This window comes from Delphinapterus leucas, chromosome 1 (assembly GCF_059928025.1).
Source record: "Delphinapterus leucas isolate spDelLeu-1000000601 "Yukka" chromosome 1, BTC_Dleu_Yukka2, whole genome shotgun sequence".
Classification (NCBI taxonomy): Eukaryota; Metazoa; Chordata; class Mammalia; order Artiodactyla; family Monodontidae; genus Delphinapterus; species Delphinapterus leucas.
The window spans coordinates 130,595,780-130,884,137 of record NC_143129.1 but is presented as its reverse complement, the minus strand read 5'-3'; positions in this window follow the sequence as shown (position 1 = coordinate 130,884,137).

Here is a 288,358-nt window from a genome sequence, read left to right as displayed (position 1 = left end):
CTACGAACGTGCAGCCTGCAAAAAGGAGACCCCAAACACAGTAAGATAAGCAAAATGAGAAGACAGAAAAACACACAGCAGATGAAGGAGCAAGATAAAAATGCACCAGACCTAACAAATGAAGAGGAAATAGGCAGTCTACCTGAAAAAGAATTCAGAATAATGATAGTAAGGATGATCCGAAATCTTGGAAGTAGAATGGACAAAATGCAAGAAACAGTTAACAAGGACCTAGAAGAAATAAAGATGAAACAAGCAACGATAAACAACACAATAAATGAAATTCAAAATACTCTAGAAGGGATCAATAGCAGAATAACTGAGGCAGAAGAACGGATAAGTGACCTGGAAGATAAAGTAGTGGAAATAACTACTGCAGAGCAGAATAAAGAAAAAAGAATGAAAAGAATTGAGGACAGTCTCAGAGACCTCTGGGACAACATTAAACGCACCAACATTCCAATTATAGGGGTTCCAGAAGAAGAAGAGAAAAAGACAGGGACTGAGAAAATATTTGAAGAGATTATAGTTGAAAACTTCCCTAATATGGGAAAGGAAATAGTTAATCAAGTCCAGGAAGCACAGAGAGTCCCATACAGGATAAATCCAAGGAGAACATGCCAAGACACATATTAATCAAACTGTCAAAAATTAAATACAAAGAAAGCATATTAAAAGCAGCAAGGGAAAAACAACAAAAAACACACAAGGGAATCCCCATAAGGTTAACAGCTGATCTCTCAGCAGAAACCCTACAAGCCAGAAGGGAGTGGCAGGACATACTGAAAGTGATGAAGGAGAAAAACCTGCAACCAAGACTACTCTACCCAGCAAGGATCTCATTCAGATTTGATGGAGAAATTAAAACCTTTACAGACAAGCAAAGGCTGAGAGAGTTCAGCACCACCAAACCAGTTTTACAACAAATGCTAAAGGAACTTCTCTAGACAAGAAACACAAGAGAATGAAAAGACCTATAATAACGAACCCAAAACAATTTAGAAAATGGGAATAGGAACATACATATCGATAATTACCTTAAATGTAAATGGACTAAATGCTCCCACCAAAAGACACAGATTGGCTGAATGGATACAAAAACAAGACGCTTATATATGCTGTGTACAAGAGACACACTTCAGACCTAGAGACACATACAGACTGAAAGTAAGGGGATGGAAAAAGATATTCCATGCAAATGGAAACCAAAAGAAAGCTGGAGTAGCAATTCTCATATCAGACAAAATAGACTTTAAAATAAGGACTATACAAAGAGACAAAGAAGGACACTACATAATGATCAAGGGATCGATCCAAGAAGAATATATAACAATTGTAAATATTTATGCACCCAACATAGGAGCACCTCAATACATAAGGCAAATACTAACAGCCATAAAAGGGGAAATCGACAGTAACACATTCATAGTAGGGGACTTTAACACCCCACTTTCACCAATGGACAGATCATCCAAAATGAAAATAAATAAGGAAACACAAGCTTTAAATGATACATTAAACAAGATGGACTTAATTGATATTTATAGGACACGCCATCCAAAAACAACAGAATACACATTTTTCTCAAGTGCTCATGGAACATTCTCCAGGATAGATCATATCTTGGGTCACAAATCAAGCCTTGGTAAATTTAAGAAAATTGAAATTGTATCAAGTATCTTTTCTGACCACAACGCCATGAGACTAGATATCAATTACAGGAAAAGATTTGTAAAAAATACAAACACATGGAGACTAAACAATACACTACTTAATAATGAAGTGATCACTGAAGAAATCAAAGAGGAAATAAAAAAATACATAGAAACAAACGACAGTGGAGACACAACGACCCAAAACCTATTGGATGCAGCAAAAGCAGTTCTAAGGGGGAAGTTTATAGCAATACAAGCCCACCGTAAGAAGCAGGAAACATCTCGAATAAACAACCTAACCTTGCACTTCAAGCAATTAGAGAAAGAAGAACAAAAAAACCCCAAAGCTAGCAGAAGGAAAGAAATCATAAAAATCAGATCAGAAATAAATGAAAAAGAAATGAAGGAAACGATAGCAAAGATCAATAAAACTAAAAGCTGGTTCTTTGAGAAGATAAACAAAATAGATAAACCACTAGCCAGACTCATCAAGAAAAAAAGGGAGAAGACTCAAATCAATAGAATTAGAAATGAAAAAGGAGAAGTAACAACTGACACTGCAGAAATAAAAAAAATCATGAGAGATTACTACAAGCAACTCTATGCCAATAAAATGGACAATCTGGAAGAAATGGACAAATTCTTAGAAATGCACAACCTGCCAAGACTGAATCAGGAAGAAATAGAAAATATGAACAGACCAATCACAAGCACTGAAATTGAAACTGTGATTAAAAATCTTCCAACAAACAAAAGCCCAGGACCAGATGGCTTCACAGGTGAATTCTGTCAAATGTTTAGAGAAGAGCTAACACCTGTCCTTCTCAAACTCTTCCAAAATATAGCAGAGGGAGGAACACTCCCAAATTCCTTCTACGAGGCCACCATCACCTTGATACCAAAACCAGACAAGGATGTCACAAAGAAAGAAAACTACAGGACAATATCACTGATGAACATAGATGCAAAAATCCTCAACAAAATACTAGCAAACAGAATCCAACAGCACATTAAACGGATCATACACCATGATCAAGTGGGGTTTATCCCAGGAATGCAAGGATTCTTCAATATACGCAAATCTATCAATGTGATAAACCATACTAAAAAATTGAAGGAGAAAAACCATATGATCATCTCAATAGATGCAGAGAAAGCTTTCGACAAAATTCAACACCCGTTTATGATAAAAACCCTGCAGAAAGTAGGCATAGAGGGAACTTTCCTCAACATAATAAAGGCCATATATGACAAGCCCACAGCAAACATCATCCTCAATGGTGAAAAACTGAAAGCATTTCCACTAAGATCAGGAACAACACAAGGTTGCCCACTCTCACCACTCTTATTCAACATAGTTTTGGAAGTTTTAGCCACAGCAATCACAGAAGAAAAGGAAATAAAAGGAATCCAAATCGGAAAAGAAGAAGTAAAGCTGTCACTGTTTGCAGATGACATGATACTATACATAGAGAATCCTAAAGATGCTACCAGAAAACTACTAGAGCTAATCAATGAATTTGGTAAAGTAGCAGGATACAAAATTAATGCACAGAAATCTCTGGCATTCCTATATACTAATGATGAAAACTCTGAAAGTGAAATCAAGAAAACACTCCCATTTACCATTGCAACAAAAAGAATAAAATATCTAGGAATAAACCTACCTAAGGAGACAAAAGACCTATATGCAGAAAATTATAAGACACTGATGAAAGAAATTAAAGATGATACAAATAGATGGAGAGATATACCATGTTCTTGGATGGGAAGAATCAACATTGTGAAAATGACTCTACTACACAAAGCAATCTACAGATTCAATGCAATCCCTATCAAACTACCACTGGCATTTTTCACAGAACTAGAACAAAAAATTTCGCAATTTGTATGGAAACACAAAAGACCCCGAATAGCCAAAGCAATCTTGAGAACGAAAAAAGGAGCTGGAGGAATCAGGCTCCCTGACTTCAGACTATACTACAAAGCTACTGTAATCAAGACAGTATGGTACTGGTACAAAAACAGAAAGATAGATCAATGGAACAGGATAGAAAGCCCAGAGATAAACCCACGCACATATGGACACCTTATCTTTGATAAAGGTGGCAGGAATGTACAGTGGAGAAAGGACAGCCTCTTCAATAAATGGTGCTGGGAAAACTGGACAGCTACATGTAAAAGTATGAGATTAGATCACTCCCTAACACCATACACAAAAATAAGCTCAAAATGGATTAAAGACCTAAATGTAAGGCCAGAAACTATCAAACTCTTAGAGGAAAACATAGGCAGAACACTCTATGACATAAATCAAGCAAGATCCTTTCTGACCCACCTCCTAGAGTAATGGAAATAAAAACAAAACTAAACAAATGGGACCTAATGAAACTTCAAAGCTTTTGCACAGCAAAGGAAACCATAAACAAGGCCAAAAGACAACCCTCAGAATGGGAGAAAATATTTGCAAATGAAGCAACTGACAAAGGAGTAATCTCCAAAATTTACAAGCAGCTCATGCAGCTCAATAACAAAAAAACAAACAACCCAATCCAAAAATGGGCAGAAGACCTAAATAGAGATTTCTCCAAAGAAGATATACAGACTGCCAACAAACACATGAAAGAATGCTCAACATCATTAATCATTAGAGAAATGCAAATCAAAACTACAATGAGATATCATCTCACACCAGTCAGAATGGCCATCATCAAAAAATCTAGAAACAATAAATGCTGGAGACGGTGTAGAGAAAAGGGAACACTCTTGCACTGCTGGTGGGAATGTGAATTGGTTCAGCCACTATGGAGAACAGTATGGAGGTTCCTTAAAAAACTACAAATAGAATTACCATATGACCCAGCAATCCCACTACTGGACATATACCCTGAGAAAACCAAAATTCAAAAAGAGTCATGTACCAAAATGTTCATTGCAGCTCTATTTACAATAGCCCAGAGATGGAAACAACCTAAGTGTCCATCATCGGATGAATGTATAAAGAAGATGTGGCACATATATACAATGGAATATTACTCAGCCTTAAAAAGAAACGAAATGGAGCTATTTGTAATGAGATGGATAGACCTAGAGTCTGTCATACAGAGTGAAGTAAGTCAGAAAGAGAGAGACAAATACCGTATGCTAACACATATATATGGAATTTAAGAAAAAAAAATGTCATGAAGAACCTAGGGGTAAGACAGGAATAAAGATGCAGACCTACTGGAGAACGGACTTGAGGATATGGGGAGGGAGAAGGGTGAGCTTTGACAGGGCGAGAGAGAGTCATGGACATATACACACTAACAAACGTAGTAAGGTAGATAGCTACTGGAAAGCAGCCGCATGGCACAGGGATATTAGCTCGGTGCTTTGTGACAGCCTGGAGGGGTGGGATAGGGAGTGTGGGAGGGAGGGAGACGCAAGAGGGAAGACATATGGGAACATATGTATATGTATAACTGATTCACTTTGTTATAAAGCAGAAACTAACACACCATTGTAAAGCAATTATACCCCAATAAAGATGTTTAAAAAAAAAAAAAGTACCTAGGAAAGTTTTACAAAAAACTGCTTGAATTTAGTTAATATTAGGAAATTAATTAATTAATTTAAAAATAATTTAAAAAATAAATTAATTAATCTTTGTAACTCTCAGAAAGGGGATAGGCTAAAAGAATGATTTGGGAGTGTTACCACAAAACACACCTATAGTAGCTTTAAAAAATTGACTGAAAAAATCTAGACAAGGTTGATGATGGCTGATAGGATACAAAAGCTTCATATTTGGGGAAAAGGCCAGTTTTTACTCACTGCTTTCATCTTTATCAAGGTGTTAGCTTTAGGAGCCCTCATTTTAGGGAGCAAGGAGCTCATCGATATGCTCAGTCCTCTCCTCCTGTTCCAAGTTGCCCTCACTTCCACCCTCATGATCGTGGACTTCAACATATAAAGGAAATTCCATTCACCATTCTGCCTGCATGCAGGGTCTTGTCTTTGGCCACCCTTCACTGCTGATTCTATGATGTCCCTGGATGGAGACCTTGGTTGTGTAAACCATTTTCTTGTTGTCTCTGCGTACATAGACCTCATCCTTGACGAAGACTCGTTCCTTAACCAAACTTTAGTCAGGTTCCTCTGGACACTTTTTTTTTTTTTTTTTAACATATTTATTGGAGTATAATTGCTTTACAATGGTGAGTTAGTTTCTGCTTTACAACAAAATGAATCAGTTATATATATATACATATGTTCCCATATCTCTTCCCGCTTGCGTCTCCCTCCCTCCCACCCTCCCTATCCCACCCCACTAGGTGGTCACAAAGCACTGAGTTGATCTCCCTGTGCTATGCGGCTGCTTCCCACTAGCTATCTACCTTACGTTTGGTAGTGCATATATATATATATCCATGCCTCTTTCTCGCTTTCTCACAGCTTACTCTTCCCCCTCCCCATATCCTCAAGTCCATTCTCTAGTAGGTCTGTGTCTTTATTCCTGTCTTACCCCTAGGTTCTTCATGACATTTTTTTTCCTTAAATTCCATATATATGTGTTAGCATACGGTATTTGTCTCTCTCTTTCTGACTTACTTCACTCTGTATGACAGACTCTAGGTCTATCCACCTCATTACAAATAGCTCAATTTCGTTTCTTTTTACGGCTGAGTAATATTCCATTGTATATATGTGCCACATCTTCTTTATCCATTCATCCGATGATGGACACTTAGGTTGTTTCCATCTCTGGCCTATTGTAAATAGAGCTGCAATGAACATTTTGGTACATGACTCTTTTTGAATTATGTTTTTCTCAGGGTATACGCCCAGTAGTGGGATTGCTGGGTCATATGGTAGTTCTATTTGTAGTTTTTTAAGGAACCTCCATACTGTTCTCCACAGTGGCTGTATCAATTTACATTCCCACCAACAGTGCAAGAGAGTTCCCTTTCCTCCACACTCTCTCCAGCATTTATTGTTTCTAGATGTTTTGATGATGGCCATTCTGACTGGTGTGAGATGATATCTCATTGTAGTTTTGATTTGCATTTCTCTAATGATTAGTGATGTTGAGCATTCTTTCATGTGTTTGTTGGCAGTCTGTATATCTTCTTTGGAGAAATCTCTATTTAGGTCTTCTGCCTATTTTTGGATTGGGTTGTTTTTTTTTGTTATTAAGCTGTATGTGCTGCTTATAAATTTTGGAGATTAATCCTCTGTCAGTTGCTTCATTTGCAAATATTTTCTCCCATTCTGAGGGTTGTCTTTTGGTCTTGTTTATGGTTTCCTTTGCTGTGCAAAAGCTTTGAAGTTTCATTAGGTCCCATTTGTTTATTTTTGTTTTTATTTCCATTACTCTAGGAGGTGGGTCAGAAAGGATCTTGCTGTGACTTATGTCATAGAGTCTTCTGCCTATGTTTTCCTCTAAGAGTTTGATAGTTTCTGGCCTTACATTTAGGTCTTTAATCCATTTTGAGCTTATTTTTGTGTATGGTGTTAGGGAGTGATCTAATCTCATACTTTTACATGTAGCTGTCCAGTTTTCCTAGCACCACTTATTGAAGAGGCTGTCCTTTCTCCACTGCACATTCCTGTCTCCTTTATCAAAGATAAGGTGACTATATGTGCGTGGGTTTATCTCTGGGCTTTCTATCCTGTTCCATTGATCTATCTTTCTGTTTTTGTACCAGTACCATACTGTCTTGGTTACTGTAGCTTTGTAGTATAGTCTGAAGTCAGGGAGCCTGATTCCTCCAGCTCCTTTTTCCGTTCTCAAGATTGCTTTGGCTGTTCGGGGTCTTTTGTGTTTCCATACAAATTGTGACATTTTGTGTTCTAGTTCTGTGAAAAATGCCAGTGGTAGTTTGATAGGGATTGCATTGAATCTGTAGATTGCTTTGTGTAGTAGAGTCATTTTCACAATGTTGATTCTTCCAATCCAAGAACATGGTATATCTCTCCATCTATTTGTATCATCTTTAATTTCCTTCATCAGTGTCTTATAATTTTCTGCATACAGGTCTTTTGTCTCCTTACGTAGGTGTATTCCTAGATATTTTATTCTTTTTGTTGCAGTGGTAAATGGGAGTGTTTTCTTGATTTCACTTTCAGAGTTTTCATCATTAGTGTATAGGAATGCCAGAGATTTCTGTGCATTAATTTTGTATCCTGCTACTTAACCAAATTCATTGATTAGCTCTAGTAGTTTTCTGGTAGCATCTTTAGGATTCTCTATGTATAGTATCATGTCATCTGCAAATAGTGACAGCTTAGTTCTTCTTTTCTGATTTGGATTCCTTTTATTTCCTTTCCTTCTGTGATTGCTGTGGCTAAAACTTCCAAAACTATGTTGAATACGAGAGGTGAGAGTGGGCAACCTTGTGTTGTTCCTGATCTTAGTGGAAATGCTTTCAGTTTTTCACCATTGAGGACGATCTTGGCTGTGGGTTTGTCATATATGGCCTTTATTATGTTGAGGAAAGTTCCCTCTATGCCTACTTTCTGCAGGGTTTTTATCATAACTGGGTGTTGAATTTTGTCGAAAGCTTTCTCTGTATCTATTGAGATGATCATATGGTTTTTATCCTTCAATTTGTTAATATGGTGTATCACGTTGATTGATTTATGTATATTGAAGAATCCTTGCATTCCTGGGATAAACCCCACTTGATCATGGTGTATGATCCGTTTAATGTGCTGTTGGATTCTGTTTGCTAGTATTTTGTTGAGGATTTTTGCATCTATGTTCATCAGTGATATTGTCCTGTAGTTTTCTTTCTTTGTGACATCCTTGTCTGGTTTTGGTATCAGGGTGATGGTGGCCTTGTAGAATGAGTTTGGGAATGTTCCTCCCTCTGCTATATTTTGGAAGAGCTTGAGAAGGACAAGTGTTATCTCTTCTCTAAATGTTTGATAGAATTCACCTGTGAAGCCATCTGGTCCTGGGCTTTTGTTTGTTGGAAGATTTTTAATCACAGTTTCAATTTCAGTGCTTGTGATTGGTCTGTTCATATTTTCTATTTCTTCCTGATTCAGTCTTGGCAGGTTGTTCATTTCTAAGAATTTGTCCATTTCTTCCAGGTTGTCCATTTTATTGGCATAGAGTTGCTTGTAGTAATCTCTCATGATTTTTTTTATTTCTGCAGTGTCAGTTGTTACTTCTCCTTTTTCATTTCTAATTCTATTGATTTGAGTCTTCTCCATTTTTTTCTTGATGAGTCTGGCTAATGGTTTATCAATTTTGTTTATCTTCTCAAAGAACCAGCTTTTAGTTTTATTGATCTTTGCTATTGTTTCCTTCATTTCTTTTTCGTTTATTTCTGATCTGATTTTTATGATTTCTTTCCTTCTGCTAACTTTGGGGTATATTTGTTCTTCTTTCTCTAATTGCTTTAGGTGCAAGGTTAGGTTGTTTATTCGAGATGTTTCCTGTTTCTTAAGGTAGGATTGTATTGCTATAAACTTCCCTCTTAGAACTGCTTTTGCTGCATCTCATAGATTTTCGGTCGTCGTGTATCCATTTTCATTTGTTTCTATGTATTTTTTTATTTCCTATTTGATTTAATCAGTGATCACTTCGTTATTAAGTAGTGTATTGTTTAGCCTCCACGTGTTTGCATTTTTTACAGATCTTTTCCTGTAATTGATATCTAGTCTCATAGCACTGTGGCCGGAAAAGATACTTGATACAATTTTAATTTTCTTAAATTTACCAAGGCTTGATTTGTGACCCATGATATGATCTATCCTGGAGAATGTTCCATGAGCACTTGAGAAAATTGTGTATTCTGTTGTTTTTGGATGGAATGTCCTATAAATATCAATTAAGTCCATCTTGTTTAATGTATCATTTAAAGCTTGTGTTTCCTTATTTATTTTCATTTTGGATGATCTGTCCATTGGTGAAAGTGGGGTGTTAAAGTCCCCTACTATGAATGTGTTACTGTCGATTTCCCCTTTTATGGCTGTTAGTATTTGCCTTATGTATTGAGGTGCTCCTATATTGGGTGCATAAATATTTACAATTGTTATATATTCTTCTTGGATCGATCCCTTGATCATTATGTCGTCTCCTTCTTTGTCTCTTCTAATAGTCTTTATTTTAAAGTCTATTTTGTCTGATATGAGAATTGCTACTCCAGCTTTCTTTTGGTTTCCATTTGCATGAAATATCTTTTTCCATCCCCTTACTTTCAGTCTGTAAGTGTCTCTAGGTCGGAAGTGGGTCTCTTGTAGACAACAAATATATGGGTCTTGTCTTTGTATCCATTCAGCCAATCTGTGTCTTTTGGTGGGAGCATTTAATCCATTTACATTTAAGGTAATTATCGATATGTATGTTCCTATTCCCATTTTCTAAATTGTTTTGGGTTCGTTATTGTAGGTCTTTTCCTCCTTCTGTGTTTCTTGCCGAGAGAAGTTCCTTTAGCAGTTGTTGTAGAGCTGGTTTGGTGGTGCTGAACTCTCTCAGCTTTTGCTTGTCTGTAAGTGTTTTAATTTCTCCATCAAATCTGAATGAGATCCTTGCTGGGTAGAGTAATCTTGGTTGCAGGTTTATCTCCTTCATCGCTTTAAATATGTCCTGCCAGTCCCTTCTGACTTGCAGAGTTTTTGCTGAAAGATCAGCTGTTAACCTTATGGGGATTCCCTTGTGTGTTATTTGTTGTTTTTCCCTTGCTGCTTTTAATATGTTTTCTTTGTGTTTAATTTTTGACAGTTTGATTAATATGTGTCTTGGTGTATTTTCCATGGATTTATCCTATATGGGGATTCTCTGTGCTTCCTGGACTTGATTAACTATTTCTTTGCCCATATTAGGGAAGTTTTCAACTATAATCTCTTCAAATATTGTCTAAGTCCCTTTCTTTTTCCCTTCTTCTTCTGGAACCCCTATAATTCGAATGTTGGTGTGTTTAATGTTGTCTCAGAGGTCTCTGAGACTGTCTTCAGTTCTTTTCATTCTTTTTTCTTTATTCTGCTCTGCAGTAGTTATTTCCACTATTTTATCTTCCAGGTCACTTATCCGTTCTTCTGCCTCAGTTATTCTGCTATTGACCCCATCTAGAGTATTTTTCATTTTATTTATTGTGTTGTTCATCATTGTTTGCTTCATCTTTAGTTCTTCTAGGTCCTTGTTAAATGTTTCCTGCATTTTGTCTCTTCTATTTCCAAGATTTTGGATCATCTTTACTATCATTATTCTGAATTCTTTTTCAGGTAGACTGCCTATTTCCTCTTCATTTGTTAGGTCTGTGGGTTTTTATCTTGCTCCATCATCTGCTGTGTGTTTTTCTGTCTTCTCATTTTGCTTATCTTACTGTGTTTGGGGTCTCCTTTTTGCAGGCTGCAGGTTCGTAGTTCCTGTTGTTTTTGGTGTCTGTCCCCAGTGGCTAAGGTTGGTTCAGTGGGTTTTGTAGGCTTCCAGGTGGAGGGGACTAGTGACTGTGTTCTGGTGGATGAGGCTGGATCTTGTTTTTCTGGTGGGCAGGCCCACGTCTGGTGGTGTGTTTAGGGGTGTCTGTCGACTTATTATGATTTTGGGAAGCCTCTCTGCTAATGGATGGGGTTGTGTTCCTGTCTTGCTAGTTGTTTGGCATAGGATGTCCAGCACTGTAGCTTGCTGGTCGTTGAGTGAAGCTGGGTGCTGGTGTTGAGATGGAGATCTCTGGGAGATTTTCGCCATTTGATATTATGTGGAGCTGGGAGGTCTCTTGTGGACGAGTGTCCAGAAGTTGGCTCTCCTACCTCAGAGGCAGAGCCCTGACTCCTGGCTGGAGCACCAAGAGCCTTTCATCCGCATGGCTCAGAAGAAAAGGGAGAAAAATTAGAAAGAAAGAATTAGTAGAAGTAGAAAGAAACAAAGAAAGAAAGAAAGAAAGGAGGGAGGGAGGGAGGGAGGAAGGAAGGAAGGAAGGAGGGAAGGAAGGAAAAAAGGGAAGGAAGAAGATAAAGTAAAATAAAATAAAGTAAGATAAAATACAATAAAGTTATTAAAATAAAAATTAAGAGGAAAAAATCCAAAAAACAAAAAAAACGATGAATAGAACCCTGGGACAAATGGTGGAAGCAAAGCTGTACAGACAAAATCTCACACAGAAGCATACACATACACACTTACAAAAAGAGGAAAAGGGGAAAAAATCATAAATCTTGCTCTCAAAGTCTACCTCCTCAATTTGGGATGATTCTTTGTCTAAAGGAGGGAAGGAAGGAAACAAGGAACAGAGATAAAGTAAAATAAAATAAAGTTATTAAAATAAAAAGTAATTATTAAGAAAAAAATTTCAAAAAAACCCCAAAAACAAACAAAAAAAAAAAACGGACGGGTAGAACCCTTGGACAAATTGTGGAAGCAAAGCTATACAGACAAAATCTCACACAGAAGCATACACATACACACTCACAAAAAGAGGAAAAGTTGAAAAAATCATAAATCTTGCTCTCAAAGTCCACCTTCTTAATTTGGGATGATTCGTTGTCTATTCATGTATTCCACAGATGCAGGGTACATCAAGTTGTTTGTGGAGCTTGAATCTGCTGCTTCTGAGGCTGCTGGGAGAGATTTCCCTTTCTCTTCTTTGTGCTCACAGCTCCCGAGGGCTCAGCTTTGGATTTGGCCCCGCCTCTGCATGTAGGTCGCTGGGGGCGTCTGTTCTTCCCTCAGACAGGACGGGGTTAAAGGAGCCGCTGATTCGGGGGCTCTGGCTCACTCAGGCCAGGGGTAGGGAGGGTCACGGAGTGCAGGGCAAGCCTGCAGCGGCAGAGTCCGGCGTGACGTTGCACCAGCCTGAGGTATACCGTGTGTTCTCCCGGAGGAGTTGTCCCTGGATCCTGGGACCCTGGCAGTGGCGGGCTGCACATGCTCCCCGGAAGGGGGGTGTGGATAGTGACCTGTGCTCGCACACAGGCTTCTTGGTGGCGGCAGCAGCAGCCTTAGCGTCTCATGTCTGTCTCTGTGGTCTGCGCTTTTAGCCGCGGCTCGCGCCCATCTCTGGAGCTCCTTTAAGCAGCGCTCTTAATCCCCTCTCCTCGCGCACCAGGAAACAAGGAGGGAAGAAAAAGTCTCTTGCCTCTTCGGCAGGTCCAGACTTTTCCCCAGACTCCCTCCCAGCTAGCCGTGGCGCACTAACCCCCTGCAGGCTGTGTTCACGCAGCCAACCCCAGTCCTTTCCCTGTGCTCCGACCGAAGCCCGAGCCTCAGCTCCCAGCCCCCGCCCGTCCCGGCGGGTGAGCAGACAAGCCTCTCGGGCTGGTGAGTGCCAGTTGGCACCTATCCTCTGTGCGGGAATCTCTCCACTTTGCCCTCCGCACCCCTGTTGCTGTGCTCTCCTCCGCGGCCTTGAAGCTCCCCCGCTCTGCCACCCGCAGTCTTCGCCAGCGAAGGGGCTTCTAGTGTGTGGAAACCTTTCCTCCTTCACAGCTCCCTCCCACTGGTGCAGGTCCTGTCTCTATTCTTTTGTCTCTGGTTTTTCTTTTTTCTTTTTCCCTACCCAGGTACGTGGGGGGTTTCTTGCCTTTTGGGAGGTCTGAGGTCTTCTGCCAGCATTCAGTAGGTGTTCTGTAGGAGTTGTTCCACGTGTAGATGTATTTCTGGTGTGTCTGTGGGGAGGAAGGTGATCTCCGCGTCTTACTCTTCCGCCATCTTCCCGGAAGTCTCTGGATACTTTTTTGATTTGGCCCTGTCCTTGGGCCTTGTCTGCAAGAACAAGAGTCTTGTCAAATCAGTTTAGTGAGAATCCTCCACCCTATAAATCGGATCATTCCCAATGTTTGATCAAATTGCTCATTCCCCATCATTCCCCAGGTGATATCTGATCACCCTGAACTGCCTTCAGCAAGAATCCTGTCCAGTTTGTTTAATTAACCGGAATCCCCCCTCCTTACTTCTGATATTTCCTTTAGTTATTTCCGGTCCACAGACCCCGACCCCCCCGACCCCCCCCCCACCCCGCTCCTTGCCTATACATTCCCATTTTTCCTTGTATACACAGTCTAGTCCAAGTCCTCCCCTCTACTGCAAAACCCCGTTGCAATAGTCCCTTGAATGCAGTCTTCCTTACCATCTTTAACAAATACCGGAATAATTTTTAAGTTAACACTCTGAATTTGATTCCCTGAATCAGCTCCTTATAATAGTAATTATGGTTCACAGTCTTGTTTATGCTGCCACACACCACCCTTGGAGAAATACCTCTCCCCCAACGGCTGACCCCAGGTTCAGCTCAGTTCTGAGATCATACAGGCTTATGCCAGCTCCCAGATTCAGCACCCAGTGCATTGCACCCTTACTAAAATTGTAATTCTGAATACATGTGCTTCTTTATTGCTGGTGCGAGACAGTTAAATGCCCAGCCTGGTAGTATGTACGGTACTCTCTGTGTATGTATTCTCAATTAGGAAAAGTCATGTACTCACATGAGAATCATGTGATAAAATCCACATACTGAGAAATCCTGCCATGACTCTTGCTTCTACCCAACAAGAATTTTAAAATAAAGTCTAGTTGAAGCCAAAGCAGTGCATCTGGCAGATGCTTTGCAAATCCAGTGTTTCAAACTGGAATTTAAAATGTCCATTGCCTTCATTTGGCATCAATTTCTAATATACTTCACCTAGGATATATGCAGATTTGCCACCCAAATCCTAGCTACAACTCAGTCCCTAGTCTCAGCCATCTAGGGATAGATTGCTGAAGTAAAACAGCCAAGTGAATCAGACACAGTCATTAGGACCGCTGCCTGGCAGGATCACAAATGAAACGATTTCACATTTGTAGCATTCTTGGCAATTGACTTGTACTATTTTTTTTTTTTTTGCGGTACGTGGGCCTCTCACTGCCGTGGCCCCTCCCGTTGCAGAGCACAGGCTCCGGACGCGCAGGCTCAGCGGCCATGGCTCACGGGCCCAGCTGCTCCGCGGCATGTGGTATCTTCCCGGACCGGGGCACGAACCCGTGTCCCCTGCATCGGCAGGTGGACTCTCAACCACTGTGCCACCAGGGAAGCCCACTGACTTGTACTTTTAAAAGTCATCCTAATACAGGGCTTCCCTGGTGGTGCAGTGGTTAAGAATCCGCCTGCCAATGCAGGGGACATGGATTCAAGCCCTGGTCCGGGAAGATCCCACATGCCATGGAGCACCTAAGCCTGTGCACCACAACTACTGAGCCTGCACTCTAGAGCCTGCGTGCCACAACTACTGAGCCTGAATGCTGCAACTCCTGAAGCCCGAGTGCCTAGAGCCAGTGCTCCACATCAAGAGAAGCCACGGCAATGAGAAGCCCGCGCACCGCAACGAAGAGTAGTCCCTGCTCACCGCAACTAGAGAAAGCCTGTGTGCAGCAACAAAGACACAATACAGCCAAACATGAATAAATTAATTTTTAAAAAGTTATCCGAATACAAATTCAGTTCTTGAGCTCTCATTCCTTGAGTTTTTCTAGCTTGTAGCAAAATGAGCCAAGAGAGGTTTCATAAAAAGTCCATTTTCAGACTCAAAGACGGTGAGCCATATCAAAGAGGTCTGTGTAGACACAGAGTAAGGCTTTACTACTGCCAACTAATCAAAGAAAGGAGAGTAAAAGTGTGAATTTTAGGCAACTTTAAAAGAAATTAAGATAAATATATTCTGAATAGTACAGTAATTCAAACCTTGTGACAATAGCTTATTGTTTAATGAAGATTCCTGCTCTCACAAACAAATGAGATTGAATTATAAGTAAGAGCACCAAACTGCACACAGTTCTCTGAGGAGATTGCTCTCCAAGCAGATTAAAAACTTTCGCTTTTAATCATATTAACCTAGTATAATTTAAGGGAAACTATATAGCTATAGATAAAACAAAAATGAATCTCAGTATTTCTATTCCCAAACTTTAAAAATGCATAAACTCAGGTTTCTTATATAACCTTACATAATATAATACAAAGAGAACTGAACTAGAGGTAGAAAAAACTGGGTCTTTTTCTCAGCTCTAAACATTGTTTCCAAGTCAATTGTTTCATTAATTTATTTATTCAATAACAATTATTTATCTAAAGTTAAGTCTGCTGTAGGCTGTTTCAGACATTAGAGCTAACAGTGGTAACAAAACGAGCTCACGGCATTATGGATCTTAATTGCAGGTGGATAAAATAGAACAGCAACAAAAAGTTGTCATATATATAAAACACAAAAAGAATCATATATGTATAATTTCACATGGTGGTTAGTTACTTATTTAAAAAATTGCAGTGTATAAACATAGAATATGAGATGGTAGGGGCACGGGAAACCCAGATACAATTTGATACGGGGTGATTAGGAAAACTCTGTAAGTAGGTGACATTTGAGCTGAGCCTTGAGTGTGGAGAAAATTCCATAAGCCTCAGTCTCCTTATCTGAAAAATGAGAATAATGATAGTATAGCATATTCCATAAGATTATTTAAAGTATTAATGTCTTGCATTGAAGATACTTAGCAACTGAATGATGGCGCAGTGTAAATACTCAATGAAAGAGAGTTATTAATGTTATTATGTTAGGCATCACAGTGATGACAAGTTTGGATATATTTAAATAATAATATAAATAGCAAATGTTCTCTAGAGAGGATGAAGTCAGGTGGCATTTTTAATTAAGACTCTAATTAGGTAGAATGATTACAACAAAGCAAGATAAAAACTATTAAAAAATTAAAAGTTATATTGTCACCTATCACCATTGGATTACCACTCATAATCATATTAGATTGAAAAGAATGCGGCTTATTTATATAACACCTTTTATCTGAGCACCTTAGCATGCTTGGATCACATCTAGGGGGAAAAAAGCTATCAATCTCTGTTGATGTTTTATCAAAACAAGTTCTGTCGTTCTCATGCTACAAGGTGGAATCAGAATTGCAGGTGAACTAGAGTCTTGTATCACATACAGAACATGATTTCCTTCCCCTTTTAGAACTCCAACAACAGCGAGATGTTGTAGAGATGTTGTGAGAAGTATGTTTGAGAATGGTAGATCTCTTAGAAACAATCATTCCTTGCCACTTACCAACTGTGTAACCTTTAAGATGACACTTAAGGTCTTGAAGGTGTAGTTTTCCTATCTGTAAAAGGAAGATGGTAATTCCTAATCACAGGCTGGTTTTGATGTTTAAGTGATATAATAGATACAGAATCAATTAGCACAATATCACCGATAAAGTGGTAAACAACAAATATTGTCCCTCTTTCACTGAATTAATCAAATGGGAAAAACAGACAAACAAATAAGGTCATGATTGAGCAAAACCATGGAAAATAAAATGATATAAAAATGACGAAATAATAATGAAAATATGAAGAATGCCAAGAACTATTTTTTGTAGCAGTGACTCTTTTGGAAATAAATTCAAAGAGGGCAGTAATCATCCTTCCTTAAGTTACTTGGTAGAGGGCCTGACACAACAGAAATGTCACACTTAAAATATTGATTTGATAAAGGTGATTGATTATTGTTTTAAGTATAAGTAGGCAAGGAAAATATAGCTATAGGAAAATAAAAAGATAACTAAGACAAAATGTCCACTCCATGCTTCAGTGAGTCTAAAATCTAGTGGGAAATAAAAAGGAAGAAATACGCTCGGCCAAAGAACAGTATTCCTTCTTGTGGAAAGATCACCCTTTTAAACAGCTCCTAGAAGAACAAACAAAAACAAAAAGGGATGCAAGCGAGAAAAAGAAAAGCTGCTTTATAGTAGATCAATTTGTCAATCAAAGAGGTTGCTATTTTGTCAGAACCACATTCTTCCCCAGGGCCACAAGAAGAAGGCAGAATGTTACAACTGATTTGAAAGAGTCACAGATAAGTCAGCATTGCCCTAAAAGTTGCTGACTCTCTGAACTTGGGGAGTCTACATTTCAGAAGTTCATATCCGTTGTAAACCTGTAAAGTATTCCAATTCACTTGACAAGTTTAGACAGGACTCAATGAATTTACATAATTGCCGTGTAAGTCTTAGGAGAGAATTTTTCTACTTAAAGAAAAATGGTCCTTGGCACCCAAGCCAAAAGTAAGACACCAGGTCCTTTTTGTATAAGAAAATTAGAAAGATTTTGCTTACATTGCTCAACTAATGCATAACAAAGAGTAAAAGAGATCATAGGGTCCTAAATGCTGTACACTTTTCTTACACATAGTAGGAGCTTAAAGATCATTATTGAATAATTGACCCTATTCAATGAGACTGTTTCAGGAGACCAGACAAAAGAGTATGTTCACACACTTTCTGGCAGCCTGTTTATTATCCTGCCACTGCAATTATGAAAACCAAAAAGAAGTGGCAGCTAGGAATGGGAATTTTTCTGGTTTTTTTTAAAACACGATAGATTTCACACATACATATAAATTGCGTTTTCTTCAAGCAAGTTTACTAGCATCTGCCACTCAAATAACTGTCCTTCTCTCTTCAGAAAACTCAAGCTACCTGTCTTTTTGGAAGTGGTAGTTTCCTTACAACATAATACAAAACACTTTGGGGAGGATAAACGCCAGAAGGAAAAAACAAACAAACAAACAATTAATGAATATGGCAAGTGCATCATTAACTTTCTATTCTTATGAAATAGAATATTCTTCCAATATTCTTATGATTGAAAGCTATGTAAAAAGACTTTTCCATCTTCTTTATTATTTTAATAAAATAGAGAGTCAGGAAGATATGTGAAACTGGAGTCCTGAGATTCTTTTGAATATTGATTTCACTCAAATATTATCCAGTGATGTGTCTTCTATTTTTTGAGGATGAATGAGATTAAGAGAAGTGGAGTGACTTAGTCAAGTTCACACATTAAGTCAAGGGTAGAGAAATCAGATATTCTGACTGTCAGAAACATGCCCTGCTCTCATGAACACACTGAATGCAATTACTGATTTTTTTCCCAGACCTATCTGTGTAAGAAAAAAGTCACTGAAGCTGGGAATAACAGTGACAACAACATTTTTTTTAAAGGAAAAGGAAAAGCTCTGTTTCAGAAAATGTCTTTGTGAATCTTAAAGGTACATAAGAACCTAAGGTACACAGATATCTTAAAGAACATAAGGCAGGTGGGATAGCATTAGCAGTTATCTGTCACTCCACTTCCAGTTGGTAGGGTGAAGGAGAGTGGCCTCCTGCTGTTAGCATTTTTGTGTTCCTTACACTTCCTTTGGCAGAGGAATGCTGTAAGCCCAAGATCATCTCTGGATACCATGAGTCCTGAAGTCAGGTACATTTTGACATTTGCGGATGCTTATCCCAGAACCTTGAAGATACCAAGTGAATCTGGTAGGAGTTCCTGAAATAAATATTTAGACTTCTAAATTATAGATTGCAAAGGTTTTAAAATTATAACAATAATATCAAAAGAATCAACCTCCCTCCAGATCACAGCATGATAAGATTTGAACACAGAATATTTCAAAGGAGCCATGTTCTCTGGTTTGGCATAATTTACATATAGTAAGTAAGCAACACATGTCTTTATCTACATCAAAAATGCATATAGTATCTTAATTACTATAATAAGCTAATAACTTTGAGGAAAGGAAAGACAACATCTAGTAGTTTTTCCACTTTCTAGTCCTTGTTTGAATGATTTTTCCTGTTAAAACACACAAATTAATGTTCCCCAAAACATGCATTTGGAAATATGGAGCATCTTGGTGTAGAGGCAGTGTAGTATAGTTGTCAGGATTTGCAAACAAGTCAGCCTGAGTTGTACTCTGAATTTCACTGATTACTAGCTCTGTGTTATGTCACAGTCACTTAACTCTTTGTGTTGGATATAGCTTATTTAATTGGCACTCCACATTTATTCCCACTTTCTACTAGGATGCCTCCCTTTACAGTAGATGCTGAAAGACTGAAAACTACATTTCCCAGATTCCCTTGCAGCCAGAATCTGGTGACAAATTAGGTTCACTCATTCGATTGCATTCAACAAAGTTTTGAAAGGTAGAGGAGAGACGACATAGACCACATTCCCATTGCACTTATTTTACTATGCTGCTTGAAAATATCATAGAAATGTGGGCATTTTCTGCATCAGTGCACTAGTGTCTAGCTTTGTAAGTATCTAGGATCATGATGGCTTCAAGGGCTTCCTGGTCCTTTCTCCCAGTTTCATGGCTTGCACCTCTAGCTGTGTGTTCTTATATTTAATAGCTTAGCAAAGACCTCCTGATCCCCCACGTTTCTCCAGGGAAATCAGTCCTGTCCTGTTATGTTTGTGGATGTTGTTCCCAGAGACCCTGAATAGAGACCACACCTCCCACTTTTCAGTGATCTTGATAAGTACCTAAATCTATGTGTTGAATCTGTTTCTGTTTAAACTGTCTTAAGCCTGTTCGAAAGAAATAACACCCCAAAATGGAGTCATTTGCCTTCCATGACAGCAAACCAAGACTTAATTTCAGTTCCAACCCCTCCCAGAAATGTGACCTTTAAAGTAATCAATCTGAAATTTTCTGATCAATGCTAGTGAGGTAATCTGCATGATAAGGACCACTGCAATTCCCTTTCCCCCAAAGAAGATGTCCTGGCCTGAAACAATACTTTATATTCTTTTGCTAATACCTTCTTACCCCACCTTCCTTCTCCTTATAAAAATGTTTCATTTATACAACCTTCAGAGTGCCCTTCTATTTACTAGATGGGATGCTTCCTAATTTATGAATCATTGAATAAAACTGATTAGATCTTCAAATTTACTCTGTTGATTTTTTTTTTTTTTAACAAATTGGTGGCAGCAGTGGGATCTGAAGCAAACTTCCTATGACATTTGGGGAAAATGAGAAACAGAGATGACACTCCACAAATCCTTTTGAGTTCACTGCATTTCTTGCTGTTCCCAGGGGCGATTGGTAAATTCCTCATTCCTCTCAGTTTGAGCTCCCCTCTCTTTATGTTCAAGCTCCCAGTCTCATTGACTTTTTTTTACAGGGCAGATCAGCTTGAGCTGGCAACAATTCTGCCTGGAGCCCAACAGAACTAGCAAATAGTTCTACCTGGGGCCAAGTCACTAGCCTTTTAGACCAAAATTCTTTGGATGAAAAACCTAAGCCCTTAATTCTGTCCCCAGACTCTGCATTGAGAACTGCTGTAGTTCCTCCATTTATTTGGAATTCTTCCCCAGATTCCACTCTGACAACTGCTGGTGGAAACTTCAGTTCTCCATTTGTTTGGAGTCAGTCAGCAGTTCTCATTCTTAGAAAGCTGCTGGTACAATCCTTTTTCCAGTCTCTAGTTTTCTGTTTACTGCTGGTTTCTGTTAATATGCACATGAGGTAAAGTCATTGCTTATGGAAATCCTGGAAGCCAAAAAGTCACAAAATTGATGGGCATGAGTCAGGCATTTAAAAGCTGTTAGAGCGCTTGTCACCTCAAGAAGATCCTGTGATAGGATAAGTTAGCCATGGAACAGGTTAGATTGACACTAGTCACTTGTCAACTTCAAGAAAATTTCTGTGAAACAAGGCACACTGTAAAACACCCCATAATTCCCAACCCCATGGCATATCCCTTCTAGGTATTAGTTTGGCTCCAAGAGAACCAAAGGCCTAGCTAAAAGAAGAATCCTTTATATCCAAAAGTTGAGCATACCACATTCCAGCACACCTGCTCATTTTACGTTTGACAACTATAGTCTTGAAAGTTTCAGATACCTAATAAGATGGTAATATTTTACTAAAAATAATCTATAATTACAATGGCCATTATGTGGAACATTCCAATTAGACCATATCATTCATTTAAGAAATGCACTTGAGAGAAAGGGATCCCAAACTGGACAGATAGAATGGAATGCCTACTTTAACTGGTATGCAGAAGCTCATAAAAGTCTTCAAGATTCCAAAATAGCTTCATTAAAAGAGTCATTACAAAAGGCTAATGAAAAATTAAAGACACTAGAGGTATCTATAACAAAGGGTGGCAGGACCAATGTGACTACTGATGTGACTCCTGCTGGTTCCTCCATCCTTTTTCACCTGCGTACTCATGATCTATTCCTAAAATCTTCCCTGTCCACCTGACTGGTCTATTTTTCAATCATGCAAACAAAAGAGAGATGAATCTGTGACAGACTTTAAAGCCCATTTGGAAGCTTTCTTTTTAAGGCACTTGGAGTTCCATACAGGAACTAAGGTCACCCAGCCTACTCTAGCTGCCCATTTGTAAATGGATTATTTCCTGAGATTAGTGGATAAAAAGGCAGAATATAGGATGGGAGGTTACCAACCTGATTGAACTTGTGACTATAGCTGAGCCTTTTGAAAGGACTCTGGAACAAGGTTTCAAACAGAAATCTTCCAAACAAATAGCTTTGCAGCTACAACAGCTCCAAGGCCAGAGACCCAAAATAACACCTGGGTCTCCTCCATTACACCCTCTTAGGGATTCATCATCTAAACACTGGCCCAGAAATTGATATCTCAATTATAATCAACTGAGGGACTGGAAAAGAGATTGTCCTCAAAGGCTCTATGCAAATTCATCAATATCAACTCAAATGTTCCCATATGGGCTCCTCCCAATGTTGATTGAACTCTGAGGGACTTTCTAGTAAATTGCTAAGTTTATTACCTTAAATGGTAAAGGGGAAACTAAAAATTAAAATTAATGGGGTTGTTCAGTACTGCCAGAAATATTTACTGTTTTCCAAGCTGAAAACTGACAAGATATTTGAAAGAATTTAATAATTTTATGATCAGAAATTTGGCTAAATTGGAAGCTAATATTCAGAGCCTAACAGGAAATTTTTTAGCTTCTCCCATAAGCTAAATGTGCCCAAAGAGAAAGAACATTCAAAATAACCCAGCTGTCTTTGTTTCACAAATCAAATCACAGGACAAAAGTGTGGCTCTATAAATTCAAAACTCACTTGCTTTTTTTCTTTGTCAATACACATTACCTTACCTATTCCTTGCAAACCACTTGAAGAGATCAGGACGTTGGAAACAGAATTGCCCTGCACTTAATCTGTACCTTTGTGATGTAGATTTCCTACCCGAATTTCCCTGTGACCTAAGAGCCATTATTTGAAATGCAAACTTTAGGAAAGCAATTCTTATGGGAAAGGGGAAAGGCCATTTGACACTTAGGTCATCTGAAACTTAAAAAAAATTATGTCTTCTCCAAAAATATTATAAAAAGACAACAACAAAAAAAACCTTAGTCATCGGAGCAGGTAACTTTAACTTATTCCATATGTCAGAAAAACAGTTTGCATGTAACTTTTTTTTTTTGTGGTACGCGTGCCTCTCACTGTTGTGGTCTCTCCCATTGCGGAGCACAGGCTCCGGATGCGCAGGCTCAGCGGTCATGGCTCACGGGTCCAGCCGCTCCGCGGCATGTGGGATCTTCCCGGACCGGGGCACGAACCCATGTCCCCTATATCGGCAGGCAGACTCTCAACCACTGCGCCACCAGGGAAGCCCCTAACGAGTGAGTTTTGCATTATCATACCCACTTTAAGGTTAAATTTTTAGAATGGAAGCACTGAAGTTTCTGTGTCTGTTTATATGTTCATGTTTGTGTGTATATATATGTGTGTGTGTCTGTGTTTGTGTGTGTGTATTGTAGATGTCTGATGTTTTTCTACCTCTGAATCATATTGTAAGATAAAATAGTGAAAAATTAATTATTAAACTAAGTTTATTTACTTTTGGCTTCCTATTGCAGAGAAACTAAAGATAAAATTGAATCTATTAGTAAACATGTTTTATGTCACACTGAGAAATTTTCTATGAAAAAACACATTTTCCAGAAATTATAACAAGTATAAGTCTGCCAATACACAGAATGCTAATGTAGAAGAGAATTCATATTTGCTTACTTTTTAGTTTTCACCAGAAATTAAAGGTTTCTAAGGGTTAAAAAATCTAATATATATAATTGAAACTACTAGAAATAATAAAGGAAACAACTCTGTATGAAAGGGAAGTAGGATATGTTTTTGATTAAGAAAAGGCATGAGGTATGAAGATACATTCCTGTTAAGGGAAATGACAATACTTTTATCTAATCTAAAACTTCTGGTTGTTTCGGAGAGAGAGAATCTTGCCTTGCATAGTCAAGTTGGCTAAAAAAAAAAAAAGATTTGTTATTATAGGGTTTTTGGAAATAGGCGTTTACGTTATGTAAAACTAACTTTAATTTTCTTTTATCTTCTGAAAGGACAAGTTTTCTGGGATTGTAGATCAGCTCTTAATAAGAAATTGTAAACAAAGTTCTTCTTTATCTTTTAAGCAATTGACTTAGAAAACAAACGTTTTGTGTTTTATCAAAATAATTTTCTTTGTTTCCTGTCTTTATCAGGTCTTTGATTACTTAAGAAAACTGAGTCTTCTTAATATTAAAAGAGCTAAGTTTTGCTAAAAGATATTAAGTATTATGTCATCATAATCTGTGATCCTATTTAGTAAAGTGTTTTAGAACGTTTTGACAAACTTTCCAAAATCATATTCTAAATGAAGTCTTCTGACCACAAACTAACTTTGAAATTTTTCAGAAGGTCTCTGGAACATTTCAAAAGATTTGTTCAACTAATTAAGCTTATTTGATATGTTAAATTACCTGGAAAGCAATGCCAAATAAAAAGTAATACTAAAAACTATGGAGGTTTCTTATAAAACTAAAAATAGAGCTACCATATGATCCATCTATCCTATTCTTGAGCATATATCCAGAGAAAAACTTGGTTAGAAATTATACATGCACTTCAATGTTCATTGCAGCACTGTTTACAATAGCCAAGACATGGAAGCAACCTAAATGTCCATTAACAGATGAATGGATAAAGATATGGCACATACATACAATGGAATATTACTCAGCCATAAAAAAGAACAAAATAATGCCATTTGCAGCAATATGGATGGACCTGGAGATCATACATACATACATCTGTCTGAAGTAAGACAGAAAAGGAAAAATATTGTGTGATATCACTTATATGCAGAATTGAAAAAAAAATGATACAAATGACCTTATCTACAAAACAGAAACAGACTCACAGATTTAGAGAATGAACTTATGGTTACTGGGGGGAAAGGTGGGGGAGGGAGGGATAGACTGGGAGTTTGGGATTGACATGCACACTGCTGTATTTAAAATAGATATATGGTGGGGACCTACTGTAGAGCACAGGGAACTCTGCTCAGTATTCTGTAATAACCTAAATGGGAAAATAATTTGAAAAAGAATAGAAAAAAAAGGTATTTAAAAATAAATGGCAACAACTTTAGGTAAGTGGGGTTATTGCATGGTAGGGGGTGGGCAAGACATTTGAAAGTTTATATATAATTGTTTTTATGGAACAGTTATCTGTACAATAAGATCAACAATTTACTTTATATTCCTTTCCTTACATTTTAAGTAAAAGAGCCTTTCATATTTGTTTGAGAATAAAAATGTTCTAAATTTTCAAAAAATAAAATAAAATAGAATAAAATAAATAAAATTAAAGGGAATCTCCCATGTTTGCTGTAACATGGGTAGTCCGTCCATATTGTTTTAACAATGGCTCACAGGCAGTAATAGTTTTATCTTCTAGATATCTTCAGATTGCTATTTGACATCAAAGGCTTACTTTTTCATAGATGTGAATTAATTCATGGATTTGAAGTTTCTTAGTCAGCTACATATTCAACAAATATGTATTGGATGCCTGTTATATACCAAACATTGTTCTAGGTTAGTTGTGATCTATCACACTTAAATATATTCTAGTGTTAAATATTTGTTTAGTATAATGTGTTACTGTTATATTATATATTTAATAAATATTTAATATAATATATATTTTTAAGTAATACTAGGCCTTCTTTATTTTGTATTGGCGCAGGTATGTAAGTTTTCTAGAAACTGTGTGAAATTCCTAGAAATGTGATATGCCTTGGTATAATGTTATCAGTTGTAATTCTAGCCATTGTCTTACAGCATATGATGTTCTCTGGGACTATGGTCAAAAATGGGCAACAAATAGGTCATCTTCTCACTGCTATTCTCTTACTTTCTGAAAAGTAATTTGATGACAAAAAATGAGGTTCACACTAAATGGACTGAATCTGAATATCAAGAAAATGCCCTAGCTGACTTTCATGCAAAGGCAGCAGCAACAGAAGCTATTAGGATTGTGGCAAATGTAGGCAAAATCTGTTCTGCTTTTGCAAAAATGGCCACTCAGTTGCCAGACTTTTGCCATCCTGATGTCCTTGTAACATGACAATAGTCTGCTCCTAAATCATAGAAATTAAGAGAAGTAAGCATAGCTATATATTAATGAACATTCGGGGCTGGGCTATGGGAACTACAAGACAGCTGCTTGGTTCTTTCTGGCTCCCTGGAAAACCCATTTTCTGGTTTTTGCATTCCTTTACCCACCATAGTGCATTTAAGAAAAACTATTTTTGTCCCTAGAGGCCTCAGACCTCCTCTCTCTGGACCCTTTGAACACCTGTAGCTGGACTTCATTCAACTCCCACTTAGCATGGTTTATCAATATGTTGTTGTTATTGTACGTATGGTTTCCAGATGGGTTAAAGCCTTCCCTTGCTACAAGGCCAATGTCCTCACAGTGGCAAAGAAAGTTAGAAAATGTTTTTTCTCATTCGTGGTATATCTTCCACAGTCTCCAGTTACCAAGGCAGCCACTTCACTGGGCAACTCATATGATCCTTAAAGATAACTTTGCAAACCTCCTTGAATTATCACTGTCCCTACCCTCAATCATCAGGCAAGGTCAAAAGAACTAATGGAAAAACTGGATAAAGCAGAACAAGAAGTAGTACTAACACAGAATTAAATGAACTGATGAGGATGATTATAATTTTTATGACTTTGTGTTTAAAATATTACAGGTTCTTAATTTTTTTCCAGATTTAAAGAAATCTTTTCTCTAAAGCTATCAACCCTTTGGTAAGATATACCTTTTTGTAAAGAGGTAAAGCATTTACTTTTTCTTCCTACCTAGTTCCTCCAGAATTCAGAAACTCTCAGTGAGTATTCTTATTTTCATATTCCTTGTCAAACAAATTAGTTTTACTGTGATTATCTCTGGTAAAAAATGAAGATAATTGTGGAGAGAAAAATTATGTTTGCACCTTTGTAGACATTAGATTCTAGTCCTGTTAATTGTCTTCGAGGTCTTGATATACCTTAAACTGGACTGAATCCTGAATTCTTCTAATATCCTCAAATATCTGACTACCACTCACCAAACTAATGTTTCTAATTTTCTCCCATCCTTCTGATTTGGACTGACTGAGAACTAAGACACTCCTGGAACTCCATTGGAAAGGACCTTACCAACTGTCCCTGACCACTGACACTTCTGTAAAACTAGAAGACTTTGAGTCTTGGATACACATCTCATAGCTTAAGAAGACTCTACCTGACACCTGGTCCTGTAGGAATGCTGGAGACCTCCGAATCAAATTGATGAGGAAGAGAAGCAGTTGACTGAGGTAGACTCCTTCCATCCAAGATGACAGATCAAGACTTCATACTTTTACTGAACATGAACCCCTTTCTTCTTGTCTTTCTTTTCTTTATTCTCACATTGGCCTGGAAAGACAATGCCCTCTCTTCACCTCCACATTCCCATGCTAATAGAGGTAAAATTTGTCCCCACTCACTAAGAGAGTTCACCAGCAGCACCCATCTTTGTAAAGCATTTAGGATGACTCTTTATTTCAAGCTAGGAAATTCTCTTCTCACGTGCACTGAAAACCTGACTGACCCTTGGATATTCCCTGATTAGGAATACATACAAATGAGAATATGATCAGAAATCACTCCTTGACTCTTGGAGACATTGCAGATTCCATTGCTAAGAAAATTGCTGCTCAACAAACATCCATAGACTCTCTGGTTAAAGTTGTCCCTGATAATAGGATAGCCCTTGATTATCTTTCAGGTGAGCAAGGAGATGTCTGTGTGATGGCCAACACCATGTGCTGTACCCAGATTGAAAATTCTGGGGAAGTTCAAACTCAATTACATAAGATCATTAAGTAAGCCATTTGGCTTAAAAGAGTGACTCCTTCAACAGGGTCTTTCTTTAATTGGTTCAGGCCTTGGGGACCATAGCTCTGAAGTGTACTCCAAACATTTGGAATTATCATGCGTATACTCTTCCTGGCACATTGTATTTTATCAAAAGGTTTAAATGCATTTTTGTAGGTGCTGACCACTAGATATGATCTCCCTAAGACTGGAATGTCAGAAAAAAAACAAAGAGAGTAACTGACTTAAAGATTGTAAACTTGAAGCCCTGATCTGTGAATGTCTCAGAGATTAAGCAAAAACATCATGACCTAGTGATACTACACAAAGGATCAGAAAAAGCTATAAGATATAGAGCAGTAGTGGAGAGGGGCTTTAATGCCTTCAATTTTGATCACATCTCTCAGTTAGGCAGAGAGTTTGATCAAAGGGGGGAATTGTTAAAAAGAAATAACAAGCCCCAAATGGAGTCATTTGCCCCCTATGACAGTAAAACAAGACTTAATTGCAGTTTCAACCCCTTCCAGAAATGTGACCTTTAAAACAGTCAATCTAAAATTTCCTGATTAACAGGAGGTAATCTGCATGGTAAAGACCCCTGCCTTTCCCTACCCCCAAAAGAAGATGGCCTGGCCAGAAACAATTCTTTCTTTTCATTTGCTCATACCTTCTTGCTCCACCCTTGGAGCAACCCCTTGGAGTTGAACAACCCCTTGGAGTGCCCTTCTGTTGACTAGATGGGATGCTGCCCAGTTTATGAATCATTGAATAAAGCCAATTAAATCTTCAAATTTACTCTGTTGAATTTTTTTTTTTTTAACAAGCCTTAGCTTTCTCATCTATAAATGGGGGCAAACTGGGTGTTTAATTAAAAAGGATGTTATGAGAATAAAGTCAGATGATTTACGTAAATATTTAACCCAAGGCCAGACACACAGTAAGCACTCAGTGTATATTAGATATTATTCTTTTAAATATCGATTTAATACTGCTGTACCCAGTGATATCTTCTCGCTAAACCTTGGAAACTCATTTAATAATGGTAATAGGAACAACTGAGAAAGATAAATTGAATAAGAACACTTGAGATAAAAGGAAACACTTCTAAGATCCGTATTAAAGACAAGGTTGTAAAACTGGCATTTTCCATAAAGAGAGATATGGGTGAGAGAATTGTCTGAAAAGAGAGGCACCAAGAAAGAAGAGATGTGTCCCTGGACAGCAAAGAAAGCATTAGAAGGATGATATAAGAACAAGGGAGCAAATGAATGTGAATGCGGTAGAGGGATCTCTGAGGCCAACTCTAACACATTAAAATAATTAACTGTTGAAATTTAGGAAGAATGCCCCACGGAGGGGGCGACGTGTTACAAACAAGAATGTAAAATTTTTGACACTAGGCAACAAAATGTCTTGGGATAAGGCATTTCTTCTTCTTCCTTCAGTACCTGAAATGTCCACTGCTTTGTTCATTGCCCGTTGATTTAGAATTATTTTAGTGGGATTTATACCCTGACCTAAGGAAAATGAACTTAGAGGGTATTACTTTTAAAATTATATGAGGAAGTTAATTTTTAAAACCAGCAGAAATAAGAATTATTAGAGTAATTATAGCACAGTCTTAATCATTTTCCACATCTTTTGGATGTGCTTTAAATTAGGCAATTGCTCCCCCACCTTTGTCAGGTTCAGTCAATCAAACTTACTGCATGTAAGTTTAAGTAGTATCTCTCTTATGCAAATTGGAGGTCACACCATAGGAGATAAAATTAGAAGAGGTTCTACAAAGAGACTTTAATGGAGGCTATTGATTGGCTCATTACTTGGCCTTCGGTTTTTAGACATCATTAGCAGGAAAGAACTTAACAGAAAGCCTCATTAGTATAGGGAATGTGCACTGGCATGAAAAATGTATGAAGGTAAAATCAGGTATTAGAATTCTTTAGACATGTATGAAGTATTCCCTGTGCTCCGGAAAAAGCAGAGGAAATGCCTCCTGAAAAGCAGCTCTCATTTCACATCCTGCAAAGATGTTACTGTAAACTCAGATCTAGACACAACTTTGAGAAGGAGTTCATCGTTTCCTGTTCACCCCTTCAAATCTTAGGGATTTCAAAATGAATGTATAAAATGTATAACCCAATCAGAAGTAGAATCCAGATTTCCTGATGCCCCACTCAAATAATTTTTCTACTATATTATACTTTGTTACTTCCAATTAATATAATGTATGCTCTAAAGTGATTTCTTTCTTTCTGAGTTACCTGGTAAGGCTGGGCACACATTCTAAATTAATTGTTTTATTCTTAACATTGCATTTCATTATATCCTGGGGAGGTCTAGTTTTAGAGAGGTTCACATATCTTCATATAAATGTCAATCTCAACATTTAACTTTATTGTACACATCATAGATCAACTTTTAGAGAAATTCATAAGTCTTCATATAGGTGTAAGAGTCATCATGGAAACTAGGATTTGAGAACTATAATTTACAAAGTTTAAACAAGAGATCTCAACTTCTCTCTGCCCATAAATATATTGGTGGGCTCTGAAAAGAAAAAAATTCTCATGAAACAAAGAAGAAAACCATGAGGAAGATGGGAAGATGGAGAGTAATATTTTTCTTATCTTATTCGGTCAAAAAATATCTTTGTTTTTAGGGAAAATAAATTAGAATTTCAATGTGATGGAGAAAATGAATAATTTGCATCTAAACAACCTGACTGAGCTCATTAGGAAAGATCCTCAAGAAAGTTTGGCTTTTCTCCTGATCTTATCAAAATTTCTGTAAGTGATATGTGGCCAAATCATTTCACTTCTCAGGTCTTTAATGTTCCTTACCAGTAAAATGATGGCTCTGGTTTTCAAACTGGGTTCTTCAGAGCCCCAGCCTCCTCTTGAAGGTCTGGGTTCTGCAGAGCCCCAGCCTCCTCTTGAAGGTCTGCAAGTATAAGGAGAAAGCCACATGAGGAGGACCTCAAGAAAAATAGAGAGCTGAGCTTTTGTCCCTCTTGAATTTCACTAATGGTTTTGTTTAAAGATAAAGGTTCACTACCAAAACAAAGTAAGCCCTGATTATTTGAGTGCATTTCTAGCTCTAAATGCTAAGATTCCAAATGGCTGACTTAATCATCAGATCTGGCTTTATGTAATTGGATCAAAATAATGCAAGGGAGGAAAATAATATTTTTTCCTACCTGTTTAAGTTCTTACTTGGATTCCTCATAACAAGAGACAGATTAACAAGAGACAAGCATACACATTTCTTTAATATAAGTTTTATGTGACACAGGAGCCTTCATAAGGAAACAAAGACCCAGAGAAATGGTTAAATTTGAGTGTTTTCATGCTAGGTTTGATGAATAATGGGAAGTTCTGAAAAGATGTGATAGGACAAAGGTGAGCTAAGTATAGTAAACTGGGGGAAACTTAACAAGGCCTGTTTGTTCGGATTTCCTTCTTTGTCCCTTCATTTTCAAAGATAAGAATGTTCCTTTCTTCTGAGTATTGGGAGAGCGCTTCTCACATGAGAGTTTTATGGCCTACTTCAAGGGAAGGTCAGAAAGTCCTCCCTGCATACACCATTTCTCAAATTCCTTCAGCTTGAAATATTTAACATGCTAAGTTGCCATATTTTGAAGTAGCTTATCCTGGAGTAACTTATCCTGAACCCCATCAGAGAAATTTGTGCCAGAAATAGAAATAAAAAAATGTGACCAATGAAAATGAAACTGAGGGCTATACCCTGGTTAGTCCCACCAAGCGTAATCTGCCTCACTTGCTTTTAGTCACTGGCTTTTAGTTGATTTTAAACTAAAGTCCCACCTCATTATGGTAATGGTTGCTTAAGTTGTTTTTCAGAAACATTAAGCTAGTTCTTGCCCAGTGCAGACCTGCTGAGACCACCAACCATTCAAGCAGGCCTATGTGAGTGTCCCATGGGTAACCTGTTGACATCAGAGGGCCCCAAACTCCACCCTCAGAACATGCAAATGCCACCATTTTCTGAACTTGCACCCTATAGAGCCTTGAAGTTTGACTACCCTTGCACAGACCACTGATTACCTCACTTTTCTTACCTCCAACCACCTTTCCCCACACCTCCAACCACCCTGCCTCTTTTTCCCATAAATAGCCCTAACCGTTATCTTAGGGGAAAAAAATCTGAGATTTCCTTTCCTGCCTCCTTGGTCGGCTGCCTTGTGAATTAGCCTTTTCTCTACTGTAAACCTCAGAGTTTTAGTGTTTGCCTTGCTGTGTGTCAGTTGAATGAACGTCATTTTTTGACAGAACTATAGGAGAAGGTACATGCTTTTTCGTATAAGAAAATGTCTTACGTCTCATTTTATGCCTACGTTGTCTTGAGTTCACCCCGGTGTTGGTATAAAATCCCAGTAGAATCTGCAAACAGCAGATGTTGGACAAGTCCTCAGCATGCAGTTATACTTATTCAGCCAACAAATATTTCCTGAGTTCTTACCAGGAAATCTTACAATTCCAGGCCCCAGGATAGAAAAGAGTTATATAATAGTCATGTTCATTGGCCTCTTAGAGCTTACAGTACCGTGGGGGAGGCAGACAGTAAACAAATCTATACCTAGTAAAGATTTTCACTCTCCTTAAAAAAATTATTGTAAAATAATTTTAGATTTACACAAAAGATGAAGAAAATTTGATGCCAAAAACTTGGCCTCTGTGCACCGGTGCTGAATCAAATCTTGGAGACAGAGTTTTGGGTGAAGTAGAAAAGAATAACTTTATTGCTTTGCCAGGCAAAGGGGGACACAGCAGGCTCAGGCCTCAAAAACTGTGTGCCCTGACCTGGGAGGATTTGGTGAAGAGTTTTATAGCAGTGGTTCAAGGGCAGAGTTGCTAATAAGGATCAAGGTGTGTGCAGGGCCTGCATTCCTTTAATCTGGCCTCAGGTGGTCTCCTGATGAGTTTCTCTAGGTTATCAAACTGACTTTCTCTCTGGAACATCTTCAGTTTTGTGGGGGTTTTAGTTCTGCCGAAGAACTCAAAGATATTGTTATGTGTATCCCTTGAGGCAGAACCAGCTCCCTGCCCCAAGACAGGCACTACTGTTTCTTGACTGCTCCTCTCTTGTCTCTGCATCCCCTCCCTTCCCTGATTAGCAACAGTTCAAATCTGCCCTTTGGAACTCAGGGAAGGTCATGGAGGCTGGGGTCTATGCCCTACAAACAAGAAATGGGGACATTGAAAGGCTTCTGTGTCCAGGAGCCCCACAGGGTCCTGCTCAGTTTCAGTAGTACAGAGTTTCCTAATGTCAACATCTTATATAACCATGGCATGTTTGTTAAAAGTAAGAAATTAACATTGGTAAATACTATTAACTGAACTAGGATTTTATTTGGAATTTGCCAGTTTTTTTCATTAATGTCCTTTATTTCAGTGTCTAATCTAGGATACTACATTGCATTTAATCATTATGTCTCCTTAGTCACCTTCAGTCTGTGACAGTTTCTCCTTACTTTTCATGATCTTGATCCTTTTGGAAAATACGGGTAAGGACTTTTGTAGAATGTCCCTCAATTTAAGTTTGTATGATGTTTTTCTCACGACTAGACTGGGGTTATGGGTTTGGGAGAAGAATACAAGGATAAAGTGTACTTTCATTACATTATACTAGGGGGTACATGCTCTCAGCATGACTTAATCATTGGTGATGTTAACATTGGCCAAGAAGTAGAGCCAGTTTTCTCCACTGCAAAGTTACTACTTTTACCTTCCTATACTCTTCATCAACAAGGAGTCACTGAGTCCAACCTACACTCAAGGGGAGGAGAATTAAGCTTCACCTTCTGGAGGGGAGGAGTCCATATTTATTATTTGGAATTCTTCTTTAAGCAAGCTGTCTCTTCATCCCATTTCCAATAAATAGTTTTGCAAATTATGATAAGGGCCCTATAGGAAAATAAAAGTGTGTTGTGAGAGAGATAACAGGAGAGATTTATTTAGAAGGCTCCTAAGCAAGACAGGAAACTTCAGGTCTCCTACACTGATGCCCCCAAAGACATGGAAGAGGCAAAGAGAAAATGGTAGGAGAAAAATGTACCATTACTCTTTTGGTTTCCTCTCCTATCCTACCACTCATGGCAGGAATTACAGATACTCGGGATAAGGGGTGCCAGGAGACAGCATCAAAAAATAAACAAACAAACAAAAGGACAAAATGAAAAACTTGCAAAGCTATCTGGGACATGAACAGAACTCTTGTACTGCAATGATGACTACTATTGAAACACAGAGTATCTTGAAGGAATTCTTGAATAAATAGCTAACTTGAGCAAAAGAAAAGAAAAAAGCCACAAGTTTATTTTGCTACCTGAGACATTAGTTGAGAGATTACATCCCTTCCTCTTTTTCATGCTTATTAAACCCAGTTGTTGTATAAAAGACAAGAATTATAATGTGCAGCATCACAGAATCTCAGACTGATGTACCTGAAGTAAGTAATCAAGGCAAGGTTATGGGGAACAATAGACTGGAGTTAGCATGAAAAGAGTTAAGTAACAGGAGTCAGGATGAGTTCACATTCTAGCTTAAATCCCTGTGACCTCAGTTCATGGGCCAAATTAGAAACTGGCGATATAAATGCCTGGCTTTAAAATCTTTCCTCTACAGGATGTGAAACTTCAAACCCCTTGTGAGTTTGCAAACACTATCCTGAGATGAAATACAAAATGTAAGAAAACCAATATTTTAAATAAAATAATAAAAAAAGACAACTGCATTATGAGCTCAAGGAGAAAGTAGATTGATTAGTTAATTGAAACACTACTTCCAGCAGAAAAGTAGATGAAATGGGCAGATAAAAGCACTTTCTAAGCTTCCATGCCCTTGTTTTGTATGTTTTAACTTTCTTTTCACAGCTCTCAATCCTATGCCCTATTTCAGAGCCTTTTTTCCACTCGTCTTGGGAACCTCAGGACACTGAGGAAATTTTGATGTTCAGACATTTTATTTTTAGGGTATCATATTATATAATATCTTAGGCTGGTGTCATTCATTTCAAAAACTGCTGTTTTGAACAAGAACTGAGAAAAATGTATCCAGTAGATATGAACCTTTTACATTTAAAGTGTCTTGAAAACACCTTATAAAAACTCAACAATCCCTCCTGAAAGCATTTTTCTTCTTTTATCCATTAACAAATACATATGTGACTCCAGGTTCATTTTCAAAGTCTAATCCTTGCACCTCTATTTCTGGCAATTTTTCCTCAGTTAATTATCTTTCCTAAGAGCACAGTTAGGCACAACATTGAGAAAGAGAACTTTTATTTATTTGGTTTCCCTGCTGTGTAAAGGATGTTATGACTCTAGTATACTTCGTCCTTTGAAAAAATCCTCTTGTTCTCCCATCAATGATACCCATGAAAGCAACAGATAGAGAAAGAAAAGGAGAAAAGGTGCAAAGATAAAGAATAATGAAGGATGTTGTATATCTACTGAGGCTCAAATATCAATAGGGCTCTGCCACATAAAGGGCCTGCAGTTGTGTCTGCTCACCACTCAAAGTACTCTTTTCATCTTAAAGGAAAAACATTTGTGGGATGTCACTGACAAGATCAATGTCAATTTTGAAATTCTGCATGGAAAACAATAGTGAGCTTCTGACCAGCAATTATCATAAAGTCAAAACATCTTACAGTTTTATGGTGAATTAGTAGAATTGTTTTTGTTATGGTATTTATTTGAAAAGCTTTTCATCAGCTCTACCAAGCATTTGATTGGTGGATCTTGGTAATTTAGCCAGTCTGATGATTAAACAGAATTCTGCAGAAGTAAAGTGGGACAGCAATCCTAGAATGCTGCTTAAATGACCATGGATAAGCCAGCCTAGTCATTAGTTTTATTGCTAACAAAGAAAATCGTGCGTATAATTATACGGATTGCAGAGCTGGCAAACGGAGTTGGCACCAGGGAATTACTTCCCTGCCACCATTTCTTCATCAGGATCAGAAGTTGTCTATATGCCTTCAAAGGAACATGGGGTTGGGAACGACATAAGCACGTGCTCTCTTTTTGCTGTAGATTATTTTTTACCCCTAAGCAAACCTCTCTCTAGCCAGTGCCGGTTAAACTATTTTCAGAAGTCAGTGAACCTAATGAGTCAGTGAGTTGACTTATGATAACTGTAATGTCAATACAATATAACTAGTAAAAACTAACTATATTAATGAGAATAAGAGATAATGAGAACTGAAGTTCAGAGAAGTTTGAATGATTCAGTTACAGAGCTAGTAGTGAGTGTGTGTATGTGTGTGTGTTTCTGTGTTGGTGCTAGTGTCTTCTACATATATCTTCATATCTTCAAAATTTTGAGGTTCAGTCACAGATGGCCTGCCTCTAAGTGCCACAAACAGACAAGAACACAGGACCAGATGAACCTACTACTTGGGCCTGCTTGGGGAATTCTTACATTCTTATTCTGTAAGGCTCCTTTAGACATCAGCTTCTTAGCCATCCTTGAACCTCTCTTATTTCTCTTGTTCAGTTAAATGGGATAATATGCATAATTCTCCAGCACAGTTCCTGACACAGCCAGACATTCTCCCTTATCCAGATGCATTCCCATCCCTCTCTCCATTTGTAGTAGAAGAACCCTCACTTTGGAATCCAAAGGACCTTGTATCCAACGATATTGAGCCATTCAGATTTCTCCCTATAACATGAAGATTATAACACCTGTCCTACCTTTCTGAAAAGGTTGATATAAAAATGAAACCAAGATAATGCATATGAAATTGTTTTGTTTATGATTCATTAGCTGATTTTACTTCAGAGTTCCACATCATTTTTATGAAGTATCATTGCTCTAATCCATTGAGATTTCTTTCCTCTGGGAAATCTGACTTTGTCATTATCCTTGATTTTCTCTGGCAAATAATGATATTTATAGATCATAAAAATGTGTTTCCATATGTCCAATGCCCATAAATTTATAAGCAAAAAAAAAAATGGTCCCTGTAAGCTTTGTCAATACGGAGATATTGGTGAGGTGAAACATCACCCTGCAGAATGAAGATAAATGACAGTTCCACATAGCCTTATGGTTGGAGGCCTCCCAGTGACCAGCTCCGCTCACAGATGCAGCTGCAGCAAATAATAGCCAGGGAGTGATGAGCATTGTGATTTCAGTCCATTATTACAGGAAGCCTGATATACATAAAATGTAGGTCAAAGCACTCTGTTTAATGCCATATTTATCTTCAGACTATGAAGCATGAGAATGTAGTTCCAGCATTAAAGAAACAGAGGTGATAAATTAGTAGTCTCCAAAGTGCTGTTTAAATGACTACATTCAATTTCTATCTCCTCATTGAGATATAAATTCCACAAGGGAGAGGACCATGTTTATTTTGTTTTCTGTCATCTCTCAGGGCTTGGTACAGTGCCTGCCTCGTGTAGGCCCTCAATCAGATGTATGTAAAATGTTTGATTCATTAGTTACTTGATTGAGACCTATATTGTTTCACTTATTTATTTACAACTTTTTCCTTGCTAAACTAGCCCTCCACATGGGACAGGATTATACTGTATTCACCTTCATTCACCCTCTATCTAGAAAGGTGCTTATTCAGTGAATAAGTAGATGTAAGAAGGATGCTATAAATATAAGAAGTTGCTGCCAGATGTTGCTTTCTGCTCTGGGTCTTAAGCACAGGTAAGAAGAGAATACAAGATTTATAATGGAAACAGTTGTTTTCCAGGATTAAACCAGCAAGAGGAACTGATCAATGAAACAAGGCAGAAACTGTTATGGATAGAAAAAGTTACAGGAAAGACAAAATTAATGGGATGTTCTCAGGTAGACTAATTGGCACAGAAAACCAAAGGTAACTCTGGAACAAGAAGAGAAGAGAAAGGAATGGAGGAAATTTCTGAAGTCAAAGAAGTTAGCAGAGAATGGTAAATACAGCATGTTGCTTTTTAAATGTCAGAACACAAAGAAAAATTTAGAGCTAAGTTATGGGTTTCAACTGTAAAAATGTAAAAGAAACAGCATAGAGACAATTGTTAGAGGGTTAGTGATATGTTTAGATGTAATTATGTGAAGAATATGGCAGTTTTGATTGTGAAAAGCTGTGGTTAGGAATATAGGGAACTATTTTTTTAAGCTATGTAAGTAAATTCAGATTGTTGGCGATAATCCAACAGCTGCTGTGCATGGAATTTAGTGTTTACATCTTGGAAACGAACACATTATATTTGGCCTTTAGTCAAAAATGAGTTAACAAATGATTTTTCAGAGAGATTATATAAAATTTACTATCATATTTTTCACAAAATCTATTCACAGTTTGAAATTCTGAGGGAAAAATCAGGAAGTAGTCTTTTATATGCACTTTTCTTTACACATCTCATTCTTTCATACAAAGATGGATTTTGATAGTTTATCTGCTACCAAAATATGCTTCCTACAATTTATGAAAATAAGAGTTTTAAAGGTGAAAAAAATAGTTGAACAATATTTTGTATTCCTCAAAAAGATTGATTCCTTGACTGAAATTTTCATTGATCCTGAATTTTAAAAAGAACCTGTTCAGGTATCTATATACACCCTCTATCATCTGACAGATATCAGCAGTATCAAGGTTGTCATGAGACGGCAATGGTTTAAACACTTTACATCTAACTGGACACTTTGGAAAGTTAAATAGCAGAATAACCCAGAAATATAAAAATGGAAAAATAAACTATGATTTTATTTTAATATTATATTTTAGGAAAAAATAATAAAAATATGAATACCAATTTATTCAATATGGAAAAAAAATTCACTTTAAGAATCCTAATACACACAAGGGCTATGGCTTTTTGAGGAGAGACTAACTAATGAACTTATATTGGTGCCTCTCAGGACTGCTATCTCTCTTTCAAGTCATCACTTCCTCTTGAAATAATATTATTAATATTTGTGCTGACTAATGAAGAGATAGATCTCCCTTTTATCTACCTACAAATAAAAAGTGAATTTAATGATTTAAAAATAAGTCTATGGATTATTTGTATCCCAAGGATTCAGTAAATGTTTCAAAAATCTCTATAAACATGCATTTATGCATAAGTAAATAATTTGCATTTAAATCTTAAAATTTCTTTTATGGTAAATACATGTGCTACATTGAGAGTTAAGAGAATGAAGACCTTTTCCCAGTTTTGTCACTAACTAGCTCTGCATTATGAGCAAGTCATTTAGCCGTTTGGCTCTCAGTATATAAAATGAGGAGAAAGTGGTAAATATCCTTTAAGCATATTAAATAAATGAACTTCTATGACAACATTAACTACTGAAAAAAATTCATATAAACTGAATTGATAAAGTGAAGAATATCATCAACCATTATGGATTGAGTGCTGGTGGTTAAAGCCAATAATCCTTTGGAAAATAATTAAGTATGCCCAGTGGGTTATAGTGATTGTTCTTACACTACGGTTAACATGTGAGCAAAAATGGCCCCACTTTAGTTAAGTGAAAGATGTATTATGAGTTTGTACAAAGATTAAACTCTGGAAGTTGATAAACTATCAAAAACATTTTAATAAGATTTGATGATAGGTATTAGTTCTATTTCTAATTAATGTCCTCACTAACTAGCTATTTAAGTCTGAAGTATCTAGGGACTTCCCTGGTGGTCCAGTGGTTAAGTCTCTGTGCTTCCACTGCAGGGAGCACAGTTTCAATCCCTGGTCAGGGAACTAAGATCCCGCATGCTGCACACCCAAAACAAACAAACAAAAAAAAAACAAAGATGGTATGAAATATCTATATTGTCACTTGAGGTAACAGTGCCAATCTTATTAGCAGTTCAAATGTGTATTAACATCTTTAGCTAGCTAGTTAACAAGAGATTCTCATATTTGGGGACATTTGTCACCTGGTTAATGTTAAAATTAGGAGGATAATATTGATTTTGATTTAGGTTTACCAATTATAGTCCGCATGGTGAAGTTCAGGCCATAGCATTTGATTGGTCCTGGTGCATAATTGTGGCCAAAAAGCAGAGCTAAAATCAGTTATTTTATAAGTAAAGTTAGTATTTTTACTAGATGATTTCAACGTTTTGACTGCTTTATAAGGAGCATAATACCATAGATCAAATGACTGAGTTTTTTTGACCCATTACATTTCTAATGATGGCAGGGACAACTGTGAGTTTTCACTGCTTAACTTTTATTTGAAGCAGGTAACTATTGTGTCAGTGAAAAAAGGAACATAATTTGGATCTAAATTGTCTATTTACTTATGTGCATAAATTAAATCAAAATATTTCGAAGAAAAGAGTTGATCCTACTGGTGAGTTTTCAGACAACTTTCAAAATGGATGTTTATCATTATCTCCTATGATCTGTTAAGGCACATGAGTCTTTATATAACTGGTAGCAAAAAAATACTTGTGTATCAAGACCTTGCCAGTTACTAAACAAATTTGAGCTGGCTATAACCCAGTATTTTTCCAGTGTTCATTTGAGAGATATAATGTACAGGAATAATTATATGCAGAGCAAACCGTCCATCCACCTTCTCTGATATTCTAAAATGTCACGCCAGATCAGTGGAGAGGTAAACGTACATACTATATTATAAAGGCTACAGCTCCTGCCAAATTATTTTGTAAATTTTCTTCTAATTTGATGACACCAAGAGCTTACACTGAAATTTAGTAACAGATAGTCTTATGAAATTCAGTTTAGTTCAACAAATTATTGAACACCTACTATGTGCTAACCATTGGGCTAAGGACCAGGGGTATGACAGTGAACCAAACAGAGATGTCTTCAGTCCTATGGAGCCTGGTGATGTATACAGGTGTATACTGATGCATACAACTCAGAGAGGAAAGTGCTGTGGTGGGAGCAGTGCAAGGTGCCCTAGGAGCCAAGTGGAGGAGCTTGGAACTCATTCTGGAGGCTTCAGAAAGGCTTACTAGAGAAAGCAATATCCCAACTGAAGATCTGAAGGATGAGTAAAAGTTAGTCAAGGAAAAGGACAGTTTTGTGCATCATTATAAAATATTTGTCTTAAGGATGTTACCAAAGATACTGTTCTTTATCTCAGAATGCTGTTTTTAAAAATCAGCCTTAGAGTAATTCATGTCTGGCTTTAATACCATGACTGTTTGGTTTCTTTTGAAAAATTCCTTTTTCCTCTTATGGATGAAGTTAAACTACTTATTGGCTTTTAAGAGTTCAGATCAAATGGTTAGGTCATTTCAGGATGCATGCTTTGCCAAATGTCTAGTACCTACTTATGTCCCTACCTTTCTTTTCCTTTCATTTTTCAACCAGTTTATTTCATGCAAATAATTTTTCTGTTTACTAATGCAGTGCATGTTCCCTGTAGAAAATTTGAAAAGGGCAATATCAACAAAAAATTCAGAGGTGAAAATAAATCACCCATAAATAACCTTGAGACAATCTCCAAATAAGAATCCATATCTAAATGTTTAGATAGAAAAAGACAAGGGTATGGTTTTGTAAATTGAACTACACTACATTTTAACCAGATATTCACTTAGCAATAAATATCTTGCTATATCTTTAAATATTATTGGCAAAAACATTTTAGTGGTTATGCAACGACTTCTCCTCTGGGCATATAATTTATCCATCTAATAGTATTTTATTTTCAGACATCTATGTTTCTTCCAAATTTTACCCTAATACACAATTCAAATTTTCACTTGAGGAATATTTTTATCAATACATACCTCCACTTTTGTTTTATTTTCTTTAGCTTTTGTTTGCTTTCAATCCTTTACATGATATATTTGCTCAAAATTATCAGCCTGTGTCAATCCACAATGTGAAAAATTGTATTACTATAAATTGAGATGAGATTAGATTACTAGGAGCTGGCAATTGGGCCAGGTACCTAGGAATTTCTCAAACTGCTTTATTTATTTAGTCTTTCCTTATAGATATTTGACAACTTGGTCTATAATATATATATATTTCAACCTACTTTATTTAAATTTTATTTCATATATAGTATTTTAAAGTGTCAAAATTGTTTCTGTAATATATTTAAACCTACAAAAGTTTTTCTGTGTGTTCATATCTTTGGTTATATTCTTGGCAAAGTACTTCACCATATCAAGATCTATAATTGATATGTATTATGTATATATATACCACTTATTTTTCCTTTCGTTCTCCCTACTCTTCTTTTTTTTATTTTACATATCCACTTATACATTGCTTTAAATTATTTCTGAAACAAGACAGTACATAAATACATACTGTATTTCTTAAGATCCATAAAAGCACTGAAATCTGAAAAACAATTAATGTATAATAAAAATGACCAATAAGAATATTTAAAATTACAGTTCTCTTTATAATTCTATACAAATATTAACTTAGTGGCTTATAAGTTGAGTCTTATTGTAAGAGCTGTGTAAGTTTCATTAAGTTAAGTATACCTTGTGGCATCCAAGATATATAACATGCAAATATACTTTGACATTGAAAATGTATTTTCACCTAGACATATTAATTTATGATCTTCATTAAGAGAGAGTGACAAAATTTTATTTAAGCCAAGGTAAGCATAATCTTCATAGCAAAGATGATATTTACAAATGTGTGCATTGCTAGCCCTTACTGTAGATATATGTCAGTATTCAGCATTTTTCTATGATGTATGTAAGAAACCTAGGGAGAAATGAAAATATCAATAGAATGGCAGATTGAGTCAATCTTTTAACTGGTAACTACCAGGTAACGCTGAAGTTATGTTTTTTCTTATTTTAAGTGGGAGTTCAGTATCTTGAGATGACACCAAGCCAAAAATCCTGCTTCTTCTCAGTGTTTTTGTTTGTTGGTTTAAAATATATATATATATATATCTCCTGAATTGGACCAAATGGATTATACACTTACATTTAAAAATCTCCAGTTGGTTAATGCCTATACTTATAATTTTTGGTGCTATAAATTGAGGTATTTGATTTTACTGAAAACTAACTTAGCCATTACAGTGGGTAGGAGTTTGCTACAAAGAAAAGAATATGAGTTATAGAGTTAGAAAGAGCTGAGTACACTCTCAGTTAGATAGCTTGCTAGATCTGTAGCTTTGAAAAATTATTTAAGCTCTCTGTCACAGATTTTAACCTATCTAACAAATAGGAGTAATAGTTACTTTACCAAGGCTTAATTTAATGATTAAATTAGATAAATTAAGTAATAATATATAATCTTAAAGCCCCAAGCACCCAGCCCAGAGTATAGTAGGTGCTAAATGGTTACTCATTTATTTTTTTTAAGTACTAAACTTTATTATTAATTTATATATATATATATTAGAAAGGGAAATAAACTTCGGTTTAGCATTGATATTTTAAACATCTCTGGACAAATCAGTTGACAGTAAGAACTGATTAAATACTTCTGGTTCAAAGTAGTAGAATAAAATTAGCATTATCTCACATTTTCTTCTCAGATAACACTCAAATTAGCAAGAAAAATAAAAACTGGAAACATAAACATGTCCTGAATAAAACTATGAGCTGTCTTATGGCTATAATCAATAACATATGTGGAAGTATTACCACAAGCAATGACCATCAAAAAAAGTGAAAGAGGATTAAAAACAAAATGTCAATCCAGCAGCTGTACTCATATACCCCAAAGAATTGAAAGCAGGGAATCAAACAGATACTTGTACACCAATGTTCATAGCAGCATTATTCATAATAGCTAAAAGGTGGAAATAACCCAAGTGTCCATCAGTATTTGAATGAATAAAGAAAATGTGGTGTATACATACAATATAATATTATTCAACCATAAGAAGGAATGAAATTCTGATACATGCTGCAACATGGATGAACCTTGAAAACATTGTGCTGAGTGAAATAAGCTAGACAAAAAAGGAAAAATATTGTATGATTCTACCTATATGAGGTATCTAGAATAGGCAAATTTATTGAGAAAGAAAGAGAATAGATGTTACCAGCAGCTGAGGGGAGGGGGAATTGGTGAGCTCCCCCTTAGAATTTTGTACTCAGCCAAATATAATTCAAATGTGAAGGCACAAATATTTTCAACATGTAAGAAGCAAGAAATCAGAGATGTTATTCTCATGACTCTTTCTTAAAAATAAAAGCACTATAGAACAAATTTCCACAACCAAGGATGGCAGGGACATTATAGCAGAAGAAATGGTAGTGAACACTAAATATTTGACAGTGGGTCTAATATTAAATAAACTAAGTAATATGCTTGTAAAGTGGAATGTGAGTAGTTTAAGCTGAGACAATACAGAAATTATATTTTTCAAAAAGAAACTAAAAGTGAAAGGAATAGAGATGATGAGAGGGAATATAAGCCTGCTGACTTCCTCATATTTATTAACAAAAGGTCCAGAGATACTATGTGAAGTTGATAAATCAATAAGTAAAGGTAAAAATAATGTATCAGTCAGGGTCTCAGCAGGAGGCAGATGACATACTTGAATGGGATAATTGAGAAGAGTTGACAAGTGGATTTTTTTTTTTTAATGCTGGCAAAGTTAAAGGAAACCAGCAAGAAATGGTAAAATTCCCAGGAGCTAGCAACAGTGAGGAATTCTTACTACGGATGTGAAGGTAAGGGGGAACCTATCAGATAGCATAGGGTCACTCAATGGGGGTTTCCATTGACTGATGCACTTGGAAGCCAGAAGGTAACAGAAACTTTTGATTCAGCCCATACCGTATGTGTCAGCCTTTCAGGTCACAGAATAGAATGGAGAATTACAGATAGTGGTTCTTGAGAAATAAGTGGAGAATATCCAGTACAAACATACTTAATTAAACAAAGAAAAACGTTAAGAAAAATAAGATAATCTGCAAAGAGGAAAGAGAAGAGAGTGGAAAGGAGAGGAAGATAGAATTATGATGTCATTTGTTAAGGTGAGAAATCAATAGATACTATCTAAAGAAGTAGAAAATCAAGGTATTATACAGAAATATACATTTAAAGTTAACCATTAGAAGCAAAAAGAAACATTGAACAATAGCAGAAGATACAAGTACCCTAAACAAAGCAAAAAGATTACATATGACTTGATCCTAATACAAAATCTAGATCTGTTATATTCAAGAAACAATGTAAAATTGAAAACACACATACAAACACATAAACATGCACATAGACACAGAGAGAGAGAGTTGGGGGTGGAGAAAGTTATATGAGGTAAATGTAGACAAAAGGAAAGAGGATCACTACCATAATTTTAGACAAGGTTGAATTCAGGAGAAAATAAACATTAAATGAGAAAAGAGTCACTTTGTAATTATAAGACCTCAATTCACAAATAAGCTATGAGTATTAATATCTAAGTGCTAACTAATATCTTATTAATAAAGCATTAATTATGAAAGTTACAAGAAGAAATAAAACCAAAATCCAGTAGTTCTAAAATTCATCTTTCTCATTCCGTGGCTAATCAAGTAGACCAAAGCTATGCTGTAAAATACTTAGTGTGTCAACAAGTTACGTTGTATTTACTATATATGTTCACTTAAGACAAGAAGAAGAAATTAATGATTAAAAAAGTAAAAATGCTACTAGTATTGCATTTTATTATTGTTTTTGCATTACTTTTTGATTAACCTAAGAACACACAACTTTAAATTTTCTTATTCAAAATTCTATGCCTTTCTGTTTCTCTAAATCTTTTGGCTTCCCTCAGTAACAATTACTTTTTAGTATAGATTTTCCTATATATTTTAAAATATATTTTCCTATATTTATTTTTAATTATTTTATTGGTATTGTGAATAGACATATTTTTTCATTATATCTTTTAAATGCTTCTTTTTTTCCGTATATGTAAAAGCTATTGATTTCTTTATGTTATTTTGGTATGCAGACTGAATTTTCTCATTTATAGAAAATTTTCAACTGACCCTCTCTGACCAAAGGAACATATACTCTTTACTATTGTTACGTACAATTGTGTTTTATCTTCACTTTTTTTTTTTTTTTTTTTTGCAGTACGTGGGCCTCTCACTGCTGTGGCCTCTCCCGTTGCGGAGCACAGGCTCCGGACGCACAGGCTCAGCGGCCATGGCTCACAGGACCAGCCGCTCCGCGGCATGTGGGACCCTCCCGGACCGGGGCACGAACCCGTGTCCCCTGCATCGGCAGGCGGACTCTCAACCACTGCACCACCAGGGAAGCCCCACATTTTTATTTTTTAATCATTAGTTTATTTCTCTTATGGAATTGTTCAGCTTGTGAAAATTCATTGATCCAGTTGTGATTTTGTACCTTTTTCTGTACATGTGTCATTCTTCACTTTAAAAAGTGAAGTCATGTTTTTCACCTATGAAAATGGCAGAAATATTAAAAGTATTTTGACTAGGGAAGAAGAAAAAAATACTCTCTTGCAGTGATAGTAAGAATGTAAATTAGTGCAAACTCCATGGAAGACAATTTTTATTGCATCAAAAATCAAAACTACAAATGCACACATTCCTCTTCCCCACAAATCTACTCCAGAGAATATACTCTTCAGACACTCTCACACATGAACAAAATGATGTATGTTCAAAGTTATTCATTTCAGCAGTTTGTACAAACGGTGTCCGACTTATAATGGTTTGACTTACAATTTTTTGACTTTACAACAGTGGAAAAATGATATGCATTCAGTAGAAATAGTCCTTTTAATTTTGAATTTTGATCATTTCTCAGGCTAGCCATCTCATGATGCTGGACAGCGGCAGTATGACAAAGCTTCCAGTCAGCCATGCAGCCACAAGTGTAAAAAACCAATACACTTAAAACCATTCTGTACCCATACAACTATTCTGTTTTTCATTTTCAATACAGTATTCAATAAACTACATCAGATATTCAATACTTTATTATAAAATAAGCTTTGTGTTAGATGATTTTTCCCAAATGTAGGCTAATGTGTTTTGAACACGTTTAAGGTAGGCAGGCCAAGCCATGATGGTAGGTTAAGTGTATTAAATGAATTCTTGACGTATAATATTTTCAGCTTATGATGAATTTGTTAGGATGTAATCTCATCCTAAATCAAGGAAGAAAGTAAGAAATTGAGACAACCTCAAAGGCCATCAATAAACACCTGTTTAAATAAATTATGGCTACAACTATTTAATAGAAAATTTTGGAGTTATAAAAGAAAAAACATGAGGAAGAAGTTTATGCACTGATAAGGAGCAATTCCTAAAATATATATTGTTACATTTCAAAAAGAATAGTAAGAAGTAGGAGGACTGAATGGTATCTTTTCATTTATTAAAAAAAGTTTGTATATACGTAGGGAAGGGTAGATTAAAAATATGTAACATTTAATGCTTCTAGACGAGGGAATGGGTAAATAAAAACTAATAGTAGTAGTAGGAAGACTTTCTACAGTACACTTTTTTTTTTGAATAGGTAAATGTATCACTTATTCAAAAATCAAATAAAAGTTACATTAAAATGAAACATCAATTCATTAGGGAGGAAAATATACATATTCTACCACAGAATAATTGTGAAAAAGAGGGAAGTGAATTTTCTTCTCTGGATACTGTACCAATGCTATATTCTAAAGTCACACCTTACGTTATTAAGTGTGAAATTTAATAAATCATTGAAGACATTCAGGGAAGGAGTTTTATAGTTCCTGCTTGATAGGATATAGGATATCCTGTGAGTATATTTATTGGACTATGTCATTGTCAATTTAAGATCATGTCTACTTCTTTATTCATTACATTGTAAAGAAAATAGATTACCTAACATTTAGTTAGTTTACACTTGCCTTTCTGTTTTCTAGTTTTTTTTATAATTAAAAAAAAATTACTGCAGAGACTTGCTCTTTAGGAGTAGCTGTGTTTGCAAGGTATCATATCTGGATGGAAAGTCAAAAAGTGCTTTAGTTCTAACTCTTCTCTTTGTTTATATTCTTGGGTTAACAGCCTTTTGTTATTTCAGCAACATACAGATAGAGTTAATATGGTTGTAACCTAAAAGGTTTTGTTAGAATCAGGTTTTTTTCCCCTAATTATAAAGCACATGTGGAGATATTCAAGGAATATCTTCTGTTAGCATGGAAATATGTTCAACAGAAAGGCTAACAACTTTATTTCAATGATTTATTAATGTAATGTATATTTTTCTCTCATTATTTGGCAATATGGTTTGATTTATATCCAGTGGTTAGTCAGGAAAACATTTTATCATTGATACCAAACATTAATATACTTTGGATATATAGTTTTTAAAATGGAGAAGTAACTATAACTTTTATTCATTATTTTAAAACAGTGACATGTTTAGTTTTCATATAAATTTTATAACTACATCAAGAAACTGAATGAAGAATTATTTAAGAGTTTGAGAAAATCATTCCACTAAATGCAGCCAATATTTATTGAGATTCTAACCTGTCTGCTAGAAACCAAAGGAGGTATAAAAGAACTATTTGGTCATAAAAACCCCTTGACTGGCTCCTAAGGACACAGAACAATAAGATCCAATCTCTACTTAGAAGAAACTTACTTTATTTTGGATATGGGTTATTTAACTGTAAATATATGTAAAGATACATAAAAATTAAACTTCATGTGAGTTGTATAGACAACAAATACTACATGAGAATGCATTAGACACAAGGATGTATCAGTCAGGGAGGAAATTGGGAAGCTGACAGGACTACAGAGAATCCAGAGAGAATTTAGTTTTTTAAATAAAGCTTTTTTCAACCCCATTCTATAGTTAAGTCTACTATGTTGTATACTATGGAGAATTCATACAGTTGATAAAAAATATTTGTTGAATAAATAACTGAAGTAATTTTCTGCTTTTAAGTAAATTACCATCTGCTATGGATACAGCATTATCATAATAAAAATAAAAATAATAAGTACTATAATACATGAATAGATAGGCAGCAAATAAAGGACTGTTATAGTACTTAGCAATTAGTGAGGAGCAGTTTTTTATTCTTTATTTTTATTATTTTATTTATTATATCACTACTTTGTTTGTTGTATAAGCATTTGTTATTGAGGTATAAATACCTGGAGGTAATGGTGTCTTGGAGCCAGCTCCATAACTCTGCCTTAAGTCATAGGGTCTTAAAATATACCATAGAAATCAACAAAGGCCACAAATTAGGACTTACACCCTACCTCCAGAACAAGTGATAAACACAGCACCATAAACACAGTTTAATGTAGCACCTCATTGCCTAGCGGACAGATGAATATGCATTTCCTCAGGTAAAATTTGTAGTTTACTTGGAATTCTTTGGACATAATTTTGCCATCCTAAAATTGGATATTCTCCCAGCCATTTTGCCTGGTTAATTGGTGATGTATAAAGAAAACTACATTATCTAATTTGTACTAATAAGGTTCTTCAGAACTTCTTTGTGGGGTCCACATTTCTCAGAATAAAATGTGTTATCCCTTAGGGGTTGCAGTTACCAAATGATTAGATAAGTATGGGTAGGCAAGAGACAGAGAGAAGGAGAAATTAGAATTAGAGAAATAATCCTAAAAAAATACCTTTCAACAACTCATTCATTTGAAATATAATTATTAAATACAAAACGGGGTACCAGACACTGTTCTAGTTACTGTCAATGCAGTGGTGAACTCAAGTAAACATACTTGGTCCTCATGGAGCCAGTGGCTTTACAAGGTGGAGAGGCAGCTCTAAAATATTATGGTTTGTACATATCTTGGTTCTCTTACCAAAGGGGTAGACAGAGAGATACATTATTTTCCAATTTTATTTTAGGCAGAGAGAGGGACTTTATTTCATGAGGTAAAGTGTCTGTTGACCATCAATTAGTTGCTGAAACCAGAATCATTATGATCTCTTATAATACCTCCTGGGTTCTGTCAATAAATGCCATGAAAATCAAAGACTTTTTTTTAAAGTTTATTTTTTTTCTTGTTCCTTATGAGTATTTAAGCTAAAAGTTGTGAGAGACTTCACTGGGGACTAATGGACAGGCTAGTTTGCATTCATTGGGCATAACTCCACCATCCTAAAATTGGATATTCTCCAACTTGGAGTCTTTGCTTCTTTTTGTAAGAGAGAGCTTTATTTCAAGGGATGTTTACAACTTGAATTGCAATATTCATTCATTCAACCAGTGGCTATTGAGCACCTACTGGGTGAATAATTCAGTCCTAAGCTCTAAATATTATATTTTGCCAGAGAACACTTACCAGTTGTTAAAAAAAATGTACCACACTTGACTATTCCTTTCTACTTCATTTATTAGTAGGACTGTGTTTTATTTATTTTGCTCAAGCATCATAATTTTCCCCGGAAAACTCTGGTTCTGCATCAACATGAATCCCTACTCCACTATCTAAGGCAGAAGCATTTTGGATTCTAAACAGACCCTGGAGCCACTTGAGGAAAAGTGTTCTTGAAAGATTGGTATCTTGATACCTTTTACTCACGCCCTATGCCAAACTTTTCCTTCTGAAAATATTGATAATACGATAGTCTTTTAAGATTGCTTCTGATCAAATGTCCCACTAAGTAACTGAAAGGTGCCTCAAATTCCTGTGATACTGGCAATAAAATAAACCAGAAAATTCCTTTGATTTGGTTGATAAAAGTAGATACTTTATTCGCTTGCAGTTTCCCTCACACAAACATTGTAAACTGTGTAATCGGGACGGGGGCAGGTAGGAGTGGTATACTAGAATGTTATTCTACTGGCCGCATCAGTCACATAGGAATACTTTCCATTTTTAACGTAGATTTTTCTTTTGAAATAAGATCTTTTGGTATTGTCCTCAACATTAAAGTAAATACTTTTCAAATTTGCAATTAGCAGTAATTTAATAGGAAAACCTGAGACCAACAACTAAATATCATTTAGGAAAATTAATATACTCATGGTACATTTAATATAACTATATAATTACTTTTTATACTGTAGCCATCAAAAACCAACGCAGTTTCCTTTATATATCCATTTTTAATTAGAAACTTCTTACAACTCAATTGGCAGGTTATCCATTTTCAAATGCCAGATATTATTTGATTAAGCAATTTAATCACTTACTGGTGACATTTTCTTTCCAAATAAAGTTATGAGGATATGCATATATAACCACATACCATGATTTTAATGAATGTTATACTCAAAATCTTTTTATCAATGTTATAGCTCCAAAATTTTGTATTGAATGACTCTTATCTCTATAGCATATATTTAACCTCTTTAATGTCAGCATGAATTTATTGATTGATTAGTTAAATCATTCACTGAAAAGTATTTATTGCTGGCTTGACTATATGGCAGCATTGTGACAAGGCTACAGATGTTTGAAGGTTGCTACTCTCAAAGATTTTCCATTTCAATGGGGAAAATAGCTATACAAACACATTATATTCAGAAAAAAAAAAAAAAGGTTGCCACAGGAGCAGAGGAGAGAGAACAAATTTTAGGTTTTGGCATGGCAAAAGGCTTCATGGGGTAAGTGATATTTAAGTCTTAAAAGTTAAGAAAGAGCGCCACACTGGGAGAAAAGTGCATCTCACACAGAGGGGGAAAAAGGGTATTCCATTCAGAAGGAAATATATGTTCACAGTCATGGTTGAGTAGAAGAGTGTGGTGTGTTCCAGAAATTTCAAGTACTGTACTCAGTGTAACTGGATACAGAATGCATGTGAGCCGGACAGCTGGGCAAGGAGGGCTACACGCAGGTGGAAAGAGCTTTGACCTACATCTGCAGTATGGGAGGGAGGACACTGAAGAGTATACAATCTTCCCTTGCTATCCACAGGGAAGTGGTTCCAGGACCACTCCTTACTCCTTGAGATACCCAAATCCACAGATGCTCAAGTCCCTTATGTAAAATGGCATAGTATTTGCTTATAACCTATGCACATCCTCCCATATACTTTAAATCAACTCTACATTAGTTATAATGCCTAATACAGTGTAAATGCTATGTAAATATTGCAAATAAAATGTAAATGTTATGTACATAGTTGCCAGAATGTGGCAAATTCAAGTTTTGCTTTTTGGAACTTTCTGGAAATTTAAGAAATATTTTTAATTGGCAGTTTGTTGAATCATGGAACCAGTGGACAACTATATAATCCATAATGAAACCAAATTTCCCAGTTTGGCAGCAAAGAGCAGGGTGAACTGAGAAGTTGGGTGAGATGAAGTGTAAGGAAGCTGGGCCCATTGCTGTGCTAAGAATGTTGTTGAAAGCCTTTGGGGGCCTGAACCACAGCAGTTGTGGCGAAATAAGCTCAGGAACAGCAGTCTGAGAAGTATTTAGGAGGTCAATTTAAGATGGGTTCTAATTAGAAGATGAAGTAGATGTTGCATATGCACATGTATACCTATTCATCCAGTCATTTCACAAGTGTCTAGGAGCACACTTTATGCAAAATACTGTGATGGATCAGTCATAGTCCCTGCTCTTAGCCAAATCACAACCCAGAGATGGAAGAAAGGCATGTTTAAATACCTGAAAGGGAAGTTAAAATATGGCTAATGTCTCACGTGATGCATAATGAGAAACTTGATATATAATGTGTAAAAAGACAAAAACTGGATGCAGAGTGTTATACATATTACTAGCTCATTATTATGTGAAATGGAAGATTTTTGTAAGATTTCAAACATTAGGGTATGACCCACAGGCTAATTCATTCCAGGAATGTTAGTTACTGAACTGAATTCAGGTATAGTTTAAAGGTTAAGTGAACATTTTCTACCTTCTAGGAGATGGTGTTATTAAACTTAAAAAAAAATACATATATATATATATATATATATATATATATATATATATCCCTACCTTGAGAGAGTTTAAAGTGACAGAGAAAATGGGAGGTATTCCAGATTGGGGAAGAAGTACAAGCAAATGAAAAGGTGAAAATGAGATGTTCTGTATGACCAGAATCAAAATTTAATTTTAGGGGGGAGTGGTTCTCAGGAAACATGGATCTTAGTGCTATGAAAGGCAGCTTATTTTAAAACATAATCTACTGACTAGTCAAAAGAAGAGGTAAGGAGAAAAATCAATGTTTATCAGTATTTACAAACTACTTATCAAAAGGCAATAAAGTGAACGTTTTAAAAAGCACTGGAGGGTAAGCTGTGACAAAGCGAGAGAGAGGCATGGACATATATACACTACCAAATGTAAGGTAGCTAGTGGGAAGCAGCCGCATAGCACAGGGAGATCAGCTCGGTGCTTTGTGACTGCCTGGAGGCGTGGGATAGGGAGGATGGGAGGGAGGGAGACGCAAGAGGGAAGAGATATGGGAACATATGTATATGTATAACTGATTCACTTTGTTATAGAACAGAAACTAACTCACCATTGTAAAGCAATTATACTCTAATAAAGATGTAAAAAAAAGCACTGGATTATACCACTTACTAGATATTGTGAGTTGCTTAAGTGTTCTGTACCTAAATTTTATATCTAGAGGTGATAATAATAATACCTACCCTACGGGATTGTTAATAAGTTGATATGTATAAAGTACTCAGAACAGAGCCTGGCACATAGTAAGTGCTCTATAAGTGTTGGCTATTATTGTATACAATATGATAGGCAGTTCTGTATGGTTAAAAGTTCATAGCCCATGGCATACGGTGGGTTTTCAAGAAATATTTGCTTGGAAAAAATGAAGGACTACTGAAAAAAGGAAAATGTAAATTTGAATTCCTGCTCTATTATTTACTGTGTGTGTGACCCTGGACAAATGGGTTAGCTACTCTGTGCTTAATTCACTCATTAATTGATTAAATAAACAATTGTTGAATATCTATTCTGTGCCAGAAACAATAGCAAAGGAGACGGACTTGTTCTTTGTTTTTATAGTTTCCTTTTAGAGAGAGCTTCAACCACAAATATGTAAACAAATACGTCAAAATAAGAATTTCACTTTGTGGTAAGCACCTCAGTTCCCTCATTGCAAAAGGAATATAGCAATACTGAGTTTTTAAAGTCACTGCAATGATTATAAATAATGTGCATAAAAGCATTTGCATAGGGCTTCCCTGGTGGCGCAGTGGTTGAGAGTCCGCCTGCCGATGCAGGGGACACGGGTTCGTGTCCCGGTCCAGGAAGATCCCACGTTCTGCGGAGCGGCTGGGCCCGTGAACCATGGCCACTGAGCCTGCGTGTCCGAAGCCTGTGCTCCTCAACGGGAGAGGCCACAGCAGTGAGTGGCCCGCGTACAGCAAAAAAAAAAAAAAAAAAAAAAGCATTTTCATAGTTCCTGGCATAGACTATAGGGGAGTATTTAATGACTCATTAGTGGTAGTATTAACAGTGTTCAAATAAATATAGCGCGGTTCCAGCATTTCAGAAGTTGATGGTCTAGTGCAGTGATCAAGAAGCTACAACCCTTGGGCTGGCCAACTGTTTTTGTTTTGTAAATAAAGTGTTATTGGAAAATGGCTATGCCCATTCGTTTACATAAGCAGTCTACAGCTACTTTCTCACTAAAGAGGCAGAGTTGAATAATTGTGACAAAGACCATATGGTCCTTAAGCCATATTTACTTACACATTTACTATCTGGCCTTTAAGGAAGTTTTCTGACCCTGGTATAATATACCAGTTAGGTGATATTACAAAAAATTGGCTCTAACATGTATGTGATGCACCCAATGATGAATATCAATTTTTTTTTTTTTTTTTTTTTTGCGGTACACAGGCCTCTCACTGCTGTGGCCTCTCCTGTTGAGGAGCACAGGCTCCGGACGTGCAGGCTCAGCGGCCATGGCTCATGGGCCCAGCTGCTCCGCGGCATGTGGGATCTTCCCGGACTGGGGCACGAACCCGTGTGCCCTGCATCGGCAGGCAGACTTTCAACCACTGCGCCACCAGGGAAGCCCTGTCAATCTTTAATGTTGTGAAAAGAGAGATTGATTGCTCCTAATTAGGGTTATCCTAGGGAAGAAAGCATTTTAACCAGGGTTAGAGGGATAAATAAAAAGTCAGGAGATGGAAAAAGCTGGGAAGAGGGCATTCCAGGCAAATTTCTATGAGGAGAAACGCCTCAATAGAAGCATAGTATGTGATGAGTGCCACAGTTCAGAAATTACTGGATAGGAGGCTTAAAGGCATGTTAGGAGATGAATGAGAAGTGTTTTGATAACCAGACCAATGTATTTGAACTTCATTTGGTAGGCAATTGAAAGTCACTGAAAATTTCTGAGCACGAGAATGACATAATCAGTATTTTAAAGATATTCATTTGTCAGTTGGTACACAAAATGAATTGAAGCAGAGATAATGAAAAAAAGTCAGCCATCAGCAAGTGAATAAAAAATTTGCACAGGCATAAGATAATGAGGCCTAGCACTAGGATGATAGATGAAAAAGAAAAAGATGACCAAAAATATTGCTGTAGTTACTGTGAGAGATTGAGCACGCAGGGTGGAACTGGGGGCAAAGCCTGAAAGCTGGTATATGCCATCAGTGTCAATGGTGTGAGAATGGATGAGAATGATGAACAATGTCAAAGCCAGCAGAGAAACCAAGATGAATGTGGACTGAATAAAGATCAGTGGATTTGGGGATTTAGGAAGTCAATTGCTGCTAGCATAATGGTGACAGATGTGAGATTATGACTTAAAGAGGTAGTGTACTTGAAAAACAAGAGAACAAAAAGTAGCAAGGTGGTGGTAGTAAAACCTGTCTCACCATCACTGAGGGCTTACTATGTGCTAGGTGATGTTTTAAGTACTTCAGTACACTATTTCATTTAAGTTGCATAATGTCTCTATCAGTAGTCATATTATTATCATTCCCATTTTACAGGTGTGGAAATTAAAACTTAGCATCATTAAATTGCCCCAGGCTTTTACAGCTAATACTAGAGTTTGAACTCATGTTGTATGACATCAACACTTTTTGCTTAACCACACAACTGCACTGCATCTCACGGGAAAAATAAGTATGATGAACCAAAGCAATGGTGCTTTTTAATCTTGTTAATTATTGAAGTATTTTGCTGTCATTTGGTAAGGGTTACATGACTACTATTTAGAATGAAGTCTTCATAGTTGCAGGGAAGGAGGTACCTAATTTTGAATGCAACAATTACTTAACAAAAACATACCATAATATTTTTGATATTTTAATTAGTTAGCTTTTTGGTAAGTGTTGAGAAGCAAGTAGGTTCTTAAGGCTGGCCACATTTGAGGTAAAATGGCAGGATCCTAACTACTGTAAAGGTGGATTCCAGTGCTGCTTAGAGCCTGCCAGACCCAGCTCCAGCTCTCCCAGTGATTTTGAAAGCACCAAATTCCCTCTGTTAAATCCTTTTCTACTTAACCTAGCTGCAATGATTTCTGTTATGTGAACCCTAATCTATCCTATACAGTATAGAAGCAGTAAAATTAGCAAGCATGAGATTGACAACACTGAAGTTCCAGGAATTTCTCCAAAATGTCTCTTGTAAGCTTTCCCTGACAAACAAGGGGAGTGCACAATCAAACAAGGGCTGGATTAAAGGAGATATTTTCTTAATTGTGGTTATTTTCCAAATTAACAAATGGGTAGGGAGAAAGACCAGTGACCAATAGATAAGATTCCTTAGGTTTACGATCTCTCTCTCTCTCTCTTTTTTTTAATATTTATTTATTTATTTGGCTGCGCCAGGTCTTAGTTGCAGCACACGGGATCTTCGTTGTGGCATGTAGAATCTTTTAGTTGTGGCATGTGGAATCTAGTTCCCTGACCAAGGATTGAACCTGGCCCCCTGCTTTGGGAGTGCAGGGTCTTAGCCACTGGACCACCAGGGAAATTGAGGTTTAAGATCTTTGTCTTTGGAAATAGTTTGCTCTCTTATGAAATTGACCAGAATCAAACAGCCCTGATGCCTTCTAGGATTTTAAGGAAACTGTTGCCAAAAATCTGTCAAGTATCCTGTGACTGTTCTACCTAAAGAAATCCTTGGGCTCCTGAGGCTTAACAATATGAGCAAGGTGTGAACACTGTGTGATTCCCAGAAGGGTAACCCCTTCAGAGCTTACCTGAGATAGTTGGAGATTTTCTTTGGCTTCTATTTGTGCTCTTGATTTCCAGTTGAATTACATTATCATCTGATAATGCAGTCTGTACTATTTCAAATTTGGAATTAAATGACTTTTTCTTTGAATTTAATATGTAGTCCATTTTTATAACTGTTCCATGGTTGAGTTCCTTTCTTTTACTACATATATCTATAGATCTATATTCATCCAACTTTATTAATTCTTTTGTTAAAAACCCTCTATTCTTACTTATACTATTTTCTATGCAATCTAACATGAGGGAAAAGAGGTACACTTCTGTATTTATTATTATCTTTTTATTCATGTAATTCTTGAAGATTTGGCTTTCGGTATTTTGGTGCTATAATATTCAAATATTCATGACAAACTATGTCCTCATTGTGGATTTGCAAGTTACAGTTATAAAGTGGTACTTTCTATGTCATTCAATTTGCCTTGAATTTAATTTTGTCTCATGCTATTTAAAGTTTTAAATAGACACTCAGTTGGTCTGATTGAAAATCAAGAAATTTGAGAGATGGTTGATGGACAAGAAGAATCCCCCCCACTGGAATATGACTACTATGTTCATATTGCTTCTACATATTTATGAAGTGAAGGCCCAGGGAAGGAGAGAATCAATGTCTGCCAGTGACAATAATGAAGCTAATGAGAAAATAAACTTTAGCTTTCATCTTTCATAAAGTACATTAACAGATAACATTAAAGTCTGGGGAAATAATTAAAATTCATTTAAAGAAAAAGAACCCCTCACCCACAAGATAGTGTTATTTTTCCTGATCTTTCCTGGTAAATCTGTTTAATCTGAAATTCTTAGGTAGGACTATGGTCATATCATGCAGGGTTCATAAATTATTTGTATTTGTTTACATATTTTTGTCATTTATATGGGGATAATTTTAGGAATTAGAATTCTCTAAGTGTACTTTAATTCTCAATATTTAATTCGTTTAAAACCCTAGCTAAAACTTCATTAAGTACTTCTTTCATTAGTTAACATAATAGATTCAAGCTTTTTAGTAGAGTTTTATTGCAGTAAAAATGTGTTACTTTCCACCACACTTAAGATCCAAATAACAGGGACTTCCCTGGTGGTCCAGTGGTTAAGACTCCACGCTCCCAAAGAAGGGGGCCAGGTTCAATCCTTGGTCAGGGAACTAGATCCCACAGGCCACAACTCAGAGCCGGTGCAGCCAAACAAATAAATAAACTATTTTTAAAAAAAAAGATCCAAATAACAGACTCGTCATAGCTTTTCTGACTGTATTCCTCAATCTCCTTGGGAATTTAAAAATGTAATACCATCCACCATCAATGTTCTTAGCAGTTCTTAAGGGTCTGAAATAACCACTGTAAAGTGAAAATACCTTGAAGGGCAGCTATTCCACAGTCTAAACCAATAGCTATGATTGGGCTTGTTTGACTAATCGATGCTTATAGCCATCATTTAGATCAAATCTCAGACTCTCCTTTTTTGTATGTGTTATTGAACTTGACCTTTCTTTACATTAATCATGGCATGCTTAGCAATCAGATTAGAAGATTTTTTTGACATTTGAAAAATGTCCTTGTCTCTGAAGGGCACCCCACTGCGAGTACGATAGACCTACTTAATAGAAGCAAAGAGATGTGCAGCAGACCTGAGAGAAAAATCTTATTTTACACTTTTCTATTTTTCTATTTTCTCATGCATGTGTTTTTTTTTTTTAATTTGGCAAGTTTGTTGCTTTTCATAGCTACTAGCTTTTTTTTTTTTCACATCTTTATTGGAGTGTAATTGCTTTACAATGGTGTGTTAGTTTCTGCTTTATAACAAAGTGAATCAGTTATACATATACATATATTCCCATATCTCTTCCCTCTTGCATCTCCCTCCCTCCCACCCTCCCTATCCCACCCCTCCAGGCGGTCACAAAGCACCGAGCTGATTTCTCTGTGCTATGTGGCTGCTTCCCACTATACTAGCTTTTTTCAACAAGTTTTCAGTACTAGTTGTTTTGTAGTAGTTCCCCTATCCAACCTAGTAAAGTCCTAACAATTTTCAAAACCTGAAGATATAACCCAACCCCAGTGAGCCATTCCCCAAATACTTCATAATGATTGATATCTCTTCCTTTAGAACGCCTCTAGTATCTGAGTTTATGGTCAACCCCATGTTCAGGACATGGTCATTTGGTCTAACTTCTTTATCACTCATTTATAAGTCTAATCTGATCCCATCTATTGGTTTTACCTCTTGTTTCAGGTCCTTCTCCTCCTCTTTCAACACCATGTCACCCACCTATCTCTGTCTACTAGTAAACTGTCCCTGTCACCTACTTGGTTTGTTCTCCTCTAAGTCCATGCCAGCCTCAATGAACAGATATTTAGGATATTTTTTCTCCTTTAATCCTGATTATCATCACAGAGTTGGCTGTAAAGAGTCTAGAATGAGTCTGGCTATAGCAGTTCCCCAGATTCTCTCAGCATTTTATTTATTTATTTATTTAGCTGCACTGGCTCTTAGTTGCAGCATGCAGGATCTTTGTTGCAGCATGTGGGATCTTCATTTGCGGCATGAAGGATCTTTAGTTGCAGCATGTGAACTCTTAGTTGCGGTATGTGGGATCTAGTTCTCTGACCAGTGATTGAACCCAGGCCCCCTGCATTGGCAGCATGGTGTCTTAGCCACTGGACCACCAGGGAAGTCCTCTCTCAGCATTTTTAAAAGTCTACTGTTTAATGTGCAAAACTACTGGTTTCACCAAAGTTGTTCAGTGATGCTACTTTTTAAAGTCTTTGCAGCTACATTAATCCTTGCTTCCTTTTTTATGTTCTTCACATATGCCTCTCAAGACTTTACATTCCCACGGCAGAATTTTAGTCATACAATCCTTTGAGAGACTCTCTAGATCATAGGTCACAGTTCAAGGACCTTGGTGCTCAGATATTCTTTCACACCACATTGGCTCTCCTGACAGTATTACCCAGTCTGGCCTCACCCATGATTTTTACTTTCCAAAAGAAAAAACAAAACAAATTTTATTTCTCTCTCACACATACACTTAAATTCACAACTGCACACAGAAACTGATTGTTGGAAGAGACTAAGAATTAATAAAGTACTTCTAGGATATAAAATATTGCTTCATATCCATGAATGTATTTTTTAAAAGTTTAAAAAGTCATTTTTACATAACAATATGTAAAATTCTAATTCATCAGTTACCTATACAGACACAACCAAGAGTTATCTTGATTTACATATTTCTTATGCAGGTCCTGAAATTTTTGGCCCGTACCATGGCTGCCAAATGTCAACTTTATAAAGGCAAAAGTCATGTCTATTTATATTGTTTTCAATAGCATGAGAACAAGGATTATTGATGATTTTTTTAAAAATAAAGATTGAACTGCCAGGCCTATTGTCATGTTTAATGCCAGTGAGATTCAAAGGTGAGATTGATAATTTCTTGAGAAAATCTTTAAGTTAATCAGCTACACAAGACAGTTTTGTCAATCAGTATCTGGATATAATTTGTCCCTGGATTTCTCCCTATACTAGCCATAGCCTCATAGGACTTAAAGTAAAATTAGAGAAAGCAGAGACTGTCTAGCTCACAGAAACTTGGAAAATTTTATTAACTATTAGAAGTTATAATAACCAATCCAGATTGAAATCAGAGAACGAGTTTTCACCAAGTTCTTTGAGTTCAAATATTACAATTTTTCTCCAGTGTTTCTCCAATTCTTATTCTTCCTACTACATCCACCAAACCAGAAGAGAAAATTCTAATATCTAGCTAGTCCTTGTCTTTGATTTGAAATCACATGGTCCATTTTTGATATTCTAACAGCAAGTTCAGCTGTGTGCCCTTGAAGATTTTACATATTATAAATTGAGAAAGCTAAGTTCCCCTCAAAGAACTATAAAATATTTTAGGCAAGAAATAAATGACAAATAGGATCAGTATTTTAGGTTGTTAATTTTTGTTTATTTATTTATTGGCTGCGTTTGGGTCTTCATTGCTGTGCACGGAATTTCTCTAGTTGCGGTGAGCATGAGCTACTCTTTGTTGTGGTGCGTGGACTTCTCATTGCGGTGGCTTCTCTTGTTGTGGAGCATGGGCTCTAGGCACGCAGGCTTCAGTAGTTGTGGCATGCAGGCTCAGTAGCTGCAGCACGCAGGCCGTAGAAAACGCAGGCTTTGGTAGTTGTGGTGCGTGGGCTTCAGTAGTTGTGGTGCTCAGTCTCAGTAGCTGTGGCTCACGGGAACGCAGGCTCAGTAGTTGTGGTGCACAGGCTTAGTTGCTCTATGGCATGTGGGATCTTCCCGGGTCAGGGCTCAAACCTGTGTCCCCTGCATTGGCAGGAGGGTTCTTAACTACTGCACCACAACAGAAGTCCCAGGATCAGTATTTGAAAACAATTAGTTGGCACATCTTGGTTATAAATACAAAGACTTAGTTCCTGCCTATCTGCTTAGTATCGTCAGGAAAAAGTATCCAAAAACATATAAATGACATATAAATAAGGCAAAAGAATGTTGCATATCTTTTCAATGTCACATTGAACCATTGTTTAACTGAATCACCTAACAGTTAATTCTTTAAGAGAATGTACCATTGTTTGACATTGATATTTATTATTTATTAAGAGTTAAGACTGTGAAGTTACATGTGACCTTGGAGATTTCATATGGCAGAAGTGCAAATAATTTCTATTGTAAGAAAATTAACCCTAAATGTGAACAGTATAACATTTACCAGTTTTTTTTTAAATCTAGCCCAATAATTCTTCCTAAGATTCTTTTATCAAATATCCTATAAATATCTAGTTCTTAAAATGCCCTTTGAATCGCATTGACTATCATACTGATCCTTCATCAATTAATAAGTCAAATAAATTTTAGACATATGTTCATTCTACATTTGCATGTGTGTCATGATTTGTACCATTTGGAAATAAGTTTTTGTTAGTACATCACAATTCTGCTTGAATTCTAGACATCTTTTGCAGTTAATCTTAAGCATTTATGGCAAATGCTTCTGCAAACTTAACTCATTAATTCTGTGCAGTTTATGAAATGGAAGGGTTCTCTAAAGTGATGAAAAGAATACTCCTTCTGTGGGTGTATTTTGTTTTCATTTAATTTGGCACTAATCTACCCTGATTTCCTGGGCTTCCCTGTAGAGGACTAATCTTCTCAGAGCAGGATGTAAGTAAGTAGCTGACACTGTCCTCTCCGGTTCAAACAGGATGTTCATTAATGTAGTTTCCAGGCTGCCTTTGACCACCAGCTTCCTGCTGTGCTTCTACCTACTTGCTGTTTCAAATGCTGTTTTGTTAACATTTCTTGCCTAAGCAGATTCTTTGATTTTACTTTCTGGACACTTATCTGTCACTGCATAAATACCTTACTATTGCTGGTGGTCAATTAACTGGGGTGCTAAAGGAAACTCAAAAGATCATAACACAGTTATTAGAATCTGTTATACTTTGTAAATAGAAAAGATTCAATAGAAAACAAAACCATTCAAGGAAATAAACAACAGGTGAATACAGACTTTTTGTGTGAAAATGGTTTTAGAAATAAGCAAATATATTTATTTTTCTACTTTCAAGATCAAAAAATTTGAGTGTAGACATCAAAGGGTCAATATCACTATTGCAAAAGTCCCCAGGGGTCAGAGAAAACACACTGCCAACATAACGCTGTGGGCACTTGATATGGCCACTGTGAAGACTTCAAAGAGTAAAGAGAGTCTGAAGAGTGGTAAACCTGCTCTATTTGCAAGTTCTAAAAATGGTTTCTCAACCAGCATATTAAAGCTGTAAAACATTTTCAAAATTCAGTGCAATAATTTACACAGGAGAGAAATACATCCTTTTCTGGTATGTTACCTGTGTGTTTTTCTCTTTGCATCACAAACTAAAAGCAATTAATAGTAGACATTTCTTGGCATTTTTCTTTTCCAGGAGAAAATTCCTATTGCTCTTATTTTCATTTCAATGCAGTGCTACAGCCATTTATCTTAAAAGTTAGCTAGTGTAACACAAAATGACTGAATAAGGCATTTTGACTTACTGGAGTAGTTAATTCTGTAAAACCAACTGCAAATTTGATGAAGCAAACTCACTGAGGTTTGGTTGGAAAATTGAGACAATTTTACTTTTTGTTGGTTTGTTTACAAAATTTATTGAATTACTATGGTTCAGGGACCAAAGATATGAACTGTATGTGACACTAAAATAATGAAATGAAATATTTTATTTTTTATCAATCAAATCAATATTTTAGAGACCAAAGATTTGGTTGGCCAAGTTGAACTTTGTTTTCCCAGAATGTAATCAAACCACTTTATGTGTTGGTATGTATCTTAAAAATCCATAGGATGGAATTCCTGAGTTTATTCAAGAGATCTGACTTTCCAGAATGCAGACCTCTCTGAGGTAATTCAGCAGGTAATACAGCAACTGGAGAAATCCCTTGGTTCCCAAACTACCTCTGTCTTAATTTCCTGTCCTTTTTGTTAGCTTATTTAACCTGCAATTTTATAATTAAAGTACAGTGTTTTCAGCTCACTGAAAATAACCTTATTCAACCTCTCTTCCCTTCACATGGGTCTTGGAGCCCTGGCAGATTTGCAACATCTTACAGGAATCTTTCTCCTTTTCTCTCTCTCTCTCAGTTTCAGCATTCTACACAGAATTTTACAAATTAAATGTCTCATAGCACAAAAGGGAGCACAGTGCAACTACTGGAATGATATTTGGGTCAAATAGTTACTGAACTAAACTTGGGTCCCCTTGCCTGTGTGCAGTAAGCCAACCTACTGACATCGGGCTGTGGTAAAAGAAAGTGGAGCGTTTATTGCAGGCAACAAGCAGGGAGTCCAGGGCAGCTAGTGCTTAAAAGACCCAAGCTCCCCGAAGGCTTGCAAGGAAAGGTTTTTAAAGATAGGGTGAGAGAGGGGGGTTGTGAGGTGTGTGATCAGCTCGTGGACATTCTTCTGATTGGTTGGTGGTGAGGTAATCAGGAATCAACATCATCAACCTCCTGGTTCCAACTGGTCTTGGGTTTACATATGTGCTTGTAGGTAGCATATGGTTAACTGCTCCCACTTGGTGAAGTCGTTTCAGTATCTTCAAAACAACTCAAAGGACATGGTCCAGAATATTATCTATAGCTCTTGAAGAGGAACTAAAGGTCCTTGACTTTGTTTAATGGCTAAAGTATTATTTTGTCTTGCTTGACTGTTCTCTTTTCTTACTGCATTTTCTCACTTCTCTGATTAAATTTACTCTTTGGACCTCAGGGAAGGCCGAGGAGGCTACAGTTTTTCTGCAGACAAGTGGCAGGTGGAGGACATGGTGCTGAGGTAGTCTGGTCTGGGAAGGCCCCATAGGGTCCTGCTCAGTTACAAGATGAGCTGGGTCTGATTTTTTGGATCAAAAAAAAAAAAGAAAATTTCCATGAAGATGTTTGGTAAGGCTTTCCAACTAACCCTTCACAATGCCAGGCCTGATAAAAAGGAAGCCATAGACCTCCTTTTTAATTCCAAAGACTATACAACCAGAACAAAATCCATATTCTAGCTTTAGTGTGACTTTGCTTATCTTAATTTTTATTCATTAGGCATTGATTTCTTGGTTTAATTCACACAGAGCAATCTTATTTTTCTAATTTCAAGGGTCTTATGGGAAGCATCACAATGACTTTCATCTACTGACATCAGTGAAATCTTTGTATCTCTTCCTTTGAAATTTCTCCCATTTCTTTTTTGCTTCGCAAATCCTACTCCATCAAGCAATCAAAAAATATTTATCAATTGAATTAATCAGAATTCTTTCAGATATGAATTGTAAAAATCCAATTCAAACTAGCTTGAGCAAAAAGAAAAACATAAAGGAAATGTATAAATTCTGATGGTATACAGTCTGCTCTGTCTGACTTCTGGGATCCTTCTATAGTAGTTCCCTTTTCCTTTAGGTAAAGGTGGTTATCAGGAAGTACTCAGATCATCAGGAATCTGTCTCGATTCCTCAGCTCTACTTCTCCCACAATTAGGCTCACACATCCTTGTGGTGGCCCATGACCATTTCAAACTTATATCATCCCAGCTTAGAAACCACGGTGACATAGCATGCTTCTTTCCCAATAATTCTAGCAAAAATCCTAGGTCTAACAATTATAGGAAGAGTGTGGGTTGTTATGGAATGCAAGTTCCTGCACAGTGAGGCAAACAAAGTGAAATGTCAGAGTTTGGAGCAAGAGAAAGGTTAACTGCAGAGCCAAGCAAGGAAAATGGGTGGCTCATGTTCAAAAATCTCAAACTCCCTGATGGTTTCTGGGGAGAATTTTTTCTAGGCAAAATTTGGAGTGAGCGTTTCAGGGTGCGTGACTTTCTTCTGATTGTTTGATGGTGAGGTAACAGGGCAGTGTTCCAGGACTCTCAGTCATCAGCCTCTGGTTTTCAACCAGTCTGGGGTCTGAGGCTGTAGTTACCATCTTCTATATGGGTGGAGGCCTTAGTTCCTATAAAAGAACTCAAAGATATATTGTTATGTATATTCCTTAAGGAGGAACCAGGACCTTGTCCCATGGCTGCACTATTGTTTCTTGACTACTCCTCCTTAGGTTCTGCATTCCCTCACTTCCCTGATTAGCAACTGTTTGAATCTGCCTTTTGGAACAATCAGTAACTGGAGCCTGGGGCAAGTATGTAGGAAGGTCAGTCAAGTGGGTAGTGTGTAGGTGAAGCAGGCACTGGTCGGGCAGGGGATGTACAAAGAGCAAGAGAACAGCCATCTTGAGTGGCCTGATCATACACAAGTGTTAGAGCCAGCTATACCATTATCACTTGAACTGAGGGAGTAGGGAAAATGTATATTCAAATAAAATTCTCTATTCACTTAATAGAAGGAAGCACAGAAGGTTGGCTATAAAAGCAACAAATATAAAACACAATCAACCACTTGGATGGCACATGCATGTACAAATGTACACACACAAACACAAATTTCATCTCATTACCACAATTTAAATAATGCTCATAAGTAGTGTGAAATAAAATTCATATCTTATGGCAAGACAAAAAAAAATTAAATGAAAAAATCTCTTTCCTTTGGCCTCCTCTTTCCCTCACTGTGCATGGTGTACCTGCATTATGCATCAACCAAGACTTCCTCATTGGCAGAAATACCTGCTCAATCATAAAGAGCAATATTTTCCTAGCATCAATAAGACAGCTCCTTAAAGATAATATTGCTTCTTGATAAGGGTTCACATGGCACCTAGATCTGGATTATGTAAACTGTCAATAATATGTCATTTGATGTACAGCCTTCTGTCTCAAAAAACTTATATAACTGTGCCTTGACTTCTAACGAGTGGAACAGTTCTCAGAGATTTCTAAAATGTTCTTACCAGGTTATAATCCTCAAATTTGGCTTGAATAAAATTTTCCATTTTTTCTCTGACAGTAGTACAATGCAACTATTTCTCCTATAACTAAAAATGCATGCTCTCTCTTTCCATTAAGATATAACCAAAGACTCATACAGTTGCTGCATCTAATTCCCAATTCATAGTCACTGAATGATGTGCATTACCCCTCTAAGGCCCTGATGTTGGATTTTGTGTTCTGGAATCCCATATTCTATGAACCCTGGAGGGGATAACTGCCATAAAAATACCTATCTGAGAAAAAGAAAAGAGAAAATTATGTATACTGGTATGCAAAGGTACATCCCTTTAGCTTCCTACTACTGGTTGGTGAGCATTTAAGAGTAAACAATTGTCTTAATGGTCAAATGATTAAAGGTCTCTATTTTCTACTCTGGAAAAAAAAAAATCTCCCTTTAAAGTTTAGGTAGGAGGGCAGGTCATTAATTAACAATGATGGATTAATTTGCCTTGCTTTGAATCAAGCCTCACATTCAGAAGAATTGGAGTAGCTGGAAACAATATTTTAAAAGCAAATCTATTTTCATTTATCAGAATGCTACCAAGACACAAGCCTTGTGAGAAAAAGAAAATCCAGAGAGGTGATCCAAAGTCCATACTGCTTTTCTCTGCCAGGCCCTGGCCGATTCATAGATAGTTGCTGAGAGGCTGAGAAAGCAGGGCTGTGAAGATGAGAAACAAAGCAGAGATTTCAGCCATTTCACATGCTGAGGGAATAAACATTGATGAGAGTTTTGTTTCCCAGAGAATTAAAAAATATGAGGCGTGGATAATTAAATTGTCTTTAGTAATTACAGGTGCCAAATATCAACTGCTATTCAACTGCTATCATGTTGCAGTGTTCACATTGTATCAGCTTTAACTTTTTTTTTCTCTTGTTTCTGGGATTAGATTTTGTGCGACCTATGGGTCATAAGTTGCTTATCACTGTTTAGGCCTCTGAAAGACAGGGCCAAGAACTTTCAAGAGTATATATGAATTTGTTTGTTTATTTTAAGTTTATTTATTTTTGGTTGTGTTGGGTGTTCGTTGCTGTGCGCGGGCTTTCTCTAGTTGCGGTGCGCGGGCTTCTCGTTGCGGTGGCTTCTCTTGTTGTAGAGCACGGACTCGAGGCACGTGGGCTTCAGTAGTTGTAGTGCATGGGCTTCAGTAGTTGTGGTTTGTGGACTCTAGAGCGCAGGCTCAGTAGTTGTGGCACACAACCTTAGCTGCTCTGCAGCATGTGGGATCTTCCCTGACCAGGGCTCGAACCCGTGTCCCCTGCATTGGCAGGCAGATTCTTAACCATTGTGCCACCAGGGAAGCCCTTTTTGTTTGTTTTGATTCTTGAAAACATTTTGCTGCTATGCATCTATTCACTCACTATTTGCTGATGGCAAAACAGAGGACTTAAGAGCACAGACACAGAGCAGATTGCCAGGGTGGAATCCCTGCGGTGTTATGTATTACCTGTGTGACTTTAGGCAAGTGAATTTGCCTGACTGAGTTTCAGTTTTCATATCTTTAAAGTGGGGATGAAAATAGTACTAACATAATAGCAGTTTCTTTGAGGAATAAATGAATTAAAATATACAAATAATTAAACAGTGCTTACCAACTAGTAAGAACTATATAAATGCTTCTTATCATCATCTCATCATCTTCTTCTTATTCTCCAATCGAGGGCCTTCTTTGACACCAGGAAAACAGACTTTCGTTATTTGAGGCTAACCACTTTATTTTGTGCAGTCATATATTCCCTTCCAAAGAGCTTCCGTGGTGGGTTTTTATACACCTGCCAATTACTCTGGCCATAGTCCCTTTAGATAGTAGACTTGATCATGATGTGAGAAGCAGGACATGGTCAAACAGATTTGGCTGTCAAGATTACTGTGTGTTATTTTTCACTGAGAGCATTTCTGTCCATTAGTGACAAAGAATTCTTGATCCTATTCTTTTTTCTACTTCCACAACGCTATGAGTTTGTCGTAACTATATTCGAGGTAGCAGAACTGCTTCTGAGTTGTTCTGGCTACAACTTTTAGGGACACTAATAAGCTCAAGTCCATCCAAAAGATTGGCAGAGACCCAGAGAAATGTATACAGTGTAGTGGGAAGATAAAGGTTTATTAATCCTTCTGAACTATAGAGCTAAAACAGTCCTGAAATAGGTAGACAGCTTTGCCAGCTGATGCAATGTTAATATTTTGATGTTACTGCAGGCTTCTGAGGTGTTTTTTTCCTCACTAATTTTGAGTGCCATCAAAGTCAAAACCACTTCTACAGTTGTGATGATTCAGTGAAAAACAATTTTTTTTCTGATTTGCATCACAAAATCTCTTTACAGCTCAAAATGATGAGTGACTGATTGTGCACTCTTATCCATGGAATGTCAATGACATGAAAATCCAAATATACTCTCATCCTTTTATACTTAACAACATTTAATCCTGATTATGTCAAGCTCTTAGACAACTACTTGCCAAGTGAAGAGCTGGAAGAAATTTAAAACCAGTGGATTGGACAAGTATTATTCCTTCGTTGCAATTCATGAATTTCAGGTTTCACTATCTTAATCAATCTAGAGGTACTTTTCCATATCCATAAGTGACTAATAATGACTAAAGTAGTTTAAAGCTGATTTTGGTGAAGTTGGATTGATAAAGGACAGAGCATTTGACTTTAAGTCTTTAAAAATTACTGTATCACACGGTTTGGAGTATGGTGTCTATTTGGACATGGGGTACTAAGTGAAATGAGTCAGTTTTCTCAGTACTAATGATGAAGACTCTAGAACGAGTTAATACAAGGCAACAAAATTCATTTCACGTTAGGTGCTAATCCAGAACAAAACACATTGTACTGTTAACTATACACAAATGATACATGAAGACAAGAGTACAGCCATTTTGGAAAAGAACATGGGAATGGCCTTGGGCAAAACAGGCCTTGATAGCTAAAGAACAAAGGCCCTGGGGGCCTGAGTCCCAGAGACAAAAGTCAGGCTCCCAGGGATAAAAGATTAACTCTGCTACACTAAGGAGTATACCTAGTTGCCACAAGACAAGAAGCTCAACTGTAAATTTTAACCTTATCTGTTCCTGTGTTTTCTTGCAGAAAATTCTCATGCATTTCTTCCTTTTCTCAGAAGCCCCCACTATTCCTGATTGCCACAATGGAGCCACCTGCTGCTGATCATAGGAGTCTGACCATTTCTGGAAATTATCAGTGATCATGAGACAAACCCTCCCTTTTGTTATAAAAGCAACTCGCCCCTTCTACTTGGAGAGCTTGCACTCTTTTCCTGCATTCTCCCTTGTGCAGAAGCTATCTATCTCTTTTAATAAAAAGCTTTGCTTGCCTAAGAGTCTTGTGGAAACGATATTCATTTCTATGGTATTGCTGTCCAAGAATCTGGAAAGGACCACACAACTACATACAACACATTATTTATAACACATAACAATACAATGTACTGCAAAACATTGTATTATAACTTGTATAAAGCCTTTAGAACAGGAAACATACAATTCATTTCTCTATTTAAATTGCCTAGTGCAAGGCATTAATAATTTAGAAAGTATTTGGTAAATAGTTTTGAAAAAATATATGAATTAATGAGTGTAAAGGAATTCTACAATATTCACATTTTTAATAGGTGAAATTTCTGGTAATGAAATGAACATCAGTGCTTTCAGCACACCAAAAATCCACATCATGCTTTGTTTATAGCTATGCTATCCTTTATTATAAATAATCAAATCACAGTTAGGTTCATAAAGTGCCTAATGTCTATCAATAATCAGCCACCTAAAGTTTAGGCCTGTGATGCTTTTCTAACTAATGGTTTATTTTTAAATTTCTGTCCTCTTTGGAGCTGTTAAAGCATCTGGATTGTGTTTGCTGAACCTGTCAGAGGGAAAACGTGTTTATATTTACTAAAATTTTTGGATATTATTTTCTTGAAATTAATATCCTTATTATTTTTATAACTTGAACTTTACATACTTGTAAATTTACAATTTACATATCCGATATTTTTAGTCATAATTAATTTCAATAACCTTTTATAAATATAAAATTAATATATGTTCAATTCCAAAAACTTGGAAAATACAGAGAAGCAACAAAGGAAAAAAAAATCAACAATTCCACTAATTAAATGCCCCATTATAAGTATTTTGTTGTATATACAATTTGTACGTAAATCTTAATACATATGTTTGCCTTTATACATTATGATAATGTAAATGCTGTTCTGTAGCCATTTAATTTTCTACTTACCATTTTACACAGCAATATTCTTTAACAACATATTTTTAATGCATATAGTATTATACCATGGTTTAGTAAATTAATTTCCATTGTTGGATGTTCAGGTTGCTGTCAAATTTTTAGTATTATTAAATACGCTCTCCTGAGCATTGTTATGTCTGTTTTTGCACAAATATCTGGAAATTTTCTTTTTGGCAGAAATAACCATAAGTGAACTGTTGTTTCAAAGGGTGTGTAATATTTTGACCATACTGAAGCTAAAATATTATATTTTAGCTTCCATTGTCTTCTCCCAACTTGATTAAAAAAGTCTTCCACTGATTTTTTAAAAAAATCATTCATTATAAATTGAATAAGCAATTATTCCTACCTCACAAAGTTTTACAGTCTCTTATGAGTTATAATAAACTCCTCTGATATAAAACAGTGTCAATGGTATAAAGAAATAATTAATATTGTGGTAACATTTAGAACTGATTGCTGACTAAGTGTCTGGAATTTTTCTTAGAACAGCAGGTTGTATAGTAAGTACTAACTCACCTAAACCTTGCAAGTCCTATGAGGTCAGTACTTTTAATGAGCCCATTTCAAAACAGAAAACTGAGGCACAAAGAGGTTAAGTAATTTGTCCATGGTCATGCAGCTAGTGAGTGACAGACTCAGGATACAAAGCTAAGCACTCTGGCTCCTGAGCCCACAGCATTAACCACCATGTTACACTGCCTCTGAAACAGCCATCGTGATGTGAATAACCTCTTCATTTGCTGATCACTGATGGACACTGGGCATTCCCTAGAATATATTCAAATGACTCCATAAAATTCTGTCCAATTTTTACAAAGTTCTTCCTGACTTTTTTTAGATTAAAATATTTTCAGGTAGAAATCATAGCTATCTATGGCTCCTACTTGATACATAGATTGGTTTTGTGTGTACTGTGTTTAAAATATGGAAAATTGCACATCTTTCTCCTGGCAGGCTGGGGTATCAAGTGTGATATTTGAAAAGAAGGAAAAATATGGTCTGACTTTTACTTCATCAAAGGTATTGCTATTCTTCCTATTAAACCTGGTCAAATGTACTTATTCTTGGTGCCAAGCAGAGCCCTTGAGATCTAGCTCATGTGAAATCTCCAGCTTTGCAAAGGGCAGAGAAAGCTTCAAAATTACTGCTGAAAAGGAAACTAGATGCTCTATCCTGTTATGCCTATTAGGCTAAATCCTAAAAGAAATGAGATCGTTCCATTCTCTCTTACTACCTGAGACCTTGATTTATTAATTATCCTCACTCTCTTAAATAGTCTGCTAGTCCCACCCTTAAGTTAAACAATGGAACACCATAGACTTTGGAACTATGAAGCTTGACACCATCAGTTAGGAATACTAAAAGTTATTAGAATAACAACACAGTTGTACATTGATTATTTCATAACCAATCTTGGAGGTAAACAGCTCTATTATCCGCATTTTACAGATGAGGAAGTGGAGGCATAAAAACAGTGTGTAAACTACTTCAGGACACATAGCAAGTGGGTAGCAGTTCATAGACTTGAACCTAAGTCCTCAGACTCCAGGGCCCTTTTTCACAATCACATTACTTGATCTTCTATAGCATGTGGGTGATAAGGATAATAATCACTATCTTACAGAATTTCTGTGAAAATTAATAGTATCACAGGGCTTCCTTGGTGGCACAATGGTTGAGAGTCTGCCTGCCGATGTAGGGGACACGGGCTCGTGCCCCAGTCCGGGAAGATCCCACATGCCGCGGAGGGGCTGGGCCCGTGAGCCACAGCCGCTGACCCTGCGCGTCCGGAGCCTATGTTCTGCAACGGGAGAGGCCACAACAGTGAGAGGCCCGCATACCGCAAAAAAAATATATATATATATAGTATCACAATATCTGGAACATGATGTACAAATAACAAATGATTAGATTCTTGTTGATGACGCTTTGGTTGTTATCACCCCATTAAAAATATACCTTCTATTCATGTGCAATATTACATACACCCCAATAATATGTGTATCCATAATAAAACAAAAACCTACTGTTACCCATTTTAAGAAATAAAATATGTGTGAGCACTGCCTTTGAAGACACTATACAATCATGTTACTCTCCCAACACCCCAGAAGAGTTACCTTACTCTGAATTTTTTGGCTTATTATTCTCTCTCTCTCTCTCTAAAGCAAGTAGTCATTTACTTAGTATCTGAGTTTTTTGTCCCAGGATGGCTTTTCAATGATCTCATCAATAATACTGCTTGAGGAAAATGTCCATTGTGCCATTTTTACCTCTAAATTTCTTGAGTGGGCATTCTGCACTCACCTCCTTTTCCTCAGCTGAGTTTATTCATCTAGGCTTGCCTCTTATAGATGTAGGAACATGAAAGCTAATGGGGAAGAGCAAGAAGCTAGAATCCTGGCTGTAAAGCCAACACTTTAAATATGGTGTCCATAACAGCATGAAGAACTGGAATGGAAGGGATCCTGGTGTCACCTGGTATGGGCTTGTCAAAGTTTCAAAGATGTCTTTGGTTAGTGGGGATATTTGCATCGAGGCACAGAGGACTGCAGACCAGAAGGTCTGTTCAGTAAGACGAGGGTTCTAATCAGCACTGGGATTTTGGAGCTGGTCTGGTTTCAGAAGCAGAGCATGCACAGGAGCCTGGCTGAGTGTGCAGACCCTGCCAGACTGGCGCTGCCACGGCAGAATTTCTATCTCTACAGGATATGGAGACCAATGAATGGCTAGTCTTATGCCCGGAGCTCATCTAAGATCCACTGAATGCTGTGAAGGAAATAGGATTCATTCCACATCCACATGCCAATGAGAATGTGGCCATTATAATGCTACCAGATTGGGTTTTTTTCTAGATTGTCTAGCTGTTCTCAGCAATTGTCTGTCCTGGACTAAGCTCGCAACTTGAATGTTTCGCGTCTGATGTCAAGTAGAGCTGGTAAAGGAAACAATGCATATTCCTGTTCCTGCATCTTCAGTTTCTACTCCTCTCAATCCCTTCCACATGTGGCGTTTAACTATGTCATGCTACCAAATTCTGCGGAACTATCTTGGGTCTTCAGCTTGTTCTCCTTCACTTCTTTAAAGTATTTGAGAGTGCCAGCCACTCTTTCTTTCTAAATCTCTCTTTCCGTTTTCTTCATTAAAAAATGTATGCCCTGGACTTCCCTGGTGGCTCAGTGGGTAAGTATCGCCTGCCAATGCAGGGGGCACAGGTTCGATCCCTGGTCCGGGAAGATCCCACATGCTCTGGAGCAACTAAGCCTGTGAGCCACAACTACTGAGCCTGCATTCTAGAGCCCACGAGCCACAACTACGGAGCCCACGTGCCACAACCTCTGAAGCCCGCACGCCTAGAGTCCGTGCTCCACAACAAGAGAAGCCACTGCAATGAGAAGCCCGTGCACCGCAACGAAGAGTAGCCCCCGTTCGCCACAACTAGAGAAAGCCCACATGCAGCAACAAAGACCCAATGCAGCCAAAAATAGATTTAAAAAAAAAAAATATATATATATATATATGTCCTACTTCTGTTATCCCTCTGTATTTTACTTTTTGCTTTAATTTGCTGGTTGCCATTTGATTTTCTTTTCCCTAAATATAATTTTAAATGGATCTGTCTTTATATTTCTTTCCTTCTAATTTCTATATCCTCTTCTCTGACCATTTACCCCATTCTTATAGTTCCAAACTACTCTCTAGTCTCTCTTTTGAATTATTGTTCTTTATTTCCAACTTGTCATGCATAACCCTACATGAATATCCTACATTAATTCCATCTCAATATATCTAAAACTGATCTCATTATCTGTCCTTCCAAAACTTGCTCTTTCTCACATGTTCCCAACCTTTATGAACGGCGTCTACATAATCCCCAACACCAAGGCTCAAGATCTTAGTGCAGCAGTTCTCGAAAGGAAAGATATTCTCCTAATGGGGCATTTTGGACATTTGTTTGGTCTTTTGGGTTGGGGTTGTCATAAAAATTGAGGGTTAGCAGTACAATTTCTTTTGTAGGGGCTAGAGATGCTAAACAACCTGTAGATCAGGTTGCCCACATTCCCCCAAAATTGTTTCACAAGTTGAATGAATTTTAAATGTCCGGCCGGACATTCAGAAAGGTAAAAAAAAACTTTTTAAAAAAAATTCCTTCATCCTTGAATCCAACTCTCTTTTACATTAAGCATACAGAATTTTGGGCAATTTCAATATATAATGAATTTCCAGAAATTCATACACCATGTAAACTGTCCATTTTCCTAAATACTGCCAAGAGGTTTTCATCATTACAGAAAATTATATCACTGTTGGCAACACAGCTCATGGGCTTTGAGTCTCCAATAATAACTACTCCATAAGTCTGCTTTTGTAGCTGTCATATTCATAGTTATCATTCATGTGGGTACAAAAATTTGTAGAATCACTTTATTCATTCTTCATTCATTCATCCATTTAAGGCATAAAAACTTCCTTATGCTTTCCCAAGGTAATCATGCTGTGGTTTATACACTGAAGTACATTTTGCTAAAATTGTTTTCCTTTAATTTCTCTTATTATATGTCACATTTAAAGGATTATACTGATTTTGCTTAACAAATGGATGCAGACAATTTTTAGATATCTAGAAATTTTATTTCAGGATAAAGAAAGGGGAGTTGCTAGTATTATTTTTATGTATGTGGACTTGAGAACTGTTGACTTATTCTCTAAATTCTTCTTTTCCCTCATCTATTAACATAAAAATATTTGAAAACTTCTATAAATTTTACTTCATAAATATTCTTAAATATTTTTTGTATGTTACCACTGACTATATCTTAATTTATATAGTCTTAATCTAAATGCTCAGTGGCTTCTTAATTAATCTTCTTTCTTTGAAAGATGTTATAAAATGTTTTAACATATTGTATAAGTCAGACTGACTTAAATTCATATTTTATCTTTTCACTTATTAGCTGAATCTCAAATTTTTATATTAAAAATAATTTCTGCCTAGCAATAATGATGCTGTTAGAAATCAGTAGACCAATATACAATATGTCTAATGCATAATAATAAATATTCACTTAATGTTAGTTTTCTCAGTTCTAGTACATATATATATTATGATGATCATAACATTCTAAATTGTATAATGTTATCTTGATTACAATATTAAATATTATGGTCAAACCATGTGACATGATGTTAGGCTTAGAAAATACAGCCAACATGATTGCAATATATCTTTTGGTGTGTGCACCAAAGGCCTAGGTATGTATGTACCCACAGAACAAACAATTGAGAATTCCTTTAGTAATGGGTATTAAATGACTTCAGGAGATAAATTCTCATTACTTCTTCAATAATATTGCGGATACATTTGATACTGGGTATGAACAAAATTTTCTTTCCCATCTAAGCTGCCGTTTCTACTGGATGTCAAGAAGTTACTTATTTTCAGCTTACATTTTTTTTATGAACTGTATTTCCATTCAACTTCTCTTCACCTGAAATGGAAATATGAGGTAGTTATCAGGAAGCAGGACTTTTCCTGCCTCTTTATAAATGAAACATTTCTGAATATTAATGTGGTATCCTAAGTTAACAACAGTAATTTGAATGCCAGCATGGCTGCTACTTTAAGGAATAGGGAACATAAGTTGTTTTTATTATTATCACTATTTGTAAAGCCCATTTTGGAAGATTGCTTATTTCCTCCAGTTTGGACTTCCTTATTTTAAATATTCACCTGCAAAATAAGTTGTCAGAAGGTTAATTTAAAACTTCCACTCTGGCCAATTTTCTGAGATGACTTTCTTAAATGTTAATAGATAAGCTCATTTATATCAGGAATATTCCCAAAAGGAGATCAGAAACAACTATAGAAAAAAAGAAGTGAGTCAAGTTTGGGGCATTAAGGACAGTGGGAAAAAACTTGCCATTAGCTAATTTTAAGGAACTGGATATACCTACAGAAAATATACAGAGCAAGTCCAGTGGGTTTCAGGCTAAAGGGAAATTATAATAGAAAATTGCATCTATGGGTAGTGTATTAATTTGCTAAGGCTGCTGCAACAAAATACCATAAATTGGATGGTTTGAGAAACAGAAATTTATTGTCTCACAGTTCTGGAGGCTAGAAATCCAAAATCAAGATATCAGCCTTTGGTTCCTTCTGAAGGCTGTGAAGAAAATCTGTTTTCTGCCTCCCTCTTAGTTTCTGGTGGTTTGCAGGTAATCTATGGTGTTCCTTATTTTATAGAATCATCACCCTGATCTCTGCCTTCATCTTCACATGGCGTTCTCGCTGTGTGTATGTGTCTCTATGTCCAAATTTTCCCTTTTTATGGGACTCCAGTCATATTGGAATAGGGCCCACCCTAACACTTCATCTTAACTAATTACATCTGCAACTACCCTACTTTCAAATAAGATCATATTCTGAAGTACTATGGGTTAGGACTTAAACATATGAATTTTGAGGGGACATAATTCAACCTATAACAAACAGGATTGACAACCACTAGAAAGTGTAAATTTCTGGGTAAATAGGATAGATTACCATATTTTTTTTCTTTTTCATTTCCTTGAGATAATTGACTGTTTAAGTGAAAAAAACATTTTCTTATGAGGTTTATAATATTTATACATGTAAAATATATGACAAAAATAGAACATCCAATGAGAGCAAAAATGGAGTTTTAGTGTTGTAAGGTGCATTTAAAAAATATATTTAGTGTGAAGTATACAATATTAACTCTAGGAAGACTTGAGAAGTCAAAGATACATATTAGAATACATAGAATAGTAATAAAAATGAAAAACTCATTAGGAGAATTAAAATAGGATACTCAAAAATATTCATTTAATTGAATAGAAGGCAAAAAAAGAAGGAACAAAGAGGAAAAAATATAGAACAAAAAAATACACCTAGCAAAATTTTATAATTAAAGCAAACAATGTAAAAGTTACATTAAATATACTGAATTAATCATTTTAATTAAAAGCCACAAATTGTCAAACTGGATAAAAATGCACTACCCAACTATATGCTGTCTACAAGAGATACATTTTAAACATAAAGTCACAGATAGGTAAATAAATAGAAAATATATGCCATGCAAAGAAAGCAATTGTGGCTATATTAAGATTAGATGAAGTCTACATCAAAACAAGAATTTTTATCAGATATGTATATATATACACACATATGTACATATAAACATATAGGTATACATATATTCATACACACACATACTTCTTGTCTCTCACTTTCTATGTGTATATATAAATATATATGTATAACAGACTTCAAAATACATGAAGCAAAAAATGACAGAAATCGAGAAAAAAAATCCACAACCATGGCTGGAGATCTAAATCTGATTGATATGGAATGCTTCACTAACAACTAACAACTACAGAATACACACTTTTTTTTTTTTTTTTTGTGGTACGCGGGCCTCTCACCGCTGTGTCCTCTCCCGTTGCGGAGCACAGGCTCCGGATGTGCAGGCTCAGCAGCCATGGATCACGAGCCCCGCCACTCTGCGGCATGTGGGATCCTCCCAGACCGGGGCAGGAACCCACATCCTCCTCATCGGCATCTCACCCACTGCGCCACCAGGGAAGCCCACATTCTTTTTAATGAACATGGAACATCACCAAGACAGATCATCTATTGGGCCATAAAATATTTCTCATGAATTTGAAAATATTGATTTTTGCAGAAGAGTTTGACCATAAGATAATTTAATTAGTAATTAATATATAAAGATATCTGGGATAACTGGAAAATCTTCAATTATTTATAAAGTAAACAACACACTTTTACATGAACCCAGGGTGAATAAAGAAATGACAAGGGAAATTAGAATATATATCAAACTGAATGATAATGAAAATACAATATATCAAAATTCATGGTAAACTGCTAAAGCAGTGCTTAGAGGGAAACTATTACAGCTCTAATTGCTTATATTAGCAAAGAAGAAAGGTTTAAATTCAATATTATAATTGTCCACCATAAGAAGCTAGAAAAAGCAAGGACATTTTAAATGAAGATAAATGGAAACATGAAAAATAAATATAAAAATATGAAAAATAAAAATATGAAGAACAAAAATAAGTGATATACAAAACAGACATAATAGAGGAAAATAACAAAGGCAAAAATTGGTCCTTTGATAAAATTAATACAATTAATAAAACCCTAGCTATACTGATAAAGAGCAAAAGAGAAAAAAATAAAAATTAACAATACCAAGAATAAAATTGGGATATCTCTACAGATCCTACAGATAATAAAAGGATAATAAGCAAATATTATGAATGACATAAAGCCAATGAATTTGATGACTTAGATAAAATGAACAAGTTCTTTAAACCGCATAACTCAAAAAACTGGTACGGGCTTCCCTGGTGGCGCAGTGGTTGAGAGTCCGCCTGCCGATGCAGGCGACACGGGTTCATGCCCCGGTCCGGGAAGATCCCACGTGCCGCAGAGCGGCTGGGCCCGTGAGCCACGGCCGCTGAGCCTGAGCGTCCGGAGCCTGTGCTCCGCAACGGGAGAGGCCACAACAGTGAGAGGCCCGCATACCGTAAAAAAAAAAAAAAAAAAAAACTGGTACAAGATGTTGAAATAGAAATATGAATAGCAATTACATGTTAAAAGATTTCATTATCAAAACCTTCCCAAAATAACAAAACTTCATGCCCAGAAGATATTTTTGTGAATTCTATCAAATTTTTAAGGAAGGAAAAATAACAATGTTCACAATATATTTTAGAAGATAGAAGACGAGGGAACACTTCCCAATTTATTTATAAGCCCAGTATATCTCCGATACCAAAACCTAGCAAAAACATTTTAAGGATTTTAAGGAAAGAAAAATACAGACTAATATCTTTAATGAACATTGCTGTGAACTTTCTTCATATACACTAGCTATTCAAATCTAAAAACAAATAAAATTATATCAAGAACAAGCTGGCTTTATCACAGTTATGCAACTTTGGTTTAACATTTAAATATCAACAAATCTAATTCGCCACATTAACAGGATAAACTCTCCAAAACAGAATCATCTCAACAGTAGCCTAAAAAAAAAAAAGGAGGAAATCAACAATGACAACAACATGCTTGGTAGAGTTATGGGGAGGAGTAAATGCCTACGTGTATAATCTCCCGTGTAACACAGCGCCTGGCATACGGAAGTGCTTCATTGATGTCAATAGTTGCTGTTATTAAATGTGCTGAAGCAGTTTGCTATCGTCCTTGTTTTAACGTGACTTTCAGAACAAAAGCGTATATATTTCATCAAGGACCAAGTTTCAAAGGAGCTAATGAGAAGAGTGAGTGGCAATTTAATTCTGAGAGGTGCTGAAGACAACTTCTCTGATTCATGGATACTGGCCTCCAGCTCAGAGGAATCTGTAGCTCCGCTTCATCCTCACAGCAGCAGCCAATAATTTTACACTGATTATTATGTGCTGGGCCAGAAAGCATGGAGAATATGCTTAGCTCAGTGCCTGGCAAATTGCATTAGCTGAATCTGAATTTACCTCAAGAGCCCATCAATGACTAACTACTTAGGAGACATGAACTAAAGAAAGAAAAAAAGACTAGTGAAGTAAAAAAAAAATAAAAAAAGACAAGTAGGAACTCTAATAAGAATTTGCAGAAGAGCAGGATGAATATTATATGTCTTCCATTTTACACTTAACAAGGGACTTTCATAAATATTATCTCAGATCTTTATTTGTTTATACTAAACTGATTTAAGGTAGAATTTTTGAAAGTCTTCAATATGCTAATGTGCATTACAAATCTCCAAAAGCTGACATACAGTTATACTTTTCCGTCCAAACAATATTAACTTCCTGAAGGACCAGGGTGCCGCGGAGCACAGTTTATAAAATGCTGCACTGAAAAGTTGTGAGATCTTTAGGAGTACGGTCTGTTTCAATTAAATCTGTATCTTCAGAACCGAGCATGAAATCCGGTGTTCTATGAATGTTTCTTTAATTACTTTTTTTTTTAACATCTTTATTGGAGTATAATTGCTTTACAATGGTGTATTAGTTTCTACTTTACAACAAAATGAATCAGTTATATATATACATATGTTCCCATATCTCTTCCCTCTTGCGTCTCCCTCCCTACCCACCCTCCCTATCCCACCCCTCCATGTGGTCACAAAGCACCGAGCTGATCTCCCTGTGCTATGCGGCTGCTTCCCACTAGCTATCTACCTTACGTTTGGTAGTGTATATGTGTCTATGCCTCTCTCTCGCTTTATCACAGCTTACCCTTCCCCCTCCCCATATCCTCAAGTCCATTCTCTAGTAGGTCTGTGTCTTTATTCCTGTCTTACCCCTAGGTTCTCCATGACATTTTTTTTTCTTAAATTCCATATATATGTGTTAGCATACGGTATTTGTCTTTCTCTTTCTGGCTTACTTCACTCTGTATGACAGACTCTAGGTCTATCCACCTCATTACAAATAGCTCAATTTCATTTCTTTTTATGGTTGAGTAATATTCCATTGTATATATGTGCCACATCTTCTTTATCCATTCATCTGATGATGGACACTTAGGTTGTTTCCATCTCCCGGCTATTGTAAATAAAGCTGCAATGAATATTTTGGTACATGACTCTTTTTGAATTATGGTTTTCTCAGGGTATATGTCCAGTAGTGGGATTGCTGGGTCATATGGTAGTTCTATTTGTAGTTTTTTAAGGAACCTCCATACTTTTCTCCACAGTGGCTGTATCAATTTACATTCTCACCAACAGTGCAAGAGGGTTCCCTTTTCTCCACACTCTCTCCAGCATTTATTGTTTCTAGATTTTCTGATGATGGCCATTCTGACTGGTGTGAGATGATATCTCATTGTAGTTTTGATTTGCATTTCTCTAATGATTAGTGATGTTGAGCATTCTTTCATGTGTTTGTTGACAGTCTGTATATCTTCTTTGGAGAAATGTCTATTTAGGTCTTCTGCCCATTTTTGGATTGGGTTGTTTGTTTTTTTGTTATTGAGCTGCATGAGCTGCTTATAAATTTTGGAGATTAATCCTTTGTCAGTTGCTTCATTTGCAAATATTTTCTCCTATTCTGAGGGTGGTCTTTTCATCTTGTTTATGGTTTCCTTTACTGTGCAAAAGCTTTTAAGTTTCATTAGGTCCCATTTGTTTATTTTTGTTTTTATTTCCATTTTTCTAGGAGGTGGGTCAAAAAGGATCTTGCTGTGATTTATGTCATAGAGTGTTCTGACTATGTTTTCCTCTAAGAGTTTGATAGTTTCTGGCCTTACATTTAGGTCTTTAATCCATTTTGAGCTTATTTTTGTGTATGGTGTTAGGGAGTGATCTAATCTCATACTTTTACATGTAGCTGTCCAGTTTTCCCAGCACCACTTATTGAAGAGGCTGTCCTTTCTCCACTGTATATTCCTGCCTCCTTTATCAAAGATAAGGTGACCATATGTACGTGGGTTTATCTCTGGGCTTTCTATCCTGTTCCATTGATCTATATTTAATTACGTTTTCCATTTATTATATTCTTGTTTTGCAAATTAAAAATAGATGTTCAGAGAAGATAAATTATTTGCCTAAAACAATCAGTCAGTGACAGAGATGCGATTTGATTCTTACTTGCAGTCTTCTGCTGTGTGAACTCAAGTCGTTAGGCTCCGGGCTGCAGGTAGACAGAGAGATTCATGGGGCAGAAATGGTATCAAATTGGTGGTTGGCAAATATATGATCTTGTGGTGTTGCTACCCTGGGCAGGGCGATTTAGAGCAAATTATGTAATGTTTCTGGGCTTTATATGCTTCCTTTCTTATGAAACAGAGGAGCAATTAGATTAATGATTTTTTGAAATACCCAAAACCTCTAAAATTCTCTAACTTGATCTGAGTGTGAAGGAATGGCAGAATGTAAATGGGTAAAGAAGGTGAACAAGATAGTTTCAGGTATCTGGGGAACAACTTGACACTTCAAAGTTAGTATCCATTGGCAGACTCCCCCTAAAACTGAGCACCATCACCAGTCACATTGTTTTATTTATATATATATATATTATTTTGGCCATGCCGCTAAGCATACAGGATCTTAGTTCCCCAACCGGGGACTGAACCTGTGCCCCCTGTAGTGGAAGCACGGAGTCCTAACCATTGGACTGCCAGGGAAGTCCCTCTTGTTTTATTAATATTATTTTTTTAAAAATCTGTTCATTATTACTATTATTGTAAATAATAATAATAATTGCTTAAGTTAGAAGAGGGTTTTCCTTTCTCAAAATTGTTTCCACATTTATTTCCCATCTTAACCTTTGCTTACTTTAGGGCAGAAAGCAAAGGCAGACATATCTGGCTGTACCTACACTATTAGGACAAATGGAGAATTTGCATAAGTTCCCCCAATAAGCGAAGTTCAGAGTCAAGGTCTGCTGACTTCCAGCCTTATGTTCCTTTTTCAAGATTGCTTTTTCCTTTCTCTCACTAATATTTTAAAATATTTTTCTTCCAGATTTAGATTTCTCACCTTTAATTTTGCTCAGGGATCATGATCTCTATACAACTGGAGCCAGAGCTTCTTATTTCCTTTCCGCCCTGGGGCTTTCTTCTTTAACTATAGATGATTAGAACATCTCTCTGCTCGTCAGGATGGTCCTTGTAAAACCACTGTAAACTCAAACTTCAAATCTCCTTTTATGAAAATGTCTCAAACCTCAAATCACAGATAAAGGTATTTATTATACCTTGAACTATGCTAGAGATTTAATAATTCACTCTTTAAACATAGCTTTCATACAAATTATTTTTATCTCTTCACAGCAGAGTAAAAAATGTATTTTAGATTGCAGATTTGTGTGTCAGGTATTAAGGGTGAAGATGGTGTCAACAGAGGAATACAACTACTAAGCGCCTACTATATTAGTTAACAAAAATATGTTAGTTAACAAAATAATGTGAAATAATTCTTAAATGATTTATCTTAAATGAACAAAACCATGCTTTTTATTTGAACAAAACCATGCTTTTTATTTGGTAGCATTTATTCTTTAACAAAATATTATTAGAGTACCATCTTTTGCCAGAATCTGTGCTACGTTCTTGTTGATTTAAAGGTAAGCAGGTGGGCTTCCCTGGTGGCGCAGTGGTTGGGAGTCCACCTGTCGATGCAGGGGACGTGGGTTCATGCCCCGGTCCGGGAGGGTCCCACATGCCGCGGAGCGGCTGGGCCCGTCAGCCATGGCCGCTGAGCCTGCGTGTCTGGAGCCTGTGCTCCACAACGGGAGAGGCCACAACAGTGAGAGGCCCGCGTACTACAAAAAAAAAAAAAAAAAGTTAAGCAAGAAGAAAAACAGAAAAAATTGTTAGCCTCAAAGTCTTCATAATCTAATAAGAAGAGAAAAGAGACACAATTTCATATTATTTCAGATTGTTAGATTCCAGGTGAAAATAACTCTAATATATGTAAGCAGAAGATGCTATGGCAACAAAAGAAGGCAGCTCCTGACTGTCAGGGTCAGTTCACAGAAGAAGTGATGCTTGAGTTGAATTCTAAAGTATGGATGGGAAGCCAGCAGGAACTGGGTGGGGAGATGATAATTCCGGGCATGTTTCAGCATATGGAAAGAGCATATCACATTATGGGAAATAGATATTCTTTATTATGACTAGATTACTGTGGTCATTTGGAAAAGTAGTACTTGTTAAAGATAGAACTAAAGTAAATCATAAAGGGCATTGCATGCCAAAAGAATTTCTATTTTATGAGACATTTGAGAAAAATCTCTCCGGTGATTGTGTGAAGGAAGTTGGCTTGAATGGATTAAAAATAGCAAGTGAAGGATTTTCCCAAATTGTGAACATGAACAGAAAGGTAGTTACTTTGAAAAAGGAAAAGTTGGGAGAACAGAAGTTTTCTTTTAGACATGGTATTAAACAACCAGGTGGAAGTATAGAAAGTTGGATACACAAGTCTGGAATTTTAAGGGACATTTCTAGGCTGAATTATAAAGTTTGATTTTATCAGCATACGGGTAAGATTTAAAACCAAGGACTAGTGAAATCACCTACAGGAAAATATAAATGGAAATATCTTCCAGTACTTTACCTGGGAATATATATGAGAGAGATGGTTGTTGGGGGAAAATAATTGCTGTTAGAATGATCGTGCCCCTTTCCTTCCTTTCTCTTACTTATTGTAATCCAAGAATGAATCTGGGGCTAGAACAAGATGACGTCTTGTTCAAAGTCTTGCAAACATTCCTCTGTAAGAATGAAGGCATTACTTAAATTTGGGAACACTATTTTCTGGGTTTGAGATTGCGAAGCAGATAAAATGCTATCTAACTTTGATGTGTGTGAACTATTGTTCCTCTTCCTCTTCCACCTGGGTACCTTGAGTGGTAAACAAAGGATCTGCTCCTTCAGGATCAGGATCTGACCTGTCTCATTTTAGATGAGCTCTCTCTTCTTCCTATGTGAGGCCAAGGACTACTTCCTTAACCTGGGAAAGCTGAGGCAAGCAGCTTAGACGTTCTTTGTCTAATGAATTTAATTTTGCTGATTCAGAGATTTTTTTTTTTCTGGCCACACCACACGGCATGCAGGATCTTAGTTCCCTGACCAGGGATCCAACCCGCCCCCCTGCATTGGGAACACGGAGTCTTAACCACTGGACCGTCAGGGAAGACCCTGATTCAGAGATATTAATGTAAGGAACCATACCTGACATGGAAATAAAGCTTCATAATGCTACTAATGGAATGTTACATTGCTAAGTGTTTTTCTATGACCATGATTTTTCATTTTTGATGCCAATGTTATCAGACATCTCTCAATCTTTTTCTGTTTTCTCTAGGATATGAAGGTTATGTCACCAATTTCTGAAGACATGAATATAGTGTATAAGAATGTATTCTGATTAGTTATATATTAATTGTCTTAAGAAGTTTATCTAGCTTAGATCCCAATCACCGCCCTCAACTGATAGATCTGACTGAAGCAAAAGGAGTGTTTCTGATTGACAAACCCAGGAAGGATGCAGGTTCATACTATGAGGGAAAACTCTTCTGCTGGAGGGGTGGAGACAAAGTGAGTTTTTATCACACAAAGGCTGAAAGGCAGTCATAACAATTGATGTTTTCTTTAAAATGACTGAGGAATGGAGTAATCTTGCTTTATGCCTCTTCTGGCTGCTAACAACATCATTGCTTTGCTACTCTTTTGTTTCATGGATAAATAAAACAGTAACTACCTACCCTGTTCAAGTTATAAAGAATTCAAAAAGTTGCATGGTTGTTCATGTAAATGAAGCATGCCATTTTTGACAATTCCCTGGGAAAAAGCTTGTTAATATGAACAAAACAAATATAAGTAGGGTACAAATTACCCATCCATTTAAACCTCCTCATTGTATGTGTTTATAGATAATAATGGAAATCTTCTCAGGATTCCTGTACTTAGTGTTATTATAATTTTATAGATGAAGTTAAAATTCAGAGAGTGTATGGTGTTCACCAAACGTTCTGGGAATAAGTAAGAAAACTAAAACTCAAAACAAGAGTTTCCCCAAGGATTTATAGGTAGCTAGGGGGGAAAATGAGATTTCAGCATGTTAATCAATACAAACACAATCATGGAAGACTTTCTGGGTAGTATTTTCCAAATTATTAATGAATTTTGACATACTCAATAAAGCATTCACTAGCTCCATAATCCTTTTTGAGACCTTCTCTCTGACCTTTTCTTTTCTTCCAGTTGTTTCAATTAGCAAGTAAATTTTGCCAAGTAAAGATGCCAGTGTCCTTGAGCCCATCCACTCACGGCCCAGAATCTTCACTTGCTTTCCGCTGAGTGAAAACAAACAAAGGCAAGCTCTTTTTTTTTGGTCTTGATCATACCAGGCTAGAGAGGGCAGGCCAAGAACTAAAAATTTACACTCACCTGTATGAGCAGACCAACCAACCAAGTTAAATGAGAGGGTATTATGGAAACACAGTAAAAATGAAAACAGAAGAGGTTTAATCTTGTAAAATATATACATATATCTTTATTGTCACTCTAAGAATTTGGTTTATTTGATAGCTTGGATAAATATTTATGTACTCCACATTCTGCATTTGAATTTAACATAAAATCAGTTTAAAATATTCCTGATTGTGACACAGCTGACAAATTGAATACTAAATAGGATTACTGCTGTAAGGCAAAGCATTCTGCTGGTTTGCTTTAGGTAAAATGATATTCTCATATGAGTACCCACAACATCAAATATATCAACTTTTTATCAAAAGGCCAGATTGGAAGACTTCCATTTTCTAATTACTCTTCTCCAAAAAGCCAAATAGAATTACAGTAAATCCAGGAAATATTGCAGCCATTTTAATTGCAAACATTAAAGGGTAGAAAAGAAACATTCTCTTCTTCTCAAATAATAACATCTTGCATGTATATGAAGCTTTGTCATTTTTAAATTGCTTTGACATGAAAAATCTCATTTGAGTTTCCTTCAATAAACACTATGTTGTAGATGAGCATACTAAATCAGCTACCTAAAATTATACAACTAGGGTGAGGTGAGACTAGGGCCTGCATTTGATGTCTGTACTATTTCTTAGTTTAGGGGTCTTCAGCTACATTGAATTTTCTTTATTGTTTTCAGAGTATGACACTGCAAATTATAAATTTTTTGACAAATTAATACACCAGCTTACTGTCAGGACTAAATTTTTCTTAAAGTTGCTCCATTATTCAAAACCCAGAGGTTATTTTTTCTATTGCAATAATAGGGTTTAAAAATTCTGCCTTTGCTGTCTTTTTCCTGTTAGAAAAGAATAGAAGGAAGAGAAAAATAGAGTGAATAAAGGATAGCAGGAAAGGAGAAAGAAAGAAATAAGGAAAGGAAGAAAGAAAGAAAAAGAAAGGAGGGAGGGAGGGAGGGAGGAAGGAAGGAAGGAAGGAAAAGAAAGAAAGAGAAAGAAAGAAAAATAAATAAAGAAAGAAAGAAAGAGGAGAGAGGCAGTGAGGAAGGAATTGTGAAATTGTTCAGATTGATCATTTCATCAATATTAAATACAAATTACCCAAAAGATGAAAAGTCTGTCTTTCTTTACTATTTAAAATGGGAATCAGTTAATCTGTAGCTGTTTTATGACAGATGAAAACAGTCAGCAAGCCCTTGAGCAGGTTCTTTCTTGGCACCAATTCCCTAAAGCACCTAGAAATTATTTTCAGACAAAATCCAAGTACTTTATTTCATTATTTATAGGTTTAAAAAATACTACATGTATGACATGCAAATAAATGTTCTTCTCCAGTTCACTAATTCTACAATAAAAGCCTTGTGATTCTATTAGCAAAACATTCCCAAGCTGGTGGATAGAGGTCTTGGGGAATAGCACAGATGCTTGCTTATCCAACTGATCTTGCTTATAAATTAAGAAGCTGCTGAAGCACAATAATTATTTAATAGGCATAGCTACTTCAGTGGAAAGGGAGAGATAGTCTCTAGACTCTTCAATTAAGTATAGTTTGAGTTTGAGGAAACCTTATGTTAAAAAGTAAAAGTTTCCTCCATCTACCACAATATGGCTGTGATACAATCGCTTTGCAGAATTTTGAAATTATAGAATTTGTAACAGAGACCTAATTAATTTTTTATAACTTGAAATTTTATCCTATATAATTTTCATAGCAGTACTTATCATTAGTAGTTATCACTAGTAAAGTGTGTTGCTACAGTCCTGTTTTCTAAGGCACAATATAGTATGATAAAAAAGGGGGAGAAAACAGGTAAAAGAGTTGAATAATGGTAACTTTGTTTATTTAGTATGTTGTTTAAAATGCTCTATGTATGAGAAAGTGTGATTTCCAATTATTAAATGAACTTCTGTGGTCCAGGGTTATACAGACACATTATCGAAGGTGAGAGAAAGATCTACAGACTAAGAAAATAAAAACCAATGTTCAGGTAAGGACCATATTTTTCAGGAAACTCATTTATTTATTCTTTCATCCATCAGCTATGTATTAAGCTCTTAATCTATCGAAAGCACTGTGCTTGATGTCTATGGCACCTGGCAATCCCAGTCTCCCTGTAGGGTGGCCATATGCAGTGGGAAGAGCCATGGCTTTAGGACCTGAAAACTGGAGATTACTTCTCTCTTCTAACATTTATTAGCTGGGTACTCAGGCATACATTACTTAATCATTCCTGAGACTGTTTTTTATTTGCAAAATAGAAGTTTAACAGATGCATTATGAGTTCATGAGAATTAATTGAGATACTGTCTATAAATACCTGGCAGATCATCTGATTCAGAATCCAGCAGTTCTTCAATTCCCTGTGCTGAAACAGGCAAAACTGAGGATAATTACATACTGGTAAAATTCCTTTCATTTGACTTTTCCTCTACCAGATAATGAGTTTCTTAGGTGATCAAAGAATACAGCTCTGTAAGTGGATGTAGATTTTTGAGGAAATCTGAAAAATGTTGGCATGCGAATTAATCAAATAAAGCTGGAGACCTGGGTGAGTGGAATCATAGAAGTATTTTATGTAAAGGTGAGTCCTGAAATAATTTAGAAACCTCAAAGTCTTTATTTTACAAGGATAAATAGATAAAAATTACCCATTTATTTGTGTAAAATACTTTACTGTTAAACATACCTTAAGTTTGGAGAGCTTTAAAACACATATTCAAATTTAAAGACTATTAACTAACGGAATAACTGGAGACCCATAACCCAAGTTAAGAGATACCATGGCTAGTATTTTAGGAGCTTCATCTATGTCCCTTGTGTGTACCTCCTCAATCACACTAGTCCCATTCACCTCAAGAGGAAACCAGCATTCTTATTTTTGTACTAATCAGCTCCTTGAATTTCTCTATCGTTTTTGCCACATATACAGGTGGCTGTAAAGAATATATAATTCGTGTTGTTTATTTTTATTTATTTATTTATTTTTTGCTGTACACGGGCCTCTCACTGTCGTGGCCTCTCCCCTTGCGGAGCACAGGCTCCGGACGCGCAGGCCCAGCGGCCATGGCTCACGAGCCCAGCCGCCCCGCGGCACGTGGGATCTTCCCGGACCAGGGCACGAACCCGTGTCCCCTGCATCGGCAGGCAGACTCCCAACTACTGCGCCACCAGGGAAGCCCCGTGTTGTTTATTTTTTAATTTTTTAAATGATGGAATTATACTGTTTGTGGTTCTGTGATATATTCCTCTCAATATTATGTTTTTGGGAATTAGATTAACCCAGTGCATAGCTGTAGTCAATTTATTTTCATTGCTGAATATTATCATACTGTATGAATTTAGCACAATTGTTAATCTATTCTACAATTGATCAGCATTTAAAATGTTAAAATTTATTTTCTACCACAAACAATCCTGCCTTGTAAATTACCTTCTTCTGTACTGGTGCAGGATTTTCCGAGTTTTACTAGACACTGGCGAACTGTCTTCCAGAGTGTTTGCCACAATTTTCATTTGATGAGCAGCGTATGAAAGTTTTCATTGCCCCGCACTCCTGACAACACAGAGTGCTGTAAAACAATGTGTTACTGAGACAGCAGTGTGTAATTCTGTGGTTGCTAATGAGCTTGAGCATCTTTCTGTGTATTCAAAGGTCATTCATATACCTCTTCTATGAAATGTCTGTGTTTTTTGTTCAATTTTAATTGTTTTTTTTTTTTCTTGTTGATTGATTGGTGGGGTAATAATCCTGTATTGGTTATATATGTTGTGAGAATTTTCTCAGTTCTTAGCTTGTATTTTGTGGTCTTTATGGTATTTGTGATGATGAGAAGTTATTTTAATCTAGTAATATATTTTCCCAGTCTGTTTTAAATGATTTGCATTTTCTGTTTTTTGTTTATTAAACTTTTCCTTGCCCTGAGGTTGTAAAAAATGTCCTGTAATAACTATAGAGGTTTCCATTCCCATTTAAATATTTATTCTATCTGGAATTCATTCTTGAATGATGTAGAGAGTTAATTTGACATTTTTTCCCCAAGTGGATAAACAATAATTCAAAACCATTTATTTCCATTGATCTGCTCTGATAACTATGTCATAAGTTAAATTATACTTTCATTCACAGATATGACTGTTTATGGACTTTCTATTCTGTTTCATTTTTCCAGAATTCTATCCTTAAGCCAATACTATACTATTAAAATAATTTTAGTTTCATAGTAATTTTTTATAGTAAAGAAAATCTTCTTCAGGGTTATTTTTGACACTTTATACCTCCAAATAATTTAAAAACTTAGTTGTAAATTTCCACAAAGATCCTGTGGGAATACTGGTCTACGGAGAGGTGTCATTTTTAGTATAGTGAATCTAAAGATATGAACACCTCTCCATATTCAGGTTTTCTATAATATCTTCAGATAGATATTACAACCATCTTCATAAAAATCTTAAACTATTTTTTTATTCCTAAATATCATGTTTTTCCTCCCTATATGTAGTAAATGGTTTATTTTAGATTACATTTTCTAATCAATCATTGCTTTTGTCTTGAATATTGGCTTAATACCCATTATCCTTTATTTTTATTAATTCTAATATTTTTATCTGTGGATTCATTATTTTTAATAGCAATCATATCATCTGCAACGTCTGCAATATTGATTTTTCTTTTTTATTTCTAACTGTTATATTTTTGTTTCTTTTACTTTTATTATTATTATTTTTTTGGAACTGCAGCAGGCTTAAGGTAAGCCAAGATTGTCTTAATGAAGATCAAGGTAGAATAACAAAACTTAATATGCAGCAACAATAATGTACAGAGTTTAGTACTGGCTCAAAAGTAGAAAAACAGACAAATGGAAAAACCACAGACTACAGAAGTAGGACTATTTATGCTTAGATGATTTATGATAAAAGTGACCCTGCAGAGCAGTGGGTAAGTATGGACTTTTTAATAAATGGTCTATGCAAATTGTATATCTGAATGGGAAAAAAGAATTTTAACCTTACCTCATACCATATACTAACATCAATCCCAGATGTACTGAAAATCTAAATGTGAAAGGCAATAAAAATAATGTTTCTATAACAAAGAAGACTATCTTCATAACTTGGAATATACAGACTTTTATTCCAAATAAAAATAAATCTGTTTAACAGGCTTGTTATATATTTGTGGTTCAAATATAAAATCCCCTATAAAAATCATCAAAGGTACAATCATTAAAATCCAATTAGTCAGAATATTTAACTCAATACTTTATCTTTAAATATAATACACACTCTAGATGTTTCTGTAGGTCTCCTATATCAGCTTAAAGAAGTGCCTGTATTTATTTTTTATGTTTTTGCTCCATTTTTTGGGTCCTGAATGAATGTTTTTTTGGGTCCTGAATGAATGTTTTTTCTTAAAATGACCAGTCCTTACAAATGGCCAGAACCGAGGCCATACCCAGCTCTCTTATTATCTCTTCCGTAGCATTCCTTACCTCGCTCCCACCCATCACCCCAGGCACACGGGACACTGCAGAAGCCGTGTCTACTTCAGTGCTTTCGTTTGTTGGATCCTCTACACTTTTCCCAAAATATCTACAAGCATTACACTTTCCTCCTTCAGTTTGGGGTTATTACTAGAAAGTTCCCTTCTCAGTAATGCATTCCCCAGACACCCCACCTACAACTGCAGTTCTCACCCTCACCCCTCTCACAGGTCCTGTCTTCCTCACTTTATCTTTGCCATTGGAATTTACTGGTACTGTGTTACATGCATGTTTTGTCTTTTTAGTGTCTTATTAAGGAGAATTTTCCTCTTGAGTATGCTTTCACAAATCAGTCAGCTGAGAAATTACTTTAGAGGCAAATAGGCTTGATTCTTTCTCTTCTATTAAATGCTTAGTATCATCCTAGGTAAGCTCTCTGTGTATTCTTTGTTAAAAGGGAAAACTACTTCAAGAAACTTTCAGTAACATCCTCATATCTCGGATTATTTATCTATGGAACTTTGCAGCAATATCTTCTGATCATGTTTTCTCCTACTAGGCACAAAGTCTGAATCATGGTTTTAATTTGTTTTTGATATTTTATCTATAAGATGACTCTAAATTATGAAAGAATACAGAAATAATTTCTTTTCCAGTTAAAAAATGAATATATAGAATAACAAAAAGTTATTTTTTACCATGAATCAGGTTGATCAGAGCCATGTTTTTATGGCTCTTGAACAAAGAGATAAAATAAGCAGATTACTGAATGTTATGGTCTCAGGGCATTTGGTTTTCTTTTGGGTATCTTACAGGTGATAACAGTTGTCTTTCACTTAAAATGGAGAAAAGGTGTTGAATTTTCATTTATTTGTGAGGTAGTTGTATTGTGGTAGACAAAGGCACACATAATGGCTTTGTGTGGCCATTGGGTTGTTGTTGGTAGTTTGACTACAGGAGAAAGGACTGGCTGAATCTCAAGCAGACAAGTTTCAGACTGTGGCCAGTACTGCAAATTGGCTTATGAACTCTCTTCCAAACCACTTCATTTGCTAAAGGCTTCTCAATGTGGCCAGGACTAGAGTGAGACAAGTGAGGTGTCCAGTCCCGCATATTTAAGAATGCATTCACTCTAAGGCTTGTGCAAGTACAGGATTGGCACCTTAGAATGAGTGCCACCTTAAACTCTGTACCCTGGATGTCTCTCTTGCTTTACCCTAGTCTCAATCCTGCTTCCCAAACTCCCTGACAGCTCAGTTCCACCTATGACCTAGCTTCTGATAAGCCAAAATACACCCTTATGAGATTTGGAAGTAACAAGTGATACATAGTCCCCCTCCTGGGAATTCTTCTGTTTCTACTGGCCCACAAGTAGGAGGAGTGTGGATTTTCCTTTTTAGCTTTATCAGAGGTTCCATTAGCTGTTCCCCACATTTGCAGGCATTTAGAGGGAGAAGGAAGGCAAGGAACCTGCAGAACATCCATTTTACTGGAATGAAACATATTTGAGATAATATGCTCCTGAAGCTAGTAGTTGGCGTGGTTCTCATTTATTTCACAACTAGAGCTGAGGTGGTCAGGCCTTAGAGCTTAGAGTTTGGTGAGAAAATCTTGACCTTCAGACTTGAGCAGAGCTGGAATGATCCTGGAGCGAGGAGTTAGAGGAACAGCTCCTTGACTTCTAAGCATCCTGATTAGAAGGCAGCAGCTCCCCTAGTGGCCATTCTATGATGGTGCTCTGGAAGTAATCGATCCTCAGTCTGCAACTGGTCCTCTAACCCTTCCAACAATGTTCTTAGTACACCATTTATTTTCTGCCTGATACTTGCAACAGACCCTTGACTGATATGAACAGAGAATAAATGTTTTATCCTAAAGGAAAAGAAAGACTGAAATAAGTTTTCTGGGGTAACACCAGGATTGACTATAAATAAATGTTTACTCAGGAAACATTTACTTATGTATATATTTATTTTTAGTCATTCACCATGTTAAATATATGGATAATAGTTTGAACTAATAGGGAAAGAATTCACTTTGAATCATGCTGGTCAATTAATTAATCAATAATTATGTTTCAAGCATGCGATTAGAACTTTAGCAATTGAGATAAGAGATACAAAAATGACAAAACTTATTCCCTAAAAAACCTGTAATTCTTGTCATTATTAAGAAAATAAAGAAATTGCAAATGATGCAAACATGACTGCGCTCCAAGAAGGCAAGAAGTATCTGTAAGCTCTAATATATCATGATTCAGAGTATTCATATTCAATGTTATCTAATTGAATATGTTAATAATTATAAAGAAAGAGTTCATCAATTGAAAGTGATCAGGGATTGGTCTGCCACAGCCGAATAATAAAGGAAGAGTCACAAAGGCAAGATTTTCCGCTTCACTGAAACACTGGCCACCAGGGAGGAGCCTCAGTAAAGCACCTTATAGTACCCCTAACTTTTATCCCGTTGGAAAGACCATTCTCATTATCACAAATTATTCTCATTATCTTGAAAAATTATTTTAGCTTGATTCCAATTCTTCCAATGCCTCTTATTGTATTTTCATGCCCACCAAGTGATATTCTAATTATGTTCTAGAGGAAATGGAGTGACAATGTTCACCTACTGTTTTCTTACAGTAGTTATACTTCTCATAAGCTATTCTGTTGGTATTCTTGCTCTATTCATCACTTTTAAACTCATTTTATGGGGATCTGTTGCTACAAAATATATTACTTCTTTTTTTTTTTTTTTGTGGTACGTGGGCCTCTCACTGTTGTGGCCTCTCCCGTTGCGGAGCACAGGCTCCAGACGCGCAGGCTCAGCGGCCATGGCTCACGGGCCCAGCCGCTCCACGGCATGTGGGATCTTCCCGGACCGGGCCACGAACACGTGTCCCCTGCATCGGCAGGTGGACGCTCAACCACTGCGCCACGAGGGAAGCCCCTATATTACTTCTTGATAGCTTTATAAAACTAAGTTTGGAGACTATAAACACTGAGGGTTACAGCCTGGACTACAGAAAATTTACAAATGCCAACTTGTGATGCCTCTCCTCAGATAATGAATGCACCTTTCCACGGGAAACAGGCACAAACCAGATATTACAAGACCACAAGCAGAGTTAAAAAAATTTGTTTGCTTGTTTGTTTTTGTTTCTTACAACAACTTTTACTTTTCCAGGAGCATAAGAAAATGATATCTGGAGTTCCTGTTCTACTTATTCACCCTTTTCATCTGAACTTCTGGAGTTTTAAAGCTATGTCCAAACTCCTTTATTTTCTTGTAAAAGTATATTGAAATCTAATTCAAATTATTCATGCTATCTTAAGATAGGATATCCATGCTATATTATATTTGCTATAGAATTTATTATTCTAGATTTAAGCTCCTGAATGCTTCCCTGTGGTAGCTTTAACATTAAATCATGAATACTTTAAAATGAAATTTAATTTAAACTTAACACATGTCATATTTCTTTTTAAGCACACACGGCTTCATGAATAGTAAATGGTTTATAAATGCTCCTTGATAGTGATGAAACAAGGTTATTTTAACAAGAATAATATATAAATTATGTCTTTTCATTATTTTCTTCTGTAGCCAAATTTAAGGAAAATTAATAACATTCTACATCATTTAATCTCTTTATCTCTTTTAAAAATTGACCAGGATAATTTTGATTCGATTTTGAATTGAATTATGACTTAGAGTTTGTTGACAAACATTTCACCAGCCCTGTAGAATATGACTAATCCCAGACCCTTTATTTAGAACAAATTATCATCCTAGTCTTCAAATTTCTGATCCAATAATAACATCTCTATTTGTTATGGTGGGTAAAAAGTGCTTTTTTATCCATTATCGATTTGGCTTTAGCTTCACAAGCAAACTTGTTAGATAAGCTGGAGTAGAGTTATTCATTATTTTTATCATGCAGTTGTAGAAAATGAGGCTCAGAAGATATACTGGATTGATTAGTCACCCAGTTACTTAGTAATAGACCCAATTATGAATTGAGGGTTTTTTCCCTCTTAAATCAACTTTATTTAGGTATAATTTATAAACAATACAATTAATTCATTTGAAGTATACAATTTGGTGATTTTTGAAAATTTCATACCCCCATGAAACACCACAATCAAGATACACAACACTTGACAACAGCCCAGTAAGTTCCCAGTGCTTCTTTGCAATCAATTCCCCATCACAACCAGGCATGGCCCTAGGCAATCCCTGATATATTTTCAGGCCCTAGAGATTGCTTTTGCTTTTTCTAAAATTCACATAAATGAAATCATGCAGTATGTACATTTTTGTGTCTAGCTTCTTTTGCTAAGCCTGAATTTGAGATTCATTCATGTTGCTGTGTGCATCATTATGAACTGAGATCTTTGAATGCTAGGTAATTATTATTCCCAAGGGACTGTCTTATAATGCTTCTTATCTTCATCCCAGTTTTAAATAGTCTTAGTTTTTCATTCAACTGGGCTATTGAAATCATCTCCTCACAAATTTGAGTCTCCACCCTATCAGCCATACTGTTTAAGAGAACTCTTTCCAAAATACAACTCTTTCAGATTCCTTTGCTTACAGCAGTAGTCCTCAAGATATTTCATGGAAACTATAGGAGTGTTGAGAGCAAGTTGGGCCAGCTCCATCTGCTTCCCGACTTACCCCTCTGCCTTCAGGCAGAGAAAGCCAATATTTTACCTCTTTTATATATTGGATTTCCACATAAATTTTTAATTGCAGTGAAAAAAATTTCTGTGCTTTAAAATTCCGAAAGTAGCTAATCTACAGAATAAATCCATCCTCCGGCCATTCACTGCCCCTCCAATATGTGTCTCATCCTGAATCCCCCCTTCAATCATTTTTCTTCCATCCATAGGTATTATCTGTTTTCAGACCACACACTGTGCCTGTAATTCATCAGGCTCTTTTACACTCAAGCCTTTGCTCCAGCTGTTCCATTTGCCTGGGGAGTTTTCTACTCTCAATCTTGACCCATCCAGCAAACACACATTTATCACTTGAGACTTTAAGCTCTAGGTACACATTATTCATAAAGTTTTTCTGACTTCATCCCCTAATATGAGACCTACTTGTGACACCACAATTCCCTAAACTTATCACAAATATTGTGCTAAGAAAATAGTTTTTCCTACACATGCCTATTTTCTAGTAATTATTTCTTACCCGTTGTATATATTTACCTTGGAAGTAGCCATTTTATACAACTTTGACATGACCCAGTGACCCCAGTTCATTGATAAGGAGTGATTCATAATCCAACTTAGGCCAATCAGAGACTCTTTCCCACTTGCTGCCACTTGGACAGTCCATTAGTTCAGGATGGGCATATGGTCCAGAATGGGCCACTCATAGCTCACAGTTCCCATTTTTGCTTAAACTAGTTTAAGCTGAGACTTTGTTATTTGTGACAAAAGAAAAAAACACCTCCTAAAAACATATAAAAACTGAAGTGCATTTATTTGTGTTTTTCAAATCTGCATTTTTTTTTCCTTGACTATATTCGTGGTCTTTATATCTCTAGCCCAGTGCCTGGTACAAAATAGATATTTAATAAATGTTTAAGGAGTGAATGAACAAAAAGATGGGTGAAGAAAAATATAATATTTAAGATGAATTTATTAGCTTGAATAACCAAGCTAATTTATTTAGTAATTGAAACTAAAAGCAACTAGACATAAAATGTACAGAAAAACGGATGGAATTTAACATTAAGAATATTACAAAATAAAGATACAAACAAGTGGCTAGAGAAAGATCAAATCAGAGAACAAAGTTCAAGATTTTGAAATTTCAAACTGCCATAGGGTCTGACACTTAAACCTTGCAGAGACACCTTCTTTAATTAAACGATTTTCATATATTACAATTGCAGATAGTAGTCTCGAGGAAGCCCCAAGAGAATGAACAGAAATCATGGATGTAAGCATATTCACAGCTGGGAATAAAGTGGGAAAATCACACCATCAGCCTTTGTTCCTTAACATAAACAGGTGAGGTGTGCATGTTCATTCCTTTCTGGCTAGTAAGTAATAGAACCCTGGTTAACATGCCATGGCATCTTCAGAAGGAAATGATTTAAGAGAAATAATAAAGATCACTTGAATTCTAGACTTTATATGTTATTAAAGCATCCAAATAAACAATAATATGTAGAATTAATTTTCTTTATTTTACCACGGAACTTTACTGAGTGCCTGAAGAGTACCAGATACTGAGTATTCAAAACCAATATAACAAAGACCCTATCCTTGAATACAGAGCAATTACATGGGGGACATAAACAGAGAACGAAATTTATGACACAACATGGTAAAGTGCTGTAAAACGGTATGAATAAAGTGCAGCAGAGATAACCTTAAACCCCACCAAAGAAGATTGTTGAAGAGCTTAGTAAAAAAATTAAAGAATATGACCTATACTGAAAGTACAAGTTTTGACCACTATTCACATCTCTTCTGCTAAGTGTAGCAAGTTTTATTGGCTCTTCCCCACATTCATATTTCATTGAGTAATATATCTACTAAGGAGTGTTGAAGAGAAAGGGCAATTTGCTAAATAGAATAGAATCAGATTGGGGGAATTACTTAGGTCCTATTATTTATTGCCAGCATAAATATTCTTGTGCTTGATTATCTACAAGGTACTTATTCTTATGAGTTTAAAAAAGTAAGGATAATTGATAATTCTCTCCTCACATATGTGAGATACACTGATATTATGTATAGGTGGGATTGACCCTACAGTAGAGGAAGATGGGTGGCTATTGATTTGATTTGAGGAACACAGGGTCTTACCTGCTTAAAAATGTTACCTTCCCTCTGGGCTGCCTTTGCATGAATTTCTTATGAAGTGAGTTATATTTTTTGATTGAGACATTTCCTTCAGAAGGTCACTCAGGCCATGCATATGAACTGACTGGAAAAGGCATGCTAGCAATGGCTATGGTGCTAATGTGTCAATAAGTGTCCCAGCCTAAGAAGGATATGAAGGAATAGGTCACAAAATTGTTGAATTTTGCTGGAAAAGAGGAAAATAAGAGGGTCTTGAATATGAGAAGCCATTCAAGAATGGCAGATTCAGTAAAAACAAAAACAAAGGCATTTCAGTTAGAACAAAAGAAGGAAATCAATCTCAGAGGAACAGAGAAGCACAAACTATTCAGACTAAAAAGAACACATTTTGTTTACTTCACTATTTTTATTGTATGTATTACCTTTATAACCAATGTACTTTATGCATATATATATATATATAGAGAGAGAGAGAGAGAGAGAGAGAGAGAAAGAAAGAACAAGAGAGTGCCTTTTTAAAATAAATCTGTACATTTATTTGAGATATTGCTATTGAACCCCTACATGTGCCAGACTGTATTGCAGGACCTGGAGATATGATGGTGGTAAGAGTGACCCAGGTCCTTGTATCTTAAAGATCCTACTATTGGAAGACACAGGCAAATATAGGAAAATATCTTCTATGATAGGAAATATACTGGAACTATGGGAGCATTAAGGAGAACTTAAGTCTAATGTAAGGGGTTAAGAAGGGCTTCCAAAACAGTGATTTCTAAGCTGAGCTATAGAGCATGGGCAAGAATAAGCTGGGTGAGCCCAGGAGAAGGAGAAGGAAGGGAGAAGGCAGAAAGAGCAACATGTGTAAACACTTAGCAAGAAGAAAGAGAATATCAAATTCAGGAATCTGAGACATTTTTGTGGCTAAATTTCAGAGTGTGAAGAGGGAATATTAAAGATGAGTGTATTAGGATTCTTTTGGAGCAAGGTAGAGAGACACATTGTTTCTAGTTTAAACAAGTAAAGGAATGGTTATATTTATAAGCCTAATGTGATATCTCATGAACCCACATGTCAAGGAACTCTTTGGTCCCAAGAAAGGAGTGAATTCAGAACTATAATGGTATTAGGATTCCCTTTATATCATTTGTCTTTGCTCTACTCTCTGGGTTGGCTTCATTCTCCATGCTCACAGCTGACACTGTCTCTAATTGATAGGCTATAATTTTGTCTTTCTTTGCTTTTCATAGTGGATACTCATGAAATTTTTGCTTAGTCCCTGACATTATACTGAAAGAACTCCTTATACAGTTGTCGTGGTGGTCCCAGTAGTCACTTTGTAACTGATTGATTGATAAAGAAGTAAGTAGTTGGCTCATGATAAGGCGATAAGAACATTTTCCTGGCTAGTCTCTTGCATGGAGATAATTCAGTCTTGGTTGATACAAGATCAACATATCACCATGATGACTGTAGAAGGATCTCTTTCAGGATAAGGCAAGGGGCTAAGCAAATACCTCTGTAGGTATACATTACAAAATAGTAGAGTATTGGGGAATTTGGACTTTAGTATATAAAAATATGAGCTCATCAAAGGCTGAAATTCTCCAGTTGATTAAAGCACAAATATTTCTTGAACTAGAATTTCCATTTGCTTGCAAGCTGTCAGGAGAAAATTCACTACCAAAGCATGATGCATTTCTTACACAGATGAGTCCCTTTGATGCATGTGAGTTTCTGCAGGTCTGAAGACCTGAACAATTCTCATGAAGGACCACATTTGTCTCCCCAGAGCTCTCCATGATTCTTTAGACTCAAAGTAAGATAGAAGGAGTAGTGGGTGGGAGCAGATGCTGTTCAAGAATTTCCTTCACTTTTGGCATTTTGTTTTCTGATCAAATGAGATTTTCCTGTATTTACTTTGGATACAGTCCTGCCACTTTCTCCCAAACCCCATCATCTGCATTTAACAGGCTGTGTACAGAAGTACTGATCCTTGTCATATGACAGATCACATGTCGTATGAACAGTGCAGTATGGTGACAGGCAAACAAGTAAATGCTTTGACAAAACATGGAATGGCACAGACTTATCTGGGTAGCCCTTCTTTATTCCTATTGGCATGTTTTAGAAAAATGGTTTTAAAAACTCCTGGATCTTGCCATACTGAGAGTAAAGCAGTCTTGCTGAGATTTTGTTCCTTGTATTATTCAAGAAGAATAACAACTATCTTTTATTTATTAAGTACATATTGTATTCCAAGTGCTTTATGTAATCATACATTAGTATGACTCTTTCTTACTCAGATTTGGTTGAGGTCCCAACCAAACACATGCATGCACACACATACACACACACACACAGACACACACAGCCAGTACTTGTTCCAATTACTACTGGGTGACCATCTAAGACAAAACTTAGAAGCATAAGACAACCATTTTATTATGCTCACAGATTCTGTAGGTCAGAAATATGTATCCAACATATGATCGCTCAGCTGACTCCAGGGCTGGGGGTGACTCAAAAACTGTGAGCCAAAATCTTCTAAAGGCTCTTTCACACACACATCTGACACTTGGGCTGGGAGGACTCAAATAGTAGAACTGAAAACTGAAATTGCTGAGTGTGCCCTCTCTAGGTGGCTTGGTTTCCTCACAGCATGGCTGCCTCAGGGGATTTGGACTACTTACATGGAGGCTCAGGGATTCCAATGTAAATGTTTCAGCAAGCAAGGCAGAAGCTACATCATCTTTTATGACACAGCATCAAAAGTCACACAGTGTTACTTTCCCCATATTCTATTGATCAAAGCCTACATGCATTCAACAGGAGGAGACATAGACCCTCCTTTTAATGGAAATCAAAATTTGGGGGGCCATGTTTTCAAAAAGCCAAGGCATCAGATTGCCTAGGCATGGCATGCTTAAAATTGTAAAAATGGTATTGAAATTCTTAGCTCACCACCCTTTTTGGGGATAAATAACACATGTGAGGAATTAGCAAACATTAAGATTGCTTTGGAAAAATTGTCAGTATGTCCTATATTCCACTTCTTGATGTCAACCACGGTGAAAAACAGGGCATGGGAGGAGATTACTTTGCTCTTGCCTGAGACGAAGGGATTCTTTAAGAATTTGGAGAGTCTGGTATGCAACTCCTGCAATTTGAAGGATGCAGTGACTACTGTCTGATTCATGCCTAAGACGTCTAAAGGCTAGCAGCTTTGACTAGTTGAAGTAGCCTATAGCAGCAGAATAAAAAGTCTTCACTGAAAGCAAGACAAACTTTTAGAGTTTTCCTGTGTGATTTCCATGTGTCAGAAAGAGGCTAGCCATGAATTGTCCTGAAAATGACTCTACGTCAATCTGCTTCCTCCAAAGACTAAGGCGACCTTGATATAAAGAAGTTAGAGGCAAAAGCTAGAGGGGGATGGATGTGGCCAGCTGGAGATTGTCACATGCACCAACGAGGTAAAATCAGAGATCCATAGAAGTGACAAAGGAAATAAGTAAATGGCTTTGGACATCCACCACATCTAGTGGATGTCACTGAAACATTAAAAGTACAAGTAAGACCTCCTTTGTTCCATACCTTTCTTACCATCTATTGTGTCACAAAACAACTACCTGGCATTGGAAGATGTGAAGTGAAAATAAGAATGGAAGCATTCCCAGCCTATCCCCACTAGAGGATAAAGGGAAAGAAAAGTTTTTAATTGAATGAGAATTCAATGTTTCAAATGTTTATGGACTGTTCTGTTAGTAAAACCTGGGAAAAGAAAACATCCTTTGAATACCTGATGATAACCAACTGTTTTATGATATCTGCTGAAATTTTATGCAGGACTGAAGATAAACAAACCCCAGAAAATAAGGTAGTTTGTAGGAGCAATTGTTGGGAGATAAGCATGCAGCATGCTTGCTTTCTAATTTTTCAAGTATTTCATTAAGCGTGATTCATATATTTTAAATTTTATTTAACTCTCATAATAGCTCTAATAAGGTAGGAAATATTATTCCTTGAAGCAGACAAAAGGTGGCCATAAACTCTCTGACATTTCTTTCAACAAGAGATGGAGTCTGTGTGTCCTCACCTTGAATGTAGGTTGTCTCTGTGATTTCTAAGGTGAAAAAACAGCAGAAGTGGTGCTCTACCAGTTTCTAAGACTGAGGCCTTAAGAGACTGATGAGGGCTTCCATTTCCTTTCCCTTTAAACCTCTCTCTAGAACCCTAAGCCACAATGAAGAAGTCGAATTACCCTGAGGGTATCATGTTACCGCACCCCACATGTAGGTGCTCCAATCATCTAAGCCTAGGTGAGTCCAAACATCCCACACACAAGGTTCCAGACAAGGGGGTGAAGCCATTTAGGACCCTCCAGGCCAGAGAATCTCCCAAATGAATAACACATGGGTGACCTCAGCCAACACTTCATGGAACAGAGAAACTGTCCAGCTGAGCCATGCCCAAATTAGTGATTCTCAATAACATGAGGTGTAATGAAATATTATCCCTTAAAGCCACTGAGTTTTAGAGTTATTTGTACACAGCGATAAATAGCCAGAATATCCCCATTTTATAGATGAGAAAACTGAGGCTCAGAAAGGTCAAGATTTTTCCCAAAAAACATATTTAACAAATGGTAAAAAAAATTTCCAATTTTAGATTGTTTTAGACTCCAAATTCTTTTCACTATGCCATGCTACCTCAAAGTCAAATGCTGGATTGACTAGGAAATATTTATTTTTATGTCACTCCTTATTTATCCTACATATAGAAATATCAACAATAAAATCAAAGTAGAATTATTACATCTAGGAAGTTGGGATGGACTTCAAGTACTATTCGGGCTATATTTTTTTTTTAAAGCTTAATACTGATCCGTTGGATTAATCTATTTTATAGGTCAGTTTACCTGACAGATAATTCTGCTGCTTTGTGTAATTGGTGTAATTGTACCTAATTTGCTGGTACAACATAAGTCCTTCTCATTTATCTATTAACTGTATATTCCCTTGAAGAAATTTTGTACATATGCATGTATGCATATATACAATCACTAATTTATTCATTTATTCATCCATCCATTCATTTGCTTCTCCCTTGCTGCTTAATTTTTCATGGCTATAGGACTGGTTTCCATAAATAGATAAAAACTAAGGAACAGACATAGGGTTTTACATTTTTTTCCAACCCTCAGATTTTAATGTGTGATGCACAGAACGGCCCCAAGTTGGATTTCAGGGATTTTTAACACCCTTAAATTTTATGCAAAATGTATTAATTTTCAGATATGCATTTTTTAACATCTTTATTGGAGTATAATTGCTTTACAATGGTGTGTTCATTTCTGCTTTATAACAAAGTGAATCAGCTATACATATACATATATTCCCATATCTCCTCCCTCTTGCGTCTCTCTCCCACTCTCCCTATCCTACACCTCTAGGTGGTCACAAAGCACCGAGCTGACCTAAAGTGCTCAAAACTTTTATGCATTCTCAAATCTAATTTTTTTTAAAAAATTAAGACTCACTGCTCTTGAGCACTTGGCAGAGTTGGGGGCTAGTAGTAAATTCGCAATACCTCTTGGTGATTTACCTCCTGGTTTAGAACAAGATCTCCCCTTAATATTCATGAAACTAACAGCAAATGTGTGACATTGGGACTCTACTAGACTAAATTCAAATTCAAATTAAAAAAAAAGAAAAATAATAAATATACAGCTATAAGATACTAGCGAAGTCCAAAGGAGGAATAGAAAAATAAAATATAAATTCATACACGATTTCTTCACTCAGAGGTAACCCTGTTAACTTTTTACAGAATATTTTGTCTCTTTCACATCCTCTATATATATAGTTTACAAAAATATACTTATATTTTGAACACTACTATATTACTCTTTTTAATTTTTGTTTTCTGGGGCATTCACTTTATTGGCACTCTAAAACCAAAATTTATATCTTAATTAAAAAGTCAGGCATTAGGATCAGTCCCTCTTTACTGATCTTTCCCAACAGCTATGGCTAGTGACCTGGGTTCCACCTCATCCAGACACTGAGGCAATAATAGGGAGACCGAACGAGATACCAGGAGTTCTATACCTTCTGTGGAACGTGAGTGTGTAAATAACCTGCTTCTCCTACATCCAATTGACTAAGTGGCTGTGGAAAATGTAATTTCTGAGTCTCCGAGAAAGGACTAGGCAAGAACTTCCTTACCCTTGTGGCAAGTTTATCTGCCTGGTCTAACTCTCTGATAAACACATACATACATGCGTACAATACATACATACATACATACTTACATATATTTATTTTTTCCTGAATTACTTCTACCTAAATCCAAAGCTGAATGGAAGACACCTGACCTGCTGTTGAGTGGCTGCCAGTTTTGATTTCTAGAGCTGAATCCTGGTTCTGGTATCTATTACATTGCCTTAGATGATTCTCCTTAACTGTGACTTTAACATCACAACTGATGCCCTAAATCTCAGTTATGTCAAAGAAGTAGGTAATGTACAGCTCCACATCACAGATAGCATATACTTTAGAAAATGACATTAACCCAAATTGCATTTGACTTCACTAAATCCCACTCCTACCCCAGGTCTTAGATCTGGACTTAGAGTTTTGAAATATTAGCCTCTTATTGAGACTCTTAGTTCGTTTCTATGAGCCCATGTTGTTGCCAGTTCCTGGCATATACACTACCTCACTACCTCTAGTGAAGTTTTTAAGACTACTCTGTGACCAGCATATATATGACAATTTGGGGATATTTCCAGTTGGTGGAAGATTACTTGGGCATTTGTCAATATGGAAGTTGTTTCAAGAATACCAAGAGGTCCCTTAGTGCAATTTAGGATGGGAGCCATCCTAATTTCCTTCTTAGCCTTAGATCTTTCAAGCCTCTCTGAACTCTGTGAAGAGAGAGGATCTTAAGTATTCCATCAATACTGAAAATTACCCCTCCTATTAATTACCAAAGTATGTATTTCAATTTTATGTCTCTATAAAACCTATTCTTCACTATTAAAAATATTCTTTAATTTTATGTTTCTATATTTTAGTTTATTTTTCTCCTTCTGATGCTCTACAGTATTTTAGAGTGGCTATTTGCAATTAAGGAAAAACATTCTGAAATTTTCATAAAGCTGAACAACAACCTAATGCTTTTTCATGTCTACTTTGGTATACATTGGCTAGGGAGTTTTCTGGTTGCTGTTGTTGTTTTTCTTAACTATATAGTCATCCTCCCAGAGTCATTGCATCACTTAAATATTACTCATTCATTCATTCATTCATTTATATATTCAACAAAAAAAATTTAAGTATCTACTCCATACCAGGCATTGTTCTAGACTTGGAGGATATACCAGGGAACAAAATAGACAATAATTATGCCCTCAAGACGTTGACTTGCTATATGAGGGAAATATAGGTAATAAATGAGAAAAATGCTAAAGAAAAAATTAAAGCAGGAAATGAGTGTTGGTTGAAATATAACATGTGGTGGTCAAAAAGGGCTGAAATAAGAAGTGGACTTTTGGATAACACCCTCCAGGAATTGTAGCAATAAGCCAGGAGGATTCGGGAGAGAACATTCTAGAGAGAGGGAAAAGCAAATGCCAGAAGGCACTGAAAAAAAGCCATATTTTAATGTAAATTTTATAGCATTTTTTACTCATTCCTGAAAGATTATTATAGACACTGTTAGCAATGTCCAGTCAAGAGTTAAAATGAAGAAGGCTTAGACCAAGGTAGTGACAGAACACATGTTGAGACGTGCAAATATTTTGAAGGGATACCAACAGATTCACTGACATAAGGGATATGGGATATGAGAGAAAAAGAGGAGTCAAGATCAAGCCCAGGGTTTTGACCTAAGTTACTGGAAAAATGCAATAGTCATTAACAGAGATGGTAAAGACTGTTGTAGATCAGATTCTTTAGGAATAGTCAAATGATGGGTAGATGAAAGGATGAATCAATAGAAAGATAGCAATGGATGTAAGAAAAATGAAAACATCACATGTAACCAAGGATGCACTCAAACCCAGCAGCTCTCTCTCTCTCTCTCTATATATATATATATTTTCTTTTATGAAATAACCAATATACATTGAGTTACTATAATGAACTACATTTTATACTATACTTTACATACTGCCTTTGTCAGGGTTCTGTCATGAAAACAACAACCATGTAAGGTGTTTTATGTAAGGAATCAATTACACGGTTGTAAGCACTTACAGTTGTTGGGAAACTGGGGAAAAATAAAAACAAAAAACAGTGAAGTAAACTGAAAATTAGAAGCATCCATGACCAGTTTCTACCCCTAAGTCAGAGAAAATAAAACAGTACAGGAACGTAAGATTAGATAAACGAATATCATGAGTCAGGGTTAGGCAGCCAAGCTAGAACTTGTAGAAAAAAACCACAGTTTTTAGGAAAAAGAAAATGCAGTAGTGGCTAGTCAAGTCAATAAGAGATATCAAATTTGCTACTGTATAGCAAGTATTGAAAAATGCTGTACTGGTCTTTGGATGTGTCAACTTGGCTAGACTACAATCCCCAGTTATTCAATCAAATAGCGATCTACATGTTCCTGTGAAGGTATTTTGTAGATGTGATTAAAGTCCTTAATCACATCTTGACGTTGACTTGATGTTAGGGAGATTATCCTAGATAATCTGGCTGTGCCTGACTCTTTAAGAGCTGAAGTTGTCCTGAAGAAGAAATACCATCTGTGGATAGCTGCTTCATCTCACGACCCAGAATCCCAGAGTTCAGTTTGCCCTTCCTGATGTCCTGTGCTATGAATTTTGGACTTTCCTAACCAGCTCCCACAATCAACATAAGTCTGGCAATAAATATTTTAATATCTATCTCCTATCTTCTTCTCTGGTTGAGCCTTAACTGAGACAAGTGCTAAAAGAGAAGACAAGGGAAAGGATGAAGTGAGAAGTCAGTGAGAGGGAGAGTAGGTAAGGGAACAGAGGAATGGAGTGGAGGCAACAATAATCAGGTGAAATCCTTGACACATGAAGCAACTTTTGCCTCCACTATGGGACTTTTATCTTTTCTACTTGGGCATTAGTCCGTCCTCAAGCATGACTTAACTTGGGAATGTGAGGTAGAAATGCTTGGTTAATACTCCTCATATGAAATCAGAGAGAAGGGGAGCTATGGCTGGTGGTAGATTGTTATTCTCAAGGCCCCCAATGAATTACATCTGGTATTCACACCCTCATTTAGTCCCCTTGGACATTGATGCAGGGCTTGGCCACATCATTTAGTTTTGTACAGTAGGATAAATTGAATGCAGTACATGCTTGATAGTCATTGAGGATTGCACTCTTTTAAAAGTGCCTGAAACCGCACGTGAAGGAACCCAGTCTAGTGTCCTTGAAGATGAATCCCTACAAGGAAAAAGAGGCCCAGCTTTCCAGCCCTCCCTGCTGGATGCCCAGTCCCCCTGCAAACCCACCAGCTGAATGTAATTGCATGAATGAACCCACACTGGAAAAATCACCCAGCCAACCCACAAAACCTTGAACAAGTAAAAGTTTTTTTTTTTAAATAGATCTTTATTGGAGTATAATTGCTTCACAGTACTGTGTTAGTTTCTGTTGCACAACAAAGCGAATCAGCCATATGCATACACATCTCCCCATATCCCCTCCCTCTTAAGCTTCCCTCCCATCCTCCCTATCCCACCCCTCTAGGTCATTGCAAAGCACTGAGCAGATCTCCCTGTGCTATGCTGCTGCTTCCCACCAGCCAACTATTTTATATTTGGTAGTGTATATATGTCGATGCTACTCTCACTTCACCCCAGCTTCGCCCTCCCACCCCATGTCATCAAGTCCATTCTCTATGTCTACCTTTTTATTCCTGCCCTGCAACTAGGTTCATCAGTACCGTTTTCTGTTTTTAGATTCCATATATATGCATTAGAATGCAATATTTGTTTTTCTTTCTTACTTACTTCACTCTCTATGACAGACTCTAGGTCCATCCACCTCACTAAAAATAACTCAATTTCGTTTATTTAATGGCTGATCAATATTCTATCATATATATGTGCCACATCTTCTTTATCCATTCATCTCTTGATGGACATTTAGGTAGCTTCCATGTCCTGGCTATTGTAAATAATGCTGCAATGAACATTGTGGCACATGTCTCTGTTTAAATTATGGTTTGCTCAGGGTATATGCCCAGTAGTGGGATTGCTGGGTCATATGGTATTCTATTTTTAGTTTTTTAAGGAACCTCAATACTGTTTTCCATAGTGGTTGTATCAATTTACATTCCCACCAAGAGTGCAGGAGTGTTCCCTTTTCACCACACCCTTTCCAGAATTTATTGTTTCTAGATTTTTTGATAATGGCTATTCTGACTGGTGTGAGATGGTACCTCATTGTAGTTTTGATTTGCATTTCTTTAACAATTAATGATGTTGAGCATCTTTTTATGTGTTGCTTGGCTATCTGTATGTCTTCCTTGCTGAAATGTCTATTTAGATCTTCTGCCCATTTTTAAACTGGATTGTTTGTTTTTTTGATATTGAGCTCCATAAGCTGTTTGTATATTTTAGAGATTAATCCTTTGTCTGTTGTTTCCCTTGCAAATATTTTCTCCCATTCTGAGTGTTGTCTTTTTGCCTTGTTTATGGTTTCCTTTGTTGTGCAAAAGTTTTTAAGTTTAATTAAGTCCCATTTGTTTAGTTTTGTTTTTATTTCCGTTACTCTAGGAGGTGAGTCAAAAAATATCTTGCTGTGGTTTATGTCAAAGAGTGTTTTTCCTATGTTTTCCTCTAAGAGTTTTATAGTGTCTGGTCTTGCATTTAAGGCTTTAATCCATTTGGAGTTTATTTCTGTATATGGTATTAGGTAGTGTTCTAATTTCATTCTTTTACATGTAGCTGTTGATTTTTCCCAGCACCACTTATTGAAGAGGCTGTCTTTTCTCCATTGTATGTTCTTGCCTCGTTTGTCATAAATTAGGTGACAATATGTGCGTGGGTTTATCTCTGGGCATTCTATCCTGTACCATTGATCTAATTTCTGTTTTTGTGCTGGTATCATACTGTCTTGATTACTGTAGCTTTGTGGTATTGTTTGAAGTCAGGGAGCCTGATTCCTCCAGCTCAGTTTGTTTTTCTCAAGGTTGCTTTGGCTATTCGGGGTCTTTTGTGTTTCCAAACGAATTGTAAAATTTTTTGTTCTAATTCTGTGAAGAATGCCTTTGGTAGTTTGAGAAGGATTGCACTGAATCTGCAGATTGCTTTGGGCAGAATAGTCATTTTCACAATATTGCTTCTTCCAATCCAAGAACATGGTATATTTCTCCATCTGTTTATGTCATCTTTGATTTCTTTCATCAGTGTTTTATAGTTTTCTGAGTACAAGTCTTTTGCCTTCGTAGGCAGGTTTATTCCTAGGTATTTTATTCTTTTTATGCAATGGTAAATGGGAGTGTTTCCTTAATTTCTCTTTCTGATTTTTTGTTGTTGGTGTATAGGACTGCCAGAGATTTCTGTGCATTAATTTTGTATCCTGCAACCTTACCAAATTCATTGATTAGTTCTAGTAGTTTTCTGGTGGCATCTTTAGAAATTTCTATGTATAGTATCATGTTATCAGCAAACAGTGACAGTTTTACTTCTTCTTTTCCAACCTGTATTCCTTTTATTTCTTTTTGTTCTCGGATTCCTGTGGCTAGGACTTCCAAAACTATGTTGAATGAGAGTGGCGAGAGTGGACATCCTTGTCTTATTCCTGATCTTAGTGGAAAAGCTTTTAGTTTTTCACCATTGAGTATGATGCTTGCTGTGGGTTTGTCATAGATGGCCTTTATTATATTGAGGTAGGTTCCCTCTATGTCCATTTTCTGGAGAGTTTTTATCATAAATTGGTTTTGAATTTTGTCAAAAGCTTTTTCTTCATCTATTGAGATGATCATATGGTTTTTATTCCTTAATTTGTTAATGTGGTGTGTCACCTTGATTGATTTGCATATATTGAAGAATACTTGCATCCCTGGGATAAATCCCACTTAATCATGCTGTATGATCCTTTTAATGTGCTGTTGGATTCATTTTTGTTCAGGATTTTTGCATCTATATTCATCAGTGATATTTGTCTCTAATTTTCTTCTTTTGTGATATCTTTTTCTGGTTTTAGTATCAGGGTGATGGTAGCTTTGTAGAATGAATTTGGGAGTGTTCCTCCCTCTGCAATTTTTTGGAAGAGTTTGAGAAGGATCCGTGTTAGCTGTTCTCTAAATGTTTGATAGAATTAGCCTGTGAAGCCATCTGGTCCTGTACTTTTGTCTGCTGGAAGATTTTTAATTACAGTTTCAATTTCATTACTTGTGATAGGTCTGCTTATATTTTCTAATTCTTCCTGGTTCAGTCTTGGAAAATTGTATCTTTCCAAGAATTTGTTCATTTCTTCGTGGTTGTCCATTTTATGGGCATATAGTTGTTTTTAGCAGTCTCTAATAATTCTTTGTATTTCTGCAGTGTTCATTGTGATTTCTTCTTTATCATTTCTAATTTTATTGATTTGCATCCTCTCCCTTTATTCCTTGATGAGTCTGACTAAGGGTTTATCAATTTTGTTTATCTTCTCAAAGAACCAGCTTTTAGTTTTATTGATCTTTGCTATTGTTTTCTTCGTTTCTATTTCATTTATTTCTGTTCTGATCTTTATGATTGCTTTCCTTCTACTGACTTTGGGTTTTCTTTGTTCTTCTTTATCTAGTTGTTTTAGGTGTAGGGTTAGGTTGTTTATTTGAGATTTTTCTTGTTTCTTGAGGTGAGATTGAATTGCTATAAACTTCCCTCTTAGAACTGCTTTTACTGCTTCCCAAAGGTTTTGAGTTGTTGTGTTTTCATTGTCATTTATTTCTATGTATTTTTTAATTTCTTCTTTGATTTCTTCAGTGATCTCATGGTTATTTAGTAATACACTGTTTAACCTCCGTGTATTTGTGTTTTTTACAATTTTTTTTTTTACGTAATTGGTTTCCAATCTCATTGTGTTGTGGTCAGAAAAGATGCTTGAGATGATTTCAATTTTCTGAGACTTGATTTGTGACCCAAGATGTTATCTATCCTGGAGAATGTTCCATGTGCACTTGAGAAGAAAATGTATTCTGCCACTTTTGGGTGGAATGTTCTTTAAATATCAATTAAATCTATCTGGTCTATTGTGTCATTTAAAGCTTGTGTTTCTTTATTTATTTTCTGTTTGGATGATCTGTCCATTGGTGTAAGTGGGGTGTTAAAGTCCCCTACTGTTATTGTGTTACTGTTGATTTCTCCTTTCATAGTTGTTAGAATTTGCCTTATTCATTGAGGTGCTCTTACATTGGGTGCATAAACGTTTATAATTTTTATATCTTCTTGGATTGATCCTTTGATCATTATGTAGTGTCCCTCCTTATCTCTTGTAACAGTCTTTATTTTAAAGTCTATTTTATCTGATACAAGTATTGCTACTCCAGCTTTATTTGATTTCCATTTGTATGGAATCTCTTTTTCCATCCCTTCACTTTCAGTCTGTATGTGTCCCTAGGTCTGAAGTGGGGCTCTTGTAGACAGCATAAATATGGGTCTTGTTTTTGTATGCCTTTAGCCAGTCTGTGTCTTTTCATTGGGACATTTAATCCATTGACATTCAAAGTTATTATTGATGTGTATGTTCCTATTATCATTTTCTTAACTGTTTTGGGTTTGGTTTTGTGGGTCTTTTTCTTTTCTTGTGTTTCCCACCTAGAGAAGTTTCTTTAGCATTTGTTGTAAAGCTGGTTTGGTGGTGCTGAATTCTCTTCAGTTTTGCTTTTCTGAAAAGCTTTTGATTTCTCAGTTGAATCTGAATGAGATCCCTGCTGGGTAGAGTAATCTTGGTTATAGGTTTTTCTCTTTCATCACTTTAAGTATACCCTGCCACTCTCTTCTGGCCTACAGAGTTGCTGCTGGAAAATCAGCTGATAACCTTATGGGGATTCCTTTCTATGTTGTTTTTGTTTTTCCTTACTGCTTTTAATATTTTTTCTTTGAATTTAATTTTTGTTTGTTTGATTAATATGTGTCTTGGTGTGTTTCTCCTAGGGTTTATCCTGTATGGGACTCTCTGTCCTTCCTGGACTTGGTGACTATTTCCTTTCCCATGTTAGGGAAATATTTGACTATAATCTCCTGAAATATTTTCTCAGATCCTTTCTTTTTCTCTTCTTCTTCTGGGATTCGTATAATTCGAATGTTGGTGCATTTAGTGTTTTCTCAGAGGTCTCTGAGAGTGTCTTCAATTCTTTTCATTTTTTTCTCTTTTTCTGCTCCTCAGCAGTTATTTCCACCATTTTGTCTTCAGCTCACTTATTCGTTCTTCTGCCTCAGTTATTCTGTTATTGATTCCTTCTAGTGTACTTTTCATTTCAGATATTGTGTTGTTCATCTCTGTTTGTTTGTTGTTTAGTTCTTCTAGATCTTTGTTAAATATTTCTTGTATTTTCTCATCCGTGCCTCCATTCTATTTCCAAGATTCTGGATCATCTTTACTATCACTACTCTGAATTCTTTTTCAGGTAGATTACCTATTTCCTCTTCATTTATTTGGTCTTGCAGGTTTTTACCTTGCTCCTTCATCTGTGACATATTTTTTTCTGTCTCTTTTTTTTTTTTTTTCTTTTAATGAGTGGGCTTGTGTTCCTGTCTTACTGGTTGTTTGGTCTGAGGCTTCCAACACTGGAGTTTGTAGGCTATTTGGTAGAGCTGTGTCTTGGTGCTGATATGAGGAACTCTGGGAGACCTCACTCTGATGAATATTCCCTGGGGTCTGAGGTTCTCTGTTAGTCCAGTGGTTCAGACTCAGAGCTCCCACTGCATTAGCTTTGACCCAATCTGTGGCTCCTGAACCAAGATCCCACAAGCAGCGTGGAGTGGCAAAAAAAAAAAGAGAGAGCAATAACAAAATAAAAAATAAAATTAGGCTAGGAAACTAACAGATATGTTAGAAAGAATATAAAAATAAAAATTTAGATGAATCAACAACCGGAAGGTACATCAGTATCACAATAGTAAAAAAGAGGCAGAGGGAAAATAAAAAAATAAAAAAAAACAAGGGGGAAAAGGCCTTGGTTGTGGAGGGCAGGGCTTAAGCAAGGGTGAGGTTTGGGCAGTGGGTGGGGCCTATGCTTAAGATGCACAGGGATGGAAAATGTCCTGGGGGCTGGGCAGCGGGGCTTAGGCTCAAGGAACAGAAGGGTCCCAGGCGTGCTCCCTACCCCTGGTCTCAGAAGTCAGGGGACCTCATGTGGGAGCCCAGCAGACTTCCTGGGCTCAAGTGGGTGGGGTAAAATCCCTCCTCTCCTCTCCTGCTCCTCCTGGTTAGCTCCTCCCACCTGCCTCTCTTGATCTCCCTGGCCTCAGGGGTACCTATCCTCTCTGTCCTCCACTTCTCCCCACTCCTCAGTCCCCCTACGTCATACCAGTTCACTTTAGGGTTCCTCCCTTCTTCTTGGGTGTCAGAGTCCCGCCAGCCACTGGCAGGTGCCCTAGTTGTGGGGAGATGCTAACTCCATGTCTTCCCACACTGCCATCTTGTCTCTGCCTCCCCTAAAAGTTTTTTTTTAATCTACTAAATTATGGGGTGGTTAACAATAGCTAACTGATACAGTAATATTCTTTGGTAATGCTATACCCTGAGAGCATGATCCCCATTAGTAATGGTCAAGTGCCAGTATGTAATATTTTAGCCATATTTATTTTTAGAAATTTTACCCTCCAGTTTGCTCAGCCATTTTGGGATTTATAAAGGTTAGAATATAAATTGTCTTAATTTCTTATCTGAAAAGAAATATTTTTGAATAGTCATGGATATGAAATATGAAAAATGTAATTGTATAAAATTATTATCTGAAAATAAGTGATACAGTAGTCATTGTGGAATAAGGAAAAAGGAAAGTGTGGATACCAATAACATTACCAAATAGACAATTTATATAACTTCAGAGAACAATACCATGCAATAATAAAATTTCCTTCTGCCCAGCAGGGCTGCAAAGTTGTTCTGCATGTTTGAATCAGAGCCATTCAAGGGATGTAACTCCTAAATTATACCTAATTTCCTCTAAAGATGTGGCTCTGCCTACTAATATGGATCGGGAAAACTCCTAAGAGAATACTTTTACTGCTACTGCTATTTTTGCCTGGACTACGTTCATTGCATTTCTTATTCCTTTGCACTCTGCACATCTGAGAGTTAAATTCAGTTATGCAGGACACAGCTACCCTATGTTTCTTTTGGTCTTGAATTTAGTGGCATATACTCTCAAAACTGTGCTTTCTCTTTGGGCATGTAAATGTCTCCTTTTCCCCTTTAACCCGTAAAATCTCTTGCCTTTTCTACAATATTAAAACTCTAGATGTTTTACTGGCCAGCTGGCCTGATAGATAGACAAGCCAATTACTGGCCACAATATATCTTTAGCCTGCATGACCAGTTAATCAAATTCACACTTAAAATTTAAAAGTCATGCTCCCAATTAGAATGGCTGTCATCAAGAAGACAAAAGGTGCTGGTGAGGATGTGGAGAAAAGGGAACCCTTATACACTGTTAGTGGGAATGTAAATTGATGCAGCCTCTATGGAAAACAATATGGAGATTCCTCAAAAAATTAAAATTTCCGGGCTTCCCTGGTGGCGCAGTGGTTGGGAGTCCACCCACTGATGCAGGCGGCGCAGGTTCATGTCCCGGTCCAGGGGAATCCCACGTGCTGCGGAGATCCCGCGTGCCACGGAGTGGCTAGGCTTGTGGGCCCTGGCCGCTGAGCCTGTGTGTCCGGAGCCTGGGCTCTGCAACGGGAGAGGCCACAGCAGTGAGAGGCCCGTGTACCGTAAAAAAAAAAAAAAAATTAAAATTTTCAGGAATGAAAAATGGGCAGAAGAATGAAGGCTAGTGTCCCCATATCCTAATCCTTTGTGTTAGAGTGAGAAGAACATTCTCATGGTACTATACTACTAGAAAATCTCTCACTCAGTGAGAGAAAAAAGATTTTTCTAGTCTTTTCTCTTTACTTGTTTTAAATTATAACACATCTACATCATATGAAAATGGACCTTCAGTACATCAAGAAAGAAAATGTAGTAAAGTGGTTAAGTTAATGGGCTCTAGAATCAGATAGACAAGGATTTACCAGACAAGGTGGCCCTGGGCAAATTACTTGACATCCATAGTCTTTAGTTTTATCTTATGAAAACAAATAATAAGTTTGTTGTGATGAGTAAAGTAAGACAGTTGTTATAAAGCTCTACGTTGAGTTTGTGGCATATGATGCATTCAGTATCAGTAGCTGTCAGTGGTAGCCACACTTGTTATCTTCATGTATTTGCTTGAGGGAATAAACAACTAAAAAAATACCCCAAATTCCAGTCAGTCCAGTAAATTAGTAGTATTCTATCAGTAATTTAATCAGTAGTCTCTATCAGTAACTTTTTTGTGGGCCAGTTTCCTATTCTCAGATAAGAAATGCCACTTTTTCTTGTTTGTTCCAGAAGGTAATTCTGAGTGGTTCTGCTGAGTTTCACCTCTGTGGAGCTGGGGCTGAGTCATTCATCAAAGGTTGTTAGAAGTCATCTGTATCTGCTCTAACAGTGGCAGCATCCCTGCTCCTGGTGACCTCACGTTGCACTGCTGCTCACGGGTGTTAAAAGCACTCTCTCCAGGGCATGGCTTTTATATACAGAACCTTCAAGCAAACACTAAAATGTCTTGACAAAATTGGGCACTCTGTGACTGAAAAACCCAGTGTGTGCACTGAAAGTTGTTAGTAATACCCTGTCACAATAATTGCTATCACAGAGCAAATATGAGGTTGTTTGGACTTATGCAGCTTAAGAAAAGCTGTATGTGGGGGAAAAAAAGTCTCTTTTCTAAGATAGAGATTCTTTGTAGAGAATAAAGCTGATGTAGTGAGACAAGCATTGAACTTGGTGGCAGGAGAACTGGCTGGTGTGTCAGCTCAACTTACATGTGAGCTTGTCCCAGTGGTTGACCTCTCTGTGTCTCAGTTTGCCCATTAGGAATTTGGAGATTATCCTACCTATCTAGAAGTCTCTGTGAGGTAATGTATGTAAAAAACTTCCCACTGTAAATGTTAAATAATGTGTATAAAAATCATATTTGCACAGGAAAATTGTTAAAATTCCAGTTCCTGGGCCCTTTTCTAGAGATTCAGACTTAAATCTGGGGTGAGGACTATAAATATAAATATTAAACATGCATTCTAAAGACCCTCAGACTCTGTGCAGTTTATCTCCGGACCACACTTTCAGAAATCTCAACATTTTGTATATTGTATTTTTTTTTTTTTTTTTTTGCGGTACGCGGGCCTCTCACTGTTGTGGCCTCTCCCGTTGCGGAGCACAGGCTCCGGATGCGCAGGCTCAGCGGCCATGGCTCACGGGCCCAGCCGCTCTGCGGCATGTGGGACCCTCCCTGACCGGGGCACGAACCTGCATCCCCTGCATCGGCAGGCGGACTCTCAACCACTGCGCCACCAGGGAAGCCCTATTGTATACTTTTGAGTTATTTAGTACTACTAATGGTCAGAAGAGAAGGAAATGTACCAAATTCTTTTCTCTAATGTTTGAAAATTATCGAATATGAAAACCCTGAGAGAACTCTATGGATTCAGAATGTCCCTTTCCTCCCCACTATTTTTAGCATAATTATTATCAACAGTGAAGCAAGAGCTGAAAACTTTAATGTGCTAATAAGTAAAGACAGATTCTATTGTCCTAACCATCATAACATCATATGCTTAAATATACTTAAGGCTTAAACGTGAGTAGAAAGACTAAGAGAGAAAACAAGGGGGATATAGATCAAACTGATCTGTTTTGGTTGGAATGAGCTACGCAACACCCCTGACCTATGGATTCTCCTTAACCACCTAGCTATAGCTTCAAACATACCTTGTGTTTCTCTTAATCAATACAAAGATTTAGGACAGAGCAATAAATGGGGGAAAATCAAAATGAGAAAGGATATCGCAGTATTTCTGCTCTCCCAAAACCAGGTGCTGAGCCATAGTTGTCATTGTACAATAGAAACAGGTGTTGTCATTAGTTTCCAGACACCACTATTACAAACACAGAAAATCTCTACCACCCCCATTACCAGGAGAGCCTTTACAGAGACAGAGTTAACATCTAGCTCTGAGTTATCACTTGAAAGGTGCCTAAAGGACTCCCTTCTCTGGCCAAAAATATATTTCTTCCACTGATTTGTCACCAGTTGATTCCAAATTGACATCTTTTAAAAGAGCTAAGTACTTATAATAAATTAAACATACATGTTATTCCATATCATGAGAAGTCAGATAAACAGAAATTCACTGAGTTCCTATCTCTTTTAAGAAATTAGATAGCCATTAGGTGTCTTAATTACATTTTTGAATATAGCAGTGTGTACAAAGTTTTGTTTTAGACAATGTAGACTAGTTTATTTTGAACCAACTCTCCTGCTTAAAACATCTAGAAAAAATTTAGACAAAATAACAAGATCTGTGTGTAAGCCTTGTTTGTAAGCTACCAAGGAAGTAAAGTTCACCAGACTAAGGTCCCAAAGATGAAGAAAACATAGAAATGTGAACCTGACACTTAGGACAACTTTCCCCTCAAGCATTTGCTGATTTGAAAGTAGTAGCTGAAAGGTTAGGAAAGTGAACAGAACTTTTGGCAGACTCACTATCTGGGGAAACAGATCAGAGCCCACCAAGAATGGAGGGGTCCCAAAATAGTACACCAAAAACTTATGCCCCAGGAATAAGGGTCAATCTGAAATATACCAGCCCTCTTGGGGCTTCAAATTTTCGAAATCCCTGTTTCCATTAACGTTAAATGCCCTTAACCTAGTATCTTACAGAAGAAATTTTAAAACCCCACTAGTGTAAGATGACATTATTTAGAACCTCAAGTTATCTCTAGAGAATTTCATCTAATATTTCCAGTCAATGGTGCTGGGTTAACTGGATATCTGTGCAGAAAAACAATGACTTGATCTTTACTTAATTATCTACACATAAAAACTATGTTTAATAAAGCTTGAACTGAAAGGCAAACAGTCAGGCTTATAGATTATAGGTAGAAACAATAAGTTTCCAGGAGTACATCTTTGACTACAGTAAAATTAAAATTACTCTTAAACAAAAAGAAACCCTTAAAAGAGGGCAAAACCAATCTATGTAGTTTTGACATTTGCAAAACACATACTTAAATAGGAACTTGTGGTCAAATTATATAAAGAATTTCTATAAATCAATAAGAAAAATCAGACAGCTCAATAGAAAAATGGGCAAAAAGACTTGAACAGGCACTTCATATGAGAGAATTTTCAAATTGCCACAATCAGAGAAATGGAATGAAATAAAAAATAATACTGCAATGAGCCATCACTGCACAGCTACTATAACAGCTAAAAATTGAGAAGATTTGCAATAGTCCTGTTGGCAAATATGTGGAGCAATGAGAACTATCACACAGGCTGGTAAGAGTATAAATTGGTACAATCACTCTAAGAAAGCTACATGGAAGTAACTATTAAAGTGAATATGTGAATACTTTATGGTCCAGAAATCCCAGACCTAGCAATGTGTGCATATGTGCACCAAAAGACATGTATGTATAAGACAAGAGTGTTTATCACATTATTATAATTGTCCCAAACTGGGAAATAACCCAAATGTCCAGTAAGCGAGGAGTAAACAAATTGTAATACATTTATACAATTCAGGAAATATAGAGTATGGAAGAAAACAAATCTCTGCTACATACGACAGCATTAATGAATCTCACACACATAATGTTGAGTGAAACAATCAGATTTAAAAAAAATTATTATTTAATTTGTATGAAATTCAAAATAGGCAAAATTAATCTGTGGTGTTAAAATTCAAGAAAATGGTTATTCTTGGGGAGGAGGTATTTAATACTTTGGAAATATTATGAGGGTTGCTCTGGTTCTTTGTTCTTGACATGAGTGGACCTTCCATGGGTGTGTTCCTTTGTGATCATTCATTGAGCTATACACTTTTGACTTTGCATTCTTCTCTGTATTAAACTTTAAAAGTTAATATTAAATCCTTGGTGAAAACAGCTAACTTTTGTAGTGTCTTTTTTCTCACTTTAAATTGTCAACTCCTTGAGGACATTTACAAGAATAATTAGGCCATGACCTGCAACTGAATTAATATCTATAGGGATGGTACCCAGAAGTTTGTTTTTTTTTCAGTCTCCCTGAGTACATTTTGGCAGCCAAGACTGAGAACTACTATGCAAGGACCTCCAAGTCTTTCTCAGTTGCATTTATATACATATATACACAAAGCTATTTTCCCATTTGGTACTCAACATTTATATTTATTGATATGCAAATATGTATAATGTGAGAACACACATACTGTTTTCTCTTTCCATAAAGATTTCTGTAAGCTCAGTTTTTTTAAGAAAGGAAGATGATTGATCTTTGAGTACAAATTGAATTACTTGTGCTTAAAAGACTTTTTTTTTTCATAAATGATTATATATAAAATTTAGGTTTCTGTTGTATTATATTTAGTTAATTGAATCCTGTAATCTCAATATAGATTTCACTGGGATTCCTTAAGCATTACTTAAAATAGTAAAGCTTATAATACAGTAATTTTGGGAATTTTGTTATTGTCTCTTTGATATTGTATCTGGATGGGAAAAGAAATAATTGAGCCTGATTTATGTAGACCTTTAGAGACAGACTGTGGGCTAGATGACATTGTTTAATATATTATTATAAGAGTAGGAAGAATTCCGAGATTTCTGATGTACATGCCCTGTATAATTCCAGGAATTGTAAATTATGTACCTCTAATGAAAATAATAGATTTTATTCCTGTGATTATGTTATATCATATGGCTCAGTTGACTTTAAAAAAGGGAGATTGTCCAGATGGGCCTGACATAACCATAAGCGCCCTTTAGAAGTAGAGAATTTTCTCTGCCTGGTCGCAGAATAAATTGTCAGAGATACGCATTCTGGCTGACCTGGAGGAAAGCAAATATCCATGTTGTTGAATTGCCCAAGGAGACAAGTGACCTCAGGGGGCTGACAGTGGCCCTACTGACAGCCAGCAAGGAATGGGGGACCTCAGGCCTACAATCCTTAGGAACTGAATTCTTCCAACAATCAGTGAGTTTGGAGGATCTCAAACCACAGATGAGAAGTGCTGCCCCAGCAGAAATCTGTTTTCCAGCCTTGTTCTACCCTGAATAGAGAACCCAGCCATGCCATGTCCAGATTTCTGACCTACATACTGTGTGAGTTAAAAATGGGCATTGTTTTAAGATGCTAAATTGTAATTTATTACATCATCATAGAAAACTAATAGAGATTTTGGACCTGGAAGTGTGGTGCTACTGTAACAAATACTTATAAATGGAATAGTTTTGGAACTGAACAGTGAGCAGAAGCTGGGAGAAGTTTAAGGAAAACGGTGAGGAACATGCTTGAGCAAGCCAAAGTGACCTTGAGCAGGCCGTTCAGAGAAACATGGATGTTGAGAATGATGTTGATGAAGGTTCTGGAAGAAGTGAGGATGTCATTATTGGAAATTAGGGCAAGAAGGATGGATCTTCATTACGTAGTGGCAGAAATTGTGTCCTGCCGTTATGTGGAAAGCAGGACTCGTAAGTGATGAATGTGGGTGAATGGCTAAAGAGATTTCCAAGCAAAGATATGACAGTTTCACTGGGGGCTTCCCTGGTGGCGCAGTGGTTGAGAGTCCGCTTGCCGATGCAGGGTACATGCGTTTGTGCCCTGGTCCGGGAAGATCCCACATGCCGTGGAGCGGCTGGGCCCGTGAGCCATGGCCACTGAGCCTGTGCGTCCGGAGCCTGTGCTCCACAAGGGGAGAGGCCACAGCGGTGAAAGGCCCACGTACCGCAAAAAAAAAAAAGAAAGTTCCACCTGGTATCTTCTTGTTGCTTATGGTAAAATGGGACAGGAAAGAGACAGATTGAGGGAAGAACTATTTAACTAAGAGACTCACAGTCTGGAAAGCATACTCTGGAGAAAAGGCTGAGAGCATGACTCTATAGTCCTTTGATGAAACCTCAGAAAGATCAAAAATATCAGAGGATTCATTCATAAGAGATTAAGGATGTGCTTACAGATCCTCTCAATCAAACCAGAGGGCCTCTAGGAAGCTTGAGAATATTTTCTCTAAGTCACCTCGACAGGAGGTTGGGCTAGAGAAGGCATTATCTTAAAAATCTGTGCATGTAGTTTTTGTGTGATGGAATGAGTCCCTGTGAAATTCACAACAGACCCACAAGATTCTTGTGGAAATTATGTCAGCAGAGATACTTCCAGCTTGGACTATAAGAAACAGAGAGTTTAAAATTAAAAGAAGCTCCCGAACTCCCAAAATTCTACTGGGAGGCTGATAAAAATAGCCACAAACACTTGCTACTTTTCATGAAAAAGGAACGATGATTCAGAAGGCAGAACCAAGGGCCCAGTGGGTATAAGCAAGTACTCAGAAGGCAGAACTGAGAGTTCCCAGGCCTTGAAACCTAATCAAAGAACTCTGGCTGGATTATGCCCAGATGGATTTCAAAATTGCATTAGACCCGTGAATCTGTCTTCCATTTTCCACCTTTTTTTTTTTTTTTTTTTTTAACAGTAATGTTTATATCCTATGCCTGCACCACGATTATATGTTGGGATGTTTGGGGGCAGATAACTTGTTTCATTTGTTTCAAAAGTCCAGGGATGGAGAAGAATTTTGCCCCAAATTTTATTTAACTGATTACTCATTGGTACCTTATTTAGAAGCTTTCAGTGGTGGAGTTTTGGACTTTGAACTGATGCTGTAATGGGATGAGGACCTTAAACATCTTGGGAGGTGGAAGGGGAAGGAATAGGGTGGACTGGAAGTGTATCGCACCTTAAGTTCAGGATAAGAGGTGGGGTATTCCATAGGCAATAGGAAATCACAGAAAAAACTACACATTTTTAAAAATGACAAAGTTCAAGAAATGTCTAAAGGAAAAGCTTCTGTCACTGTAATGCAGAACCTTAAAAACAGTTCTGTGTGAAATGAGGCATTATTCACAAAAAGAAAAAAATATCACTATAAAATGGACTTGACCTCAAAGAGACTTCTTTTCTTGTCAGAGGTGATCTTACAGATGTGAAGATCCTATGAAAATCCTATCATGTTGGAATTTGCCTTTGGCTGGAAATATTTGTTAAGAACAGTTTGATGTTTTAGATATTACAAGCCTTCTCCCCTTTATGTCAAGAAACGATGTGTAAATGGACTCATGTTTGTATTTATTTATGCCTTGCAGGTTTAAGGCAAGTGTCTCATTAGTATTGCATCTGTGACAGCTTTTTAAAGTACAAATTAAGAAAACCTTTTTTCCCCCTAATTATCCCTCATTTTAACTGCAAAGGATGTCATTTCTCTCAGAGTTTTAGTGTATCATATATTCAGCTGTAATGAAGCCATTTTCCCCTTTGTTTCACAAACTCCAGAGTTGTATGCTTTACAATCCCCCAAACCTTGTCATGGTTTCTTTAGCCGACGATGGTCTTCTGTACTGTAACCCATGATGATTTGTCCTCGGTTTACAATGTGAATGAAACTCCCAGGCTCTCCATTGGCTGTAGGGTGTCTTGAATTTTGGCACAAGCACTCAACTATAGACCATCCAATTAATTAGAAACGTTTCAAGAACAGAGCATTTTTATAGTAATTTTGACATTGACCTGAGGGCTCTAGAACCCATGTCATATGAAGAATGATGCAAGAAATGAAGGACATTCAACCAGGTGGAAATCAAGCATATTTAGTGTTCACTAACAGACTAGTACCAATAGGTAGACACTGAATACAAATTACTGTTTAGAAGAAACATCAAAGATCTTGATTTTTTCAACAAAATCAATTTATTTTTCCGAAATTATTTGTGAACATTTTCTAGGAGAGCTAACCAGGAGCCTGCCAAGTGTCTACTGGACATCAAGACTGCATTGTTTGTATTGGCTGCATTGAGTGAAATGGAGAACATGATCTAAACTCCTTTTGAACCCAGAGTCTAAGATTCCCTCTTGTAGGGTTTCTGATGTAAAGAAGGACAGATCAACTGGTTCCAAAAAAAAAATGAATAAAGGTGACCTATATTATTTTTTAATAGAAACTTTGTTTGACAGAATTCAAAGCAAAAATAAAAGCATCCTATTCCAAGAAGATCTGAAAGCAAGCCCAGAATTCATCTGATCCAAACTTTTAATTTTACCAATGAGAAAACTGAGGCCTAGAGAGTTGATGTGACCTACCTAAGATTATAACAAGTTCACACCTCTAAAAGGTGGGCAAACCAACCAATTCCTGGTATGCAGGTTGTAGCTCTTAGCAGTAACCTGGGATGTGTAACAACTGCAATTCTTTTGTTTATTTCCTGTTAAATCACCCTTAAAGAGTAGTGCATCGTTCCTCAACTTACTTCTGTTTTCTCACATAGTAAATTGATAATTTCTACTTCTCTTCTCTATCCCTTCATCTTACTTGCAACCTCACCCTAAACACTCAAATGCCCTACCTGCTTCTTCATTGAAATAACAGTGAACAGATGGATGCCTGATCTAAAGTAGGTTTCAGAGACACAGGTAGCAATACTAAAAGCAGAAAAAAAAACCCCAGAAAGCCCTATTGCTTGCTATTGTCAAAGGAGATCAGAAGTCAAAAGTCATGAAATGCAGAGAAAAGGAAAGGAGGCCTTTAGGAGGAAATATAAGAGGTAATTGTGTAGGAGCCCCAAGACTAAGAAGCTTTGTAAGCACGGGCAACACAGGAAGTTATGGCTGAAAACACCTCCCTCCCTCTCTTGACCCCCTGGATACTACTCATTACTTAAGAGGCTGTAGTAGAAGATGCCATAACAAAATACCATAAACTGTGTGGCTTAAACAATAGAAATGTATTTTCTCACAGTTTTGGAGGCTGGAAGTCCAAGCTTTGAGTGCCAGCTTGGTCAGGTTCTGGTGAGAGCTGTCTTCCTGGCTTGCAGACATCTCATTGTGTGTTCATATGACCTCTTCTTTGTGCTAAGAGAGAAAGAGTGAGCTCTCTGGTGGCTCTTCGTATGAGGTCATTAATGCCATCATGAGAGCACCATCCACATGACTTCATCTAACCCTAGTTATCTTCCAAAGAACTCATCTCCAAATACCATCATATTGATGGTTAGAGCTTCAATATGTTAATCTCGGGGTGGGGAAAGGATACAAACATTGAATCCATACAGAGGGCCACTTGCTTGCCCTAGAATATGTACGCTGACAAAAAAACTCTGATACCAAATTTTCATAGCAAAATGCATTTTCCACAGGTTTTCAGCCTGTGGAAAATTTTGAAATTGTGTACTTACACTTAGAACAACAACAAATATTAAGTTGCTATTCTGCTTTGTTTAGTAGGTTTAAGAGTATTTTTAAAGGTTTATCCAGAGAGCTTAGTTAAACATTGACTATGAGACTAATTTGAAATTGTTCACCTTTATCTCAAAATTGTATTTTAGGATTCAGAATGAAAAAGAAAATCTCTCAACTGGTTATGCATGCTCCAGCTAACCCCTCCAATCATCCCCCTGTCCTATGTTAATACATTTCTGGTTAAAATAGGTGTGCCATGTACTGTGGAGAATATCACATTTTTATACCGAGATCTTTTGGCGGGGGGGTGGGGGGGCATTTAAACATGTAGATAGTTCAGTCTATTCTTATCATTTCTTTTACATTTTGAAATGTTATTTCCCCTCCACTGATAGACATTTTGTGTTCTAAGTGGAGAAGAATAGAAAGTTCTTTTTTCTCCCACTTCTCTACTAACACACTGAATATTTTTGAGAAAATATCAGGCTTCTACATGAAGGATCTAGGTTATGTATCAAAATACTTTTTCAACATAATGGTGTTGGAGTAGAGTTGATGGGAGATGGCATATTAATGCCATTCTTCAAGACCTATGAAATCTGCTTATTTTCAAATACATACTTGATAAAGATTTAGGGCAAATTGTATCCATCTATATTTAATTAGAACACCACACTTTTGTAATATCTAGGTCAAAAAGTTAAATCCAAGGACTCCAAAATGAATGTTTAGTATTCAGCAAATCTAGAAAGAAAGAAGTCTTGATAAAGTACATTTCATAAGGTGTATAACTAACTTATTTTTTTCACACAGGGCACTCCTAATCATAAAAGGCAGATGGGAGATACTTTGGTCAAATATCGATCTGTAACAATGCCTGAAAATGTTCCCAATCTCAGAACATATTAAGACAAAAGGATTTGTTAAGAATGACCAAACCCATGATGTAGAAACAGAAGTCAATTTATTTTACTATATGTAATTATATACTATTTACTCTTAATAACATATATCCAGGTTACAATAAAAAATTTAAACTTCTATGCTTCCCTGGTGGCACAGTGGTTGAGAGTCCGCCTGCCGATGCAGGGGACACAGGTTCGTGCCCCGGTCTGGCAAGATTCCACATGCTGCAGAGCGGCTGGGCCCGTGGGCCATGGCCACTGAGCCTGCGCATCCGGAGCCTGTGCTCCGCAATGGGAGAGGCCACAACAGCGACAGGCCTGCGTACCGCAAAAAAAAAAAAAAAAAAAAAGACAAAAATTAAATTCTATATCTTTAAGACTAAGTTTCTATTCTGATCCTCTTCTACTCCCCACTCTTCTTCTGCCTATATGGTCATATTCTGAGTCATGGAGAACTCTTGTTTAAACCCACTTGCTGTAGAATGGTGATATCTTGTGTTTGGTTCTAATGTTACAAGATGGATAAAATCATGTTATCTTTCTTTAAAATTCAGGTTAAGCACCAAGTCTTTATCAGTGATGTGTTGTATATATTGGGCAAGCCATAAACTGGAGTGTGTAAGAAGTGGAGTGTTATGTTTGGTATTAATGGACTTTATTTTAAATCCACATTCCTCTAGAAATTGGAAATTTATGTTCTGTTAACTTGGAGTCTCACCATCCTTTCCCAGGGGTTATATCCAAATTCTATAGGAAGAGGGGACTATGTAGCACTCTGATCTTGCCATGTTAACAGTGGGATAGCACAATAAAATCTCCATTTTCATTTATCTACTCTAACAATCATTGCTTGTTCCCATCTCACCTATAGGCAGGGATTCACCCAGGGAGCTGCTCACCCTCTTTGTTCTAAACTCAGGGCACCAATCCCTCCAGCATGGCCACACTGCTCTCCATGTACAAAAGATACATTCTGCTAATTCTAAACCCATCAGACTATGGGTACCTTTTGTACTTCTACTTTGAAGGGTGTTGGCTTAGTTCTTGCTTTGGCTTTTGCTCTAGCAACGTACTGGTTGTGTGGTTACTCTAGGCTCTACTCTAGGGACAAGGTTACAATTCCTCTCTGCTCATAGATCTCCAAGTATATCCAGAATATTCTCCCCTATCCTTCCCCAAGAGCTCTGTATGTGGTGGGGCAAGGGCAAGGCATAAATCCACTTCTCGGGTAAACATCATAGACTAAGTTATTTACTTTTCTCTGTGGTCTTTCTCTCATTTACTTCTAGTCTGAAGAGAGAGATGAGGTGGGTAGTCTATTTCTTCATCTTTTCTTTCAAAGTTATCATTTGTGGCATGTTATATCTGAGCTCTTTAAAGTCTAGACTTAAAAAACACCTAAAGACTAGACTTTTGTAATCCTAAGTGATTTACCTTTTTTAATGTTTTAATGCTACATTGTCCCTCCAAAGGGGGGAGTGAAAAGGGTAAGAGAAGATCTGAGGAAAATTCCTAGGTAAATATTTCAAATACTAGCCTTGATATCTGCTTTCTTTTAAAGTGCTTTGTATGCACCCTGCTATGCCTTTCAGCACTGTTTTCTATATGCGTATTTCTCCTCCAGTTGCCTCTGTCTTCTACTCAAACTGCGACAACAGCAGGCAACTTTACTTTTCCTACAAAAGAGTTGATTTTTAATTTTCTGTTTATGACATTAGTACCCGCCGCACTGGGAAGAAATATGGATGTCATGACACCTGCTGAGCTATGTTATTCAATATGCTCCATTCTGCCATAACCATATCCTATTTATTGTATTTGAAGCCTAGCAGAATAGTCATGTAATCATATTATACTCAATAGTGTATGAGCTTCAGACTCATGTAATAAACTCTGAAATACAATTGATATGCTTAATGCCAAGCCATCAGTACAGATCAAAAATGAGCTACTTTAGTAGGATGAGATCCAATATGAGCTGCTGTTGTTGAGGAAGAATCACGTGCAGTGGTTCAAGATCAAGAGTATTGGAGTAAATGACTCTTCTAGTGAGCACAGTGCAGATGTCAAAGCTATATTTCAAGAGTAATATGATTAATAAGTAATTGATACTGCCTTAATCTTGGCCTAAAGGATAGCAGCTGGATTTTCTACAAGACCAACGTGTAACTGGGAGACCATGGATGCCATGCTCATGAGACATAAATCTTATATAAAATTAACCTTTAGTGATTAATTAAGTGGAAAGATTTTAATCTTCTGAAACAAATCCCTTCCAGAACCTAACAAAAGTCCTTTGTCTTATAAGAAAAACATTATGAAAATAATATCACTCTTTCCTTTATATCTAACAGTTGATCTCATGCCATCAAGTTCAGACTTCAAAGTCATTTTAAATTTATATATAGCACAGAGTACTTGGAAGGGAAGGGAAATGAGATGCTCTAAATGCTTTTCCTACAAATTGATGCTTATAAAAGGGCGTTTACACTTCTAACAGACCTATTGCACCAATTCTCACCCTCATAATCTATTATTCCATTTTAATGTGTTTATATAGATCATCCAGCTACTGTGAATAATATTTGTCTTGCCTAAGGTTTCCTGATAATCTTATCTGGTATGATGAGATGTAAGTAAACATCAATAAAAGTCATCTGTAGAAAATTCTGTGTTGTTCATTAAATCAACACATTTTTTTCACTCAGTTTTTTTTTTCTATCCAAGGTACTAGACTCACTGCTGAAGGTAGCAAAAGGTTAAAAAATATATATTCTTATGAAAGGCAAACAAGTACATAATTAAATGAAACAAATGCATGGCAAGCATCAACCATCCTATAAGGAAAAAAGTGTTAAAGTGTTACGAAAATTCAGTTGTATGAATGTTCACATTCAACTGGAGAAATTAAACGTCTTCATGGAGAAACTGTCACCTAAGACATGCTTAAAGGAAGCCTGAGATTTGAATAGCAGACATCCTGATTAAAAACAAGAAAATATAAATAAGAAAGGTCATTAAGATGGAGGATATCATGAGTAAGTTGGAAAAATATGGAGCATATCCAAGGAATAGGTTTGACCTGAGTGTCTGTAATATAGAATTATTAAGAGTAGAAGGTAAACTAAAAATTGGTCTGAAACCATTTACTGAAGAACCTTAAAGATCAAGTTAGGAGGATCTACCAAAATTAATAGGCAATGAGGAGCCACTGAGAGAATGATATTATGTGGAGTATGTTTTCTGCAACCTCTCCTGGATTACAAATTAGCTGTCATATTTAAAAACTAACCTTTATTGTTTTTTCTGGTCCTGTTTCCTATGTCTATATCTTTTATGTAGGTTCCAGATATTGATCTTTATATTTCACTCACCTTTCCCACACACATACAGGCCCACATGTAAATGAACACGTGTACACACACTTTGGCACGCTCTTTTCCGAACTGACTTACTGTTTGTTGTTTTGTTTTTGTTTGTGGATTTTTTTCTTTCCTACCATGAAGTATAGGCAATACTTTTAGACAAGTATTGTGATGATTTCTGGTTGCATTGTATGAGAAATCCAACACCCATTTCCTACCCTTTTCCTTTTGCTGTTTCTATCACTGAGGCTGAAAGAATATTCACTTTCTCGTATTCTTTTGTAAGAAGAGAGTGGTCATGTGATACAGATCTTGATGTATAATTGGAAATCTGCTAGAATGGCTCCTGGGAAAGCTCTTGCTTTCTAGGTTAAAAGGATTGAATCAGTATCATCGCCACCACTTTCTTCCTCTTTTCTTTTTCCTGGAATGTGTATATGATAATTCTTGTAGCTGGGGCAGGGGTGTAGGGTAGGGAATTTCAGAAATATTGGTTTCTATATATTTGAGCTATTCAACCAACGGCAGCAGAAATGTATAGATATCTGACATATGATAAAAGTAACCTCAAATTGCTTAATTCACTTTTAGTTTATTTGCTGTTAAAAAAAAGTTCCTAATTAGCATATAATGTTTATTTATTTTATGTAAATCTTAACTATACATAAATCTATAGAGTATGTTTGGTTAAAGTCAACTAATTTATTTGATAAATTCATTTAACCTTTCTGATTCTCACTTTTTTATCTGCAAAAAGAAGAAAATTCCAGCTACTCTGAAGAATTATGAGGACAAAGGGCAACAAAACACCTGATACAGGGTAAAAACACCTATCACAGGGGCTGATCCATAGTGGCAGATTAATGAAGATTTTTAAATGAATGAATAAATAAGACATTCTTACTTCTAGGAAGCTCCTTTGAATGGTGTTAAGTTTTGGCTGGGTTGACTGATTAGACATATATCTTTTTTGTTTTTTTTTTTTTTCGGTACGCGGGCCTCTCACTGCTGTGGCCTCTCCCATTGCGGAGCACAGGCTCTGGACGTGCAGGCTCGACGGCTATGGCTCACGGGCCCAGCCACTCTGCGGCATGCTGTATCCTCTCGGGGCACGAACCCATGGACCCTGCATCGGCAGGCAGACTCTCAACCACTGCGCCACCAGGGAAGCCTTAGACATATATCTTTAAAGAATCCTGTTGGTTATCTTTTCTTCCCATCAGAAGAAAGTTGGCAATTAAAGAATATTTGATACCAGTCCAAATATAGATTTGGAGGTCATAATTATATTTAAACTGAATAATAGAGACAACATGTTGGATTTGGTTTCTATACCTTGAACTAGAATTTGATACTGAATCAACCCTGGTGATTAATAAGTGACAAATATAGTCAAATTTGAAGTTGATATAATTTAACAATGTTTAGAAGATTGCCAATAAAAATTTTGGTTATATAATTCAAACTTACATTCCTTCTTTATTCGTGCATTGCTTAAGAGCTTACTCTATAATAGGAGAATATACTAGCAACTTTCAATATTGTACAGTAAATAAAAATTGCATTTGTCAAGACTACATGCTATATCATGATTCTACTTAATACCATTAAGCTATAGCATGATGATGACTGACAGTACAAAGTATTTCTTAATTTAATGCTTGAAAAGCAGAGAATCAGTCAATATATGAAGTAGGAGGATTGACATTTAATAACCCCAAATCCATATTACTTTAAGAGTTTGTTACATAAGCAGAAGATAATACCTGACTTCAGATAAGGAAGGGATGTAGAAAACATAGTTGATAAAAAGTGGTGACAGAGTGTATAGCTCGCAGATTGAGGATAGCTCATATCCATCTTCAATGTCTAGTAGAATCAACCTAAAGGTTGGCTTCATAACCAGATCCTTATAAAATTTTACATAGAATTTCAGAAGCTGGTTTTATTTTGAATCACAAAAAGTGGCTTTTGTGTCTTATAGTAAATCATGTCAAAAATAATGTTTTTCCTTTATAAACTCTCCTCCTGCCTCCAGAACTCAATCCTGCTGAGCATTTTGAAATTCAGAAGAAAATATATGGAGGGTTCTTTATTGGAGCTCACTATCAGAATACAGACAGAACCTTTAAAACAATAAACATGACCTCACTGGCCATAATTCACAAGCAAAGAATCATTTGACTTCAAAATGCTCTGGCAAAACTTTTTGCCTTTGAAGTTGAATGAAGGACAATCAGAAATACCCTCAGAGTTCAAACAACTTCCTATTCAAAGAAAAATCTTCCATTTCCTTCTTCTAATCAGAGCATTATTTTAGGATCTTCATGTCACTGCTACAAATGTATAGTTGTATTCCCTTCTATATTTCAGTGGACTTGCATATGAACTCTTGCTTCACATGTAAGTGTTGAACAGAGCAAGGATGGGAGCTTAAATTAAAATAGAGAAATCATTGGTTTGGTATTAAGCTCTAAAATATTTTCTCCTGCAAAGATGAAATCTCCCCTAAATCTCCCCAAAATGTGTGTTTGATTGAAGTATTGAATTATAAATAAGTAGTTCAAGCCACACTGAAAACCAAATGGCCTGTCTAGGTCACCTTTACCAGGTAAATCAAAATATAGTAAATTAATCACATGGCAATACTTTTGGAGAACTTCTTCCTGGTCAGGAAGCACATTTGTGTTTATGGAAATTTAGTGCGAAGGTAATTAAGGTAAGGACTGAAATGATGTCATACTGGATTAAGGTGGGCCTTAAATTTAATGAGAGTGAGCTTATAAAACACAGAAAAAGACACACAGAGACACAGAAAAGAAGATGATTTGAAAACAGAGACAGAGATTTAAGTTACGTTGCCACAAGCCAATGAATGCCAGAAGCCACCAGAAGCTGAAAACAGCAAAGCAGATTTGTCCCTTTGGAGGGAGTTTGGTCCAGGAAACACCTTGATTTTGGACTTCTGACCCCCAGAACTTTTGGAGAATAAATTGCTTTTGTTTTATATCCCCATGTTTGTAGTAATTTGTTGCATCAACCTTAGGAAACAAAAAATACAGACAGGTTCCCAACCTCTGAGACTATCTCCTGTGTTTGAGAAATTAGCAAGTTCAAATGCTTATTTTTCCAACTTCTCTTATAGGTAGTGTGCAGGCCTAAAGTCTAGGCTCAGTCACTGTATTTCTTGTCTATTGCTGTATGACAATTACCACACACTTAGTGGCTTAAAACAATGCACATTTATTATTTCATGGTTTCTGTGGTTCAGTAGACTGGGCAATGCTTAGCTGGGTCCTCTGTTTCTGGGTCTCACAACACCTCAAGTTGTCCTCCAGGGTGCAGTCTCATGTGAGGCTCAACTGAGGTTGGATCTACTTCCAGGCTTACATGATTATTGGCAACATTGAGTTACTTGTGGTTTCTTGGACTGAGTGCTTGCTAAAATAATAAATGTGTGAACAGATGAATGAATTTTTATTACTGCTTTCTCTGTAGTCTTGGTCCTACCTAGTAATCAATTGTGTCAGCTCCACATGTTAAATGTGCTAGAGTTAACCTTAAATCATTTTGAACTTTTTCCCTGAGAACGCTGTTTCAAAACTCATTCACAGCTAAATTTCCTAATTTCCTCAATGTCATATCATAAAATACAGGTGTCATTTCATCTTTTGGCTTACCTGAGATCCCCTAGATCATTTTCTAAACTTTATGACATTTGATACAAAATCAGATGAAATTCTTTGCTGATATTTGCAGTTAAGATCATCTGCTTTATTGCCATGCTTTTTACTACACTTGCAATATTCTCTCTTTTCACTTCACATATTTTTTGCTGATATCCTCTGTTTCTCACACAAACCACAATGTTCTACCACCATTGCTTTGTTCATATCATTCTTTTCTCTACAATGCTCCCATATTTCTACAGGTATTCAACTGATAATCTTCAAGACCCAACAAAAATATGATCTCTTCTACTCTCGTTTCCTTGCCCAGCCCAAAGTAATCTTTTCCTGATTCAGATTCTCACATTTAGTATTTCATAAGTTCTATAATAATATGCATCTATCTTATCTCTTTCTGTATGGTGTGAATTACCTGAGTACACCATACATGATGATTCATCTTCGTATTCCTGAGTGCCTTATATATGCTGGATATTCAGTAAATACATGAGTGATCTTACAATGAAAAGAACATTGGATACAATAGCTATACCTGTACACATTAATCATTTCCCGTATAAAAGAAGCCAATTTCTCTAAATTGCTTCATGTAGGTAAAACCCAATACAACATATGAGTATGACCCAGTTAGTGCAACCCAAATAATACCATTTATAAAAATCTTACAGAATTAATTATCTGCCTCAGTTTCTGTGGCAGTCGTTAATGGTGCTATGTACCAAATATTTCTGGCTTTCTTCTATCTACTCTCCAGGAACAATTTGTGATTTAGTGGGGCCAGGTGATTATTCTTGACCAATGGATTTGAGTGAAAATGACATTTACCAGTTCAGCCACAGAGCATTTAATTGCTTAAGTGGGACTTTCAGTCCTCCTTTCACTCTGGTATGGTAACTTATTTCATTTGAGATGCTGCTGCTCTGTCCTCTGGGTCCCTGGGACATTAAGATGAAGAGAGGTCCCTATTGACCTACATGAACAAGAAAAAAAAACATGATATTCAAATCACTGAGAATTTGAGTTATTTGTTACCACAGTCTACTCTGATGGTACCTTTATTTGCTTTTCAGTCTAGCAAGCCTGGATGTGTTTAATAACACAAAATCTGTACAGCTTTTCATTTCTCACTTTTCTTTGCATCACACTTCTTGTCACCCACTGCTTAGAACACCAGCCATAATTTATGCACATGTGAAAGGAAGACGGAATCATTGATGGGGAAAATTAGCTATTATGAACTGGATATGGAAAGGGACTTCTATAGTGAAAACAAAGGGGCATAACAGAAAAAATTTCTTGAGAAAAGAAGAAAGGATTTAACTTTATTTCAAGTGGAAAATGCCATGAATGTTATACTACAGTCTCAAAGTCCTATGGACATTTTTTCTTTATTTTCACAATTCTTTATAAAAGAAAGGCAAGATGATGAATGCAACTAATAAAAAAGTTTGGGTTTTAGGCTATGATTAGAAAGGTAAACTTTTCTATGTTAAAATCTGGATTTTTATTAGATAAACATGCTCATAGCAGAAATTTATATTAATACATAAATATATTATTATACCTTTCTAAACAAGAATGCTACCTTTGTTGTATATTATCACAACATTTCAATAAATTATTTTCTTTTACAGAGGATCTAAACTTTAAAGATAAGTGACCTGCTCTAGGACACAAATGCAAGCAGTAGAAGTTTTAAAGAATAATGTGACCTACCCACTTGGTCTTGGGAAAGCTTGTGTTTTTACAGTCTGCTTCCTGAGAACCAAAAAGCAATTTTAACATAATGGGCAGTTTAAAAAAATTGAAGATCAGAGGAAATATCCTATATTAGAGTAAGTTGCAATAAATTCTTAATTATCATGTCATTTGAACTCACAATGACACCGGGGTGTTAGAAAATTTCTTTAAGCTATGTGTCTCAGGAGGCTGATAGAAAGCAATGAAAAAGTCTCATCCACTGATCTTGAAAAAATTGCTGATATAGCCCTTATGAAATCCTGACATAAGTAGTTTCTGTGCAGAGTCATATTAACAAAGCGTGATCCTGTGAAAGACAAAATGCACCAGACAATCAAGATGACTGTGTTCAGGCTATTGTTAACAGGAACATTTATTAAAGAAGACTGTCTCAAAGAGAAGGAAGGGGCCTCGGTATTACAGAAGCAGGTACACAGGAAGTCATTGCAGCAGTACAGGAGTTATGAGGAAAGATGGAGCAAGGTCTTATCTTGGAATATTCGCAGGCAGAAGCCTCTGAAAACAACAGGGTGGGGTATTTCAGAACTATTAATATTTTCTAGGCATACAGGGCTCAGGTAAAGTTCAACATCATCAATTCCAAACCCAAGTTACAGTCAGGACACAGAAATCACTCTAAGAATTTTTAGCAAAAGAGGGCTTAATACAGGGAATCAGTTATTTGCAAAACCACTGGAAGGGCTGAAGATGCAAACATCAGGAGAAACTTCCACTAGCTTTCAGGTTCACCACTACAGGTGTAGTGTGGAGAACCAGGTGGTAACCAGGATTTTCCAAGCAAAACAGAAAACTGCAGATGCTGTTCTTAATAATCACAGCAAAACCTCTACAAAATCTTACATCTGCTAAAGCCCAGGCACTCACTTACCACCGCCAAAGAACAAAGGAATATGGCTCTGCCTCCCCTCCAACTTCCAAATCCTGCTCAAACGCTCCTCTTAGTAGAACAGTAATTGTATTCCAAGCCCTGGAGTCGAGAGAATCTGGTTCCTAATACCCAGCCACTGTGAAACAGAGGAAACATTAGGAGGATTTTGCTGCTTGCAAAATTAAATGAGCGTGCTACTTTTTATTCTTAATAAAACTTTGAAGAGGTTTAACTCATGACAACCAACAACATTTCTCCCTGTATCACCACCTCAAACCTCTCCCACACCCTGTTGCTCCACTTTACCTTTTAGGTCCTAATTCCCTGCCCCTAAATCTTTCACTTCCCTCCCTTTTTTTTCTCTCTTCCCTATTTCCTTCCCCCCATCCCTTTCTTTTGTTGCTCAACTTAAAAAATAAAACCCTTGGGACTTCCCTTGCAGTCCAGTGGTTAAGATTCCGCACTTCCAATGTGAGGGGCATGGTTTCTATCCCACATGCAGCGCTGCAAAAAAAAAAAAAATCATTAAGCAGGCTTTGGATTTCCTACTGGATGTGAGATTGATACTTCTAGGCAATTTTATGTAAATTTCCAAGGCCTGCTTGATGATAATTTTTTTTAATTCTACAGGTTTATGAGAACGTGATCACCTCTTATAGAATAATACACTCTCTGGCATATAGTGACTCATACATGGGACATTACCCCTTTTCCTTTATTTTTTCACAGCATCATCAGTAAGAAACACTTGGTCTAACAGGTTAAGGATTACATCACAGCAACATGCAGCAAGGATAAAACTGAATCTTCAACACTTTTCTTCCTTTGGCTACCTTTACCACCAGAAAGTGTTTCCTGATAGATTCACTTGCCCCTTTATGTCCCCTCTTTTTCTGTCTTCTTCCTTTCTTTCCAGCTCCCCATCTCTCATCATTTCTTATGCAGGACATAAGTTTCACAGTTTCCTTCTACCGTGGGGTACAGGGAGATAAGGAACTTCTCATTCCCTCTACCCAAAACAGCCTATGAAGATATTTTGTTAAGCGAAAGATCATTTACTATGAAAAGAAATGATGCCATTCCCATACGGACAGAAGTTGTGGCCAATACTGTGATTCTAAACATAGCAATTTGTTTGGTACTATGCTATTTAAAGGAAGACCAATTCTTTAATTCTCAGATCTTAACCTCATAAAAGAGAGAACTGAGCAATTAATACTGAAGCAAGGTAAAAACTACAGCGTACAAAGAAACAAACTCTCATCAGTACTAGTTTAATAATCTATCCAGGACATCATAGACTTCCTGAGTGAGGTCTTCAGTGCTATGTGCAAGAGTGAAACAATAGCAATCCTCCCTTCCTAAGCAATGTTTTGGTTAATTCTGTAGGAAAACATGGTAGGTGTGAGAGTAAAAGTGTGGAGCCTAGACCCAGACTGCCTGCATTTGAATCCTGTCACTGGTACTTAATTGTTATGTACTTTGGGACTGAGGACAACTTGACTCACATTTCTAAGACCCTGTCTCATGAACTGTAACATAGAAATAAAGACAAATATCTTGGCTCCTTCAGAGTTGTTGAAAGTATTAACATAGTGATGTGTGTAAAGCATTTGACAGACACACATTTAAAAAAAAATTATCGGAATATAGTTGATTTACAATGTTGTGTTAATTTCAGGTATACAGCAAAGTGAATCAGTTGTATACATACATATATCCAGTCTTTTTTAGATTCTTTTCTTATATAGGCCATTACAGAGTATTGAGTAGAGTTCCCTGTGCTATACAGTAGGTCCTTATTAGTTATCTATTTTATATATAGTAGTGTGTATATGTCAATCCCAATCTTCCAATTTATCCCTCCCCCCTTACCTCCAGTAACCATAAGTTTACTTTCTATATCTGTAACTCTATTTCTGTTTTGTAGAAAGTTCATTTGTACCTTTTTTAGATTCCATATATAAGTGATATCGTATGATATTTGTCTTTCTCTGTCTGAGTTACTTCACTCAGTATGACAATCTCTAGGTCCATCCATGTTGCTGCAAATGGCATTATTTTGTTCTTTTTTATGGCTAAGTAATAGTCCATTGTATATATGTACCACATCTTCTTTATCCATTCCTCTGTTGATGGACAATGAATGTTGGGGTGCATGTATCTTTTTGAATTATGGTTTTCTCCAGATATATGTCCAGAAGTGGGATTGCTGGATCATATGGTAGCTCTATTTTTAGTGTTTTAAGGAAACTCCATGCTGCACTCAATAATGGCTGTACCAGTTTACATTCCCACCAACAGTGTAGGAGGGTTCCCTTATCTCCGTACCCTTTCCAGCATGTATTTTTTGTAGACTTTTTGATGATGGACATTCTGACCAGTGTGAGGTGATACCTCATTGTAGTCTTGATTTGCATTTCTCCAATAAACTAGTGATGTTGAGCATCTTTTCATTTGCTCTTTAGCCATCTGTATGTCTTCTTTGGAGAAATGTTTATTCAGATCTTCACCCATTTTTTGATTGGGTTGTTTGTTTTTTTGATATTGAGCTGCATGAGATGTTTGTATATTTTGGAGATTAATCCCTTGTCAGTTGCTTTGTTTGCAATAACACACACACTTTTATGAAATACTGTCACCAAAGCAAGAAAGCTCACAGTCATTCCAGGCTCCTTCTTCCACTTTATCTTCTACCTCTAATTGCTCACAAAATTTGCCTTTTAAATATCTTTCAAATATTTTCGCACCTTACTTTAAACCCTTAACAACAACATCTCCTGCTGAGACTGTAGCAACCAGGTCTTAACTCATTTTTTATTATTATCGTTGTGTCATCCTCCTACCCCCCTTCCCTAATTATCACCTACACTGAAGCCAGTGATCTTACTGTATGGAAAATGTAATCAGTCTAACTCCAATTTTAAAACCTTCATTTTTATACAAATACTTATAAAGTTTAATCGCTATCATTTAGTAGATAGGAACCTCATCATCTAAATTTGTCAACATTTACAGCAGTGAAGCTCAAACTTCAGAGTGGATCAGAGTCCCCTGCGATGTTTGTTTAAAATGAAGATTTTAGATCCTTACTCCATGGGCAAGTTTTGCATGGTGTCTCAGTTAAAGACCACAAGTCTGGTTTTTTAACAGTCAGGCTGGGACATTCAGATTCAGCATTCCTGAGATCACCTTTTGAGAAATACTCTGCTCTATAGCCCCATAGCCAACCATTTCTCCACTACCCCTACCCTCTGTCCACCTTATATGACCGGTGGGTCTTCAAATATGACATGCTTTAAATGTCTTTTTGCCTCTACAACTGCTATTTCTACTTCCTGGAAAGTCCTTCCTCACCTTCTGTCTGGCTAATTTCCATTCTTCTTTCAGCATTTCATTCAAATGTCACTCTTGTGTGAGGGGATCCCTGAGTTCTCTCAGGGAGAAGTTAGTTACACCTTCTTCTTCTTTTTAGTAATATCCTGTACTAATCTCTACTTGTACTCCTGGCTTTGGGTTATAAGTAAATTTTATATGTTAGACCTCTCTACTAGACTATAAAGGCATGGCAGCAGGAAAGCATCCCATTCATTCTTGTGTTACCATTATCCAGGGCCTGGCATATACTAGGTGCTAAATAAAGTATTCATTGGCTGAAAGAAGAAACTAATAAGTGTTAGAAAATCACTTACTTGAGATTATTTAAAGATTTAGGTCACCTCCATATGAAAAGTATTTCCTCCGTAAGCTTTCTGCCCTTATCTGAACTATCATTAAATATTATCTCTAAATCTTCACAATAAGAACAAGAGATAAAAACATTATTAACCTTATGTTAGAAACACCTGACAAAATTGAAAACTGTATTCTGTTTATTTGATTATTTGATTTCACTGAGGCAGTAATTATAAGACACTAAAGAGATAGAAGGTAAAAATATTTCACGTTCCCTTTATTCCCTATTAAATACAATGTTGGAATAAACCAGGTATCACCTGAACTGTTGGTAACTTTGCCTGAGGGTGGAATTCTCTAAGTACCAAAAACGGTTCCTGGATACTGGAACTGGTGCAATTCACCTGGCCCTGGGAGTGGATGATACATAGTTTTACCTGAGATTTGCAGCCAAAATTTGTCTACAAAATAGAGTGAATTCAAAGAGGGGCTGGTGTTATTTCCAACATTTTACTATTTTACATAAAGGAGAGGACTGACATTGCTGAACTTTACTTGAAGCATGTGATCCTGGAAAAGAGCAAAGGTTAATAAATCCCTCCACCCTCTTGTATTCCAGGAAATGGTTTACTACAAAGAAACATTCTTCCTCATATGACTTAGATAAGGTTCCTAGATGATGTCCTTGCTTATCTATGACAAAGCCACAGACTCTCCAAATCCCCATTATTTGTCTCATAATGATTAACAACACTGTTTGTCCCTATTGACCAATCTGGACCAAATGCCCACACATTTGACTTGACCAATCTGTAACCAGACTTCTCTCCTTCCCCTAGGCCATTGAGTTTAAACAAGCATTGGGAGCTTAAGCAGGCATTAGAACATGGAACAACCCTCACTTAACAGCTCCTCCTAAGATTCAGCTGGTTGCAAGAAAGACATTCCCTGCCCAACTGTCCAATGAGGCCCACATAAGCATCCCACTCCCCATCCCCATACATGAAAGCATAATGGTAGATCAAGAGATGGGTAAATCATGGTTTTCTCCTTCTCCAAATGCACTGCTTCACTACAATAATTTTTTTCTCAGAACCATCAGAGAATTAGTCTTCAGGATAATTTATTAAGTGCAGAGAGATGAGAGGAGTAATGAACAAAGCACCTATCATTCATTGAGTAATGTTTCTACTATGTGCCAAGGAATGTCCTAGTCATTTTACTTTAACAAAATTGGAGGAAAGTAGAGTTAAAAGGTACTTACTCAAATAAGGTAATGCATTCAGGACTGAAATTTGAACCAGTCAATATACAAGCTTAGATCACCAACTATAAGAACTGCCTTAATTTTAATGGGTGGAGGTACAGGTTACTAAGTGCTTCAGTTTCTAGGAATTGTCCACCAGGATTTTTAGAGAGAAAAATGCAAAAAAATTATAAAGGAGAATTTTTTAATACAGATGTTATCCTGGTTTTTCAAAAATTACTTTATTTATGTTCAGTTGGGCCTTGACATAGATGTGGGCACTGAGGGATTTTGCATGGATGTGCAGCTCTATTTAGCATGATCAATGATTTTGTTTCAAGTACATGATTCTCATTAAAAGAGTTCTCTATACAGCTGAGACATTACTGTACAGCGGTACCTCCTTTTATCGTGTTTCACTTTATTGTGCTTCACAGATACTGTGTTTTTCACAAATTGAAGGTTTGTGGCAACCCTGCCTGAAGCAGGTCTATCAGTGCCATTTTTCCAACAGCATTTGCTCACTTCATATCTCTGTGTCTCATTTTGGTAATTCTCCCAATATTTCAAACTTTTTCATTGTTATTATATTTGTCATGATGCTCTGTGATTAGTGACCTCTGATGTTAATGTTGGAATTGTTTTGAGGAGCCACAAGCCTAATCAATAAATTTTGTGTGTGTTCTGACTGCTCCACCAACCAGTCATTCCCCATCTCTCTCCCTCTCTTCAGGCCTCCCTATTCCCTGAGAAACAGCAATATTGAAATTAGGCCAGTTGATAACTATACAATGGTCTCCAAGTGTTCAAGTGAAAAGAAGAGACACATGTCTTTCCATTTAAATAAAAAGCTAGAAGTGATTAAGCTAGAAATGAGGAAGGCATGTTGAAAGCTGAGATAAGCCAAAAGCTATACCTATTATGCCAAACAGCCAAGTTGTGAATGCAAATTTCTTGAAGAAAATTAAAATTGCTACTCCAGTCAACAAATGAATGATACGAAAGTGAAACAGCCTTATTGCTGATACGGAGAAAGTTTTGGTGATCTGGATAGATGAACAAACCAGCCACAACCTTTCCTTTAGCCAAAGCCTAATTTAGAGCAAAGCCCTAACTCTCTTCAATTCTCTGAAGGCTGAGATAGATGAGGAAACTACAAAAGAAAAGTTTGAAACTATCAGAGGTTGGTTCATGAGGTTTAAGGAAAGAAGCAATCTCTGTAACATAAAAGTTCAAGGTAAAGAAGCAGGTACTGATATAGAAGCTGCAGCAAGTGATGGAGAAAGTAAGATAATTAATGAATGTGGCCACTTAAAATAATAGGTTTTTAATGTAGATTAAACAGCCTTTTATTGGAAGAAGATGTCATTTAGGAATTTCATATCTAAAGTGGAGAAGCCAATGCTTGGCTTCAAACCTCAAAGGACAGACTGACTCTTTTGTTAGGGGCTAAGGCAGCTGGTAATCTTATTCATTTATTTTTTTTGGAGGCTTTATTTTTTTCTATTAATTTTTATTGAAGTATAGTTGCTTTACAATGTTGTGTTAGTTTCGGCTGTACAGCAAAGTGAATCAGTTATACGTATACACATATACCCTCTTTTTTAGATTTCCTTCCCATTTAGGTCACCACAGAGCCCTGAGTAGAGTTCCCTGTGCTATACAGTAGGCTCTCATTAGTTATCTATTTTATACGTAGTACTGTATATATGCCAATCCCAATCTCCCAATTCATCCCACCTCCCCTTCCCCCCTTAGTAACCATAAGTTTGTTCTCTACACCTGTGTCTCTATTTCTGCTTTGCAAGTAAGTTCATCTGTACCATTTTTCGAGATTCCACATATAAGCAATATTATATGATATTTGTTTTTCTCTTTCTGACTTACTTCACTCTGTATGGTCTATCTCTAGGTCTATCCACGTCACTGCAAGTGGCACTATTTCGTTCCTTTTTATGGCTGAGTAATATTCCATTGTATATATGTACCAAATCTTCCTTATCCATCCCTCTGTTAATGGACATTTACGTTGCTTCCATGTTCTGGCTATTGTAAATAGTGCTGCAATGAACATTGTGGTGAGTGTGTGTCTTTTTGAATTATGGTTTTCTCAGGGTATATGACCAGTAGTGGGATTGCTGGGTCATATGGTAGTTCTATTTTTAGTTTTTTGAGGACCTTCCATACTGTCCTCCATAGTGGCTGTACCAATTTACATTCCCACCAACAGTGTAGGAGGGTTCCCTTTTCTCCACATCCTCTCCAGCATTTATTGTTTGTAGATTTTTTGATGATGGCCATTCTGACTGGTGTGGTAACTTTAAATTGAAGCAAATGCTAAGTTACCATTCTGAAAATCCTAGAGCCCTTAAAAATAATGCTAAACCTACTCTGCCTGTGCACTATATACAGAACAATGAAGTCTGGATGACAGGACATCTGTTTACAACATGGTTTACTGAATATTTTGAGCCCACTGCTCAGAAAGAAAGTTTCCTTTCAAAATATTACTGTTCATTAACAATGCACCTGGTCACCCAAGAGCTCTGATGGAGATGTACAATGAGACTCATGTTGTTTTCATGCCTGCTAACACAATATCTATTCTACAGCCCATGGATCAAGGAGTAATTTTGACTTTCATGTCTTATTATTTAAGAAATATAGTTTGTAAGTCTGTAGCTGCCATAGTGATTCCTCTGATGGATCTGAGCAAAGTAAACTGAACACCTTTTGAGAAGAATTCATCATTCTAGATGCCATTGAGAACATCTGTGATTCATGGGAAGAAGTCAAAATATCAACACTAACAGGACTTTGGAAGAAGATTCCAACCCTCATGGAGGACTTTGAGGGGTTCAAGACTTCAGTGGAGGAAGTAACTGCAAATGTAGTGGAACTAGCAAGAAAACTAGAATTTAAAATAGAGCCTGAAGATATAACTTTGTTGCAATTGTTGCAATAAAAGTTGAACAGATGAGGAGTTGCTTCTTATGGATGGGCAAAGAAAGTGGTTTCTTGAGATGGAATCTACTCCTTATGAAGATGCTGTGAAGATTGTTGAAATGACAGTAAAGATTTTAGAATAGTACATAAGCTTTGTTGCTAAGGCAGTGGCAGGGTTTGAGAGGACTGAGTCCAGCTTTGAAAGAAGTTCTACTGTGCATAAAATACTGTCAAACAGCATTGCATATTCAGAGAAATTGTTCACGAAAGGAAGAGTCAATTGATGGAGCAAACTTCAGTATCTTATTTGAAGAAATTGTCACAGCCATCCCAAACTTCAACAACCACAACCCGGATCAGTCAGCAGCCATCAATACTGAGGCAGGACCCTCCACTGGCAAAAAGATTACAACTAGGTGAAGGCTCAGATAATGGTTAACATTTTTTAGCAATAAAGTGTTTTTAATTAAGGTATGTACACTTAACAGACTACAGCATAGTGTAAACAAAACTTTTAAATGCACTGAAAAATCAAAAAATTCATGTGACTGGCTTTATTGCAATAATCACTTTATTACAGTGGTCGGGAACAGAACCTGCAGTATATCTGAGGTATGCCTATGTAAGGCAGCATGCAATACATTTATTTTAAAAGCATCATTTAAAAAATGCCATTGTTCATTGGCTTGAAATTCTACTATATAGTACTACAATGTTTAGGTTCTGTAAGTTTACATATTGAATGTTTCATTATGTTCCATTTCTAGGCATGTTATAGAAATCATTATTTTTGGCTTATATATTCTAATCATATTCCTAAGATTTATAGATGTGATTAGAAACACTTTGATGTTCAATGTAACACAATGACTTTTTGACAGTGATATTTACAGCTGATAATATGTGTGCTTCATCATTCTCTACCTGAGCTATCATTATCTAAAGAATAGAGGTAAACTACACTTGTAATAATGAGGACAGAGTGCACAACAAAAATTGAACATAAAATCAGAAAATAAAATGTCCCAAATTCCAATATTACAACAGTGGGCTAACTTATAAAAATTAGACTATCAAGGGAAGGAAATAGAAAACCATCAACAGTTAAAATTTAACTATAAAAAGAATAGTGGTGCCAGGGGTTGGGGTAGGAACACTGAAAATCTATCATTGGAACATAGGATTTCTAATGTAATATTTTCCAAGCACTCATTACTTAACCAAAGTAGAACAGCCTGTTACTTTTGCATAGCTATTAATATTGGAATAGCTCTAAATTCACATTAATGGGGATTCACATCTGTTGAATAGACTAGTATTCCTGTTCTACTCTACTATGCTAGTTTTTTCAAAGTGTTTATTTTAATTACCTTAGCTATCCACCTATGAAAAAATAAGAAGACTATTTTTCTTTTAAAGACAAATATGAAATTTCCTACAAACAAATGTGCTGAAATCAAATTTTATCCTTTTCAATACATGCTATACCTCCTCACAGAATCTTGGTCAAATTTAGTTCTTCTACCCCCCTTCCTCAACTATCTTTTTGAAGTCCAGTTATGGCCATGGAAGAAACAGCAGCATGTCTCAAACATACTCTGGATCTTACAGAACATCTTAACCTCACAAGGTTTTGCCTCCCACGAGGCACCATAACTGATTAGTTAATGGGCCATTCCTATGTCTCACAAGGCTATCTGCAACAAGATAATGGAGAAACAATGAATTCTATAGTTTTAAGCTCTTATTATATTTCTTTTGATGTAAAATTCGTTATTTGCTCAGGAGCAATATTTTGTGGAATATCATGACCTTAAACAAGACATTCTATGAGTTCACATGTGAAAGTATTGCAAGTATGGAAGGCATTATTCATATCATGAAGTGGAGATAAACCACTGCCCACTCTATGAGGGAAAGGGTTCACTACAATCAATCTGCTGCTGGATGGCTTGATCTTCCCCTCAAATGATGCTGTGTTCTGTGCTCACATTGATCTCATTGTTGGCAGGCTGGGAACACTGCATGGGCAATAGCCATATCAGCCTTGGTGACTGAGCATGTGTAGAGCCTTCAACTCTTGATGCCAAGTCCACTTTTTCATTAAGCAAAAATAATATATTAGTTTCCTAGGGTTGCTGTAACACCACAAACTGGATGGCATAAAACAATAGAAATTTGTTCTCTCATAGTACTGGAGGCCAGAAGTCTGAAATCAAGGTTGGCAGGATGGATTCTTATGGGAGGCCTTAAGGAAAAATCTGTTTCATGCCTCTCTCCTACTTCTGAAGGCTGCCAGCAACTCTTAGCAAAAACTCTAATCTGTGCCTCCATATTTACATACATGGTCTTCTTCCCTGTGTCTCTATGTCTCAGACCTTCCTCTTCTTTCTTTTATAAGGATACTGGTCATTGGATTTAGAAAACACCTAAATCCAAGATGACATTATCTCAAGATCCTTAATTATATGTATGAAGACCCTGTTTACAAATAAGGTCATATTCATAAGTTCCAGGGGCTAAGATTTGGACATATCATTTTTCAGGACACAATTCAACCCACTACACACGGTAGGATGAAAAAAGACACGGACTGAACTTGACTGACTATAACAAAAATCCATCTTATCTCCCTGACTATTGAGATACTCTTCTGCTCTGAATGTCCTCTATTGGTTATTCACACGGAACAAAAACATAATCACAATCTGTGCCTCTCATGAGATGTCATCCACATACCTCACCTGTATATCATTTTGTTAACAATTTGCCAAACTTTTTCTCTGACTACCTGGCCAAACTGTTAGCTACGTTCCATAAATCAGTGTAGATACACACATTGTAGGCCCATCATCTCTCTATTAAAGGGTCAGTTAGATGTACTGTTTGAATTTCTGCTCTTTGAGGGAATTCCCTTACCCTTCTATCTTTCAGGACTTTCCTTGATTATGCCTGTAATGTTGCACAGTTCTCTTCTGAGTGGTCCCAGCATATTGGGCCAAATGCTTACTAAGCACAGACCTAATATTTTTCTCCTTCAGTAAACTAATTGTAAGGAACTCTGTATGACAGGAGTTGGCAAACTATGGCCCATAGGTCAAATCCAAGCTGCTTTTATAAAGGTTTATGTGAACATAGTCACAATCCTTTATGTATACTCTATAATGTCAGAGCTGAGTAGGTGTGATCACGAACATTAACACCCACAAAGCTTAAAATATTTCCTTTCTAGCGCTTTAGAGAAAATATTTGCCAACCTCTGCACTATGGAGTCATAGAAATGGGTTGGAGGAGAGCAAACAATGTAGTTACCATAACGGTCCACGATCATGCAACTTACTTGTGCCTTCAAAACCTGATCAAGCCCAATTTTGTATTATTCACTTCTGCTTGATGCATGCATTCACTGGCTTGGTGGAGCAGATGAACCCAATTTTGTCACTTTCTGTCTCACAGTCTGGGATTCAGACATTACTTGTGGCCAATAGCAAGCAAGGTGCTGTTTTTATAAAAGAGAATAGTTATTTTCTAAAGAGGACTTGAGACGTTTTTCCTTAAACATTGTGATTTACCACCCCCCCAGGCTTGTATCAATAGGATTTCTATTTATCATACAGTAAGTTCCCTACATACAAATGAGTTCCATTCTGAGAGCATGTTCGTTAAGTCCAGTTGGTTTGTAAGTCCAACAAAGTTAACCTAGGTACCCAACTAACTCAATCAGCTATATAATACTGTACTGTAATAGGTTTATAATATTTTTTGCACAAATAATGCATAAAAAACAAACACAAAAAATAAAGAAAACATTTTTAATCTTGCAGTACAGTACCTTGAAAAGTACAGTAGTACAGTACAACAGCTGGCATACAGGGGCTGGTATCGAGTGAACAGGCAAGAAGAGTTACTGACTGGAGGAGGGAGAGGAGGTGGGGGATGGTAGAGCTGAAGGATCGTCAGCAATAGGAGATGGAGGGCAAGTTGCACTTTCACTCATGCCTGACATTGATGGCACAGGTTCTGGTTCCTTGCTGGATTCAATTCAATCTATCTTCTTGAAAAAAGGATCCAGTGATGTCTGGGTAGTAGCTCTTTTTTTTCGCATCATAGATGCCATAGTAGCACTGGATTGCATTCTGAATGGCTGCTGCAACCTTCATGTACTGTTCTATGTTGGGGTCCGGTCCTGTACCTCAAAAACGAACAGTGCCTCCTCAAATAAAGAAAATTCCCTTGTCATTTCCTGCATTGTGCTTCTCTTTGGTTCTTCAGTTACTTCTTCCTCTTGTCTTTCTTTGTCCTTTCTCTCGGCCTCTAATTCCTGGCTCTTCTTAGCAGTAACAGCCACATCACCACTGCTTTTAACTCTTGCTTCTGAACATCCTGGGCTTGAAATAAAGATACTATACTACTGTACTCTTTACAGTAGTATACAGTAAAGTATGCAAAAGCACGACCACTTGTAGAGGGTGCACACACATGAAAATGTATGCCAGACACGTGAACTAATTTACATTATTGGGCATGCGAATGCACAATCGCATCTTTGAAAGTTCACAACTTGAATGTTCATATGTAGGGAACTTACTGTATATGCTTTCAGCATCATTTAATATAATGAGCAATATGTACCAAGTGGAGGAAAACTTGCAATACACACTGACACTGTTATCAAAACTTCTCTTACTCTAGGCACCTCTCAGAAGTTAAGTTTATGGGTTATTTAGTAATTGAATGAGAGAAACACCCTGAATGATGGTTATGTATTGTTTCTAAAATCCAAATAGGTCCACCAAACATTATGCTTATTTCTTAGTAGTAGGTTGTGTATGGAGTGAAATTTACCTTTCAATTTACTCATGTCCCAGATCAGTATATTCAAGGAAATTTTACTATGTGCCCCTTAGTTTTTATTAATGTATCTCTTGCACTGGGATTTTTGAGTCTTACCAAGTCAGTTAGAACACTTCTGGCTATAATGTCCAAATAGCATGATGTCATCAACATAGGGGACTAGTGTGATATTTTTGTAAAGGCAGAATGGTCAACATTCCTATAGCCTAGGTCATATTAAGAGAGCCATAGAACTGACATAGCTCTGTGATAACACAGTAGAGGTATACGGTTGTCATTGTCATATGAAACCAATACTTAACATAGCCCTTAGTAAACACTATAAGAAAAGCATTTTTCAGGTTAATAGCTCCATATGAAATGCCAGGGGCTATGCTGATTTATTCCAATTAAGAGATCAACCTGGGAGGACAGAGGAGATGGCAGAGGAGTAAGACGTGGAGATCAAATTCCTCCCCACAAATACATCAGAAATACATCTACATGTGGAACAACTCCTACAGAACACCTACTGAAATCTGGCAGAAAACCTCAGACTTCCCAAAAGGCAAGAAAATCCCCTCGTACCTGGGCAGGGCAAAAGAAAAAGAAAGAACAGAGACAAAAGAATAGGGATGGGACCTGTCCCTCTGGGAGGGAGCTGTGAAGGAGGAAAAGTCTCCACACACTAGGAAGCCCCTTCACTGGTAGAGACGGAGTGGTGGGGGGGAATCTTCGGAGCCATGGAGGAGAGCACAGCAACAGGGGTGCGGAGGGCAAAGGGGAGAGATTCCCGCACAGAGGATCGGTGCTGACCAGCACTCACCAGCCCGAGAGGCTTGTCTGCTCACCTTCCAGGACAGGCGGGGGCTGGGAGCTGAGGCTCGGGCTTCGGTTGGATCCCAGGGAGAGGACTCGGGTTGGCTGCGTGAACACAGCCTGAACGGGGCTAGTGTGCCACAGCTAGCCAGGAGGGAGTCCGGGGAAAAGTCTGGACCTGCCTAAGAGGCAAGAGACCATTGTTTCAGGGTGCGTGAGGAGAGGGGATTTAGAGTACCGCCTAAACGAGATCCAGAGACTGGCGTGAGCCGCGGCTAACAGCGCAAACCCTAGAGACGGGCATGAGATGCTAAGGCTGCTGCTGCCACCACCAAGAAGCCTGTATGCAAGCACAGGTCACTATCCACACCTCCCCTCCCGGGAGCCTATGCAGCCCACCACTGCCTGGGTCCCGGGATCCAGGGACAACTTCCCCGGGAGAACACATGGTGTGCCTCAGGCTGTTGCAAAATCACGCAGGCCTCTGTCGCCACAGGCTCGTGCCGCAATCCGTACTCTTCCCTCCCCATGACCTGAATGAACCCGAGACCCCTAAACAATTGCTTCTTTAACCCCCTTCTCTCTGGGCGAAAAGCAGATTCCAGAGGGCAACCTAAATGCAGAGGCAGGGCCAAATCCAAAGCTGAACCCCAGGAGCTATGCAAACAAAGAAGAGAAAAGGAAATTTCTCCATGCAGTCTCAGGAGCAGTGGATTAAATCTCCACAATCAACTTGATGTACCCTGCATCTGTGAAATACCTGAATAGACAAAGAATCATTCTAAAATTGAGGCAGTGGACTTTGGGAGCAACTGTAGACCTGAGGTTTGCTGTATGTGACTGACTAGTTTCTGATTTATATGTTTATCTTACTTTAGTTTTTAGCACTTGTTATCATTTCTGGATTGTTTATTGGCTTGGTTTCTCTCTTCTTTTTCTTATTTTTTATTTTAATAATATTTTAAAATTTTTTCTATTAATAACTTTTTTATTTTATTTACTTATTTTTCTTTCTTTCTCTTTTTTTCTCCCTTTTCTTCTGTGCCATATGGCTGACTGGGTCTTGGTGCACCAGCCAGGTGTCAGGCCTGAGCGTTGGAGGTGAGAGAGCTGATTTCCAAGTTCAGGACATTGGACCACAAGAGACCTCCCAGCTCCATGTAATATCAATTGGCAAGAGCTCTCGCAGAGATCTCTGTCTCAATGCTAAGACCCAGCTCCACTAAACAACCAGCAAGCTCCAGGACTGGACACCCCATGCCAAACAACTAGCAAGACAGCAACACAACACCACCCATTAGCAGAGAGGCTGCCTAAAATCATAATAAGTTCACAGGCACCAGAAGACACACCACTGGACATGGTCCAACCCACCAGAAAAACAAGATCCAGCCTCATCAACCAGAACACAGGCACCATTCCCCTCCACCAGGGAGCCTACACAACCACCGAGCCAACCTTACCCACTGGGGAAGACACCAGAAACAATGGGAATTATGAACCTGCAGCCTGCAAAAAGGAGGCCCCTAAATACAGTAAGTTAAGCAAAATGAGACCACAGAGAAATATGCAGCAGATGAAGGAGCAAGGTAAAAACCCACCAGACCAAACAAATGAAGAAGAAATAGGCAGTCTACCTGAAAAAGAATTCAGAGTAATGATAGTAAAGATGATCCAAAATCTTGGAAATAGAATGGAGAAAACACAACAAATGTTTAACAAGGACCTAGAAGAACTAAAGAGCAAACAAACAATGATGAACAACCCAATAAATGAAATTTAAAAATCCCTGGAAGGAATCAATAGCAGAATAACAGAGGTAAAAGAATGGATAAATGACCTGGAAGATAAAACAGTGGAAATAACTACTGCAGAGCAGAATAAAGAAAAAAGAATGAAAAGAACTGAGGACTGTCTCAGAGACCTCTGGGACAACATTAAATGCACCAACATTCAAATTATAGGGGTCCCAGAAGAAGAGAAAAAGAAAGGGACTGAAAAAATATTTGAAGAGATTATAGTTGAACACTTCCCTAACATGGGAAAGGAAATAATCAAGTCCAGAAAGCACAGACTCCCAGACAGGATAAATCCAAGGAGAAACACACCAAGACACATATTATTCAAACTATGAAAAATTAAATACAAAGAAAAAATATTAAAAGCAGCAAGGGAAAAGCAGCAAATAACATACAAGGGAATCACCATAAGGTTAACAGCTGATCTTTCAGCAGAAACTCTGCAAGCCAGAAGGGAGTGCCAGGACATATTTAAAGTGATGAAAGGGAAAAACCTACAACCAAGATTACTCTACCCAGCAAGTGTCTCATTCAGATTTGACAGAGAAATTAAAACCTTTACAGACAAGCAAAAGCTAAGAGAATTCAGCACCACCAAACCAGCTATACAACAAATGCTAAAGGAACTTCTCTTGGCAGGAAGCACAAGAGAAGGAAAAGATCTACAATAACAAACCCAAAACAATTAAGAAAATGGTAATAGGAACATTACCTATTGGGTAGGAACATACATATAGATAACTACCTTAAATGTGAACATACATATCAATAACTACCTTAAATGTAAATGGATAAAATCCTCCAACCAAAAGACATAGACTGGCTGAATGGCTATAAAAACAAGACCCATAAATATGCTGTCTACAAGAGACCCACTTCCAACCTAGGGACACATACAGACTGAAAGTGAGGGGATGGAAAAAGATATTCCATGCAAATGGAAATCAAAAGAGAGCAGGAGTAGCAATTCTCATATCAGACAAAATCTACTTTAAAACATAGACTATTACAAGAGACAAAGAAGGATACTACATAAAGATAAGGGATCAATCCAAGAAGAAGATATAATAATTATAAATATTTATGTACCCAAATAGGGATGCCTCAATACATAAGGCAAATGCTAACAGCTATAAAAGGGGAAATCGACAGTAACACTTTCATAGTATGGGACTTTAACACCCCACTTTCACCAATGGACAGATGAACCAAAATGAAAATAAATAAGGAAACAAAAGCTTTAAATGACACATTAAAAAAGATGGACTTAATTGATATTTAAAGGACATTCCATCCGAAAACAACAGAATACACTTTCATCTCAAGTGCACATGGAATATTCTCCAGGATAGATCATACCTTGGATCACAAAACAAGCTATGGTAAATTTAAGAAAATTGAAATTGTATCAAGTGCCTTTTCTGACCACAACACTCTGAGACTAGATATCAATTACATGAAAAAACTGTAAAAAATACAAACACATGGAGGCTAAACTATATGCTACTTAATAACCAAGAGATCACTGAAGAAATCCAAGAGGAAATCAAAAAATATCTAGAAACAAATGACAATGAAAACATGACGGCCCAAAACCTTTGGGATGCAACAAAAGCAGTTCTAAGAGGGAAGTTTATAGCAATACAATCCTACCTCAAGAAATAAGAAACATCTCAAATAAACAACCTAACCTTACACCAAAGCAATTAGAGAAAGAAGAACAAAAACCCCCCAAAGTTAGCAGAAGGAAGAAAATCATGAAGATCAGATCAGAAATAATAAAAAATAAATGAAGGAAATGATAACAAAGATCAATAAAACTAAAAGCTGGTTCTTTGAGAAGATAAACAAAATTGATAAACCATTAGCCAGACTCATCAAGAAAAAACGGCAGAAGACTCAAATCAATAGAATTAGAAATGAAAAAAGGAGAAGTAACACCTGACACTGAAAAAATACAAAGGATCATGAGAGTTTACTACAAGCAACTCTATGCCAATAAATTGAACAACCTGGAAGAAATGGACAAATTCTTAGACATGCACAGCCTGCCAAGACTAAACCAGGAAGAAGTAGAAAATATGAACAGACCAATCACAAGCACTGAAATTGAAACTGGGATTAAAAATCTTCCAAGAAACAAAAGCCCAGGACCAGATGGCTTCATGGGCAAATTCTATGAAACATTTAGAGAACAGCTAACACCTATCCTTCTCAAACTCTTCCAAAATATAGCAGAGGGGGGAACACTCCCAAACTCATTCTACGAGACCACCATCACCCTGATATCAAAATCAGACAAAGATGCCACAAAGAAAAATAACTACAGGCCAATATCAGTGATGAACATAGATGCAAAAATCCACAACAAAATACTAGCAAACAGAATCCAACAGCAGATTAAAAGGATCACACACCATGATCAAGTGAGGTTTATCCCAGGAATGCAAGGATTCTTCAATATACGCAAATCAATTAATGTGATACACCATATTAACAAACTGAAGGAGAAAAACCATAATATTATCTCAATAGATGCAGAGAAAGCTTTTGACAAAATTCAGCAACCACTTATGAAAAAACCCTCCAAAAAGTAGGCATAGAGGGAACTTTCCTCAATATAATAAAGGCCATATATGAAAAACCCACAGCCAACATCGTCCTCAATGGTGAAAAACTGAAAAAATTTCCACTAAGATCAGGAACAAGCCAAGGTTGGCCACTCTCACCACTATTATTCAACATTGTTTTGGAAGTTTTAGCCACAGAAATCAAAGAAGAAAAAGAAATCCAAATCAGAAAAGAAATAAAGCTGTCACTCTTTGCAGATGACATGATACTGTATATATAGAATCCACCAGAAAGGTACTAGAGCTAATCAATGAATTTGGTTAAGTAGCAAGATACTAAATTAATGCACAGAAATCTCTTGCATTCCTATACAGTAATGATGAAAAATCTGAAAGAGAAATTAAGGAAACAATCCCATTTACCATTGCAACAAAAAGAATAAAATGCCTAGGAATAAACTACCTAAGGAGAAAAAAGACCTGTATGCAGGAAAGTGTAAGACACTGATGAAAGAAATGAAAGAAGATACAAACAGGTGGAGACATATACCATGTTCTTGGATTGGAAGAATCAACATTGTGAAAATGACTATACTACCCAAGGCAATCTACACATTCAATGTAATCCCTATCAAACTACCAATGGCATTTTTCACAGAACTAGAACAAAAAATTTCACAATTTGTATGGAAACACAAAAGACCCCGAATAGTCAAAGCAATCTTGAGAGAGAAAAACGAAGCTGGAGGGATCAGTCTCCCTGTCTTTAGACTATACTACAAAGCTACAGTAACTAAGACAGTATGGTACAGGCACAAAAACAGAAATATAGATCAATGGAAGAGGATAGAAAGCCCAGAGATAAACCCACACGCATATGGTCACCTTATCTTTGATAAAGGAGGCAAGAATATGCAACGGAGAAAAGACAGCCTCTTCAATAAGTGGTGCTGGGAAAAGTGGACAACTACATGGAAAAGAATGAAATTAGAACACTCCCACACACCATATACAAAAATAAACTCAAAATGGATTAAAGACCTAAATGTAAGGCCAGACACTATCAAACTCTTAGAGGAAACAAAAGCAGAACACTCTATGACATAAATCACAGCAAGATCCTTTTTGACTCACCTCCTAGAGTAATAGAAATAAGAACAAAAATAAACAAATGGGGCCCAATGAAACTTAAAAGCTTTTGCACAGCAAAGGAAACCATAAACAAGACAAAAAAGCAACCCTAAGAATGGGAGAAAATAGTTGCAAACGAAGCAACTGACAAAGGATTAATCTACAAAATATACAAGTAGCTCATGGAGCTCAATACCAAAAAGCAAACAATCCAATTAAAAAATGGGCAAAAGACGTAAATAGACATTTCACCAAGGAAGACACACAGATAGCCTAGAGGAACATGAAAAGATGCTCAACATCACTAATTATTAGAGAAATGCAAATCAAAACTACAATGAGGTACCATCTCACACTGGTCAGAATGGCCACTCTAAAAATCTAGAAACAATAAATGCTGGAAAGGGTGTCGTGGAAAGGGAACATTCCTGCACTGTTAGTGGGAATATAAATTGATACAACAACTATGGAAAACAGTATGGAGGTTCCTTAAAAAACTAAAAATAGAACTACCATACCATCCAGCAATCCCACTACTGGGCATATACCCTGAGAAAACCATAATTCAAAAAGAGTCATGTACCACAATATTCATTGCAACACTGTTTACAATAGCCTGGACATGGAAGCCACCTAAGTGTCCATTGACAAATAGACAAAGAAGATGTGGCACATATATACAATGGAATATTACTCAGCCATAAAAAGAAACGAAATTGAGTTTTTTATAATGAGGTGGATGGACCTAGAGTCTGTCATACAGAGTGAAGTAAATCAGAAAGAGAAAAACAAATACAGTATGCTAACACATAAAAATGGAATCTAAAAAAAAAAAAAAAGTTCTGAAGTATGTAGGGCCAGGACAGGAATAAAGATGCAGACATAGAGAATGGACTTGAGGACACAGGGAGGGGGAAGGGGAAGCTGGGACGAAGTAAGAGAGTGGAATGAACATATATACACTACCAAATGTAAAATAGATAGCTAGTGGGAAGTAGCTGCATAGCACAGGGAGATCAGCTCGGTGCTTTGTGACCACCTAGGGGGTGGGATGGGGAGGGTGGGAGGGAGACGCAAGAGGGAGGGGATATGGGGATATATGTATACGTATAGCTGATTCACTTTGTTATACAGCAGAAACTAACACAATGTAAAGCAATTATATTCCAACAAAGATGTTAAAAATAAAGAGATCAACCTGGAACAGAAGCCGCAATTGGAGTAACCAGTTGATTAGGTTTATGACAATGCACATTCTCCAGGATCCATTGGCCTTATTCACAAGTCAAAAAATAAGTTAAGTGAAGATGTTATAAGCAATCACTACCTTGCATCTTTCAAATCTCTGATAGTGGCACTGCTTTCTGAAATGTCCCTGTGGTTGCAATATTTCATTTGATTTTCTATTTTGTTTATTATTGACATTTCAGTGACTTCTACTTGGCCCTTCCTAATAATAGACCTTACTGTACGGGTCAGGAAGTCAATATGGGATTTTACTCTTTGCCAAAAAATGTCACTTCAACTGTACTTTCAGGAACGATTATGTATGATAATCACTTTGAGAAAGTCTAAAACCAAGATTTGATTTAATATCTGACCTGTACAAACCCCTACTTGGACTATTGGACCACAGCGTTATTTTAGGTCTCTGAGGATTAGTGTCAAATCTGAGCCATTGTTTAATAATCCTCCCCATGTCTACTTCCCTCCATTTCCTTTAGTAAACATTTGAAGATTTACAGTATTACTTGTGGCACTGCAAGAGAACTTGACCTTCCCTTGAATAAAGTGACTCGATCTATGAATTGGAATAAAGCTCTTTGTGGCAATTCAAGTCAAAGTTCTGGCCACCAGACCCAGAATTTTATTTTTATTTTATTTAGATCAAGTAATATTTTAGTAAGCTGTCCATCTCTTCCATTCCAAGGAACAAAGTGATTACTTAGCAACTGCTAAAATTCCCTGTGGAGTTTTTGTTTGCCCTCTGGCTTTGCTGCCTATTAACTCTATCCTATCTTGTGTCTGGTGTTTTAAGTATTTCCACCAGGCATTCACCACTCCAGCATCCTATTATTGCCCCTTGTTTTCCAACCGTTTTTTCCTGATCTGCAGGGGAAATTTACTAGAAAGCTTTTGATGAATGATGGTTCTCCCTTTACCAAGATTTTGAGAAGTTCCTTGGTGAAAAGAGTACTTTTGATTTGCCTTGGTGATTCTCAAATTATGGCCCCTGGACCACTTGGGAAATTGTTAAAAATGCAAATTCTCTTCCTTCAACCCAGACTTACTAAATCAGAAACTTTGGGAGTGGGGCCCAGTAATCCATGTTTTAACAAGCCTTCCACGTACTTCTCATTTGCACCCCACCCCCGCCAAGCACCACCATTCTCCATTGTTCCAGGTAAATCCTGGAATAGAATGTTAGTCATCACTGAGTTGAGGTATCAAATGAGTTAAAAGGTTTCACATCATTTAAATGAACTCCCTGATTCACTCCTGGCTTCTGGGGCTAAGACATTAAATATATGAGTCAGTGTTGGCTAGGGCTGTCATAACAAAATACCACAGACAAGGTGGCTTAAACAATAAAATTTTATTTCCTCATAGTTTTGGAGGCCAGAAGTCGAAGATCAAACTATTGACAGATTTGCTTTCTCGTGAGAACTCTCTCCTTGGCTTACAGATGGTCACCTTCTCAATGCATCCCTCATATGGCCTTTCCATGTTCATCCTCATGTCTCTCCTTCTTATAAAGACACCAGCCATACTGGCTTATAGTCCAACCCTAATGGCATCATTTTAACTCAGTCACTTCATTGAAGACCCTATCTTCAACTATAGTCACATGAACTAGGATCTACCCAATGACCTCATATAACTTTACCTCTTTAAAGAGTCTGTCTTCAAATATGGTGATACCATGAGACACTGGAAGGGGAAGGCAGTTCAGTCCATAACAGTTAGTTAAGTGCAGCCATATCAGTAGAATCATCCCAGTATAATGTGGTTTCGTCTTCCTTGATCTAGCACAACATACATTCTCGTACATACAGTAAGTCCCCTACATACCAACAAGTGCCATTCCGAGAGCACGTTTGTAAGTCCACTTTGTTAAGTCCAGCAAAGTTAGCCCAGGTACCCAACTAACACAATTGACTATACAGTACTGTACCGTAATATGTTTATAATACTTTTCACACAAATAATACATAAAAAACAATGAACACAAAAAATAAAGGAAACATTTTTAATCTTACAGTACAGCACCTTGAAAAGTACAGTAGTACAGTACAACAGCTGGCATACAGGGGCTGGCATCGAGTGAACAGGCAAGAAGAGTTAATGACTGCAGGAGGGAGAGGAGGTGGGAGATGGTAGAGCTGAAGGATCATCAGCAATAGGAGATGGAGGGCAATCTGCAAGTTCACTCATGCCTGATGGTGATGGAATGCATGTTCGCATTTTTGAAAGTTTGCAACTTGAAGGTTTGTATGTAGGGGATTTACTGTATTTTTCCAGTCTCTGCTGATATAAATAAAAACCTCACCATACTTATTAGTGGGTATGTGCCTCCTCCATACTAAGACTTTGTACTTGTTCCACTGGGATATATCTGGGGTTTTTGATTTTAGTCATAGAAATGGAGGTTAGTGGAATGGAAATTGAGAAAAATAGACATTGTCAGGCAAGGTCATTGATTTTCTTTAAGCAAGAGTTTCCTAGTTTCCACAAATAGAAAAGAAAGGGCTACATCTATATTCAAGGGAACCTCATGGTAATACAGAGCTTCAAAGTTCTCAGATTCATCCAAATCCACCCAAATGCAACTATTCTCATTCTTAGGGTCTCAGTCATTACATTAATATCAGAAACATGACAAGGCTGAATTCAAATTATGTTGTAACTCTATAACCCATATAAAATTCTTTGACATTCCCAGTGTAGTAGCTATTCAGCCTCTCAAGAATCCTTCATCATAGCCACTGCTTAAGAGAGTGGGATAAAACACAAAAAGCCTGGCTACCCAAAGTCTAAGATTATTGGTCCTAGATAAAGCATCAAATCAGAGAAACAGAAAGATTTTTGAAGTAGACAGAAATGTAATTCAGGGTGTTAGATATAAAAATGTTGGAAGGGCTGATGGAACAAAGGGTTTGTGTTATTACCCTTAGGTTAAAAACTATAGGAAGTCATCATCACTCTGCAGGAGCCCAAGAGTTCACACACAGCTGATATGCTTTGAGCTGCCATCTCTGTTATTTAGCAGGAGTGGAGGGAATACCTCTCACCTTTGCCACTTCTGGAGCCACTACTTGAAATGGGCATTGCTGGAGCTACTGCTGCTGCCACTTCCAGAAGAATAGCTTCTACATTCTTCCGTCTTCTAATCTCAATTGAGTGCCTCCCACAAGTCTCTAGAACTACACTTCCACGGCATTTATTTTTGTTGATTTGTTTTCCCAACAAATTTCTTCTAATTTAGAAATATGTTGAGGAAGTAGAAGCCTAGAGACTTTCAATACATCCAAGCACAGGCATTTGTTTCAGCATGGGCTGCATGGATCCTCCTCAACTTCAACAACTAATGAGGGCCAATCCTCACTGTTTCTCTGGACTCAGTGTCTTTGCTGGCCATCCCTCTTCTGTCCATAACTTTTTGTTTTTGGTAGATAGGTCAATATTGATGATTAAGTTACAGTTAACTCCTACCAACCTGGTAGATTTTCTATATTCAAGTGAGTTATCTAATTGTTTTCATCTAACAAATATTGCTTTAAGTGTTTTAAAAATATTAACCCATTAATCCACATACACACTTTATGAAACAGGTACTGCTATTACCTCCATGTTACAGATGAGAACTGAAGAAAATAAAGGTTAAGTAACTTGAAAGCACAGAGATAATAAGTACTAGAACTGGATTTATTGAATCAGACAGTCTGACTCTAGAAGTCATGCATGCTCTTAACCAAGGTGTTGTACTACCTATGAAGTTAAAATTTTATAATTCTCAAATCTATGTTATATTTTGTAATTCAGTTTGACAGTATGGATTCCCAACCACTCTCCAGTCTCTTCTCTCTCTCCTTTGCTGAACCTCCCCAATATATGTATTCACATGTCCCCATATGTGCATGGATGCTCACATGCACACACATGCACATACACACATATGCTCTTCAAACTTCAAATATGGAACTGAAGGTTCTTGTAACATTACCCATTGATCATTACTTAAATTCTCTTGCATATGCTTCCTCCCTACCTAGTATGTCCTATCTGATTTTATCACCTTATCAGCTTAGAGAGCACTTTTATATTTTAAACTACCCCCCAATGCACATATACACATACTCCCAATAGAATTAATAGCTTCTTTTAGTCAATGAAGTCTATTACACTTGTACAGACTTCTATTGTAATTATTGTTACTACATCTGTTTCCATTATTATACTATAAGCACAATGAAGATATGGTTCAGGTCTCATTTTTTCTTTATATCCCCACTGCCTAGCACAATTCTTGATGCATAGTATGTATACTAGAACTAATTTTCATGTTTAATTAAAATCCATTTTGCCATACTTTTGCTAAAAAAAAAAAAAAAAACTTCAAAAACTCCCCACCATCTATTTTTTAAACCTAAAATCCCTTAGCCTGCTGTCAGCTCTCCATAATTTTTACCCCAAATTTACTTTCCAATTTTAAAAATAAGGAAACTGAGGCTCAGAGAGTTCAAGAAATGTACCTAAGATGACACATCTAGAAAACAGAAGAACCCAGACTTAAATCATATTCTGTCTGTCTCCTGTACCTGTACTCATAACAATAGAGTGTTTTCCCTACTTCATATAAAATGCACTACCCCAAGCATCTTACAAACATCATATTTGATCCTTAGGATAACCATGTGAGGTATGTATGTTCTCCATTTTACAAATTAGGAAACCAAGACTCTCCACATGAAGTCATTTCCCCAAATTCACACAGCCAGTAAGTGATGAGGTTGAAAGTTATACCAAGACCATTTGATGCCAGTCTTATCTTAAATTCTAAACTGTCATGTGTATAGATCTTTCTGTTCTAGCACTTTTTTCCTTTTTACCAGTGAACTATTTGGAGTTTTCAGTAGAAGCAGTAACAGAGTCACTAGATATTTAAAATATTTTCTTCAGGCAAGTTAAAGAATTGAATTGCCCCTAAGTCACAAGGCACAAGGCACTATCCATTTCATACTATAAAACAATCTCTTGTCTTTTCTGAGCCCCAGGGTAGAATAGAGACCCTAATTGATTTATTAGTCATCTAGTTCTCTTTTCACAAATCATGCATTGGAGGGATTATTGATTCACATGTAAGCTGATTTTTAATTAGTTTCTCTTTTCCTTACAATAGTATTTATGGTTAAATTGATTAACAGACAGGTAAATAACTCATGGCAGGTACATATGCAGTTACATTGTCAAGTAGTGCCTGACATTCTCGGCTTTCATAGAAACTCTGTGTTCAGTGATTTGTTGAAATAGTTTTTAATGGACAGAAGCCCATACTGTCAGGCACCAAGCTGTAAGGCAGACCACCTGGATTGTTGCTAATCCCTGGGAAGGGAAGCAGGATGGAAACACCAGGATGGTCCTGCCCTGAAGCATAGAGCCAGCCCTCATCACACTGCATCTACCCATTAGGACAGATGCCCGATGGAAAAGACAGCTGAATACTTGCTTCCTAACTCATTTTCTTACCAAAGTAGTGGTCTTATGATAAAAACAATAATAACAATGATGACAAACAATACTCTCACAGGCTTTTACAGTTAATAGCATTAAAGTCTTTTTCTTATAGCAACTTTTCTCAGATTCCATGGGCATATACAATGGAGATACATAAGTATGAAAGGGGTTGGCAAAGCTTCCTAGAAGACCAATTTTATTCTAAGTAATGTGAAACATGATTTCATATTAAGTCAAACATAGGTGTATTATGAAGTAGGCTGCAAAATAAGCATAAAATTTTAAAATAAAACACTAAGTTTCAAAGAAATATTATGCTTGCTTCAGCTAATTTGCACTGTTTTCCTAGAACCCTGAGGGTTTTGACTTCACTGTCTTCAGCCATTGAGAGTATTGGGGAGAAAGTTTGAGATGCACTGATACATCACATTTTGTTCGAAGCCTATGAATCAGATAAGAAATTTTATTAATTTTACTAAGTGGATCAGGGTGATTTTTATGGTTATAGGGTAGATTTTAAGGTTTTCAAGCCATATTCTCTATTTCCTGCCTTTCCAACTATCCACTTGTAAAACCTCTCAAAACTCTGGGTACTCCCTGGACCATATGGGAAATGAATAGGTGCTCTAAGAAGATGAAAACAACCCACCTTACTCCACCCTTGTGCTATCTGAGAATGTTTCATTAATATTCACTGACTCTTTCTTGTCGTTTTTCCTACCTCTTGGACTACCCTGCTTGTCATGATTCTGAACCATTTTGTATGGTGCTTGTGACCAGCTGACATTTTAGATAACCAACAGCACACTCTTTCAGACCTCAGCTCATCAGGGTCAATAGCAGTAATTCTGCCAGTGTTGTCTGGTTTCTCTCATAACTTGATTGCAGCAATTACGTCCCAAGTGGTACTCAGTCATTCTAGCCTAAATGCTTTATCATAATTCTAATTTGTATCTCCTCTAGTAAGACAGACCTTCAGCCTGAAGCTGTTCCCTTCAGTGCATGCAATATGATTCAATGTATTGGGGAAGGTACCATAGAGTGATTTAGAGCATGTCTTCTGAAGTCAGCAGACCTGGGCTTTAATCTCAGCTTTACCAGTGACAAGGAAGTTGATTAACCTTCCTAGAATCAATGCCTTATCAACATAATGAATAAATATACTCATGAGACTGATGTGAGGATTAAGTGAAACAGACTAAAAAGCGCTGTGTATGTTAACTTAGGAAAATTTGTCAACAAAAGAGAGTCATATTTATTATTGTTGTTGATATTATTGTAGATATAATATTTTTAATTAAATATAATATGAAACCCCCCAAAATCTTTGGCATATAGCTCCATAAACTGAATGAATACAACCATGTAGACTCCACACAAGTCCAAGATACCGATACACACAAATCCCTGCTTAAGCCTCCATCTAGTCATTAACTATCTTAAGGAAACCATATTTTTACTTTAGCCCCATCAACTAGTTTTTGGTTTTGTCCTTTTATTGTGTGTGTGTGTGTGTGTGTGTGTGTGTGTGTTTTACATGAATAGAATAATATTATATGTACTATTCTGTGTTTGGCTTCCTCTTTTCAATACTATATCTGTGATTTCTTCCTGTTTCTGCCTAAAGCAACACTTTGTTCATTCTAATTTCTGGGTTATATTAATATAAAATGATTTTATTCATTCTTTTGTTGATGTTTATTCTATTGTTAAATGTTTTTAACATTTACTTCTGGTTTGGAACTACTTTGAATAATGTTGCTATGAACATTCTCGTATATGTCTTTTGTTCTCATTTTTGTTAGATTTTTACCTAGTTTAGAATTGCAGGACCAAATGATGCATATTTTCAATTTTAGTAGATATTGCAAAATAATTTTCCAAGTGGTTGAACTAATTTACACTCCCACTAGCAATGCATGAGAGTTGCAGTTGCTCCACATTTGATCCCAAACTGGGTATTATGAATTTTAAACCATTCTAAGTGGAATGGCATATGATTGAGGGTGTAGCTTGCATTATCCTGATGATTGATGACATTCAACACCTTTTAATATGCTTATAGTCAATTTGATATATTCTTTTTGTTCATATATTTTGCTAATATTTCTGTTGTGCCACCTGTCCTTTTTTATGGCTTAATACAAATTTTATACATGCTCTGGATATGAGTCCTTTGTAAAAATATCAGTATTTCAAAAATTATTATCTACTCTGTGGTTGGGTTTTTCACTTTATTAATGGAATATTTGATGAAGAAAATATTTTTTATTTAGAGGAAGTTTAATTTCTATCTTTTCCTTTATAATAGATGTTCTTTGTTTCCTATTTTTAAAAATATTTGCCAATCTCAAGGCCACAACAATATTCTCTTATGTTATTTTCTAGAAGGTTTATTGTTTTAAATTTCACATTTATACCTACAAAGGAGGTAAAAATTATATTTATATGTGTGAATTAGAGGTTAAGGTGCATCTTTTTCTGATAATTACACCAATAAACACATTATTTATTTAAAAGACCATCCTTTCCCAACTGCATTACTATGTCACCTTTGTTGTAAAATGACCACAGAGACGTGGGTTTGTTTTTGGACTTTCAGATTATTTGTCATCAATCTATTTGTTTTCCCTTGCGCAAGAACCATACTGTTTTAATTACATTAGCTCTGTAATAAGTTTTTATACCTGGCAGTATAAGTCCTCACTCAACGTTGTTCTTCTTTTAATATTGTTTTTGCTATTCTTGACTTTTTAGATTTCCATAAACATTTTTTAAATTGGCTTGTCAGTTTCTACCCCTCCTCCCTGCCCCCAAAAAACAACCAAACAAAAAAAGCCTCTTAGAATTTTAATTGAGATTATATTGAATCTGTAAATAATTAGGGTAGAAATAACATCTTTACAACATTAACTTTACCAATCCATGGATACACAATATTCCATCATTTATTTAGGTTTTTCATTTTTCTCGGTATTTTGTAGTTTTACCTGTTGAAGTCTTGCATTAGGTTTATTCTCAGTTAAATGAAATTTCATCACCTAGTTTCAAAGATTGTTTTTTCTATTCCATTTTCTAATTTATTGGTAGTGATTAGAATACAAATGATTTTTCTAATTTTGACTTTGTATCTGGTGAACTTGCTAAATTCATTCATTAATTCCAATAATTTATTTGTATTTTATTTTGGATTTTCTGTATCCATAATCAAATCTTCTATGAATAATGAAAATCTACTTATTTCTTTCTAAACTTTATATTTTTATATGTTTCTTACCTTATTGGAATAGCTTGTTTTCCAGGTCAATGTTAAATAAAATTGGTGTTAGTACTTTGTTATCTTATTTTGTTTCTACACACAAGAAACTTGATAGCTCATCATTAAATATAATTTTTTGCCAATGAATTTTTTGTAGATTATTAGGTTAAGAACATTCCCACCTACTCTTAGTGTACCAATGGTTTTTATTATGAGTTTTGCATCTTATCGAGTGATTTGGGTATATTTACAATCATGTGGTTTTTCTCCTTCATCTTGCTGATATAGTGAATTACTTTTATTGATTGCCTAACACAAAATCAAACATGCATTCTTGGAAGTAACTCTGTTTAGTCATGATGTGGCATCCTTTTTATATACTATTAGATTACACTTGTTGATATTATGTTTAGGATTTTGCAACTGTTTTATAATTTATTTTTCTTAGTAATGCCATTTTCAATTCTTGTTCTCAACATAATGCTGATCTCATAAAACAGCTTGGGAAGTGTGACCTCTTTTTCTACTCTCTGAAAGAGTTGTGTAAGAGTGTTACATTACAAATGAAAAAAATCGGTTTCATTTACTGTTGAGGCAATCTGGATATGGAGTTTTCTTTGTGGTAAAGTTTTAGATATGGATTAAATTTCTTTAATGAACATAAGGTCATTGAGATTTTTACTCCTTACTTTTGTTAAATATTTTTCTAAAAATTTTCATTTTATTTATATTTTAATTTTGTTGGCTTAGTTTTCATAATATTCTCTCCTAACTTGTATAATACCTCTGGATATGTGATTATGTCCTCCATATTATCCCTGAAATTGGTTTTGTTCTTTCTTTCTCTCTTTTTTTTTTTTTTTCAGTCTTGCTAAGGGATAAACAATTTTATTTGCTCTTACAAAGAATCGGCTTTTGGATTTTCTGCCCTTTTCTATTGCATGTCTGTTTTTATTTCATGAAATTCTGCTCATACTGTCATTATTTCCTTTTTCCATATTTTGGAGATAATTTGCTGTTCTTTTTTATAGGTTTTTGAGATAGATAATTGTAATTGTTAATTTTTAACCATTTTTATATTTTAATTTATGCACATATCTAAACATGTCTCTTTAGCTGCTCCCCACATTTTGATAAGTAGCATTTTAATATAATTTATTCAAAATATATTCTAATATTCATTTTGAAATAACCCATGGGTTATGTACAAGTGTTGGCTTAATGTCAAGCATTTGGGGAGTTTCTAGCTTTTTAAAAAATTATTGAGTATTAGCTTAAATTCTCCGTGGAGGGCAAATCCTCTGAATCACGATGAGGCTTGCTTTATGGCATAATAATTGGTCAATTTTTATGAGTACTTGAATATAAAATGTTTTCCACATTTGTTGATGCCATGCTTAAACATGTAAATTAGGACATTTTGTTAATCATGGTGTCTAAATCTTCTATTCTTTACTAAATTTTGTTTTTGTTTTTTTTTTCCTCAGTGACAGAGGTATGATAAAATCTCCAGCTATAATTATAGGTTTTTCTATTTCTCCTATAAGCCTGCTAGAATTTTCTATGGATATTTTAGATCTATGATATGAATTATATTATATGAATTTCATAAATTATGGAATATTATGTTTCTGTTGAATTAACCCTTTTATTATTGTGAAAACTCCCTTTTTGTTCCTGGCAATACTTCATGCCTCCAAGTCTGAGTTGACTATTATTATGTACTTTTCCTGGCTTTCTTTTAGTTACAGTTTTTACAGTGTATCTTTTTAATCATTTTACTTTCAATCTCAATCTGTCTTTGTATCTTTTTATTCCAGTTTTAAAACCTTTCTTTTAAACTGTGAATTTAGCTTATACCCATAATGTAAATACTGATTTGAGTTTTATCTACCATATTATTCTTTGCTTTTTGCTTCATCACTTTTTTTCTATTCCCTTTCTTATATTCTATTTGTTGAATCAAGCATGTTTCATGATTCTACTTGTTCCCAAGTGAGCTTATTAGTCATATTGTCTTTTACTATTCTTCTAGTACGTTCCTTAGGGATACCAATAAATACCTTTGACTTGGTACATTTTACTTTAAATTGGTACATTTTCCATTTTGTAGCCTAGGAAAAAAACTCTTTCACCTAATTCTCAATTTTATGCTATTATTAACATGCATTGCAATTATACATATTATTAAACCACACAAGACAATATCAGTGAACCAATATCAAGTTACTGTTCTCATCTACAAATCCATCTTTCTTTTCCTGCTTTGTGATACTCAGGCTGTACCCTCTGAACATTTCTTCTGCTGTCTGAAGCAAGGTTAGAATTTGCTAATAGAGGAAACTGTAGTGACAACAGAAGGCAAAGAAGCAGGAAGACACTTTTCTTCTATGTAAAGGTCCTCCATGGTTTATTTAGCAAGGGTGCCCTACAGACCTCACAGACCAGTTTTATCTGCACCCTCAAGCCTTGCTCTCCCCGCTCAGTAGCCATTTCCATAAGCTTTAATTGTGCTTTGTTGGTAGCCCTGGCTGAACCTATTTCTCCCTATCTGATGGCTGCTTCTGAGATGCTCCAGTGGGCTGCTTGCACAGCAGCTCTGGTCACATCCTCAGGGAACTATTTCCCAACTTAGAGAGTTATTTCCTTAAATCAGCTCCAGCCTGCTGACATTTTCCATCTGTGGCCTATCATTTCTAAAGACCATTTCTGGCCTGTGCCTTCTGGAATCTTTCTTCACCCTATGAGGTAGTGTGTTCCTATGGAAGTCATGCCTTCTTAAAAACAAATATATGAATCTCAGTTTTGGGAAGACACAGGGGGAGAGTAGGGAGGGACAGTCTCTGAGCCTTCAGTTTCTTTATTTTTCATTCTCTCTCTGCCTAGGAATAACAACTGGGCTTTTTTGTTTGTTTGTTTGTTTTGTTTGTATGTGCTACTTATGTGCTTCTTAGAGTCTTCTTTTGCCCCCCCCTTTTTTTTTCTTTTTTTTTTTTTTTTTGTGGTACCCGGGCCTCTCACTGCCGTGGCCCCTCCCATCGTGGAGCACAGGCTCTGGATGCGCAGGCCCAGCGGCCATGGCCCACGGGCCCAGCCACTCTGCAGCATGTGGGATCCTCCCGGACCGGGGCACGAACCCATGTCCCCTGCATTGGCAGGCGGACTCTCAACCACTGCGCCACCAGGGAAGCCCTTTTTCCCCTTTTAATAGTTAGCTTTCTTTGATTAGTGAACAAATCTTTACATTAAATTTTCTCTGTTCTAATAATTGGTTTGGTTTCTGTCTCCTTGCTAGATCCTAACCAATATACTCAGATTTCTAGTGGTGTTTTCCATTATTTACCATGTGCTCTTCATTCCTTTCTGCATTTCTGTGATTCCATCTGAGATTATTTTCTTTCTGTCTGAAGAGCATCCCTTAGTATTTTTGGAAGTGCGCGACTGTTGACAGTAACTTATCTCAAACTTTGTCTAAAAATGATTTATTTTACATTATCTACTAATGAATACTTTTTCTCTTTGTAGAATCTGAGGTTGACAGCTACTTCGTTCAGCACTTTAACAAAGCAATTTGTTGTCATTGGTTTTATCATTTCTGTTGATGAGTCAGCTGTCAGTCTCACTGATGTTCCCTCAATCTGCCTTTTCTCTACTTACTCTAAAGGTTTTCAATTTTCTTTTCTTTTCTTTTTTTTCTGAAGTAGATTTTATTATTATGTGCCTAGGTGTGTGCCATTTGTTCCTAGGTTCATAGAAATTATTGAGTCACACTGACTGATACCTTTAATCAGTTTTAGAAATTTTTCAACTATTGTTTTCACCCCACTCCCTTTTTTCTCCTCCTCTGTAATTCCAATTATATTTGGTACTAAATCTTTTCACCATACCCCTTTCACTCCTTTTGGTATTTTCACACTTTATTTTTCCTCTTTGTGTACTGATTTGCTCTGTCCTCTAATTTATTATTGTTCTCATTGCAAGTCTAATTTGTTGTTATAACAAATCTATCAAGTTCTTTATCTCCATTAGTATATACATATGATTCAATTTTTTTTTTACACAGACCAGTATTCTCTCTAGACATTTCCCTCTATTTCTATGAACATATTCATAATAATTATTTTATGTCCATGTCCCATTACCCTGGATGATGTGTAGGTCCATTTCTATTGCAAATTTTTGGCCATTTGGTCTTGCTTCCTTAAATGTTAATTCTTAATTAAACATCAGAAATTGTGTAGAGTAATTATAGTATCTACCTTGTTTTGCTTTTTATTGTTTTATTTTTTACTTTTGAATTAACTTCAGAATAAAGTTTAAATTCTATATCTAAGAAGAGTAAAGTTTTGTCTGAGATGTGGGGGGTTGTTAGTATGTGTATCTCATTATAGGGTGTAATTCTACAGTTAAGGTGTATAATTAAAGTCACTATTAAGTCACCATATATTCGTTATTGGATTTATTATTTTATTTTGACATTTTCTAATACTTTTCTACGTAAGAGTGCATAACATGTATTTGTTGAAAGTCTTTACTAAACAAATCTCAAATAAATATCACCTTTATTAAGGAAGTAGGTTGTATTTGGAAGATATTTGCTTTTTCCCTGAGGCATTCAGGATATAGATATAGAACCATTCGGGGCTTCCCTGGTGGCGCAGTGGTTGAGATTCTGCCTGCCGATGCAGGGAACATGGGTTCGTGTCCCGGTCCGTGAGAATCCCTCATGCCGCGGAGCGGCTGGGCCTGTGAGCCATGGCCGCTGAGCCTGCGCGTCCGGAGCCTGTGCTCTTCAACGGGAGAGGCCACAACAGTGAGAGGCCCGTGTACCGCAAAAAAAAAAAAAATATATATATATATATATATATATATAAAACCAATAATTATTTTTTAAAATCTAACAATTGCTGGGCTTCCCTGGTGGCACAGTGGTTGAGAATCTGCCTGCTAATGCAGGGGACACAGGTTCGAGCCCTGTTCTGAGAGGATCCCACATGCCGCGGAGCAACAGGGCCTGGGAGCCACAACTACTGAGCCTGCGCATCTGGAACCTGTGCTCCACAACAAGAGAGGCCGTGATAGTAAGAGGCCCATGCACCATAAGGAAGAGTGGCCCCTGCTTGCCACAACTAGAGAAAACCCTCACACAGAAACGAAGACCCAACACAACAAAAATAAATAAATTAATTAATAAAATCCTACCAACATCTTAAAAAAAAAAAATCTAACAATTGCTATTAAAATGAAGAAAAATCTGCCAAGCATTTGAAATTTTTATAGACTTTGTTAAGTCAGTAACACATAGGTCAGAGCTAGATATTTAAAGTCTGGGTGTATGGCATCATTACTTATGGTTTTAAAGCCCGAAAATTACATACTGAAAAATATTTGTGGAGAAAAATATCCTTAAACAGCTGTGTAAGTACATGACTGTGAAGAGAGAGACAGAGACAGAGAAGAAGAAAAAGATATATAACAAGATATAATATTTTCAGTGAATTTCATATTCCACCATTGTGGAAGAATTATATTTATATCAGCCATATCCAAATTTAACAGAACAATTCAGTATGCTGAACACAGGGTATTAAAATAGAAGTGCTTGGGCCTTCTATTGTTAGCAGGCAACTGAGGTAGACTTCATATCTGAGTCTGGAAGAAGGTATTTTCTTCCTATGTTCTGGTTCTATATCTTTACCTCCTGTGGATATAGATGAGCAGCACGTTTCATAAGTAGCACTGTCAGCCTGGGTTGATTCACCTTGGGACCACTTACATGCTTTTGAGAACTACTGTTTCCTTTGGTGCTGCCCCAAAGTCTCAGTTTTTAGACACTGGACATTAATCCATATGGCTTTAAGATATCCAGGGGTCTCCATACTTTTAGTAGCAATACTGTGAATTATACAATGGTATAACATGTCAATAAAATTAATGTTCTGTCTCTTTCTATGTCTCACAAAACAGAGCAGTTTTTTTTACAAAACCTGAGGTTATGTCTGTGATGGTCTAAGTTAACATGATTGGGTGTCAGAGTTTTGATTGCTAACTCTAGGACCTATAAAACATTGAACTTTGGTGAGAGAAAGGAAACTGAATGATTACACAGTAGCTACTCAAAAAGGCTTGTTAAAGAAAGCTTTGATGTTGCTTATAGAAATTCAGTATAAAGCACTGAGCACCATGGACTGAAGAAGTTCTTGGATTTGAAGAGACATTTCGGGTGTTAAAATTTATCACAGTACAATGAGAGAATTGATCCATTAAAAAATCATTTTTGAATAGAAATTGTTTTGTAACTTTAGGAAAACATAAGAAATGACAAATTGAAAACACTTCATTTTAAATACTTCTGTTCAGATCTTCAGAAGTTGTTTTCTACCCATCAACAAGCATATTTTTTTTTCTGTATTTGGTCAACAATAAAGCTGTCCTTGGATTTAAGGGGCATATCTTTTGTATTACAAAAACATTGCAATGTTACTGAAAACAAACCTAAATGGCACTCTCAGTGGTCATTCTTACTTGGAATATTCTTGAAAAAGCTTGCCATACTAGTTTCATTCCATCCAGAGCTATTCTGTGCAAAGAACTCCGCTAGGCATAGGGGATACAAAGATGAGTAATATAGATTTTCTGCCATTAAGAAATGAGACACAAATTTACAGAAGACTCACTGTATTAGTATTAGTTTGAGTACTAATTTCAGCCTGGTTTTTAGTTTATCTTCCAGCCTCCTAAGGAAGAAATTTTCCAGATATTTGATCAGATTTTGCATGAAAACATAATAATGAATCAAAGTGAATATAAATGCCATTGATTTCCTTCCTTATTTGTCATAATTAAAGGATTTTTGTCTAGTTATAATCATACAAAATAAACTCTTTTTCATAAAAATAAGAAAGTATGTTTCAGAGTTAAAGTAAGTAACTAAGAATTTCCAAAATCTTTTCTTCAAAGCATTAGTGGTATGAAATTTTGAGATTTTCTGTATAAAAAGCGTTTCATTCAAAATGAGTTTGTAAAATAATTTTTCTTAGATCTGTCTGTGAAGAATCCCAGAATATCAATTTTTTGGAAATTCTGTGATTTAAAATTTCTATTTAAGTTCCTTTAGCTTATCATTTCCCACTTACTTAAGCATAGATCTTCCCTTATGAAATTCAGATAAAAAATAATGCCTTATGGAAGATAGTGGAATAAGTAGAGTTCACACAGCAAAGAAAACAGTATCTAAATTTTGATTCTCAGATCTGAGTGTTTTCCACTAACCATGCTTGCTTGGCCAAGTAGTGATAAGATAGTAAACATTCTCACATGGAGATTGAATCAATGGCCCAGTAAAGCAAAAGGCCAAAAGGTGATATAGTGACCAGAATGCAAAAAGAAGCTGTATTATAGGAGGCACCAAAAGTTTCTAGAAAGAGCCTATGTAGTGCTTAACAGCGAGGGCTCTGGACCCAGACTCACTGTGTTCAAGTCAACTCCAATTATTAGCAGTATGATCTTGAAAAATTTGCTTAACCCTGTGTGTCTCAATTTTCCTATATGTAAAACAGAAAGAGTAATAGAGGCTACTATAATCATATATATATATATATATATATATATATATATATACATACATATAATGATTTCTAAATTAGTTAATATGGTTAAAGTGCTTAAAACAATGGATACCACATAGGAAACAGCATCTAAGTGTGTAAATAAATAATCCTCACAGTTCTTATCTTTCATGTGTCTCCTACTTGATGAATTGTCTTCTTCCAATTGAGAAATCCATTTTTCTTACAAATGCAAGCTGACTAGGCTGACACTTAACAAATAACATGTTCAGGAAATTTACAAAATGTGTTATTGAGTGCGTAAAGTAAAAGAAGAAGAGGAATAGTTCTTTATATATGCTGGCAAAAATCTTCAGTCCCTGTTCATATCCATTATCTTGGGACATGTTCCCTGGAGAAAATCAACTAACCTCATGTAATGAAAACAACAGATTATTTTCCATATTGGTCCCTGTTGTCTCCAAATCTTTGTGTGTGGACTTGGTTATGCAATATTGATAATAACAATGTATTTACTGTGTGCTTACCATATGCCCTGTGCTCTTCTTAGGGATTTGTATATAAATTTTTCACTGAACTCCTACCACAATCCTACAAGTTGGATATTATTATCCTCATTTTATAGATGAAGATGAGAAAGTAATGGGAAACATCTTCTTACTACTAAACAAATATAGAGTTTCAAAATATTTTTAAATATTGCAAATATTTTAGGTTCTTTCAGCATAGAAAATAGTCTTTAAACAAGAGTCTTTCTAAGATGAAACTGTTGGGGAGAATAATTCATAGCTTACAGATTTACACATCAAGAGTGATACATCTTTGGTACTCACCAAAATCCATGAAGTTGCTATAATTCTTCCGTGTTACAAAGAAACAAGCTGAAGAGCAGTGAGGTTAACTCACAGCTCCATGTTCACAATGAAAATGATCCACTTATCTCTTTAAAAATGGGCTAAAAATTATGAACAAGAAGTACACATTTATCACTGAGGTAAGAGAAAGAAGAAATGTTAGCAATAATGGTAGATACATAAGAGATTATCAAATACAGGAAAGTCTCCGGTGCTGAGCTAGAAAAACAGAACATAATTCAGAACAACCTTAATGGGAATTTTTTCTTACTGCTTATTTTCACTGTGCAAAGACTGATTATGGATTCATTTATCTAATCAAGAACAAAGCATGGAGAAGTTGTTTTATAGTATGTACTAAATAGGACAAACAGGAAATAAACGTTTATATAATTCAGTACTTCCCATGCAGGTACATGCACATCTGCAAATTGAACATAGATCTTTGAACCACTTCTGCAGTTATAAGAATGGTCAGAAGAAAATTCACAGTGATTTCTTATTGTACATACTTGAATCTGTTTGCTGTCAAAATGAAATGAAGCATCCTCCAATCAGCATAAATATGTATCCCTTAGCTATGTACATAGTTTGAAATAATCCCAGCACATTCATTTTTAACAGAAAATGCATTACTTTTCTGTCTCTATGCAAGAAGCTTGCTATGAGTCTGTCTTCTGCAGAAGCAAAATAAGTAACTGTCATCTTGAAAACTTTCATTCCTTAGTTTAGCTATTTAAGAAAACTATCTTTACAATGCATCAGGTACTGTTTACTTCATTAAAGAGGATGGAAAAACATCAACAAATTGTCAAGAAAAATCCAAGTTTATATTCAAGGTTTCTGGCATTAAATATCATGAAAATGAAAAGAAGACCCTCTCGTTCACTCCTCACTTGTTCTATGATTTAGATCTACTGCCTAAAATATGATTAATTATTGGGTTAACAATTAAATTTCCTTTGAATATAAGTTATGGAAACTAAAAGGAAGTGGAATTCAACTCTCTCTTGTCTATATAAATGCAAGGGAATAGTAACCTAAGTATAAATAATGCCGGGATTGAAAATCAAAGCACATTCAGAAAACTTCCTCTAGGTTTTGTAGTCTTTCCCTGTTCTTTTCTTCTTTTAGTTTTTTCCCTTGTGGTTTGATATTTTCTCCAGTGATATGCTTGTGTTCCTTTCTCTCTTGTTTTTGTGTATCTATTGAAGGATTTAAATCTGTGGGGCTCGTATATGTTGACCTATAACTATGTCTATTTGTTTTAAACGGGTAGTCCTTTAAGTTAGAACATGTTCTAAAAGATCTACACTTTTTACTCCATTCCTCCACACTTTATATTTTTGATTGTCACTCTTTACATCTTCATGTTTATTCATTTATGGATTGTTGCAGTTATAATTGATTCTCCTTTTTTAAAATTTAATTTAATTTCTCTATGTTTTATAGAGCAGGTTCTTAATAGTTATCTATTTTATACATATTAGTGTATATATGTCAATCTCAATCTCCCAATTCATCCCACCACCACAACCCCCAGTGTGATTTTTCATTTTTTTTGTCATTTAACCTTTGTACTACCTTATTTAAGTGATTGATCCTCACTCTTTAATATATTGTCTCTTTACTAGTTGGATTTTCCTTTCCTACAGTTACTTGCTTCTCGTTATAGCCTTTTCCATTTAGAGAAGACTTTTCAACATGTCTTTTACGGTTGATTTAGTTATTTTTTTCTTTCTTTTTTTTTAAGCATCTTTATTGCAGTATAATTGCTTTACAATGGTGTGTTAATTTCTGCTTTATAACAAAGTGAATCAGTTATACGTATACATATGTCTCAATATCTCTTCCCTCTTGCGTCTTCTTCCCTCTCACCCTCCCTATCCCACCCTTCTAGGTGGTCACAAAGCACCGAGCCGATCTCCCTGTGCTATGCGGCTGCTTCCCACTAGCTATCTATTTTACGTTTGGTAGTATATATATGTCCATGCCACTGTCTCACATTGCCCCAGCTTATCCTTCCCCCTCCCCATATCCTCAAGCCCATTCTTTAGTAGGTCTGTGTCTTTATTCCCGTCTTGCCCCTAGGTTCTTCATGACCATTTTCTTTTAAATTCCATATATATGTGTTAGAATACAGTATTTGTTTTTCTTTTCTGACTTACTTCACTCTGTATGACAGACTCTGTGTCCATCCACCTCACTACAAATAACTCAATTTTGTTTCTTTTTATGGCTGAGTAATATTCCATTGTATATATGTGCCACATCTTCTTTATCCATTCATCTGTTGATGGACACTTAGGTTGTTTCCATGTCCTGGCTATTGTAAATAGAGGTGCAATGAACATTTTGGTACATGACTCATTTTGAATTATGGTTTCCTTAGGGTATATGCCCAGTAGTGGATTGCTGGGTCATATGGTAGTTCTATTTTTACTTTTTTAAGGAACCTCCATACTTTTCTCCATAGTGCTGTATCAATATACATTCCCACCAACAGTGCAAGAGAATTCCCTCTTCTCCACACCCTCTCCAGCATTTATTGTTTGTAGATATTTCATGATGGCCATTCTAACCGTTGTGAGATGATATCTCATTGGCGTTTTGATTTGCATTTCTCTAATGATTAATGATGTTGAGCATTATTTCATGTGTTTGATGGCAATCTGTATATATTCTTTGGAGAAATATCTATTTAGGTCTTCTGCCCATATTTGGATTGGGTTGTTTGTTTTTTTTGATATTGAACTGCATGAGTGGCTTGTAAATTTTGGAGATAAATTCTTTGTCAGTTGCTTCACTTGCAAATATTTTCTCCCATTCTGAGGGTTGTCTTTTTGTCTTGTTTATGGTTTCCTTTGCTGTGCAAAAGCTTTGAAGTTTCATTAGGTCCCACTTGTTTATTTTTGATTTTATTTCCATTTCTCTAGGAGGTGGTCAAAATGATCTTGCTGTGATTTATGTCATAGAGTGTTCTGCCTATGTTTTCCTCTAAGAGTTTGATAGTGTCTGGCCTTACATTTAGGTCTTTAATCCATTTTGAGTTTATTTTTGTGTATAGTGTTAGGGAGTGTTCTAATTTCATTCTTTTCCATGTAGCTGTCCACTTTTCCCAGCACCATTTATTGAAGAGGCTGTCTTTTCTCCATTGGATATTCTTGTCTCCTTTATCAAAGATAAGGTGACCATATGTGCATGGGTTTATTTATGGGCATTCTATCCTTTTCCATTGATCTATATTTCTGTTTTTGTGCCAGTACCATACTGTCTTGATTACTCCGCTTTGTAGTATAGTCTGAAGTCAGGGAGCCTGATTCCTCCAGCTCTGTTTTTCTTTCTCAAGATTGCTTTGGCTATTCGGGGTCTTTTGTGTTTCCATACAAATTGTGAAATTTTTTGTTCTAGTTCTGTGAAAAATGCCAGTGGTAATTTGATAGGGATTGCATTGAATCTGTAGATTGCTTTGGGTAGTATAGACATTTTCACAATGTTGATTCTTCCAATCCAAGAACATGGCACATCTCTCCATCTGTTTTTATCATCTTTAATTTCTTTCATCACTGCCTTATAATTTTCTGCATACAGGTCTTTGGTTTCTTAGGTAGGTTTATTCCTAGATATTTTATTCTTTTGGTTACAATGGTAAATGGGAGTGTTTTCTTGATTTCACTTTCAGATTTTTCATCATTAGTGTATAGGAATGCCAGAGATGTCTGTGCATTAATTTTGGATCCTTCTACTTTACCAAATTCATTGATTAACTCTAATAGTTTTCTGGTAGGATCTTTAGGATTCTCTATGTATAGTATCATGTCATCTGCAAACAGTGACAGCTTTACTTCTTTTCCGATTTGGATTCCTTTTATTTCTTTTTCTTCTCTGATGCTGTGGCTAAAACTTCCAAAACTATGGTGAATAATAGTGGTGAGAGTGGACAACCTTGTCTTGTTCCTGATCTTAGTGGAAATGCTTTCAGTTTTTCACCATTGAGGACGATGTTGGCTGTGGGTTTGTCATATATGGCCTTTATCATGTTGAGGAAAGTTCCCTCTATATCTACTTTCTGGAGGGTTTTTATCATAAGTTGGTGCTAAATTTTGTCAAAAGCTTTCTCTGCATCTATTGAGAGGATATTATGGTTTTTCTCCTTCAATTTGTTAATACGGTGTATCACACTGATTGATTTGTGTATCTTGAAGAATCCTTGCATTCCTGGGGTAAACCCACTTGATCATGGTGTGTGATCCTTTTAATGTGCTGTTGGATTCTGTTTGCTAGTATTTTCTTGAGGATTTTTGCATCTATGTTCATCAGTGATATTGGCCTGTAGTTTTCTTTCTTTGTGACATCTTTGTCTGGTTTTGGTATCAGGAAGATGGTGTCCTTGCAGAATGAGTTTGGGAGTGTTCCTCCCTCTGCTATATTTTGGAAGAGTTTGAGAAGGATAGGTGTTAGCTTTTCTCTAAATGTTTCATAGAATTCACCTGTAAAGCCAGCTGGTCATGGGCTTTTGTTTGTTGGAAATTTTTAATCACAGTTTCAGTTTCAGTGCTTGTGATTGGTCTGTTCATATTTTCTATTTCTTATGGTTCAGTCTTGGAAGGTTGTGCATTTCTAAGAATTTGTCAATTTCTTCCAGGTTGTCCAATTTATAGGTATCTAGTTTCTTGTAGTAACCTCTCATGATCCTTTGTATTTCTGCAGTGTCAGTTGTTATTTCTCCTCATTTTTAATTCTATTGATGAGTCTTCTCCCTCTTTTTCTTGATGAGTCTGGCTAATGGTTTATCTATTTTGTTTATCTTCTCAAAGAACCAGCTTTAAGTTTTATTGATCATTGCTATTGTTTCCTTCATTTCTTTTTCATTTATTTCTGATCTGATCTTTATTTCTTTCCTTCTGCTCTCTTTGGGGTATTTTTGTTCTTCTTTCTCTAATTGCTTTAGGTGTAAGGTTAGGTTGTTTATTTGAGATGTTTCTTGTTTCTTAAGGTAGGATTGTATTGCTATAAACTTCCTTCTTAGAACTTCTTTTGCTGCATCCCATAGGTTTTAGGTCGTCGTGTTTTCATTGTCATTTGTTTCTAGGTATTTTTTGATTGCCTCTTTGGTTTCTTCAGTGATCTCTTTATTATTAAATTGTGTATTGTTTAGCCTCCATGTGTTTGTATTTTTTACAGATTTTTTCCTGTAATTGATATCTAGTCTCATAGCACTGTGGTCAGAAAAGATAATTGATATGATTCCAATTTTCTTAAATTTACCAAGGCTTGATTTGTGACCCAAGATATGATCTATCCTGGAGAATGTTCCATGAGCACTTGAGAAGAATGTGTATTCTGTTGTTTTTGGATGGAAAGTCCTATAAATATCAATTAAGTCCATCTTGTTTAATGTATCATTTAAAGGTTGTTTTTCCCTATTTACTTTCATTTTGGATGATCTGTCCATTGGTGAAAGTGAGGTGTTAAAGTCCCCTACTCTGATTGTGTTACTGGCCATTTCCCCTTTTATGGCTGTTAGTATTTGCCTTATGTATTGAGGTGCTCCTATGTTGGGTGCATAAATATTTACAATTGTTTTATCTTCTTCTTGGATCGATCCCTTGATCATTATGTAGTGTCCTTCATTGTCTTTTGTAATAGTCGTTGTTTTAAAGTTATTTTGTCTGATGTGAGAATTGCTACTCGAGCTTTCTTTTGATTTCCATTTGCATGGAATACTTTTTCCATCCCCTCACTTTCAGTCTGTATGTGTCCCTAGGTCTGAAGTGGGTCTCTTGTAAACAGCATATATACGGGTGTTGTTTTTGTATCCATTCAGCCAGTCTAAGTCTTTTGGTGGGAGCATTTAATCCATTTACATTTAAGGTAATTATCGATATGTATGTTCCTATTACCATTTTGTTGTTTTCGGTTTGTAATTGTAGGTCTTTTCCTTCTGTTGTGTTTCCTGCCTAGAGAAGTTCCTTTAGCATTTGTTGTAAAGGTGGTTTGGTGGTGCTGAATTCTGTTAGCTTTTGCATGTCTGTAAAGGTTTTAATTTCTCCATCAAATCTGAATGAGATCCCTGCTGGGTAGAGTAATCTTGGTTGTAGGTTTTTCTCCTTCATCATTTTAAATATGTCCTGCCACTCCCTTCTGGCTTGCAGAGTTTCTTCTGAAATATCAGCTGTTAACCTTATGGTGATTCCCTTGTGTGTTATTTGTTGTTTTTCCCTTGCTGCTTTTAATATTTTTTCTTTGTATTTAATTTTTGATAGTTTGATTAATATATGTCTTGGCGTGTTTCTCCTTGGATTTATCCTGTATGGGACTCTCTGTGCTTCCTGGACTTGATTAACTATTTCCCTTCCCATATTAGGGAGATTTTCAACTATAATCTCTTTAAATATTTTCTCAGTCCCTTTCTTTTTTCTTCTTCTTTTGGGACCCCTATAATTTGAATGTTGTTGCGTTTAATGTTGTCCGAAAGGTCTCTAAGACTGTCCTCAATTCTTTTCATTCTTTTTTCTTTACTCTGCTCTGCAGTAATTATTTGCACTACTTTATCTTCTGGGTCACTTATCCATTCTCCTGCCTCAGTTATTGATCCCTTCTAGAGAATATTTAATTTCATTTATTGTGTTGTTCATCACTGTTTGTTTGCTCTTTAGTTATTCTAGGTCCTTGTTAAACGTTTCTTGTATTTTCTCCATTGTATTTCCAAGATTTTGGATCATCTTTACTGTCATTATTCTGAATTCTTTTTCAGGTAGACTGCCTATTTCCTCTTCATTTGTTAAGTCTGGTGGGTTTTTGCCTTGCTCCTTCATCTGCTGTGTGTTTCTCTGTCTTCTCATTTTGCTTAACTTACTGTGTTTGGGGTCTCCTTTTCAAAGCCTCCAGGTTCTTAGCGCCCTTTGTTTTTCGTGTCTGCCTCCAGTGGTTCAGGTTGGTGCAGTGGCTTGTGTAGGCTTCCTGGTGGAGTGGACTAGTGCCTGTGTTCTGGTGGGTGAGGCTGGGTATTGTCTTTCTGGTGCACAGATCCATGTCTGGTGGTGTGTTTTGGGGTGTCTTTTGCCTTATTATGATTTTAGGAAGCCTCTCTGCTAATGGATGGTGTTGTGTTCCTGTCTTGCTAGTTGTTTGGCATAGGGTGTCCAGCACTGGAGCTTGCTGGTTGTTGAGTGGATCTGAGTCTTGGCGTTAAGATGGAGATCTCTGGGAGATTTTCGTCGTTTGATATAATGTGGAGCTGGGAGTTCTCTTGTGGACCAGTGTCCTGAACTTGGCTCTCCCACCTCAGAGGCACAGCACTGACATCTGCCTGGAGCACCAAGAGCCTGTCATGTACACAGCACAGAATAAAAGTGAGAATAAAAAAGAAAGAGAGAAAGAAGATAAAAAAAAATAATAAAATAACATAAAGTAAAATAAAATAAAGTTTTTCAAATAAAAGAATATTACTTTTTTAAAATAAGAAAACAAAAAAGAAAGAAAAAGAGAGCTACCAAACCTAAAAAAAAAATCCACCAATAAGTGTTAAAAACTATACTAAAGCTAACAAACAAACAAAAAACCCCCACAAAAACTGAAAAACGGAAAGACAGAACCCTAGGACAAATGGTAAAAGCAAAGCTCTACAGAAAAAAATCACACACAGAAGCATACACATGCACACTCCCAAAAAGAGAAAAAGGGGGAAAAAAAAATATATATATATATATATCATTTCTCCCAAAGTCCACCTCCTCAATTTGGGATGATTCATTGTCTATTCAGGTATTCCACAGATGCAGGGTACATCAAGTTGATTGTGGGGATTTAATCCGCTGCTTCTGAGGCTGCTGGGAGAGATTTCCCTTTCTCTTCTTTGTTTTCACAGCTCCTGGGATTCAGCTTTGGATTTGGACCCGCCTCTGTGTGTAGCTCGCCAAGGGCGTCTGTTCTTCACTCAGACAGGACGGGGTTAAAGGAGTCGCTGATTCAGGGGCTCTGGCTCACTCAGGCCGTGGGGAGGGAGGGGTACAGATGTGTGGCGAGCCTGCGGCGGCAGAGGCCAGCGTGATGTTGCAAGAGCCTGAGGCGCGCCGTGGGTTTTGCCGGGGAAGTTGTCCCTGTGTCACGGGACCTGGCAGTGGCAGGCTGCACAGCCTCCCAGGAGGGGCAGCGTGGAGAGTGACCTGTGCTCGCACACAGGTGGTGGCGGCAGCAGCAGCCTTAGCATCTCATGCCCGTCTCTGGGGTCCGCGCATTTAGCCGCGGCTCTCGCCCGTCTCTGGAGCTCCTTTAGGCAGCGCTCTTAATCACCCCTTCTCGCGCACCAGGAAACAAAGAGGGAAGAAAAAGTCTCTTACCTCTTCGGTAGGTCCAGGCATTTTCCCAGACCCCTCCCGGGTAGCTGTGGTGCACTAGCCCCCTTCAGGCTGAGTTCACGCAGCCAACCCCAGTCCTCTCCCTGGGATCCGACCAAAGCCCGAGCCTCAGCTCCCAGCCCCCACCCGCCCCGGCGGGTGAGCAGACAAGCCTCTCGGGCTGGTGAGTGCCGGTCGGAACCGATCCTCTGTGCGGGAATCTCCCCACTTTGCCCTCCGCACCCGTGCTGCTGTGCTCTCCTCCATGGCTCCGAAGCTTCCCCACTCCGCCACCTGCAGTCTCCGCCCACGAAGGGGCTTCCTAGTGTATGGAAACCTTTACTCCTTCACAGCTCCCTCCCACTGGTGCAGGTCCCGTCCCTATTCTTTTGTCTCTGTTTTTTCTTTTTTCTTTTGCCCTACCCAGGTACGTGGGTAGTTTCTTGCCTTTTGGGAGGTCTGAGGTCTTCTGCCAGCATTCAGTAGGTGTTCTGTAGGAGTTGTTCCACATGTAGATGTATTTCTGTTGTATCTGTGGGAAGGAAGGTGATCTCCATGTCTTAGTCTTACTCTTCCGCCATCTTGAAGCTCCTCCTCCTGTTTAATTTAGTATTGATGAACTTTCAGTTTTTGCTTATCTGAAAGTTTCTTATCTCTCCTGCAATTCTAAATGACAGTCTTGCCAGGTAGAGTATCCTAGGTTGCAGGTTTTCCTTTTCAGCATTTTAGATCTATCGTCCCTTCTGGCTTGCAGAATTTCTGCAGAAAAATCATCTGATAACCTTATGGGTGTTCCTTTGTGTATGATTCTTTGTTTTTCTATTGTTGCCACTAGAATTCTCTCTTTAACTTTTGTCATTTTAATTATTACATGTCTTGGTGTGGGTCTCTTTGGGTCATCTTCTTTGGGACCCTCTGTACTTTCTGTACCAGGATATCTGTTTCCTTCTTTAAGGCTTGGGAAATTTTTAGTCATAATTTCATTAAATACATTTTTTTTTTTTGCAGTATGCGGGCCTCTCACTGTTGTGGCCTTTCCTGTTGTGGAGCACAGGCTCCGGATGTGCAGGCTAAGCCACCATGGCTCACGGGCCCAGCCGCTCCACGGCATGTGAGATCTTCCCGGACCAGGGCACAAACCCATGTCCCCTGCATCGGCAGGTGGACTCTCAACCACTGCGCCACCAGGGAAGCCCTTAAATACATTTTTGACCCCCTTCTCTATCCTTTCTCCTTCTGGGGATCCCTATAATGTGAATGTTGGTATGCTTGATGTTATCCCAAATATCCCTTCAATGGTTTTCCTTTTTTTAAATTTGTTTTTTCTTTTTGCTGTCCGGTTGGCTTTGATGGGGCAGCTGGTTTTCATGTGAACAGAAGTCATGTCTTTTCTCGGAGTGTCCTGGCAGCTATTACTTTGATAGAGGTGGGGCTGGATAAGGAGGGGTTAGGCCTGGAGCCAGGTGTGAAGCAGGGCTTCCCTTCTGCTCGGTTGCTGTCACTGCCCTATTGAGGGCAGGGTCAGGTCTCAAGTTGCTGGAGCAGGTGTCCTGAGGGTTGGTTCTGAGATAGCTCAGTTCCCCCTCCAGGCACTGGCTTACCTTGCCCCAGAGAGGAGCAGTGCTTGGAACAAGAGGGGCAGGTGTTAGTATTCGACAAGGGCTGTGGTGCAGGCTGTGGCGGTCTGGTCACTGTCACTAGTCTGGACTGCCTCTGATGCATAGCCTGTGCAATCACCAGTCATAACTACCACCTTCCTATTCAGATGTCACTTAGGGTTTGAGCTGCGTCAGGGTTTCATGGCTGGCCAAGTAGTTTCCTTGGTCATGGCAGCCCTGCTTGCTCCTGGGTGGATCTGCTACAGGACACAAGCAGCCAGCTTATGTTAGGTGCATGCTGGGGTGGTTGTGGGAAATGAGTCAGCCACCCTGCAGTTTTAATTTCAATCCAGCCTCTTCACCCTGCTTTGAGAACAAGCAAACATTCACACACTCCTCATGAGGAGAGTCTGGGCTTCCCATAGCCCTCTTGTTGGTCCCACCAGCCCTCCAACAAGAGAAGGGGGCTTGTCTTCCATTTGTTGGACCCCAGGGCTGGGGTGTCCAATATATGGCTCCAGCTGCTCACTCCACATAGAGGTTCTCTGCCCATGCAATTTTGCTTTTCCCCTGAGTTCCCTCCCAGGGGCACAGGTCCCAACCTGATCGCTTCTCTTCCCATTCTTACAGCCTTGGTTGTATAGGAGTCTTTCTGCTAGCCTCCATTTAGTTTTCAGTGAGAATTTTTCTACATGCAGATTTTTTTTTTTTTTTTTTTTGCGGTACACAGGCCTCTCACTGCTGTGGCCTCTCCCGTTGCGGAGCACAGGCTCCGGACGCGCAGGCTCAGCGGCCATGGATCATGGCCCAGCAGCTCCGCGGCATGTGGGATCTTCCTGGACCGGGGCACGAACCCATGTCCCCTGCATCGGCAGGTGGACTCTCAACCACTGCGCCACCAGGGAAGCCCCATGCAGATGTATTTCTGATGCATTCACGGGGGAGGTGAGTTCCAGGTCCTCCTACTCCACCATGTTGATTCCTCTTATGATGACCCTGTTTTGATAACAAAATTAAAAACTCCCAAACATTCTTGACCTTCTATCTTCATCTGGATATTAATTTCATTTTATCCTGTAATTCTTCAGTGCTAAGGACTTCCAAAGAATAATTTACATTTATGGTTTCTTTTCCTTTGCACCTGTGCTATTTACTGTGGCTGTAAAATATTGTCGAAAACCTAGTGGCCTAAAACATCTAGGCTATGTAATCTACCATTTGAGAATGACTTAATGGGGATACCCCATCTCTGCTTCAGATGTCTCAGCTGGAGCAGCTCAAAAGATAGGGACTAAAATCATTCAAAGAATTGCTGACTCTAGAAGTTGGTGCTGGTGTTAGCACTGAGAAGTTAGCTGGGTCCTTTGGCCAGAATCCCTATATGTAGAATCTCCATGTGACCTAGGCTTCCTCACAACATGTAAGTTTCAAGAACCAGCAATGAGAGATAGAGGGAGAGAAGGAGAGAAAGAAGAGAGACAGAGAGAGAGAGAGAGGCAAAATCTTTATTTCCTTTATGATCTAAACTTGGAAGTCACACTGCTATAGTTTGTTCATTGAGACAGTCACAAAGTCCTATTCCAGTTCAAGGAAATAAGAAATAGACTTCACCTTCGATAGGGTGTAGCAAAATTCTGGAAGAAGACTTGGGACCCAAAACATTGCTGTGCTTAGTTTTGGAAAAAAAAAAAAAAAAAAAACAACAGTCTACTGAATGTTTCATTCATACTTCAATCTTCTATAGTCTGATTATAGCCTCCACCATTGCAATGAAACTCCTCTACAAACATCACAAACCACCCAATGATTGTTAAATCATATGGTATTTCTTCTCTCCTAATCTTAGTTTACTTACCTGTAGCATTTGGTAAGGTTGACCGCTTCCTTCTTGTTACACTTCCACCTTGGCTTCCTCAGCATGAGTATCTCCTGATTTCCCTTGTACTACATGGATGTGTCTTCTCGGCCTCCATTTTTGAGTTCTTTTTCTTCTACCTATGTTTCATATATTTATGTTTTCCAAAGTTTAATCCTTAGCTCTCTTTTTATCACTCTAATCTCTATAAGCAGTCACATATGGTCTCATAACTTTATCTAAGTATTATATGTAGGAAACCCACAAGTGTCCTAAACTCCAAGTTGAAGCCAACATAACCGAATTGTGTGATAGATCCCTGTGCTTTTATGTACTATAGACAACTCAAACTCTACTTCTTCAAAACCAACCATATCTTATTAATCTAATCCTACCCTCCTACCACCTACCTTCCTACCTGTATTTCCTGTTGGATTTGCTATCTTGATGAAGTCATCATCCTTCTGGAGGCTGGATGTCATTCTTGATTCCTTCCTTTTTCATGTTGCAACATTATATTGGTGACCATGCTCCATTATTTCCAGCCTTTTATAATCCCATACTTATACATTTTTCTCTGTTTCTGTGGTTGACTTGGTTCAAACCTTTATTATTTCTCTCATGGACCACTGAAATTGTCTTATATCTGTTTTCCTTATTGTGCCCTCCAATTCACCTCTATACTGCAAGAAGTATGATCTCTTTAAAATGCAAACTGTATCATGGTACTCTTCTGGATAAAATTATTCAGTGACTTTCCATTTTCTACCACATATGAAATCTAAAATCCTTTCAAAGCATAACAGATTTTTCAAGCTGTGGCTTTGACCCTTGCAGTTTAAATGTGATTTTTAATATAATCGTAGCAGTAATAGAATCTACCATTTACAATACACAGTGTGTAGACTGTATTCATTATCTCATGTAAACTTCATAATATTCCTTTATATTGGTAATTAATAAATATTTGTATATAGTATGTAATTATATTTTATAATTAATTAATCTTTATAAATATCATTTTACAGAAGAAGAAATTGAGATTAAGAAAAGTAAAGGTATATATTTTCTTACACTGTTGGTGGGAATGTAAATTGTTGTAGCCACTATGGAAAACAGTATGGAGGTTCCTTACAAACTGAAAATAGAGCTACCATAGGATCCAGCAATCCCATTCCTGGGCATATATCCAGAAAAGATGAAAACTCTAATTTGAAAAGATACATGCACCCCAATGTTCATAACAGCACTATTTAGAATATATGTATTAATATTCCATTATATATAATGGAATATTAGCCCTAAACAAGAATGAATTATTGCCATTTGCAGCAACATGGATGGACCCAGAGAATATCACACTAAGTGAAGTCAGGCAGAGAAAGACAAGTATTATATGATATCACTTATGAGTGGAATCTAAAAAGAATACAAATGAATCTATGTAAATAAACAGAAACAGATTCACAGACATAGAAACAAAATTATGGTTACCAAGGGGGAAGGGAGGGAATAAAGTAGGAGCATGGGATTAATAGATATAAACTACTATACATAAAATAGGTAAAAACAAGGGTTTACTGTATAGCACAGGGAACTATATCCAATATCTTGTAATAACCTATAATGGAAAATAATCTGAAAACATATATATATAGCTGAAACATATATATATATATATATATATATATATAACTGAATCATTAGTTAAAAAGGTTTTCCTTTCTCCATTGGATTTGGCACCTTTGTTGAAAGTGAGGATCTATTTGGGAGCTCCTTATTCTATCAACCCTTATACAGTTCCACACCGTTTTGATTTACAGTATGTCTGGAAGTCAGATAGTGTAAGTCTTCCATTCTGTACTTTTTCAATCTAGCTTTGGAGATTCTAAGCCCTTTTCATTTCTGTATAAAATTAAAAATTTCCAATCAGTGGAATATATGAATTGTCTGTCTATTTAGATCTTCTTAATATTTTCTCACTTTTTCAGTTTTCAAGGTAGAAGTCTTACACATCTTTTGTTTAATTTACTACTTAGTTTGTGGCTTTTTTTGCTATGGTAAAGTGAATTGTTTTTTAAATTTCATTTTCTAATTTTTTGCTACTGACATATAAAAATAAAATTGATTTTTCTATATTAACCTTACTTAATCTTGATATAGTATCCTCTTGATATACTGCTGTATTTGGCTAGTATTTTGGTAGTATCTTTACCAATAGTAAAGAGGATTTGGGGGGCTGCAATTTTTTTTGTACTCTCCTTGTAAGATTTTAATATTAGGATTGTGCTGGTTTTTTAACAATAACTTGCTAATTCTTCCCTACTCTTTTTTCACTAAGCTTAAGACTGGTGATATTTCTTCCTTAAATATTTGAGAGAAGTTTTTGAGAGAGACCATGTGAGTCTGGAGTGCCTATAGATTTTGGATAAGAAGTTCATTAACTTTAATATATGTAGGGCTAAACAGATTTTTCTGTTTTATCTTGTATCAATTTGGACTAGGTGTATTTTTTAAATATTAATTTTTTCATCTAAGTTGACAAACTTTTAGGCATAAACTTGGTCATAAAATTACCTTATTATCCTTTTAATATCTGTGGAATTCAAAATGATAATCTCTCTTTTATTCTTGATATTGGGAGTCTGGTTTCTCTGTTTTATATTTCATCAATATTGCTAAGCCTAGTTTTTAAAATTTTCTCCATTGTTTGTTTTCCATTGAGTTCCATTATTATATTTCTTATTTCATCCTTGTTACTATTCTGGCTTTAATTTTTTCTATTTTTCTATCTTTTTAAGATGGAAACCTAGGTCATTAATTTTAAATCTCTTTCTTTCCTAATATATCTATTTAAAGCTATACATTTCCCTCTAAGCACTGGTTTAGTTTCATCCCATACTTTTTAGTGAGCTCAATTTTCCTTATCATTTAGTTGGAAATGTTTAATAATTTCCCTTATAGCTTCTTCTCTGACCTATGAATTATTTAGTAGTTTGTAATTTAGTTTTCAAGTATTTTATGCTTTCCTAATATCTTACTATTATCTAATAGCTCCTAGTTTCTAATTTAATTCCATTGTGGTCAGAGAATGTACGCTGTATGATTTGAATTTTGAAAAATTTATTTAGATTTGTTTTATAGTTTAACATATAGTCTGTATTGATGGACATACAATGTGCACTTGAAAAATGTATATTCTAAGATTGCTGGGTGTAGGATTGTATAAATATTAATTAGGTCAAAAGGGCTGACAGTGCTGTTCAGATCATCTATGTCTTTACTGAGTTTTGTTTCTAGTTGTTCTATTAATTGTCAAAAGAGAAAAGAAAAAGTCTTTGACTATGTGGAATTATCTATTTCTCTCTTTAATCTTACTGATTTTTGTGTTACCTACTTTGAGATTTTGACATTAGGTACATACACACATATGATTTTTAGTTCATTCTTATGTTTTGACTATTTTTATCATTTAAAATTGTTCTTCTCTATCTCTGGTAAGATCCTTTATTTTGAAGTCTGTTTTATCTGATATTAATATAATGATTCTCAATTTCCTATGCTTGCTGTTTGTGTAGTATATTTTTTCTGTTTGGTTTCAACTTCCTTTTGTCTTTGATTTAAAGTACACCCCTTATGATAACAAATAGCTTGGTCTTCCTCTTTTGAATCTGACAGTCTCTGACTTTAATGTTTGCTACATGAAACTTTAATACAAGTATTAAAATGGTTGATAATTTTAGGTTGAATTTAGACCTGATGTTTTTATTATTCATTTGCTGTTTGACACTGCCCCTCAGTCTGTGTTTTTGGTTTCTATTCCTCCTTTCTTGACTTCTTTTTGATTATGTGAATAGTTTTAGGATTCCATTTTAATTTCTTTACTGGTGTTTTAGTTATACTTTTTGTCATTTTTTTTTTGCTTGTTTCTCAAGATATTTCAATATACATCCATAATGTTTAACAGTCTAGTTAGAGGTAATATTATACTATTTAACAAAAAAAATTAGAAACCCTGCCACCATATAAGTCTATTTATCTCCCTCCATTCTTTATGTTATAGTTATGTAACATATATAACATACATAACAAACTCCACAAGAAAAAATAATTTTGCTTTAAATAGTATATGTATTTTAAAGAAATTAGAAGAAGATATTTACAATCATCCAGATAATTAACAAATGTTGATGTTATTTATTTTCTCCTAAAGTGCCAAATTCCTATCTGGTATCATTTCTGTTCAATCTGAAGGACTTTTTTTTAGCAATCCTTGAAGTATAGGTCTGCCAACAATGAATTCTCTTAGTTATCTTTTATTTCAAAATATCTTCATTTTGCCTCCTATATTACAGAATATTTTCATTGTATATAGAATTCTGGGTTAAAATTTACTTTTAACACTTTAAAAATGTTATTTCCTTATCTTCTTGACTACATAGCTTTTAATGAGAAATCAGTGATTTTCTTTTTCACCATTGAGCACAGTTCTACATTTATTATAAAATCCTTTGAGATTAATTCCAAATATAGGTCTTCTTGGGGATGGCCTCCATTTTGTCTTTTCTCTTGAGAATGGGTCATATTTTCCTATGCTTTTTTTTTTTAACATTGTAGATATTGTGAATGTTATGTTTGCAACTCTGGATTCTCTTACAGTCTCCTGAAGAGCTTGGATTTGTTTGGATTGCCTGTTCTTCCCTTTAATCTTGTTTCTTTGTGTGTCAAGAATATATATTTTTAATGCCAGATGTTACATCTGAAAATCTGTGGGCTTGGCATAATGCTATCTCCGTTTAGAGATAGTGTACACTGTACTCTGATAGGTACATCACCTCAATCTAATCACGGACAGAACTGACTTGAGGCTGGTTTTCAGTCTCTATTAGACTCCAGCTTCCTCTTTTTTGCCTATGTTCCTGGAGTCCCCACTGACAGCCTGGGATATATTTTAAAGCCCTAATTCTTGGTAACTACTGAACTCCATTTTTTTTCAGCACCAGAGAACTGCCAAAAGTTCTACTCTGCTTCACAGTAACTTTCTGCTTGATCCCTTACCTTTTTTGTCATGTGCAGCTGAAATAGCAAAAGTTTTGTGAGTTAAACATGTGTCAGGGTGACTTATTTGCACTTTTCTTCTCACTGAGATCTTGAACTTTCACATGTAGCTGTTTTGGCCATCTCAGACTCAAATTTTATCTTCCCAGCCTAAAGAGATTGCCTTGGAACTTCACTAGCTTCTTTGGCAGCATTTGTTCTGGCAAGCTTCTTGGCCTTTTGGCCTCCTGACTTTTACTGAAAATGAGCAAATGTCTTAAGAGGAAAAACAGCATGTAGAAAGTTGAGCACACCTTGATGAATTTCCCTTCTCCCTTTCATCTGGTCCCTCAAGTTCTGGCTACCCTAGAAACTCTAATATTTTCATCATGATTTCTGTGGAGATTTCTTTTTTCCTGACATAAAAGTCATTCTAGAAATATGCTAAATTATTTTTATAACAAATGTTTATGATCACATTATATTTAATTGAACTGGTGTTCTGTAACTTCCTCAGTATCTTTCTATTTCACAACATTAGCAATGATCTCATTTAAAATTTTTTTGCAATGAGCATCCAAATCCATATAGTTTTTTCCCCAAAGAGTTATGTTTTCAAAATTTATTCTCAGGAACAAATGGTCCGTTAATATTTCAAAAGATATGAACAATGTGCCACTCATTAAAGACATTTCTTGATAGTCTTTAAAATGTATTTGTGCCAATCTACAATACCACTTACAATACATAATTGCTGTAGTTTTATTACAAGTTTTCCAGTGTTGAAGAATTTTAAAATATTTAATTTTGAATTAATAATTATAAATGATACATATTATTTCAATTTGAATTCACTTTGATCACTTACAAAATTAAAAATTGTGTTATATTTGGGAATGAGTAATTTCAAAGACTGCATGTCAATTGAGCCACTAGGTAAATTTTCATAATTATAACAATAAATTAGTCCATTTCTCCAGTAGTTTCTGGTATACTTTGTATTCTCTTCAGAATTTTATATAATATCCAAGATATAGAATATACTTATTAAACATTGATTAAATTAAATATAACTGTTTCTTTCATTTTTCAGTAATTATAAACACTCTTCAAATAATACTGCAGAGGCTGTGGTTGGACCTGGTGCAAAATTGTGTCTTCTCTGTTTAAACCACTTACCATATGTCCAATACCCTCCTTTCATGGATGTCTCATTCTGATCTATTTTACCATCATGAGAAATAATAGATTCATAAGTTATATATCTGTTATCTAGACTTATATTGGTAGATTTTTCTTTTTATCTGTAGCAAACTGGCAAAGGGGACATAACTGTATTTCTGGACTTTAGCAGATACATAATAACAGAGTTTTAAAAAATGAGGGCATTACTCAAAGCTACTAGATAAAGCATGTCAGCCAGAGTTTTGACTGGAAAAACAGTCAGTTCTGCTCAACCATCATTCTCTAAACTCCTATCTTTCAGCAAGCAAAGATAATTCAGCTAACATGTCAGCAGTAATGTGGTTTTGAGTTGCTTCTCTGGGAGTAGCAATTTGCAATGACCCTTTCTTGTAGTTTGAAAAATTTCTGGGCAAGTTTAAATTATAGCAAAGCAGTTTATTGTTGTTAATAATATTTTCAGGAAAAAATTGCACATTAAAATATACAATGCTATTTAAAATGTTTTATAGCTCTAAAATAATTTAAAAGCATAAAATATATGTTTTGATTTTTTTCATAAAAATCACTATGTTTGCTGTATTAAATTTAGAAGTATAGTTTATTCAAGAACAATTAAAAATGTCTTAACGAATTTGCTTGTAGTTGTTTCTTTTTTTAAATGTGAAATCATAAGGTACTTACCATTAAGGATTCTAGCATCTCTTGAGCTACTGAGAAGTAGGCTAAAATTTGTGAAAACAAGAAAACACATTTGTTAAAAAAAACAAAAAGTGGGCTTCCCTGGTGGCGCAGTGGTTAAGAGTCTGCCTGCCAATGCAGGGGACACGGGTTCGAGCCCTGGTCTGGGAAGATCCCACATGCTGTGGAGCAACTAAGCCCATGAGCCACAACTACTGAGCCCGCGTGTCTGGAGCCTGTGCTCCGCAACGGGAGAGGCCGCGACAGTGAGAGAGCCGTGCACCACGATGAAGAGTGGCCCCCGATCGCCACAACTGGAGAAAGCCCTTGCACAGAAACGAAGACCAAACACAGCCAAAAATAAATATAAATAAATAAATTAATTAAAAAAAAATGGTCCACATCAAAAAAATCTTTTAAAAAAACAAAAAGCAAATACATTGCTTAGATCTACTCACTTTCAGAGAAACAAACATGTAGAAAAGAACAATTTTTCAAACGAGCCAAAGAAATACAAAAAAAAGTCCTTTAACTCTTTTTTTTTTTTTGCTGTACATGGGCCTCTCACTGTTGTGGCCTCTCCTGTTGCAGAGCACAGGCTCTGGACGCGCAGGCTCAGTGGCCATGGCTCACGGGCCCAGCCGCTCCACGGCATGTGGGTTCCTCCCAGACCGGGGCATGAACCTGTGTCCCCTGCATCGGCAGACGGACTCTCAACCACGGCGCCACCAGGGAAGCCCAGTCCTTTAACTCTTGTAATAAAATTTTATTTAATTGGTTTGATTTCCAGATTTGGAAAAAAAAAAACTTTTAAAGATATTCTATTCCTCATCTATACAATGAGTAAATATCCTTTCCATCATCTCTTATAGGTAGTTATCTACACTCTAGGTTTAATAGCTGATGAAAGACAGGCATTTCAATAAGTAACGAGGGAAGCCAGTGTTGCCTTAATAACTTTATTTTGTCAAGTTAAAGACAGTAAAAACATCGACCAAGAAAGTCTAAGATCTACAAATATCATTTCCCAGTAGAAAGGGTATCTAAACACCAAAAAAAAAAAAGAAAGAAAACAGAAAAGAAAGACATAAGCTCAAGATAAGATAGGCTTTTCACTAGATACATTTAACCTTGTAGAAAAGTCATTACAATGTTTTTTCACTTTTATCTTCATTACATAATATTTTATTCCCAAGCTGAGTATTAGTTACATGGATGTGTTCACTTTGCCTCAGTAAAACAAAAATTATTTAAAATTAAAAAAAAAAACTTTGAGGACTAAAGACAGTTCTTAGACTAACATACATCTTGACACCTCCAGCCACAGAAAACTCAGTGCTTTTTAAAATGAGGAAGCTCTGAATTTTAAGAAATACTTTTATTATTTTGAAATAAAGTCAATTTTTCTATCATTTCCCCCCACATACTCTTTTAAAGAGTCTTTTAGAACCCTGTGGAATAAGTCTATCCTCCTTTTTATGGCCTATAAGTATTAAGACAATTATTGAAGTAAAAATGTTAGAATCATATTAGCAGTTTCTAAATATCTTCCTGTCACATTTTATCATTTTTGGGGACTTCTACAACCCAAACCCTTGAACATATTGAGGGCAATTTTTACAATTTAATGAATTAGTTTACTTCTTGATTTTGTCGAATTCAAGCAGATATGTGAGCTTCAGATAATGGTGGATATCTTTGAAGTAAGAAGCAGTAATCAGAGGCCTTACCCACAGAATGTCGGAAGACTTTTCTTGGCAGAATTTGGGACTGCATTCCTGGATCAAATGGCTGAAGGTGTACTCTGTTCTCTAACTGCTGAAAATGCATTTCCACCACGAGTCCTCCTGTGCAGCCTGATCTTCTGTCCTATGGAGTGCTGTAACAGTGCTGCCCTTATCTAATGAGAAGTGTCCCTGGAGGCAGCAATGAATCATGCTTGCTTTTGAGAGTTGTATTTTTTGTCCCTGGTTGCAGAAATAGTGATGATCTGTTCTGTGTAATTTAACATCCTCCTCTTGCAGCATTTGTAGGAATCACTCCGGGAGAGTAAAAGCTGAGTAACAGTATTAACAGCATTTAACCAAAGGGATTTAATTTAATTCTAATATTACTCCCATCCTATCTATTTTCCATGCTGTTACAGAACTTCTCTGCAAATATGTTCATTGTCTTTACACTGGTGTCTTGTAAAGTTGGGGGTAAAATATAGTCTTCTTTGTGGCACTGAGAACCTTTCTGATCTGGTTACTTTCTGACTTATCTGCATTATCTGTTGTCATGACTACCCCCACTCAAAACTCCAACCACATTGAACCACCAGCTCCCCAAAGGCCCACACTCATTCTTGCCTCTGCGGCTTTGTGCCAGCAACTCCCTTTGCCTAAAATGCCCTTTTCTACCATCTTTCTCCTGCATTATATACACCAAGAGTTATAATCTCATCAAATAAGCCTCCCCTAACTGCAGCCCATCTCTATGCTACCACAGCACTCTGTGTGCAGCTCCACCCCAGCACAAGTCACACTTATATAGAAGCCTTTATTTTGCCCTCCCATAGATTGTGAGTGACCCTTGAACAACTAGGGGGTGAGGGGCATTAACCATCACCCTCCGCAGTCAAAAATCTGCATGTAAGGTTTGACACCCCCAAAACTTAACTCATGGGGTTCTGGATGGCCAGGGGCATTATCCAAGATCAAAAGAACTTCAAAATGTAGTCCCTATACTAGTTGGAACTTCTAACTTCAGAGACAAGTTTTAACCCAAATCTCTTTCGGAAATTATCAAACCATCCTTTGCTAGCATTAAATTCTCCAGTTTTAGATCCTTCATCTTCTTTTTGCTTTAAGTTGTCACATAATGACTTTGCTTTTTCTCAACTCATATTAGACTATAGGTATGCCTTTCTTACAGCAACCCTGCACCCACATAAAAAACTGCATATTCAATACAAGATTAAAAGGTATTTTGCAAAAAGTGCAAGGTGTTCATGACTGCTGGCATAGCTAGAGGGACAGCTTCACGAATTTCCTTTTCTGTTTTTATAATCGTCTTTATGCTGGATTCATTTCTCTTGAAATGGTGGGAAGACCCAGCTGCAGACCTCAATCTAGGGTACATATCAAGCAATTTAACTTTTTCTTGTAATGTCATGACTTTTCTCTTCTTCTTTGGAGCACTTCCAGCATCACTAGTGGCACTTCGTAGGGATCCCTGGTAGGATTCAAGGTTTACAGAATTGGGTTAAGCACCAGGCAAAATAGGGGAGAACCACAAAAGATCACTATTTACTCCGATATGCAATTTACAGAAGAACTGCTCACTGGGAGATGATTAGTGTCCCAGGGCATTTTAAGCAGAGACATGAAACTCTTGAGCTCACCAAAATAGCAACAGGAGGTGGTTACGAAATTATTACAGTGGTACAGTATATTAAATTTATGCAGTTAACTTTATGCAGTTATGATTTAATACTACATCTTTACATTTGTTTACATTTCTCTAGCACCATGTATGATCTGTGAATGTTTGTGTGGGTAAGTGTTGATAAATTTTAACTTTTTATAATAGATTTGTGTATATTTTATGGTAGCAAATGATAAAATAGATTAGTATCTACATATATTTTATGCATTCATTACATACTTTAAGTTTTCTTAATTTTTTTCAATATTTCTAGACTATGTAGTTCATCGACAAGTGTTTTTTCAAATTGTTGCAACTCTCAAGGAAAATTTTCCAGCAATTTATTGAAAAAAAGTCCATGTACAAGTGGACCTGTGTTGTTCAAACCTACGTCAAGGGTCAACTGTATTTTGAAAATGAGGATCTTATGTAGCCACCCATGTATCCCTAGCATTTTACACAATGTCTAGCACATGGTAGTCTCCCTGAAAATTTTGTTTTTTTTGTCTTTTACTTTGATAATTGATAAATGTGCTTTAATATGATTTTTTTAAATGAGCAACTGCATACATTTATAGAAAAACCAGCTAGAAAGTGGGTTGAAAACTAAAAGTAACAAACCTACCTTCCCCCAATACCTATTAAAACAACACGATTAGGGGCTTTCCTTCTGGCGCGGTGGTTGAGAGTCTGCCTGACAATGCAGGGGACACGGGTTCGTGACCCGGTCCGGGAAGATCCCACATGCTGCGGAGCGGCTAGGCCCGTGAGCCATGGCCGCTGAGCCTGCGCGTCTGGAGCCTGTGCTCCGCAACGGGAGAGGCCACAACAGTGAGAGGGCCGCGTACCGCAAAAAAAAAACCCAAAAAACAAAAAATAACCCCACAATTAGCTCACTGCCAAAGTTATCCAACCACATAGTGACACAGTGAACTAATCAAAGACCTTTTGATATCCGTTGTCTTACTAGCAATAATGGGCATTTCCCTGGTAGTGCAGTGATGTTTGATATTTTTGTAAAGATACATCCAGTTCTACTGCTTGTGACAATCATAGTGCTTATGTGACCACTGTATGTAGAATAGCTGACAACTGTGAAGTCAGAATAACAATGAATTCGTCATGCTCTTTTACAGTGACAAGTAGAAAACACACCTTTATAGTTTCAGCTTCCTGGTAAGTACATTTTGTACAAATATTTCCCAGTGATCATGCCTGATGGATTGACAAGTTCAAAATCATTTTCTCACAGGGAAAATTTAGTAAAACTTCACAACCAGGTTCAAGACAGAATGAAGTTCAGAAAATAAAAGAACAAGGGTAAAGGAAAATGATGTCTGCACCAGGACATGCTCCACCTAGATTAAGGAGAAAAATGTACCGTCATCTCTCTGCATAAGATCATCCCACTTTTATACCCACAAATACATGCATTATTTATTTTTTTAATGCAGTAAAGTAACAGATGCTGACAAAGGAGAATTTTAAAACCAAAGCATACTCTTTTCCTGAGGGATAATCTATTAATAGCATCTAGGGACCACTCATTTTAATTAAAATAATACAACCAATTTCTTTTTATAAATCTGGGCAAGTCTGTTCCTATAGATATGAGCAGTTGAATTAGCATGTCTATGTGGTGGGCCCACCATTCTCAGTTGTGTTCAGTCACATGTGTCATCTTGTGAGTGTGGCATGTTCAGAGATGGGGTATTGTATGAGAGAAATATTTACTTAGCACTAGCTCTTTGTCAGGTGTTGGGTCAGTTTTATTACATGACTCTTTAATCATTACAGGAACCCAGTAGGTATTTGTATTTGCTTTTTATAAAGGAGGAAACTGACTCAAATAAATAGCCAAGCCAGGGTTAAAGTCCAGGTCAAACTGATTTTAAAGCCTTTACTAATTCCATTGTGTCACATTATCAGTAAGACATGTAAATTGTGATTCTGTCTTTATATAGTCCATGTCATTACTGAGCAATACAGGTAGTACTCTCTGAGCAGGACAGAAAGCTGCCCAAATAGATGACATCTACGTTCTATCCCATCAATTTGGCCTAGTTCATCTGCTTCCATATTATTTGCTTAGATTTCTTGAAGTCCATATATCTAACTTATACTACAAATCGACATAATCAGAAATTTTAATCAGGTAGAGCGCAGGCATCTACAGTTTTAAAAGCTTAGCAAATGATTCTAATGTGGACTAAACTGTATTCTAGATTTTTCTATCTGCTTAAATCAAATTCTTAATTATTTATTGGAAACCTACTAAGGCACTCTGCCAAAGGCTGATTTTGCTACAAAGACCTGGTAAATCCCAGGAAATTCATTTTATGATTTCCTGACATTTTCCCAGAGCATGGAAAGTGACCCTTATTGACCAGAGATTGTCACCAAGGTACTTTAAATACAAAAGAACTAATCAGCCCATATACATATACCTAACAAACATAGGCAGAACAGGCTTAGTCACTTTCCTTGAGCTTATCAGGAAGCAACATGTGATTGGTCTCTGTTTTTTCTACTGGAAAGCAAGGTATACAACTTCATGGCCATACACTTTGACCACTTAGGGCAGTGAGGCTATTCTGTATATGATGGATGCATGTCATTTTACATTTGCCCAAAGCTATCAAATATACAACACCTTGATGAACTCTAATAAACCATGGAATTTAGCTGATATTGGTGTGTCAGTGTAGGTTCACCAATTGTAACAACTGTACCACTGTGATGAGGAAGTCAATAGTGGGAGAGGTTGTATACATACGAGGATGATTATATGGGAACACTCGATTTTCCTGTGAACTTAAAACTACCTTGAAACATAAAGTTTATTACTTAAAAAATAGCACAAACTATGTAATATTATGTCATAGTACCAGAATTATTCGATCAGTGTGAAAGTAATCAATAGTGAGTAACACTAATGATTTTTTTAAATTTGGAGCACATTGATCTAGTGATAATTAATTTGCTTAGATCTGTATCTTACCTGGAGGAAATGTATCATTCAATAACGGATTTTAAATCAACTTTTTCATTATTTGCTTAATTAACCTAATGATAAATGTTAACCAAGATACCAATTATAATTTTACTTCCAAAAGAGGGCAAGCAATTGGAATATTCTTTTCTAAACCACTAATTAGCCATCTATATTTTTCTCATTAAGTTGACAGACTACACTCAGTAAGTAATCCACCATTTTCACCAGAAATGACAAGAGTGAAGAGTATTCTTTACTTTCCAGTTTATTTTTCCTTGGTTATAGACCATTCATGGCATTATTATCTGTCTGACTAGAGAAAATCTCCTAGTAAGTCTTAAAATGTCTTAACATTATCCATCAAAGTGAAGGAGCATATTGTTGCTGCTTTTGTGTGAGTGTGTGTAACATATATATATATATATATATATATGTACTTATATGTATATGGATTAATTATGCTTTGTGCCTTTGTGGAGATATCAATTCTAACTTTTCTGCCCTACATATATCTAAGAACTAGTCTGGGACCATGCATACAGCCAGCATGATGAGGTGGGAACATAATCTTTCAATTCCAATATTTAACCTAGTGCATGGACTAGCTACTTAGCCTCTTTGTGCCTCAGATTACAGTTTGTTAGGCATCTCTTGTGACACGCAACCATATCAAAGGAGAAGAAAGTATGGACTAACCTGAGGGGCTACCAAAATCTTACTGAACCATAATATTAATGTGGAGTGATAGGAAGCAATGGGATTGAGAACTGACAAAACCGGTGACATTTGATCTTCACTTAATGGTAGGAGTGTTTTGAGAGCTTGAAAGGTCCTGTGAGACCCTGATGATTTGAAGTTAACAAAGATCTTGTGTAACTAACATCAGTAGCTTGTCTAAGGCAGTGGAGAATAAAGCCGCTTGAAAGAAATTTTCCATCTACGGAAATCCAGCAGCCCAAAGGAGCATTACTGTTTGAAAATGGGCTCCAGAAGTAAAGATGTTGGGTTCCAGGACACCAGGATTAAAATTCAAAAAAATGGAAAATAAAGGGCTATTGCCAGTGTGGATACACAGCCATTTATCTAAAACTCAGAGAGTTTAAGCACACGTAACACATTTTGAGAGTTTGTTTGCGTGGTAGCAAAGGACATTTATTAACAGGATATTGAGTGGTGTCATTCAAATATACTTTGTGTTAGCTTGATTGGAATTTGCCTCAGAGACCTAGAGAAAAGGATAATGGAAGAAAACTGGGAGCCTAATGCCTGGTTTTCTGATACTCTAGTAGAAGATATGGTGATATGGCAAAATACTGAAGTAGTGAGGTCATCTTTTGAAGGCCCTAAATATGAAGGAGATGGACGGCAGTAGAATTTTAAGAAGACTCAGACTCACATGGGACTTTAGGCAGTTTAGATCACCCTTACAGGCTAGAGGAATAACAGTGACACTTCTAGCTCATGAGGAAGAATGATAAATGCCACAGAAACAGTGAACAAGGAGGCTCTTTACGAAAGACACTGCCAGATGGTTAAGGGACTTGCATCTCATGTTTTCACTCAGTTTAACTTGGAGCCAAATACGCTTTTTCAAGCTATTCCTATTATCCATACAATCCATAAATGGCATGGATGCAAGAGCCACACAAATATATACACACAAATACTAAATACATCTAAAAACTAGTCAGGGATGCACATGGGGGAGAAAGTATTTCTTTTTTCACTTCCAGTTTTATTGAGATATAATTGACAAACAACCTTGTATAAGTTTAAGGTGTACATTATAATTATTTGACTAATATACATCATGAGATGATTACCACAATAAGATTAGTGAATATTCATCATCTCATATAGATTCAAAAGAAAAGAAAAAGATAAAACATTGTTTTTCTTGTGATGAAAGCTCTTAGACTTTACTCTTTTAACAACTTTCATATATGAAATAAAGCAGTGTTAATTATATTTATCACGTTGTACATTCCATCTCTACTAATTATCTTCTAACTGGAAGTTTGTACCTTTTGGCTATCTTCACCCAGTTCCCTCACCCTCCACCCCCACCTCTGATTACTGCAAATCTGATCTCCTTCCCTGTAAGTTTCTTTGTTTTTGAAGTATAATTGACCTACAAACACTGTTAGTTCCTGGTGCACAACATAGGGATTCAATAATTCTCTACATTGCAAAATTAGATTCAATATTTCTCTACATTGCAAAATTATCACTGTGATTTTAGTTACCATCCATTACCATACAAATATATACATGTAGGCCAGGGGTCCTGGAACTGGTGTTGGCCTACTGGTGGATGGAGAGGGGTGGACAGGGAGAGGGTCCCAGGGCTGGTGCAGGCTGCTGGTGGGCGAAGCTGGGTCCTGGGGTGGGGAAGTTGGGAGGATGCATTTCTTAAAGAAAGAAATTAACAGTAACAGTAAGGCTAAAAGCAGAAGAAAATGAAAATACATACATCTCTGCAGTGAAGATTATATGAATTTGTAAACATAGCAGTGTTTTACTTAATTCTGACAGCACAAGATAAAGATCTGCCAAACTGAGGCACAAGTACTAGATCTGACACGTAGATCTGTCTCTGGTCCATATCAGTTGAGCTTCACAGGAATTTTGCCAAAACTATCTCCTTCGGAAAGGTACATAAAAACACTTCCGTCTTTTCTCCAAGGAGAAATAGTCATCATTTGTTATCCTACAAAATTTTGTGTGATATTCAATGAGAAGACAAAATGCCTTCTTTTGGAGATGGCATCAGAAAAAAATTCTTTAGACAAACTGAAAATAATACCTCAGAAATGAAGACACTTGAAATGCATGTTTAAGCTTAAATTGGTCATTTTTTCAAACATGTCGTATGAATGAGATGAAAATATTAATAGAAAGTGTGTTTTAATCATATTAGTCAGGATTCTCCAGAGAAACAGAACCATAAGGGATGTGTGTGTTTGTGTGTGTGTGTGTGTGTGTGTGTAAAGAGCTTTATTTTAAACAATTGACTGTGTGATTATGGAGGCTGGAAAGTCTAAAATCTAAGGTGGGTTAGCAGGCTAGAGACCCAGGAAGAGTTGATAGTACAGTTCAAGTCCAAAGGCCAGCAAGCTGGAGAACCAGGAAAAAGCCAATGTTGCAGTTTCTGGTAACATTCTTTCTCACTTGGGAGAGGCAACCTTATTCTATCAAGCTCTTCAACTGATTGGATGAGGTCCACCCACATTATGGAGAGCAATTCACTTTATGCAAAGTCTACTGATTTGAATGTTAATCTTATTTAAAAACACCCTCACAGAAACATCCAGAATAATGTTTGACCACATATTTGGCCAACATGGCCCAGCCAAGTTGACATATAAAATCAACCATCACAGTGTTTATATAATCCATTGATTTTTAAAATCTAATCTTGTTTTCCAAAATCATAAAAGCATTGTTAAAGAAGTCCTCCTAAATATAAATTATTCCTTTGCTTGTGTACAATCATTCAATAAATAATAAATTTGCCACAGCTTATATCAGTATCAGCATTTCAGGCATACACATCTTTGGCATTTACTCAGTAGTCAATAAATTTGCTCAACACGTGCTACAGAATTATGTGCTTGCTTAATAACCATAGAAAGGGGGTGTGAGAGTCCACTATTCTGAGAAATGTTCCCCTTCCTCTAGATAACTCTACATTCAAAGCAACGTTTACTAATATTGACATACATGCAAGACCCGTTTGCTGAAAGAGCTGTTGATTAAGAATCTCAACTTGAAGGCCAATTGTACTTGGCACATACTGGGCATTCAATAAATATGTATGGAATATATGAATAGAAGTTGGCGGTGAGTAGCATGCATTCCTCCTTGCTTCCTGAGATAGCATAAGCTAAAAATATCAAAACTGTGATGTCAGTTATTACATAAATTCCTTAAACATTTTTAAAAAAATCATTTAGCCTGGGCTTTGTGTTTCTGACATCACTGAGTGGTGCTTGAACTAATTTCTGAAAATTTTTTTTTTTTTTTTTGCGGTACACGGGCCTCTCACCGTTGTGGCCTCTCCCGTTGTGGAGCACAGGCTCCAGACGCGCAGGCCCAGCGGCCATGGCTCACGGGTCTAGCCGCTCCGCTGCATGTGGGATCTTCCCGGACAGGGGCACGAACCCGTGTTCCCTGCATCGGCAGGCGGACTCTCAACCACTGCGCCACCAGGGAAGCCCCTGTACCCAATTCTTAATGCAAATATGTGCATTTCTATTTTCTTTATTATATGTTCCTTTCTTCTTTCTATGTCTTTCTTTACTTTTACTATCCTTTCTTTTTTACATTTCTCATTTCTATTTTATTCTTTACAGTGATTTAGGTTTAATATTGCCCTTCCCCATCTCCTGTAGTATTATTTAGTCCTTCAATAAGCATTTGAAACTAGACACAGACATAGAGAACAAACGTATGGATACCAAGGCGGGGGGGGGGAAGGGGGGTGGGATGAACTGGGAGATTGGGATTGACATATATACACTATTGATACTATGTATAAAATAGATAACTAATGAGAACCTACTGTGTAGCACAGGGAACTCTACTCAATGCTCTGTGGTGACCTAAATGGGAAGGGAATCCAAAAAAAGAGGGGATATATGCATACATATAGCTGATTCACTTTGCGGTACAGTAGAAACTAACACAACATTGTAAAGCAACTATGCACCAATAAAAATTAATTTAAAAAAAAGAAACTAAGCAGTTTTCAAGCTTTTCAGTGATTTTAAACTCATTTGTTTTGCTATTTGCATTGATGTCTATCTCAAAAATTCTATTTAAATGTCTATCACATGATATGTTCCCCCTACAAAACGTGAATATAATCATAGATGTATAAGAATGATAATAGGGTTTCCCTGGTGGTGCAGTGGTTGAGAGTCCACCTGCTGATGCAGGGGACACAGGTTCGTGCCCCGGTCCAGGAGGATCCCACATGCTGCGGAGCGGCTGGGCCCGTGAGCCCTGGCCGCTGGGCCTGCGCGTCTGGAGCCTGTGCTCCGCAACGGGAGAGGCCACAACAGTGAGAGGTCCGCGTACCGCAAAAAAAAAAAAAAAAAAAAAGAATGATAATGATGATGATAATGCTGGCAAATGACGTACAGAGTAGACTTCTGGCATTTACCACTGCCCCGCCCTATCCTCTCTTGTTTTAATATAAAATGAACTTTAACGTTTTGTTTTAATTTTTTTCCCTAAGTGAGACAAGCAAACAAAATGATACCTGGCAGTGATGATTACGTTAAGAGTGAAGGCTCAGAGAAAACACACATAGGCTGGTCAGTGACTATGGAATTGTGGTTAAATAGAAATTGGCTCAGTCTGATTCCAATTCCAGGAATTTGGGATCTAAAATAACTTTGTTAATAGAATGTACTATAGTTGGGAGGTCATGACATTAAGTTGAAGTTGGTGGCCATTTTCTGAATATATGTATATGTGGAAATTGATTAAGTCGGAGTGGGTTGAAGGTTGTTGTAGAGATAAACGCAGCCAACTCAGGAGAGCAGCAGAGTGCAGAGAGACTACACAGTGCCTGAGAGAGGCAAGGAACCACCTATAACTTTCCACTTGAAATTCCCACTTCTAGTTTTTCCTCTCTAAGATCCATGAGATCCTTGAATAGTTTTCTGTTCCTTGATACCAGAAGAATCTTAAGAGTTTCAGGAGGCTCTGCCTCCAAAGAAAGAATAATTATGATTTCTAATGTTATCATATCCTTAAACATAGATTCTACACAGCTATGCAACAATATTTATTCAGCATATACAAAAATCTCCTCAGAAGCCATAATTACAAATAGTACACAACATTTCTGTAATTCTTCCTCACAGAATCCATTGCCATTTCTTTCTTCCTATTTAGTAGTAGAACCCCCAAGTTTTAGTATGCCATGTGTCCAATAAAATTCTGTATCCCTCAATATCCCTTGCAGCTAAGTAGGTTTATATGACTTGTTCTAGTTTTGAATGAAAGTGATATGTGAAACTTCCAGGTTGGTGCTTTCAAGTGAAAAAGCATGCTCTCTACTCCCCTTTATCTCTTTCCCATTGGCTGGAATGTAGTCATTATAATAGCAATCATCTTAGATTATGATATAGTAGTCACACTATGATGATGGCAGTCTCTGATGTTATGGACCCTCCATTTAAGATCTGGACTGTTTATACTTGTATCCTTGCATGGAATTTCTATTTTATTTAAACCAGTGTTAGTTTGTCTTTGTTAGAACAACCAAAAAGGTATTTTAACAAGCATAGACAGCATTGATGAGAAGGAGATTCTGCTAATAGGAGGAAGGAAAAGCATCAAAGGCAATCAGATGAAATAAAATGGTTTGGTTTTGGAATTTTTTAGCAAGGGCATACTTCACCAAAATGTTGTAAGAAATAGACAAAAAAAAGAAGAGGAAAATTGGCCAAAGTTTATATGTTCTCAAATCACAAACATTAAGTAAATAAACAACAAAGTGAATGTTTTCCCAAGTATAGTTAAGACAGTGGTTAAGGCTGTGTGCATATTTCCTCCTCCTGATTTCCCCCAAAGGAGGGCTCCTTCTCTACACTAATGCCATTATGGTGAATAACACTGTACGCCAATGAAGTAAATTAGAAATAAAAACAGCCACACATTGCCTAATTAGCACCATTTTAGAATAAGTAGGTCCAGGTATTTGTGCCAACAACAAAATCTAAGGTCCTGAGTGAAAGAATTTTAATTGTATCACCAATGCTTAATGTGAACCTGTGCTTAAAAAATCTTTTGTGAATGGCACACCTGTTTTTCTCTATGATTTTGCTAAGAGTATATAGGAAGTATGTAATTGCATACCCACATATCACCTGTTCTGCTCTTGGTATCACTGTCTTGAAGAACTCGTTATCTGAAAGTGGTGTAAGTTCTTTTTCTTGATGAGCAATGTAAGCTGCAGAATGATTGTAGAAACTTGATGCTTAGATTGTTTCCACACACTTATCCTAGCAACCAGGAGGATTGGAATGGCCCAGAAGAAACAGAGGGAGCAAGACAGAGAGGGAAAAACCTTAATAGTTTAATAAGAAAACCCTAATGGTTCAATAAATATTCCAAAAACAAACATTCTGAAACCAGATCTGTAATCAGCATAAAATGTTTTTATTTGGATGATGGTGGGACTAACTGTTCTCTCCACAGATATGATGATGGTTAATCAGAGCTAGAATACAAATCTTAATTTAATCAGAGATATTAAATGTGCTTGTTCCTATCACGCACTGGCTTTGATTTTTGTAAGACAATAATAATGACCAATTTTAGAATAGTATTTGTGTTAAGATAGTTATTATTTATCAATATTTATAGAAGACTATAAACTGTATTTCCAAGGGCAGTGAGGAGTAAAGTAAATAATATTTATTCATATGGGCATACCATATTTCCAAACATCACAATAAAATCTTATCTTACAAGACTCAGATATCATTTACTCTAGGAAGCCTTCTCAGAATTCCTACCATTTTGTCTAGGTTAGGCACTCCTCCTCTGTACACTGATGGCCTGATTTATCTCCCCATTATATACTTTGGTGAATTTATTTATCTGCCTCTGTATGGTAAACTCTCTGGTAGTAGAAACATATATTACTTGATCATGATACATTCCAGTTATTGATTGCTGCACACAAATGACTCCAAAAATTTGTGGCTTGAAACAACAATCATTTATTTTGTTCACAAATCTGCCATTCAGACAGGACTTAGCAAGGATGGTTTGTCTTTGTCCTACACAGTAGCAGTGTGGTAGCTGAACTGGGACTAGAAAATCTATTTCCAAGGTGGCTTCATTCAATGGCTGGTGTATTTGTTATCTATTACTGCATAGCAATTTAACTCAAATTTATCACTTATTGCAAATTTATCAGCAATAAACATTTGGCTTTGTTCACATAATTTCTGTGGGTCAGGAGTTTGAGAATTAGCTGAGTGGTTCTGCGCAGGGTCTTTCGTGACACTGCAGCCAAGACACTAACTAGGGCTGCAGTCATATGAAGGCTTGGCTGAAGTTGTAGAATCTGCTTCCAAGATGGTTCACTCAGATGGAAGATGATTTGGTACTGGCTATTGGAAGAAGACCAGTTCCTCACCTTTTGGACCTCTCCACAGAACTGCTTCTATGACCCTATTAAATGGCAGCTGTCTTTCCCCTGAGTAATCCAAGCGAGAGCAAAACAGAAGTTGCAATGGCTTTTTATACTTAGCCTAAGAAGTCGCATACCGCTGTTTCTGCAGTATCCTATTGGTCACACAGTTTAGCTTTATTTAGTGTGGGAGGGGACTGCACGGTCATGATACCAGAAGGCAGGGATCATTGCGGGCCACTTTAGAGGCTGACTACCACAGCTGACACATTGGCATTGCCTGTTACCTGGGCTTCCGCATAAGACTATTTGGGCTTCCTCACAGCATGGTGAAAAAGTCTCAAGAGAAAGAAAATGCAAGGCAACCACAATACAGGAAGTGGCAAGTGGCACAATGGTTGGGTCAGTTTGGGGGTATGTATTCAGGAATTGGTACAACATCATTTCTACTTTATTCTGCCAATGAAAGCAGTTATTTATGTCACGCAGAATACTCAATAGGAAGGATGTAAGAGATTTTTGTGGTCATCTGTAATTGTTGATATGATTGTTTTTACAATTGTGTATGGCTTCCGAACTTACCACAAGGTTTAGAATTCAGTAGGCATTCACTGTTGATTAGTATAGGTATATACTACAAACATTTTAGAATTTAAATTTTTACACATATTAGTACATTCACAAATAAAATGAAAATCTGCTTTTATGTTCCAGTTAAAATTTACATTATGTTATTTAAGGTTAACCATTTAGCATTGCTCTTTCAAAAAGAGAAAATCAAATTACAGAAACTGTTTTTTTCAAAACAGCATTGTAAAAATGACCCTTGAGTAGAACCTGTGATTAAAGGCAATTAAATATGATGACAATATTTTTATTATTTAATGTTGAATTAGTAGATAGTATATATCAGAGCCAGTAAAGAATGGAATTCAGAGAATTTCTTTCAAAGACATGAGGGTCTTATAAGGTAGAAATCAGAGAAAAGTTAAGAGGGGAGGTACATAAAGTCTCTAGGTAACTTATGATGTATGGCTTACTCATAACCAGCTTCAGTAGGAATGAGTAATTCTAAACATTTGAAGGCAGGTATCACTATACAAAGATACACCTAAATTTGAGCAAGACTCCTTTAGTTAAAGATAACCTTTGAGTAATGTCTATGTTATTTACACTTTTAAACAAAAGCTGACTGTATTTTTGAAAGGTAGTGAAATAAAATTACAGTCCTGCTGAGTCCAGTTTCACCTTTAGACAGTTCTTTTCAACCTTCTATAAAGGTTTTATAAAAGCCAGACAGACATTTAATTACTATTGCAAGAGCAGCACCATCCCAATATAACATTCAGTAACATATTATCAATCAAATTGAATTTTTGACTGTTTTGCGCTGAATACACACTCGATTATGCACTCTTTGTCATGAATAGTTTTCTAAGGACCTTAATCCATATTGGCTTTAATCCCATTCCCTAGGGTTCTTTGCAGGATTAAATCTGGAGTGAGAAATTGTAATGAATAGATAAACAGCTCAGTACAGTATCTAAGAGTAGTATGCAAACCATAGACAGACTGGCTTTTGTTGCTATTTCACAGCTAAGCACAAACTGCAGCAACTTGACTGTGACCTGAATAATAAGAAAAAACAAAACAAAACGAAAAACCTTTGCATTAATTTTCACCTTGAATAACTATGCTGAAGTTTTATTATCAAAGAAATTGTCCATAAAGTCTTCTCTTCATTAGCACTTCTCCGAGTCAATTATTTTGAAAACAGAGCAAATTCTATAATACTTCCTATATTAAATGCTGTACACCATGGAGGTGAGGTAACACGGACAGACTGATGTGCATTAGCAAAAACAGCAACAACAAAAAAATCCTGCTAATTTTTTTTACTAGAAATTAACAAATAGAAAAAAGTGCTTCCACAGCTATTTAAACTTAAATCTAAAATATGATAAGCCAGATTTAAAGAAAGTCCAGGAAGATGGTTCTTTTTTTTTTTTTAATCTTTATTGGAGTATAATTGCTTAACAATGGTGTGCTAGTTTCTGCTTTATAGCAAAGTGAATCAGCTATACACATACATACATCCCCATATCCCCTCCCACTTGCGTCTCCCTCCCTCCCACCCTCCCAATCCCCCCCCCAGGTGGCCACAAAGCACCGAGCTGATCTCCCTGTGCTATGCGGCTGCTTCCCACTAGCTATCTATTTTACGTTTGGTAGTGTATATATGTCCATGCCACCCTCTCGCTTTGTCACAGCTTACCCTTCCCCCTCCCCATATCCTCCAGTCCATTCTCTAGTAGGTCTGTGTCTTTATTCCTGTCTTACCCCTAGGTTCTTCATGACACTTTTTTCCCTTAAATTCCATATATATGTGCTAGCATACGGTATTTGTCTTTCTCTTTCTGACTTACTCTGTATGACAGACTCTAGGTCCATCCACCTCATTACAAATAGCTCAATTTCATTTCTTTTTATGGCTGAGTAATATTCCATTGTATATATGTGCCACATCTTCTTTATCCATTCATCCGATGATGGACACTTAGGTTGTTTCCATCTCTGGGCTATTGTAAATAGAGCTGCAATGAACATTTTGGTACATGACTCTTTTAGAATTATGGTTTTCTCAGGGTATATGCCCAGTAGTGGGATTGCTGGGTCATATGGTAGTTCTATTTCTAGTTTTTTAAGGAACCTCCATACTGTTCTCCATAGTGGCTGTACCAATTCACATTCCCATCAGCAGTGCAAGAATGTTCCCTTTTCTCCATACCCTCTCCAGCATTTATTGTTTCTAGATTTTTTGATGATGGCCATTCTGACTGGTGTGAGATGATATCTCACTGTAGTTTTGATTTGTATTTCTCTAGTGATTAATGATGTTGAGCATTCTTTCATGTGTTTGTTGGCAGTCTGTATATCTTCTTAGGAGAAATGTCTATTTAGGTCTTCTGCCCATTTTTGGATTGGGTTTTTTGTTTTTTTGTTATTGAGCTGCATGAGCTGCTTGTAAATTTTGGAGATTAATCCTTTGTCAGTTGCTTCACTTGCAAATATTTTCTCCCATTCTGAGTGATACACCATATTAACAACTTGAAGGAGAAAAACCATATGATCATCTCAATAGATGCAGAGAAAGCTTTTGACAAAATTCAAAACCGATTTATGATAAAAACTCTGCAGAAAGTAGGCATAGAGGGAACTTTCCTCAACATAATAAAGGCCATATATGACAAACCCACAGCCAACATCGTCCTCAATGGTGAAAAACTGAAAGCATTTCCACTAAGATCAAGACAAGGTTGCCCACTCTCACCACTCTTATTCAACATAGTTTTGGAAGTTTTAGCCACAGCAATCAGAGAAGAAAAGGAAATAAAAGGAATCCAAATTGGAAAAGAAGAAGTAAAGCTGTCACTGTTTGCAGATGACATGATACTATACATAGAGAATCCTAAAGATGCTACCAGAAAACTACAGGAAGATGGTTCTAGTTACAGGGAAGGTAAAGTGCAGAGCCTATATCTCTTATTTGAAAAATAAATAAATAAATAAATAAACCAGATTTCAGCCACTACACCTACAAGGAATACATTATATTTATTTCATTGAACTGTTCTTTTTAATGCAATCAGATATATTTCTCTTTGGTTTACATGATCTTGTGAAAAATGGAACTTTTTCAATATGATTTTTCAATTATGTACCCTGAAAACGTATGCATTACAAACCAAAACAACTTATCACTGCAGTTTTGGGAAATGCTGAATCCAGAAATGATTGAGAATAGCTGTTGATGAAGCAAGACAACACCGGGGAAGTCATAGAGGAGCTAGACACCTAGGAGAAGAGGAGAGAAAGACGTTCAGTAGCAAACATATGTGAATGGAAGGGGGATATGAATTTAGAACAAAAGTCATATGGTTGTTAAAAAGGTATGAGTTCTGTATTCAAACCTGTATATGACCTGGAGACTCGATTGTTACATAGACCAGTTTCTTGAACATTAACATAGGGATAATAGGACCCATGCCATCCAGTTGGGTTTTTTTAATTTAATTAACTTATTTGTTTATTTTGGAGTACGGGGGCCTCTCACTGCTGTGGCCTCTCCCGCTGCGGAGCACAGGCTCCGGACGCGCAGGCTCAGCAGCCATGGCTCACGGGCCTAGCCGCTCCGCGGCATGTGGGATCCTCCCGGACCGGGACGCGAACCCGCATCCCCTGCATCGGCAGGCGGACCCCCAACCACTGCGCCACCAGGGAAGCCCCTCATCCAGTTGTTTTAAAGATTAAATGAAGAGAACTATGTAAAGTCCATTTATTATACTGGGTGTTGGCTAAGACACTACAACAAAAAGACCTAAAATTATAGCTACTTCAAAAAAAAAATGTGTTTCTCTGCCACCTAACAGACCAGGGTGGGGAGGTGAACCCTGCTTCACAAAGCCATCCAGGGACTTATATTTGTCCATCTTAATGGTTTATTAAAACCTATGGCATGGTTGCCCTTCTGGTTGAAGCTGGCTGACCCCATGTCTGCATTCCTGTTTTGGGAGCAAGAAAGAGAGGAAGTCTAGGGCAGACAGCTTGTCTTCAAGAATTTGAAACATGTTGTACATTATTTTTATTTCTACATGGACCATGTAGTCTCTAGCAGACCATCCTGTTTCTCAGCCTCAAATTTGGAGTTTTGGGGTCTAATACCAAAACAAATAAGAGGAAAATGGATGCTGGAAGAGAATTGTAATCTCCATCACAGCACCTACCATAATACTTGGTCCATATTATTATTAATCATTAGTTCCATTAATTATCCTTTTCAGGAATACCTTCATTCATTCTTTATAATTTTTATTGACTTTTAAGTGCAAACACATTGGATTTTTATTTATAAATATATAATAAAATTGGATCCCTTGATGATTATTAACATATCTCTACCAACATTTCAGGAACACTCTGTAAGTACAAGTGTTTAACCTGGTGTTTTACTGAGTTATTCCTGTAACAAGATGGCAGCATACCACATAGTCTAAGTATATGGAGAATTTAATTTGGAGTCTACACTCAAACACTTATGTATGGATATGGGTGGAACTTAATCTATTATTCGACCAAGTGCAACAAATTTATGTATGTGGACCCAGCCCAAGTAAAACTACTCATAAGTAGCAAGTTAATAAAAATGACCATAAATCAAGTTCTATTCACTTAATTTGGTAAATAGCCTCACAGACATATATTATCTCTGCCAAAAAAAATCTGTGACTGTCTAGTTTTGTTACCTCTGTTTTATTTTTTAAGCTTTTTTTTTTCTTTTGGTTTATGAATACATCTGGTTGTTCAGAATACATCCAGTGAAGCAAGAGAACATTTGCCTCTGATTCAATCAAAGCATTTCCAACAATGATCCTATGCTGAATTAAGCAGCTGTAGCAGCACTTAGGGACATGTAAGTCAGGATGTTAATGAAGAACTGAGTACACTCACATTTAAAGAGCTCCCAGGATATGGCTCATACAACTAAAATAGGTCATTACAACTCAAAGTCAATTTTATTGGGGAAGTAAAACTTTTAACTTCTACTGGCAAATGAAGACCTTTGTAACAGGCACTTTTTAAAATCTATAAAAAAATACAACTAATTCTATTTAAAACAATAGTATATATATATATATATATTTATGTATAGGGCAAAGCACTTTCTCACTTCCCTCCTTTTGGTCAAAATGTACCATCTCTTTAAAGTCATTTTATATTTTACCTTCTCCAAGAGATTTTCCTATTCCTATACTTTTATGTTTATTTTTAATACTGTAAAATTATTTTAAAACTTCAAAGACTTGTTGATATATGAATCTGTAAAGCAAAACCAATATTTTTATGATTTCATTGTTCAGATGCTAACATTATTATAAACATAAATAGAAAAAGAAACTGACATGTAGTTAGTTAGCACATGTTATGTATCAGTTTCATTTACATACATATTTTCATTTAATCCAATGCAGTATTGTATGATGGTTGAAAATCATGCTCCAGAATCAGGCAGTCCTAGATTTGAATTGCCTGTTTGGTAATTTTTGTGTGAGTCACCTTAAGCAAAGTAAGCCTAAATTTCCTCATTTTGATAATTACAGAAGCCACTCAGCAGTGTTGCTGGATGATGAAGTAATGCATGCAAAGCACTTAGATTATCCTGATACCAGAGTAAACAGTAAATAAATCAGTTATTACTGTTATTATTACTAATTACTTCTGAAACCGAAGGTATTCTAAGTCCAGTTGTATAGAAGACAAACTAAGGTTTAAAGATTTCAGGTAACTTGAAAATCTAAGTGGAATGAAAGATTTAGAATTTAAAACCTGCCTTTTTTTTTTTTTTTTTGTACCTTGCTCTGCACCAATACCTAAGCAGATACTGCTGTTTTCAGAATGATTAAAAACTGCATCCCACATCTAGGCAGGGAGTTGGCTGATATTCTGTATCCTGGGTGGGTTGAGAAAGAAAGATAATAATTGTTTTCTCATACATTCTGGCTCCTATTGTTTTTCACATGGTATTGTTCCAGAGACCACTGCTTTTTATTACTAAGTAGCTTTTGTTCTGAAAATCTAGCTGCCTCCATCTCTGTAAAGGGAAAAGAGAAGAGGGAAAAGGAGCCCAAATTGGGCAGACCTGAAGCTAAGTGTGTAGACAGCGGACAGTGAAGGAGCTCTGCACTGGGTTCTGAGAAGTCTGCATTACTTTCTGACTGACTCCCAAGCTAAAATTTTTACTGTACTACAGTATGCTATTTCTCCTTGAGAGAAATAATATTTATTATTTTCTTAGAGGCAGAGTATGAGCTTAAGAGCTCTAAGTGTTGAGTCAAGCAATGAGTTTAAAGAAAAATGGCAAAAAGAAAACATACAAACACCAAGTTTAAGGATTAGCATTCAGAGTAGCCAAACTGCACTGTATTGCTCATCCTGTCCCCTCAGGGCAACTTGCAATGATGCCATAATTATGATATTCATAAAATATATGTAAAATCATATATGTGAATATCATTTATATCATGATATAGAATATATATCACTCACATAAAAATATATACATATAATTTAAATTGAGCTATTTCTAAGGCTTGGCACTTTGATAATTCACAGGAAATTTTTTTCATTTATCTCAAGGCATTCTGGTGTTTGGAAGGCATGTTCTACTTCTACATTTATCCTTTTGTAAAGCCAGGTGAAGAAAGCTTTGTATGATTCCAGTGATCTGGTGAATGGCCCCTACTTTTAGAAGCAATGGATGGAAGTTGCTTTGGTTGGGGACAGGACTAGTGGCAGGGAAATTGAAGACAACTGCAATGTTGTGGGTGACAGGTGATAAACTGAATTAAGTGGAGATGTGGTGACAGGAAAAGATATTTTAAAAAACCTGGAATTATTAGGCTAGATTAATACTTGGAAGTTAAGAGGGCATTAAAGTAAAAAAGGAAGAAAGTGAAATGAAGGTAAACAGGATTTTAAAAGAAAATGAAAAAGGTGAAAAGGTTTTTAATTAATTATGAGCAAGTTGAGTTTTAAGGGTTATAAAATCTTAAAGGTCATCCATATGAAAGTAAAGTGTACACAGTTACCAAAAGTTTTTAGAACTTTTATTAAAAAATTATCCAGTCATTAAAAATCTTATATGAAACACCTACTCTGTGCTTCATGGTCACTCTTCTCAAGAATCATTTAAAGATTTTATTATTATTTTAAGATTTAACCCAGAGTAAAATGCAGTATTTTCAAAGAAATTAATTGAAAATATTAAAGTTATAGTATTATATTTTGTATCTGTCTAAAATTTTTATCTTTATCAAAGATTTGTTTTAATATAATGTAAGATTCTCTGATCCAATATAAAGATACTTGTTTGGTTATTGCTGGTACACTTGAAGACCAAAAGTTTCATATATTTTATAATGGGTTATATTTGTTTTAGTTAAAATGTTGTCTAAAAAAGATACCAAAAAAAACCCTTGCTCACTGCTTTGATTTTATCATAATCAAGCAGCATTCATTCCACTTAGGCTCTGTCATACATCCAGATTGAGGTCAAACATTCAGTTAATTTGGATCAGCTGGGGACATTGCAAATACCACCCCAAATCAACAATTCAACTTTAGCATATTTTTCATGAAAGAAAGTGAGTTTTCCCACAACTTCTCATATTTCAGGACACTAACTATACAGTTGTTCTAGTTCATCCAGCTGTTTACCAAAATTCAGATGGGAGATTTCAAATTTGAATATAAATGAAATATGTGTTTTACTTTTATTTGGTGTTATTCTATGGGCACAGCCTTAGATAAGGCAGCACAGCATTGATCAACACTTCATTTTATTTCTTTCTGTCAAATAATTAGAAAAAGAAGAGCAAAATAAGACCAAAGCAAGCAGAAGAAAGGAAACAATAAAGTTAAGAGAAAAAAAACTCAATGAAATTGGAACAGGAAAAAAATAGAGAAAATTAATGAAATGAAGAACTGATTATTTTTTAAAAATCAATAAAATTGATCAAGTAAGAGGAAGGCTGGCAAAAATAAACAGGAGATACAAATCACCAACTTCAGAAATGAAACTAGGGATATCACTACACATACTAGAGAATACTATGAACAACCAAAATTCAACCAAGATGAAAGAGACAACCTGAATAGTCCTATGATCATTAAAGAAATTTAAGTTTAAGAAATTAAAATATAATTTTAAAGTTTCCAAAGAATAAATCTTCAGGTCAAAATGGTTTTACTGGAGAATTCTATCAAACTTTTAAAGAAGAATTAACACCAATTTTACACAATTTCTTCCAGAAAATAGATTAGGAAGGAAAATTTCTCAATTCATATTATGAAACTAGCATCATCCTGATACCAAAACTAGAAAAAGAGAGTACAACAAAGAAAACTACAGACTAATGCTGCTCATGGACAAGATGCAAAAATACTCAAAATGTTAGCAAGAAGATTCCAACAATGTATAAAAAAAGAACTATATACCATGACCAAGTAGTTTTTATTCCAAGTATGCAAGTCTGGTTCAATATTTGAAAATAAATCAGTCATTTAATTGATCATATCAGCAGATGAAAGAAGAAATATCATATGGTGATATCAATTGGTGCAGAAAAAACATCTCACAAAATCTTACACTCATTCGTAATAAAAACCCTCAGAAAATTAGGAATAGCCACAGCAATAAGACAAGAAAAAGAAGTAAAAAGTATACACTCAACTGATTTTCAACAAGACTGCAAAGAATACACAATGGAGAAAGCATAGTCTCTTCAATAAATGATGCTGGGAAAACTGGATATCTACATGCAAAAGAATGAAAATGGATCTTTATTGTACACCATACACAAAAGTCAACTCAAAATGGATTAAAATCTTAAATGTAAGACCTAAAACTGCAAAACTCCTTGAAGAAAACATAGGGATAAACCTCTTTGACGTTGGCTATGGCAATGATTTCTTGGAAAGAACACCAAAATTATAGGTAGCAAAAGTAAAAATAGACTAGTGGGATTACATGAAACTGAAAATCTTCACCACAGTGAAGGAAACAATGAACAAAATTAAAGGCAACCTGCAAAATGGAGTAAAGTATTTGCAACCCATATATATGATAAAGGGGTAGTATCCAAAAACTATAAGGAATTCTACAACTCAATAGCAAACAAAACAACAAATAATCCTAATCTTTAAATGTGCAAAGGAACTAAATAGACATTTCTTCAAAGAAGGCATACAAATGGCCAACAAATATTTGAAAAGGTGCTCAACATCACTTATCATTAGGCAAATGGAAATCAAAACCAAAATAAGATATCATCTCTCACCTGTTGGAATGGCTATTATTAAAAAATAATTGTATTGACAAAGATATAGAGAAAAGGGAACCCTTGGACACTGTTGGTGAGAATGTAATTTGGAGCAGTTACTATGAAAAACAGTATGGAGATTTCTCAAAAAATTAAAAATAAAACTACCATGTGGTTGAGCAATCCCACTTCTGAGTACTAAATGCCCAATCGAACCGAAGTCAGGATTTCAAAGAGATATCTCTACTCTCATGTTCATTGCAGCATTATTCACAATTGTCAAGATGTGGAAGAAACCTAAATGTCCATTGGTGGATGAATAAAGAAAGAAAAGGTGGTATATGCATACAATTTTATATTATTCAGCCTTAAAAAAGAAGGAAATACTGTCATTTATGACAACATGGATAAAACTGGAGGAGATTATGCTAAGTGATATAAGCCTGATACAGAAAGACAAATATTAGATGATATCACTTATATGAGGATTCGGAAAAGTCAGATTCATAGAAGCAGAGAGTAAAATGGTGGTTTCCAGAGGCTGGAAGTAAGACAGAATGGAGAGTGATATCCCAAAGGTACAAAGTTTCAGTGACACAAAATGAATAATCCTGGATATCTGCTATACAGCATAGCCCCTATAGTAAAAAATACTATATTATATACTTTAAAATTTCAAGAGAGTGTATCTTATAGTAAGTGTTATTATCACAAAATAATAATAGTAATAAATAAAAAATGGACAGAAACTTTTGGAGAGGATGGATATATTTATGGCATTGATTGTGGTGATGCTTTCATGAGTATAAACATCTCTGAACTTATTAAATGGTATTCATTAAAACTGTACAGCTTTCTGTATGACAATTACACCTCAATAAAGTGGTTAAAAAAACAAACAATACAATAACAGTGCAATTCACAGGAGAAATTATGCAAAAAGTGGTTATGGGAAAAAAGAGAAATAGAAATCTAAATTACTAAGACCAAGTTTCTCTTTGTTACCATATTACCTGAATAATATTCATATTATTTCAGTATATTATTTAAATGATATTCACAGAAACTTTTTGAGGGGAAAAAGGGTTAATCCCATGTTCAAGGATTGGAAAGTTTAACATATTAAAAATGTCAATTCTTTCCAAGTTGTTCTATAGGTTAATGCAATTTTTATCAAAATCGTGTTAGGTTTTTTTGTATACATATAGGAGCTTATTCTAAAATTACTATGGAAAGATACATGCTATAGAATAGCTAATCTAATATTGACAATGTATAACAAAGTGGGTGAAATCACTAGCTTTGATATTCTTTTTGTTTTTTTTTAACATCTTTATTGAAGTATAATTTCTTTACAGTGTTGTGTTAGTTTCTGCTGTATAACAAAGTGAATCAGCTATGTGTATACATATATCCCCATCTCCCCTCCATCTTGCATCTCCCTCCTACACTCCCTATCCCACCCCTCTAGGTGGTCCCAAAACATCGAGCAGATCTCCCTGTGCTATGCAGCTGATTCCCACTAGCTATCTATTTTACATTTGGTAGTGTATTTATGTCAATGCCACTCTCTCACTATATCCCAGCTTACACTTCCCCATCCCTGTATCCTCAAGTCCATTCTCTATGTCTACGTCTTTATTTCTGTCCTGCCCCTAGGTTCATCAGAACCTTTTTGTTGTTGTTGTTGGATTCCATATATATGTGTTAGCAAAGGTATTTGTTTTTCTCTTTCTGACTTACTTCACTCTGTATGACAGACTCTAGGTTCACCCACCTCACTACAAATAACTCAATTTCATTCTTTTTTATGGCTGATTAATATTCTATTGTATATATGTGCTACATCTTCTTTATCCATTCATCTGTTGATGAACACTTAGGTTGTTTCTGTAACCTGGCTATTGTAAATAGTGCTGCAATGAACATTGGGGTACATAAATCATTTTGAATATGGTTTTCTCAGGTTATATGCCCAGTAGAGGGATTGCTGGGTCATATGGTAGCTCTATTTTCAGTTTTCTAAGGAACCTCCATACTGTTCTCCATAGTAGCTGTAACAGTTTACATTCCAATCAGCAGTGCAAGAGGGTTCCCTCTTCTCCACATCCTCTCCAGCATTTATTGTTTGTAGATTTTTTGACAATGGCCATTCTGACTGGTGTGAGGCGATACTTCATTGCAATTTCGATTTACATTTCTCTAATGATTAGTGATGTTGAGCATCCTTTCATGCGTTTGTTGGCAGTCTGTATATCTTCTTTGGAGGAATGTCTATTTAGGTCTTCTGCCCGTTTTTGGATTCGGTTGTTTGTTTTTTTGATATTGAGCTGCATGAGCTGCTTGCATATTTTGGAGATTAATCCTTTGTCCATTGATTTGTTTGCAAATATTTTCTCCCATTTTGAGGATTGTCTTTTTGTCTTGTTTATGGTTTCCTTTGCTGTGCAAAAGCTTTGAAGTTTCATTAGGTCCCATTTGTTTATTTTTGTTTTTATTTCCATTTCTCCAGGAGGTGGGTCAAAAAGGATCTTGCTGTGATTTATGTCATAGAGCGTTCTGCCTCTGTTTTCCTCTAAGAGTTTTATAGTGCATGGCCTTACATTTAGGTCTCTAATCCATTTTGAGTTTATTTTTGTATATGGTGTTAGGGAGTGTTCTAACTACATTCTTTTATATGTAGCTGTCTGGTTTTCCCAGCGCCACTTACTGAAGATGCTGTCTTTTCTCCATTGTATATTCTTGCCTCCTTTATCAAAGATAAGGTGACCATATGTGCATGGGTTTATTTATGGGCTTTCTATCCTGTTCCATTGATCTATATTTCTGTTTTTGTGCCAATACCATACTGTCTTGATTACTGTTGCTTTGTAGTATAGTCTGAAATCAAGGAGCCTGATTCTTCCAGGTCCATTTTTCTCTCTCAAGATTGCTTTGGCTATTCGGGGTCTGTTGTGTTTCCATACAAACCGTAAAATTTTTTGTTCTAATTTAATGTGTCATTTAAAGCTTGTGTTTCCTTAATTATTTTTACTTTGGATAACCTGTCCATTGGTGAAAGTGGGGTGTTAAAGTCCCCAACTATTATTTTATTACTGTTGATTTCCCTTTTATAGCTGTTAGCGTTTGTCTTATGTATTGAGGTGCTCCTATGTTGGATGCATAAATATTTACAATTGTTATATCTTTGTCTTGGATTGATCCCTTGATCATTATGTAGTGTCCTTCTTTGTCTCTGTAATAGACTTTATTTTAAAGTCTATTTTGTCTGATATGAGAATCGCTACTCCAGCTTTCTTCTGATTTCCATTTGCATGCGTGGAATATCTTTTTCCATCCCCTCACTTTCAGTCTATATGTGTCCCTAGGTCTGAAGTGGGTCTCTTGTAGACAGCACATATATGGGTCTTGTTTTTGTATGCATTTAGCCAGTCTATGTCTTTTGGCTGAAACATTTAATTCATTTACATTTAAGGTAGTTACATGTATGTATGTTCCTATTACCATTTTCTTAATAGTTTTGAGTTTGTTTTTGTAGATCTTTTCCTTCTCTTGTGTTGCCTGCCTAGAGAAGTTCCTTTAGCATTTGTTGTAGAGCTGGTTTAGTGGTGGTGAATTCTCTTAACTTTTGCTTGTCTGTAAAGGTTTTAATTTTTCCATCGAATCTGAATGAGATCCTTGTTCGGTAGAGTAATCTTGTTTGTAGGTTTCTCCCTTTCATCACTTTAAGTATGTCCTGCCACCCCCTTCTGGCCTGCAGAGTTTCTGCTGAAAGAACAGCTGTGAATCTTATGGTGATTCCCTTGTATGTTATTTGCTGCATTTCCCTTGCTGATTTTAATATTTTTTCTTTGTATTTAATTTTTGATAGTTTGATTAATATGTGTCTTGGTGTGTTTCTCCTTGGATTTATCCTGTATGGGCCTCTCTGTGCTTTGTGGACTTGATTGACTATTTCCTTCCCATATTAGGGAAGTTTTCAACTATAATCTCTTCAAATATTTTCTCAGACCTTTCTTTATCTCTTCTTCTTCTGAGACCCCTATAATTTGAATGTTGCTGCATTTAATGTTGTCCCAGAGGTCTCTGAGACTGTCCTCAATTCTTTTCATTCTATTTTCTTTATTCTGCTCTGTGGCAGTTATTTCCACTATTTTATCTTCCAGGTCATTTATCCGTTCTTCTGCCTCAGTTATTCTGCTATAGATTCCTTCTAGAAAATTTTAATTTCATTTATTGTGTGGTTCATCATTGTTTGTTTGCTCTTTAGTTCTTCCTGGTTCTTCTTAAACATTTCTTGTATTTTCTCCATTCTACTTCCAAGATTTTGGATCATCTTTACTATCAATACTCTGAATTCTTTTTCAGGTAGACTGTCTATTTCCTCTTCATTTGTTTGGTCTGGTGGATTTTTACCTTGCTCCTTCATCTGCTGCATATTTCTCTGTCTTCTCATTTTGTTTAACTTACTGTGTTTGGTGTCTCCTTTTTGCAGGCTGCAGGTTCATAGTTTCCGTTGATTTTGGTGTCTGCTCCCAGTGGGTGAGGTTTGTTCTGTGGTTTGTATAGGCGTCCTGCTGGAGGGGACTGGTGCCTGTTTTCTGGTAGGTGGGGCTGGATCTTGTCTTTCTGGTGAGCAGGACTGAGTCCGGTGGTGTGTTTTGGGGTGTCTGTGAACTTATTATGATTTTAGGCAGCCTCTCTGTTAATGGGTGGGGTGTGTGCCTGTCTTGCTTGTTGTTTGGCATTGGGCATCAAGCACTGGCACTTGCTGGCTGTTTGGTGGAACTGGGTCTTAGCAGTGAGACAGAGATCTCTGGGAAAGCTCTCGCCGATTGATATTACGTTGGGCTGGGAGGTCTCTGCATGGTCCAATGTCCTAAACTTGGCTCTCCCACCTCAGAGGCTCAGGTCTGACCTGAGGCCATAGCACAAAGACCCTGTCAGCCACACAGCTCTTCAGTATTTCAGCTGCAGCCTCATAGGGATTGCAGAATCTGGGTGAGGTGGCTGAGTTTTTTCCCTGTGTCTGATAGATCTGCATAATCATGTTAGCAACTTGACGGTGGCATGGGCAGCTCAGCCCCATGCTCCCATTGACCAGGAGGTCTAAGCCACCGATGCACCTCTTTTTGATATTATGGCCTGCTATATAGTTACACTAATCAGGACAATGTGATATTAGTGAAGGGATGGACACCTGTATCAATGGAACAGTTAGAAAATCTAGAAATACACCCATGCAAATACAACAAATTGATTTCTGATGAAGGTGCAAGAGTAGTTCAATGGATGATGAGGGGAACTTTTGTCTACATCCAGTGACATTCATTTTTTTCTTTATTATGTACTTTATTAGTAAAAAAAAGTGTCTGACTTTGCACCTCCAAGATTTGTAGACTAATTTGTTTATAATTTAGATGTGTTTTACTGTACTTATTCTGAAAAGCATATGCAAATTATAAACAGTTTTAAAGTATAAGATAAAGGTAAATATAATGAGGAATTTAAAATTTTATTACTACACCACAGTGGATCATCTTGCATACCCTTAGGACACAAGCACTGGCAGTTTTACGATGGCCTTTGTAAACAAAGGGAAGTTATTAAAGGATTTTTTTCCTTTTGTTTCAGTATGAATTTTGTGTTCATTTTTTTGGCCCTTAGATCATTGGCCTGAAATAACTAAATAACATAGGTGATATAGTCTCACAGTGTTAGTCAGAGAGTACCATGATTCTCTAGAGAATAGTTTTTGTATTATTAATAGTGAAAACCAGTTTCTGGAGGCAAGAGAAATGTGAGGAATCTTGGGTTTGCTCATTATTTTTAAAATATGTGTGATAAGTTCTATAGTGCTAAGAGTGCAGTAAACCAAAATGCACTTTTTTATTTTCTCCTAACCAATCTCCCCTTATACTATCATCATTATATCTCCTTGCAAACTATTTAGTGATTGAGAGCTGTAAGTTGTTCATGGTATGCATGCGTGTATATATATTTTAATATTCAGTACTACTGAAAGGTGATGAGGACTCACTTAACTAAATACATCACCATAAAATGTTTCTGTCTTCTGTTTATTTTTTCTGTAGTTTATGAAATGGGTCAGAACAAATAAATCTGGAGGGTTTCATAAAGACAGGACAATGTTGTGTTGCATTTTTTCTTATATGACCAGTAGATTTACTTTGGTAAGTAAATGTTAGAAATAATGTTTTGTATATAAAGGACAAAATAATGGCAAAGTAATAACAAATATTTTAAATGCACAATGAAGAACACTAAGAAGTAGGACATCCAACAAATATGGTGAAATTTTTAGAATAAGTACATCAGCAAATAATCCCCTTTTAAAACAAAGGAATTTAACAACAAAAAGTCCAAATAAAGACAAAAATATTATTTAATCCAAAACCAGAGAGCTCAACCTCCTACCAGAGATTCTGGTGAAAACTCTTCTGATACAAACAATTCTAGGCCACCTTAAGGAAGGACGCTGTTAACCAATGTATAGTACAGTTGTATGAGGTATAGTCAGGAAGTTCTACTGGTTTGTCTAGGTTTTGATAGATAAAGGTTAAAAATAAAAGTAGGCAGCTCTGTGACAAAATGTTAAAGACATACTTCTTCAAGTCATCAGTATAGGCAGGACTAGAACATTTATCATCTAATCTGACCTTCTCATGAGAAAAAGTGAGAGTTAGAGGCTAACTTATCAGAAACAACCATATAGAGATAAATAATATTTGGGCTGTGATATAAAATGCTGTAGTAATTATGTGGCAGCTAACATAAATTTTCAGCAAGATAACTGTTTCACTCAAAATAGAAGAAACTGAACTCTAAGGAAACACCATCAATGGGGCAAAACGTATTCCTAGTCTAATGGAAAAAATATGATTAAAAAAAGAGGATAACTTAGATCGCATTGCTCAGGGTCCCAGTTCTATGGGCCCCCATTCAGCAACCATGGTGCTAAACACTGAATTTATAACTTTAGTTTCTAGCAGCCTCAGGAAAGCCTAATAGTAGTTAAATATGCATCAGCCCTAAAGTCATGCTTTGCTGCATTCCCACATGTCACTTTCTCCATAGTGCTTACAGATGTTTAACAGTATCCTATGTATATATCTATGGCCTAAGTTTCCACACTAGAGTGTAACCTACTAGAGAGCTGGTTGGTTGTCTGTCTTGTTAACTTTTATTTTTGTCCAGCGCCAAAAATAGTGCCTGGTGCAGAGCAGAGACTCCATAAATATATGTGCATTGACTGCACAGATGAACATAAAGAGAGTTGAGGTGATTCTACTTATAGTACTCTGTGACACATGGACTTAAAATAGAATTTATCCTACATAAACATAAGTAAACAGAAAAAAATAGAACTTCAGCAAAAATTTGACAAAAGATAAAAAAGAGAAATATTTTTATTACAATTAAGGACATTGAGGAAAACAACTTTTATGAAATAGAAGTTATGATAATAAATTAAATGAAAGAGACAGTAGCAGAATAAGAAAATAAATTTAAAAGTAAAGATAGAGTAAAACTTACAAACAAGACAAAGAAAAGAAAGAATGCAGTCCACTTTTCAGAGGGTCAAATCAATGGCATGAGGCAGAGATTTCAGAAAATTATACATAATACATTGGAAAACAGTTTTAAAAAGGTAATAGAAGGAAAAAAACAACTCTCTAACACAAAGATTATTGTTATGCCTAGAGAATACAACAGAGCTAGTAAATAAGAACAAAACCAAATTCAAATATTAATGAACGAAAATTTTCCTGAAATGAAAGACTACATAAATCTGCATCTCCAAAGGATTCACTGAGGTCTGCTTGTCAGAAATATAAAAAACAAGCAAGCAAAAAACAAATAGCAAAGATTGACAATTTTATTTGTCACAAATTTTATATTAATACTTAGCTTATCTAAGAAACATTCAGCTAAAAGAACTAGGTCTCCTATAAAGGAAAACAAATAAGCAATAGGTTTACCTCCCAGTTCTCTTTGGCAACTTTAGCTGTTGACAGTGGAGCAGTGTCCAAAGCTGAGGGATAAGAGTACAAATCAAAAACCTTTACCCATCCAGATCATCATTCACATGTGTTGACAATAAAAAGACATTTTCAAATATATTACCCATGTATCATTTTAAAATTTTTGTTTGAAGTAATCCAGTCAAATGAAAGATGAATCAAAGAATTTTCATAGTAACATCATAAAAATAAAAGACTGATAAAATAAAATATTAGTTTAAGAAATGTTACATGTATTTTACTCACAAAGTATTTATTCATAATTACATTTAAATTCAGAAGTAAATATGAATATCTATCACAATTGTGGCTGTAAAACTGAATGTGAATGTAATTTAATCTGCTTAAACTAGCTAGAGGAGTTTCTGTTATACAAGTGAAAACTGTTACCTAGGCATGTATAATCCTGATGTCAGGAAAGAGCAATCTGCTGTGAATGCCAGCCTCTCTCCTCTCTACTACTGATCTCCACATATATGGTTACACCTAGTCTTGAATCTCACTCTGCACTAGCATCAGCTGCTTTTATCTGGTGTCACTTGAGATCTTGTTCCATGGTCCACAGACTCTACATCCTCTTCCTTTGCCCTCTCAGTATCTTTGCCCCTCCAACACTGCTGATGGTAAAGGGGGTAGGGGTGGGGAGTTCTGAATTTCTTAGCTGTTTGCCTTCACCTAGTAGCAGTTGTCTTCAGGTTATCAGTCTAGACACATTCCTTCCCATTTTCTTCAACCTTAGTGGGCATCTCTAAGAAGTTTGAAGGCTCTCTGGATTTGGAAGTGTGAAGCCAAATCCCTGCTACTCTGTATAAATATGTTTTGGCAGGTCTCTGAGAGAAAAGTCATCTTTATCAAATACACATTTACCCACATACACACATGCATGCACATCAAGATTTGATTTGCAAAAGGTAATGTAGAGATAGCCACTTCTTAGGAACTTACCAGCTAAAAAGCACCAGGCTTCTCACCTCTGAGCTTCCTCTTTCTATGGTTTTGTTCTATGGCAATCTTTGTTTCAGTCCTCCATGCTTTGCTTTTTATAGTTACAACTCAACTTATGAAAACAAGGACAACGTTTCCTTTCAACTAAAGTCAAATATGTTTGGTTTTCAAACCATTGTCTCAGTCTTGGAATTTAAATCTCTCCTTTGAAACTCAAAACTGAGCAATGACTTTTTTGTTCTAGTCATTATCTGCCTTCTCTCTGATTTCTAGTGTTTCTAGTTTTTAAATTACACACAGTAGGCTCAGAAAAACTCATAGTTACTTCTTTTTCTGTTTGTTTTAATATTTTTGTAGAGTTTTGTGTCTCTTTCATGGTGTCAGTTTTTCTTGAACAGTCAATGTTTCTAGGTTATTCTCTTTATCTCTCTGCCTGTGGTGCTTGTGATGGGACACTGGGATGGCTGGACTTATCTTCGGAGTTTAGGTGCCAAATCAGTTGGGTTTGGCAAGCAAGTTGGATGCCAGACTCCAGTTTGTGTTATTTGCTAATGTGGGTACTCTGTTTAACAGGTTTCAATGTACAGTTTTATTCCTTAAAAACTGTGGGCAAATACTCTGACTACTCATCATTCAGCCAACCATAAGAAAAGAAAGGGAAAATCCCTCAACTGCTCCAAATGCAGCTCACCAAGAGATGACCCTAAAATTCTCCTTCCTTCTACTTCTACCTGTGTTCTCTCAGCTCAGTTTCCCAAAATCACTCCCATCACTTCAGGAATCTTTCCCTGATATTTCCTACTTTCTGTCTCAGCAATTTCTCAAGATTTCTCCTCCAGGATCCTTGCTGATTGCATATCAGCAGAGTAAAGAAAGTGAAATAGGATGCGGGAAGACATCTGGGAGAGGTGACATTTCAATAGAGACTTGAACAAAAGAAGTCATATTATCTTATATAATATTATATAACATGTCAGTGAGACTAGTATTCCAGGTAGTGGGAATAGCAAGTGTGAAGACCCTGAGAGAAAATTATTTTTAAACCGTTCAAAGAATCCAGTGGGACCAGAGTATAGCATGCTAGTTGCTTTTTGGTGGAATTGAGAGAGGAAAAACCATCACTGTGTCATGGTGTTATGAGAGTAACAAATACACACACATAAAAAGCAATCCAGGACTTCTCTGGTGGCGCAGTGTCAAGAATCCGCCTGACAATGCAGGGGATACAGGTTTGAGCCCTGGTCCGGGAAGATGCCACATGTCACGGAACAACTAGGCCTGGGAGCCACAACTACTGAGCCCACGTGCCACAACTACTGAAGTCCAAGAGCCTAGGGCCCATGCTCCGCAAGTATAGACGCCACCACAATGAGAAGCCCGTGCACCGCAATGAAGAGTAGCCCCTGCTCACCACAACTAAAGAAAGCCCACGCACAGCAACGAAGACCCAATGCAGCCAAAAATAAATAAATTAATTAATTAATTTTTAAAAACCAACAACAATCCAAAACAGGATAAGATGAAAATACAAGCGTCCTAATTACATGCTAAGTAAATATACAGGTGGAAGAGATTAATTCTGACATGGTGGATTAGGCACGATTCTGTGAAAGACTTTAAAGGAAGGGATTTATTTCTTGTTTATGTAAAAGTGTGAGTTTGTTTGCTGACCCTGCCACATGACTTCATAAAGTCGCCATCATTTGTAAAGTTGTTGCTTTTGTCTGAGTAGTAAGTCTCCCACTATGTTGATATTGCAGCTAGCAGAAAGAGGAAAGGGAAGGAAAAGACATTATCTCTTCCCAATAAGGGAAAGACATGAAAATTACACACATCACTTTTACTTACCTTTTGTTGGTCAAACATTTAGTCACGTGGGCAACTTACCTGCACATGGAGGTTTGGAAATGTAATCTTTATTGTGAGTTGCATTCTACTTAACTAAAATCTATTTCTCTGGAAGAGGGAAGATAAAGTGTGACGGAAAATGAGAAATCTATACCACACTTTCTAAAAAGAAAAATTCATAATTTTAATCACAAAAATCTATCAATTATAGCACAGTTTAAAGCTTTACTGATATATAAACTTCAATTACACTAACCATCTAAAGAATCATATTCATCTTTGAGTGGTGCTAACTCCACCTTTCATTATATTTAGTTTTAGGTATTATGTGGAACATTCTTTGACTTGTTCAATTACTTGGCTCATAGATTATAGCATGAATTAAGTAGACACTGTACATCCAAACAACAAATACTTCATAGGTTACCTGTCAGATTCCAAATTATATTGAATGAAATTTTTATTACTTTATTCTTCATCACCTTCATGGATTTTTATATTACCATTTATAAGGGTCCATTCTATTTCAAATTTGATAGATATGCATAGAATATGAAACAATCTATATTTATGTTCCTTGCAAAGGCCAGGAGTTGACTAAACACATCTAGAAACTGCTCCTGTCAAAATGTAGTTGAACATATCATGAATACATTATTGCTGCTGCAGCATCTGCAATGCATTTGGCACAAACTGCTGCAGACTTTCAGCAGACTGCAGCAAATAGTAAATATATGCTCTTCTTCGATCCAAGGGGAAACTACTGCATATTTTTTTGTGAAAGTATGGCCCCCAAATTAGTGTGTACTGAAACAAAACACAAAAACCAAGTACTATTTATTGCAACACTTGCAATTTTTTTTATAAATGGAACATTTATTTCAATAATTGTACACATATACTAATCTGCAAAATATTTTTTCCTGCATTATCAATGACCCCAAAATATAGATTTTGAATGAAACTTAAATGTCATTCTTGACTTATTAAAATAGTAGTTTTGTGACCAGAATATCAAAGGTATCATCCACAAACATTATAAATACATATGGAAGAAATAATTTCTAGTGTGTAAAGTGGTGTAAATAACTGTTATTTTGTATTACTTACATTGTCTATATAATAATAAATAGTCTTATAGTTAAATAAAAATAATAGAATGAAAGAAGTAGACTTTTTAATAATCAGGTAAGTTTTTTTTTTAAATAAAATCCTTAAAATTAAAGTTATAGCAGTCAAGAAATGATGACAGTGAAATCATTCCTAAGTCACATCTCCTGACCAGTTTGTTTTGAAAAAAGCAATGAAAAACCATAATTGATATTATCAGAAATATAAAACATTGCATTGATAAAACAGAATTCTATAAAAATGAAACAGAGAAGAATGAGTTCTTTAAAATAAGAAATATGATGGCTAAAATAAAATACTCAAGAAAAATTCAAAGTGTTGGAAATAGCATCATCTAGGAGGAAAATAAAAAGACAAAGATATCAAAAATAGGAAGGAAAGAGAGAAAATTAAAGTCAGTGTAGGGGGTCACATATCTGAATAATAGAAGTTCTTGAAAAACTAGAGAAAAAGAAGAGAAATATTTCCAAAGAATTAATTTAAAAAGATTTTCCATTACCAAAGTACTTGAACTTTGCATTGATAAGAGCCAGCAAGGATCTAACACATTGAATAAAAGTGATCCATACCAAAGCAGCATTATAAAATATCAGAGCACTGTGGATACCAAGAAGACCCTAAAAACCTTCCAACAGGAAAAACAAGTCAGAGGAATAAGAAGAAAACATGGCATTGGACTTCTCAACAGCAACTTCAGCTACTAGAAAACAGTCAGCAATGTCTTCAATATAGTTAGAAAAAATGAGTTCCAAATTAAAATAGTATATTTAATCAAATTCTCAATCACTTGTGAGGACAAAGTTTTCTTACATGTAAAGAGTAAAAAAATTACATCTCATGCACCTTCTTAGGAGACCAACAAATGATATATCTCAGCAAAACAAGGAGATAAACAAAGAAAGAAAAATCTGAGCAACATGGAAGATAAGCAAAGGGAATTTCTAAAATAAAAGTGAAGGAACTCCCTGGGTGACAGCTTATTAATCAGAAATAAGGAAAAAAAGATGAAGAAAAACTGAAGTGGGGAGGGAGATGTAGAGAAAGGAGATGAAAATAAAAGCATGGAAATGATAAATCATCTGATGTTTGGCAGTATTTGTGAATCTAAGTGTAAGGAATTGGCAGGCCTGTTAGAGTATTTAGAAAAATAATAGCAATTGGTACATGTAACACTAAGCAAATGGATAAAAATGAGACAATAATTAGCTCTAGGTAAAATTAAAAAATTTTTTAAAGAAATGTATTCATAGTATACTACATAGCTCAGTAATTTGCATAATCCTAGTAATGTAAATACTAATGATTTTACCAAGAATTATGATATAATTATATTGAGAAGATAAGAGGAAGGATTGTTAGCTCATCCGAACTCTTAACTGCTATAATAAAAAGCTTAATAGATTCTGTCAAAATTCATCAATCAAGAGAAATCCGAGTATGCATAGTATATAGAAATACGGATGTAAATACTAAAAGGAGCAGCTAAAAATTTCAAAAGTGGCTGCCTCTGGGAAGCATAAAAATGGAGAGGCTGTGCTGGATAAAGGTATTTTTTAATATAATGGCAACTATTTTATTATATGGGCAGGATTCAATAAGGTGCAAGTAGAAAATTAATTGATGCCTCCACTACTCTTTCAAATACAATCCGCAGTCTCTTTTTTCGCTACCCCCTGGGTAAAATTTCTAGCAGGTACAATTAGTATTTCAGATCATTCTCAGACAGTAAAATGTCCTCTGGTCATTTTTAGATCTAAGCATAGTAACTACATAATCCAAACTCAGGTCATAATTGCAGAGCTCCACAGTTTTGCCCATTTTAAAACCTTTCCCCGATCCTCAGGATTGTTTTAGGCTGGGAGACTTCAGTGAACGTTGGGAGTGATGATGGGAGAGAATGGAAGCCTTCTTCTCTAATTAATGCTTTTCTTTTTCCTTCACCCTCTGATTTTTCCTCTTGTGGGTAGTGGCACTTTTGTGAGTTTCTCAGGGGTGTTTTTTCTGGGGCTCCCCTAAACATTTTTGCTGTGAACAGTAACGGTTCTCCACTGGTTACTTGTTCTCTTAGGATGGTACACTCAGTTTCTGTATCAAATAACACTTTCAGCCTTTAAAATATACTGTTTTAACTTGGCTCCAGACCATGTACATATTATGGGTCCACAGGGCTCCTAGGAAAGTCTCACATTCCTGCCAGACAAAATGGAAATGCAGCTTCCTTCCAAGGAAGGAAAAATTGGAAAAACCTCATCTGTTTGCTCTGCTGCCAGGCAAGCGATTCCACTTATTACTGTTCACCTTTAGCCTTCCCAGATGTGAGTCAGCTACCAGCACTTATGAAAATCCAAGAGATATATGCAAATTATCAGAGTGATCTTTTCAAGGATCCTCTCATGCATCTTGAGATGAGAAGGAGGCATCCCTCCCCCACCACCTCATAGAGGTGAAAATCACACAGCTCATGACAAAACTCTCCAGGAATCCTCTCTTCCAACTCTTCAGCCTCCCCTATTATTGCAGGATGTGGAGGATCATCAAAGCTGGGAGAATCAGTTCCACGATTGGCTAGTCTGTACAACACAGGTCTATAAACACCTGGCTTCAGAATATAGTGGTGTTTGGTAGCAATTGTTTTGTTCTTGGCCTTTGGGCATCAGACGAAACTGAAAAAGAGATTCCATTTTATTATCCTGCTGCATTAGTTTTTTGGTACTATTTTTTGAACTATGTGCATTTTTTATTTGAACTAAAAATGAAGGTTAATGTTTCTAAAGTAATGAGACCCCACAGTATAAGTTAAATAATAGTTCATAATCCTGAGTCTTTTTTGTCAAATTTCTTGATAAAGGAAGACTTGGGTATGATACAGGTCATCATAAAGCAGCAAGCTTCAGGTAAAATTCAAGGGTCAGATCTGCAAAAATCACAAACTCAAATGCCCACAAGAACCAGACAGATAATAGTCACATATGAAGTAGGGTAACCCTAACAAAAACTATCATGCAATTCTCACAAAAAAATAAAGAAATAAAATAAGTAAATATGTGAGACAAGGATGTGTTAATTAACTGATGGGGGAATCCTTTCACAATGTTTATATATATCAAATAACCAAGATACCACAATGTACACTTGAAATAGCTTACAATTTCATTTGTTACTTGTACCTCAATAAAGTTGAAAATTAAAAAAAAAAAACCAAAACTACAGTGCAAGTGTACTGAGTGGTAGCAACCAGTGTCAGCAAATGGGAGTGAGGGCAGGGATTCTGAGAGCCTGCACACTCTAAAGCAGGCAGCTACTAAACAGTTTCAGATGATGACCATGCAGTGATTTAACATCTTCCAGTGGCAAAGAGAAACTAATTTTATGTAGAGTTTCTTTTTTAGAAAAATTTGTTTGACAACTAATTGAAAAAATATTGAAACATTTTTAAGACAAACAAAACTTGTCTGTCAGCCAGATCTAGCATGTAGGCAACCCCTGATCTTCAGATTTCTTTGCAAAGTACCTGTTTATGTAAACACTGTTAAATATATGAATTATTTCCTATAATACTGTGCAATTTTCTCTAAGACTATGAGCCCTAGACTACAGGGTCACCAAAACCAAGGTCAGTAACTCAATCCATTCAATAATTTAACAAATATTTATCAAGTGCCTACACTGTTCCAGGCACTATTCAAAGAACTAGAGATACAGTAGTGAAAATAAACAGAACAAAAAAAAACCCCGGTATTAATGGAACTGAGTTCATTGGCAAACAAGCCAACACACTAGATTATGAATAATGCAAATGTTTAGGGCAGAAGCATTATCTTTATAAGCATCACTGCTGGTTACTTACTAAGCATTTATTTAATCCTCATAATAAAAGATAATGAAGATACATTGGTTTCCTCATTTTACAGATGAGAAAATTGAAGCCTCAGAGAGGTTAAGTACCTTGATTAACTTGACACAGATGTTAAATGGCACAATAGGAGCTTGAACTAAACTTTGTGTAATGCAAGGACCCTACATTATAGTATCATGCTGAATTAAGATCAATAAAACACCATAGGTAGAAGATGAGCTAAAACAGAGAGACTGGAAAAAAATGATATGATGATCACACACATCACAAATGTGTGACATTAAGGAATAACTCACAGCAGAGTATTGGGAAATAACAAACACAAGTGCACAGCTTCATGTTCAGATATCAAAAATAAAGAAATACTTTAGGCAAACACATAATAAGTATGCAAAAGATAAGTGTCTCAGCTAGGTTGCATTCAGTACCAAATAAAAGGAGACAGATGTGAATGAGAGTAGCTTATACTCTACAGATACTTTGTGTTTATTAACAAAACTAGAAGTTGATGGTCCCAAGTTTGTTTCTAGCAACTCAACAACATTGTTAAGATACCAGGTGTTTCTCAATCCTTCCTCTCGGGCAAGTGCATCTTGCTGGCTTTTTCCCTCTGGCATGTTTCCTCAAGGTCACAAGTGTCTAAATGAGGAAGAGAGGGAAGAGTTCTCCTTTCTCCCTTTTGTGGATCTTTACCAGGAAGAAAAATATTTCCCAGAAGTCCTTTCACAGATGTTTGCGTTCCATTGGTCAAAACAGTAACTGACTAGGATGAATGGAAATGTTCAAGTTATGATGGGCTTTGACAAATATTGATGTGGCCAGACACATAGTTTCTTGAATGAAATTATGGTTTTATTAACAAGAGGAAGTAATAAAAGGCTGTTGGTTAAGCCACTGAAAAAGTCTTCCAAAATAAAAGACATGCCCATTATATACAAGATACCTTACAATACAAAAAAAAAAAAAAAAAAGACAATGCAATGATCTATGACTACAAAACCTTACTTTTTATAAATATTAGGGTCAGAATCAATCCTGCGTCAGGCAGTGCAAGGATTCAATCAAATGTATCAAAAATAATGACCTGTAAGAAATGAAAAGCCTTTTAAAGAAAAGTCACAAACGAAAACTAAAATGCAATCTTGACCTATGTGTAGTAGGAAACAGTGTATTCCTGCACAGAAAAGGTCAACCATACAGTTGGTGACAATATCTTTTATTGCTACAATTCTTTAACCTTACTGGAGCTAGATAAACATACAGGCACATTCTTTTTTAATAAGCAGTGGAATCAGGAGTTTCTTGTCTAACTTTTAGAAACCAGTCCCTCTGTCTCTCGGCTGCAGGCAAGCAAGAAAATATCTCAAAATGAAACTGCCTCTGTACCTGGGAACCAACAACAAGTATATTTGATTAAAAGAATGCCAATTATTAGGTCCTTTTTTGCTTTTCCTGTATTGCTATGGCTCTGCAGACAAATATGAATTCCTCCAATTCTCTCTTCACACACAAATTTTTTAAAAGACAGTTGTGACCTTCATACATTTTTAAATTTTTATGTCAGTATTTTACTTTCTCATTTGTTCCCATTTTTGTTTTTCTCAAATCAAATATGATTTTAAACACTAGGAAATTATTTATAGATACTCAGCACACATCTTATGTTTACAATAGGGGTCTTTTCCAGTTTATTAACTCAAATAATGTAGATAAATATAACCACCAGAGCCTTACTAGACAGAAAAACAATGGATTGTATGTATGACTTACATCCCCCTTTTCTCCAGCTATTCAGTGTCCCTTATTCCTTCCCAACCCATTGTGACAGATGCTCTCAGTGCTTTACCCACATCCTCCAGCCCTTTGCCAATTTTCCTCATATAATTCACCATTGTTCTTTTCCTCCCAAGAGCTGGCAGTAAGCACTCATGGATCATTTTCGAAGGCTGGTCTCTGGCTTCTGGAACAAGCTTTGTCTGAGCACAGGGAAACCCTGAAGAACCTCTTCTATCCACACAGACCAAGTGGGCACCCCTAACCAATGGCTGCTCTGGACTGAAGTTCTAAAGCTTCTGCTCTCTTGGGTATGACAAGGACAACTCAGAAGTGGTACCTATACTGTTCATAGAGTTCTGTGAGATTGAACAAAAGTTACCTTTTGTAGAGCTTTGCCCCTTTGCTTGCTTTTCTTCCTGTCACAGTCCCACTTCCGAAATCCCCTAGCAGTCAGTATTTATTTCCTGGGGTTGCCATAGCAAACAAGTGGGTTGGAGTTGTCTCACAGTTCTGGAGGCTAGAAGCTTGAGATCAAGGTGTCAGCAGGGTTACTTCCATCTGAGGGCTGTGAGGATCTGTCTCATGCTTCTGACCTAGCTTCTAGTGGGCTGCTGGCAGACTTTGTAGTTGCTTAACTTGTAGAAGCATCATCTATACTTGGCCTTCATGCTCACATGGCCTTCTCCTTGGGTCCATGGCTATGTCTAAATTTCCCCTTTCTATAAGGACACCAGTCATATTGGATTAAGAGCTCCAGTATGACCTCATCTTAACTAATTACATATTCAATGACCTTATTTCCAAATTAGGTCATGTTCTCAGGTATGGGGAGGGGGGCTTAGGACTTGAACATCTTTTCACGGGACACAGTTCAACCCATAACAAAGTTTTTCCTAATAAATCACTTTCACATAAATTCTCATCCCAAGTTTTATTTCTGGCAAGCTCATTCTGTCCATCAGATATTTAATTACTGTCTCAGTTACAGTGCTTTTAGTTGCAAGGAAACGATAGTTCAACTTAAATTGACTTCAATAATAAAAGGAATGTATTCGTTATGTAAATTGAAAATTCAAAGAGAGATTGACTTTAGGAATAATTTCATCCAGAGATTCATGAGGCATTCAACAAGCTTTTATTAAGTGCCAACTCTGTGCCAGGAAATGTTTTGGAGATATAACAGCAAATCAAACAGAAACATTCCTGGAACTTGTATTCAATAAAGAGAAGACAAAATAAGTAAAAGTAATAAGTAAAATAATAATTAGATGATGATAAGGACTATAAAGAAAAAATAAAGCTGAGAAGGAATCAAGTAGAGTTGGGATATGTGTGTGCATGTGTGTGTATAAGGGGTTGGTGCTTATATGAATAGTTTGATCTTGAAAGGTCTCACTGAAAAAGTAACATATGAATAAAGACCTTGATGCAATGAAGGAGTGGTCCATGAGAAAATTTTGGGGTAAAGCACTCCAGGCAGAGAGAATTAATAGTGAAAGAAGTAGGGGTTTGCCTGGAATGTTAAGAAGCAGAAAGGAAGTCACTTAGGTCTGAGCAGAGTCAGGGAGAGTGAAGGTGGAGAAAGATAAGTCAAGAGAGGAAATACTGTTCAGAGCACATAGAACTCTATAGACTATTATAAGAACCTTAGATTTGACTCTGAATAAGATGGGGAGCTATTAGGGGATACTGAGAAGTGGCAAGGTCACACACTTCAACAAGTTGCTTGGCTGCTGTGCTGAGAATAGACTAAATGGGGACAAGCATAGAAGCAGGGAGACCAGTTCGAAGGCTATTGCAATAAGGCAAATAAGAGATAAGGTGTCTTGGACAAGGGCATAGCAATAAATGTGCAAGCTGGTCAGATCCTGAATGTGTTTTAAATATAGAGTCAAAGGATTTGCTGGGAAATTTTTTCTTTAAAGAGCAGATATCTTCAAAGATGCATCTACATGTCTTTGCAGCTACATCTGTTTTTGATTCTCTCAATTCTGCCATCATTATGGACTAGCTGCATCTTCAGATTGCTTTTCTCATGGCAGAAAAACAGCTGCTTAATTCTTCCTTGATAACATCCAGGAGAAAAGGGGCTTCTCTTTCTCCAACCATTGCTAATAATGTCCTAAGATCCCCTCTGAATGAAATAACTTAGGTTACATTCACTGTAACCAAGAGAATATCTTGTACCAGATGGCTTAAGCCTGGCTTAAGCTATATGCCCATCCCTAAACCATTAACTGTAGCAAGAAATGCAGAATTTCCTTGATTGCTTCAACTCAACTGTTGCTCATGGTGTGGTCAAAATTCCACAATGGTGGCTACAAAATGGGAAAGAGGTAATATAGATACTGGCAAGACAAACACAGTATCTACTACAAATACAACTCTGCAGTCTAAAAGTTGTTTTCAATCTTAAACTAATGACTTCATTAGTAAATATGATCAAATATAAGCCAAAGCATCACAATATAATTCATTACAATGTTTTGAAGTGAGAAAAAATAGATAAACATCAGGAGAGTTGCTAATCTTTCAACTGCCAATTATGAATGTCTTTATCCTTTGCTGGGCACACAGGACCACATATGGAAAAAATAGGAAAGAAGATAAGAAGATCTAATCTGATCTAATATTTTAAATAAAGAGTTTATCATTCATACTTAACAGATGAATTAGGCAATACCTCAGAGAAGGCTGCCTTAGTAAATCTCAGTCTATCCTAGTTATACTATCTTTGAATTAATAACCTTTGATTATACTGTTCACCTTTGGCCTTACTAAGTACTCAAGTTTACCAGTGATCTGAAATATTAATATTATCTTTAATTATTTTAGCCCTCTTTAAGATGTTGAGAACCATGCTTAACACAAATCCAGAAAATGAAAAAAGTTTTAGATCATCTGGAATCACACTATTACAGTGCTGTTCTTGACCAGGACTAAATATCTATCTGGAAACAGCACATTTGGTTAGTGTAATTAAATTCTATAATAATTTAATTACCCTATAAATCTTAATGACCTAAACAATTAAAGATATCAGTACATTTTTCTACTTCAGCTTATCAGGTGGTCTAAGCTCTTTTGAAGACTCCCAACTGTCAGGGTTATTATAGTGGTAATAACAACGAATAGTCAAAATCTTAGGTTCCAAGAGTCGAACGGTGGCTGCCAGGAACTGGCGGGAGGAGGAAACGGAGAGTTACTTATCAATGGGCTTAAAGTTTCAGCTATGCAAAATGACTAAGCTCTAAGGAGCTACTGAACAGCACTGTAACTATAGTCAACAATAATGTATTGAACATTTTGAAATTTGTTAAGAGAGTAGATCTCATCTTAAGTGCTCCTAACAATAAAATAAATAAATCAAAAATAATACCACCACCAACAAAAACAGTAATAGCTGACTCATTCACTATTAACTATGCAACAGCCATTCTTCTAGATGCTTTACATATTTTTTATACATATTATTTGAGAGACAGCATACTATCTTTTTTTTTTAAAAGACACCAGTTGTACTTGAACATTTGTTACTTTTTTTTTTTAATTTATTTATTTACTTTTGGCTGTGTTGGGTCTTCGTTTCTGTGCGAGGGCTTTCTCAGTTGTGGCAAGCGGAGGCCACCCTTCATCACGGTGCGCGGGCCTCTCACTATCGCGGCCTCTCTTGTTGCGGAGCACAGACTCCAGATGCGCAGGCTCAGTAGTTGTGGCTCACGGGCCTAGCTGTTCCGTGGCATGTGGGATCTTCCCAGACCAGGGCTCGAACCCGTGTCCCCTGCATTAGCAGGCAGATTCTCAACCACTGTGCCACCAGGGAAGCCCTAGGTGCTTTACGTATTTAACACATTTCATTCTCACAATGGTATCATGATCCCCATTCTTCAGATGAAACACAGGCACAGAAAGGTTAAGTAACTGGCCCAGTATTGAATCCAGACAGTTCATAAATGAAAAATTGCTATGCCAGTGGAAAACTGTTACCTATTTTATTATCACTGTTCTTTATTTCAAGAGAGTTATTATTGGAAGAAGTCAATATTGATGGTGTCTGATTTCAAATCTAGTGACAAACATTAAAGCAAAAATGCTAGCTCTAACATTTAAAAAAATATTTTAATGTGAGCTTTGTGTCATTGACTCAATTGATTTCACCATGTAAAGCAGCCACATTAAAAACTATGAATTATCAAATCAATACTGTTGTCTAAATAGATGTAACTTGTTCTGGGAAAATACAGAATAAATGAATCTCATTAAATATTTTATACACCTCAATTTAAAATAAATAAAGTAAGCATTTAACTTTGTTAAATTTCATGACTTTACCCTTTATATTTTAATATATTCAGAAGAATCATAACGTATTGAAAGGTGCAAAAACTAGGATTTTAATCTTGGTTCTATGATTTGATGTTATTTCATCTTTGAAATGCAAAGGGAGAATTAGATTATCTCTAACTTTGCTTCTAGCTTTTACATTCATAGATAGAAAACTGATAAAATATCTTATATTTTACCTATAAAATGTATTTCCTACAGTTTCATGCCATATGAAGTTAAAGTAATTATATTATAAAGTCCAAAGTCATCTGAATTTTTACACTAAAACATTTATAAATATAATGTTTGTGTATCTAGGTGTGAGTCCATTCACACATACACAGTTTTAGATAATGTATTAATTAAACAAATAAACTTCTCTATCTGAAACAAATGATTGCAGACTAAATTTCCATAGACAAGCTTGGAGTAAATCTGTTAAAAACATAGATAGTTTTATTAGTATTTTAAAAAGAAATAAGATAGCTGTATGGTTTTAAATCCCAATTATGGTGCCCTTCTTTGAATCAAGTCAGTTTAAAAGAAAAAGTAACTTTAACTTTTTGACATTGAACACAAAATCATCACACATTAATTTTCCATTTTTACCTACATAATTCTTATGAAAGTAGTTGCCTGTCATATACCACCCTTGACCCAAGGGCTTTGGCCACATTTTAGATTTCAGGGCAGGTAAAATAGACACAGTACACAAAACGCTGACAGGAATTCTGACTTATTTCTGTATGCCTTTGATACTTTATAATAATACTTACTGAGGGTAAGGAGTTAAACCTTCATTACATGGAATAATATTCACGTTGTCTGGAGATTTTCACCTAAACTTATAAGCAAACTTACAGAGGAAAGAACTCCATATTTGGAGTTAATGTCTTGGATAATCATCCTGGTTGTATCTGTTGCCTGAGGGTAATTAATTTAATCTCATCTTTGGTTTCCTTACTTGTAAAAAGAGAATTAAGATGCTGCTTACCAAACAATAAGTATGATGCTGTTATGAAATCTCCAATAAGCTAAAATTGTATGATCCTCTTAGTAAATGAGTACAGTAAATGACTATGGATCTCTTTCTTAAGCACTGGATCTCTATATCCACCCAGATGTGCAATAATAAAACCAAAAACTGGGAGGGACCTTCAAGATGGCAGAGGAGTAAGACATGGAGTTCACCTCACTCCCTACAAATACATCAGAAATACATCTACACGTGGAACAACTCCTACAGAACACCTACTGAATCCTGGCAGAAGACCTCAGACTTCCCAAAAGGCAAGAAACTACCCACGTGCCTGGGTAGGGCAAAAGAAAAAAGAATAAACAGAGACAAAAGAACAGGGATGGGATGTACAGCTCTGGGAGGGAGCTACGAAGTAGGAAAACTTTCCACACACTAGGAAGCCCCTTCACTGGCAGAGACCGGGGGTGGGCAGGGGGGAAGCTTGGGAGCGATGGAGGAGAGCTCAGCAACAGGGGTGTGGAGGGCAAAGAGGAGAGATTCCCGCATAAAGAATCGGTGCCGACCGGCACTCACCAGCCCAAGAGGCTTGTCTGCTCACCCGCCGGTGCGGGCGGGGGCTGGGAGCTGAGGCTCGGGCTTCGGAGGTTGGATCCCAGGGAGAGGACTGGGGTTGGCGGCGTGAACACAGCCTGAAGGGGACTAGTGCACCACAGCTAGCTGGGAGGGAGTCCAGGAAAAAGTCTGGAACTGCCTAAGAGGCAAGAGACCATTGTTTAGGGGTGTGCGAGGAGAGGGGATTCAGAGCACCGCCTAAATGAGCTCCAGAGACGGGAGCAAGCCCCGGCTATCAGCGCGGACCCCAGAGATGGGCATGAAACGCTAAGGCTGTTGCTGCCGCCACCAAGAAGCCTGTGTTCAAGCACAGGTCACTATCCACACCTCCCCTCCCAGGAGCCTGTGCAGCCTGCCACTGCCAGGGTCCCGTGATCCAGGGACAACTTTCCCGGAAGAACACACGGCATGCCTCAGCCTGTTGCAACGTCACGCTGGCCTCTGCCACAGCAGGCTCGCCTCGTATTCCGTACCCCTCCCTCCCCATGGCCTGAGTGAGCCAGAGCCCCCGAATCAGATGCTCCTTTAACCCCGTCCTGTCTGAGTGAAGAACAGACGCCCTCCGGCGACCTACATGCAGAGGAGGGGACAAATCCAAAGCTGAACCCCAGGAGCTGTGTGAACAAAGAAGAGAAAGGGAAATCTCTCCCAGCAGCCTCAGGAGCAGCGGATTAAATCTCCACAATCACTTTGATGTACCCTGCATCTGTGGAATACCTGAATAGACAACAAATTATCCCAAAATTGAGGCAGTGGACTTCTGGAGCACGTGTAGACTTGGGGTTTGCTTTCTGCATCAATTTGTTTCTGGTTTTATGTTTACCTTAGTTTAGTATTTAGCGTTTATTAGCATTGGTAGATTTGTTTATTGATTTGGTTGCTCTCTTTCTTTTTAAAAAAAAAAAATATATATATATTTTTTTCCTTTTTCTCTTTTTGCTTGTGTGTATGTGTATGCTTCTTTGTGTGATGTTGTCTGTATAGCTTTGCTTTTACCATTTGTCCTAGGGTTCTGTCTGTCTGTTTATTTTTAGTATAGTTTTTAGCGCTTCTTATCATTGGTGGATTTGTTTTTTGGTTTGGTTGCTCTCTTCTTCCTTCCTTTCTTTCTTCCTTCCTTCCTTCCTTCCTTCCTTCCTTTCTTTCTTTCTTTCTTTCTTTCTTTCTTTCTTTCTTCCTTTCTTTCTTTCTTCCTCTCCCTTTTCATCTGAGCCATGTGGCTCACAGGGTCTTGGTGCTCCAGCCGGGTCTCAGGCCTCAGTCTCTGAGGTGGGAGAGCTGACTTCAGGACACTGGACCACCAGAGACCTCCCAGCCCCACGTAATATCAATCGGCAAGAGCTCTCCCAGAGATCTCCATCTCAACGCTAAGACCCAGCCCCACTCAATGATCAGCAAGCTCCAGTGCCGGACACCCCATACCAAACAACTAACAAAACAGGAACACAACCCCACCCATTAGCAGAGAGGCTACCTACAATCATAATAAGTTCACAGACACCTCAAAACACACCACCAGATGTGATCCCGCCCACCAGAAAAACAAGATCCAGCCTCATCAGCAGAACACAGGCACCAGTCCCCTCCACCAGGAAGCCTACACAAGCCACTGAACAAAACTCACCCACTGGGGGCAGACACTAAAAACAACAGGAACTACGAAACTGCAGCCTGTGAAAAAGATACCCCAAACACAGTAAGTTAAGCAAAATGAAAAGAGATAAATATGTAGCAGATGAAGGAGCAAGGTAAAAACCCACCAGACAAAACAAATGAAGAGGAAATAGGCAGTCTACATGAAAAAGAATTCAGAGTAATGATATTAAAGATGATCCAAAATCTTGGAAATAGAATAGGGAAAATACAAGAAACATTTAAGAAGGACCAGGAAGAACTAAAGAGCAAGCAAACAATGATGAACCACAAAATAAATGAAAGTAAAAATTTTCTAGAAGGAATCAATAGCAGAATAACTGAGGCAGAAGAACGGATAAGTTATCTGGAAGATAAAATAGTGGAAATAACTACCACAGAGCAGAATAAAGAGAAAAGAATGAAAAGAACTGAGGACAGTCTGAGACATATGGGACAACATTAAACACACCAAAATTCAAATTATAGGGCTCCCAGAAGAAGAAGAGAAAAACAAAGGGAATGAGAAAATATTTGAAGAGATTATAGTTGAAAACTTGCCTAACATTGGAGAGGAAATAGTCAATCAAGTCCAGGAAACACAGAGTCCCAGACAGGATAAATCCAAGGAGAAACACACCAAGAGGCATATTAATCAAACTATCAAAAATTAAATAAGAGGAAAAAATATTAAAAACAGAAAGGGAAAAGCAACAAATAACATACAAGGGAATCACCATAAGGTTAACAGCTGATCTTTCAGCAGAAACTCTGCAAGCCAGAAGGGAGTGGCAGGACATATTTAGAGTAATGAAAGGGAAAAACCTACAACCAAGATTACTCAACCCAGCAAGGATCTCATTCAGATTTGACGGAGAAATTAAAATCTTTACAGACAAGCAAAAGCTAAGAGAATTCAGCACCACCAAACCAGTTTTACAACAAATGCTAAAGGAACTTCTCTAGGAAGGAAACACAAGAGAAGGAAAAGACCTACAATTACAAACCCAAAACAATTAACAAAATGGTAATAAGAACATACATATCAATAATTACCTTAAATGTAAATGGATTAAATGCTCCAACCAAAAGACATAGACTGGCTGAATGGATACAAAAACAACATCCGTACATATGCTGTTTACAAGAGACCCATTTCAGACCTAGGGACACAGACAGGCTGAAAGTGAGGTGATGATAAAAGTTATTTCATGCAAATGGAAATCAAAATATAGCTGAAGTAGCAATACTCATATCAGACAAAATAGATTTGAAAATAAAGACTGTTACAAGAGACAAAGAAGGACACTACATAATGATCAAGGGATCAATCCAAGAAGAAGATATAACAGTTGTAAATATTTATGCACCCAACATAGGAATACCTCAATACATAAGGCAAAAGTTAACAGCCATAAAAGGGGAAATTGACAGTAACACAATAATAGTAGGGGAATTTAACACCCCACTTTCACCAATGGACATATCATTCAAAATGAACATAAATAAGGAAACACAAGCTTTAAATGATACATTGGGCAAGATGGACTTAATTGATATTTACAGGACATTCCATCCAAAAACAACAGAATACACTTTCTTCTCAAGTGCTCATGGAACATTCTCCAGAATAGATCATACCTTGGGTCACAAAACAAGCCTTGGTAAATTTAAGGAAGTTGAAATTATATCAAGTATCTTTTCCGGCCACAATGCTATGAGACTAGATATCAATTACAGGAAAAAATCTGTAAAAAATACAAACACATGGAGGCTAAACAATACACACCTAAAAAAATGAGAGATCACTGAATAAATCAAAGAGGAAATCAAAAAATACCTAGAAACAAATGACAATGAAAGCACGATGACCCAAAACCTATGGGATGCAGCAAAATCAGTTGTAAGAGTGAAGTTTACAGCAATAAAATCCTACCTCAAGAAACATCTCAAATAAACAATCTAACCTTACACCTAAGCAATTAGAGAAAGAAGAACAGAAAACCCTAAAGTTAACAGAAGAAAAGAAATCATAAAGATCAGATCAGAAATAAATTAAAAAGAAATGAAGGAACCAATAGCAATGATCAATAAAACTTAAAGCTGTTGTTTTGAGAAGATAAATAAAGTTGATAAACCATTAGCCAGACTCATCAAGAAAAAAAGAGAGGAGACTCAAATCAACAGAATTAGAAATGAAAGAGGAGAAGTAACAACTGACACTGCAGAAATACAAAAGATCATGAGAGATTACTACAAGCAACTATGTGCCAGTAAAATGGACAACCTGGAAGAAATGGACAAATTCTTAGAAAAGCACAACCTTCCAAGACTGAGCCAGGAAGAAATAGAAAATATGAACAGACCAAACACAAGTATTGAAATTGAAACTGTGATTAAAAATCTTCCAACAAACAAAAGTCCAGGATGAGATAGCCTCACAGGTGAATTCTATCAAACATTTAGAGAAGAGCTAACACCTATCCTTCTCAAACTCTTCCAAAATATAGCAGAGGGAGGAACAATCCCAAACTCATTCTATGAGGTCACCATCACCCTGAACAAAACCAGACAAAGATGTCACAAAAAAGAAAAACTACAGGCCAATATCACTGGTGAACATAGATTCAAAAATCCTCAATAAAATACTAGCAAACAGAATCCAATAACACGTTAAAAGGATCATATATCATGATCAAGTGGGGTTTATCCCAGGAATGCAGGAATTCTTCAATATAAGCAAATCAATCAATGTGATACAACATAATAAAAAGTTGATGGAGAAAAATCATATGGTCATCTCAATAGATGCAGAAAAACATTTCGACAAAATTCAACACACATTTATGATAAAAACCCTCCAGAAAGTTGGCACAGAGGGAACTTACCTCAACATAATAAAGGCCATGTATGACAAACCCACACCCAACATTGTTCTCAATGGTGAAAAACTGAAACCATTTCCACTAAGATCAGGAATAAGACAAGGTTGCCCACTCTCACCACTATTGTTTAACATAGTTTTGGAAGTTTTAACCACAGCAATCAGAGAAGAAAAAGGAAAAAAAGGAATCCAAACCAGAAAAGAAGTAAAACTGTCAGTGTTTGCAGATGATATGATACTATACATAGAGAATCCTAAAGATGCTACCAGAAAACTACTAGAGCTAATCAATGAATTTGGTTAAGTAGCAGGATACAAAATTAATGCACATAAATCTCTCGTATTCCTCTACACTAATGATGGGAAATCTGAAAGAGAAATTAAGAAAACAATCCCATTTACCATTGCAACAAAAAGAATAAAATACCTAGGAATAAACCTACCTAAGGAGACAAAAGACCTGTATGGAGAAAACTATAAGACACTGATAAAAGAAATTAAAGAAGATACAAACAGATGGAGAGATATACCATGATCCTGGCTTGGAAGAATCCACATTTTCTAAATGACTATACTACCGAAAGCAATCTACAGATGCAATGTAATCCCTATCAAACTACCAGTTGCATTTTTCATAGAACTGGAACAAAAAAATTTCATAATTTGTATGGAAACACAAAAGACCATGAATAGCCAAAGCAATCTTGAGAAAGAAAAACGAAGCTGGAGGAATCAGGCTCCCTGACTTCAGACTATACTACAAAGTTACAGTAATCAAGACAGTATGGTACTGGCACAAAAACAGAAATATAGATCAATGGAACAGGACGGAAAGCCCAGAGATAAACCAACAGACATATGGTCACCTTCTTTTTGATAAAGGAGGCAAGAATATCCAATGGAGAAAAGACAACCTCTTCAATAAGTGGTGCTGGGAAAACTGTACAGCTACATATAAAAGAATGATATTAGAACACTCCCTAACACCATACACAAAAATAAACTCAAAATGCATTAAATACCTAAATGTAAGACCAGACACTATAAAAGTCTTAGAGGAAAACAGGCAGAACACTCTATGACATAAATCACAGCAAGATCCTTTTTGACCCACCTCCTGGAGAAATGGAAATAAAACCAAAAATAAACAAATGGGACCTAATGAAACTTAAAAGCTTTTGCACAGCAAAGGAAACCATAAAGAAGATGAAAAGACAACCCTTAGAATGGGAGAAAATATTTGCAAATGAAGCAACTGACAAAGGATTAATCTCCAAAATACATAAGCAGTTCAGGCAGCTCAATACAAAAAAAATCAAACAACCCAATTCAAAAATGGGCAGAATACCTAAATAGACATTTCTCCAAACATATACAGATTGCCAACAAACACATGAAAGGATGCTCAACATCACTAATCATTAGAGAAATGCAAATCAAAACTACAATGAGGTATCATCTCACACCAGTCAGAATGGCCATCATCAAAAAATCTACAAAGAATAAATGCTGGAGAGGGTGTGGAGAAAAGGGAACCCTCTTCACTGTTGGTGGGAATGTAAATTGATACAGCCACTATGGAGGACAATATGGAGGGTCTTTAAAAAACTGAAAATAGAACTAGCCTATGACCCAGGAATCCCACTACTGGGCATACCCTGAGAAAACTATAATTCAAAAAGAGTCATGTACCACAATATTCACTGCAGCTGTATTTATGATAGCCAGGACATGGAAGCAACCTAAGTGTCTATCAACAGATGAATGGATAAAGATGTGGCACATATATACAATGGAATATTACTCAGCCATAAAAAGAAACAAAATTAAGTTATTTGTAGTGAGGTGGATGGACCTAGAGTCTGTCATACAGAGTGAAATAAGTCAGGAAGAGAAAAACAAATACTGTATGCTAACACATATGTATGGAATCTAAAGGAAAAAAATGGTTCTGAAGAGCCTAGAGGCTGGACAGTAATAAAGATGCAGACGTAGAGAATGGACTGGAGGACACAGGGAGGGGGAAGGGTAAGCTGGGACGAAGTGAGAGAGTAGCATTGACATATATACACTACCAAATGCAAAACAGATAGCTAGTGGGAAGCAACCTCATAGCACAGGGAGATCAGCTCGGTGCTTTGTGTCCACCTAGAGGGGTGCGATAAGGAAGGTGGGAGGGAGATGCAAGAGGAAGGAGATATGGGGATATATGTATATGTATAGCTGATTCACTTTGTTATACAGCAGAAACTAACACACCATTGTAAACAATTATACTCCCATAAAGAGGTTAAAAAAAAAAAACTGGTGGTAATGAGCACTTATTATGTGTCAATATAAAAAACAAATAGATTTCCAAAATTATGGCAAATTGAGTTGGCATGGAACAGTCTCCCATACAAATATGTAGAAGTATTTTAAGTAACAGCAATTTAAAAATATATAATTAACCTCAAATGAAAGAGATGAAAAACTCTAAGTGACAGAAAAGAAGTAACCTAATGCCATTTCAATAATGACATTAGTTGATGCTGTGGAGATTTAGAGAGACATTAGAGAGAAACCCAGGTGCCTTCCTTAAGGTGATATCCTGGAAGAGCTCATTTCTACTCTAAAATGAGAAAAAGAATGGTTCCCCTTTTACCCTGGGTCTTTTGTGGTTCAGGGTTCATGTTGACAATACTTATGCAGAATTGGAGTTTCAAGAGTAAAATATAAAAGTTGATTCAAGATTAGCAAAATTCTAGGGAGTCCAACCAAAATTAAAATTTTGCATTATAGAAAGTTTCAGAACCCAGGACTCAAGGGGTACTCATAGGAAAGAAAACAAACAAACAAACAAAACAAATAAAAACCTCCACAGGAGGTTAGGACAGAGAAACTGATAAACCACAAAATTGGATCTTTGTCTTACCACTCACAAAACTTAACTGAAAATGGATCAAAGACTTAAACATAAGACCTGGAAACATAAACTCGTAGAAGAAAAAATTTGGAAGAAGCTCCTTGACCTAAATCTTAGCAATGATTTTTTGGATATGACACCAAAAGCACAAACAACAAAAGAAAAAAATCAAATGTGGGACTACATCAAACTTAAAAAATTCTGCACAGCAAAAGAAACAATCAACAAAATAAAAAGGCAACCTACAGAATGGGAGAAAATTTTGCAAACCACATATCTGGTAAGGGGTTAATATCCAACATTTATAAAGAACTCAAACTCAATAACAAAAAAAACCCCAAACAATTCAATTAAAAAATGGGAAAGGGAACTAAATAGAAATTTTCCAAAGAAGACATCTGAACAGCCAGCAGGTACATGAAAAGGTGCTCAACATCACTAATTATCAGGGAAGTGCAAATTAAAACCATGATGAGGTATCCCCTCACACCTGTTAGAATGGTTGTCTTCAAGAAGACAAGAGATAAAGGTTGGTGAGTATGTGGAGAAAAAAGAACCCTTGTTCACTATTGGTGGGATTTTAAACTGGTTCAGCCACTCACGATGGAGAGCAGTGTGGAGTTTCCTTAAAAATTTAAAAATAGAACTACCATACAATCTGTCAATTCTACTTCTAAGTTATACCCAAAGGAAATGAAAACAGGGTACTGAAGAGACATATGCACTCCCATGTTTACTGCAGTATTATTCACAATAGCCAAGATATGGAAACAACCTAAGTATATACTGACAGATGAATGGATAAAGAAGTGGTGTATGTACATAATTGAACATTATTCAGCCATGAGAAAGAAGAGAATCCTGCCATTTGCAACAACATGGATAAATCTTGAGGACATTATGTAGAGTGAGATAAGTCAGACAAAGACAAATACTGTATGAGATCTCTTATATGTGGAATCTAAAAAAACTGAGATCATAAAAGCAGAGAGTAAAATGATGGTTACCAGCAGCTGGGGGTGAAGGAATGGGAGAAATGTTGTTTTAGGGTATATACTTACAATTAGTAGGTAAATAAATCCTGGAGACCTAATACACAGTATAGTGATTACACAAAATAACACTTATAATAAACATTGAATTTGCTAAGAGACAATATTTTATTGTCTCCAACACTAGAAGAAATGATAACTATGTGACATGATAGAGGTATTAGCTAAGGCTGCTATGGCAGTCATATTGCAACATAAATGCATCAGATCAATATGTTGTATATCTTAAACAACAGAATGTTGTATGTCAAATATAACTCAATAAAAAGTAAAACAAAACAAAACAAAAAACCAACCAGTTCTGAGAGCTCCCTCAGGGAAATGGCTATAATCACACCCCTCCCTACCAAAGACAAAAACACAAAAACAAACACACACACAAAACGTGACAAACCACTACCATGTAAGGAACCGATACATGATGAGGGAGAGTTAGCAGAAAATACATACAAAAGAATCAGCAACTTAAGAACTTGAAATAAAGAAACTTGCAAGAGAAAAATATGTATGTTTAAAGTAACAGAAATAGCAGTGGTTAAGATTTATTCTGTACTTACTATGTGCCATGCTCTCTTCTATTCGCTTTATATGCATTGTTACTTATTTTAAAAATTGCATGTATAACATAAAAAAAGCTTAAAACAAAAGACAGTTTGCCTAGAAAGAATGATATTTAGGCACACAGCAATAATAGAACAGTCATGGAGATAGAAAAATGTTAGAATATCTTCTTCAAAGTGCTACAGAAAAATGACATCAATCTAAAATTCTATTCTCATATAAATTGTGAATCAGGAGTGAAAGCAAACACATTTTAGACAAAGCTTAAGAGGGTTTGTGATTCATAGACTGTTTGAAATAGCCACTAAATTCTGCATTTTGGTATGGAGATTTTTAAATCCAGAAAGAAAGAATGTGGTATAAGAAATATGATTAGCATAGTAATTGGTATTGGCAAATCTAAATAAGCATCAATTGTATAAAACAATAATGATGATAGTGACTAATTTCAGTGTATAATCAGGTTGAACCTAAAATACTGGACATCAGATAGAGATGGGAAGGGGAGATTTAATGTTTCAAAGTCCATGTAGTTTTCTGGAGTAAGCCAGAAATATGTAATAAGAATAAACTTCATTGAGTCAAGTATCTACTTAAAGAATGTGTGTAGTATATAAACTTCAGATGAAGAGAGGAAAGGAAAATAAAATGGGGGAAAGGGGAAATTTTGCCTTTTCTGACAATGTTGATGAATGTTGGGAATATGAAGAAATCCCGAAGTAGAAGAATTAGGTTTTGAGGGGATGTGTGTGTTCTAACCTTTCATCTTCAGCCTTAAGGAAGGGCTGTTTGCTATGTAGATGGGGGGCAATTCTGGAGCAGAAAGGCTATCCCCTCACTAGTATTGGTGAGGTGAGCCCCCTGCAGAATGATTCTGCACAACCAGAGGCAACCATATTAAACAAAGTACAGGTGGTGGCATCGTGTGTTTGGACAGAGGCTAACCGGAGTTACTTGCCAACAGTGTCAATATCGGGGTGCCCTGTGGTTTGGCAGGTGTCCAGACCTTCCCAAGTGCCCTACAGTGGGTACAGAAAGCATCTGGCTAAAGAGTTTACTAGAGAGAGTGCTGGGACAGGGGAATGTAACTCTAGCTACAGGTTATGTCTCAATTAGCGTGTATCCAAACTTCAAGTGCTGGTGAGGACCAAGGTGGAGCCAAGTCATCAGGGAGGACAAAAGGCCCTTGGCCAAGCTCAGGAAAAATATCATATGCTCACGAGCTGCCAACTTGGGCACCAAATGTCAGCTGCAAGAGCAATGACCAAATGGACAAGGGAATAATCCGTACAGAGTCCAAAAAGACACCTTATGACCCCATGGATACTAAGTGACTTTGCTATCACTGGTAGCCCCAACAAGGACACAGTAATTTCCCTCAGAAATCTAAATGACATTTGAGTGAAGAACAGAGGGAGAGTATAAAACTCTGAGAAACAGAGCCTTTACCAATAAAGGACTAACTTAAACTGAAAACTATTACAACTAGGTAATCTTTTAAAATTTAAAGTAGTTTTTTATAAAACAGAAATCAACCTCCTGACTACCTAGAAGAGTGATAATGAATGAGAAAAATTAGATTTGAAATATTAAAAAGTTACACATTTTACAATTTTGTGGGTTGTACTGTGAGTGTATTTTAAAAGGCACCAAGAAATTCTCAGATATATTAACAAAACTATTTTTTGTACCCATTAGCATGCACAGAAAAGATATCCTGAGGAACATATTTGGTTACTCTCTGCTCTACAACTTTGTTCTCATGGTACTATACCTTTACTGTTTCTATATTTCTTAAGACTCTCCAGAGAAACAGAACCAATAGGAGATATACAGAGAGATAATGATATAGCTATAGGTAGATATAGATATAGATGCAGATAGGCATACATATATAAATATCAATATTATATATAAATGTCATATATATAATCATATATGTATATGATTTATTATAAAAAATTGTCTCAAGCACTTATGGAGACTTCCAAGTCCAAATCTGCAGTGTGGCTGGCAGGCGGAGACCCCAGAGAGCTGATGGTGCAGATGAAGTCCAAAAGCAGGCTTCTGGAGAAACACTCTTGCTGGAAGAAGCTGACCTTTTATGCTATTTAGACCTTCAACTGATTGGGCGAGGCCCACCAACATTGTGGAGAACAATCAGCTTACTCAAAGTTCATTGATTTAAGTGCTGATCTCATCCAAAAACAGCTTCCCACCCTTCTCTCTACCTTTTTGCTTGCAATGTCCTTCATAGGTTCTTTTTTCCCCTGCTAAAACCCATTTCCCAAGAGATCCGTTCTTGGTTCACTACTTTCTTTCTTCATTCTTTTAGTAATCTCATCCAGTCACAATTTCATGTGCCATCTCTACACTAATGAAGCAAATTTATATCCCTACTTATATCACCTTTAAGCTTCATATTCTAGCAGCACCAATTCATATGGTGTCTCATGAACACAAACTCAAGAGCTTCCAAATTAAACTTTTACAGTTGCCCCTTTCCCACACATCACCTCCCCAAAATCTTATTTCAACATTACTTATGCCTAACTATTCCCTTGTTTTGCTGATTTAATCCCAGCATTTTAAAGTCTTAACCATTAGCTAGACACACAAAGACCTAAGTGATCTAAAACTTACCTCAATTTTCTTGTTCCTAACTTCACCTTTTGAGATATTAAACTACATATAAGTCTTATGCCTCCATACCTTTTTTTCAGAGGTTTTTTTTTTTTGGCCAGAACACTCTCCTAGTACCCATTTATTCACCTGGCTAAACTCCTTTCAGCTCTGGATATTGTTACCTAAATCGGAGACTAAACTAGGGTCACTCCCTGTTCCAATCATTCCCTCTGCCTCTATCAGAACACTTATGACACTGTAAGGCAGTTATCTGTTCACAGTTCTACTCCTGGGCCTAGAATGATTTTTTTAAAATATTTATTGAAATATAGTCGATTTACAATGTTGTGTTAGTTTCAGATGTACAGCAAAGTGATTCAGTTATATACGTGTATGTGTGTGTGTGTGTATTCTTTTTTTACATTCTTTTCCATTGCAGTATTACAAGATCCTGAGTATAGTTCCCTGTGCTATTAAGTAGGTCCTTGCTGGTTATTTACTTTTTTCCTATTGGGACTTTTATTTATTTTTTAAAATTTTTACTTTATATTGGAGCATAGTTGATTTACAATGCTGTGTTAGTTTCAGGTGTACAGCAAAGTGATTTTGTTGTATATATATATATATTCTTTTTCAGATTCTTTTCCCACATAGGTTATTACAGAGTGTTGAGTGAGTTCCTTGTGGTATACAGTATGTCCTTGTTGATTATTTTATATATAGTAGTGTGTATATGTTAATCCCAACCTCCTAATTTATCCCTCCCCACACATTTCCCCTTTGGTAACCATAAGTTTTTTTTTTTTTTTTTTTTTTTTTCGGTACACGGGCCTCTCACTGTTGTGGCCTCTCCCGTTGCGGAGCACAGGCTCCGGACGCGCAGGCTCACCGGCCATGACTCATGAGCCCAGAGGCTCCGCGGCATGTGGGATCTTCCCAGACCGGGTCACGAACCCATGTCCCCTGCATCGGCAGGCGGACTCTCAACCACTGCGCCACCAGGGAAGCCCTAACCATAAGTTTTTTATCTAAGTCTGTGAGTCTGTTTCTGTTTTGTAAATAAGTTCATTTGTATCATTTTTTTAGATTCTACATATAAATGATATCATATGATATTTTTCTTTCTCTGTCTGACTTACTTAGTATGATAATCTCTAAATCCATCCACGTTGCTGCAAATGGCATTATTTCATTCTTTTTTATGGCTGAGTAATATTTCTTGAGTGCTCTTGTTTCTTGAAAACATGAACATTATTATACATCTTTTTAACTCTATCACCTATCAGAGTGCCAAGAAGAGAACGAGCTTGCAATTTTTTGTTAAACTAAGCTGAATATATAAGTTAAATTGGCTACACTTTACAAGGGTTTTATAGAGCAGTAGTTCTCAGACTGGTGTGTGGAACCCTGGATAAACTCAAAGCACTTACAAGGAATCCACAAGGCCAAAACTATTTTCATTATAATACCAAGACATTATTTGCTTTATTCACTATGTTGAAATTTATACTGATAGTACAAAAGAAATGGTGGGTTAGATTGCTGGCTTCTTAACAAAAATCAAGGCAGTGGCACCTATCTGTACTATATTTCACCACACATTTTCATGAAAAATGATAATAACAAAATAATAAATAATAAAGGTGCCATTTTCACTTAAGAATGTTCTTGATGAAGAAATAAAAATTATTAATTCTATTAAAACTCTACCTCTGAATGCATTTCTTTTTAATATATTCCTTGTGACAAAAATGGGAAGTATGCCACAACATTTCTGAATAACACAAAAAAATGTATCTGAATCAAGAAAAGCACTTGTGTAATTGTTTAAGGTGCAAGCTGAAATAATCACTTTTTTCCACAAAACACCATTTTTATTTGAAAGAATGACAAGTAGGCAAACTATTTGACTATTTTGCAAACATTTTTTCAAAAATCAACAAAGTGAGCCTGCCATTTCAAAGACAACACTGACAGTACTGTTGCCAGTGATAAAATTTGAGCTTTTAAGCAAAAATTAGAACTTTAGAAAACTTAATGTCAGCCATCTTGAGCTTGACAGCTTCCCAATACTTAAAAACTTTTCTGATGAGATCAGTGTCAATACTAATAAATATAATTTTTATTGTATGATGAAATGCATCAACATATTTTTGCAACATAATTATGCAGAAAGATCTGCATAAATTAGTGAACCAATATTTTCAAATTAATGTGCTTTATGGTACAAAATCAGGCATGGTTAAAAGATCCATTCAAAATGCAGAAGAAACCAAAGGATTTTTTTGTAACAGAATACAGAAAGTTTATTGATATGGTTTCAGATTCTGTTTGAAACTAACTTTTAAGAAGCTGTCACTTGTCAAGCTTTAGTGTAGTATCAAAGAAGAATATCCAAAATTGTCTAAAAATACTTCTCCTTTTGCTCCCTATCTATTATCTATGTAAGAACTTTCTTCATGTACTTCAAACAAAAAAACATATATCACAGGTCTAGCATATAAAATAACCTGTCTTCTATTAAATCAAACATTAAATAAATTTGCAATAGTGCACATAACAATGCCTCTCTTCTCACTTTTTAAAATTTGAGATATATAATTATTTTAACAAAATACATGATTTATGTTAATATGTAATGAGCCTAATATTGTTAATTTTAAAGGAATTAATAAATTAGTTTTAATTTTTTTTTAGTTTTAAATTCTATTATGATAAATACGGATAGTAGGAATAACTCACATTATAAGAACTCTTTATGGTCCTCAACAATTTTTAAGAGTGTAAAGAGGCCCTGAGACCAAATTGTTCATGGACTATGGCTGTAGTGACATGTATCTTAAGCTGCAAACACTGACATAGAATTATTTTTAAGAATACCACCGATTCCTAAATTGGTAAAATAGTTCAAATATTTATTTTAAAATACATCTAAAAGTAATTTATTCTATATCCTCGTGTGGTCCTTTAGACCACTAGTTAGAAAAGGTGCACAGAAGTAGGCAGACCAATGTTCAAATCCTGGCCACACCACTTAGGCACATCAGGAGTGAGGAAGGAGGAGGAACTGAATGTCCTACTTAGGGGAGGTACAGTTTATTATTGTTCCCAATTATTAGTTGCCTGTGAGAAGATTTGACTTCCTTGACTCAATGACATCAGGATTGGCCATGAAATTTATTTTACTTAATTAAGTGTGAGTAGAAAGTGACATAAGCCAATTCTGACCAGAAGTTTTCACTGCATCATGAAGTTCTGACATCATCCTTTTCCCTTTCCCACAAAGGCCCACAGGTCTCATGCAAGGATATGACTTCAACCCAGGTCCTGGAAAGAGGAAAACACGGAGCAAAGCTGCTTGGGCCATGTAACATAAGCAGGAAATGAAGCACTGGTTTTGTAAGACACTGAGGTTTGTGGGTTATCCCCTCAGCATAACCCAGCAAATTTGATAGATACACTAGGTCACTAGTAGTGTCTACTACGATGTTCACTATCTTGTGTAGACAATATGATAATTACATAATTTAATACATAAGAGTTATTACTACCAAATCTGAATATAGTAGGCTCTTGGTGAATAAGAAGCAATTAGCTTCTTTTGTTGTTTATTCTCATCCATCTATTTCTTCTATCTTCTTATCAGAACCTCACTTTTATTCAGGTATAATTGCAGTTCTCATGCAGCTCACATGGCTCAGGAAAAATGCCCCCACCTCTTAGCTTTGGAATAGTTCTCATTGTTTTAAGAGTCCCATTCCTCCTTGTCTGGAACTGATGGAAGAATGGACAAGTGATTCACTTCCAGCCAGTAAGAACGAGAGAGTTTGGTAGAAGCTTCTAGAAAAAAATTGTTTCTAACATTTAAAAGAGAGTCATGAAAAGCCTTTCTTCCTCTCACGCCATGTGTTTGTATATGAACGAGAAAGAACATGGCTTCAATTACTACTAGCAACCACCCAATCGCTTAGGGTGTCTGTGAGTAAGGGAACTGAAGGAACCTGGGTCTCTGACGACGCTGTTGAGGTGCTAGGTCAACCACCTCTGAGAACTTCTCTCTGTCTAGAGTTCATATTATTTAAGCCAATGGCTTTCTGATATATACTCCTTATACATCAGAGTCCTATTTTCTGACCTCTGTAGCCAAAAGCATCCTAAGTACAGTAAGAAAGTTACTTTTTATTCTCAACCTTCTCACTGAGTAGAATTTTATAGGCTTTGGACCCTCATTGGCGGCATTTTCAGGGCAACTGGTGTTCATGCTCTTCCATTTGTCTAGAACGCCCTCCCCAGCATTTGACTGATTGATTCAGGCCTCAGGTAAGGTCTTTTAAAACTTTGGCTTTATATTTTTCATAGCAATAAAAATTTATGATGCTGCACTTACAGATATGTTGTTTAACTACAATTGCTAGTGCTTTAACCAATGCATTATCTTTTCAGCACTTTTGAGAACTTTACTTGAGACTAATAGTATACCAAACCAAGTGTTTCACTGATGACTATCCAAGGATGTTACTATTTTATTCAGAATGTATACTATGTATATTTTGTATATAATTTTCACTTGTGATCAAAATACTATGTCAATAAATTAAGATATAAACTAACCACATAGCTGATTTCTTTTAGATTCACACAAACTTCCCATGAGTCAATTATAATGATTTTGATTTTATATTAGAGAATGCACAACTAAAAGTGGTTTAAAATAGTTTGACTTTCCATAATAACAAAATGTCTGAAAGTAGGTGGGCCCAGGATCAGTTCAACAGGTGAACAAATTTAGGGTGCTGGGTCAGCCTATCAGTGGTTCTCTTGTCTTTTCTTCACGGTCTGAAGATGACTGCCACAGTTCCACATGACTGCCTCAGCTCATACCATTCAAAGTCAGAAGCAAGGGCAGGGACAAGATTTTTCTATATTTCTCTTTCTTTTTTTATCAGAAAGGAAGATAATCCCCCAGAAAAATCACAGCACACTATTCCTCCCAAATTATGGCAAACGCAAACCAAGCATGGGTAAAATGTTTTCATAATACATTGGCCTTTTTTCCTTTATCATATCAGTGCTCAGTGTCTGAACAAAATTTGGGTTCTGTTGATAAGTAAGAAGACGATAATGGCTGAGCATATGCAACCAACAATATCTGTCCCTTACCATCTCTTGTATAAGATGTAATTTAACCCTGTTTCTTCTAAACAACTCTACTCCCACCAAAGTCTACCACTTACCACTTTGGATAATCAGAGTTGTTTTTACCTACCTCAGAAGATAAGCAGGTGGTTAGTGCAAACCAAGGTGAGAGAGGAAGGACTAATATGGACATCAGTGTCTCTACAAATCAGTCACCTGTGATAGAAAAGATGACCTAATCCAGTTCACTTAACACCTTGTGATTTAACAAATATTATATATTTCTTAGAAGAATATTTCAACTTTAAATATTAGAAATGGCATAATCTCAAAATGAGAGTTTTAATGAAGAGTGGTACAGTTGTAACCTACATTGATAGACAGATAGATAGATAGATATAGATAGATATATATATAGACAGATAGTAGGTAGATAGAATTTTTAACTTTTTTAATATTCCTCTGGATCAGCACTGATTCTTAGCACAACCATGTAAGCAAGCTAAGGACACATTAGAAGTAATGTTGAAAAAACTGAGGCACTGAAGAAGAAGATTTAAAAGAAATTCAAATCCATTTGTACAAGTCCATATAATTTCTCTCTAAATTTTACTTCCGGTCCCCAATTAAAATAATTCTACTTTTATAGCCTCTTAAGTCTAAGTATCTTTTAGCCCATTATCTTGTGTTGCTTTCATAAATTAATTAATTAATTAATTAATTTAGTCGAGTACCACTTATTGAGCTTATACTGTGTGTAAAATAGTGATTTAAGAATATGGTGATGTATAGAACCAGATCCATTCTGTCAGTTACCCTCCTCATTCCCCAACTCTGTTTCCTTAGGTTTCCAAAGCATTAAAACATCTTGTTTAAAACTTATCAGAGAAAAGAATGACCTTTTTGGGCTTCCCTGGTGGCGCAGCGGTTGAGAGTCCGCCTGCCGATGCAGGCGACATGGGTTCGCGCCCCGGTCCGGGAGGATCCCACATGCCGCGGAGCGGCGGGGCCCATGAGCCATGGCCGCTGAGTCTGCGCGTCCGGAGCCTGTGCTCCGCAACGAGAGAGGCCACAGCAGTAAGAGGCCCGCGTACCTAAAAAAAAAAAAAAAAAAAAAAAAATAGAAGGACCTTTTCATCTTAATTTTCCTGTTTAGGTTCTTTGTATTATTTACTCCACGTATCTGCTCAATTTTTAGGAGAAAAACTTAAATTTTTTTTTAAGTTATAGTGGCAGCGTTACAATCAGGAACCATCTCTTGCTATTTACTCTCATAGCGCTTTCTCCTTCATAACACTTACCACAAAGAGAATTAAATTATAGCTTGATGTCTGTCTTTCCTACTATCTTGCAACCTCCTTGAAGGCACTGTCAAAACCTGCTAGTTCATTATATCTCCAGTACCATAGTTCCTTGAACATTGTTAGAACTTACTCAGTTTTTGTTGAAGAAATAAGTAAATAAATTCATAACCCTATTCAACTTCTCCATTCTCAACTAATCAGTGAATGATTTATATTAATGCAGCAAATATCCATTAAACAAAAATTGAATAAGCACATGCTACATGCCTGGAAATGGAGAGATAAAGCTTGTGATCTCAAAATACCGTGAAATCTATTTTATCACATTTGAAAACTTGATTCTGATTTTTTAACAGGCAACGTTGGTGCCTAACATGGCAGATTACTCACTCATACTACTCTCCAGACAGTATTTTTCTTTGAGTATTTTAAACACAATTTGAACATAATGAAATTGCTTTCTTTTTAAATCAAAGCTCTTTAATACTGTCCTATTAAAAAGACAGGCAGATAATAAAGAAGCTGGAGGGGAAAGTTTAGAAGAGGAAAAAGTCATGCAAAGGATGATCAGGGCCATTTGTGATGTCAGGTGCACATGGTGCGTAAGTTGGGGAATTGTAAGCACACGTGCATAAAAAACACATCTGAATTTAAAATATTAATCACAGTCACAAAGATAATATTTCTTTTTAATCAAATGGTAGGACCAATAAGAATTCTTAATTTTTTTAAATTTGGAAATGTAATATTTTTTATATTATTTTCCAAATCTCCTTCTCAAGCTTCAAGGTCTTATCAAATGCCATCCATCTCTTCTAAGAAGTCTTCAAGTGATTCCTCTGCTAAAGGTAATAGTATCTACTGCACAGAATCATTAGGAAGAGCAAAATAACAAATGTGTGTGAGTGCCCCTTCTGAACCATAAAGACTCAAACAATCATTAGTTTATTCATTCTTTAATCCATGAAAAAATATATTGATCACCTGTAATGTGTCAGCATTCTTCCAGGCACTGGACATGGACAAGTTAAGAAGAAGGCAAAAATCTCTCATGGAGTTTACTTTATAATAGGATAAAACCAACAATAAACAAGATAAGATATATCATACTTAACGTTAAGTGCTCAGGAGAAAAAAAATAAACAGAAAAGAGTGATATGAAGCTTGTGTATGTGGCTAAAATTTTCAGAGGAAGGAAGGTCTCATTGAGAAAGCAAGTTTTGATTAATAATATGTAAATAAGAGGCTGAGTTCTAAGAAACTCTGGTAAAGAATCAGTCTAAGCAGAGGGAAGAGAAAATACAAAAATTTCTGGAAAGGAATTATGTTTAGAAGGTTGGAGGAACAGTGAAGGGACCTGTATAGCTAGAGGAAGTGGGAGTAGTAAGTAGAGAATGAGGTCAAAAATGATGGGAGAACATTGATCATATAAGGATTTTGTTATCAAATATATCAATTAGTTATTAGTAGTTAGTTTTTATAATTAACAATAAATAAATATTTTCCTACTTGAGCACTCACAGTGCTTTTTAATAGTACTCCCTTAATTGTCCTTATCATTCTTTTCCTTGTATCCATGGCTTTTCTTCTCTATTAGATTCTGAGATTAAACACTATTCATCATTTTGTACCTTACAACATTACCTGAAGAGAATTGCTGACCACAAAAATATGAGAATAAAATCTAAGTAACTGTGTTGACCTTTATTGGTGTTTTTATCATAAACGAATGACTACAAACTTGGCTCCACCTTCACATCAGCCAAAGTAGGATTTGGTGAAACTGACTATTTTTTTTTTCTTTTTTAGACATAGTTCAACTATCTGATTGACACTGTGTAGATATGTAGTCTTTCAAATTTATTTGGGATCATTAATGTTCTGTAAAAATTCCCCAGACGATGCATATTCATTCAATAAGTCAACAAATACAATTCAACAACATCCATGTGACAAGGCTTATGGGAATGGTTGTTGAATATGATAGACATTATTCCTGCTTGAATAAAGCTTATACTCTAGTGGGAAAGATAGTCATTATTTGTAGTTGCAATGCTTCTGAAAGTGATTGGTTTTGTTTATAGACTAAATTAACATTTAAGTATGACAGTTAGTGGTAAATAGTATCTATCATTTACAGAGCCCTTACTATGTGTCAAGCACATGTTAAGTACATTTTTAGGTTTTAATTTAGCATTTTTACAATCTAGATAAGTAGATATTTCTATTTTACAGATTAAGACACTGAGGCACTGACAGGTTTTTCAAAAATTGCCAAGATTTGCTCTTGCATTCCTATACACTAATGATGAAAAATCTTAAAGAGAAATTAAGGAAACACTCCCATTTACCGTTGCAACAAAAAGAATAAAACACCTAGGAATAAACCTACCTAGGGAGACAAAAGACCTGTATGCAGAAAACCATAAGACACTGATGAAAGAAATTAAAGATGATACAAACAGATGGAGAGATATACCATGTTCTTGGACTGGAAGAATCAATATTTTGAAAATGACTATACTACCCAAAGCAATCTACAGATTCAATGCAATCCCTATCAAATTACCAATGGCATTTTTTACAGAACTAGAACAAAAATTCTTAAAATTTGCATGGAGACAAAAATGACCCTGAGTAGCCAAAGCAGTCTTGAGGGAAAAAAAATGGAGCTGGAGGAATCAGACTCCCTGACTTCAGACTATACTACAAAGCTACAGTAATAAAGACAATATGGCACTGGCACAAAAACAGAAACATAGATCAGTGGAATAAGATAGAAACCCCAGAGATAAACCCACGCACCTATGGTCAACTAATCTATGACAAAGGAGGCAAGGATATACAATGGAGAAAAGGCAGTCTCTTCAATAAGTGATGCTGGGAAAACTGGACAGCTACATGTAAAAGAAGGAAATTAGAACACTCTTTAACACCATACACAAAAATAAACTCAAAATGGATTAGAGACCTAAATGTTAGACCAGGCACTACAAAACTCTTAGAGGAAAACATAGGAAGAACACTCTTTGACATAAATCACAGCAAGATCTTTTTTGATCCACCTCCTAGAGTAATGGAAATAAAACCAAAAATAAACAAATGGGACCTAATGAAACTTAAAAGCTTTTGCACAGCAAAGGAAACCATAAACAAGACGAAAAGACAATCCTCAAAATGGGAGAAAATATTTGCAAACAAATCAATGGACAAAGGATTAATCTCCAAAATATATAAACAGCTCATACAGCTCAATATTAAAGAAACAAACAACCCAATCCAAAAATTGGCAGAAGACCTAAATAGACATTTCTCCAAAGAAGACATACAGATGGCCAAGAAGCACATGAAAAGCTGCTCAACCTCACTAATTATTAGAGAAATACAAACCAAAACTGCAATGAGGTATTACCTCACACCAGTTAGAATGGGCATTATCAGAAAATCTACAAGCAACAAATGCTGGAGAGGGTGTGGAGAAAAAGGAACCCTCTTGCACTGTTGGTGGGAATGTAAATTGATACAGCCACTATGGAGGTTCCTTAAAAAACTAAAAATAGAATTACCATATGACCAGCAACACCACTACTGGGCATACACCCAGAGAAAACCATAATTCAAAAAGACACATGCACCCCAATGTTCATTGCAGCACTATTTACAATAGTCAGGTCATGGAAGCAACCTAAATGCCCATCGACAGACAAATGGATAAAGAAGATGTGGTACATATATACAATGGGATATTACTCAGCCATAAAAAGGAACGAAATTGGATCATTTGTTGAGACGTGGATGGATCTAGAGACTGTCTTACAGAGTGAAGTAAGTCAGAAAGAGAAAAACAAATATCGTATATTAACGCATATATGTGGAACCTAGAAAAATGGTACAGATGAACCAGTTTGCAGGTCAGAAATAGAGACACGGATATAGAGAACAAATGTATGGACACAAAGGGGGGAAGCAACGGGGGGTGGGGGTGGTGGTGTGATTGATTGGGAGACTGGGATTGACATGTATACACTGATGTGTATAAAATGGATGACTAATAAGAACCTGCTGTATAAAAAAATAACTAAAATTAAATTCAAAAATGAAATTGCCAAGATTTGGACAGTGTTTAGCAGAACTGGGATTTGAATGTAGATTTGATACCTTGTTCTTAACTTCATAACTAGTGTACTTCCAATGGTTACCTCTTTAGTGTATCATCTGGAGTTTTGTATTTAATGTTTTATGTCAGGGAGAAGTACAGGTTCTTCAGGACTCATCGTATTTTAGTTTCCCCATAATGTTTTTAATGTCCTTGTATATCCAAGTTATATTATTTGACATAATATTGAAAATGAGTAGATGAATGATCATAGTTCAAAAGACAGTAAAGAGTATAAGTAGGACTTAGGACTACTCAAAGTAGGATAGTCCAAGGATATTAATATTCAGTGAAAGTAATACCTAATTATTCTAATTAGCTGTATTTTCAAGGCTTTTTGTATACTCCTTTATAAGCACTTCATGGTTGCTTGGATTAATTATAAGAATGTAATTTTAAGATACCATGTCTTAAGTTGACAGCATGTCTTTTTGAGAATTCCCATTAAAAAAAAAAAAGGGCTGAGTTTGCTCCTCTGTCCAGTGATGTAAACAGAGAACTGCCAAAACCGTTAAGGGAAATGCTTTTGTATCAGAGTTTTAAGCGGAGGTTAATACTGATTTCTCTGATAGGTACTTTGTCCCCATAGACAACAACTATAATCTAATCTCTAACTGCCAGGATAAGTACAGGGCTGGAGCATATTCTCACATTCTCTGGAACACAAACTCATATTCTGATATGAGTATCCTCCCCAGGTGCATGCCATCCTTCGGAACTTTGTGAGGTATAGAGAAAACTGCTGCTTGGGTTCCTGTTTGACAGTGGATGTTTTTTCGACATAAATTGGCAAAATCTCTTTATAACAAATTTTCCTCACCAATCTTCTTTTGAACTTATAAAATACTTCCTGTTGATGTATTTATTCAAAATCAGTTGTGTTATACCGTAAATTATTATTTACCCTTTTATATATATATATAACCCTCTGTAAGCTGATCATCCTCATGTGGTGATTTTGTTCATCCTCCAGAAGCTGGTTTGTGGTTGCTGTTCCTTTACTGCTTACTATAAGAAATCTAAACACAATCAGAATTTCCTCAGTTTAGTCCCTTCTGTACAGATTTGATGGAGTTGAGCTGAATCACATTGTGGCATTTGCCTCCCATAATCTCACCATCGGTTTTTCTTCCTCAAACTATGTCCTTCTCTGGGATCTCTTCAATAATTCTGCACCAAATAGTGCCCAGGTTTGTAGCCTCTACCTTCCTCTTTGATTTCTTGTTCATGTCAGCTGTGAACACTACCACTGCCCACTTGATTTTGCAGAATAATGTATCCAGTATCAGCTTCTACCCTCAGCTTTCATACCCATGCCCATTCCAATCCTCAGAAAAATAAAATAAAATAATAAACTTATCCAGCTACTATGAATCATCACATTCTAGAAAACAATAAAAGGTATAAATAATTTTCAAAGATATGTATATATTTTACACCTCTCACTAGATTGAACTTACTTCAAGGGATTGCACCTCACTTCTCTATGTCACCCATAGTTCTCTACACTAGGTAAATGCTCTACTATATGTTATTTGGTTTATTTATAGAACAGGCCATCTAGGAAAGTGAATTAACAAAAGGAATATTTCCTTATCTCCAACACTTCTTGAATAGTATGTATGGTTGAATTTTATGTTACTGGAAGGAGAGAATCCAGTAGCCCATTTTTGTTAGGAGTTTTCCAAACAATACCTATGTAAGCTCACTTGACTTTAAGCTCCTGTAAGACAGAGACTTGATCTATTTCATCTCCACTGTGGAAGTTCATGGGAATTTATAGGCAGAATTGATAGATACATCAACAGCGTACAGTTGTATAAAAATGGTACAACAGAAAGTAGCCTTCTGGGGGTTGAAATTTTGGATTCCCTCTTGGAAAAAATAATTTAAAAGGGAGTCTACTTCTAGATGCAAAGAAATTCTCAACATCACAGTGGGGTAAAGTAACAGACATTAGCATCAACTCTATAAATTGCTGAATAAATCTCATCAAGTGAATGGAGTTTTTGACTTTCTTTCTATTCTCTAAAAGCTTTAGTTACCCCCGCTGGTAACTGCAAATCAGGCAGTGTAATTTATATTCTTCTTTTCAATGAAAGTGTTTTACACATAGTAGGTATTCATTAAATATATTGAACCTCATTTTATACAATTAACCATATATTCAGTAGAAGTAGAATTTGAAAACAGAACTCAAAAAGTCTTAAGTTTTGTAGTCATTTTTAGGGAAATCAGCCAATGGCATATAATTTCCAAAAATCAGTCATATTAATGGGCATAGCAAAAACAGTGGTAAAGTATAAATAAAAATGAATTTTTACTTAAATCATTTTGGTATAGCTTACAGTCATAAAGATAGTTAAATACATTGTGGGTAATATAAGCAGGCAGCTCAATTTTAAATTCAATTTTTTATGTAATTACTCTGCTACCTATATAAAATTTTGATTTATTTCCAGAGAAGTAAAATAATCTCTTTAAATTTAATGTTAGTATAAGCATAGAATTCTTAAATTATCTGAGTGTGTACTTTAGAGAAACAGGAATATATCTTGACATGTTTAGAGATGTACAATACATAAGGGTTAAATAGCAATGGTAAAATCTTCCCAGTTATTTTAGATATGCATTTAACATTATAAAACATCTTGTTAGATTTAAAAGATAATGTCTGCCTCCTGATCCAGTGTCTATTCATATGATGAAAGTAAAAACCACCTCCACTGTTTTAATACTTTGAATAAATTGCATTCATAATGATTTACGTATTGTCTATTCATTCTCAACACTCCTAGATTCTTACTTATTATTTTAAAATGCTTCGTAGTGCATAGAGAAACCACTGTAAAGAAAGAAATACTATTTGTTTTTATTTCAAACCAAATATCAAGCTTAAAACAAAATGACTGACAGTGAACTGTATTTAATTTTATTTTCTTATGCAGGAATAAATACACTAAGTAACCCAAGCTCAGAGATACTGGTCTGTGTCATTTTCAAGCAATGAAACTAAGCAAGTGTTAGTGAGGTTGAAGATTACATAATGTGAACTGTTAGTGTCTCACGGGAAGAATAGGTTATCAAAAAATCTTTGGCTATATCCATGTGGTGCCAAATTCCTGTCCAAACAGTAAAACATTCCTTTAAATCAACTGGGTGAAGTTTATTTTACTGATGTGGTTTAAATGCAAGAGGATATCAGAGATGCTCAGATCTGTGACCTTTTTCTTGGTAAAGAAATGAGAAGGAGCTAGGGGGTGGGATTTTAGGGATATGTAATGAACTGAGAAAACTTCAACACCTATTCCTTTTACTACTAAACTCTCATCAGACTTACCTAAAAACTAATTTTCTATAGGGAAGATTTTGATTTCTATATTGTTGCCTCATTTCTGCTTATTTTCTTGCCACAGATAAAAAATATGATGAAACAAGACCATTGCATTTCAAACTTTCATAAAAGGCATAAAGCTTAACCTCAATTTAATAACTATTGCAGATATACAAATTAAATCATGAGATGTACTTGTTTATTAGGTTGGAAAGGTTTAAAAGATGATTGGTACCTAAGGTCAAAAGTAGGTGAAAAACAAAAATTTTGATGAACAGCTGGTGACAACATAAATTAGTTTAACATTTTGGGAGGGATTTTGGTACTATCTATTAAAGTTTTGTATATGTATAGTTTTCAATAAAACTAGAATTATTTTATGTAATCATATGTATGTAATGTATGTAACTATATTATATGTATGTAATGTATGTAACTATATAATGTAAATTATATATATGTAATGTATGTAACTATATTATATTACAATAATTATTATTATATTGGATTTATATTAATATTATATAAAATATACAGTTTTCTAATTATATTTCTAAAAATATATGCTATAAAAGTTATGCATAAGAATGCAAGGACATATATACAAGGAAATTCATTGCAAAACTGTTGCAATAGTGAAATAAATTAAAATTAACCAAACAGCCATTAATAGAAAAGAGGTTACATAAATTATGGTATATCCATGCAATGGGATTCTATAAAGCTATAAAAAGGAACAGGATATCTTACTATATTAGAACTGAAACAGAAGGATATTTCACCATATATTGTTCAGCAAAAGCAAGTAATAAGGCAATATGCATACATATAAACAATATACTTCTGAGGGGTAAATGTAAGAATGTATGTAACTTTATGTTACTATATGTTGAGATAAATTCAGAAGAGTACACCACACTAATAACTATGGTTATTTAAAGGGAAAAATTTATAGAGTACTTTCATATTTTACTTTATAAAATCTGTACTGCTTGAGATTTTAACAATAAGCATAACACTTCTGTGATAAGAAAAAAAATAAAATATTAAAAATATCAGAGAAACATTTTGGTAATTTTTAATATACCCTTTTCTTTAACAATGTTATATTGCTACTAGTCTTTTTCTTCTTTCATAATTTTCTAGATTATTGAATTCCCTTATATGTTTATCAAAGAATCCACCTATTTCAAAAGGAGCTAAATTTGATTGTTTTTCTACCTTTTATGTCTCAGATATAAATTCTCAATTGTTAGATGAATGTTTGGAACATCATTCATGACTCAAGTTGTTTGTGCATACTGTTATCAGGAGAGTAGATTTTAATCAAATAATAATCATTAATGCTATCTATTAGTGTGTCCTATAATAAAGAAATAACTCATTTAGAGGAATGTGTTTATTATCTGATGGCGATAACTGGTATTAAAAGAGACTTTTGCTTACACTGATCCTGAAAATAGATTAGGGTCATCAAAAATAATAACCAAGTATGTTTCTGTTTGCTTCACTTAGAAGCTATCAGTCCATAAAGTCCTTTGTAACAACATCTTGGTGGCAAGCCTCATTTCTACTGTCTCCTGTAACAGCATGCTTCATAGAAAGGAAATATACAAATACTATTTAACCTAAGTAACTTCAACATTTTGACACTGAAAAATATCACCTCAAAAATTGTGATGTAATAGATAAATTAGTTCCACTTCCAAAACATGGCAGTCTGAATATCATCAAAATACTTCTAGGACAAAACATCTAGAAAAACTGGATAAAAACTACACATTGTTTGTCATTGTTTTGTGGACAATTAACTTTCAAGAAAGAAGATTAATTCTTGAAAGCCAAACAATTGATAAAATAGGAAACCATAGTGGTCAGAAGCACTAAATATACAACTCCTCTGAAGGCATTTGCCAATAAGTAATCTATAACAGAATCTCCCTATTAACAGGCAGCTGAATAGGACACTAGACCTTTAGCCTAGAAAAGGTGGGAATTAACTTAAAGATGAAACCCTTGAAGGCCTACATTTTCACTAAGTTTAATTTAAAAATATTTACCCCTGGAAAACAGGAATTTTTTCTGTTTCTGGAAAACAGAAACAGCACATTGTCTGCTTCAACCTTGTCTTTGGGTTGGGAAGAAAGTCTTTTCTTTGTAATCACAGGCATGGTCTTTTGAGCACTTGGGACTTATTTGATAATCTGGGAAACCCACAGCTAAAAATTAAAATGATTTGGGTAGCTAGCTCCTTGGGTCATCTGAAAAAAAAAAAAACAAATACAAATCCTTATTGCAGGGAAACATCTTTAACCAAGGGTTCACATTATTCCCACATGTAACATCCAACTGAAAATGAGCTCCGAATCCAAGGAAATATACCACTATTAGCAAGAGTCAAGAGAAAATAAATCAGCACCCCAAATTAGACTTCTTGAATTTCAGATATTAAAATTATTAAACCAGCATGCAAAATAAAAGAGTGAATCAAAAACATGAGCAAGAAATATGCTTTTGGAACAGATCAGAAAATCTTATAACAAAAAAAAACTTGTTGAAATTATAAACATAATTAGTGAGATTCAAAATTCAATGGTAGGTTAAACATTACATTAGATAGTTGAAAAAGAATCAATTAACTGAAAGATAAAGGCCACTAATTACAGAAAATGTAGCACAGAGAGACAGAAGAGAGAAAAATGTTAGAGTAGTTAGTGATACGGAAGATAAAATAAGAAAGCGACAATATAGGGAATGGAGGAGAGACAGTATTTTAAGAGATAAAAGCTGAATATTTAAAAAAAATTTAATCTATAACAGCAAAAATAGAAATAAATAAGAGAAATAAAATTTTAAAAACTAGAAAATAAAATGGAAGGAAATTGATGCCTAAATACCTCAGTGTACAAAGCCAAAAAGAGAATATCTCAATGACAGCAAGAATGAAAGGAACGATTGTCTACAGAGAAATGACAATTAGACTGAGAGCAGATATTTCAACAGTAACAATGAAGACCAAAACCCATGGAATAATATCTTCAAAATACTAAGGAACTGTCAACTTTGAATTATATACCAACTAAATTATTATTCAAGAATAAAGTATAAAAAAAGACATTTTCATCTAACCCAAAATTTTGAAACTGTGGGGTTTTATAATTATAGACGATAAAGTATTAAGTGTAAACTGTTGAGAAGAAAAATTCACTGAAATAAAATGTTATCCTGGATCTAAATGAATCTCTACTTGTTTCCTGTTAACAAACATTTTTTCTAATGATAGAGTTGAAAACATAAATAAAATTGGATAATAGCAAGCAGTGTAACTTTATATCAGTTATTCTTAATAGTCAATAGTATGAAGTCTCCACTCTGAACTATGATTAGATTCTATGCTAAATATTACCATTCTGGAACATATTAAAATATTCCAGTATGATTTATATACTCAAAGCCATTTCTTTCATCTTGAAGTAAGCATAACAGTGAGACCTAAACAAAAATTTCTGGGGTCCTGACTACATATGTCCAAACTACTCCTGCTTTTACTAAAAATAAGTAATTTTTAAAACCTCAAATTGCTGAACTTATTGTGTCTGGCACCACTATTTGACTATTTTCTGTCAGGCAAATAGACAAAATCATCACAGCTTAGTATATCTTGCCTTATAATTAAATTAGAATTGTGTTCAACTTATACTTTCCTCCATCACTTCCATTTAGGTTTTAGATGTGGTCTCACATAATAAGCAAAAACATAGGATAAATATTTTTCTGGCTATGTCTATTTTCCCATCTTTGAATGGAAAGACTTTCTTTCCTAAGAATTCTCTTTCTAGAACAAAGCAAATTCCTGACACTATAATTGAGGTCCCAAGACTTGTGTTATACAAGAAAACAATTATAACCATACCTTGGAGATATTGTGGGTTCAGTTCCAGACCACTACAATAAAGTGAACATCACAATAAAGCAAGTTACAAAAATATTTTGATTTCCAAGTGCATATAAAATTATGTTTACGATAGTCTATTAAGTTTGTAATAGCATTATGTCTATAAAAGCAATGTACATACCTTAATTTAAAAATAATTGATTGCTAAAAAATGCTAACCATTATCTGAGCCTTTGGCAAGTCATAATGGTTTTGCTGGTTGAGGTTCTTGCCTCAAAGTTGATGGCTGCTGGACTAATCAGGTTGGTGATTACTGAAGGCTGGGGTTACTTTGGCAGTTTTTCAGAAATAAGACAACATTAAAGTTTTCCGTATCAATTGACTCTTTCTTTCATGAAAAGTTTCTCTGAAGCATGCAATACTGTTTGATAGCATTTTGTCCACAGTAGAACTTCTTTCAAAACTGGAGCCAATCCTCTCAAAACCTGCCACTGATTTATCAAATAACTTTATGTAGTATTCTAAATCCTTTGTTATCATTTCAACAATCATCACATCATCTTCACCAGGACTAGATTCCATCTCAAGAAACAACTTTCTTTGCTCAGCCATGAAAAGTAACTCCTCATCCTTTAAAGTTTTATCCTGCGATTGCAGCAATTCAGTCATATTTTTAGGCTCCACTTCTAAAGTTCGTTTGCTATTTCCACCACAACTGCAGTTACTTCATCCACTGAAGTCCTGAAGCCCTCAAAATCATCCATGAGAGTTGGAATCAACTTCTACCAAACTCCAGCTAATGTTGATATTTTGACCTCTTCCCATGAATCACAAATGTTCCTAAAGACATCTAGAAAGGTAAACACTTTACAGAAGGTTTTCAATTTATTTTGCCCAGGTCCATCAAAGGAATCACTACCTATGGCAGCTATAGCCTTAAAAAATGTATTTCTTAAATAATAAGACTTGAAAATCAAAATGACTCCTTGATCTATGGACTGCAGAATAGATATTATATTATTTATAGAATTGATATTGTGTTAGCAGGCGTGAAATAGATATTGTGTTAGCAGGCATGAAAACAACATTAATCTCATTGTACATCTCCATCAGAGCTCTTGGGTAACTAGATGCACTGTCAATGAGCAGTAATATTTTGAAAGGCGTCTTCTTCTGAGCAGCAGATTTCAACAGTGGGCTTAAAATATTCAGTAAACCACGTTGTAAACAGATGTGCTGTCATCCAGGCTTTGTTGTTCGGTTTATAGAGCACAGGCAGAGTAGATTTAGCATGATTCATAAGGGCCCTAGGATTTTTGGAAAGGTTAACAAGCATTGGCCTCAACTTAAAGTCACCAGTTGTGTTAGCCCATAACAAGAGAGTCAGTCTGTCCTTTGAAGCTTTGAAGCTAGGCATTGACTTCTCTTCTCTGGCTATGAAAGTCCTAGGTGGCATCTTCTTCCAATAGAAGGCTTTTTTGCTACATTGAAAATCTGTTGTTTAGTGTAGCCATCTTCATTAATTATCTTAGCTAGATCTGCTGGATAACTTGCTTCAGCTTCCACATCAGCACTTTCTGCTTCACTTGACACTCTTATTTTATGGAAATGGCTTCTTTTCTTAAACCTAATGAACCAACTTCTGCTAGCTTCAAACTTTTCTTCTGCAGCTTCCTCACTTCTCTCAGGCTTCATAGAATTAAAGAGAGTAATGGCCTTGCTCTGAATTAGGCTTTGGCTTAAGGAATGTTGTGGTTGGTTTGATCTTCTATCCAGATCACTAAAAGTTTTCTTTTCAATAAGGCTGTTTTGCTTTCTTATCATATGTGTGTTCGCTGGAGTAGCATTTTTAATTTCATTCAAGAACTCTTCCTTTGCGTTCACAACTTGGCTAACTGGTGCAAGATGCCTAGCTTTCAGCCTGTCTCAGCTAAGGTATGACAAAGTACAAAGCAGAAAAAAAGCAACAAATATTAGTTTACCTTAACTTCTAAGGAAAGATAATTGGTTTCCTTACTGACTGATTTAGCATAGAAACAACTTAATATCAGCAACGTACAGATTCTTGGGTTAAAGGATTATGTTATCTAAGGGAAGGTGAATGTTGTATATGTTCTGGATTTTGTGTGTATGAAACCTCCTGAACTCTGGTTAGTTATACAGTTTGAATTCCTATATTTGCAGACCACTGAAAATTCTTCAGCAGTTTATAGTTGTCGTTAAAAAAAACCTTTGATAGTAAAATCATCAGTTCCTTACCTGTTTTTTATAATTCCTAACTACTCAAATTAATAATAATATACTGTATTAAAATTTAAGATCATGGGATAATGTAATTTTATAATCAGAAAGAACTTCTGGTTGAAGAAAATGTATTTAAAATTTTATATAGATAGGAAACTACCCAGAGATAGCAAAGACATTCTCAGAAAATGTTTATACCATAATGTGTTAGTGAACTCACCTATATTATTTTCTTTTAAAAATATATTAAATTCCTCAGAGCTGGTCTTTTTACTTATATTTCATTTAAGATAACCTTCCTGTTGGAGTACTGGTATATTAAATTTTGTCTGAACTGCTTGTGAGAGAAAACTGCCAATATGATTTTGTTCTGTCTATAGTGTGAGGTAAGGTATTAATTTTTGTTTAAGTTTCCATTTTATTCCTCAGGAGGTAGCTGATTGCCTTCTGCCTTCTCTGTTGTATAAAAGCTCATTGCTCAATTTTTAGCCTTTGTATTTGGTTTCACCTATCTCTTTAAACTGTTTCAATTGAAAGCTGTCCTAAATTACTGTAGTTTCACAATCAATATTGACAAGGAAAGCAAGGCACCTCATCTTATTCTTTTTCTTTGACTTTTCTTTATCCTTTCTTTTTGGACTATTAATTCTTAAGTACAGGGTAAATCCATGATAGCTTCTTTAATTTTTCTCATGCCACTGATCTCTTGAAAACAGATTGTGAAATCACAAGACCTTATTCTATCTAGTCAATTTCAGATAGTTTAAAGTCTGAAAGGTAAAAAATTCAAATTCTAAAGATTTTAGCATACAATATAGGAAAATATATAATCTTGGGATAGTAAAGTGTTTCTTAAACTAGATACAAAGCACATATCATAAAGGAAAGTACTGATAAAGTTGACAGTATTAAATTAAAACTTCTTTTCATAAAAATACATCATCTTAAGAGTGAAAATTAAAGATGAGATCTGCAAAGGAATAGAATCCAGGATACACACACACACACACACACACACACACACACCAAGAAAACCCAATAGAAAAATGCATGAAATATATAAACTAACCAATTCATATTGGAAATGTGGATTGTTAATAAATATAAAAAGGTTCTCAATCTTATAATTAAGCAGGAAGATACACATTTAAACCATAATGAAATACCATTTTACACCCCTCGGACTGGACTGGACAATGTGAGAGTATCTGATAATACCAAGCACTGCCAGGACATGGATCAAAGAAAACTCTTATAAATGATAGCAGGAATGTAAACTGTTTGAAAACAATTGAATATCGAATATACTCCAGGAAATCCACTGCTAGATGGTACATAAAATAGAAAAACTCTCATCCATATACATAAAGAGATATAAACAAACATGTTTATAACAGCATTACTAAAGTAAAAATTGTCATCAGAAGGTGAAAATGACAAATTCATAAAGTCAAGTATCATGCAGCAGTAAAAATTAGTGAACCAGAGTGTCACATATCAAGACAATTCACACTCACAGACATAATGCCGTTTTCTTTCAAAATCAAAAGCAAGTTGCAAAAGAATACATGCTGCATTATATCACTTTTGTAAGAGTAAAATTTGCAAAGCAATATAAACATGTTGTTAGCAGTAAAAGGGCATGAAATTTAGTAATGTACAAATGTACAAATAAATACAAAAGTTTAGGAATGAGGTTACCTCTGTGGGGTAAGGGGAGAAGAAATAGAGGAATGGGAGAGGAAGCTTCAATCCTTTTTTTTTTTAAGATTTTTTTTTTTTTTTTAACGTGGACCATGTTTTTTAAAGTCCTTATTGCATTTGTTACAATATTGCTTCTGTTTTATGTTTTGGTTTTCTGGCCACAAGGCATGTGGGATCTTAGCTCCCTGACCAGGGATTGAACCCACACCCCCTGCATTGGAAGGTGAAGTCTCAACCACTGGACCACCAGGGAAGTCCTGGAAGCTTCAATCTTATCAATCATATTTTTCTTCTTAAAAGAGATGCATGATGTGTACATTAGTGTTCATTGTATTTTGTATATCATAAATATGCAAATTAATGTTTAAAAATAAAAAATAATTATCCAAATGAATTCAATATAACAATAACCATTCTCTTTAGCTAGACTAGATTGTTAATCTGAGAGATTAGTTTCACAGTAAAGGCTGTCTAACAGATTAACTTGAAGAAGAATCTAATGACTCCCACTTCCTTTTCAGAGTTTCTCCCTGTTTTTCAAAAGCTAACAGTACTCCATACTCTTATGGTATCCCACTGATGCTGATCCTGTCCTACCAAGCTCTACCAGCTCCGAGCTCTTCAGATCTATATCCCCATAAATCAAAATTTAACAAAGTTTTTTTTATTTCCCCAAGGACCAATATCTAATTAAGATAATCCTGTTAAGACATTAATGGTTGGTAAAACTGAAAGTATTGTGCTTTCTATAAGTGGGTTTTTTAAAATCAGGAATTGCCGAAGAGGAAATCTTTTTAAGACACGTGTGACATACCAGGCCTCCAAAGAAAAATATTAGAAAGATAGTTGGTGCCTGATTGTCTAATACCACCATATGTCTTTTATTTTCAAACAAGGTTAGTCCTGCTTATCCTGGAAACAGCTTATCCTTTCAAAAATTTTAGTAGTGTGAGTCAAAGGACTTGATTAACAGTTTACAAAATTTTATGGATTCAATGTCTAACCATTCTTAGATGTAATCTGAACAGCTAAACTGTTAAAACTGCCTTGACCTAATTTTGAGTTGTTACTGTTTTTGGTGTTGGACCTCTGCTTGAGTGACAGCCTAAGGATATTCTGCATTCATCTTTCTCCAATTTGCAGACAGTCATCTGCATTTCCAGAGGGTTGATGAGAGGGCAACTTGGAGTTTAAAGACAGCATCTTCATTTGCATTTCAATAGATCCTTAATTCTATGAAACCATTGAAATCTCTTCAGTATGCTTCATTGTTTAAATAGTGAAGGTGGCCAAAATTTGTTCAAGATTCATAAACCTTAGAAAAAAATTGGGCCATTGTATCCAAAGCCCATTCTACAGAGAATACTTCCTTCTTATTTTTTTTCATGCTAAAATCATGTTTGTTAAAAACCCATAGGCACTGCATCACACCTGCACATATTTAAAATATTTTATCCATTTGGACCTCTATAGTCTGAAATCAAGGTTCTAGGATATGACAAAGAGGAAAGGAGGGCGTATGGTTTGAAATATATTACAGGGGCATCATCAATTTTTAATTTGGGGTTCCAAAAAAATATCTTTCTCTCCATTAGAAGGGAACAATTTTGTTTTCATTTAGGAAAGTTCCACTGAACACCTGGGATGTAAGTTCATTGGTAGGTGTGTTACCTGTTTGCAATGATCTGCAGTTTCCTCATAATTGGCTGTGATTTTACATACAAATGGTTTTTTTTGGTCAAATATTTTGGTAAAAGGGAATGAATCCTGGAGTTAAAATAAGAAATTCTGAGTTCAAATACACGGCAATTGGGTACGTTTCTGAGATGAGCCTTGTGCCCTTCCTATAAGTGTGGAAAACGTTACCCACCAAATAGTTTTAGGAAAGGATTAAATAAAAGAATATATGTGAAAGTTCTGTGTAAACTGTATCCAAAAGAACTGGAGGCCTGTAAAGAATTGCTACAATTGTATAACTGTTGTGCGAGGTTATGCTTTTTTTAGATTTTCAATCAGTACCTAAAATTTTTCATATCACTCCATCCAGCTGAGACACTAAGATGTGGCAAGTGTTTACAAGGACAAAACCATGGGTGAAAAAAATAGAGCTCCACAGAGGTCAATTCAAAATTTGTCCTTAAAAAAAATTTTTTTTTCATCTCCTTGCCGTTTCAGAACCCTTTCTCAGTGGTGTTTTATAACACACTTTTAAAATGATCTGGATTTTCAAAATATGCTCTCATTCCTCTTTCCTTTTACATGCAAATAATATGATATACTGGGAAGTTATCCTTAAAAGTCAGCCCACTTTCATGGCCCAGGTAAAGTGGAAAATAATCATTCTTGGTACTCTGCAGATTAGGTGTCAATCTCCAAAGTCTCTTCCTAGACAATCCCTAGCAGCCAGAAAAGATAATTTTTGACCTTGATGATTTTAGCATTGCAAATCCAAGAATATGAGCAAATGCATTTTCTTTTTAGTAAACTGTGAGTTTGCATCCACCCCAGAGTGGCAAATGAATACCATGACATCTGCCTGTATTAGCGATGTAGAGAACTAAAGGGAAATCCTTTCTTATAATGAGGAAACAAAAAGCCTATAGCCTATATTCCAGGAAAAGAAAAAAAATGGGTGATTCCAGGATAATAAATCTTATTTTAAAGAGAGAATTGACCCAATGGGTTTAGAGAATAAAAGAGAAGTCTAAATATAGTACCAGCTTCGTCAATATGTTTCTTAACATATTGCTGCTTATGAGAGTTTAAAGACAAGTGTGAGAGAATAAAGTGTCTGTGTGTGCTTTTACGTGAGGAAGCATATGAGTGTGAGTGTGAGAGTGTGTGTTCATGGCAGGAGGCGTGGCGGTGAAAACATGAAGGATAGTTAGAAAACCCCTTCTTATTTTGCGCACTCCCAGGGCAGCAACCCTGGCCCCAGAAAGAGAAGGGAACGTGAGAGCAGGCACAAAGGTCGTTGCCTTGACTGACGTGAAGCGACCGACCCGCTAGCAGAGACTTTTCTCCTTGGCAGACAACAACCTGCAGCGGGAAAGACGGGCGGGGGAGGAAACCCCGAGGAGGCGCTCCCGGCCGCCTCTTTGCTGAGATAGCAGGAGCGGCAGCCTGCGGAGCCACGAGCGCAGCGTCACCGAGCCGGTGCGGGTGCAGGGGAGCTCTGGAAGGCGCAGAGGCCCGGGGGCGCTGGTGCGGCGGAGTCGCCCGCGCTGCAGGACGCCGCGCCGCCCGAGCGCCACGGGCCGGTCCGGCAACGGGAGGAACCGGCGGCCCAGCGCTGCCCGGCGCCGTGCCTCGGGCACCTGCCTGGCGCACGGCGGGCGACTGAAAGAACCCAGAGAGCTCGGCCTGTTGTCCCGTTCTCTAACAACAGCCTGTGCCGGAGCCGGGAGAAGGCGACCATTTCAGTTCTCCGCCGGACTGGGATTTTTCTTCTCACAATTTGGGGAAGCCCGAGTGGAGGTCAGAGGGACAGGCGAGGATCTCAAAAAAAGGCCGAGGGCTGTGAACGTGGTCACCCCCTCCCCTATTGCTGGAAAATCTCCTTGACATTTTTTACACTTTGAAGCAGCTGCAGCTGGTGTCGTCGGAAAAGGGGGTGGGAAAAAAGAGGGGGCGGGGAGAGCACGGAGACCCAGCCAAGAGCCAGGAGCAGCGCCTCCTCGCCTGCCAATCCTGGCACCTGTTCACCGAGCCACTGCACCGAGGAGGACCCCACTCCGGGCGAACCCTGGGCTCGAAGCTACGGACACTCAGCCCCTGGGCAGCGGGTTCTCGCCGGAGGGACCTGCAATCGCCCACTCGGCCGCCGCCTGCAGCCGCGGGAGCGCACTGCCCCTCCGAACCGCCCGCTGCGCCCCGGTCCCCGGGGATCCTCGCCCAGGAGAGGCGCGGCAGCGGGCAGGGGGTGTTACGGAGTTGGGTGCAAGATTCGCCTTTTCTGCTCGGATCTTCTCCGCCCAGGATTCATTGTCTGTGGAGCCTTCTGGGGGTGGGGAGGGAGCTGCGCCTCCGCCACCACCGCTGCCTCTTCTGCTGCGGTCGCTAGCGCGGCGCGCAGGGCAGGCGGAAGCTGGGCAGTGGATGCGCTCCTGCCTCCCCCGCCAGCGCTTCGGGCTTCCCCTCGGCTGCTTCCCGCCGGAACCGCTCCAGGTGTCCACCTGAAGGGCACGGGCATCATGGTCTAACGTGGCACCTGCCTGGAATCCCCTCTTTCTCCTCTTCTCCTCCTTCACCGCTCCTCTCCTCCGAGGACCCTCGTGCCCACTCCACTGCGGACCCCCGAACACTTTAAGGAATAACCCTTGGCAGCTGCACGATTCACTCTCTCCGGAACCTCATGGGCAGTTTCTCCCGCCGGCGATGTGAGTAGGACACTATCGCTCTGTGGCCAAGGGGGTTGCGGGGGCCTCGCCGCGACAGCCACAGCGCCCGAGGTGTGGGACCCGGGTGGCCGACGGGGGCGGGGGTGGGAGGACCGGAGCCTTCAGCGCCCTCTGGGAGCTGCTTGCGCGGTGGCTCGCGGAGGCGGCGGGGAGGTGGTAGGTTGCGGGGCATTTAGAATGGGGTGCTAGCTGTGCGGGTGCAGGGGAGCGCCGAGCGGCCTGGGCTGAACTTAAAGGGTTACATATTGAAAAAAGGAAAGGTAAAGAGCTAGATTGGGGTGCTGGTGCTGGGACCGTTGGTTGAGCTGAGATTGATCTTAGTTCTTTATTATCTTGGGTATCTCCAGTCAGTTTTTTCCTGGAGGTGTCTGAAGGATGAAGCGCTCGTTTGATATTCTCTCTCTCTCTCTCTCTCTCTCTCTCTCACACACACACACACACACACACACACACACACTTGTGGCAGGTCGCGTTTGTCCCTTTATCTTAGAAGCTGTAGTATTCCTGTTTGATGTCTATTTGTTTGAAAAATACAATTAGAAAATCTTTATGCCTTTGGGGATTGAAGGGAACGGGTGGGGTTTTGGGGAGGGGATGAAGGGGAAGAAGGAGTATGAAAGACTGGAAGACCGAAAGAACTGGGGGAGCGATGGAGCGAAAGCTTTCTCCCTGGGAGTCAGGAAAAGCGTTGTCTCCTTCCCCCTAAGCTAGACAACTCCTACCCACACATCTTCTTTGTGTTGCACGGCGAAGCTGGTGAGCCAGCTCTATTCCCAATCCCAGTGCTGAGCCCCCTTCAGCATCTAGCATCCTCCTCTTAGAGTCATTAATGATGCAGGACTAGTTTCAGATCCTACGTGGAAAGAGGGAGGGAAGCACATTAACATTACGATAACCATAGCACCTTAGCTCACGGACAACTCAATTGGCTGCCACAGGGTGTCCTGCCTTACAGTTTGCAGAGTCAAGAATGGGGGTGAGGGAATGCGGCTTGTACAGAATGCCTTTAAAAAGAATGTGACTTAATAATAACGGAGATGGCTGCAGAATTGCTTCATTATACTACTTCTTGCCCATCAGGGCTGCATAAAGGACCCGCCTCCGCCCTCTCCCTCACTGTCTCCTCCCCATCAAGTCACAAAGCGAGCGGGCTGGGCGAGAGGGCGCAGCGCCAGGCAGAGAAGGGAAGGGTCACTTTCACAACTCCCGGGAATCGGCTTCAGGAAGGAACCGTCTGAGACTCCCACGACTCCCACGTTCCTTTCGAAGTTGTCCTTCAAAAGAAATTAGAAAAGGTGTGTGTATGGGGGGTAGGGGGGTACGCTCAGTGAGATATAAAAGGTCCTCCACCTGCTCTTTTCCATTACTTTCCCAATACACTTCTGAATTTACCTGCAGTGGTAACTGGGTCACCACGTAAAGATGTGTACCTGTTTACATTGAAATGTGGTTCTCTTGGTAGATGAAAAGCAATTTGTATGTGAGCATATTTTAACCTGGGTAAAATTTCTAAGCACAGTAGAGATTTTATAGCGTGGGCGAGAAGAGTGCATTCCAGTGAAAGCAGGACACGTGATCTCCAACAGGAGCGATACAGTATTAGGAACTCGATTTTCTTTGTTCCAGGCTGAGCCTATGAGATGCTCAGCATCCCTGTTGCTTAAGTCCTCCTTTAAGAAGGAAAAATAATAAAGTTGAAGGGGGCGAGAATAGAATGTGGAGAAGCACGAGTAGATACCTCTGAAGGGTTTGAACCTTCTGCTCTGCCGCCCACCTCTCCTCTTGTACTGCCCACCCTCCACCCACCCCCACCCCTCGCCCCAGCTAGACCCTATTTAAAAGTGAGGCATTCCTTCCGGGAGACGTGGCGGAAAAGTTCTCCAGCCCCTGCACACGTGGGTTCTCTAGCGCCTCAGAACCTGCTGCGTTTCTCAACAGATTCTGCCACCTCCCCAGTCCAAGTGTCACGCCTCCATCCAGGCGTCTTGAACTGACTTCACAGACTCTTAAGAGAAGTACCACGAGATTTTGTGCAAAAGACAGTAGATAAGAGTCACATCCCTGCTTCTTGGAAACCATTGATCGCACCGGGAAAGAATGAGAAAGTAGGGCTGTAGGAATGATTTTAATTTTCCTTAAAAGTAAGTCATATGACTAAAGTATATTGAGGGTGGTGTTTAGCGCTGTTTGCGTTTCGGACTCCCGGGGAGTGTATCAGGCATGTGGAATGTCCTGGGGTGTGATTATTTATTAAATTAATGGAGGTAGAACTTGTTCTAGACCCACCATTTAATTAGTTTCCTGACTTGGAGATTTCTTATTTCATTTTCACTCCATGTTTTATAAGCGATCTTAATGGGCTGAAGTTTTTAGAAATGTGGGCTATTTCTGTCCTGTGCTGCATTGCATCATACTAATATGTGTTGGTAAGGAAAGCAGAGTCAATTTCCATGACATATTATGAAGTGAGAGTTCTTTATACAGTTTTAAAAATACTTGACTGCCCAAGAAAAGATGTGTACTTACCATGGCAACCCTTACATTTCCCATCACGTGTGCCTGCACATATGCAGCTTCAGAATTAGAAAGCACTTCTTAAAGAAATAAACCTGCTTCAGTTACAGTAGCCATGTTTTATTCCGAATTTTAGTGCTGCTTTAGTCTGGCATTAAAATTTTCTTAATTAAAATCTCATTCCACTTTTGTTTGTAAGCTTTTAATTTTTCTGCTTCCTCTATAAAATATAGAACGTAGCTTAAAGTGCTTTTGTGCATCTGTATTTTTGTGTGCTTTTGATTAAAAAAAATTGCAAAGATATAGATTAATATCACTATGAATTTTTATCAATTATTAAATCATTAAGTGACTGTATTATCCACATGGTGTTAATTCTCAGGGGTATTTCTTAGATCTCTCTCATTTGCAGTTCATAGTACATGGTAATACTTGATATAAAAACCTAGTTTCTTTAATCATGACTTAAAATGTCCACCTTTTAAAAATAGTTGAAAAAATAAATAAAACAGTTGAAAATTTGAAGATAAGTTATGTTTTCATTGATGTATCAAAATTACAGCTATTTTTACTATAATTTTATCTTCTGATGACTGTTGTCCCAGTGTAAGGCTGGATCCCTCATTCCATGATATTATAATTTCATTTCATATCCAAATTAACAGAGTGCACAAAGAGTAACCAACTATTGATAAATTACCATCTGAGTTATTTCTGGATCCATATTCCATTCTTTTTCCTTCACATAAATTATTTCATAATTTTTGGAAAATTCTTCATTAGAGAATATATGCTATTCACTGAGTATAATAATTATAACAACAACATAACCAATAAAAGACATTACTTGGAGTACTTTGGTCACTCCAGTAAGAATGGCTGCTTTGTAGTGTATCATCCATATTCTGTTTTGGCTGGGTCTAGTCAGTCACGTGAATTGGCAAGATGGCTTTGGGGGAAACGTTAATTCACATCTGTGACACAGAACAGACCTTTAGTTTGTGCCAAGCCAAATGACCATTAAGTAATTCATATCTTCAAGGAAGGACATATAGAAGATGATTCTAGGATCTTCTGAGAACCTTGACATTTTTACTTTGAAGCTGTTTACTACATCAGTATTCAGTGGAGGGTTTTTAATGTCTCAGGATTAAAAATTGGAATTTTAAGATTAAAATAGCAATTTGACCATATAGTGTAGCTATTAAATTCTACTCTGAGTAACCACAAAATCAGAAAGGAGATGCCTAGATGGTAGGTTTTGTATATATGTTAAAATACTGATTCGTGAATTGTCAATGAAAACTCAAATTTCAAAGTGGTACTATAAAGCAACAATGTTTGAAAAATGATGGCCACAAAACAGTAATATTTTTCCTTTATGAAGTTTTTAGCCAGGTTTTGTGAATAGGGCTTGAATCATTAGAAATATCCATGTTTTTATAGAAAATACTCTAGTGAATTATCCTGAGGTAGTGAAAGAGGATTAAGAAAACCATAGGTACTTCCAGAATTAACATGTGATCCTGGTAATACAAACCAGCCTCTTTTAATGCTATAAAATAGAAGTAGTAATAATTGCTAATTTATAATTTTAGTACATAGCAAATAATAAGACAAAATGGTACATTTTAGAAGAGTGCAATATAAACTTTTTGGTACAAATGAGGTTTTCTATAGTAATGTGTATGTGTGTGTGTGTGTGTGTGTGTGTGTGTGTGTGGTTATATGTCGTGATGGCATAGTATGTTTTTAAGGTATGCCATTTAAATAGTTAAATATGTTTGTTTCCTATCTTGGAATTAAGTGATATGCTTAAAATTCTTGACCTTTTGTGGTCAGGAACCATCCCTTGTCATCTGGCTTCTCTTACCATAGTGCATAATTATAGTAACAGCTACCAGCTCCTAAAGACCTACCATGACTCAGGTGCCTTATTTCAAAATAATCCTTTAAGAAGCATTATTCTCACCATTTGAAAGATTAGAAAATTTAGGTTCAAAGACAGAAATGATACGTCCATGTCACATAGCTACAAGGTGATGATTTAAACCCAGATTTGGCTTCTGTACCATTTTCTCCATACTATGCCTTCTCCTTCACAGGCAAAAATTGTTGCTTGTTAGATGACAGAAATCTGTAGATCACTGAATTATTTCCTAATGAATTAAAAAAACTTAATATTTTGAAACAACTTTTCAAAGTGATCAACATATTTGACAATAATGCACCATATTACTTTTGTGACCACCATTTAATATTGGTACAGAAGATACTGCTGCTTATCTTCCTGGCATAATTAATTCATGACAGAAACATTTAATAAACTATTAGAATCTGTCATATAAAAGTACATTAAGGAAGTTTTCAGTAAAGCAATTTTGAGTCAATAGCTGTCATATCTACTTTGAAATTGTGATTTGATATATAAACCTCTGGAGAGGTATCATATATGCTATGTAAATTCTTAACCATAGCAGAAAAATTATCATTTGTCATTCAATGACACATGGAAAAATTATTAAATAAATTTAATAACCCAAAGGATTTCCTGCATATACTCACTTTCACTGTACTGTTCACTGCTTGATAAATTACTTAAAATCTCTGTAGAAAAATATTATTTCACTTTAATAAACATGAAAGCAATAGTAGTTACCAGAGATGAAGTAGTGAAATTTATATTAGCATTGACATGATCTATTTAAATATTTTAACACTAGCATAGATGCTTAACATTGTTTAAAGACTTCATTTACTGACTTCTTAAAGATGCAGTTTCTTCAGTTGTGCCAGGGTACTTTTACTCTACATGAAGTTCAGTAGGTTGAGAGCATGTTTAACCTCAGGTGATGGTGATCCCAGGCCCAAGGTGGTAGCATAACAAATTTGTTAAGAGCAAGAGAATGGCAGGATATATGTGTAAGTGTGTGGTGTGTGTGTGTGTGTGTGTGTGTGTGTGTGTATGTTCAGATGGAGAGAATTAAATTTTGTGCTCTTCAAGAGGTAAAATAGTATGAGAACAAGTGAGATGCTGTAGGTTTCAGTTAAACAAAAGAGGTAGGTGACCTGAAAAGAAAAATACTGATAGTGTAAGTACTATCATTATGAGATTTTCACAGGGAGAAAGAGAAGGAGGTGGTACTGTGGAATACAGAGCTAGCAGAGGAAAAGATGGGTAAAACAGTCTAAGAGAGCATTTGATTTAATTCCCCAAGAAAAAAAATTACAGGCTTTTATGCTATTATTATACTAAAAGAGATAAATATAGGTTTGTGTAGTGGCAAAATATTTTATAGATGGCTGTCTGCATTATCAAATTATTTGGTAATGGAAGGAGAGGCAAGAAATGAACCTTACTGAGATAGTGCCTAAATGTTATGAAGACCTTTGCTGTACTAAAAAGGTGAGTAATGGATACAAAGCTAAAATGTGTCAGCTGAATTTGAAGAATTAATATGACACAAATGGTGTAACTAAAATAATTTAAAAGTGCAAATAATTAGACTTCTTGAATATTAACTGATTAGGTTTTCTGCATCTAATGCATTCACCATTGCAGTTCTTACCATGAGTAGGCATCTTACAGAGTCATTAGAATGGAGATGTACCTCCGACCACATATTCTTAGCACTGGCATCACATTGAATATTTATTCCGGTGTTATTCTGAGTTGGTGTAACACAAGACATGAAAAAAATTTTCTTCCCTACTTCAAGTGTGATTAATTTCTTAAGACAATTATAAAAGCTATTATAATTAAATCAAATACCTATTTAAACTTCGAGTGATTGTTAAATATTAGCAATATCCTTAGGGTAATACCATATTGTTGAACATTGAGCATACCACACACATACACATACAGCTGTAATTGCTCTGTTTTATAATACATACTCTCACATAGCTGTCATCTTACTATTTCATAAGTTCATAACATTTCTAAGAGTTAAAAGACTTTAGAGGGTCTTATTTTACAAAAGAGGAAACTAAGCCCAGATAAGTGTGCTTTCTTGTACAAGGTCACGCATCTGTTAGTGAGAGAAACATAAATAGAACCAGATCTCTTGGCTTCCAACCTCGGCCACTAAAACCACACCCTTGGAACTTCCGGAAATTTTACACCTTAGCAAAGGGAAATAAGGATGAAAACCTTAGTCTACTAAATTCAGTTAATGAAGTCAGCCAACATGATGACCCACCCAAAATACATTTCTTTCTCATTTCATTTTTGGCTTGAATTTTGGCCTGAGTTTTTATTTAGCCTAAGATATTTGGACAATTGCCTTATCTTTCCACTTTGATTTGACTATCTAGGCAGTTTAATTCTATAAATTTGCCATCTGTTAAGTATTCGATTTTTAAAAAGGTACCATTATTTAAGAAATATGGAATTAATTTCACTAATATTAAAGTATTCTAAGTTTGGATACTACAGCCTTTTTAATGAAAATTAAAATGTTCTTTTAAATTATTGATCTATTTAGAATAATGCCAACTAAATATTAGATGATGGAGAAAAGTTCAATTCCTTTTAAATAAATGAATTTTCTTCTGAATTTGCTAATTTCATTAAGGATAATCAATGATTTTTCTTACCAGAAAACAAGAATTATTTAAAGTGAGGTTAGACCTTTCTATAAAATATTGCCTTGAATATTGATTAGGAAAACATTTTTATCAGGAAAATAAAATATGATATAGTTGAAATTTCTAAAAACATACTCATTTCTGTTAATTTTTTTTTGCATTACAAAGTTATATTTTGGAGGGTCCTTTGAAATAATAAATTTCCTCTTACTGCTAAATACCTACTTACTTATCTGTTATGTTATGACTGTTATGACTTTAAAGAAGGGAATTCTCTGTTCTTTCATGAGACAAATTGAAACAAATGTTTCTCATTTAATGTTTTCTCTAATGCTGAAATTCTGAATACATTTTATCTAGAATCTTCAGTTACTGGGAAACTTAAGACAAGATGTTTTCTAACCTACTACCAAAACATTTTAGCAACAATTATAAAACATTTTTGAAATGATGATGTACATCTCTTAAAATATGTATTTGGCTTATAAATAATGGCATACAGAAATATCTACACACAAAAGTATTTACTTAACAAGACTACCTGCATAGCCACATATCATAATCATTTTTAAAGGAAAAATGAAAACTTCTTAGTGTAGCAATAATGTTTAAAATTGAAGAAAAAAATATGGTGACTAAATTAGTTCATTACATATCAGAACGTTAGCTCTGCTTTTCATTTGTGGAATGGTTCTTATTCATGCCAGCTTTCAGTGTACTGTTCTGGGACTCGTGGGTGTGATAGAATGGAACATATTTCTGTATCTGTGAATATAATCCCACATACCATTTTATATGACAAAATCTGAATGTCCTAAGACTAGGTGTTAAAGGTAAGACAAGATGTCAACCTTTACCGGTCCAGGGTTTGAATTACCTCCATAATAATGCTTGTTTTGTCTTTCAAATTATCTAATGCTATTTAAAGAGACGTTATTTAGACAGGTACTACAAGGAGTAAGGGATTTTTTGCATTTGCTTCCTTGCTTGTTAGCTTGCTTATTTACTTGCTTACTTGCTTTTTCTATCTCGATATAACTAAAGTTTACTTCCTGCAGAATAAAAGCAAGCTGCTGAAACTCAAACATAGTGGATACCAAAGTGGGATATGAACAAGGGGAAAGGTGCAAAGGTGATGTATTCTTTGTACTTTGGTACAGAAACTACTATAACTGCAATGTATATTTATTTTCTATATAAAAATTATGAAGAAAATAAGCTTTATTAGTAAATATAGTTATTAATATAGTTACTAAATATAGTTATTAATAGTTAATAAATATATGAATTAACAGATAGGGTACATGCTCATTTACGAAAATATATTGGACAAACTAGGAAGATGGGTAATTGAGAATGCACTTATCTTAAAGTCTAAAATGTGATGGTGAGTAAAATGTTAAAGCATGGTTTGTACAAACAGTGTTTAATGTCTGCTTTTCCTAAATATAATTGTATATATGTCAAGCTCTTAGTCCTAGGTACATTCTCTATGCATCCTATCCTAAATACACCCTCTGAGCCAGGCCAAGGGCCCTTGTCTCCTGGAACAGTTGGCAAGGTATATATCTTCTCTACTCTTTGTTAATTAGCATAAATTCAGCTGTGAATACATGGTGTAATAGTGACTGCTAGTGGAATAACATCAGTCTCTTTGCACACAGTCTTGGGGATGCACTTGTCACCCCTTTTGGCTCTGCATGTGACCAGGACAGCCCCAAAGCTCAAGGGTACATGTCTTCTTTGCATGTGTAAAGTTATCCACGATTTTTAGAATGGAATATATTCTTAATCTTCTTCTCCTTTTTCCAAGTAGAATTTCTTTGTATGATAATGTGTGAAAGATAGATAGGAATGCAGAAAAAAGAAAATTGAATTTGGATTCTGGAAATATGGATGAATATTTTCTTGTCTTAAATGTCACTTAATATTTTTAATATTTTTGTTTAACAATGGATAAAATAGTATATTTTTGGTATAAAAAGTAGGACATTTTATTGAGAGTCAAGAATTATAGTCTGATGGGCTCACATTATAAAAAGTAATATAATAGCTTCCAGTATTTACACTGAGAAGGAAGGCAACAAAAAACCCTATGATGTTACTTGAAAGGTTTTACACTCTCTTCTGGATCTGAGACATGTGAGAAATTTACCCTTAAGCTGAGTAAAGATCACTGTTAAGTTGGTACATTCTTTTTAGACTGCTTAGTTAAATGAAATATATATGACTATTAATATACTTTAATGAAACTTTAGAGTGCTTTGATTATATTTTTAAAAAAGATCAAAGCTTTAAATTGTGTGATTTGTGTGATCACCCAAGATCACTGTAAGTTGATCTTTTGGGGATTCTTCAAAACGTGAATATGTATCATTCTTAGCATCCTTAAATAATTGTTTAAGTGGTTGTCTCCAAAATAGCACATGTATAGTGGCTCACTTGATTTTTATTCCTAGCATACTAGTTCACAGCATAGTGCAGAAAAAATGCATGTTGTGTGAATGAATGGTTTCATTTATGCCTCTGAATGTCTCTGACTCTGGCAACTTTTAGTGTGGTTCCTCTGGATTTCTTCTTCTCTTTCCTTTTTGAGAACATCATAGGATTTAAGTCCCCAGTCCCTCTTTGCAGTTAGGCTGACATGTGACTTAATTTGGCCAATGCAATAGGAGCTAAAAGTGAGGAGTATCTCTTGAGTAGAAGTATTTATGACCTAGTGCACTATTTGCTCTTCTCCTGATACAGCAATTACAGACACATTTGTCATGATGGGGCCTCCATCAGCCTGGCCCCTGAACAATTACATTAAATAAAGTCATCCCTTTCAACATGTAGCATGAGCAAGAGTGAATGTATTGTTGTGTTAAGATTTGGGGGAGTGTTTGTTACTCAAGGTAACCTAGACTTTCCTTCCTTTCAAATTCACTGAGTGAAATTCTAGTGAAAGAATCCTGATGTCCAGTTTATGGTGTCACAATTACAGGGCTGTTTTATGGACATACCTCTAGTTTACAGTTTAATATAAAATTGTATTCAATTCCCATTTATATTCTGTCTACAAGAGACCCACTTCAGACCTAGGGACACATACAGACTGAAAGTGAGGGGATGGAAAAAGAGATTCCATACAAATGGAAATCAAAAGAAAGCTGGGGTAGCAATACTCATATCAGATAAAAGACTTTAAAATAAGACAGTTACAAGAGACAAGGAAGGACACTACATAATGATCAATGGATCAATCCAAGGAGAAGATATAACAATTAAAAATATATATGTACCTAACATAGGAGTACCTCAATACATAACGCAAATGCTAACAGCTATAAAAGAGGAAATCGACAGTAACACAATAATACTGGGGGACTTTAACACCTCACTTACACCAATGGACAGATCATTCAAACAGAAAATTAATAAGGAAACACAAGCTTTAGATGACACAATAGGCCAGATAGATTTAATTGAGATATAGGACATTCCATCCCAAAACAGCAGATTACACCTCCTTCTCAAGT